This window comes from Pongo abelii, chromosome 12 (assembly GCF_028885655.2).
Source record: "Pongo abelii isolate AG06213 chromosome 12, NHGRI_mPonAbe1-v2.0_pri, whole genome shotgun sequence".
Taxonomy (NCBI): Eukaryota; Metazoa; Chordata; class Mammalia; order Primates; family Hominidae; genus Pongo; species Pongo abelii.
In genome coordinates, this window is record NC_071997.2 from 121,986,630 (window position 1) to 122,208,343 (window position 221,714).

At 47.9% G+C, this 221,714-nt stretch overlaps 3 protein-coding genes, 2 long non-coding RNA genes and 2 other non-coding genes across 7 annotated transcripts; 3 read left to right on the top strand and 4 right to left on the bottom strand.

The window, feature by feature from the left end:
• Positions 1 to 3,489: 3,489 nt before the first annotated feature.
• On the bottom strand, positions 3,490 to 5,981 carry KCNF1 (potassium voltage-gated channel modifier subfamily F member 1). The gene has a single exon (XM_024242610.2). It carries the CDS (start codon positions 5,286 to 5,288, stop codon positions 3,804 to 3,806), a length of 1,485 nt encoding a protein of 494 aa, XP_024098378.2. The 5' UTR covers positions 5,289 to 5,981; the 3' UTR covers positions 3,490 to 3,803.
• A 61,507-nt stretch (positions 5,982 to 67,488) lies between these two features.
• Positions 67,489 to 69,325, bottom strand: LOC129057600 (uncharacterized). The gene is made up of 3 exons (XR_008522239.2): positions 69,283 to 69,325; positions 68,516 to 68,727; positions 67,489 to 68,188 (listed from the first exon to the last, which is right to left on the bottom strand). It is a non-coding gene; the product is annotated as an uncharacterized LOC129057600 (long non-coding RNA).
• A 30,979-nt stretch (positions 69,326 to 100,304) lies between these two features.
• Positions 100,305 to 100,365, top strand: LOC112132169 (U7 small nuclear RNA). Its single transcript, XR_002913977.1, has one exon. It is a non-coding gene; the product is annotated as a U7 small nuclear RNA (small nuclear RNA).
• A 2,576-nt stretch (positions 100,366 to 102,941) lies between these two features.
• PDIA6 (protein disulfide isomerase family A member 6) lies at positions 102,942 to 130,879 on the top strand. The gene is given in 13 exon segments (NM_001133011.1): positions 102,942 to 103,034; positions 111,323 to 111,464; positions 116,505 to 116,562; positions 117,054 to 117,180; positions 121,054 to 121,160; positions 122,331 to 122,461; positions 123,419 to 123,533; positions 124,378 to 124,518; positions 125,277 to 125,361; positions 125,489 to 125,561; positions 126,810 to 126,968; positions 129,240 to 129,336; positions 129,943 to 130,879. Coding segments are annotated over 13 exon segments (1,323 nt in total). The 5' UTR covers positions 102,942 to 103,015; the 3' UTR covers positions 130,012 to 130,879.
• On the bottom strand, positions 130,077 to 196,015 carry ATP6V1C2 (ATPase H+ transporting V1 subunit C2). The gene is made up of 15 exons (XM_054548402.2): positions 195,808 to 196,015; positions 192,653 to 192,847; positions 190,828 to 190,982; positions 187,101 to 187,168; positions 160,124 to 160,209; positions 149,821 to 149,915; positions 145,427 to 145,518; positions 142,377 to 142,475; positions 141,672 to 141,740; positions 139,398 to 139,490; positions 139,207 to 139,300; positions 136,570 to 136,707; positions 135,624 to 135,721; positions 131,925 to 132,057; positions 130,077 to 131,094 (listed from the first exon to the last, which is right to left on the bottom strand). The coding sequence occupies exons 3-15, from the start codon at positions 190,954 to 190,956 to the stop codon at positions 131,005 to 131,007; spliced, it is 1,284 nt and encodes a 427-aa protein (XP_054404377.1). The 5' UTR covers positions 190,957 to 190,982; positions 192,653 to 192,847; positions 195,808 to 196,015; the 3' UTR covers positions 130,077 to 131,004.
• Positions 169,834 to 169,898, bottom strand: LOC112132167 (U7 small nuclear RNA). The gene has a single exon (XR_002913975.1). It is a non-coding gene; the product is annotated as a U7 small nuclear RNA (small nuclear RNA).
• A 173-nt stretch (positions 196,016 to 196,188) lies between the features above and the next one.
• On the top strand, positions 196,189 to 204,376 carry LOC129057601 (uncharacterized). The gene is made up of 3 exons (XR_010136225.1): positions 196,189 to 196,392; positions 203,856 to 203,926; positions 204,164 to 204,376. It is a non-coding gene; the product is annotated as an uncharacterized LOC129057601 (long non-coding RNA).
• The last annotated feature ends 17,338 nt before the right edge of the window (positions 204,377 to 221,714 follow it).

Sequence of the window (221,714 nt, forward strand, 5' to 3'; positions counted from 1 at the left end):
TGGCATGTGCAGAGTGCTCCCAATTTTATCAGAATCAGAATGGGGTGGGCCCCTCACCAGGCTGTGGCATGCAGGCCTCGCTCAGCCGTACACACTCAGAGCCACCATGTCCCCATCTGTACAACAGGGGCTTGCACCCGATGATGCCCTGCTTTTCTCTTAACTTGCACATTCTGCAACTCCAAGAAGCACATCTGCCTCGCACTCGATAGTCATTATTAGCAGGTTACAAGAAGCTTGTGAGAGTCACCCAAACCAGGGTAGAGTATGTGAGGCAACTGCCCCAGGACGGGGAGATTTTACAAGACTGTGGATGGGAGGTCAAGAAAGGAGGAAGAGAAGCCAGTGGCCTTTAAGCACAAGCCAGGACAGCAGAGAGCTGGCTGCAGGGGACCCGGAATTGGGGGTCTCCGTGGGAAACAAAGCAGGGAGCTGTGAGCCCTGGGATGCAATGAGAAAGGAAGATATTTTTACTATGATTCCTGCGCCTGCCCTGTGGTTTAAGAGTGGGCTTCACTCCCTCTGAAGCGGGTTCCACACTCCTGTGTCTTCACACCCACACTGTTCATGGTGAGTGGGAAGTTCTTTCTACTCCCTCTTCCGGGAGAGCTCCTACTCATTCTTCAGGGCCTAACTTAGACATCATTTTCTATAGGGGATGGAAAATAAATAGTCCACACTTGTTTTGTGGACACTGAAATTTCAATTTTATGTACTTTTCACGTGTCACAAAATGTTATTCTTCCTTTGAATTTTTTCAGCCATGTAAATACATAGAAACAATTCTTAATTCAGGGCTGTACCAAAACAGGCAGCAGATCAGATTGGCCACAGCCAGAGTTTGCCAGCACCCCCTCTGCCCTCTTGCTGTTCGAAGTGGGGTCCATGCCCAGTAGCCTCAGTCTCATCTGAGAGCTTGTTGGAAAGGCAGATTCCAGGGACCCCCACCCAGACCTACAGACTCAAAGACTACATTTTAACAAGGTCTCTGGATGGCTCAGGTGCACTTTAAACTTTAAAATGTATGATCACACCACTGCACTCCAGCCTGGGTGAGAGAGTAAGACCCTGTCTCAAAAAAAAAAAAAAAAAAAATCCTGCCTGCGTGTCACCCCTAGAGATTCTAATTTAATAGGTATGGGGTGCAGCCTAAACAGCTAAACAGTGGGACTTTTTAAATCTCCCCCATGTGGTTCTAATGCACAGCAGAGTTCCAGAACCCATGCCCCAGAGAGATTAACCAGGGAAAGAGGACTGCTCCTCCTCCTAGATCCCAGAGTCCCCAGGTCACTCCTGCATGACACAACATGTCACTGTAGAGAAACTATTTGTTACACTCTGAGCTCCTCTGAGATCAGGATCCTGTCTAATCCTAATTTATGAAGGTCTCAGACAAAACACCTACCGCCTCTGGAACTGGATCTCCTCCTCTTCCAATGCATGGCTTTGTAGCCGTAAATCTGCTCTTCACTGACCGCCTCCCTCCCCTGGTGCCCCAGGTGAGTGCAGAGAAGGTGGCCTCCAAAGCCAGGGTCACCCTGGCCTCTCCCGCCCTCCCTGAGCTTCCCCGGCTTCTGTCAAGCCCTCGGGCCAGCACAGGCTCTGTGGAAAAGGGGGACACAAAGAGGCAACCCACACATCCAGCAAACCCACTGAGCCCAGGGGGTGCACAGACTACGCCCTCCACAACCCTCCTCCCCTCTTTCCCAGCTGGAGGGCGTGCAGCCCCTCTCCTTGCACTGGGTCCCCGCTGCCCTAGCCCCTGCCTCCTGACTCCTCTGCCTTTTGGTCCTGACCCAGCATTTTCCTGGAGAAACGTGTGAGGGAGGGGTGCATGGCACTGACTCAAAGCCACACAAGAGTCTTGCCTGGGAGGGCCTCTGTTCGGGAGAGGGCTGGGGAACACAGGACAGCCCCTTTCAGGCCGGGGCTGACACTCGTGCCCCACCTGGCCTTGCACCCCCTGGCCAGGCCCCTCTCTAGCTGGGGCCCTCTCATCACTCGCAGCTCTGCAGCTGAGCCATGCACTCCACAGACCCTAACTCTCTCCCAACACCTCCCACTCCAAGCCCCCTACAGCATGACAGCCTCCCACCCTCCAGAGTCCCCACCACAGAGCATCCACAGCCTAAGGCTTCTGAATCCTGGAAGGTCGAATCTAGACGGGGCCTCAAGAAGTCTTATTATACATATAGGGAAACCTACGCCCAGAGGAGGGGAAAAATTGGCCGAGATGGTGGCAGACTGGGGACCACCACCTCCCTCTCCCCCATCTAGTCCCATGCGCTTCCCCCACTGCAGGGCTCCTCCCACTGCACCAGCTGCCTTAGCAAGAGAAGGAAGGACAGAGCTCTGGGTTTCAGGGAAGATGGAAACCCAGAAGGGGCCTGCTGGGGCCAACTCTTAGCCTTTGACTAAGGACAGTGTGACAATGCCCTGCCCCCAACCTCCCCCTACCTACAAGCCCAGCCCAGATCAGTGGAGGTCAGAGTGGGCAACTGTGCAACCCACCTCCCTCCCAGCACAGAGTAATAGAAACAGTCACTATTTATTGAGCACTTACCAAGTGCCAGGTACCATGCTAAAAGCCATGATTCTCTGCAGTACTTATTAAATATCATATCCCCATTTAGCAGATGATCAGAATGAGGGTCAGAGAGATGAATCAGCAGGCCTACAGTCACAAAGTTGGTAAGGGAGTGGTGGAGGAGAGGCCTTAGAGAAAAATGTTTAAGTTCAAAGGCATCTCAGAGTTCCTCTTCACTGCCTGGGCTTCTAACCCAGATCTGTCTGATCTGTTCCCTCAGGGCTCTCAGATGAGATGCAGTGAGACACCAGGACACGGGTCGGGGGGTTCACACTCAGGTTTATCCATTCAGCAGCTATCTCAAAGGTATCAGGGCTAGAAAGATGGGCTGGAGGACAGGCACCCCCACACCAAGGAAGATCAGCCCCTGTACTGGTCCAAAGATTGTCTCATCATGAGGCCAAGCAGATGTCTCTGTCCCAAGACCACCTGGTGTCAGAGAGAACACATGGGCTTTGGGATCATCAGACCTGGGATTGTTCCCTTCTCTGTGTGACCTCGGGCCTCAGTTTCCTCACCTGTAAAATGGAGATACCTAGCTAGTAGGGTCAATGGAAGGAATAGAAAGAGGTTGTGAAAAGGGCCCCAGGCAAGTGATAACTAAATGCTGCAGGCTGCTGGGCGTGCACTGTGAACTCTCCCCCATCCTGGGCCTACAGGGGCAGCAAGCTTTACCCCAGAAGGAAGCAGCAGGGAAGCACGGCCTGCACAGAGCCTCCTGGAATGCGGCAAGGCTCCTTGGCGCCGAACCTGACTATGAGCCCTTCTTTAATTAGTTCTCAACTAAAAATAGCTCCCCCACCACCCGGCTGCACACCTACCTCCTGGTCTGGCACTGAAGTGTGCCTGAGCTACTCTTGGGGGTGACAGCCAGCCTGTGACAGAACCTACAACACGGAGGGTGCACAGAGCAGGAGGCTTTATTGAGGGAGATACAGAAGCGGGCGTGGGCTCTCGTGCCAGCCAGGCCGCGGCCTCCACTCGTCCCACACGGCCCTGCGGCTCCTGCGCACCCCTCCCTCCCCGGCTCCTGGACAGCAGGCAACAGAGAGGAGTCTTACCCAGCCTTGGCAGAGGTGCCGGGAGGGCCTTCAGAGTCTGTCCAGGGGAGGGTTGGGGGGACACAGGACAGCCCTTCTGTGCTGTCGATGACATGCCTGCCACATCTATCCATCTGTCCACCGCCTGGTCCATCTCTGCCTGAGGGGCCCTCCTGTCACTTGCAACTCTGGAGCCGGGTCCTGTGGTGCTTCTCCTCGGTCAGGAGGGGGATGAAGGTGTCGCTGTGGGAGAGCTTCAGCCGGCTGCTGCAGCTCGGCGCCTCCTTCCCCGCAGGCTCTGGAGGGAGGTTGTCCAGGTCACTGCGGGAGCCCCCGGTCTTGCCCTCGCCCCCGCTGCTGGAGTTGAGTTCCATCAGCTCCAGCTCGTGCTTGGCCGCCGTCTCCAGGACGCGCTGCTTGTTGTAGTACCTGACAAAGTTGTTGATGATGGGGTGGATGGGCAGGGCGATGGCGATGACACCACACAAGAAGCTGATGGCCGCGTTGAGCTTGCCCAGCGTGGTCTTGGGGTAGATGTCGCCGTAGCCGACGGTGGTCATGGTGATGATGGCCCACCAGAAGGACTGGGGGATGCTCTTAAACAGGGTCTCTGGATGGCTCTGCTCCATGGTGTAGCCCAGGGCAGAGAAGACGAAGATACCCACTGCCAGGTACATAAGCAGCAGCCCCAGTTCCTTGAAGCTGCGCTTGAGGGCATAGGTGAGGGTCTGCAGGCCCGAGGAGTGGCGGGCCAGCTTGAAGATGCGCGCGATGCGCATGATCCGCAGTGCCTGCACGGCCTGCTGCACGTTGGTCAGCTCCATCATGCGGGCACCCAGGTGCGTGAGCGTGAGGCTCACGTAGAAGGGGAGGATGGCCAGCACGTCCACAATGTTCATGAAGGACAGCGCGAAGTGCAGCTTGTTGGGTGACGAGAAGAGACGCAGCAGGTACTCCAGGGTGAACCAGCCAATGCACGCCGTCTCCACGTTCTCCAGCGTCGGGTGCTCCACGCGGTTGCCCTCGGCGTCCAGCACCTGCAGCTCGGGGATGGTGCCCATGCACATGACCACGGACGAGACGAGGATGAGCAGGAAGGAGAGCACGGCCACCACCCGCGCCGGGCACGACGACTCGGGCTTCTCCAGGAACTTCCAGACGCACTTCTGGCAGCGGCGCCAGCGGCCCTCGGCCGCGTCCACGCCCAGGTCGTCCAGGATGAGCTGCACGCGGCGCGCGATCTCCTCCAGCTCCTCGCGCTTCTCGCTCAGGTGACTCTTGCAACAGTCGTCCAGGAACTTGAGGTCCACCTTCCAGAAGTCCATCTCGTTCTTGAAGCAGATGGGGCAGATGCCCTTCTTCATGTGGACCTCCCCGAAATAGTACACCTCGATGACACACTTGAAGGCGTCCGGGTCCCTGTCAAAGTAGAACTCGCGCTTGCCGGGGTCGTAGTCGTCGCACAGGGAGAAGATGGTGTCGTAGCCCCCAGCCAAGCAGTTGATGAGCTCCGCCAGGCGGGTCTCAGGGTACTGACTGAGGAGGTCCCCGTACAGCACCTGCCGCACGCCCCCCACGTTGACGACTATCTCTATGTCGTCGCTGGCAGCGGAGCTCTGGCTGCCCGGCTCCGGGAGGCTGCGCTCCCGGGACCCGTCCATCCTCCCTGCGCGCGCCCTCGCAGCCTCCGCCCCGCGCCCCCTGCAGCCGCCGCCGCCGCTGCCGCCGGGGGTCCGGCGGGTGCCACCCGTGCGCTGATCTCGGGGAGAGCCCGGCCGGCGCCCGCCTGCGGGGAAGGGCGGTCACAGCGGGCAGCAGCCGGCTGGGGCGCGCCGCGGGGGAGGCATGCACCCGGCGGTGGGGCTCGGGGCTGGCATCCGGGCGCCGGGGCGCGCCCGCGGGGGCTTTGGCGGCCGCCGGCCTCGCCCGGGGCACTCACCCCGGCTGGCTGGCGGCGCGCTCCGCCGCTTCAGCTCGGCCTCCTGCAGGAGCGGAGTCTCCTCGTGGGCGGCTGGCACCGTCCTCCGCCCCGGGGCGCGCAGGCAGCGGCGGCAGGTCCCGGAGCTGGCGGACCCACGCCGTCCGCGAGGTGCTCGAGGTGTGCAGAGAGCGAACTTGGGCTGGCTTTGCCCGAGCCTTTTCTAAACACAATAGGAATTCCAGCCTGACGTCAGGAGCTTTTCAAACTGTACCCTCTTCTGGTGAAATTCTGCAAGGCACGCGTGGCAGCTGCAGGGGACGGATTAACCCTTGGGCAGACGGGCACAGCTGCCGCGCCCGCCGCCGCCACCGCACACCGCCGGCCCCTCCCGGGGGCAGCGGGTCACCGAGGGGCTGCGACCTGGCTTCAAGCTGCAGACGTTCTCTCTCACTGCTGTTTGGAGAGGATGGGTGGGGAAAGAATGCTGCCGCCTGTTGCTGGGCAGGAAAATGTGCTCCAGGAAGCCCCTTAGAAGGCGACTCCGACGTCCGGGTCCCTCCTCCGGCCTTAGACCCGCGCCGGCTTTTTCTGGTGGGAGGAAAATCCTGCCTGATCCTTGAAGCGTTTCCTGCCCCACCCACCCCCAACCCAGCAATGCCCTGCTGTGTTGGTGGCACTGTCTCACCTTCTCCGCAACGCTGTACAAGGAGGACATCTAGTCCAGCCTCCTGTAGAAGGGAAGGGACTTGCCCAAGGTCACGAGGCGGAATGAGAGCAGAGCTCAGCTTGACCGCCTCCTGATGCCGAGCTTTCTGGCTGTCCCAGATGACTGACGCCTGCTGTTCAGCAGATTTTAATTCTGCATTGAAGTTCTTGCCGTCTGGCACTTCCTATCTCTCTGCAGTCCCACACCAAGGCCACTAGCTTCCAGAAGGGTCCAGTGGCTCCTGCTTCCCCGTTCCTCACTCCTTGACCGAGGCCTGTCTCTTCCTGCACAGTGTCCCACACCCTCCTCTCTTCCAGCCTTTGCGGCCACAGCTGTCCTTCTGACCTCACTCACCTGAACCTCTACAGCAGTTTCCTAACAGTGTCTCTCTCCTCCGGTTCACTACTGTCATCAATACTGCAAATTACCGACATCATCTATGGCCTCGAGATCGTGTTAAAAACATTCGGGAGGGAAGAATGAATAGGCAGAGCAGAGGATTTTTAGGGCAGTGAAACGTACCATAAAGGCGGATACGTGTCGTTATACAATGGTCAAAATCCATAGAATGTTCACCACCAAGAGCGAATGTTAATGCAAACTCGGTGCTGGGCGATGATGACATGTCCACGTGGGGTGGTCCACCATGACAAGTGTCCCACGCTGTGTGAGATGTTGATGCGCAGGAGAGGGCTGTGGAGACAGGGGGCATGTGGGAATTCTCTGTACTTTCTGTTGAACTGTGCTCTAAAATATAAAGTCTATTTAAAAATGTATTCTGTAGGCTGGGTTTTTTAAAACTTAAGGACATGTCCGTTAATGGATTATGAAATCAATTTACTGGGTCACTGACAGTATTCTTTTTTCATTAATGAGTTAGCATAAAACAGACTATATTAGAATACATCACATGAAGAATTATTTAGTGAAACTTGTTTTTACAAATTTTACTTCATTTCTATTTAGCATGAGACAATGACATGCTACTACAGAGTAGGAAATCGAGGCTCAGAAAGGTTGAGTAATAAGAGTTGCCACTTATTCTCCATGTGCATCGGAGTGCAGTCTCTGAGTGCTTTGCAGTTTTGTCATTTAATCTCCCAGCAACCCCCTAAGGAAACAAGATGTCAGGTAACCTGCTGAGATCACTCTGCGGAGCTGGGATTTAACCATCGTCCTGCTGGGTTCTGAGGCCTATTCTTCTCCCCAGTACAGTGCGACACACTACCTCCTACACACACCCCAGCTTCCTCTTCCAATTCTTATGCATGCTACTCCCCTTATCAGCTGTCCGAGTACCTGCAGGGTTAAATTCAAATCGCATCTTAGTCTGAGCTTAATGGGCTTCTAAATACCCATTCATTCACTCAGTTATTCAAATATTTATGGAGCTCTTATGGCACATGCGTGCAAATGCACACACACACACTCACACACATACACACACCACCCTAGGTGTGGGGACAGGGTTTACAGTCTAGTAGATAATATATTTTTTGTAAATAATAATTAACAGTTTGGGGTAATGACCTTAACAAGAGGGGTATATGTACTATACAAGAGTGGTGCTTCCTGAATTTCTCCACAGGGGGCGCTGAGGGGCGGCCATCTGGTTGGAAGAGGGAGGGGCTGCATTTGCCTAGAAGCACAGCCTTCACTCACTCAGGTTTGCATCGGGGTGTCTGATGAAGCTCCCTCAGCAGATAGAGCCCCAACAGCTACTCCTTTGTATCGTCATGAAATACAAGGTGCTGTGGAACCCGGGAGTTTGCAGATACCTCGGCAGGCCCAGGAGAGGCTGGTGCATTTAAATTATACCGCTGGGATTTAGAGAGATCAATGCCATTGAAAGAATGCATTACCAACATGTCCTGAGAGAAGGGGACACGCCAGAGGAAATTCCAGGTGTGGCCAGGCAGAAGCAGGAGCGAGGGGAAAACGAGGCCAGGCCCTCTATTGGGGTTTCCTGGGGGAAAAGTTGGGGCAGAACAGAGGAAAGGGTCCAGGATTGGCTCCTTGGGATAATTCTGGTGGGCTTTGAACTATAGAGGTGGTCTCTAGTTGCCGGGTCCCTGGCCTAGGATGATTTAGGGCAGGGAAATATTGCCTTGGTGTGTGAGAGTTTGATGAGGGGAAGTTGGGGGTCTGGGCCTGGAATTGGTGGGTTTGCATGTGAAAGATACACTCCAGCCTTTCGCAATCTCTAAGGATGTCACCCACTGGGGGGGCAGTCTCTCCCCAGTTTGTGAGGCCACATTGCCAGTCATCAGGAATGCAGAAAGTAAGAAATCATAGTTAATACACTATTGACCCCAGGATGAGAGGATGGCACGCGGACAAATCTAGAATCTAGAGAGATGTGATGACAAGCTGGAGACTCAGGCCCCCGGAAGAGCCAGTGCGTGAGCTGAGCCTGGAGGTCTGAGTGCCACTTGCCTGCTCAGCTGAAAGGGCCACACAGTTTGGAGGTGAGGCTGGCAGGCCCGAGGCTGGTGGAGTCAGCTGGAAACAGAACCCAGAGCGTCTCAGCGGCCCTGGAGGCGTCTGGACCACAAGTCAGCACTTCATACTTTAGGTCGTGGCTCAGTAGCTGGCTGTGAAATTAACATACTGAGTATTAGAAAATAACAGAGAATATCAGACATGGAAAAATAAATACAGCTTGAATCAGGTCATAGCAGCCAGAGGCTGACTCTGACTCCAAGTCCATTCAGCAAATCCCAGGCCCAGTGGGGAGAAAGCTGGTCGGGTGCAGAAGTGGGAGGGGAGGGGCAGCAGGTGCAAAGCCCAGCAGAGAGAATGTCCACACACAGGCCCCAGGAGAGCAAGTGCCCACTGACAACAGGGGCAAGAGAAAGAAACAGCTGTAAATAGCAGGTCAAGGCTGGAGGTGCGAGACCAGCCTGCAGCCAGAAGCCAGGGGAGGGAAGAGAAGAGGCAGAGATACAAATCCTGCTCTGTGAGGATCAGCCCTGTATCCTTAGATGGGGGAGCAGAAGGCTGGCATTCATGTACCCCTCAGTTTCCCTGGCTGTTAAATGGGTGACATGGACTTACATATTCCCACGTTGTCATTTGTTGAATAGCACAGTGAACAGAGTGGCTACGGGGGGAGGCCTTGCCAAGCTCTGACACTTACTGGTGGTATGAGGCTGTGGGTTCCACTGTGTCCTCTCAAAAGACATGCTCAAGCCTTAACCCCGGCCCCTGTGAATGTGACCTGATTTGGAAATTAGGTCTTTGCAGATGTAAGTGAAGATGAGATCACCCTGGGGTAGGGTGGGCCCTAAATCCAATCACTGGTGTCCTCGTAAGAAGAGACACGGATACACAGGGGGAACGCCACATGGCAACACAGGCAGAGGTTGGAGTGATGCTGCCACAAGCCATGGTACAGCAGGGACTGCCGGCAGCTACCAGAAGATGGGAGAGACGCATGGAGCCCTCTGAGTCCCCAAGAGGGAACCAAACATGACGACACCTGGATTTTGGACTCTGGTCCCCAGAACTGTAAGAGCATAAATTTCTGTTGTTTTAAACCACCCCAGTCTGTGGTATTTTGTTATGACAGTCTTAAGATACTAACACATGTGGCCTTAGGCAAGCTGTAACTTTTTTTTTTTTTGAGATGGAGTCTCATTCTGTCGTCCAGGCTGGAGTGCAGTGGTGTGACCCCAACTCACTGTAATCCCCGCCTCCTGGGTTCAAGCAATTCACCTGCCTCAGCCTCCTGAGTAGCTGGGATTACAGGCACGCGCCACCATGCCTGGCTAATTTTTGTATTTTTAGTAGAGATGAGGTTGCACCATGTTGGCCAGGATAGTCTCATCTCCTGACCCCGTGATCTGCCCACCTCGGCCTCCAAAAGTGCTGGGATTACAGGCGTGAACCACCACGCCGGGCCGGCAAGTTATAACTTCTTTAAGCCTCCAATTTTTCATCTGTGGAATAAGGAGACTGCCACAGTACACGGTGACGGGGCTACAGAATACAGTGGGGACTCAGTGCTAGAACAGGTGGGGACTTGGTGCTGGAACAGGGGAGAGCAAGTGCTGGGACAGATAGGAACCAGATGCTGGGACAGGTGGGGGCCAAGTGCTAGGAGAGGTGGGGACAAAGTGCTGAGACAAGTGGGGACCAGGTGCTGGGACAGGTGGGGAGCAGGTGGGGACCAGCTGCTAGGAGATGTATGAGCCAGGTACGAGGGCTACCCCGGAGAAGGCAGGCCCTGATTCAGCGTGGGGCCTAGGGGAAAGCTCACAGAGAAGGTGCGTGCACCTATCTATTGAGCCGGCAGGGGTGGTTCTTACTGCATTCCAGGCTCTGTTCTGGGCACTGAGAACAGAGCAGAGATGAGATGGACAAAGGTGCTACATCTGCAGAGCTTGCGGATTTGTGTGGAGACCTCGAAGCCGTGCCAATTGTGAGAGATGACTTCTAGGCCAGGGACTGGGGACATCTGGGAGCCTCCAAGGGGACATCTGGGAGGCCTGGCTGTCCAGGGAGGTCCAGCCTGTCCAGTGGAGCTCTCAGAATGACTGAAGGGCTCCTTACCCACACTATCCAGTACAGTAGCCGCAGCTGCACGTGGCTGCTGAGTGTTTGGCATGGGCCTAGTGCACCTGAGTAGTTGAATTTTTATTTCAATTATATTTGATTTTTAACAGCTTTACTGAGATGCACTTCACATTCCATACAATTGATACTCCAGTGGCTTTTTGTATATTCAGAGCTGTGCAGCTATCAGCACTGGTTCATCTTAGAACACTTCATTACCCCCAAAATGAATGCCATACCTTTTAGCCATGACCCTCAAGCTCCCTCTGCCCTAGACACCCACTAGAATACTTTTTGTCTATGAATGTGCCTATTCTAGGAATATCATATAAGTGAAATTCTATAATATATGACTTTTTGTGACTAGTATCTTTCACTTACAACTTACAATGGTTTTTTTGTTTGTTTGTTTGTTTGTTTGTTGTTGTTGTTGAGACAGAGTCTCACTCTGTTGCCCAAGCTGGAGTGCAGTGGCACAATCTTGGCTCACTGCAGCCTCCGCCTCCTGGTTCAAGCGATTCTCCTGCCTCAGCCTCCCTAGTAGCTGGGATTACAGGTACGCGCCACCACACCCAGCTAATTTTTGTATTTTTAGTAGAGATGGGGTTTCATGATGTTGGCCAGGCTGGTCTCAAACTCCTGGCCTCAGGTGATCCACCCATGTCAGCCTCCCAAAGCGCTGGGCTTACAGGCATAAGCCACCGCACCTGGCCACTTAGCGTTTTTAACGTTCATCAGTGCGTGGCATTGTCAGTACTTCACCCCTTTTTATGGCTGATCATATCCATTGCATGGATAAGCCAAATTGCGGTGATAATCCCCTGTGGTCAGTGGTTGCCATGTTGGGCAGATGGAGTCTGGGGAAGCTGAGCCAGGTCAGGTGGGCGTGGGCAGGGAGGAGCAGGATCAGGCCTCCCAGGCAGACAAGGCAGTAGCACAGACAGAGGCAGGAAAGTCCCCACCAGGGTTCCAGGCCCCGCACTGCACTGGTCTCTGCATGCTCCACGCTAACTGTGCCCTCTACTGCAGTGCTGCCCCAACCCGTCCCTGGGGTCATTCTTTCCACCCTTTCGAAGCTCAGTCCTCAGTGTCACCACTTCCAGGAGGTCTCCAGGCACTGCACCCCTCCCCAGCCCTCCTTTCCCCAAGGGATCAGGACCCATTCCCTGTGTGCTCACAGAGCCCTCAGCTGTCCTATGGCACAGGGTCAGTTCATGCACCACTGGTTTGTCTGCCCCCAACTCCAGCCCCAGTACAGTCTGGATTATTCTTCTCTGTGACGGTGCCCAGCACAGGCCCTGGACATGCAGGTGCCCAGCACAGGCCCTGGACATACAGGTGCTAGGCAGGCATGTGGAGGGGAGGATGAGAAAACGCTTCATTATGCCCAAACACAACCCACACAACTTCGAAACCACAGGACCTTCATGGTCTCTGATGAGCCTTAATTTGCTCAGCTGTCCCACAGAGCCAGGCTTCAGCAGTGTCTGGGGCATGGCAGTGAGAAAGACATGGTCCCCTGGGCATGCCCCAGACCTGTGGGCAGACTGATGGGAGGTGAAAAGCACCTGGGAATTGAGCAGGGCTGGGCCGTAGCCGGAGAGATTGTTGGGGGTCTTCCCAACATTGTTGGATGGTCTTCCTTCCACGGTCAGGGCACAAGCATTTTCCCTTCATCCCTGCGTGCTGCACACCCCACCTCCTCATCAAACCCTGGCAAGTCCACATTCTGGTCTACTGACATGCCCAGGCCCAGAGTGCCCCACAATTGGAATCCCACAAACTCCACTTGTCCTTCCAGGCCAGAGCAAACGGAGCCTGCAGATCAGATTGGCTGACTCCTTGCCCAGTGCTCTCCCCAAGCTGTACTACTGCCTCTGTTATGAACTGAATGTTTTTGTACCACCCCCTCCAAATTCATACGTGGACACCCTAACCCCCAATGCGATGCTATTTGGAGACGGGGCCTTCAATGAGATAGTGAAGGTTAAATGAAGCCATAAAGTTGGGGCCCCAATCCAATAAGATTAGTGGCCTTAGAAGAAGAAGATAGAGAGACCTTGCTCTCTGTCTTCACCACGTGAGGGCACAGTGAGAAGGTGGCCATCTGCAAGCCAAAGAGAGAAGCCTCAAAGAAATGACACCTGCCAGCACCTTGATCTTGGACGATAAATGTCTGTTGTTGAAGCCTGAGGTCTGTGGTGCTTTGTTACACCGCCCAAGCTGACTAGTACGTTCTCCTTCCCTCACACTTGCTAAGTGCCCCCTCTGCCTTCCTCTTCTCAAAGCTCTGGAAACAGACCCTTTGTCCTCTGACCATATAGACCCTGTTTGGAAAGGTGAGGCTGGGATCCCATGGATTAGGAAAAAAAGAGAAAAATCAACATGCTGCCTTCTCACTGAAGGTCATTATTGCATAGAAACTTGAGCCAGCGGCCTGGATCCATTTAGAATTTCCTGAAGGGTTAAACCAGAAAAAAAAAAAAAAAAAAAAAAAATCTGGACTTTTTGGCTAAAAATGGAAAGCTTCTTGCTGTGATGTATTCAGTCCAGCATAGACCTTCTATGAGAATTGTACATTTCATGATCCCATGGGGGAAGGGACGTAGAGCATAAAATCTTCCATTAGACGTAGAAGCAGCAGCAATTTTACCTTGCGGTTTTCTCATTTAAATAAAGAGCGGGGGAAAAACAGTTTATTTAGGCATTATGGGAAGTAGTTGTTTGAGCTGCATTTTTTTATTAAAAAATTTTTTTTATTTGTTGAACAATACCATTTTGGGCTACAGAATGCTAGATTTTTATGGCAGTAATTAAAACCGGTGCATGTGTATCTAAGTGATTTGTCTAGACGGCAAATGATGCAAGCTGCAATCTATTCCTTTTTATGGGCTAATCAGTTCTGCTCAGTTAAAATTTCCTTGTGTTTTGCTGAATTTAATAATACCTTTCATTAAGATTCAGTTCTGTACTCCATTGAAAATTTGCATTTCATTATTTGCTGTACACCCATCGGCATCAGGGAGCTGCCCCGTCCCCATCCCCACTCCTTCTCCTCATCATCCCCCTCCTCTCATCATCCGCCTTCCCCACCTCCACCGAGAAGAGCTGATTGACAGAAAGACTTAGCTGGTCTACTCCTGGCTGAATACCCTGGCCCCTGGAAGTCAAGTGCAGGAGGCAGCTGGGTGGGAGGCGGTGCTGGATGGAGGTGGGTAGAGAAGGATGTCAAACTGAATCATCAGGAAACTTCATTTTTTTCACCCCAGCTTCTAAGCATTTTTTTTCTTTTCTATGCCTCCATTTCTTCATCAGCAAAATGGAACTGGTGACTCTTTCCTTCCTGGCTATAAGACCTTACAGGAACAAATACATTATTGGGCGTGAACAGCTTTGTAATCGTCAAGCTGCTGAACCTGCCAAGGCCAAGAAGAGCAGGGGGAGGAGGGCAGGAGGGGTGACTTCCTGGTTCCCATTCCCGAGGTGGGCACGCTTCCTGAAGTCTGCTCGCCTCTGCCTCCCTGGCTTCCGGGCCTCTGTTTGGCCATGACTCATCCTGCCTTCAGGCAGGTGGGAGGACCGGGACAGGGTTGCCACACACCCCAGATGTGTAGAAAGATGTCAGAGGCTTTGGGAGCATTCAGCTGCCCCAGAGGCTGCGGTAGGACTCCTCTGGGCCTGAGATCTGGGAAGAGAGAAAAGCAGTTAGAAAACAAGACCAAGAAGGATGAATGTTCCTGCCTCTGGCCTGCCAGGTTGGAGAATGGGGGGTGGGGGTGCTGTTGGCTTTTGTGCTTGCTTTTAAAGCACACTGGGAAAGTAAACAAAACGATTGAAGAAAACTCTTCAGAAACAAATCCTTTCCCATTTTCCTTTAATTGCAAAATTGTTATCTATTTATTGTAAAAAAAAATTTAATGTGAAAGGAAGGCTTTTATTTACATCCCTGACTTCCCTCTTGCCCAAAGGTCAGAACGATACACGGTCTCTCAGTTTTCTGTCACTGGGTACAAACTACCTCAAACAGAGCAGCTTAAAGCAACACACCTTTACTAGCCCACAGGTGCCATGGGGCAGGAGTCTGGGCACAGCTTAACTGGGTCCTCTGCTCAGGGCCTCACAAGGCACAATCAAGGTGCTGCCCAGAGCTGCAGCCTCATCTGAGGCTCAGGGTCCTCTTCTGTGCTCACGCAGCAGAATCCATGTCCTTGCAGCTGTGGAACTTACCCAGGCTTCCTTCTTCATTCAGGCCAGCAGTAGACTCTCTTCAGAGACGGTCTAAGTCATCTGTTCAGAGGCTTACCTGATTAGGCCAGGCCCCCCAAGGAGATTCTCCCATTTAATTAACTCAAAGTCAGACTGATTAGGGAACTTAATTACATCATCAAAATCCCTTTACGTGTGCCACTCTAACCACAGGACTGAGCTCTGTCATAATCACAGTCCTGCCCAAAATCAAGAGGTGGAAATTGTACAGAAGGTGGACACCAGGGGGCGGGAATCACGAAGCCATCAGAGAACTATGTCTACTACACGCTTCTGATGTGCATATTTCCAGGCCTCTTTCACAGATACATGGATAGATAAAAAGGAAGAAAGAAAGATTCTTCCGTTTGCATTTTGCTTTCTTCCTGTTGAGTAACACCTCACAGACATTACGCCATTTTAGTAATCATGGAACTTATGTATCTACTCTCCTATGGTTGGATATTGTTTGTTTATAATTTTCTACTGTTAAAATAATGCCATAATAAATATCATATACAGCCTGTATCCTTGAACACTTATACCTCTATAGGATTGATTCCTACTGGTGGAATGGCTAAGCTAAAGGGTACAGACCTTTTAAGTTTTGATAAATACTACAAAAATAGCTTTCAAAGAGGCACCCTCAAGGAAAGCGCCTATTTCCCCAAACCCTTACCATTTCTGAATGTAATCAATCTTTTAAAATTTTTGACAGCAGGAAGAGTGGAAATGGTACCTTGTTTTAATTGCATTTCTTTGATTATCAATGAAGTGCAATTCAATGATTTTAGAAGCTCTATTTTTATTCTATTTTTTTGTTATCACCTTTATGTCTCATTAAAGCATGACCCTTCGGAACTCTACTAGACGATATATTCAGTCATTAACTTTAGTTGCTTTGGTAGAGATTTTGCTCATTAAAGCAGACTCTTAAATACTCCTTCTCATTCCACAGACATTAACTGAGTGCCTGTTTTATGCTGGACTCTGGGCCAGATGTGGGAAATACAGAAATGAAAATGCTATTGTTCTTGCCTACAAAAATTATTCACTCCAATGAGCATTACAGCAACATCTAGTTCAAGATATTATATTTATGTGCAAAGACTGGCAATTCTCAGGTTCCTTGAAAGACACAAACTACCAAAGCTTATTCAAGAAAAATATAGGTCACATGAAAAACCCTATATCTATTTAAAAATTGAAATTATAGTTAGAAAACTTCCCACAAAAAAAAAAACTCCAGGAACAGATGGATTCACTGAGGAATTGCACCAAACATTTAAGAAATAAATAATACAAAGTCTACACAAACTTTTCCAAAAAATAAAAGAGGCAAAGACAGTCTCCAAATCAATTTATGGGGCAGCAATACCCTGATTCCAAAGCCAGATGAAGACACTGCAAGATAACTATATTTCTTATAAAGACTAAGGCAGATATCTCTCTTACACATAGATTCAAACACCTGAACAGAATTTTGGCAAATCATCAAAACTTACTACAATATTGCAGTAATAAGGACTATAATCAGATATATACATCATAAAGACAGACATATGGATCAATAGAATAAAACCCTCACCTTTATTGTCAAATTGATTTTCAAAGAGGGTGGCAAAACAATTCAATGGAGAAAGAATAGTCTTTTTAACCAAAGGGGCTGGGAAATCATTCATGCAAAAGGATAAAGTTGGACCTTTACCTCACACCATATACAAAATTAACTCAAAACGGATCAAAGATCTGAATGTAAGAGGTAAAACTATAACTCTTAAAAGGAAACATAGGCAATATCTTAGTGTCCTTAGATTAAGCAGTGAGATGCTTCTGAGATGACACTAAAAGCACAAATGACCAAAGAGAAAATAGATACATTTAGAACACTTGTGTGTCAAAGGACACTATCAAAAAAGTGACAAAAAGACCCACAGAATGGGAGTACATATATGCGAACCATGTATCTGATAAGTGGCTAGTATCCAAAATATATGTTAGCCCCTTAGAACTCACCAATTAGAAGACAAATAGCCCAATTTAAAAATGCTCAAAGGATGTGAATAAAAATTTCTCCAAAGAGACTATGCAAATAGCCAACAAGCACATAACAAATGCTGTCTCTTGGTGCCCCCAGCTCCATATCTGTTCCTGGCCAGAGATTAGAAAGGGAGGTGCTGGAGGAGGGGGACCTTATGGGGTCAAATGAGGAGAGAAAGGAAATGGTGTGGGAAGTGGCGTGGGCTGAAAGTAAACTGGGAGCACAGTGGGAGATGGATGGAAAGAGAGCAGGAAGGTGGAATGGGAGTAGAGAGAGAAAATTCTGGAACATCCTCCAATGTTTGGAAGAAAATGTCATGCCAGGCAGAACTTAATAATTACTGTCATTTGTGGGATATTTCAGTACAAGAGAACCAAATAATTATGATGTCATGGGCCTCAGAGCCTTCCTCCAAATCAGCATCCAGTCATCAGATGCACTTGGCTTAGGCGTCCTCGAGAGCCTCCTATGCCTTAGTCATAGCACCGGCTGTGAGACAGAGCTCTTTGAGGGAATAGAAGTTTCTTCCTCCTGTGGTTATGACAATCAAATAGGATTTCACAAGTGTACAGATGGATCCTTGGAGATCCTCAGTTTCCAGGGAGTCTGAATCGTTGAGGTCAACCTTCCATCCAAAGTAGAAATATCTGCCACCGTATCCCTTTAAGCAGGCCTCAGCCTCAGCCCGGATTCCTCCAGTGATGGGGAGCTCCTAACATCCAGGGAACAGGGTACAACATGCAAACTCTTGGGAGGAAAAAGAATCCCTTTCTACTTCCTGATGGTGAAGTAATTTTACACCTTAAAACGGTGCAGGCAATGTCTATCTAGGTAGGCTTGATCTCTCGTCGGGAAACTCAGCTTTGAGTCCCACCTCTACAGTATACGAGCTGTATAACCTTGGACAAGTCATTTTGTCCCTCAGTCTCAGTTGCCTCTCTGTAAAATGGAGATGATACTCAGTAGACCTATATCAGATGGTTACTTTTAGTAATAAAGAAATCACATTGGGAAGTATGATGTGAAGAATTGCTATCACTGCACATATTTTTCATAATATTGAGTTTCAAAGGGACCTAGGAAATCAGATACACATTTCTTCACTTCCCAGCACCAATAGATATATAAGCTTTAATGTCCCAGTCTGTAAAAATGTGCTAACAGTCAGATGGAAAAGGAAGTAGAAAAAAGTTAGGTGTTGGGAAGATGCTTCTGTCCCTATTGTTTTCTTTTGGCTTTGCACATGCACTAACGTAGCTTTGCTCACTGCGTCTGCCTCTCCTATGTTCATTCCACCTGTCCCACCCAGCATGTAGTAGCTATGGAGTCTGGATAGGATTGGCCCCATCTCCATCTTCAGAGGGAGTCCTATCAGTCTAAGCCACCCTCATCATTCTCTTAACATATACATCTCTGTATTAGTCCATTTTCACACTGCTAATAAAGACATACCCGAGACTGGGCAATTTACAAAATAAAGTGGTTTATTGGACTTACAGTTCCACATGCTGGGGAGGCCTCACAATCATGGCAGAAGAAAAGAAGGCAAGTCACATGTTACGTGGATGGCAGCAGACAAACGGAGAGAGCTTGTGCAGGGGAACTCCTCTTTTTAAAACCATCTCTCGTGAGACTTATTCACTATCATGAGAACAGTACAGGAAAGAGGTGCTCCATGATTTAATTACCCCTCACTGGGTTCCTCCCAAAACACGTGGGAATTCAAGATGAGATTTGGGTGGGGACACAGCCAAACCATGTCAATCTCCCTTGTCTTCATTATTGTTTTGGGGAAAGGCAAGTGGCCCAGTCTCAAACCACTCAGGGTATTTCCCTGACCGTGGTGATGAGGAGTGGACAGGAGCCAAGTTGTTCTAGTTGAAATGTAACAAAAGACTTTTGTTTGATTGTTGAGGCAAGAAAAACTCCCTCTTCTTCTGGATAAGGACAAGAAAGCATGATTCTCTGGAGGCTGTTGCACTCATCTTGCAACCATAAGGAGAGCCAGGCTTCAGATGAAATGTATGTGGTCAAAGGCAGGATGGAGAGACACACTTAGATGTTGTCCTCTTGAAATACTAGATCAAACTGATCCTGAAGCCTGAACTATGTCTGGATTTTCTAGTCACGTGAGCCCATACATTCCTTTATTGCTTAAACCACTTTGCGTTGGAACTGTCAGCATCCCCATTACCAAATTTTGTACAAGGAAATGTGATCATTACAACAAAACTTAAAATCTGTAATTGGTTGAATAGAAGCTGGCAAGAAGCAGTGTCCTAGGTTGGAATGTTGGCATTCTTGCTTTGCAGGTGTTTAATAGTTATTTGTGGTTTGGGGAGATACAAGCATGCTTTGCCAAGGCTATAACATCTGGGAACACAGAAGAGAAGGATTAGAATATCAGGGTGACTTGGCTGCTTCTTGCAGTCTTCTGTGAGATCCTACAAGGAGACAAAGACAAGATTCAAAGGATCCCATCCAAAAGCAGAAAATATAACTTTGATTAAAAAAATAAGCTAAATATCAAATAATATTTATTTATTTAATAATATTTAGCTTATTATTAAAACTTTGTATCTCTACTCTCTTAGCAAAATTAGACTGCCATCCTAAAATGCCTAAGGCCCGAGAATTTGGAGTTTTTGGAGTTAGAGAAGCCAAATTATTTTCCCAAGATGTTATTGAGGGCAGGAAGTGCAACAGAGGAGAAAATCCGGTTGGAACCTCTGTTCCTTTTCCTTGGACCCACTGGGCATAGCTAGAGACAAAGCAAATGCTATGGACACGGCCACTGGGCATTTTGGAAGCAGGCAGATCTATTTACTGCAGGTGCTGTTGCCTCTTCTCATAGCTGATCTTGGAACAGGCTTTTTAGGGCGGAGTGGGAGGGAAGGCACGGAGGACAGGACAGGGTGAACCTGAGGCCTGGGAGGGCAAAAATAGGAAGAGAAAGTCTACTAGAAGGATCTAGGAAGGATGAGAAAAGCTCCAGTGACCAGGAAATAATTCATCCCTGACTAATTGTTCCCTATTGCCCACTCCCACTGGAGGACAGTCTGGGTGGAAGCACCAGTCATGGGAGACCGAGCCCCCAGTCTGGTACCTTCAGGAGGTAAGACATCCTGGGGCTCAGGGTATCCTCTGAAGGCTCCCAAGGACATGTAGCAGGAAGGAGAACAGAAATATGATGTACAGAGCCGGGGACCAGTTGAGCACTAACTGAGGAAGACGGAGTGTGGCTGAAGGCAGAAACAGCAACCATGCTGCTGGAAGCTAGACGGTCACAGAAGGATAGCATGGGGGCAGAAATCAAGGCAGGCAAGGGATCAGGACAAAGGCTGTGCACAACAAACAAGAGGATGCAGGCGTCCCTTCTGAGGTAGACCCAGGGAAGGTGGCTAAAGAAACTAACACCCCTGTGAGGGCTCTTGTCCCCAGCAACACTTCCCTGGGGAATGACAGCGCCCAGAGCACAGGATGTGGACCACTAATGGGGTTGCAGTCAGGAAAGAATGGTGAGTGCTGAGTCCCTTTGTTACAGACCACAGGCTCTTTGGCGCCCCATTTAATGGAAATTAACACAGGGCCAAGCAGATTTCCCAGACAAGCCTTTTATTTCAGGGCTTGTGCTATATCATAAGGGAGACAGCAGAGGCGAGGTGCAAGGATCCTCCAGCTGGCTCCCCAAAAAGCTGGTAGGGATTTTTTCTATTAGGAAAAGTGCGGGAATTGGCATCAGAGGTAAGATATGCAGGCTGGGTTGGGCAAAACACTTGAGGGGTAGGGTATGTGGGTCAGCATTATTTGGTTGCCATGGTTATCTTGAGTAATGGGCCACCTTGTGGTTGGGCCACCTGGTGGTCTGGCCAGTGGTAACAGGGCTGCAAATCACTTGTTCAGCATTCATTCCCAAGGTGGGATACTCTGCAACCTTGATTCAATGTTTAGATTTCCTAAGGCCAGTTTCTGGAATTCTTTAAGTAGAAGGCATGATGAACCATTATGAGAGCACAGAAAAATGGCTTTTTTGTGTGTGACTAAAGCCTTGGGGTTAGCAAGTATAGTGTCAGTGAAGTAGTGGTGTGGGTTTTGTGAAAAGAAGAAAAAAAGCAGAAAAAAAAGAGTGTGAAGGAGGAGCCATGTCCCACTCCTATTCTATCTCACCTTTCCCTCTGAGGGCAAATGGAGCTGAGCCCACCAGAGAGTAAGAGCAATGCCCCACTAACTGCAGCATCTTTATTGCTGCCCTGTCAACCTCCCTGGCCCACAGCCCACCAGGACCTTAACAAAAAAACACTTTCAAGCAGAAAGTATACAGATCTCAACTCCTGCTATGGTCTAAATATTTATGTGAGAGGTGTAGAGAAAGTTTCAATCTTCTGGAGAATGTCTAAGTGGTTGTGAATAGAATGTTGGTAGAAATATGGATGGAGAAGGCCATTCTGATGAGGTCTCAGACAGAAACAAGGGACATGTTATCCGAAATTGTAGGAAAGGCAGTCCTACTTATGAAGTGGCAAAGAAGTTGGCTAAGTTGTGTTTGTGTCCTAGTGTTTTGTAGAAGGTGAAACTTGTGAGTGACAAAATTGGATATTTAGCTGACGCTATTTCTAAGCAAAGTGTTGAAGATGTGGCCTGATTCTTCTTGACATTTACAGTAAAATTCTGGAAAAGATAAATTATTTAAAGACAACAATGTCAATAAAAAGAGAATGAGAACTTAAAATTTGGAAAATTCTCAGCCTATCCATATTGGAAAAAATAAGACAGTCTTTTCAGAGAGAGAAGGGTGTGGCCAAATTTGATAAGGAGATTAGTATGAATGGACCATCTCAACAAAAGCTATGAGGTATTCATCAACACAATGGGGAGATTAGTCAGCCATCTACACAGAAGCCAGGACCTATTGTCCAAGACAATAACTCTATCACAGAATGTAAGGGCCACTAGGGCAGAACAGTTTCAAAAGAGAGGCTGCAGTGCAGCATGCACTGTGCCCTGAGAAGCTGTGGGGCCATATCTGCCTCCACCTAGATTTCAAAGGATACCCCACAGAGCTGGGGGTCCTAGGCAGAGAACTACCTTGGGGTTCGGCCCCTACAGAGAGCCCCCACTAGGGCAATGCCCCCAGAACCATGGAAGTGGAGCCATGCCATGACCCCAGACTGGTAGAGCCACTGGCATGCAATTTTGTAAGAGTCACCAGCATGTGACTCCAACTCTTGTGACCTGCAGCATGGGCTGCACCTGGCAATGCCATGGGGGCAGGTGAAGGTGTAGAGGTGAGACCTTCACCCCACTGGACCTGGAGGGCAGAGCATCAAGTCAAAGCTAGATGCAGCTCCTGGCTACTCTGGTCTTTACCTGCACATCATTTCTGACCCCTTCATAAATGCCTGTTTGAATCCTCTCAACCCACAACCCCACACACCATCTCCAGAGGCCTTCGCCTGATCCAGGGATATACAGTGCACTTATCAGTTCCCCACCCCTTTGCTCACTTCTGCCCTGGCTCCTCACACTCTGGGTGGCAATTATTGATTTATAGGTAAATCTGCCTCCCTCTCTAGACAGTGAGCTCTTTGAAAGCATAGACTCTCTATTTTGTCTATGTCCTCAGCACCCAATCTAGGACCTAATGAATGTTTGAAGTAAAAAGACATGGATGGATGGATGGATGGAAGAAGGGATGAATGGATGGATGGAAGGAAGGAAGGAAAGAAGGATGAACGGATAAATGGATGGTTAGGTGGATGGATGGGAAGATGAATAGAAGGAAGGATGAAAGGATGGAAGGATGGATGGATGAGAGGATGGATGGATGGATGGATGGATCGATGGATGGATGGATGGATGGATGACTGGATGCATGGATGGATGGATGGATGGATAGATAAACTGATGGATGGATAGATGGGTGGATGGATAGATAAATGAGTGGAAAGAAGGAAGGAAGGAAGGAAGGATGAGTGGAGGGTAAAGGCTCTGATTTTGAGAGCTCTTGCTGATGGAATAATGGGAAGCACATAGAGGGAAGAAGCTTTTCTACATGGTGTGCAGGATATGCTCCATGGGTTGGCAAACACTGGGCTTCTCTCACATTCTTTCTTGCTCAAGAATCAGCAGACGGGTATCATGGGAGATGAACATGACAGTGCCCTAAGCAGGCAGACCAGGTTCTGGATATGGCTGTTTGATTAAGCTGCTGCATAATCTTAAGCAAGTCATGAAACCTTTCCAGACCTCAGATTTTTTATCTGTACTCTTAGACTAGATGAGCTAGCATGGCCTTCTTTGCTCTAAAATGCTGACTGCCTGTTAAATGCTCCACAATGGAATGGTTTCCTTTTGGGTTGCTGAGTCAGGTGGAGCAGTTTTAGCCCCAGTTTTCCTCTCATTTGCTGTGTGACTTTAGGTAAATCGCCCATCCTCTCTGAGCTTCTTTTCTCTAATCTTTAAAATGTGAATGTTAACAGTACTTACTTCACAGCACTCTTTCAAGGATCAGAGACAATTCTGGAAGGACCACGTACATGTATTGTCACACAGTTTGCAGGTGACAGAGGAAGTGCCCATTAGCACTCTGTGGTGCATGTTTGGGGCCATCTGAGATGCCCTGTTTCCATCTGCACCGACTCTCCAAGGCCAAAGATCGTACTGATTCCAAGGGAAATCTGGGAGCAAGGCTGTGTGCACAATTTTATATTCTGTGCCCAGAACAAAGGCTCCTGGCAGAGGAGCTGAGTGGGAGCTGAAACCCAGCCCACGTGCCCCTTGCCAAGCCATGCTCCCTGGAGCAGAGCTGCATCTGTCTACAGGAGGGGCACCATTTTGCTTACCCAAAAGGGCCATCTGCACACCACACCAAGTGCCTGTGGGATGACATCCAGGTGGGAACTGGGCAGACAGGAGGTGCCTTCTCCTAATTTGTATAAAGCTTCTCTATAGGCTAGTGGCAGCCGAGCTCCTGAACACTGAAACAACTCCTGAAGTTCACATTCATGGCCTCAGCTGGCCACTTTAATCCCGAGTCTGGGAAGCAAGTCCTTACCTGGATAGCCTTCCTGGTGCCTGCCCACCTGAGCATGTGCCTGGGTCAGCCCACCTCCCCAGCCTCTTACAGCACGACCCATTATGATGCTCTTTCCTCTCTGGCTGGACCTCGCTGCCAAGAACGTGATGGACCAGCATTCTCTCTGGACAGTATTCAGTCTGGCAGACAGCACCTCCTTTCCCCAGAGTCACCGACCTGTCTCGTCTGCCCTGCTTGGGTCACTAACTCACTCTTTCAAAAAGGACTGATGAAGGGCATCACCTCTTCTTCATCCAGCATGTCACAGGGCAGGGAAGAGGACCTTGTCACAGAGGTGTTGCCTGTTGGGTCCTCTGGAAGCAGATGTGAGGAGGCACTCACTGTGCCAGAGGGTTATTAGGGGTAGACACCTGTGAACAGGAGGACCAGCAGGCAGGACTGAGCAGACAAGGAACCCAAGCTGCACTGCAGGCCCAGCAAAGCCTCATCAGCCCCCTGGGGAGCTCTGGAGTGGATTTGTCTAGCAGAACTGGGCCACGATGGCTGAGTTGAAGCCCTTGCCTTGATCACTCAGTGAAAGTGGACAATCTTGGGAAGGGCCCTTCCCTGCCCAGCCTGGGCTGAAGTCACTCTCTGAAGCCCCAGCAAGCCCTGAAGGAGTGGACACTGGCAGCAGCAAGCTCTTACTAAAAGGGGACCTGGGTGGGGCATCTCTACTTGATGTAGAGTAGATACTCTACTAAAAATGTTTTAAAAAATTCCTCCACAAGAGCTGAGGAATTGCCTGCATCCCTCCTCTTTTTAAAGAAGATTTATCTCACCCGGCTTTTGAGCCAAGTAAAGGCAATTGCAACAACGCTGATTTCCTCATAGGGCTTTCAAATTGCAGGTCTGCACCTCAGATTTAGGAATGGTAAGTACTGACTTGGCAGAGACTGTCCCATGTGAAACAGGGAGGATTCCTCAGGAGGGGCTGCAAGAAGGGTGGTTTCCACCTGAGCACTGACTCTCACCAGGTGCCAAGCAGGAGAATGCGGCAGGTCACAGCCCACACCTGTCAGCTCAATAGTTTAGAGAACTTGTGAGATCAACTTCACGCATTCAAAATATCCACTGGTAAATGGCAGGGATCCATTGTTACAGGTGTAACAAGCTGATCGGCATTTCCAAAATAGAGCCACGACATATGGAGATTGAATCTGTCCTGATTTGCCCCTCCAGATTTGCCCAGCCTCCGGCGTGGGGCCATTTGTTGGATGGCAGCCAGAGCGCCCACCTGCTCCAGCCTCCAGCATGCCTTCCCCAGCTGGGCAACCCGGATGGGCACCGCTGACTCATAGGTTGCCTAGGCTGCAGCAGCATGGTCCACATGTGCAGCCGGCCCCAGACTGTACCATACAGACTTGCCTCTAGCACAGAGGCTGCCTGAGCTGAGCCTACCCTGGGAGCGGCTGGCAGCTCCTACAGCAGAACGCGACCTGGCTCCTCCTACAGCTTCTGGTCTCAAATGGAACAAGTGCATGGTTCTGGTTTCCCCAGAGGCACTCAGTGATACAACATAGCCTCATGGAGAGGTTACCAACCATGAGGGTTAGCTTTAACCAGTGAGAGCCAGGACAGCAGAAGGGGCTGGCTGATTAATTTCCTACCCTTCCCTCATATCTCCCACCACCACCCTTATGGGTTGTTCTGTAATGCAGTGGTTCAGATGGCTTCCCCAGTGACATCCACGTGACTGTGAAGTCAGCTCCATCTTTCTTAGGGAGGTGTGATCAGCCCAGCCATGCATTGCTTTGTGTTTGCTTTCCCCCTTTTCTGGACTCACTTCCCTTTCACCTCACCCTTACTTCTCTGGAATTGCAAACCCGCCCTGATCCTCTTTCAAAAAATGTCTTGCCTCTTGTGCATTCCTAGAGAAAGCTAAAGCCTTCATCTCATAAATGTACATAGCCAAGGAAAACATAGGTGCATAACGTACAATGGCATCTGTAGAGTCTTCCTGTCTTTAATGATAGAATTTGAGACAGCAAAGGTTTTTCTTACGTCCTCAGGCTGTGTTGCAATTAGTGACTGATATGGTTTGGCTCTGTGTCCCCACCCAAATCTCACCTTGAATTGTACTCCCATAATTCCCACGTGTTGTGGGAGGGACCTGATGGGAGATAATTGGAATCATGGGGGCGGTTTCCCCCATACTATTCTCATGGTAGTAAACAAGTCTCACGAGATCTGGTGGTTTTATCAGGGTTTCCGTTTTTGCATCTTCCTAATTTTCTCTTGCCATCACCGTGTAAGAAGTGCCTTTTGCTTTCCGCCATGATTCTCAGGCCTCTCCAGCCATGTGGAGATGTAAGTCCCATTAAACCTCTTTTTCTTCCCAGTCTCAGGTATGTTTTTATCAGCAACATGAAAACGGACTAATACAGTTGACTTATGCTTAGCGGCACGACAGGTTACAGGTCCATTGGTGGCAGCACAAATCTCATTATGAACAGTGTGTTATGGGTTCAGTTGTGCTTCTCCTCAAATATATGTTGAAGTCTTAACTCCTGGTACCCCTACTTGGAAATAGGGTCTTTGCAGGTGTAATCAAGTTCAGAGAAATTATGAATTGTGTTGGACCCTAATCCAATACGACAGATGTCCTTGTAAGGCTCGTGTCACTATTCCCACCCAAACCTCCCAAGGCAGGAGAATGGAGGATTCTTCTCTGGGGAAATGTATGGCATCTCATGTCAGTTCCTCCGTTTATTTCGCCCAAGTCATTTAACCACTCTGAGTCTGTATATAAATCTACAAACTGGATATAAGGATGTTGTGAGTGCAAAAGAAACCATGAATGTGAAAATTCTTCAAAAACCAAAAGGCATGGTGCAGTGTTCATCATTATTGCCATCACTGTGGCCAGCCAACCCATCTGTGTATGAACAACTTTGGCTTCTTTCAAAATTGAAAGAAAGGCCAGGCACGGTGGCTCATGCCTGTAATCCCAACACCTTGGGAGCCTGAGGTGGGTGGATCACCTGAGGTCAGGAGTTCGAGACCAGCCTGGCCAACATGGCAAAACCCTGTCTCTACTAAAAACATAAAAATTATCTGGGCATGGTGGCATGTGCCTGTAATCCCAGCTACTCTGGAGGCTGAGGCAGGAGAATCACTTGAATCCAGGAGGGGGAGGTTGCAGGGAGCCAAGATTACATCACTGGACTCCAGCCTGGGTGACAAGAAAGAAATTTGGTCTCATTAAAAAAAAAAAATTGAAAGAAAAACTCTGATGCCATGTGCAACTATGTCCCTTAAGACCACAACCTTCTCAGGAATTCACTTATCACTGAATATCTAATTGGTTGCAAAGCTCCCTAAAATAATTTATCATAAACAGAGCCTCTAAAGTTCTCTGTCCCTTGTTTTGCTTTATATGAAATAACTATGAAGATAAAAGCAACTGTTAACAGACAACCTCTTCCTACCTACTGAAGATTCTCTCGTGTCAAGGGGAGCACAGTAAAATGTTCTCAGATGAGGCATTCATGTGTGGGGTTATGGGCCCATTATTGAACAAAGTAAGTGTTCCCAGCTCACCAGGCATCTGTCAGTGTGCTTGCTGAAATCAAACATGTAAACTCAGAGGCATTCGCCCAGATAAACACCACCTGCCTCTGCATTTTAGAAGATCACTTTTTAATCCCTCCAAGTCAGAAATTTTCTTCCTAGACACCAACTTCTTCTTAAGGAACAGTTTTTGGGAGAAGAGTGGAATCCCGCTCTCATCTCAGCCCAGTACTTTGGCAGGTGCTAATTACATCCTGGATCAGAGAGAAACTTCTGCACACTTCGGCACTGGGGGAGAAGGCAATTGCAGCTCAGCAGGCAATGAGTGGATTGGAAATTGCTAAAAAGCCTTTCTGGCCAAACATGGGGGCTGGGTAGGTGGGGGTCATGGGCTCTTTCCCTTGGAAGGAAGGGAGCCATTGCTGTAGCTCCCCACTGCCAGCAAATAGACAGGCTCCCCTCATGTCTCCAGAGCCCCTAGGACCATCCAGGAGAAGGCCATTGGAGGAAGCCCCCAGACTCGCCAGCTTTCCAACTCTGAATAAGCTACTTCTTTCTTCTCTGTCCACCAGAAGAGTGACATCTGTTGAATGGTCAGAGTGCATGATCCCTAGTTGGCCATTCTGAAAACAGAAGGTCATTTCATAGATTTGTGTTGGTACTGCTGGGCCTGACAGGTTGGGCTGCCTTGACCTATCCCTCGTGGTGTGCAGACGCTGAGATTTCTCTGCAGAAGTATTTATGTGTTTGATTCCAGGGTGTTGCCTGGATCTCTAGAGTTGCTGGAGGTGTCGTGCAATGTACAGAATATAGATTATATTACTTTTTAAAATATTTTTGGGAAAAACACTGATTCCAAAATGTATCTGGCCCTGAGGAATTGTCAACTTGTACTTGGTGGTGTTTGAGACCTGCTTTGACCCTCTCACCTAGACCCAGAGGAACACTTCCCAGGCAAACAAGAGCACAGCCTGGGCATTTGTCTGATGCCTTCCACATTAGCTGTTCCTCCCATAAAGTTGCTCATGGAGAAGGATAAAGGGAACACATCTGGCTGTACCTCTCATTTGCTGTATCATTTCCCCATTGAGGACTCAGTTTCCCCATCTTCAAATGAGAAGTTCTACTTTCTAACATCTAGTCCTTGTGTGCTGTTGAGTCCCAAAGCACCAACTGTGAAACTCAGTGTTATGGACTGAGGTTTCTGTCCCCTCAGAATTCATATACTGAAGCTCTAACACCTAATACAGCTGTAGTTGGTGATGGGGCCTCTAGGAAGTTATTAAGGTTAAATGAGGTCATACAGGTGTGCCCTTATAAGAAGAGACACCAACGCAGGCACAGTGGCTCATGCCTGTAATCCCAGCACTTTGGGAGGCCAAGGTGGGTGGATCACTTGAGGCTGGAGTTTGAGACCAGTCTGGCCAACATAGTGAAACCCCATCTCTAATAAAAATACAAAAATTAGCTGGGTGTGGTGGTGCGTACCTGTAATCCCAGCTACTCAGGAGGCTGAGGCAGGAGAATCACTTTAACCTGGGAGGTGGAGGTTGCAGTGCGCTGAGATTGCACCACTGTACTCCAGCATGGGTAACAGAGTGAGACTCCGTCTCAAAAAAAAAAAAAAAAAAAAAGAGACACCAGAGAGCTCAGCCTCTTTATGTGCACATGCATGGAGGAAAAGCTGTGAGCATGTGGGGCACAGAGAATGAGACCCGAGGGTATGGTGCCTGGCATGCTGGGCACTTTTGAATGTGAGGAAGTTGGAAGCCTTAGAAGGTGTCTCACAGCCAAGGACTTTCTAATCTTCTCTTGCTTCTTGCCCACTTCTCCCCACCCCTGCCCCAGCACAGAAGGGGCACTCTCTGGAATTTCCTTATCTGATTTTGGAAATCAGATTAACCACAGGGAGAAGATTAAGCACACAGAGAAGATTAAGCACAGGGAGAAGAGGAGAGACCGGGAGTCATCACCACTCCCAGAGAGACTTCCATTTACTCTTCTGAGGGCAGCTGGAGACATCACCTGGGAGACTCTATCTGCATAATTAGACAACCTTTGTTCACAGTGAAGTTCCACCCCTCACCTTCCCACCACGTCCTCCAGAGCACAGAGGAGCTTCGTCCCAGGACATTGTTCTTTGGGCTCATTCATTTACTGAAAGTCATTTACTGCCCCTCGCAATTGCCTACAACCCCATTTCCCTCTCCCTCATGAAGAGGGTATTTAAGCCTCAGCCACCTGGTGCTCCTTTGAACCTCATATTTTCTGTGGCCCTGTGCTTACGCATGTTAGCAACTTTGAATGCCTTTCTTTCTCCCATTAGTCTGCATATTGTCGGTTTGTTCAAACCTTCAGAGGAAAAGTTTGAACTTCCCTACAGGACACAGCAGGATGGCAGCCATCTGCAAGCAAGAAAGAGAGGCCTCACCAGAAACCAAATCAGCCAGAACATTGATCTTGCACTTCCAGCCTCCAGAACTGTGAGAAAATACATTTCTGTTGTTTTAAGACACACAGTCTATGGTATTTTGTGATGGCAGTCCAGGCTGACTGATACGCACAGTGTGTTTACCTTTCTAAGAAAAAAAAATCCACAAAATGCTGGTGAGATTTTACTTAAAAACCACAACAAGTAAAATCTGAACTTGGATTTTAATTGTAAAGGATTAATCTGTATTCCATGGCTAGAGGAAAATGAAATTCAAGTTTTAGGAAAATCTAAGCAGCTAAACCCTTGAGTTGGACAGCAGTTGGACCAGAGTCACTGCCCGATGCCAGGACTGGCTGTGAGGGATGGTTTCCCAGCAGCACTAGTGTGAGACCATGGCTGGGAGGGAGACCAGGCTCAGACTGAGATACAGAGGACTCCTCCTATCACACTTCAGCTCAGGACCCCAGGATGCTTTCTGTGGATCTTCCTGAAATTAAGAAGTGGATTTGCAGTTAACACAGAAACAGCAGAAAGAAAAAAGAGGGTATACATATCTCAGTTACAGTGGAGGAGAGATTCATTGCAAGCAGCAGAGCCTGGTTTTGTGTGCTGCCCTGATGGCTTCAGAAACCCCACTCCTCCCGTTGTGTGGTTCAACCATCCACTGATTTTTTCTTGTTCTCAGTGGCCCTGCCTTTTCCTGCCCTTGAATAAATGTTTGAAGGAACAGCTATCCTCCCATGCGAATGCACACCTCTTTTTCTACAGGCAGCCAGAGAGAAAATCTTGAGTTTGGGATTAGAATAATATGTCATCTGAGCTGATTCTCTAAAGGATTCCATTGCAAAAAGTCCCCTAAATGATAATTGCGGACTTTGTCCTGTTATCAACCACCCCCACCACCCCCCAAGCAGCTGGGCTTAAAATTGCCTGCTGACTGATTCCTTGGGGTTTTCTGTGTAACTCTTCCATCTCCAGTAACATTGCACATGTGTACACATGCGTGCATACACATGCATGCACCCTAAACCCAAAATATTTATTGAATGCTTGTGTAAGACAGTGAAGGCCTTGTGGGAAGTGTACAACGTGATACCTGCCCTCAAGCAATGATGATCCTGTTGGAGAGTGTGTAAATCTATGAAAAACCAATTTGCAAAGCAAGAGTTAAATATTACCAGCCCCAAGGGAAGAGAGGACAGCTTAATCTTTAATAAAGCTGTCACCTCTGACCCACTGGGTTCTCACAACAGCTCTGAGAAATGCTCATGGCAAAGGCTGCAGAGTGATGAGGGAAGGACCGGAGGGGTTAAGCCCTGTGGATTCGCAACACAGAAGGAAGATTGGCCTCGCCAAGCCATCAGCAGGAATGAACAACAACCAAGCGCCGTCTCATTTGCAGTCTTGGCAGCTTGTCTGTACCAAATAAACAACTTAACAAAGAGACCTTGATTTTGATGGTTTGAAAATGGGAGCGGGGTTGATTTACCCAGTGTCTGGCTTTTGCAAAAATCACGCCATTTGAGCTTTCGAGCACTCTTTTCCCCCATCTCCTGGGGTAAATTGACTTTTAAATGAACACAGTTAAATACCCAAGTCTCTGTAACCAGGACAAAGGCTAAAAAGTGCACCTCCTTCCTACACAAGCCACATCAATTTCAGAAAGCACTTTCTCTCGGACCACAGTACATAGCCCTTTCCGGCCCCAGCCAGCAGAACAGAGCCCATAGAGCCAAAGCCTAGGGTCAGCGGGCTCAGGGGCTGAGGAGGTGGGATGGGAGCTTCTGATCTGAGAGGAGGGGAATGTTGAGAGAACCACTTCCCCACCTGCTGCCGTCATCTCCTCTCCTTCCCACTTACTCTTGCACACATAAAGGGAAAAGGATTGAGTTCTTAGAGCAGCGGGTTCCAGTCTGTGGCCTGGGGACTCTTGGGGGGCTGTTTGGCAGGACTCTCGTGTGCAGGATGCTGATCACTCTATCCGATCATCCATCTACCTGCCCACTCCCTTGTCGCTCCACCAGACATCAGATAAGTCCCCCGCCCCAACCCATGTATGCTGTGCTACGCTGGGTGCTGCTGAGAAGATAGACATGAATCTGATAAGGTCCCTGCTGTCAAGGCTGCAGAGTGGCCTGTGGAAAACATAAGGCCTGCTCACTGGTCCGAAGCACTCTGCAGTCAGACAGATCCAGGTTCAAATCTTACTCTACCGTACAATAGCTTTGTTTCCTGCGGCCTCAGATTCCTCATTGGCAAACGCCCCAGTCAAGTAAGTGAAACCGAAATGACCCTGCCTGAGCACACAGTAGATACTCAATAAATGTTAATCCCCATTCTCCTTCCCAGGAGAGGATTAAACGATTACCTAAGACTGGCCTACAGGACTGAAAATGGAGATTAAGACAGAGCAAAGCAGGACAGAACTGGGAAAGACGTTTTCTGCCTCACCTAAGAATTTTATTCTATTATGGAAAGGAAGCTGCTGGCCCACTCCTGCCCAAAGCATTGTAGTGTAGCTTCCCTCTTCTCCCGATGTCGTAACCGTGTGTTCCTAGCACCTAGACACATGGTGGACATTAGTGGGTATTTCATTAAATGAGGTTCTCCTGGTGTTTCCCAAGTCAATAGCAGCTCTACACCCTGCATTGCTGTGTTCCCACCTCAGCAGTCCTGCGCATTATTGAGGACATAGGTTCATCTGCTGTGAAAGATTCAAAAACAAGAGAGAAATAAACTTCTATCATGCAGACAACCCAGGGAGGGAGTGACCTGTTATGAGGGAACTCAGTTTCTGCTAGGCCTTGTGTTCAAAGTTATATGCAGTTTCCAGCTTAGTTTTCCTAATGATGCTGGAAGAGATGACAGCTATCCCAGTTTTACAGAGAAGAAAAATAAGTTCAGAAAGGTGACATGATGACAAACTCTCAGGCCAGTGCTCCTGGCACTGTTTCACAGCTGCCTTTTCTGATGGCTGCGAGTTGTGGGGTGAAAGTCCTGGGGAGGGGGGCGGTTCTCTAATTCCAGCAACTCGGGTGGCTGAGGCAGGAGAATCGCTTGAACCCAGGAGGTGGAGGTTGCGGTGAGCGGAGATCGCGCCACTGCACTCCAGCCTGGGCAACAAGAGTGAAACTCGGTCTTAAAAAAAAAAAAAAGTTAAGATCCCTAAGATCCTGCCATTCTACTCCTAGAGAAAAAATATAGATGTCCATGTCAGGGAGGGGAACAACACACACTGGGGCCTGTTGTGGGGGCAGGAGGAGGGAGAGCCTTAGGACAAATAGTTAATGCATGTGGGTCTTAAAACCTAGATGACAGGTGGATAGGTGCAGCAAACCACTATGGCACATGTTTACCTGTGTAACAAACCTGCACGTCCTGCACATGTATCCTGGAACTTAAAATTAAATTAAATTAAATTTTAAAAATTTATAGATAGATGTCCATGTAAAGACTTGTGGATGGATGTTCAGAAGAGCTGTATTTGTAATAGTCCCAAATTGGAACTATTCTTCGGCAGGTGAAAGAATGAACACACTGGCATATCCATGCCACGGAATACCACTCGGCAAGGAAAAAGAGGGAATGACGGACACAGTCAACAACATGGATCACACTCAAAGGTATAATCTAAGTGAAAGAGGTCGGATACAAAAGGCTGTTGTATGATTGCCTTTGTATGCCACTCAGAAAAAGGCAAAACCATTACGGACAGAAATCTAAGCCACTGTTGCCACGAGCTGGGGATGGGAAGAGTGATTGAGTTCAAACGGGATGAGAGTGATCACCTGGGGGTGATGAAAATATTCTGTCTGGATCGTGGATCGTGGTGGTGTTGACACAACTCTATACATTTTGCAAATCTTACAAAACTGTCCACCTAAACTTCACAGTATGCAAATTATACCTCAATAAACCAGACTTTAAAATTTTTTAAGTATTGTCATTACCATATTCAGCGATGGTTTCCTCCTTTTTTTTTTTTTTTTTAGCAAAAGCTTATCACTAAAATGAGAGAAAAAGAGCACTATATATACCAATTTCTGCTGATTAATCCATGACTAAATGCCATATTTTTGTATGGAGGGCTATAAATAAAGATTTCTATCACACACACGGTGCATGCGTGCACTGTACCTGATGAGGAACTTTTAGAGCCCCTGCCTCTATGACAGTCGCTGGTACAGAATGGAGATGAGGAAAGTGGCTGTTATCATGCTCATGATGCTGTTTCTCATGCTCGTGTCACTCACCACAGCCACAGACACATGAGGAAGGCCGGCAGGGCCAGTATTATCATTGCTTCTGTTTTATAAATGTGAAAATGAAGTGAAAGATCTTGCCAAAGGTCACACAGCAGGTCCATGGCAAACCCTGAACTTGAATCCATGTCTTTATACCACAGACAAAGTCATACATTTCCATTAGTCTTCCCTCCAAAAGCAAGAAAGTGAAAGGCAGGCGGGGGGCGGGGGTATGGACTTAATTGTAAGCCCTGTCGAGGGGAAAATTCATGGGCAGGAAGAAAGCTTGTTACAGACCGTGGTCTGTTCTGGGAGCTTCCATAAACCAGCTCCGGTGAATCTGAAAAGGCCGCCCACGCCTTCGCACCGGGAGCCTGTGAGGTGGTGCGGGCCCAGATGTGACCAGGACAAGGACACACTGGATGTTGCTGAGCTGTGGCCTCCACACCAGGTCATGAGGCAGACAGAGTCCCCGGGAGTTTGACGTCCTGGACCCAACCCGGCCCAACCCACACTGGCTGCATTTTGAGGCCACCAGGCAGCCCCCGGGCCCAGGACAGCCTGGGAAGGGAGGGCTCAATGAACAGGCCCCCACCCTCCTCCCTCCTGTGTCCCCGTTCTGCGGCCGCCTCCTTTCCCAGGGCCTCAGGTGGCGCCGGACTCCCCTTCCTGCCCCGGAGGCCTCCTCTACGGCCCTGTCCCCATGGGGAGCTCCATCCTGTTCACCACAGGCAGCATTTCCCAAAGGTAGCTGCTCCAGCCACCAGGTCTGAGGGATGGTGGGTGGGGCGGGTGGGGAGGGGGCATTCTCAGAAAGAGTTCTGAGGAAAAAAATGACTTCTGTGGGAAATTCCAGGTTGAAGCGTCATGGGTTGAATCGTGCCCCCTCCAAAAGATTTGTTGAGATTCTAACCCCCAGTGTTACCACTAGAGGGTCGTGACTGCAAGTTGTCCAGGTTCTTGGCGTTTTGAACAAAAAATTGGACAAAACGCCCAGCAAAGCAAAGAAAGAATGAAGCAACAAAAGAACGAAAAGAGGGATTTATTGAAAATGAAAGTACACTCCACAGTGTGAGAGCAGACTGAGCAGCGGCTCAGGAGCCCGGATCTGGAATCTTCTAGGGTCCAAATACTCCCTACAGGTTTCCCATTGGCCACTTGGTGATCATATCACGTAAATGAAGTGGTGGCCCACAATTGGTTGCTTTCTGCAACCAATCAGAAGCTGAAATGAAGTTACGAAGATCACGCTCCTGTGCAAACATCTGATTGGCTGCAAAAAGCAACCAATCAGAGGCTAAGATGAAGTTACAAAGTTGCATTTCTATGCAAATGAAGACTCAGCGGCTGGCAATCAGTCTGACTGGTTGTGGAAAGCCAATTTCCCATCTGTGGTGCAGAAAAGTTGGGGGTTTTGCAAAGGGAGTAGCCTCTGGTCCTTTTGTTACTTGGTCCTGGAAAGTTAGCCGACTTCCTAGAACTAAATTGAAAAGTTTCAATTTAGTTCTAGGAAGTCGGCTTGAAACGGCCTTAGGTTCCCTGCCTCCAAACCCTATTCTCCTGCCTCACCAGCACCTCAGAAGGTGACCTTCACTGGAAACAGGTTTGCCGAAGATGTAATTAGTTAAAATAAGATGTCCCGCTGGACTAGGTTGTGCCCTTAATCCAATGTGACTGTGTCCTTATAAGAGGAGAGAGAGAGAGACACAGACACATGAGGACAGAAGCAAGCCTGAGGTGCCACGGATGCCACGGACGTCACGGACACCACGGACTGCCAGCCACCAGCAGATGAAGGAGCAGGAAGGACCCTCCCTAGACCTCCAGGTGGAGCACGGCCCTGCCGACTCCTGGATCTCAGACTTCCGGCCTCCAGAACTGTGAGAGAATCAATGTCTGTTGCTCAAGCCCCAGCGTGGTGCTTTCTTACAGCAGCCCCAGGACACTGGGACACTGGGACACTCACACACACAATGTCCATAACCATTTTACTTTTCAGAGACTTGAACAAGCTAACCTGCAAGAAGTTCCAAGAAGGAGGAGGCAATCACCCCCTTGTCTCCATTTATTTTACCACAAACCTTTTTCCTTAAAAAAACTCAGTGTGCCATGAAACGTACTTTGAGAAGTGGGGGTCTTTGGCATGCATCTGTGGTACCCCGGGAAGGTGACATAGAAGGAGGGGCCAGGCAGGGACCACAGAGTCTGGGTGCCCCTCCAGAGAGGGTGTCCCATCAAGCCACAGGCCAACACCAGGCCCCGCAGAGATCCCTGCTCATGCTCAGTGAATGAGTGGGCACCCCAACTAGCAGGAATTTCATCCTATTGACAGACGATCGACCCTCTGCCTCTGGACCAGTGTAGGGGTTCGCCCCAAAGGGAGGCCCCACCAGACATTTGCTCGCCTCCCTGGCCTCGTCTCCCAAGCCCCCAGCCCCTTGCCCACCCCAGGCTTCCATGACACCAAGCTGTCACATGCCTTGCCTTCTCTGTTCTGGGCCTTCTCACACACTGTTCCTGCTGTCTAGAATGATCCCCTACTCTCACCCCAATTCCACCTTTTGTCTGCTGACTGGATTGCCACTCACTCATTAAGGCCAAGTTCAGGGGCTACGGACGCCCCTCTCAGGCCACACCTCCCCACCCCCTGCCAGCACCTTCCACAGTGAGGGCCCTGACAGTTCCTCCACCCTGGTGTCCAGGCAGCTTCTCGCAGTGAAGAGAAAATGAACTTCAACATGGCGGTAGCAGTTCACGCTGACCTTCTCCCTTGGCCTTGGGCAACTTGCTTTGCCTCTTCAAATTTCTGTTTTCTCATTGATAAACATTATCTATGAGCCAGATGTTTGTGAAAATCAAATAGCGTATTACTGATAGGTGCTAGACATCTAGTCTGTGTAAATAAAATCGCGTTGTTTTACTGTTGGTAACATAGGATTTGTCCGGGGGCAGCTGGACCGGGAGCTCTTTGAGGACAGAGGCGGTGCGTGTGCCGCTCCTGTCTGCAGCTGAGCCCCCAGGGAGGCTGACTGCACCAGGGAGCCATCCCTTTGGAGGCTCAGCAGGGTGTGGGCTGTGTTGTCAGCCCTTCCTCCTCCTGTTCACAGCCTTCCCTTAATGACTCAGAAGCACTCCCGGCAGCATCCCCTCTTACAACACACTGCCTTGCTCCAGGGTTGGCTATGGGATCGTTCCCCTCAGTGCCTAGAGCCTAACAGCACCTAGAGCACTGTGATTCTGCGTCTGATTCTGAGTCGTGGGGACGTGAGCATCAGGGGTCTCCCCCAAGCACTCCATTTACCATTCACCCCCACGCTGGCACCATCAGCCAAGCAGATAGCATTTCCTGTCTCAGAATGTTCTTGTCATTTGTTTAAGCAAGTTGAAAACTGCTGCACCAGATCCCACTGAAAGGAAGTACTCAGAAGTCAGGTGGATTGGGAAGTCGGGGAAGAAGGTCCCTCCCTTTACATGTCATAATTTTTTCTATTTTCTAAATTTATTTATACTGGATGTTCTAACATGCTGATAAAAGCCATCTACAAAAACATGCATTCATTAAACAGATATGGGTACCTACTCTTCACCAAGCTCTGTAATGGGGTAATGGAGGCAAAATTAAAATTAAAAATTCCTACCCTTAATAAATATATTGATTAAGGTACACATTAAATGGCTAGAACAAAAACACCCCTACAGACAATGACCCAAACCCTATAGGAGTTTGTTTTTCTCTTTTGTAACAGTCCCAAGGTGACTTCCACTCCACAAGGGCATTCCAGGAATCAGCTTCCTTCTATCTTATTTCTTGCTGAGGTATAACTTACATGCAATAGGCACATAAATCTTAAAAGAATGGCTCAGTCAATTTTTATGTGTGTATACACCTGTGTAACCACCACCCAAGTCAAGGTACAGAACTTTTCCAGCACTCAGGCTAGGCATGGTGAGTCACGTCTATAATCCCAGCACCTTGGGAGACCCAGGTAAGCGAATCACTTGAGGTCAGGAATTCAAGAACAGCCTGGGAAATCTAGTGAGACCCTGTCCCTACAAAACATAGAAAAAATTAGCTGGGCATGGTGGCATGCACCTATAGTCCCAGCTACTGTGGAAGCTGAGGCAGGAGGATCACTTGAGCCCACGATGTTGAGGCTGCAGTGAGCTATGATTGTGCTACTGCACTCCAGCCTAGGCTACAGAGTAAGACCTTGTCTCAAAAAAAAAAAAAAGAAAAGAAAAGAAAAAGAAAAAGAATGCTTCCAACACTCAAGTTCCTCCTGTCTTATTGCTTTGTAATACCCTATGGTGTTATCTTCATTCCACAACAAAAACTCACTCATTTTATCACCTCTACATTTCAACCCACAGGAAAGAGAGAGAAAAAGGAGGAAGGCATGTAATTTCCCAATTAAAAAAAAAATGGTGATCTGGAAGTTGCAGAGATTGCTTCTGTCACACTCTATTAGCTAATTCTTAGTCATATGACTATATGAGCTATAAGGGTAGCTGGGGAAAATTGCCTCTAGTTGGGCAACCGCATATGCCAAATAAATTCCTGAGTTTTTATTACTAAGAGGAAGTGGGTGTTATTTCCATTTTATAGATGAAGAATCTGAAGATCGGAGAGATGAAGTGGTTTGCTTTAGCTGAACTGAATTATAAACCAAAGTTTGTCTGATCCCAAAGTTAGTTTCCTAACACTTGTCTTTAAATTAACAGAAAGGCCAGGTGTGGTGGCTCATGCCTGTAATCCCAACACTTTGGGAGGCCGAGACAGGCAGATCACCTGAAGTCAGGAGTTCAAAACCAGCCTGGCTAACATGGTGAAACCCTGTCTCCACCAAAAATACAAAATTAGCTGGGCATGATGGCGTGTGCCTGTAATCCCAGCTACTCGGGAGGGTGAGGCAGGAGAATCACTTGAGCCCAGCAGGCTGAGGTTGCAGTCAGCCAAGATTGTGATACTGCATTCCAGCCTGGGTAATAGAGCCAAACTCCATCTCAAAATAAATAAATAAAGGCCGGGCATGGTGGCTCACACCTGTAATCCCAGCACTTTGGGAGGCTGAGGTGGGTGGATCACCTGAGGTCGGGAGTTCGAGGCCAGCCTGACCGACATAGAGAAACCCCGTCTCTACTAAAAAAACAAAAATTAGCCAGGCATGGTGACACATGCCTGTAATCCCAGCTACTCAGGAGGCTGAGGCAGGAGAATTGCTTGAACCCAGGAGGCAGAGGTTGTGGTCACCTGAGATTGTGCCTGGGCAACAATTGTGAAACTCCATCTCAAAAAATAATTCATTAATTAATTAATTAACAGAAAGTCTCAGTTGAGACACCTATATCTAAGAATACTTAAGCCATTCGCATAGACATAATAGCCTTAAGTTCTGCCGCAGAGCAATTCAGAAACAATTGAAGTTTGTATAAAAATTTCTGTTAAGTTTCGACTTCCAGTATGGTGACATGAGTAGCTCCTGGACCTGCTCCCCGGTGAAACTGGTGAACATTATTTTTTTTAAAAAACAGCAATTTAAATTCTCTGGTAATAGTCCCAAGGGCATAGAGCAAATGAAACATTTACTCAAGAAAATCTGCAAGAACTCAGTAAGAAGAGTGAAAATTTGTGGTATTTGAACCATGACTTACTCTCTGCTCCCCTAGTTCCACCTCAGAGTGACTGAAATTTCACTCCAGACAGGTGCAGCCAAGAACACAGAGCTCTGTCTGGCTCACCCACCCGCAACACACAGCTCTCAGTTGGAGAGCTATAGTATCTTCCTGCTTGCCTGGAAGGAACAAGATGTCAGCATTTCTCATTCTGCCCCCATTCCCCTGTTGCAGAGGCAAAACTCTGGGCCAGTACAGCTGAAAGGAGGGGGCTTCCTCCAAGCCGAGGCAATGCCAAACACAGTGAAGGCTGTGGTGAAAAGCAATTAGGAGAAGATTAGTAGATTCATTAAAGATACAAGCTAAGCCATAGGTTGGCTAGTTTTCCAGCAAGAACCAGGAAAAGAAGCAGATAAAAAGATCTCTCCTAGAGTAAGAACAAATCTCGAACACTGACCTTAAAAACTATCCCTCAAAGGCCGGGCGTGGTGGCTCATGCCTGTAATCCTAGCACTTTGGGAGGCCGAGGTGGGCAGATCATCTGAGGTCAGGAGTTTGAGACTAGCTGGGCCAACATAGTAAAATCCCGTCTCTACTAAAAATACAAAAATTAGCCAGGCGTGGTGGCTCATGCCTGTAATCCCAGCTACTCGGGAGGCTGAAGCAGGAGAATCACTGGAACCCAAGAGGCAGAAGCTATAGTGAGCTGAGATCACGCCACTGCACTCCAGCCTGGATGACAGAGCAAGACTCCGTCTCAAAAAAAACACAAACAGCAACGAAAAACTATCCCTCAGAGAGGTTACATCCTATCAGTCCTTGTGTGCCACCATCCCCCTCTTTCTCGGTGCTACCTAGAGTGGTGCAGCCATCTCTTACTCGGCATCATGCCCACCCTCAGACCCCTTGTGAAACTCAAGATCATCAAAAAGAGGACCAAGAAGTTCATCCAGCATGAGTCAGACATATGTCAAAATGAAGCATAACTGGTGGAAACCCAGAGGTATTGACAACAGGGTTTGTAGAAGGCGCAAGGGCCAGATCTTGATGCCTAACATTGGTTATGGGAGCAACAAAAACACAAAGCACATGGGCCTAGTGGCTTATAGAAGTTCCTGGTCTACAACGTCAAGGAGCTGGAAGTGCTGCTGAAGTGCAACAGAGTTAAGGACAGCAGAGGCCACACCACGCTCAAGAGCTGGCACTGCCTATCCTTGGAGTGAGCTCTGTGCTGGAACGCAGCTTGTGCTGGTGCCAGGAGGACACAGGAAGGAGTGTGAGGGATGCTTGTTTGTTTGTGAGAGGAGACATCTAAGGAAACAGAATTGACTTTATCATCATCACTTCTTATCAGCTGTCAAAGATAACTGTGGGCCTCATGCGGTATGGGACCAAGTCACTGCTTTTCACCTATACCCTGGAAACACCCGTCAGGCCAGGAGAACTGGAAATGAGCCATGGAGAGAACGTTTGCCTGATTCACAGCCAGGATCAAGTCATTCTAAGATGCTCTAATTTATTCTGTTTGAGAAATCACCTGAGAAACTTCTCTTGGGAAGCCACAGTTGCCTCTGTTCCTGGCCCCACCTTTTCTCATCAGTGACTTTATCATCTCACCAAATGGAGCCACTCAGAAGGCAGACAAGAGTCAGATGGCTCTTACCCAGTGAAGGCCTTGCTGTCACTCTAAAATGGACTATAATGGGTGGGTGGGTGGGTGGGGTGAAGATCTTGGTACAGCCCCTAATCCTCTCAGGGATGAATTTCTCTACAGGGCACAGGGAGTAAGTGAGCTGGAGGGTGGGGGTCAAGCCACAGAAGGGGCAGCATCAGCTGCTTCTGCCAGCCTCAGGATGACCACTTTTCTTGCTGGCCTGGCTAATTTTATGCACCCACCCCTCACACCAGAGAAGTTGAGGTTGTCGGTTGGGGGAAAGAAGGGAGAAAAAAAAACTGGTTGCTGAAATGGCTTTCACAGTCTGTATCTGGAAAGTACCAATGGCATTTTCTGCCAAAATGCTACCCAGCAGGTTTTAAATGTCACACAAGCATGTCTCCACATCAGTGATATGTCTGAGTCTGCAGTGCTGGTCAGAGGCAGTTCAGCCCAACAGCAGGCACTGGGGCTGTCATGTTAACACTCATATCCCTGGTGCCTCCCACGGGGCTGGCACAGAGCTGGTAGTCAATAAAGATTTTCTAAATGATTTAATCAAAGAAACAACAACAACAAAAAGCTATTCCTTAGAGAGGCCCAAATTTAATTGAATCAGTCAATAGAGCAACCTACGGCATTGTTGAAAACAACAGGGAAATCAGCCAGCAATTTGTGGAGTTTAACAACATATGGCCGTGGTCAGGGAAAAAGACAATCAAAGAGAGCCCTGTCAAATCTGCTGCTAACCCAGGGTAACTGTGCATACGCCCAAGGCTGTGCCTCTGAGAAGCAACATCAGAGGCTTTAACTTGTGGGGATTGGAGGGTCGACTTCACAGCCAGTCACTAAACAAATAAACAATCAAGTATTACTAACAAGCCCCAGAGGAGAAGAGAACCCATCTCTACAGTTGCTGTATTATTTACAATGTCCCATTTCCAACAAAAAATTATGACATGTAAAGAAACAGGAAAATCTGACCCATATGTGAGTGGAAAAGCAGGCAACTCAAACTGAGAGCAACCAGCTATCAGATTTGACAAAGACTTCAAAGTAGCCATTATAAATATATTCAAATAACTAAAGGAAATCATGATTATAGTAAAGTAAACCATGATTAAAGTAGGGTAAAGGAAGGTATGATGACAATGTTGCACCAAATAGAAACTATTGATATAGACTAAAGAGAGAGAAATTCTTAAAAAGAACCAAATGGAAATCCTGGAGTTCAAAAGTAATAACTGGAATGACATTTTCACTAGATGGGCTTTAAAGATTTATTTGAACTGGCAAAAGAAAGAATTACCAAACTTGAAGATGGATCAATAGAGATTATGCAATTTGAAGAACAGAGAAAAAGAAAGAATGAAGAAAAATGAACAGAATCTCAGAAAAATGTGGAACACCATTAAATGCATCAACATTAAAAGCATCTTCTTCAGTCCCAGAAGGAGAAAAGAAAAAGAAAAAAGCAGAAAAACTATTCAAAGACATAATGGCTGAAAACTTCCTAAATTTTATGAAAAACATTAATCTACACATCCAAGAAGCTCAACAAATTCCACATAGGATGAACACAAAGACATCCACAAACAGACGCATCAAAGAAGTCACAACATGATCAACCGCTGACTTCTCATCAGAAACAATGGAGGCCAGAACACAGTGGACAACATTCAAAGTACTGAAAGAAAACAACTGTCAGCAAAGAATCCTGTGTTCATTAAAGCTGTCTTTCAAAAATAAAGACATTCTCAGATCAACAAGAACAGAGAATCCATTGCTAGCAGACATGTCTTAGAAGAAATGCCAATATAAATTCTTACGACTGGGCCAGACACAGTGGCTCGCACCTGTAATCCCAGCACTTTGGGAGGTCGAGGCGGGTGGATCACAAGGTCAGGAGTTTGAGACCAGCCTGGCTAACATGGTGAAACCTGGTCTCCACTAAAAATACAAAAATTAGCTGGGTGTGGTAGCATGAGCCTGTAATCCCAGCTACTCAGGAGGTTGAGGCAGGCGAATCACTTGAATCTGGGAGGTGGAGGTTGCAGTGACCCAAGATCATGCCACTGCACTCCAGCCTGGGCGACAGAGCTATTCTGTTTTTTTTTTTTTTTGTCTCAAAAAAAAAAAAATTCTTATGACTGAAAGTAAGTAAGTCAATACCGTAGTTCAAATCCACATGATAAACAAAGACCATGAGTATAGATAACTATATAATTATAAAAGACATTATAAATACATATTTCTTTTCCTTTCTTAACTGATTTAAAAAGCAATTATATAAAACAATATGTACTTACTTGTACTGTTGAGCCTAACCATGTAGAAATGGAACATATTCATAAATAACAGCACAAAGGAAGTGGGTGGGAAAACAGCTGTATTGAGCTAAGGCAATAACACCCTATGGTAACTCAATTTACAGGAACAAATGGAGAGAACCAGAAATAGGAAATATGGAGGTTAGTATAACATAAGCTATAAATATATACTTGCCCTCCTTTCTTTCCTTGGCTTCTTTAAAGGACATAAAATTACATAAAGTAATAATATAACAATGTATTCCTGGGTTTATAACATAAAAATGTAGTATGTCTGACAATAACACCACAAAAAAGGTGGGAAAGAGAATAGAACTATACAGGACTAAGTTTATTGGAACTTAATTAAATCTCACTGGAATTAAGTCAGTGTAAGTCTAAAGCAGATTCTGATACATGAAGATGTATACGGTGAGCCCTAGAATAGCCACGGAGAAAAACCCTCCAAAAATTAGAGGGAATATTATTAAAGTAATTAAAATGTTGCATTGGAAAATATTCACTTAATGTAAAAGAAAGAAGTAAAGGAGGAATAGAAGATAGAAAAAGACATGAGACATACAGACAACAAAATGTAATTCCAGCTCCTAGGAAAATTTATTAAAAAAAAATTTTTTTGAAGTAAAATGATAGATGTAAAACTAACTGTATCAATAGTAATATTATGTGTTAATGGATTAAACAATCCAATCAAAATGTAGAAATTGTCAAACTGGATTTTAAAAACAGGATCCAACTATATGCTGCCTGCAGGAGACACACTCTAGACACAAAGATAGAAACGGTTGAAAGCATTTGCTGCCTGGTAAGCAGAGAGACCCAGAGAAACAGGCTGCCTCCATCTTGGTTCCTGTCAATATCCTTCACCACATCTTTTGCCATATAAGGTGACATTGACAGGTTTCAAGGATTTAAAGTGGATGTCTTCTAGGGCGTTATATGTTGGATTAGTGCAGATGTTGATAGCACCAGTCACTGTCCATCCATTGCCTAAGCCAATATATTCCTTGTCATTAAAATGGGCCAGAGAGAGGAAAGCAAGGGTAGAGACCTTTCAGTTGTAACCTCTAAAATTCTCTCCTGGGGAATGCAGAAACAGGACTTCCACATTTTTTTCTATCACATTTCTCTTGTGCTACCTCCACCCTACCTCATTTATGAGCCAACACATATTCATTGAGTACCTCCCCCACAACTCCATATTTCTTTTACAACTGAGAAATTAAATGGATAAAATTCTAAAATTTCCTATTTGGAATAAGACTAAGGACAGTGTATTAGTTGCCTAAGGCTGCCACAACAAATCACCACAAACTGAGTGGTTTAAAACAACAGCAATGTATTCACTCACAGTTCTGGGACCCAGACGTCTGAAATGAAGCTGTTTGCAGGTCCATGTCCCCCAAGACTCAGAATAGAGCCCTTCTTGCCTTTTCCTAGTGTCCGCTGCTGGCCATCAATGCTTAGTGTTTCTTAGCTTGTAGCTGCAGTCACTCCAATCTTCACCTCTGTCTTCAGATGGGGATCTGCCTGTGTGTCTCAAAATCTCTCTGTCCTTAAGAGGACATCGATCATTAAATTAGGGCCCACCGAATTCAGTATGACCCCATCTCAACTTTGTTCTATCTGCAAAGATTCTATCTCCAAATAAGGTCACATTCACAGGTACAGGGGTTTAGGATTTCAACATATCTTTTGGGGGAGCACGATTTAACTCACCAGCGGCAGGAGAGTAAAAGAGGGGTGATCTCTAACTGAATATTCACTGTGGCCCAGGCAATGGGCTCAGCACTGTTACATGCATTTTCGTATGAGATCCTCCATGGCATAGGGATTATCATCTTTGGTTGATAGATGAGGAAATCTAGCCTTAAAGAGGTTGAGTGATCATCTCAAGTCACACAACTTGTAAGTGGCATAAATAAGATTCCATCCCAAACTTGCCTTCTGCCAAATCTGGGTGACACTTACACCCAACCTGGCTGTCTCATATCACCCAGCCCACCCATGCACTCTGCAGACTGCAGAGCTCTTAATACCCCTGAGAAGGGCAAATGCATGCCCGTGTCTCCCAGCAAGTCCCTGGCAAAGCTAAGGCCAGAAGTTTCATCTCCCAACCCCCGGTTCAAAGCACGTTCAATCACTGTGCCTAAATAGTATCCACAGAAGAGGCTCCTCAATTCCTGTGAGCGTGTTTGTGATAAGTGGAATTATGTTTCCCACTGCGAGCAGGATCAGGGGTTAAGAAGTGGCTCTGTGACTCACGGAGACCTGAGTTGCTGCCCGGAGGACACCAAAACAGGAGATGGTCTAGAAGAGATGCATAGCTGGAAGCTGAGCTGGCATGTGATGAGGCGCCAGGGACTTAGGGCAGGAATTCAGCGCCCCTCTCTCAGGGCACCTCTCCCAGAAGGAATGAGCTGGCGAGCCCGAGGGTGGCCCCTCCAGAGGATGGCTTCTATGCAGCAACAGGAGACTCAGAGTCCCCAGTCAGGTGGGCCTGAGCCCCGAGCTTCTTGTGTCCCGCAGGCCCCTAGGCCGTGGCATGGGGTGGGCTGAACCAGGGCCTGGAAACCCACAGGAGTGGTTTGGACCTTGGCTCAGGCATCTGCCAGCTTTGTGCGGCTGGGCATATTCTAGCCCAGAGACAGGGATCAAGGATCCCTCACGGGCTTTGGTTTGAGGGATAAACTAAATGAGATTGAGCATTAAAGCCCTGAGCCAGGGCCAGGGGGAGCAGCATCGTCTCTCTGTGGCTGATTGGAGGTGGTAGATGGGAATGCTGAGTCCCCAGCTCGCTCCTTTCAGAGCTTTCCAGGCACACAGCAGGCCCAGTGCCAGAGGCAGGCCCTTAGCTGGGCCTGGCCCGTGCCACAGCCTTGCAGGGATGGCCGAGGGAAGAGTAGGCCAGAGCTAGTATTCCTGAGCCCCCACAATAGGTACCCCTCTGCCCAGCCGCACACCCAGTTGCCCTATTTTGTCAGTTTTCTATTTCCTCAAGCGACTCTTTTGCTGGATCAAGGGCATATTGAAGGGTATGGTGGACCCCTCTGCCACTGCCTCGCTGTGTGAGCCTGGGAAAAACCCCTCCCCGCTCTGGTGAACACAATGGTGGCTGACAGCCCCTGTAGACAACATTTTCTGATTCTGCACACAGGTTTTCCAAAACACAGCCCTGCTCTTATCATTCTTCATAACAATCTGTTTAATGTCTCCCTTCTTCCCGAGCACTCTCGGTTCCACAGAAGCAGGGACTGTGCTTATCTCTTCCTCTCTTATAACCCTGGCAGCCAGCACATGGCAGACGCTCTATAAATCTTTGCCTACTGACATCCTCCCAACTCAGGCCTCATCGGGGCCACAGGGCAAGAATGTTGATTATCTACTGCATGCCAACAAGTGAACTGAGGATTTCCCCATGTGGTATCTCAGTTAATCTTCATAACTGTGAAAGTTAGGGATTATTATCCTCACTGGGGCCAAGGATGGAGCCCAGGTGCCCCTACTAGGAACTATCCTATAGTCCCCATATGACAGAGTTTCATAATGAAGGAGCAGAAGCAGATCCTAAAGGCAGCTCTACCTCCCCAGCCTGTAAAAGGCAAAATGCCAAGAGGCGGCATCTCAGGAGAGGCCGGGAAAGGAAGGCACTAACTCATCTTGAGTGCTGCAACATGCTAGATGGAGTTCCTGGTGCTCCATAATCGTTACCTGGTGTAATTCTTACACAGAGCCTGGGAGGCATGATCTTGTTATCACCATTACAGAAGAAGAAACAGGCTCAGAGAGGTTAATAACTTGCTCCAAGTCTCTCAGCTATGGGCAGCAGGGAAGGGTTTGAACCTGGGTCAGTCTGACTCCTAAACCCTACCCCTTCCACCTCTGCAGACTCCACACTTGAAATTTGTTATGGACTAAATCGTGTGCCCCCAAAAATCATATGCTGAAGTCCTAGCCCCCCTCCCCCACTATGTGGCTGTATTGGAAATATGGCCTTTAAGAAGAGATGAAGGTCAAGTACGGTCATAAGGGGTGGAACCCTCATAGGGTAGAACTGGTGTCCTTATAAGAAGCAAAGTCAGGCTAGGCACGGTGGCTCATGCCTGTAATCCCAGCACTTTGGGAGGCTGAGGCAGGCGGATCACTTGAGGTCAGGAGTTCGAGACCAGCCTGGCCAACATGGTGAAACCCCGTCTCTACTAAAAATACAAAAAAAAAAAAAAAAAATTAGCCAGGCATGGTGACACATGCCTGTAATCCCAGCTACTCGGGAGGCTGGGGCAGGAGAATCACTTGAACCCGGTGAGCCAAGATCGCACCACTGCACTACAGCGTGGGCAACAGAACGAAACTCTGTCTCCAAAAAAAAAAAAGAAGCGAAGTCAGAGCTCTCTGATGTGGCCGTGTGAGCACACAGCAAGAAGACAGCTATCCAGGAGTCAGGAAGAGGACCCTTTTCAGAACCCAGCCATGCTGGCAGCCCAATCTCAGACTTCCAGCCTCCAGAACTGTAAGAAAATAAATTTATATTATTTAAGCCACTCATCTGGTTAGGGCAGCAAACAAAGAATTTTTTCAAACACCAAATAGCTCAGCGTTGAATGGAACAAGCTTTTATGAACTCCTTTCCCCATTCCTTAGTCTTTTAGAGAAAAAGTAGCTTTAATATCCCCCAAGGACATTATAGCATTTGCAGAGAACTGGGAACTGTTGCTGATTGGTTTAACTTCCTCAGCAAGAATTGATGACCACGAGTGCTCCCCAGGAGCTTCCAGAATCCCTGAAAGTGATTTTTCCCTGGTCTGAAGACTCTACCTTATAAATTCGCTGACCGTCATCACCTCTCTTTCTGGATGGCAACGGTCTGGTTTTCTCCGAGAGGCATCTGTTCTGTGAAAAAGCCCTCATATCTTCTCAGTTAATACAGAGTGTTCACACATATGTGATCTGCTCCACAATACTGAGGACAGAGTTGTCATCTTCCCAATTTCACAGATAAGGAAGGTTTGGGGTGGGGGCAGTGTTACCTGACTAAGGAGGCTTTGGGGCAGGGGTAGTGTTCAGCTGACTTGCTCAGGAACAGTGTTTTTGAACTCTATTCCTGGTCTCTGATCCCCTATCAATGTCACAGCTAAATGCTCTCATTTTGTACAATAAGTGTGTGCATTGGAATAAATTGTGTTAAATAAGTGAATCAACTCATGGGCAAACAATTAAATGCAAAATGACAACTCAATAATTAGAGCTATTTGAACATCAGCCAGAGAGAACTAACACAAAAATAAAGAGGAGGAGGAGAGGGAAGACGGAGGAACAAAGGAGAGAAGAAGTGCACCTGTGGTTCCTAGTGGTCATTGTTCGATTAGATTCTACTTCCCCATCATGTGCTGGGCACCGGGCTGGGCACTGAGACTCAGAGGTGACTCAGCAGAAGTCCCCCAGAGACCTACTCACTTTGTCACAGCTCCTCTACACCGTGTCGACCTGCCAGAAACTGGCAGTGAGGGATGAACTTGTCTCTGGGGCTAAGCCATGCCGGTTTTTTCACCATCAACACACGACATGACTCCAAGGTCTTCCAGCGTTCTGATCACACCCTCCATGAGACACGCCGAGTTTGCCAGTGATCTCCAATGCAGGGTGCTTCATCATTTATAAGATACTTCCACATTCCATGTCTCATATGTGCCTCAAAATCCCTCTGAGAAGAAGGTACTGTAACCAGCTCCATCTTGCAGAAGAGGTAAATTTACCCTCAGAGGGGCAAATAACTTACCCAACGTCAAGTAACTAATCAGAGACCAAGCCAAGACCTGAACTCAGGTCTTCATAGCTCCAAATCTAGCTTTTCACCCTTCCCAGTTGCCTCTAGGTCCCATGCCAGACACCTCATTTATGCACACATACATATGTCTAACTTGGCACATAGAGGCCAGACAAATTTGGAACTGGGTACAATTCAAATTTGCGGGTACAATTCAAATTCGCCTTGACTCTGACTGTGTGAGCAATGTGTGCCCTTTGAAGGAAACTATTTGCACTTGTTTCTGAGAGAGATCTGAAATGGGTGAAGTAATGCCTATGGATGAGCCTTGTGAATTGCTGAGCCATGCAAACATGGGTTAATGCCAAGGTCAAGGCTGCTCTGTGTCTGACAGCCAGCAGGAAATAGAACCGGGGCACAGATAATGCCACAAGACCTCCTAGGGCTCTCTCCAGACTGTCCAGCAGAGAGTCCCCCACCCCGGCCCCTTCCACATCCTCACCATATCCTAAAGCCACCACGCCTCCATCAACAAAAATATAGTTTAAAATACATTTGATGACTCTCAGTAAAGAGTATAACGGCGCCCTGGCATCTTAGCAGGTGCCAGTTCTGCCAAAGCAAGCCCTTGTGTCTTTCAGCAGCATTGCACACTTCTTCAAAAGTGAAAACTCAATCTCACCTTCTCGGTAGACGTTAAACCAGAAAGGGAGTTTCAGATCTATATTTTGAAGTGTTTCGTGAAGCACTCCACTGGAAATAGAAATGCCTTTGCTTTTTACCAAATGCACAGAGTAGCCGGTTTCTAAGCTCTGGAGGTGATCCTGTTTTTTTCAGGGATGTGGTTCCAAGGGATAACATTGAGCTTTATATGGAATTCTCTTACAAATGTTGTTTTCCCAATAACTAATGGTCCCATTCAAACCTGAGTACATTGCCTTTTAAATTTCTAAGTGGTTTAATAATAGAATCGCTCCATTAACTCTGACACATGCTTGGGAATCAAGCAAAGAAATGAAGAGACGGCTAGAAAAACAAGCAACCGCAGCCGTGTGCGTCCCTGAGTCCTAAATGCTAGCGACCTCGGCGGCTAAGATTTTATATCAAAAAGCCATGACCGGGAGCTCTTTATCTGTGTGGGTCACAGAAGGATTGTCCTAACTTCTCTGCTCCTCCCAAGCCAGCCCCCTCCTTCCGTACAGAAACTCCATCCTCCACTCCCTCCTGTCACCGCACCCACCATCTCCTGCTTTCTTCCCCTAAGAGTTCAGTGGTCCCTCCTGCTGTTTCAAACACTCCCTGGCCTGGCTACTATGAGGGACTGCAGTTTATTCACCAAGAATAACTCTAGCTTCACTTCATTCCTCTCTCCTTCTGGAAAAGATTTAAGACCACAATTCACAGAATTAGCCCTGCTTTCAGATAGAATCCAATCCAAGGAGGAAAGCTCCGCATCCTTAAAACCTCTTCCAAATCCCCTAATGCAACCCAAGTGAGCAGGTCCTTCCTGGGCCCCCCTCCTGAGACACCCCAGGGCCCTGCGCAGTGCACTCTCTTCCTGGTTGCAATGAGCCCAGGGTTGTTCAGACATTGGCCTGTGGCTTGAGCTGAAGGGCACTGACCACATCCTCATTTGTTTACAGAAGGGGTTTCGTGTATGTGTGTGTGTGTGATTTCTTTTCTTCTTCTTCTATTTTTTTTTTTTTTTTTTTGACACAGGGTCTCACTCTGTGTCCAGGCTGAAGTGCAGTGTCGTTAACACAGCTGACTCAGTGCAACCTCCACCTCTCAGGCTCAAGCGATCCTCCCACCTCAGTCTCCCAAGTAGGTGGAACTATAGACACGCACCACCACACCCAGCCAATTTTCTGGTTTTTTTGGTAGAGATGGGGTAGTGTCATGTTGCCCAGGTTGGTCTCAAATTCCTGGACTCAAGTGATCCTCCCACCACGGCCTCCCAAAGTGCTGGAATTACAGACATAAGCCATGGTGCCCAATCCAGAAGGGATTTCATACATGCTTTTTGTAATGGAGTCTCACACCTATTATTAGGATAGTGAGATTATTTTCATGTCTATAACGATCCACGTTATCATCCCTCTAAACGCCTCCTCTCCTGGTAGGCTTTCCTGAACTACGTCTCTGCCACTTTCCTGCACATAATCCTCTTCTCGATGCTTCTCTGATCCCCAAAGGAGAGCACCTGCAGGTTTCTGCTCTTGGTTTTCTCTGTACATCGTCTCCCTCAGTTATTTCATCCCTGCCTCTCTTATCCTCTCCCTTCCATGTGAAGAACTTCCACACCAGGGCTCCAGCCCTGACCTCTTCCAGCCACCTGCTGGACACCTGCTTCCTAACCCCGGTGTCCTGCCAGCATGTCAGCGTCAGCGGTCACACCAAGCCTGTCACCTCCCCGCACAGAGCTGACTGCACCTGACCCCCTCGTCCCTGCTCGCAGCCTGCCCTCCAAGACCCTGAAGGACCAGAAGCAGGGGCGCCACCCCGGAGTCTCCCTCCCTCTGGCCTGCACATCCAGTCAGCACCATGACTCGCATCGATTTCTACAGGCACAGCTCATGCCAAGAGAAGCCGGGAATGCAGAGGCCCAGGGCAGGAGATCATGGTGGTTCTTCATTTTGCTTGCACTGAGAAACTAAAAACCCAGAGAGGAGTGATAACATGACCAGGGTCCATCCACTGGGGGAGGCCAAGCCAGGACTGGCCCCGTGTGTTCAAGCTGCCTTCCTCTTCCCCACCAGGCAGCGCCTCCTGCACCCCTCAGGACCCTCACGGACACCACAGCTGCCTCCCAGCCAGCCTCCTGTTCCCATCTCTCCCTCAGCCACCTGCTTCCCGCAGCCAGCAGCACAGCTCACTCCCCAAGCTGAAGCCGTCAGTGTCTTCCCAGTCACTGCGGGTCACACAGAGACCCCCATCTTCCCTCGGCCCAGGTCCTCAGGAGCTACACTCACTCTATCCTCCCACAGCTTCCCACACAAACTTCCAAATGGGCTGCACAGGGACGCTGGGGCCCACCTGCTTCTTGCCTCCTCTGGTCTGAGGTCCTTTCCACTCCATTGGCCGGTCATCATCTGCTTGCCCTCTGTCCTCTCCCACACCCAGGGTCTGTTCCTCTCCCACAGCACAGTGTGGGCTCCTGTCCACAGCACCGGGCCCTAGGCCACCAGGGCTCTCTGTGGCTGTGCGTGCTCCTGTCCACAGCACCAGGCCCTAGGCCACCAGGGCTCTCTGTGGCTGTGCATGCTCCTGTCCACAGCACCGGGCCCTAGGCCACCAGGGCTCTCTGTGGCTGTGCGTGGGCTCTGCTGGGCTTGGGACTCTGCAGGTGGGAGCCCCATCAAGTGAGCTTTCCCTCTAAGCCCAGTGCTTAGCACGCACCAGGCCCTTAGGAAAGGTGGAGGGAGAGAATGAGGCGGCCCTCCTTTTAAGAGCACATTAACAAAACCTCCCAAATGGTGGCAATGATCGTTGTCTATACCATGGAGGCTTTCCGTTGACAGAGTTCCAAAACAAGCCTGGTCTCTGAAGATGCTGAGAGGAGCGGTACTTGCTCTTTGACTGTAAGAACCAAAGCTAAGGGCCTTCTAAGAAGAGTCATCAGGGTCCCTCACAAATAGGGGTACAAATACTTCCCATAGGGACTACTAAGAATCCATGAAACAGCCCTGCTTTCAGTCCCCGCCATGCCCCCGACCATGTAAAGACTGCACTGGGGAGGGGCAGTAAGGGACAAGTGTGCAGCACCAGGGAGCTCACAGCCCAACAGGACAGAGGGACACAGGGAGGCAGAGCTCACAGCCCAACAAGATGGGGGGACACAGGGAGGCAGAGCTCAGCCCAACAGGATGGGGGGACACGGACAAACAGAGCTCACAGCACAACAGGATGAGGGACACAGACAAACAGAGCTCGCAGCCCAGCAGGACAGAGGGACACAGGGAGGCAGAGCACACAACCCAACAGGATGGGGGGACACAGGGAGGCAGAGCTCAGCCCAACAGGATGGGGGGACACAGGAAAACGGAGCTCACAGCCCAACAGGACAGGGGGACACAGGAAAATGGAGCTCACAGCCCAACAGTACGGAGAGAGACAGGCAAGCAGAGGCCTGCCACAAGCACGAGCCCACAGGCAAAATCCAAGGGGCCCCACGCAGATGTGCTGGATGGAGGCGGCCTGGCTTTGATGGGGAGGTGACCTTTCAGAGCTGAGCCCCAGAGCTTTGCATCCTTGCACTTAACCATCATCAGCCACATACCATCGAATAGTTGATATCACACAAAAAGACACCAGTTAAATTATCAGGGGGCATTTCCTCCTGATAATTACTTTTCTTACAGAGAAACATCTTTCCCAGAAGTAACGGCCTCTGCAGATTTACTCCAACCTCCATTGGCTGGAATTAGGTCACATATTGACATTTTAACAAACACTAGCAAAAGGCATAGAATTATCATTATGACTAATCAACCTGCACACCCTAGGGCAGAAGAAGGTCTCAAGCATCATCTAGACCCCCCACAACTGAAGAGAATTGGGGTTCTTTTGGGAAGGAATAGGGTGGAGGGCAGTGGCAGTGGCAGCTACCAAGGGAAACCCTTTGCCCCACATCCTCCACTTGCCATAGAGGACTGTGGGGCCAGGCTGGAACAAAATGCCAGCGGTGAGAGGCAGTGTCCCAGTGTAGGAGGGTTTCTGACCGATGCCTCAGAAAGTCTGGGTGCTCCTTCTAGTTCTGATAACTGCCAGTCATCTGACGTTGGCCGGTCACTTGCCCAAGTCTGTTTTCTCACCTATAAAATGGAGATTGTAATCTTTCACCCACCTACGGTAAAGATCAGATGAGGAAAAAAGTTGTGTGTGCTTTGTATAACCTTATTGGGTGTAAAGTGACTTCCTTTTCTTTCCCTCAAAACAGGGTAAAAAAATGATTGTGATATGGGATGCAGTTTGCTGGCTGGCACCAATGGAGGCTATTTTGGGAGGAGTGGTAACTAAGAAACATGAGGCACTGGTAACCTTGGCAACCATAGGTAAGGCAGGATCCCGGTGCCCCGGCTTTCTGTATTCCACTCTTATCTCCAACTCTCAAGGCTCACTCTCTGGTGATTTGTCAGGCATGGCGTCTCCCAGGGCCCAGGAACGCCTGGTGTTGGCCTGGCTAAACTACTCTTGGACGAAAAGGTCTGCACAGGCTCTGAGGGACAGGCAGCTCCTTACTTCTGATGTCGCCATGAGAAAGTGCAGGGTGGCCTCCTCAGGAACGCATTTTCTGCCTTCCTCCTGTCTTGGCCCTTGGCACCATGGCAGCCTCCTCACTCCTGCTGTCCAGGGTACAAACTCCGCATACAGGAATCAGGCTTGTACTCAGTAGAGTCTAGTTAGCAATTACAGTGGGCCCCTCTTATCCCTGGGGGATACATTCCAAGGCCCCCAGGATGCTTGAAACTGCAGATTGCACTGAATCCTCTATATGTTTTTTCTTATACATATATACATACATAGCTATGATAAGATTTAATTCATAAATTAGGCACAGCAAGAGAACTAACAACAATAACTAATAATAAAATAGAACAATGATAGCCACATCCGGCATCACTAGTCTTGCACTTGACACTATTAAGTAAAATAAGGGTTATTTGAACACAAGCACTGCAATCCCACTACAGCCCATCCTTCACCCAGAGGGCTACTAAATGACTCATGGGCAGGGATCGCCTACGGCGTGGAGACTCTGGACAAGGGGAGGAATCACACCCTAGGGAGCCAGAGCGGGAAGGCATAAGACTTCACCACACTCCTCAGACCATGTGCAATTCAAAACTTATGAACTATTGATTTCTGGAATTATGCATTGAATATTTCAAGCCTCAGTTGACCAGGGGTAACTGAACCTGCAGAAAGCAAAAGCCCAGATAAGCAGGGACCACTGTACAAGCACAAAAGCAGTTACAAGCAAGACAGGTCTGCCCAGGAAGACGCAATAATGATATTCCCTTATAAACTCAAAGTGTTTAAACCATTGTTTCTATTGAGCAGATATAGAAGATATTAGTAGATATAGATAGATACGGGTTATTTATAAGCAGTGCATACGGTGTCAAGACCACTAGTGCTACAAATACCCACAGCCCCACAGCCCTGCTTAAGAACCAGGACACAGCAGGCACCTTTGCAGCCACCTCTATGCCTTGATCATGAATTTCATAAATTGTGTGATTACATTTCCTTGCTGTACTTCATAGTTTTATCATGTTTGTACCACTGAAGAGGTATTTAGTTTTGCACTTTACACAAATGATATAGACTCATTCTTCTCCTACTGCCTCTTTTTTTTTTGCTCAACTGTATATTCTGGGTTTATTCTTCTTCATGCACATATTTGGAGTGGCTTTGGTTTCACTGCTTTGTAGCACTCCATTATGTAAATATAAGTACTTACTATGTAAATATGTAACTATACAGGAACTTATTTATCCCTTCGCTGCCAATGAACATTTGGGTGGTTTCCAATCTTAGGCCACCAGGAGCAATGCTGCTATGAGCATTCTTCGTAAGACTTTCTCTAGGCTCCATACCGAGGAGTGGAACTGCTAGGTACTAAGACACGGGCATCTTAAGCTTTACTAGGCACAAATGCCAGACTATTTGTGCCCATTTACATTCCCACCAGCAATGGACAGATTCACAGAGTCTCTTCACGTCTCTTTCTTTTTTGAAACAGGGTTTCACACCTTCACCAGGGCTGGAGTGCAGTCGCATGATCACATCTCACCACAGTCTCAGCTTCCTGGGCTCAGGTGATTCTCCCTGAGAATGAGAATACAGTTTGGATGAAAAACAGGACAAGAGTGAAATGTGCTGGGCTGGGTGTGGTCACTCACACCTATAATCCCAGTACTTTGGGGGGCTGAGGCAGGAGGATTACTTGAGCCTAGGAGTTTGAGACCAGCCTGGGCAACATAGTGAGACCCCATCTCTATCTTTTGTTTTTAAAGTAAAATGTGCAGTAATACTCCCGCAGCAGTCAATTTAAAAATATCTAAAATATCACTTATAGTATCATAAATATATGCGTAGTGATAGATACATATTTAAAAGTATGCAACCCCAAGGTAGATAAAATGCCTCAATTTTTACTGAAAAACATGAAAGAAGACCTAAGTAAGTGGCAAGATATATCAACTTCCCTAATTCAAAATATTCTAAGTCATGTAGACGTTAATTCTTTCCAAACCAACCTACACATTGAATTCGGCACTATTCAAAGCCCCAACAATGTTGTGTGTGTGTGGAATCTGACAACCTGATAAGCAAATGGATATGGAACAGCAATTGGCCACATATAGCCAAAATACTGCAGAAGAAGAACTAGGTCGGGGAACTAGCCCTGCAGGGGAGCAGTACTTAGTAACAAGTTACAGTAATTAAGATAATTTGGTATTGGGAAGGGATATAAAAATAAACCAATGGAATAAAATATAGGCCCAGAAATAGATGAGGCATACACAGAAACTTGATTTATGACAAAACAGTCTGGGTGGACTAGTGGGGGAAATGTACTTTTTATGAATGATATTGAAATAAAAATAATCATACAGAAAAAAAATAAAATGGGATTCTTCCTCATGCCATTTACCAAAATCAATTCTAGGCAGGTTAAAGACCTGTTTATGAAAAGCAAAATTGTAAAACTTTAAGAAGATAATGTAGTTTTTACCTTTATGACTTCGGGTTAAGAAACTCTGAAGACAGAAAGAAGTACAAATCATAAAGGGAAAGATGGATAAATTTGATAACATTAAAATGAAGAATTTTTGTTCATTAAAGAAACATGAGTGACTGGGCTCAGTGGCTCACATCTGTAGTCCCAGCACTTTGGGAGGCCAAGGCAGGAGAATCGCTTGAGCCCAGGAGTTTGAGAGCAGCCTGACCAATATGGGGAAACCCTGTCTCTACTGAAAAAATATATATATGTATAAACTAGCCAGGGGGCCGGGTGCAGTGGCTCACAGCCTATAATCCCAGCTGTAATCCCAGCACTTTGGGAGGCTGAGGCAGGCGGATCACCTGAGGTCAAGAGTTCGAGGCCAGCCTGGCCAACATGGTGAAACCCCCGTCTCTACTAAAAATATAAAAATTAGCCAGGCATGGTGGCACATGCCTGTAATCCCAGCTACTCTGGAGGCTGAGACACAAGAATCATTTGAACCCGCGAGGCAGAGGTTGCAGTGAACTGAGATCGCACCATTGCACTCCAGCCTGGGTGACAGAGTGAAACTCTGTCTCAAAAACAAAACAAAACAAAACAAAACTGGGGACTACTTAAACAGAGGAGAACTAGTGATTTCTAAATAGAATAGGCTTTTCCACCATCTACAAAAGGAAGAAGAAAGAGAGGGAGGAGGTGTTGGGGAGGAGGATAAGAAGGGGGAAGAGATGAAGAGGAGAAGGGGACAAATCTGTTCATATAAATTGTCATTCCTTTGAAAGTAATCTGTCTTCTCTCACCACTTTTAATGTCTTCTTATCTTTGGTGTTCTGTAGTTTCAGTACTATATGATATGATCTCTCACACATTCTTTTTTTTTTTTTTTTATGAAATGGAGTTTCACTCTTATCACCTAGGTTGGAGTACAATGGCACTACCTCACATCACTACAACCTCTACCTCCTGGGTTCAAGCGATTCTCTTGCCTCAGCCTCCTGGGTAGCTGGAATTACAGGTGTGTACCACCATACCCAGCTAATTTTTTGTATTTTTAGTAGAGCCAAGGTTTCACCATGTTGGCAGATCACCTGCCTCGGCCTCCCAAAGTGCTGGGATCACAGGCATGAGCCACCACACCTGGCCTATTCTTTACAACAACCCTGTGAGGCAAACAAGACAGCCATTGTTATCACTTGAAAGATTCAGAAGCCAAGACTCAGAGAGGTTAAGACTTACAAGGGAGTGAGAGGTGAGAATGCATTTTCAAGAATGAAATTTCTTTCTCTTTATAATAAAGGATCAATGGAGAAATGGCTAAGTTAGGTCTAAATTCTGTCAGAACTAGCAGCAGAGGACTGAAATAAAGGAGCCCGATGTCAGAAACATCACTCAGGGAGTCAGGTTGCCCTGCAGAGCTATGCATCTGTTGAAGGGAAGGTGTGAAAGTTGAGAGGCTGGTACTCAGCTTCCTACACCCAGAAGCTCCACCTTTCTGATCACCTTTCTGATCCACTTCTCTGAGCGGGGAGTCCAACTGCTGACACTCAAGCTCCCAAGAACCTGATTGGGAGCATAAGAAAGGATTTCAGAGAATTAATTTGCAACTCAAAATAGAATGACCACACGGATCAGACAGTCTAGAGTAGTGATCTCCCGATTGTTTTTATGTGCAGCCCATTGGTAAAATAAAGCATGCATCCTCAGTAAATGCACATTCATCTTTTATAAACGTTCAAAGTATTGAACATGATTATACGACCCATTATTATACTCTTAACAAATAAGCCAAAAATTGGCTGCTGGGACAAGATGAGAGATAGAGACAAATGGAAGTTATATTTGTCCCCAGTGAACCATCTTGTGCACTCCTACTCCAGAGACTGCATCTGGACCCCTGCAAGCCGGGAGAGCATGACAGAAAAAGTCTAATGACAATGGGGGTGGGGAGAGAGAGCTCAGAGCCCCTCGGAATGAGGAGAAGTGGTGTTGGAGAAATGGCAACCCAGCCCCCACCCCACCTCCACTGTTGGGCAGGCCTGCTGGTGGAGCCTCTAAGTCAGGGTTCTGCCCTTGGGCAATGCCCCCACCTCACCCACCCTCAACACACAGACCTGCAGTTCTAAAGTTTTCTGCCAAGCTCCTCTGGTGGCCTGACACACTCGGCTCCCTCTCGTGTTTACATTCAGGTCACAGTTAGCCTGTATCCTTAGCAGCCAGGCAAGGGACCCCTCCTCTCTTTTTAGGGATTTCTGCAGAAGCTGAGCTTTTATCCATATTCGGATTCCACCAACCTTTCCCCATCACTGTCATTTTTTAATGAATACGTGCCCTTCCTCCTATTTTGAAGGATCTGTTCAGCTTTGTAGATTATGGGATATGCTGGGTGAGGAAAGATATCCAGAAGTCGTTGGTGGTGTCGAGTGTGATATGATAACTTTGAAAACTTAAGATGGTATCTGCTTCAATCAAACAAACAATAACAGCAAACACCATTCTGAGAATCCTACGAGATAAAAATATTTTTATTTATATCTAAGGAAACCAAGGACCAGAAAGGTCACCAACTCTGATCTACATCCCACCTAGTAAGTGGCACAGCCAGGACTTGAACCTGGGTCTGTCTGGCTTCAAATCCTGAGTGTGCTCCTTTCCCCTCATTGTCTTTTCAACAATGTCAGAGGCAACTGAGTTAACACAGGAGCTCGGTGGGAGGGATATTGCCAGTACTATCATAGTCAGTAATTACAGCTGAAACAGCCAGGACTTCGATACCATATTTAATTTTTGTAAATACATGGCTTTTTATTGCATATGAATTAAAATGCCCATTACACTAACAAGATACCTAGAATTCGAAAATAAGAAATTTTTAAACCACTGAAACATCTACTGGTATGTAATTATTCACTGCCTTCAGACTTTATATTTTGAAAATAGTCACAAAGAGCAGGGATAATTAAGCTGATATTATTACTCCATTATTAGATCACCATTGTGTTTTAGTCACATGATTAACAAATTTCCTTCCTGATTGAAACTGAAATGCCCATCAAGATTAGTTGGATTTCAGGGTCAATCACAAGAAAATACAAAATGAAGGTAAGGGGTTGATTAAACAAACTCAGAAATTGGCACGGTATCCTGGACCATCTACGAGGTAACAGTGTGAGTTCCACTGGAAGGCAGGTCGAGCTGAGATGGAAACGGTTGCTGCCCTAATGCCTCCTTCCCTAGAATCCACCTGGAGAAATTACAGAGCAAGAGAAACAGATCAGAGGAACAAATGACAAGAACAACGAGATTTTTGAAATTTGGATAGCTGACAGCTATCAGAAGTGGTGCCTGGTGTCAACAGCTGCCCCCAGCATCCAGCACAACCTGTTGAGAAAACAGAGCAGGTGTGTGTCTGGGTGTGTCCCCTTATGGAAAGGGAGGCCACCTCCCAAAGTTTGGTGTGTCTCAGACGGCAAGGAGAAGGCACGGCCACAATTTATTGAGAATTGGAAGTTTGATTTAAGTGGGGGTCTTTCAAATGAGGAAATCTGATCAGCACTGGGTAACAGCCATGATACAACAGTCAGTCTGGACATGGTAGACAGAGGAAGGTGAGGATTTTGAGGCAAAGAATTCAAAGACTACCTGTTGATGTTTTCCATCAGAGAGTAAATGAGTGTTTCCAGAAGTTCCTATAAGAACTATCAAGCCATCTGCCTGGGCTGGAGACTCCTGGGAAAATAAAGTCATGTTGATGAAGACAGGAATAACATCAAGTGAGGTTCATACACACAGTAGGGTGTTTTGGCTTTCAGTGTCCATGCCCAGTGTGGGGGTAGATGTTCTGGTTCTTACTGGTTGGAGTGGGACTGGCATCGAGGTGGTGGCATAGGGAGCTACAGCCTGGAAGACAGCCAGAGGGGGCATTAAGAGGGTAGGCGAGGCCGGGTGCAGTGGCTCACGCCTGTAATCCCAGCACTTTGGGAGGCCGAGGCGGGTGGATCACCTGAGGTCGGGAGTTCAAGACCAGCCTGACCAACATGGAAAAACCCCATCTCTACTAAAAATACAAAATTAGCCGGGTATGATGGCGCATGTCTGTAATCCCAGCTACTCAGGACACTGAGTCAGGAGAATCATTTGAACCCAGGAGACAGAAGTTGTGGTGAGCCGAGATCATACCATTGCACTCCAGCCTGGGCAACAAGAGTGAAAGTCCATCTCAAAAAAAAAAAAAAAAAGAGGGTAGGCGAGAAGGCATTTCTAAGTTCCACTCTGGCCCCCGTTCTGCAAGGCTTGGTGCAGCCATTGCCTGGCCCTTCAGGACAGGCGGCTGCTCCTGGTATCTGAAATAATGTCAGGGCAATCCATGATTCCTGCCGGGGTGAGGATTTGATAAAAACAGGTGAGGACAGAGCACTCAACCCCAGCCACTCACCCACAGACACCTACAGCACAGGGATCTGAGGAGACCGGCTCCACCCAAGACTGCTTTTCCCTGGGGGGTTGGTGGTGCAATTCTGAAGAATGCAGTTGCCAGGTGAGGAGACAAAAATCCAGTGAGTCTGAGATCTGGGGGTCTTCATCCTAGGTTCCATTTCTCTCCTTCCATTAAATGCAGGGATGGACATGGGCGTGGCCTTTGACCCTTCCCAAGAACACATTTGCAGATGGAGTAACCAAAACCCCATTCTTATGGGGTTCTGAGCTCATAGGCCAATGTAACCAGATTCCTGAGGACAACTACCATAAAACAAAGCCAGCTAGGTAAACATCATTTCGTGTCTGAAGCAGAAATATTGGAAGAGGAGGACAAAAATTTTAAAGAGCATAGTAGTATGTATACATAAGATAAAGAAATAAATGGCAAAAATTATTTGCAAGAATGAGAAAATATTTTCTTAAAAAAGAGAAAGGGCAAAGGATTTGAATAGACATTTCTCCAAGGAAAATACACAGGTAGCCAATAGGCACATGAAAAAATGCTCAAGATCCTTAGTCGTTAGGGATACACACATCAAACCCACAATGAAATACAATTTCACACTCACTAGAATGGCTATTATAGAAAACAACAACAACAGAACATAGCAAAGTGTTGGTGAGGATGTTGAGACATTAGAACCCTTGTGCATAACTGATGGAAATATAAAATGGTATAGCCATGTGAAAAATAGTATGACAGTTCCTCAAAAACTTGAACATAAAATTACCATTTCACCCAGCAATTCCACTTCTGGGTATATATTCTCAAAAGAACTGAAGGGACTTGAACAGATATTTGTACACCCCTGTGATAGCAGCATTATTCACAATAAGGAATATTGTTTTCACCGGAAGGTGGAAACAACCTATGTGTCCATCAGTGAATGAAAGGATAATCAAGTTGTGATATGCACACACAATGAAAAATCACTCAGCCTATTGCCATGATCTGTTTCTATTCCCGACACTTATGACACAAAATGAATGGGGTTTTTCACACATCAACCACCAATTCTCTAACTCTCCAGAGACCAACTGGATATACAATGACTCGATTCAATTCTGACACTATTTTCTGGAGTTAGCGTCAGACAGGCTATGGGCTCAGCCCCACAAGACTGCTCCCACTTCAGACACCAATCCCAAGAGTGGACCTCCTGTACTTACAACCAACAAGCTATAAATCAGGGGTCCTCACAATGCCCTCCTCTGGTTCAATAATCTGCTAGAAGAGGTTACAGAACCCAGGAAGGCACATACCTACTATTATCACCTTCTCATAAAGGATACTACTCAGAAGAAGCTAAATGGAAGAGATGCACAGAGCACGGTATCAGGGAAAGGGGAGAAGCTTTCATGCCTTCTCTGAGTGGACTCCCCTCCCAGTACCTCAACGTGTTCATCAACTCAGAATCTCGCTGAACTCCATTGCTCAGGATTTTCATGGAGGTTCCGTTATGAAGGTATGATTGATTAAATCATTGGTCCTAGGTGATTGATTAATTTCCAGTCCCTCTCTCCTCTCTGGAGATTGGGGATTGAAGCCGAAAGTTCCAACCCTCTAGTAATACCTTGGTCTTTCTGGAGGCCAGCCCTCCTCCTAAAGGTATCTAGGGGCGCCCATCCACCAATCATCTCATTAGCCTACAGAAAGACACTCATCTGGTGATCCAAGGGCCTTAGATGCTCTTATGTCAGGAACCAAAGACTAAGACCAAATATCCTAACAAAAGATGCTTCTATCACCCCATCAGTCAGGAAATTGCAAGGGTTTTAGGAGCTCGGTGCCAGGAACTGTGGACATAAACCAAGTATATATGTATATAATATCACAATATCACACAGTCTTAAAAAGAAAGAAATCCTGATGCATGCGCCAACATGAATGAACCTTGAAAACATGCTAAGTGAAGAGAGCCAGTCACAAAAGAATAAGCACTGAATGATTCCACTTGTATGAGGTACCTAAGGCAGTCAGATTCATAAGGACAGATGATAGAAGGGTGATTGCCAGGGGCTGGAGGGAAGGAGGAGTGGTGAGTTATTGTTTAATGGACATAGAGTTTCAGTTTGGGATAATGAAAGAGTCCTGGAGAGGAAGGGTGGTGATAGTTGCATAATGTGAATATCCTTACTGCTGTAAGGGAGGGAAAAATGCTTTCCTCTACTGTCTTACATTCTGTAGTAAGGGTCTGTGAATTAAGCTGAAAAAAGATTAACAGGGGGAAAGGCATATGGATTTTACTTGATGTAATTTTCATTTTTATGTGCACATGGAGGTCTTCATAGAAAAGAAATGAGGATCCAAAGAGAAAGGTAGACCTGAGGGCTTATATGCCACTGTAACTGTGCACCCAAAGGTATCCGAGACAGATCTCAATCAATTTAGAAAGTTTATTTTGCCAAGGTTAAGGTTAAGGATGTGCCCTGAGACAGTCTCAGGAGGTCCTCAAGACATGTGCCCGAGAAAGACGGTAGGGGCACAGCTTGCTTTTTTTTTTTTTGGAGATTGAGCCTCACTCTATCGCCCAGGCTGGAGTGTAGTGGCACAATCTCGGCTTACTGCAACCTCCGCCTCCCAGGTTCAAGCAATTCTCATGCCTCAGCCTCTTGAGTAGCTGGGACTACAGGTGTGCACCACCACACCCAGCTAATTTATTTGTATTTTTAGTAGAGATGGGGTTTCACCATGTTCGCCAGGCTGGTCTTGAACTCCTGACCTCAAGTGATCCACCTGCCTCGGCCTCCCAAAGTGCTGGGGTTACAGGCATGAGCCACCATGCCCAGCCCAGCTTGCTTTAATACATTTTAGGGAGACATGACACATCAATCAATATGTGTAAGATATACATTGGTTTGGCCCAGAAAGGCAGGACAACTCGAAGCAAGGGGCTTCCAGGTCGTAAGCAGACAACAGACAAAGGTCGCATTGTTTTTTGTTGTCATTTTGTTTTGTTTTTGAGACAGGGTCTCGCTCTGTCACCCAGGCTGGAGTGCAGTGGTGTGATCATGGCTCACTGCAGCCCTGACCTCCCAGGCTAAAGCGATCCTACCTCTTCAGACTCCTGAGTAACCAGAACTACAGGTGCATGCCACCATGCCAGGCTAATTTTTTGTATTTTTAGTAGAGACAGGGTTTTGCCATGTTGCTCAGGCAGGTCTCAAACTTCTGGACTCAAGTGATCCACCCACCTCAGCCTCCCAAAGTGCTGGGATTACAGGCGTGAGCCACTGCACTCGGCCAGTTACATTATTTTGAGTCTTTGATTAGCCTTTCACTGAATACACAATTTACTCTGGCTCAGGGAATCTGCAGTTTTACATAAACAACAGGGCAGAGGAAGCAACAGATAGGCATTTGTCTCAGGTAAGCAGAGGGATAACTTTCTGTCCCACACCTGTGAAGACGAGCTAACAGTTTACATTTCCAGGGTGAAATTCAACTGAACTGTTTTAGGGTAAAGATCTTGAGCCCCACAAGGAATTCCCTTGTGGGTAAATTGTGAGGGAGCCATGTAGGTTTTTGATCTTTGTAGCTATCTTATTTAGGAATAAAATGGGAGGCAGGTTTGCCTGACATAGTTCCCAGCTTGACTTATCTTTTGGCTTAGTGATTTGGGGATCCCGAGATGTTTTTCCTTTCACAATAACAAAAGGTAATAATTTGTAGAGAAACGGCAAGACAAAGGACAAGGCATTTGGGTTCCTAGAGGCAGCAAATTGTGATAAGGTAAATATATGTGGGGAGTCTCGTGGGAGACAAAGGTTATTGAGTGGCCGGGGGCGGTGGCTCACATCTGTAATCTCAGCACTTTGGGAGGCTGAGGCAGGCAGATCACCTGAAGTCAGGAGTTTGAGACCAGCCTGGCCAACATAGGGAAACTCTGTCTCCACTGAAAATACAAAAATTAGCCTGGCATGGTGGCATGTGCCTGTAGACCCAGCTACTCGGGAGGCTGAGGCAGGGGAATCACTTGAACCCAGGAGGCGGAGGTTGCAGTGAGCCAAGATCAGGCCACTGCACTCCAGCCTGGGTGACAGAGCGAGACTCAGTCTCAAAAAAAAAAAAAAAAAAAAAAGACTTTGGGGGACTGTTGAGAAGACATGATTGTATTTGAAATCTGAGAAGGACATGAGATTTGGGAGTGGCCAGGAACAGAATGATATTATTTGGGTCTGTGTCCCCTCCCAAATCTCATGTCGAATTGTAATCCCCAGTGTTGGAGAAGGGGCCTGGTGGGAGGTGATTGGCTCATGCGCGTGGACTTTCCCCTTGCTGTTCTCATGATAGTGAGTGAGTTCTCATGAGATCTGGCTGTTTAAAAGTGCGTAGCACCTCCCCCCACCCTCTTCCTCCTGCTCCAGGCTTGTAGGATGTGCCTGCTTCCCCTTTGCCTCCCACCATGATTGAAAGTTTCCTGAGGCCTCCCCAGCAATGCTCCCTGTACAGTCCATAAAACCATGAGCCAATTAAACCTCTTTTATTTATAAATTACCCAGTCTTAGGTAGTTCTTTATAGCAATGTGAAAGCAGACTAATACACCATCATAAAAAAGCTTGAAAAAAAATTCAAAAGATGTATCATCCAACTTCTACCACCCACAAATCACTTCCTGGGGCTGAAGAGTAAGGCAGGGAACCCTGACATTGACATATTGCTTACAATATATGTTTCCTAAGCTTTAACTCTTTGTATTCTTATAAGAAGTCAAGGCAGCCGTGAAGTATCATTCCCCTTTCACAGGGGAACTCCGAGGGATCAGGAGGGAAGTGACTTGCCTGAGATCACACAAGCCAGGTAGGAGGCTGGACCCTGAGCCCAGGGATCTTGAATGGTGACTGGGGTCACCCCACAGTACCTGCCACTGTTGCCACAGTCCCAAAGCCACAGGAACAGCCCCTGCACGGTAGGACGTATGCGTCCCACGGTACTCTTCTAAAACCCTAAGGAGGAAATTCTAACCCAGCGATTAGCAGTGATTGGAGTTAATTGCACGTTAGTTACCATGGTTACGTCTAACTTAGTTCTCCCTTGAGCCTATAACAGGAACACGGAAGACTGTTCTCAGGCTAATGCAGTGGGAGGAAAACACCCTGAGCAGGGTCAGAATTGTTCTCTGGGCTTTGTTTGCAGAACCTTTTGATGATCTCCAGTTTCCAGAAGTATTCTACATGGAAATAGTTACCCATGTGCAAAAGGAGCAGCATTTTCTGGCATCCTGAGCCACAAACCAGGTGTCTGGAGGTGTTTCTCTGTAAGGAAAAAGCCAGCAGCCATCTGGCTTCCTCTCCAGAGCCAATGTCATGGAGTTGTTTTAAGGATTGAGGATACAGGACCTTGTAACAGGCTTACAATAATATTTGGCTCTCAGTAAATACCCAATACCTACATTAACATTACATTTCACATATCTCCACAGAACTTATTTTAAGCAGTGTCTTCATTTCTTGTTTAAAATAGAATTTAATTGCAGACCTCTTGTCTTTGATTCTCCAGAATCTTATTCATCCAGACAGAAGAGGAGAACAAGCCTCGGAGCACCCCCAGGAGCTGTCCTGAAGCCGCCAGGAATGGAGGAGCTTGCTTGGAATCAGAGGCCTGTGTTCCCATCCCAGGGCTGCCCCTGCTGGAGATGTGACCTTGGGCAGGCACACTGGGAAGCCTCTGGAAGCCCCGGCCTGCACGCGTGGAAGGGTGAGCCGTACCCCAGGGTCAGAGCACGAGTTCCTTGTGTGTGTCTTGGTGGGAGGTCAGTGGTTGTAGGCCCTGAATGTTGACTGAGTCATCAGACAGAGCCGGCCTGGTCTCAGGTCCCAGAGTGCAGCTCTTGTGATGCCTCACATCAGGGCTGAAGACCCTCTAGCACCCACAGGAGGATCTGTTGGGTCAGCCCAGGTGCCAGCCAGGGAAGGCTCTTGCAGAACTGGAGGCATCCACAGGCTGTCTTCCGCACCTGAACAGCAAAGCCCTGGCCGAGGGCTCCGCCAGCTCCGCCACTGCCTCTCCATCCTTGAGTGACTTCCTAAGCCCACACCCAGGCTTCCAGGGCTCCTCTGAGAGCCCCCTGAATGCACGAGCTCCTCTGGTCCCCCCTCTGTCTTGCCCTTCTTTATTCCTCCATGCCAGTCTACTTGCTCCCCAAAACAAATCTTACCCTTTCACAGTTGACTGTAGTGGCCCTTGAGTCCAGAGCCACTGAAATTCTGTATCGGTTCCTCTTCCCTCCAGGACAAGGAGAGCTTAATTTCCTATGTTATGAGGCAGGGGGTAATTACATGCCATCCTTCCAGCAGAGCAAAGAAAATAATTTTTAAAAAAAAGTTTCACATTAAAACAGGCAGAACATTTCTATTCTGCCATTATTTTAATTCATTGACTTTTTTTTTTTTTTTTTTTTTTTTTTAGCGCCTACTGTATGTCTGCTCAACGAGCTAGGCTCTGATAAGCGAGCTCAACCCCTCCCTGAGTGCGCTGGAAAGAGTGCCCCCCAGTAAGGGAGCTCTGAGCAGTTAGGGTGGCAACCAGTGGTGTGGACACATGGGCCCCAGGCCAGCAGCCCAGGATCAGATACTCACATGTCCTCAGGAAGTCACTGGGTATCAGGCCTTGGGCTGGGCAGAAATGGGACTAGAGAAAGAGCAGGGTGTCGTACGAGGAAGCTGGCGGCAGGAGGACTTCAGGGCAGTCCGGACCAGCTCATGCTTGGGGGCTGCTTCAGGGGAGCCTTTTGCCTGGGCCAAGAGGGCTGGCTAGGAGGACTTGGACAGAAGGATGGGTCCAAAGGGCTCTGGGGTTCAAGAGAGCACCAGTGAGGGAACCCGCCCAACCTCACTCAGAGACCAGATCACGCCCAGCTATTGGGGGGATGGTGGAACAGAACAAATGCCATGCGCGGAGTGCCAAGTGCTCCCCGTGAGTGTGCAGGATTCCCAGAAGGGTCCTGAATGGGAATGGCAGCATTGGAGGAAGAAGCCTAATAAGACCTCCTCCAATTTTCTGTGCATCCATAAAAGCTGCTCCAGTCAGCCACCACTGACGGGCAGGATCCAAAGAGCGGGGAAAGGAATGCATTGTTCACATATTCTCTGGAGAACAAATAATCCCACAGTGATTCTGAAGAACAGTCAGCGATGTTTGATTTAAAAAGTGGCAAAGTATAACTCACAGCTCATTTTCCCTGTGGGGACGCTGCTCTTAATCCTCTTCCCCCTCATGCTACCTTTGAATTCGGGGAGGTGACCCTGGCCAAGCATTTAAGTTCTGTTAACATAATAAATGCTTGTCATCAACTACCTTCAAATTCAGAGGAAAGGGGGGTAATTTTCAACCATCTCCTGAGTACCTCTGAGAAGAAATCAGCTGGCAAACGCATGCAGACATTCTAGAACATTATGTTCTCGTATAATTTGGTCTCGCGTTCTAGAACACTTACCCTTGCTGAGAACACGCTGTTGCTAGGATACGACCAAAGAGTAAACACCCTGACTTTCTATTATTGTTTCATAGAGTCAGAGACTATCCAAGCCTCTGTTGCATTATTAAAACGGCTTCACTAATAGTGTCAGTGACGCCTAATCGGTACATCTAATGGAGGACACTTTCTAGTCCTTCCCTGCCTCTCTCCCATGAACTGGGAGTGCATGCCCTGGCCCTCCAGGACACTTTCCCCTCAACACATTCTTTTACCTCTTTGTTCCTTCCCTTTGAGCCTCTGCCCTCAGCCAGCCCCTTTAATCCGTGGCTGGTCCCAAGGCTGCCTCCCCCAGGGCTGGGACGAGGGAGAGGCAAGAGAGGCAACCAGGCAACAAAATGTCAGGAGGCCCTGGCTCCCAGGGTGTGCAGGGCAGGGCCTGCTCACAATTTGCATCCCGGGCACCTGGTTTGCCCTGGCTCAGTCCCAGTCAGCCCTCTCCCTCGGGCGCTGCTCTACCAGGTGGCCCCTTGGAGCTCAAGGCCACACCTCCTACCTCCTCCCAAACCTCCCCAGCCTAGAGCTTCTCCCTAGCTTCAGGCCATGCCTCCAACTGCTGGTGTCTCCACCTAGCTCTCCTCCAACTGCCCCTGCCACTCCCCACTCACACTATTCTACCTAGCACCCCCACCAGCCCCATCCCATACCTCAAAGCAACCTTCCTTCCTGATACTGTTCTCCAAATCCTCGCCTCCTGGCTACTCACCACCATGACTGCCTTAGGCAAGAACCTCACCATCTCTCTCCCAGACTCTTGTAGTAATCACTGTTCACTCTCCCTACCTCCAATCCAATAATCCACCTGGCCCCATCATCCAGGACTCAAAGCATTTCTGCTGCAAATATCCTCATGCACAGGAATGGGTGCATAGAATGAACTCCCCTCCTAAGGAGGACGATTTGACAATATTTATCAAAATTACAAATGTATATACACTTTGACCCAGCAACTCCACTTCAGGGAACTCACTCCACATACTCATCCCTAGCCATGAGGATATGAATTGCAGCATTGAATATAATGCAAGAAATTATAAACAACCTCAATGTCCATCTGTGGGGAAGAAGTTGAATATGGTCTGCTAGATTCATGGAACATTTGACGGGCAATGAAAACATTGTGGCAGCTCTATGTATCAATACAGAATGACTTACAAGGCCTATAAATGAAAGCTAGTTATAGAATAGTGTATCTAATGCATGGCACCTGCATAAAAGGGAAGATGTATATATACATACACACATGCACATTCAGACTATCTCTAGAATAAAACACTGGGTTGTTCAGGTGCGGTGGCTCACGCCTGTAAGCCCAGCATTTTGGGAGGCTGAGGCAGGTGGATCGCCTGAGGTCAGGAGTGCAAGACCAGCCTGGCCAACGTGCCAAAACTCTATCTCTGCTAAAAATACAAAAATTAGCCTGGCATGCGGGCGCATGCCTGTAATCCCAGCTACCCGGGAGGCTGAGACAGGAGACTCACTGGAACCCGGGAGGCGGAGGTTGCAGTGAGCTGAGATCATGCCAATGTACTCCAGCCTGGGTGACAAAGCGAGACTCTATCTAAAAAAAAAAAAAAAAAGAAAGAAAAACACTGAAAATGGTGACAGTGATTGCTGCTTCTGAGAAGGGGTATTTGGGGATAAGGATGAGGAGGGACCTTGCTTGCCAGTGTATACTGTTCCCATTCTCCTTCTACTGTCCAAATTATTTATGTTGAATATGTTTTACCTTTTCAAATAAAAAGGCATCCCACCAGCTCTGCAACCAGCAACCTTTCTAAAGCACAAATCTGGTTATGTCGCACTCTACTTACGACTCTCCAGGGGCTGTCTATGATGAGGGACTCTCCAGGGGCTGCCTATGACAAGGGCATCCCAGACCATCACAGTTTATGCTTGTTACAGAGCAATTATACCCTCACTCTATGGGGTCTCTAAAGATATAATCCATCCTCCTTCTCGTGGACTGGCATCATCTGATATGACCCTCTCCAGGCTCTTTAAACTCCAGAAGCACTGAACTGCCGCCCGCAAGCTATTTTTAGCCTCCAGGCCTTTGCTCGTGCTGTATCCTCTGCCAGGAATGCCTAGAGTACTCACCCAGCTCAGCTCAGGGGCACAGCCAGTGGCTCAGCCTATAAGATGCAGCCACGCCCACCCATGCCCCCTGCCTGCTCGGCTCTGAAGCCCTGCCCGCAGCCTGCCTCAACCAGCTCAGAAAGACAGCACACAATGAGCTATTTATGCGCCTGCTTTATCTCCTATTCTTGAGGGTCAGATCTGTGTCCTGTTTGAAATGGAAGAAAAAAGTAATGCCCTAAATTTGAGCCCAGCTCCAGAGCCAGAAACACTTGGATTTGAATCCTGGGTCTGCTACTGGAGCTCTGCAGCCTGAAGGAATGCAGGGATGGCTGCAACCTTGAGCTGTTACTTCATCTCTCTGAGCTTTCCACTCAACCTCCTGTTTTGTTTTGTTTTTGTTTTGTTTTGTTTTGTTTGAGATCTATGAACGCGTGTACATACAGGACTAGTTGGTTTATTTCACCTGAAGTGTACTAGTAAAGTAGAAAACACATTAACTAATCAGTTTCTCTACTTTCGCTCTGAGGAATCTCTGCCCTGACTGTAACTGATGACGAATCTCTGCCCTGACTGTACTGAACATGCACATATGAACGTCCCTGCAGACCTTGTCTTTCACTTTACCTGTATTTTTCTTAGCCCTGATCTGTCCCTATATGCAATCTTCCTCCCGTTTGTGTTTGGACACACTATCTCAAGCCCTTTTGGGAATGAGGCCAGGAGGATACCTACACACGCAGGCACCCTAACAAACAGGCCAAACCTCCAAGGGCACGGGGACCATAAGAGAAGGGCCTGTCCTGTAGGAAGTGGCCATCAAAGGCCAACTGCCAGAAACTGCTAGAACCAAGTCTCCCCATGCTAGTGCCTTGTGGTTATTTAACCTCCCACAGCCTCAGTTTCTTTATTTGTAAAATGCAGACAAGCGTGGTGACTTCACAGAGTTGTTGTGAAGATTAAATAACTCATGAAAAGCTGGGCACGGTGGCTCACACCTGTAATTGTAACACTCTGGGAGGCTGAGGCGGGCAGATCACCTGAGGTCAGGAGTATGAGACCAGCCTGGCCAACATAATGAAACCCCGTCTCTATTAAAAATACCACAATTAGCCAGACGTGGTGGTGGGCAACTGTAATCCCAGCTACTCAGGAGGTTGAGGCAGGAGAATCACTTGGACCCAGAAGGTGGAGGTTGCGGTGAGCCGAGATCATACCACTGCACTCCAGCCTGGGCAACAGAGTAAGTGAGACTCTGTCTTGAAAAATAAATAAATAAATAAATAAATAAAATAATTCATGAAAGACCTTACTACAATACCCAGCATTCAGTAGGTTCAGTAGATATTGATAAACACAGGAACTGATGAATACAGAATCTGAAAGGATCCTCAAAGCTCCTCCAAAGAAATCCAGCCACCTCTCGCCCTAGTGCTGACAAGAGAAGTAAGTTCCCCAGAGGATGCCTGATTGTAACCTCAAATACTGGAGCTGGCCTACAACACTCACGAGCTTTTGCAAGAGAGTTCCGGTTCCTCTAGGAAGATCGTCTTTCTTCCTGCCCAGGGCATGGGACACTTGATCCAAGCTGGCACCTGGCTGGATCCTGTCCACATTGGGCAAGCTTGTCTCTGCACCTGCCAGGTACTTCCTTAGCCTGCTATCAAGAAGCCAAAGGAGGAGGCGTTCTGCAGGAAGGGGTGCTCAGGAATGCCTCCAGCTCACTTCCTGTCAAAGGACAAATCCTTCCATGTTTAAGGGGTAGAAATCCTTGTAAGTGGTAATCAAGAGAATCCATTGAAAACCTGACTGTACCCTCCTAGAGGTGAGATCTACTTTTGAGCTTTTGCATGCCTTGTGTGCTCGGGCTCCAGTGTGCTGTTCCTAAACTGGAGCTGGGCAGGGCATTCGTGGTCCAGGGGCCTGTGCTCAAGCCAGTGTATACCCTGGGCCTGGGAGTGTAGAGGTCAGTGTCTCCTGTGGCCAGGACCCACACAGACAGCAGAGGGGCCAAGTCATCAAAGAAGGACAAAGTGAGAGCCAGCACTGAGCTCTCAGGAGCAGAATCCTCCAGGCATTCCAGTTCCCCATAAGAGAGACAGCAGGATGAATAGAAAATACACAGACCTGGGAGGCAGATGGACACCACTGATTAATGGCATGACTTTAAGCTCATTATTCAACATCTCCACGCCTCTATTGACTCACCTGTGCAGCCAGGATGATGATCACTACGTGGATTGACAAGACAGATGACGACAGGGAAACCCAGGTTATGTGATTAATCAGGGCAGGGTGTCCTCCCTATCACAATTTTTTAAATGCAGTTTTGTAATGTCACAGAACTATGAACAACTGCAGGGGAGGCCCAAGCCTTGTTTGCTCACACTAGTTCCCCCACCCCTTTCTTGCTACCAGCTATGCCAGTCATCAGGTTATTATGTCCCAGCTCTAAAGTCACCCTTCTTTGCCCTGCTTTGAAATACTGGAGCTGGGCCCTGTAAACATTTCCCCTTTGTCAGCTGGTGCAATGTTAGGCTTTGTCACAGGGGGCTCTGGAGGGATGCCACAAGGACAGCAGAGGAAGGGGCTTCTCTTCCTGCTGCCAGAACATGGCGTTTCCTCCTGTGGCACAGCTGCCAGTGGGGCTGGTGTGCAGGAGCAGTGATGGCACTCATTCTCCAGCAAACTTCACACCCTGCACCCTACGAGCCACTTTTGTAGAGTAGCTCTGGCCTGCTCTCTCTCTCTCTCTCTTTTTCTCTCTCTCTCTCTCTCTGAGTTTTCAGGCCCCCATCTGTGCTGGTCCTCTAGACTGCTCTGGCTCCCACGCTGGCAAATCTCCCCACCAGCAGCAGTTTTTGGTGTTCCTGCAGCAGCTGCGTCCTCTCCTAAAGGTCAGGGGCTCAGCTTGAGGGGGTGAAGTCTTAGTTCCTTCATTGTTGACTCCCACTCAGCCCTAAGGGTAGCAGCCACTTCCTGCAGCTGCTGTTCCTGAGACCCTTGGAGTACTCTTCTACCCTTTGTAGCACTCAGCCACCAGATTTCACCTGTTAGCAGTGTCCTGGGGCCGCTGTAACAAAAGTGCTAAAAACCAGTGGCTTAAAAACAGCAGGAACGTGTTCTTCACAGTTCTGGAGGACGGAAGTTCGAAATCAAGGTGTCAGCAGTGCCCTGCTCCCTCTAAGACCCCGGGGATCCTCCTGGCCTCTTCCACTGAATGCTTTCAGTGGCTTCACTCCACTCTCTCCCTCTGCATTCCATGGCCATCTTCTCCCTGTGTGTCTGCATCCAAATGTCCCTCTTCCTGCAAGGACACTGGTCATATTGGACAAGGCCTGCCTTTGATTACATCTGCAAAGATCCTATTTTCAAATAAGGTCACATTCACAGGTACCAGGGGTTAGGACTTCAACATGTCTTTCTCAGGGACACAATTCAACCCATAACACCAGACCCTTTGTGCTTGTTGATGAGTCATTTTCCCTGTTACATTTTCCCTTTTCAAAGTACTGGTGTGGTTTCTGTCTCCTGCCTAGTCCCTGACTAACACATGGCCCTAATTTAACTCACCATAACTCTCATCTGTACCAGTCCAGCTGAGGTGGAATATTAAAGAAAGAAAAGAGAAATAGAAATTAAAAGGAAAAAAAAAAAAACAAGCTGCCTGTGATTCTCCTGCTTTACCCCGAGGTCTCTCTTGTCCTCCTGATTTTTCTGCAACACAGCAACCCCTAAGCCATCTCACTGCCTCCACGCCCATCCATCTACAGTCTCCTTCCACAGCACCCTGCTTAAAACCCTCCAGAGACTTCTCAGCCAGGGTGAAATCCACACTCTGCCCCATGGTGCTCTGCCCTGCCCCTTGCCACACTCACCTTGGACCTGCGTCTCCCCTTGCTCACTAGACTCCGAGCCCAACAGCATCCCCACCCCAGGGCCTTTGTTGGGCCACTCTTTGGACACGGCCTGAATTCCCCAGGGCATCTGCTGCCACCAGCTCATCATGTGAGCCTCTGCTCTGCCTCTCCCCTCGGGGAGGCATTCCCTGACCAACTACTGGCTAAGGCCCCCTCCTGGTCACCCGCTGTCACAAGGCCTCCTGTTGTGATCCTCCCCGCAAGCACCTGTACCTAGAATTGTCATGGCTGTCCATTCTGTGTCTGCTCCCCACTCCACCCTCGGCAGTGTTAAACCCTGAGACCAAGACCAGGCACTGCCTAGCATCTCCAGCACCAAGGACAGTGCCCGGCACACAGGAGGGGCTCAGCGAGTATTTGTTGACTGACTGTTGACGTTGCAGCCTTTATTCGAGTACAAATCTATAGAACACGGTAATTACATACTCAGCATTTTAAAAATTCAGATTTTCAGAAATAACAACCACCTGAAAGAAACCCTGGATTTTTGTGGGTTTTCTTCATAAACTTCAGCACCTTTGTCCTTTCTCATCAACGCTGTGGAAAATGCTGTATGGTCAGGCCTGCCGCTGAATGAAGTCACTTCCTACTGAAGCCTGGGGTGGCCCTGTGTGACTCCTCTGATGGACAAGGCTGGCCCTGGCAAGGGGAACGTCCACACAGACCTCTCCAGCAGCAGAGCAAGAAACCAGGAGGTTCTCTGATGATAAGTCCTGCTCTCTGAGAAGCAGCACAGTCAAATATAGAGAAGGCAGGACTAGGGGCTGTGGTTAGAGCTTTTGCCATAGACTGAGTGTTTGTGTCTCCCCAAAATCCATGCATTAGATCCTAATGCCCAGTGTGATGGTATTGGGAGGTGGGGTCTTTGAGAAGTGGTGACAGGATCCGTGCCCTTACACAAGAGGCCCTGGAGAGCTGCCTTGCCACTTCCACTGTGTGAGAATGCATTGAGAAGACCCAAGAAATGGGTCCTCATCAGACACCAGATCTGCAGGCGCTCTCATCCTTGGATTTCCCAGCCTCTAGACTATGAGAAATAAATTTTTACTGTTTTTAAGCCACCCAATCTGTGGCGTTTTTTTTACAGCAGTCTGAACAGACCGACAGCTTTGTTTCCCAGTTTGTCACCTCCTGTGTCCTTGGGCCACACCCTTAATCTCAGTCAGTGATAGGTCTCCCCCTGCAAATGAGTAAACTAAGGAGACCTTGCTTTGAGGGAGATGTGTCCTATACATAGACCACTCTAATTAATGCTAATTAAGCTGTTTCCTAATACAAGCCAAAGTAATCATTAAGAAAACAATGTCAATGGTATTAGCATTTGGTTACACTCTTGGGAACAGCTCAGAAAATAAAAGCCTATGAATGATTCCAGAACATGCTTAGAGCTGCTCCCTTGCTGCTGCCACCCAGATCTGACTCCTTGATAAGCCCAAGAAGCCCCCACGAGGAGCTGTTCTTGCCTGGAGCCTCTGGAAAATTGACATAACTCACGAGGAGCTGTTCTTGCCTGGAGCCTCTGGAAAATTGACATAACTCACGACGTGTGTCAGATTGCAGCAAAGATGGAGCTCAGAGAGGTTCCATTCCTGCCTGCCCCATTTTTGAAAACCAAGAGAAACTCATCAGAGTGGCAAGAGAGTGGCCAGCTCTGAGGAAATGAACACCTGGGTGGACCTCAACACCCACCCCTGGCACTTTCTGAGCCACTGCTTTCCTCTGCAAAGAGGGTCTATAATCTCTACCTTCGGGGAGAATGCAGATTACAGATACTATATGTACACAGTAGGTAACCAATGAATGGTGTCAAACATCTACCATCTTGGGGCATGCTGAGTGCAGGGATCTGGCCACAGACCCGGGGCCTCTTCCAGCTGCCCAATCAGAGCCCTCTGCAGCCCACTCCTCACCTGGAGGCCCCTTGTCCCCAACTCATGGGCAGGGTCCCTCTGAAGCTGTTACCATCATTACTAGAATGTAAGGTCACAGGGCAATCTATGTTGTCCACAGGTGCATCCGTGGCACGTAGAACACACATTCAAACATTCAGTAAATGTTTGTTGAGGGTCATATGAATGAATGAAGGATGCGCCCAACACCAGCCTTTTAGCCAACATTCTGTCATCACGAGAATTTTCTAGGGGCTCAGACAGTCCCTGGGTCCCTCCAATTCCAAAGACACACACAACTATCCAGACGGTTCCCTCAAATGCCTCCCCCAGACTTGGGAGAGACTAGTGCACAGGCAGCCTCTCCGGAGCAGTCCCTGCACCAGCCTCCTCAAGCTCCCCAAACTCTCACCCTGCCTTATTCTCCTTGGAGTGGGTGAGGGCCCATGCTGGCAGAACAGCTCTCAACCGCCCAGGCAGAGATGGGCTACCTGACACCTTGTGCTTTCTTCAGAACCCCTTAGGGCCTCAGCTGAAGCTCAGACAGAGTGCACGCGCGCGCGCGCACACACACACACATCTAATTTTCAACACACTTGCACAAATATAGAAACATCATGGGGAAAAATGCAAAATACCTATGATTTCTGGAACAAGATCCGAGATGTCAAAGATATTCCCTGCTTATTCTGCTCATGCCCGGGCTCCCCTGCCCACTCCCGGAGCGTTCATGTGATATCATGAAAAAGCAGCAGGGGTGGCATGAACTTGCACACTAGGCTGCCCAGGCTTGAGACCCAGCTCTGCCACCTAGAAGCTTGGAGCCCCTGAACAAGCCGCAATTCTGTGCCTGGGCTTTTCTGACTGCAAAATGAGGATAATCACAGCCCCTGCCTCCAAAGTGTCCCGAGGATCAAATGAGTTGATGATACTTGCACGGCGCTCGGATCGTGGTAAGTGTGCTGCATAAGTGCTCCTTAAATCACCATCTGGAGTTTCCATACCAACCTCTCCCTGGCTTCATCTTATTTTTTTCTCCCCCTCATTTTTATTCCTCTCTGATTTCCTCACGTATGTTTTTTAATCTTGTCATATTGAGTGCATTTTTGCAAACTGCTTCTAATACTTCAGGGAACTAAATGCTGTGTTTCGTGCTCTCTTTTCCCCATCACCTCCTTGAATATTTAGTAAGTCTTTGTGAGGATGTCAGCCCCTCCCTGCTGGGCTGGGGGTGTCCTGGGTAAGGGGGCCGTGCCCACCATGGGAGCAGCACACAGGCCCAGCTTGCTGGGGGCCGCACTCATGGGAAACAGAGAGGGGTGACAGTGAGAACAGAGGCAGGGACAGAGCCAGCTCCTTGATCCTGCTGCCCCTGGAAGCCTCTCCTCTCAGCATCAAGCCCAGGCAGATTTGGGGTTCTGTTGTTTAGGAGAGGTGGGATTTCCTTGCTGTAAGTGGGACAACTATCATCACTATAACCCATCATGAATGAAAATGAAACAGAATGAGAAGACAAAAAGCCAGAAAGATGTTCTCCTTCCTCTGTGCTCACACAGCTCTTCAGAGAGGGCTGAGGCACGGGACCCCACGTTCTAACCCCAAGGAGTCCCCATAACCCTGTCTGCTACACTGAGACACAGGTCCCTTCCTGCTCACATGAAGTAAGCCATCCATTTTTTTTTAATCCCCATAGAACACAAGTGGCAACGAAAAGACACAATATAAAGAAAGGGTTAAGTAGATCAGTGGTTGCCAGGGGCTAAGGGAAGGGGAAAATTGGCACAGGTGTCTTTTTGAGGTGATTGATGAAGTGTTCTGGAATTGCTGGGGGAGTTACACAAACTTGTGAATGCACTAAAAACAACCAAATTGGACAATTTGAAAGAGTGAATTTTATGGCATGTGAATGATCTCTTAATTTAAAAAAAAAAAGCCTGCCAGAGTTTCATTTAAAACCACGGAAGGCCGGGCACAGTGGCTCATGCCTTTAATCCCAGCACTTTGAGAGGCCACAGCGGGCTGACTGCTTGAGTTCAGGAATTCAAGATCAGCCTGGGCAACTTTGTGAGACTCCGTCTCTAAAAATAGATACATAAATAAATAAATAAATAATAAAATGACACCACAGAGCCCGAAGCCCCAGACCCATCCTAGACAAGGATGCTCCAGGCCTGATGTTGCCAGTGTGTGCAGCAGGCCATTGTAGGACCTGAGTGTGCCTTAAGGGAGTGTGGGATCTGTGGCTGAAATTCAGGAAGATTCAGCTTGTATTTCTTACATGGGAAAGACCCTCAGAAAAGTAGGGGTTGATCCCCCTTCCCCTTCATCACTGATGGTGGCACCCCCACGAGCACCTAGTGAGGCCAGTGGGATCATCTCAGGCACCAAGGTACTCCACGGTCTGAAAGCATTTTTTTTTTTTTTTTTTTTTTTTGAGACAGAGTCTTGCCCTGTTGCCCAAGCTGGAGTGCATTGTGGCTCGATCTTGGCTCACTACAAACTCTGCTTCCCGGGTTCAAGTGATTCTCTTGCCTCAGCCTCCCGAGTAGCTGGGATTACAGGCGCCCGCCATCACGCCCAGCTAATTATTGTATTTTTAGTAGAGACGGGATTTCACTATGTTGCCCAGGCAGGTCTCGAACTCCTGACCTCAAAAGATCCGCCCGCCTCGGTCTCCTAAAGTGCTGGGATTACAGGCGTGAGCCACCGCGCCCGGCCCCCTTTCTAAGCATTCTGACTTCATAGGATCCCCTGGCGGTCCCATGAGGGAGACAGGGCCACAGCCACTGTCCCCATTTGGCAGCTGAGTGAAGGTGGAGCTCAGAGGTGGATCCAAACCCAGGCTGGGTTTCCTCGTACGTCGGAGATGTCTGCTTTACTTTTATTAAAACATCGTCCCGATCTGCCACACCTAAAGCTGTGTATCTGAGTGCGCCGGGCCGGCTCCCTGGGCCCCACCTGCCTTCAGGCCTCCAGCTCTTGCCTGCAGCGACCCCTGGTGGGTGCGCCGGCCTCGTCACCTCCAGGCTGGGGACTGGGCTTCCCCGGAGGCCGCACCTGGAAGGAATACGCCCCGGATAAGGCCTGCGATGGAAACGGAACCCGGCTGGCTCACTGCCAGCGGCCTGGTCAAGAACGCGGGCTTCGGAGCCCGACTGCCGGTGGTATCCGCCCACCTCACCAGCCTGCCATCCCTGTGTCCCTGCAGTCCCCAGCCTTTCCACCATCTCAGGCCTGGGATGGAAACAGCACTTCTGCAGATGGCTTGGGAAGCCTGGAAGGACGGTTCAGGTAAAGTGCACCGCCCGGGGCCGAGCAGCAGCCACAGTACACACACAGGCGCTGGTGCTTCTCCTTGCTGTAGGCCCGCCGCACCTGTTCATGCTCATCAACCCACGCTGTGAAATTAGTTCACTCTAGGCCAGGCACAGTGGCTCATGCCTGTAATCCCACCACTTTGGGAGGCCAAGGCAGGTGGATTGCTTGAGGTCAGGAGTTCGAGACCAGCCTGGCCAACATGGTGAAACCCTGTCTCTACTAAAAATACAAAAAATTAGCCGGGCATGGTGGTGCGTGCCTGTGATCCCAGCTACTAAGGAGGCTGAGGCAAGAGAAACTCTTGAACTTGGGAGGCGGAGGTTGCGGTGAGCTAAGACCACACACTGCACTCCATCCTGGGCAACAGAGCAGACTCTGTCAAAAGAAAGAACGGAAGAAAGGAAGTGAGGGAGGGGAGAAATTTGTTCACTCCACATACACATCAACTGTCCCCTGTGTGTCTGAGGCAGGGAAGGGAGGAGACCTGCCTCTTAGTGTTCATAACAAAGAAGGACCGGGACCCTCCCAGGCCACAGGAGCCTCGGCCTGCACCCAGGCCACAAGGGTTTACTAAGCACCCTGTCAGTCCCGCCAGGCGCTCAGGGACCAATGAGATCCGACCTCTGGGAGTCACTGCAGCCCAGAGGGGTGAGGGGCAGTGCCACAGAGAGGCCAGGCCTCCGCGGAAGGCGGGAGGGAGAGTGGCCAGCCCCAGGGAGGGAGGGAAGCCTCACAGGAGAAGGGCACACGTGTCTAGAATGTTCCCTCTCCACAGAGAGGGTCTTTCTCTCCAAAGCACACTGCTGCAGGCAGCATCCGTGGCCCACATAGAAAGAGGCTCGCCTTTGATCCAGCCTGAGAGGTTCCCTTTTTTGTCTCTGCTCAGAAGCGCAGCCTGAAAGGAGAGTGAGGCACTGCCTCCTTTTGAAATCATGCAGCTGCTGCTGAGGCCCCAAAGAAAGATACAAATTCACTGGGATCTTTCCCCAGATCTGCGTTGCTCTCATTGTAGAACCTGTTGGGACTTTGCAACAGTATTTAGAAAACACCTAATGCCCAGTTTAAATCTTCTTCAGAAGTCTGGAGATGGGGGAAGGGAGAGGAAATTATTTTAGAATTCCGCTTCCCTGTGGCAACATCCAAAGATAAGAGAAACACAGAGAGCACTGGCGGGACCTGGGAGGAGGCAAAGATTTCTCTAAACCAACGTCTGGGGCTTCCAATAACCAGACACTGGCTGCCACTTCAGGATCTTAGCACCTCGAGCTCCAAGCTCCACTTCCAGACACTTGGTGGCTTCCAGCCCTGGGGATGTCATTTAACCTTTCCAGCCTCGATGTCCACATCCACTTAACTTCGTACATCTCCCTGCAGAGCCCACTATACAGCAAGCACATGCCCTGGAATCCAGGCCCTGCCTCCGGGAGTTCCAATCTGTGTATGGGTATAAGAGGGATGTGTCTCTATTCATAGGGGCTTACAAGGCTGGTGCCAACCATACTGGCATTCCGGAAACTTCTGAGAGGGGGCTCAAACATGTTCTGAGAAGAGGGCCCAGCCGCCTCTACCTGGCAGAAGTCAGGGAATGAGCCCGCTGTGGGTTTTTGAGGTTCTGGGGCCACTCCCCTTGGCTGTGAGTCTTATTACCCCACTGTGGTGATGGGCTGAAAGCCCCCAGTGGGGGTGGGGACACACCAAGCTCAGAGACACAGCAGCAAATTGGGGGCCTGAGAAAGCTGCCTCCCAGGCCTGCTGATCGGGACATTCCAAACGGGAAAGGGTGATTAACAACTGCGGGAGCCGGAAGAGGGGAGAGGGACAGAACAGGGAAAAAGATCCTAGATCCTGGGCCTGCCCAAGGGCAGGAGCCAGCCTGGCCAAAGTGAGCCTAGAGGCCACACAGACATGGGCCCCTTCTGCGGAGCGGGCCTGTCGAGGGGGCGGGGCTGTCCCTGATACACAGCCTGGGCTCTACATGGACACCTGCCCAGGCAGGGGAGGGGATGCTTTCTGACTGCTCTGCCTCTGGGGAATGGGGACTCCTGGCCTTTCTCCATGCCCCAATATCATCTGTGAGCTCCCTCTCACCCCTCACTTGGCCTTTTAAGGAGAGTGACCCCAGAGGGCTGGAGTTTTGGGAGCCTCCAGAGTCCCGGCTTCTGTGGGTCTCAGTGGCTGGGGGGAGGGCGGAGGGTGAGACCAGCGCTGAACTCGACCTTGCCTTTTCTGCGTCCGCCAAATGGCCCTGGGGGCCCAGGTGATCCTCACCGCCTCCTTTCCCTGTTCCTGTGACAAGCCACAGCCTGTCCTCCAAGCCAGCTGCCCCTCCCCTCTTTTGGGGTCGCCCTCTTCTGCCCTGGACCCGACTTCCTGGAAGGAAGACCGAGGCGGGAGATGCTGACTGCAGGATTCAGCCAACCGAGGGCCTGAGCCTGGGCCCCTCGGTCCACCACAGCCCCGATTTTTTAGTGTAAATATTGTATCTAAGTACAGCACAGACAGAGAAAAGCGCACCAGTCCTGAGCGCACGGCTCAAATCCCACACGCATCACCGGAGCAGCCTGCGCAGAGCAAGGGCAGAGCGCTCCCTTGCGGTCACATCCTGTCACTACTCAACCGAGGGTGCCCGCTGCAAGGTTAAGTCTCCGGGCCTCGTGCTTCATACAGGAATTAATAGAATCCCACCAGATGGTGTTTGTGAGGCGTAGATGGCGAGGATATCTGCAGCTGCAGTTTGCTCATTCTCATGGCTGCACTGCATTGCACGGTGTGAGCAGAACACAATTTATCCTTCCGCTGCTGATGGGCATTTGGGCAGTTTGCGGTTTGGGGTCTGGCCAGTCCTGCTGTTGTGAGCATTCTTAAGCCTGCCTTTTGGTGAATTCACACGCCCGTGGGGTGAGTATGTGCCTGGGGTTCGGATGCTGGGTGGGTGTGTTCCATTTCAACATTGATGGCAGGATTGTTGTCTATTTCACTCCCCGCCATATTCCACCACCTCGAATTGTGCCTGGAATATCATAGGTGCTCAGTAAATATCTGTTGAAATGAATTCTCTCCTCTCTCTCTTTTTTTTAGACAGAGTCTTGCTCTGTTATCCAGGCTGGAGTGCAGTGGCACCATCATAGCTCCAGGGGACCCTGGCTTGCCCCCCTCTGCCCCCAGCGCCCAGCAGAGAGCCTGGCACATGAGGAGAGTGAGGTTTGAGGGGAGACGAAGGATAGGACATTCACATCCCATGACTGGCTGCCCAGGGCAGGACAGCAGGGGTCCAGGAAGGTGTCTGGGAAGAGGAGGATGACTATGGCCGGGAGCTGGGTCCCGCTTGGAAACTGCATCCTGTCAGGCCCTAGAATCTGTCAGACACACAATCACGCAATGAAGGAGACGTTGGTATCAATTAACTCATGTTCAGTGAAGGCCAACGCTGTTCAGTGAGCAGATTACCTGTGTCCGCCAGGCAGGGTGTGGAGGTGAGGGGGACATTGTAGCTGGATCTGAAAGCTGCTTATTGCACCCGAATCAGCAGCCGATGACGCCTCCCATTCAGGCTACCCAGAGGTCTGACCGATGACCTGCCCCTGCCCCAGGATGTGGGGCTGCCGCGTGAAACGCAGTCTTAGCAGCTGCAAGGGAGGGCTCCAGCCACCATGCCAGAAGAGGCTTACAGGGAGAAGGAGCCGGAGAAAGAATGTGACCAGCACCGCTGATTCTTAGTGAGCTGAGCAGTTTTGCCAGGTGGGGCCACCCTCAGAAACGAGCCAGCCCGCATTTCCCCGAGTCAAAAGAGTGCCGTAGACTACAAAGAGTGCCAGCACCACAGCCCTGGCCATGGGGTCAAGGGGAAGGCTAAGTAGGTGGAGGCGAGTGGTCACAGCGCTCATCAACGCCCGCCCTATCACAGTAGACTCATCTGCGGCTCCAAGTGCCAAGGGTGAGGCCAACCCAAACTCACTGCAGTCAAGGAATCCCGGAAAGAGAGAAAAGGGGTCTCACCAGTGGCTGGAAGCAGAGCGGGGTTCGCTGCACTCCCACAAGGGCCCTCCCCGCCTGCCCCAGAAGTTCAGGGACAGTGAGGGGCTGGGCCGGTGCAGGAGGGAGCTCATTTCTCCCTAGGAGGGAGACCGAGAGGCTAAGTGGGGAGGAACTGAATGTTCTGAAGAGCTGACGTGGCCAAGCGCCCGAGAAGACCACAGAAGTGCCCCCCGTGTGCCTCCTGAGCCACCAGCCGGCGGGCATGGCACCGGGCAGACCTCAGCTCCAGCCCACTCTGCACAGGTGGAGTCTCCGGGTGTCCAGGGGCACAGCCACGCCTGCGCAGGGGGTGACCCGAGGGCCTGGAGGGGCAGCTCAGTTCAGCTCTAAGTCTGAGGCCACATTCTGCCTGTTTCCTTGAACTAATTTCTCACTTTAACTGAAGACTCATGTATCCCCTACAAAATTGCTTTGCCCACATGGGCTGGGTTTTGGATTTTATTTTTGAGAGAGTGAGCTCCAGAAAACAACTTAGAATCCTCTTTTGTCCCTTGGCGGCACTCCCCGGGCCGCCAGGGAGGAAAGGCCCTGCCACTTTCTGCAAAGGCTCTAACTGCCACCCCGTGTCCCTGCGGGCGCACTCCTGCCCCACAGCCGTGCCCTCAGGAAAAAGTGCCCGAGAGAACCTTGACCCTCTGGCCAGAACCGGGCAGGCTTGCAAACTCACCGAGTTCCACCAGTTCAAACACAAGCATCCAGCCAAAGCAAATGGAGAACTGATAGGCACGGAGGTCCACGGCATTTTATTCACGGATGCGTTCATTCATTCCAACATTCATTCATTCATTTTCCCAGGCCGTGCTAGGAGCTGGGACACAACCCAGTCCTGGCCCCTGTCTTTTAGCAGCGCACCCACACTGAAGGGGCAGACACAGGCACTGCTTCTACATGCGGGGGCAAGGAGGCAGTGTGGAGCAGGAGGGCCCCTCCACCTCCCAGGGCGTGGGGTGAGGAAGCTTCCTAGAAGGGCTGCCGTGGCTTAAGAGATGAGTGTCAGCCAAAGTAGCGGGGGGCAGAGAAGCATCCTAGGGAAAGACAGCCAGAGAGCAAAGTCTTCTATGCAAGACGCTTGAAGCACCTGGGCGTGGCGGGAGCACAGAGGACAAGCCCTGCCGCCTCGTGAAGGCAGCGCCGCCACAGAGCCGCTGAGGTTTGATTTACGCCATTTTTAGGTGGTCAGAGGGACTGTTTGACCCAACTTCTCATCCTTAGAGGAATTCAGGGATGGACTTCAGAGCTCGCCTCCAAAAGAGATTTGAAATTTAATTACCTACCGTGTCAATATGTACACCTACTATGTACCCACAAACAATTAAAAATAATTTAAAAAAAAAAAAAAAAAAGAGGCTGTTGCAATAGCCCAGGCCAGAAATTCTGGGACCTGAACTAGAATTTGTGTGGAGAGGAGAAAATGCCACTTGGGTTTCAAATTTGGCAGGATTTGGTGATTGACTTAGTGAAAGGCAGAAAAATTGTTTCTAATCTCCACCCCCCAACACTGTGCCTTCTAACAAGGGCAGTTCCTGGTAAGGACAGGATCTTTTGATTGGAGAGCAAAAAGTCAATACCCTTGGTTATTATGGCTTTTGGCCAAATTATAGGCAATAGCAGGCAATGGAAGGAGGAAAATGAGAGCCTGGAGAAGCAGGGCAGAGCCCACCTGCTCAACTAAGAGAGGGGACAGGGCTGTGAGGCACAGGTGCTCCAGAGGCTGAAGGAGCCAATGGTGCTGGGAGCTGCCTGAAGGTGGGAGGTCTCCATGAGCCAGGGTTCTGGGTATGAGTGGCCCAAAAGAGACCCTGGGAGAGAGGACATCAGGGGAACAAGCACCTGAGGGGGGTGGGCACGACACAAACCCTTCTCCCAGCCCAGAGTCTCTTCAAAAGCTCAAGCCAGATAACTCCTTTTTCACACCAGGTAAGCAGATTCTCTCTTGGGGAATGAGAAGGGCATGAAGACCTGCTGAAGCCAGTGCAATCCTGGAAAGTGCCTGGACAGCACCCCAGAAGAGAGGGTGACCTGGGTCACTGAAGACAGGGTCGGGGATAACACTGATAACTTGATGATACATCAGCTGTCCCCAGACCACACCAGCATCCAGGAGTGAATGAAGCGGGCACCTTAGTAGGCAAGGAGTAAGCCCCGCTTTGCTGATCATGCATCCCAGGCTCCTAGAATGCCCCCTGGGAATTTCTAGACACATCCATGCGCTTGTGACCCAGGGGCCAGAGCCAGGGGTCATTTTGCTTTGTGCCCCCTCCAAAGCAGGGTTTTCCTAGTGTAGCACATTTGTGCCCCAAATTCTCAGAGGTGTTTTATTCCCAGCCCCTGTCCTCAGAAGAATCAGACATGATCTAAAGGGGGCTGGTAGGGGACACTGAGACAGCAAGGCTGCACCATGCCCAGTGTCGCCTGCCTGGCACAGGCTAGCTGGAGACTGGCACTGTGCTGCTCCTTCGTCCCAGCTGCCATCTGCATGGGCGGAAGAGTGCCCTGGGCCTTGGTGGTGCAAGGAGGGCGGGAGACAGACCCTCGCGTTCCTCTGGTCTCAGGGTCATGGGCCTGGGTGGAGGGGGCACCCACCCTACTGGAACTGGGTGCTCCAGGCTGTGCCCGTGGCCTCGACACTCTGCACTTGTTAAAGGGGAAATGACAAAGGGCAGCCTGTTCTTTCTCTTCCTCACCCTCTGAAACTCCTTCCTGCCCAGTGAATTTCTGATACATTTTAACTGAAAAATTGATATACAAATAAAGCAAATTGAGGGTAGGTTGGAATGAATAGTTGGAGCACAGAGGATTTTTAGGACAGTGAAACTACTGTGTCTGATACTATAAGGGTAGATGTGTGTCATCGTCCATCTGTCCAGACCTATAGAACGCACAACACCAAGTGTGAACCCTAATGTAAACTGTGGGCTTTGGGGGATGATGAGGTGTCAATGTAGGTTCTTTGTAACAAACATGCTGGCTGCTGCGGTGTGGGATGTTGATAGTGGGGAAGGCTGTGTGTGTGGCAGGGGGAGGGGTTTTATGGGGAATTCACTGTCCCCTTCAACTTTGCTGTAAACCTAAAACTGCTCTGATAGACTAAATGAAGTCTATTAATTTTATTACATTGCATTTGAAAAATAAAAATAAAAAGATTACATTGTCACATTGTTTTTTTACTCTAGTTCTAAAGAACTGCAAGAAAAAAAATTTTTTTTTTTGAGACAGAGACTTACTCTGTCACCCAGGCTGGAGTGCAGTGGCGTGATCTCAGCTCATTGCAACCTACGCCTCCCAGATTCAAGCAATTCTCCTGCCTCAGCCACCTGAGTAGCTGGGATTACAGGTGTGTGCCCCCATATCCCACTAATTTTTGTATTTTTAGTAGAGACGAGGTTTCACCATGTTGGCCAGGCTGGTCTTGAACTCCTGGCCTCAAGTGATCTGCTCACCTCAGCCTCCCAAAGTGCTGGGATTACAGGTGTGAGCCACCACACCCAGCCCTTATATTTCTTCTGGAAACCTACACTTTCATTGAATTTTCAATCACTAAACTTTATTAGTATGTGGCAGACACTGTTGTAGACAGACATCGCCAGCACATAGGAAAGTTCTCCTCTCTTCCCTCATGGAGTCTTCATCCTACTGAAGACAGATGATAAACAAATAAATATGTAAATAAGGCCAGGTGTGGTGGCTCACACCTGTAATCCCAGCACTTTGGGAGGCTGAGGAGGGCGGATCATCTGAGGTCAGGAGTTTGAGACCAGCCTGGCCAACACAGTGAAACCCCGTCTTTACTGAAAATACAAAAATTAGCCAGGCGTGGTGGTGCATAACTGTAGTCCCAGCTACTCAGGAGGTTGAGGCAGGAAATCACTTAAATCCAGGAGGCAGAGGTTGCAGTGAGCCGAGACTGTGCCATTGCACTCCAGCCTGGGCAACAGACCGAGACTTCATCTCAATCAATCAATCAGTCAGACACATATGAATTCTGATCAGTTCTGTGGAGAAACTAAACACTGAGTTTGATGAACTGCTCACCGGGGGGCACTCTCACTTCAGATCACCTGGTGTGAGAAAAGCCTGAAGAGGTGGTACATAAGCTGAGGCTGCAGTGACGGGGGTAGCAGGTCGTGCCAAGGCCCCAAGGTGGGAACCAGCCTGTTGTGTCTGAGGAACTGAAAGAATACTGCCACGAACAGAGGGAGAGAGGGAGGGGTTTGAGGTGATGTCAGAGGCAGGCTCTTAAAGGTCTGCTCAGGAGGGCAGATTTTTCTTCTATGTCTTATAAGAAGCCACTGGGAAAGGTTCTGTCTGTTTGTTTAACAGTTTTATTAAGATATAATCCACACACCATACGATTCACCCAATTAAAGTGTATAATTCGACCTGGCACAGCGGCTCATGCCTGTAATCCCAGCACTTTGGGAGGCTGAGGCAAGCGGATCACCTGAGGTCAGGGGTTTGAGACCAGCCTGGCCAACATGGCAAAACCTCCTCTCTACTAAAAATACAAAAATTAGCTGGGTGTGGTGGCGGGCGCCTGTAATTCCAGCTACTCGGGAGGCTGAAGCAGGAGAATGGCTTGAACCCAGGAGGCGGAAGTTGCAGTGAGCCAAGACTATGCCATTGCACTCCAGCCTAGGCAACAAGAGCGAGACTCCATCAAAAAAAAAAAAAAAATCCATTATTCAATGGTTTTTAGTAAATTCATAGATATGTGCAACCGTCCCCTCCCAACTCCCAGCCCTAGACAGCCACAAACCTACTTTCTGTCTCTATAGACTTCCTAGTTCCGAACTTCAATATGAAAGTAATCATGTGGTTATTTTGTGTCTGGCTTCTTCCACTTAGCATAATGTCATCAAGGTCAATCTATATCGTGGCATGCCACTGTGCTTCCTTCCTTTTAATGGCTGAATAATATTTCCATTGTATAGACATGACACATTTTGTTTATCCATTCGTCAGGTGATGAACATTTGAGTTATTCCAGCCTTTTGATTATGACGAATAATGTTGCTAAAACATCCCTGTATGTGTTTGGTGTGGACATGTGTTTCATTTTTCTTGGGTAGATGCCTAGGAGTGGAATTTCTGGATTACATGGTAACTGTTGAATTATTTGAGGAGCTGTTGGACTGTTCTCCAAAGTGATTGTACCATTTTACATTCCCAAAAGCCAGTGTCAGAGGGTTCCAATTTCTCTGCCTCTTCACCAACACTTGTTATTCTCTGACTTTGATTCTAGCCAAGCTAGTGGGTATGAAGTTATTTCTCATTGTGGTTTTAATGGACATTTCTCTGATAACTAATGACACTGAGCATCTTTTCATGTGCTTATTGCTGTTTGTATGTCTTCCTTGGAGAAATGTCTACTCAGATCCTTTGCACATTTTTAAATTGGTTCTTTTGTCTTTTTATTATTGAGTTGTAATCATTCCTTATACATTCTAGATACTAGTTCATTACCAGACATATCATTGCAAATATTTTATCCCACACTGTGGGTTGTCACTTCCTTGATGGTGCCCTTCGAAGCACAAAAGGTTTTAATTTGATGAATTCCAAATTGTCTATTTCTCTTCTGTTGTCCATTGGAAAGTTTTAAGTACGGGAGAGGAGTGTGAACTAATTTAAACTTTTTCAAGAATCCATAAGAGTCTGCTTTGTGGAAAAGGAATTTTAAGATACCGTATTAGGATTCTCTAGAGGGACAGAACTAATAGGATATATATACATATATCCGTGTATATATACGTATATATACATGTATATATGTGTATATGTATATACGTATATACTTGTATATACGTATATACATATGTGTGTGTATATATATGTATATACATATGTGTGTGTATATATATGTATATACATATGTGTGTGTATATATATGTATATACATATGTGTGTGTATATATACATATATATGTGTGTGTATATATATATATAGAGAGAGAGAGAGGAGTTTTTAAAATAGTAACTCACATGATCGCAAGGTCCCAAAATAGGCCATCTGCAAGCTGAGGAGAAAGGAGAGCCAGTCTGAGTCCCAAAACCGAAGAACCTGGAGTCCAATGTTTGAGGGCAGGAAGGATCCAGCATGGAAGAAAGATGTAGGCTGGGAGGCTAGGCCAGTCTGGCCTTTTCACATTTTTTTCCACCTGCTTCATATTCTAGCTGCGCTGGCAGCTGATTAGCTGGTGCCCACTCAGATTAAGGGTGGGTCTGCCTTTCCCAGCCCACTGACTCAAATGTGAATCTCCTTTGGCAACACCCTCACAGACACACCCAGGATCAATACTTTGAATCCTCCAATCCAATCAAGTTGACGCTCTGTATTAACCATCACAGATACCAAGAGTGAAAATAGAAAGGCCAATTAGAAACCCAAATCAAACTTGCTTAAACAATAAAGATGATTTCATATTTCAATAATTGGAATGTTCAGCTGAAGGACAGTCTTCAGACACTGATCAGGGATTGGCTCCATTTCTCCATGACTGTTTCAGCTCTGCCCCCCTTCAGCTTCATCCCTACGTGGGTTTTCCTCCTCTTGCGGGGTAGTTTCCAGGGACAACAGAGATCCATGCTTCTGCCCAAGCAAATGCCACTCTTCTAGCCATTGACCAAAGTCCAGAGTTTCACTCTGATTGGTTTAATTTATGTCACATGCTCACCCTGGAACAATCACTGTGGCCATGTGAATACCACTGGCCACTTGGCTTAGTGGCTATTGTGGTGACAAACCCCTTCCTGAGCCAATAACTGTGGCAAGGGGGATAGAGTTCTGCCAGCTGGACAACGCTGCTAGAATCCATCCAGGGTTGCTACACAATGGGGAGGGGCAGCAGAACACTCGACAGGTGTCATCAGCCACGGACATGTAATCACGAAATTTAAGCTGTCCCCAGGGAAGGGGCATAACCTTGGGCACAGCAGCTCTTTTTAGCCAATGGAAGGACACAGCCATGAAGCAACAGCAGTCAACACTCCCCATGACTGGAGGTGTGAGTGTCTCCTCCTGAAGCAGAGTCTGGGCTACACACCACAGCATCCACTACAGTATGGAACCAACATTGTTGACTCTGAGATGGCTATCTGTCTACAGGAGGTTTACTGGAGTGTGCTTTTGGCAATGATGCCTACAAGGAGGTGGCAAAAATAAGGTTGGGTAGGAGAAGCTAAATCATAAAGCTGAATCATGATGTGGGTGCTTACAAGGGCCTCAGTGGACCCCCACGGGGGGCTTAAAGCTGGGAAGGGCCTTCGGGGTTGTCCCAAATTGAGAAAAGGAGGGCAGTCCTTTGTAGCCCCAAATCTATCAATCATGGAATGTAAGCTGCCCCCATGGAGGGAGTATAACCTTGGGCACAGCAGCTCTTTTTAGCCAATGGAAGGACACAGCCATGAAGCAACAGCAGTCAACACTCCCTATGACTGGAGGTGTGAGTGTCCCCTCCTGAAGTGGGGTCTGGGCTACACACCACAACATCCACTACAGTACGGCACCAACATTGTTGACTCTAAGGGGCCACTGCAAAAGTCCACGTAGCCATTTGGAACCAAGGTGGTGGCAATGGTGAGAAAGTGGGAAAAATGTCAGCAGATTTTGAATATGTTTTGGTGCTCAAATTATCAGAAATTGCCAAAGAATGTTGGGAGCTGGTGATGGAAAGAGAACCCAATGAGATTTGAGGCTTGAGCAATTGGATTGGTAGTGTCATTGATACAGATGACAGAGTGTTCGCTGAGCACCTAGGCACTGAATAGAGATTTATTTCCTTTTTTCCTAACCTTCTCCCACTTTATTCTGAAGTTCATACGAGCCATAACAAGGATTGGAAGAAGTTTTAGAAGTAACCTCCTGGGAGTCCATGAATTAGCAGCAGTGAGAGGCTAGAGGCCTGACAAAGAATTGGGAAGCAGCTGCTATATCCCAAGCAGCAAATGCCAGTGTGGATGGAGAAGAGAGAGCATCATTCTGTGGCAGGAGAGCTTGGCTGCTGACAATGAGACTGCACCCTTGGGATTTGTCCCTTGGATTCTTTAGCATCTGAGCTCTAACCTCTGAAACACAAGAAAAAATGAGCAAGGTGATTTGTCCAGGCCACCTCTACTTCTGGAGAAAGGAGTCATAGCAAATGATCCACCACTATCTAGTCCCTGAGTGGATTAATACAAACCACCCCCAAGACACTGGGGTACTCTAAGATTGGCCCTAGACAAGCCATGGGGATACAGCACGGAAAAACTGTCCATGGCCAATATCAAAGATGCAGCTGGAGACCAGGCATCATGGGAGGTTCACAAAGGGGAGGCCTTGTCTTGTCTGCCGGAAGCTGTGCTCACAGCTTGTCTCCTCAGACTTGCTAGAGAGGCAACAGCCATAACAAAGGCTCAGACCTCACTTTTGGAGTGGCCACCATATGTTTTGGTTTTAGCTTTGCCTAGAAGCCTTGCAAATTGTTTAGTAAAGCCAGGCCAGAACATACATCCAAATGCTACTGCATCGATCCCAAGCTACCTATTTGACTTATTAGATGGCATAGAGGGTGGAGATATTATCACTTTACTAAGTGCCTCCTTATCAATGAGTCCCAGTAAGGAGCATGTGCCCACTTATCCCTGTTTGCAGTGCTACATTAAAAATCATTTATGAGGCCAGGCGTGGTGGCTCACGCCTGTAATCCCAGCACTTTGGGAGGCTGAGGCAGGTGGATCATGAGGTCAGGAGATCGAGATCATCCTGGCTAACAAGGTGAAACCCCGTCTCTACTAAAAATACAAAAAATTAGCCGGGCGTCGTGGCGGGCTCCTGTAGTCTCAGCTACTTGAGAAGTTGAGGCAGGAGAATGGCATGAACCCAGGAGGTGGAGCTTGCAGTGAGCCGAGATCGCGCCACTGCACTCCAGCCTGGGCAACAGAGCGAGACTCCGTCTCAAAAAAAATCAATAAACAAATAAATAAAAATCATTTATGGCCGGGTGCAGTGGCTCACGCCTGTAATCTCAACACTCTAGCAAGCCGAGGTAGGCTGATCACTTGAGCCCAAGAGTTCAAGACAAGCCTGGGCAACATGGTGAAACCCCATCTCCACAAAAATACAAAAATTAGCCAGGCATGGTGGTGCATGCTTGTAGTCCCAGCTACTCGGGAGGCTGAGGTGTGAGGATCACTTGAGCCCAGGAGGTTGAGGCTGTCGTAAGCCGTGATCATACCACTGCACTCCAGCCTGGGCAACAGACTCTGTTTCAAAAAAAAATTTTTTTTTAATTTAAAAAATCGTTTATATAAGGCTGGGTATGGTGGCTCAAGCCTGTAATCCCAGAACTTTGAGAGGCTGAGGTGGGAGGATCACTTGAGCCAGGGAGTTCAAGACCAGCCTGGGTAACATAGTGAGGTCCTGTCTCTACAAAAAATAAAACATTAGCTGGGCATAGAGGCATGCACCTGTGGTCACAGTTACTTGGGAGCCTGAGGCAAGGGGATCACTTGAGCCTAGGAGGTCAAGGCTGCAGCAAGCCATAACTGCGAAACTGCACTCCAGTCTGGGTGACAGAATGAGACCCTGTCTCAAAAAAAAAAAAAATCATTTATTATTGCCCTTGGATAGAATCTTTAAATTCACAGAAACACTTACAACCCTGTAGAGGGAGAAGTGCTGAATTGCCGAATTCTCCAACAATGTTTCCTCTTTCTAGATGTTTGCTCAGCATCAATTCAGATACTGCTGAATAGAAGGCAACACCCAACCACACAGCCAGAGGCCTCCTGGGGAAATCGGGGCCTGCTCTCCCCTGACCCCTCTTTCTCCTGCCTCTACCCCTTGGCTTCACAGCGATTATTCATTTTTTAACACTCATATGCTGGGTGCCTGTTGCCTATGTCAGGGGCACGCTGTTACTCCCTACACACAGGTAAAATTGATTAACTGAATCTTGCCCTCCACTGGCTTACCGTGCAATGGTAGAGACTGGAAGCAACAGACGAGGGTGAGCTTTGGAAGAGCTGATGAGGCCATGATTAATTTCAACTGAGAGGTAGGAGAGGAGGAAGGAAGGAGGTGGATTTCAGCTGGGCCATAAAGGATGGGCAATACTTCAACAACAGAAAAGTGAGAAGAGGGCATTCCAAATCTCTGAAGGCTGTTTTAAAACATGACCTGAAAATTCTGTAGCCATCTCCTCACTGAGAGGTAGAATCCACTCCCCTCCCCCTTGTCCTGGGTCCAATGACCTGCTTAACCAGGGTCAGTTTCCAAACCCAGGTCCTGAAGTGGCAGCTTCCTCTTCCTGATTCTTAGGACGCTCACTCTCAGAGCACAGCTTCCAGAGGAGAGAAGATAGCCCCAGCATCCATGAGAAGAGACCTCCAGGAGAAGCTTGTGTGGGTGTGCCGACCACTGGCCCCAGTTGAGGTCCCAGCCAACATCAGCTCCCACTTCCAGCCATGTGAGTGAACCGGCCCAGCTCCCTGGCTTCGGGCCACCCCAGCTGGTGCCGCTGATACAGGAGGTAGAAAGAAATTATTCAGACAGATAGTGAGGACAAAAGAGTCCTCGACAGAACTTCCCTTCTAACAAAAAACAGCTCAATAAATTTTTTTTTCTAACGGAGAATAGCCTGAAAAATCAAACTACAGACACAGATAAACAAAGACAACTAGAAAAACTAGAAACTTACACGAGGGAATGCCAACGATGACATCTATAGAAACAAGGCTACCTGGGGGCTGGACATGTTCACCATGGAAGTTCCATCTTCCCCTTCTTTGTTAACACATGTACAGTAAAAAAGAAATGGGCAACATGACAATTCAGACTGAAAACACACCTATAATAAAATACTGGGGTGGGGGTTGCCAGAAATGTACACCCTATACAAATGACACACCTGGTCCTAATCAATTTTTCATGCCCTCTGTAGATCAGACACCGCCTCCCCACCAACTCATCTATAAAACACCGCACATTTAACCACAGATCAACAACCCATTTTTCCGGGACCCCCTTCTGTAACAGAGAGCTATTCTCTCTCTTTCACCTATTAAACTTCCTCTCTTAACCTCACTCTTTGTGGGTCCACGTCTTTAATCTCCATGACCATGAGACAACAAACCACGGGTATTACCCCAGACAATGAGGCCACTTCACTATGCCAAGAACACCTCTGGACTTCAGTGTCTCCCTCGGTAAAGTGAGACTAGTCATATCTCACTGCAGGGCTGCTGTGAGGATTAAACGAAACACAACACATGGTGGCCCCATCTAACAGAGACCACCAGGGCAAACCTGCAGACCAGCAGAAGCAGGCTTCTCGGATCACTGCAACAAGAGAGGGCACCTCAGAGGACCCATGGGGCAACTCTAACCAAGCAAGCCAACAGGATTACCATAGGGTGTTGGAGAACGGAAAGATGTAGGTAAGACTTAAATAAAGCAGTGTTTTAATAGGCTCAAAGCAAAACACAACTGTGTATAAAGGAATTACGGTCAGACCTGGGCTACGAAGTGGATGGAGGTTCCTCTTTCCTTGGAAATGATGAAGGTAAGACAAATGTGCAATGTTGTGTCCAGAAAGCAAGCTGCCTTGGAAATCAAGGCAGCTTCTCAGTGTTAAGATGACTCAGGTCCTTCAGACAAAAGAAGGATGCTCCATTCTTACTCTATTTATCTCAAATAGCACAGTTTATAACAGTCTGTGCTTTTTCAGGAATAAGATTTTTCAGCACTATAACTTTTTGTTGATTAACAAAAGCAGTTTTAGCAGGTTCACAGATGTAAATATGTGGAGCCTGGCATATGGTGAACATTCGGTAATAGTTTCCCCATCCCCACCTCACTCATCTCCTCTTCTCTCTCACTTTCAGGCTCAGCAACTTCTTCTGCCCACTCCCTATCAAGGAAAAGTCCCATAATGTATCCATCAACCACCATGGCGAATGCACCCGGTAAGTAGAGGAAACCCCCAGAGTAGGAGCCTCCATCTGTTCCAACAGCCAAAAGGTGAAAACAACCCAAGTGTCCACTAATAGACGGATGGATAAACAGAATGAGGTCTAGTCATACGATGGAATGTGACTCTGCTTTAAGAAGGAAGGAAATTGACACATGCCACAGCATGAATGGACCTTGAAGACGTTAGGCTAAGTAAAATCAATCACTCACAAAAGGACAGTACTGTAGGATTCTACGTACATGAGATGTCTAGAGTAGTTAAATTTATAAAGACAGAAGGTAGGATGACAGTTGCCAGGGGTCAGGGAGAGGGGGAATGAGGAGTTGGCATTTAATGGGGATAGAGTTTCAGTTTGGGGTGATAAAAGGCTCTGGAGATGAAGGTTGTACAACGATGTGAGCGCATTTAATGCCACTGAACTGTACACTTAAAAATAGTTAAAGGCCGGGTATGGTGGCTCACGCCTATAATCCCAGCACTTTGGGAGGCTGAGGTGGGTGGATCACCTGAGGTCAGGAGTTTGAGACCAGCCTGACCAACATGGCAAACCCCCATCTCTACTAAAAAAAATACAAAATTAGCTAGGCATGGTGGCATGAGACTGTAATCCCAGCTACTCAAGAGGCTGAGGAAGGAGAATTGCTTGAACCCAGGAGGCAGAGGTTGTAGTGAGTCGAGATAGTACAATTGCACTCCAGCCTGGGCAACAAGAGCAAAACTCCATCTCAAAAAAATAAAAAAATAAATAAAATAAATAAATGGTTAAAGTGAACTGGGCACAGTGGCTCACGCCTGTAATCCCAACACTTTGGGAGGCTGAGGTGGGCAGATCACTTGAGGCCAGGAGTTGAGACCAGCCTGGGCAAAATAGTAAAACCCCATCTCTACAAAAAAAATACAGAAATTAGTCAGGTGTGTTGTGGCTTTCATCTGTAGTCCAGCTGCCTGGGAGGCTGAGGTGGTAAGATTGCTTGACACCAGGAGTTCGAGGCTGCAGTGAGCCATGATCACACCACTGTACTCCAGCCTGGGTGACAGAGTGAGACCCTGTCTCAAAAAAAAAAGTTAAAGTGGTAAATTTTATTTTATGTTATGTGCATTTTATGAGTATTTTTAAAAGGCTTCATCTGCCTATCCCCACTGAAAATAAGACTCTACCTGTGATCCGAACCTCAGAATGAATGAGAAAGTCCAGAGAGGAGCACTGTGTGTCTCCTGAGCACCTCTAGGAAGAGGTACATGTCTCCTGTCGGGTCTACCCTGTTCATTCTGTGGGTACATTAGCCCAGATTCTTCACCCTGAGAACATTAAGCCCTGTATTAGTCAAAGTCAAGCTAAACTGCTGTGACAAGTTATTCCAAAATACAATGGCTAAAACTACAGAATCTTCTCTCTCAAGTAACAGCTACATGGTGAGCCATCCAGGCTGGAGGGTGGCACTGATCTTCCCGGTCATTCTAGACTTGGGTTCTTTCCCTGTCACCACTCCAGTGTCCCCAAGGGCCCTGTGGAGGTCTTCATGGTAGAAGCTGGGGTGCCCCAAGTCCAACAATTCCACCTGGTGGAAGAGGAACAGGACCTGGCTAAGCAGTTGGGATTATCACCTCCACTCCCATTCCATTGACAAGGCCTTAGGCGCCCACCGGGGGAGCTGTGTGGTGTAGTGTAGCAGGCAGTATATACTTGGCTGCAGTTCTGTGACTGTGGAGGAATTTCCAGAATCTGCAACTTTGATTTTGATTGCTTGCAGTCTCTTCCACAAGCCCTAAAATAAGAGTCACTCTCAACTCTGGTGCTTGGGGACAGTTCTTTGTTCTAACCCAGAAAGATGACCTGAGTGACTAGAACTCAGAATAGGCCCCTGGGAGTCCCTTAATTAGACAGAGGGGGTTTGCAGCCATAGTTCTACCTGCCGTGTTGTAACAGTGTCGCAATCAGCTGCTGAGGAGGGGCAAGTGACTTGCTGCTAATAACATAAAGTACTCATGTCTGCAAACCACTTACCCTTTTAACTAAATTAGAGAGTAATCAAAGTTAGCCTTTTAATAACATCACTTTCACTCATGAAAAACCACACGAGCTTCCTGAGTGGAATAAAAAGGGAGAGTGATCCTATCAGGCTGGAGCAGCCACGGGTGTGTGTGTGTGCGTCGGCAAAGAATGGCAAAGGTGAAGGATTGCAGTAGCCAAAGAAATCTCACAGGAGACTAGGTTTTAGGGGAAAGAGCTTGAATGTGGGCATCAAGGAACTTGGGTTCTGGCTTTTGATATGCCATTAACTAAGTCGAATGATGACATTCCTTGAAAGCTTATAGTGTGCCAAGCACATGCCCAGTGTGGGTCTTGGGCAGGTCACATGACATCACTCCCTTGCCCATCACCTCCACCTCCGCCCCCAACAAAACAGAATGTTGAATTCATGTCCTCTGAGACTTTCTTCAACTCTGCTACAACCTGATTCTAGGAAGTAGAAGCTCACCCTCTGATCTTGGGAAGAAAAATAACTGTGGAAAAAAGGAAGGCTGTACAAAGAAAAAAATCCCAGTCACATATGTGGTCTTCCTGGCAAGAGGGCATGACTTGAGTCCAATCGCAAGAAAATTCCAGATAAACCCAAATGAAAAGTGCTGTAGTTTTAAAAGTGGGGAGGTGGAATTGTGTGCTTCCAAAGTGTCAATGCCAAAAAAAAAAAAAAAAAAAAGCACAAAAAGCGCATGAAAATGTTCCAAATGAATAGAGGCTGAAGAGACAAGATAATTTAACCCAACACCTGACTCTAGGCTGGAGCCTGTAAAAAAGAGAGGAAAATGGTGTTTTGAAAAAAACAAAAAAAATGATACAGGCTGGGCACGGTGGCTCACGCCTCTAATCCCAGCACTTTGGGAGGTCGAGATGGGTGGATCACCCTGAGGCTGGGAGTTCGAGACCAGCCTGCCCAACATGATGAAAACCCTCTCTACTAAAAAAATTTTAAAAATTAGCTGGGCATGGTGGTGGGTGCCTGTAATCCCAGCTACTTGGGAGGCTGAGGCAGGAGAATAGCTTCAACCCGGGAGGCGAAGGTTGCAGTGAGCCAAGATTGCACCACTGCACTCCAGCCTGGGCAACAAGAGTGAAACTCCATCTCAAAAAAAAAAAAAAAAAAAAAAAAAAGGACAAATATGATTTCTCTTATATGAAGTACCTACATTAGCAAAATTCATAAAGAAAGAAAGTTGAATAGAGGTGACCAAGGGCTGGGGACAGCAGGGAAGGGGGAGTTACTGCTTAATGGGTACAGAGGTTCTGTTTAAGGTGGTAAAAAAGGTCTACAGATGATTAGTGGGGATGGTTCTACAACATTGTGAATGTATTTAATGCCACTCAATTGTACACTTAAAAATGGATGCTGACCAGGCGCAGTAGCTCATGCCTGTAATCTCGGCACCTTTGGAGGCCGAGGCAGGCAGATCACATGAGGTCAGGAGTTCAAGACCAGCCTGGCCAATATGGTGAAACCACATCTCTACTAAAAATACAAAATTAGCTGGGCATCGGTGATGTGCACCTGTAGTCCCAGCTACTTGGGAGGCTGAGGCAGGAGAATCACTTGAGCCCAAGAGGTGGAGGTTGCAGTGAGCCGAGATTGCGCCACTGCACTCCAGCCTGGGCAACAGAGCAAAACTGTCTCAAAAAAAAAAAAAAAAAAAGTAAAACGGGGTGTTACAACTTATTTAGAATTTGTCTAGCAGATTTTCCAGCTTTTACTGGAAGCCCCCTCACCCCCAAAAATGTGTGAAATGGAAAACTGCATGTATATTTTACCACAGTGAAGAAACAAAAGAAGAAGTTATTCCTCTGGGCTCCACTGTACCAGGGGCTTCTCTTTGTCAGAGCACGAGGAATACCGCAGTGTAACGTGCCTCTCTGTTGGCCGTGTGCTCCCTGGGGCCAGTGACTGTGCCTGAGACACTTTCTCGTATAATTAGGTTGTTAATGTGCATTTGGTTTTAATGAAAAAAGAAATGAGCAACACGCCCTGGTGCATTTCTGGAAGCCTGTGCATTTCCAGAAGGCTGTGCATTTCCAGAAGCCTGTGCATTTCCGGAGGCCTGTGCATTTCCAGAAGCCTGTGCATTTCCGGAAGCCTGTGCCTGTACAGTGGGCTTCACAGGGGTGTGTGCCTCGTGCAGCTGCGCATTCAGCCCACGGTCCAGAGCAGCCAGTGACCTGGGATATTCAGCAGGGAGTTATGATCTGGCCTCTGTTTTTTCCACGAGGATCAGCCCTGAGGCCAACTGGGACAGAGACCACACAGCACACAGAGGGCACTGGCAGTGTGGGCCACCGCAGTTCGAGGGTTCTGTTCCAAGCAGGATTGCTGCCCAAACACAGCACTCCTGGAGAGGCTGCGATCAACTCACAACCCTGAGGAAACAAACTCGATCGTGAGTGCGTTGTGGAAGCTGTGATGTCTGTGGCCCATGGGGACAAAGTTAAGTCACTGTCTTAACGTGAAGACAAATGAAGGGGCCCTCTTCGGGTAAGAGAATTAAATTCCTCCATCCAGGGAGGAAAAGAATGACTTTCCAGGCTGAGAGGAAAAAGACTTCGCTGTAACCCAGTCAGCAACAGCAGCAAATTTAAGAGGAAAAATGCGTCAAGCGCAGGAAACGGGTCAGAAAAACAAACTCAGCATTCATTGCCCCTCAGGCGCCCTTCAGGGAGAGCAGACAGGCCTGAAGGAACAGGCTCGCAGTCCATTGCCCTTTGCTGTGAATCCCAAACAGCCCTGCGATCACCGGTTGGGCTTCTCACGCCCCTTCACATTCAGGAGGAGCTGCCCGGGGTACCAAGCTGAGGATTTCTGTCCCGGGACAAGCAGCCTCCCTGGGGAAAATCAATGCTGGCATGTGGCTTCCAGGAGAGGCCCCCGTGACTTCACAGGGCTGCTGTGCCTCTGAGTTCAGTTTGCCTGAAAAATCTTCCAAACGCAGCTCTAGTGCCACTTCCTCCAAGAAGCTCACCAGCCGGCCCCCACCACTCCTGGACCCCTGCCTAAGAATACTTATGCCTCACACACTACAATATGGAGAAATTACTAATACAAAAACAAAATGTCCGAGTCCACTCCAAACATAGGAGGGAGAATCAAGGCGGAAATATACAGTGGTCTTAACTTGTGCTTGAAAGATTTTACTTTCAGGTCAGGCGCGGTAGCTCCTAGCATTTTGGGAGGCCGAAGCAGGCGGATCACCTGAGGTCAGGAGTTCGAGACCAGCCTGGCCAATATGGAGAAACCCTGTCTCTACTAAAAATACAAAAATTAGCCGGGCGTGGTGACATGCACCTGTCATCCCAGCTTCTCGGGAGGCTGAGGCAAGAGAACCGTTTGAACCCGGGAGGCAGAGATTGCAGTGAGCCAAAACCCCGCCTTTGCACTCCAGCCTGGGCAACAAGGGCAAAACTCCATCTCAAAAAAACAAAAAAATTTTTACTTTTGCCAGGCGTGGTGGCCCATGCCTGTGATCCCAGCACTTTGGGAGGCCGAGGCGGGAGGCTCACTGCAGCCCAGGAGTTCAAGGCTGCAGTGAGCTGTATCATGCCACTGCTCGCCAGCCTGCCCCACAAACATATTTTTTTTCACTTTTGCATATTTTACAAAGCACACACCCTCGTGAGGGCACTGCCAGCCCCCTCGCCCCCCAGGACAAAGTGGAGACCCTGTCAGCGAGGAGGCTGCCACTTAAGTCCTTGGGGTTCTCCAGAGAAGGAGGAGAAGGCTCTGCAGAGCCATGTGCCCTGGACGGAAGAACTTTCAAAGTAATTCAACAAAATAGAAACTTGTCGAATTACATTGCAGACAGCGCGTGCGGAGCAAATGTGTGTCCACGGAATATTCGTCGGGCACAAGAGGAATTCTCGGTCAGCTACCAGGACCGTGGGTGCCCTGAGGCCGAGTCACGCTCCCCCGGGATAAAGAGGGTGGGGAGCGCACAGAGGCAAGGAGGAGGCGGGGTGGGGGGGTGCAGAATAAGGAACTGAGGTAAAAACGCCCAGTACTGGGCTCCCCTCCGAGCAGCACCCCTAGAGGGCCGGGGGGAGCTGAGGGGGTGCGAGCAGAGGCTGCCAGCCCCGCCCCCAGCAGGCCCCGCCTTCCGCTGCTCGCCACCGCCCCCGTGAAAAAAACCAAACCGGTAACCTCTACCCGGCCGCCTCCCATTGGATATGTGAGTGAGCGATGTCCTCCAGGACCAATGAGCCGCAGCCACGGCGTGGCGAGCGCCTTCCGGCCCGCCCCCGCGCGGCCGCCCAGCGGACCACCGGACTGGCCTGGGGCGGGACGTGGGCGCGGGGGCGCGGCGTGTGGCACGCGGCAGGGCTGAAGCGGCGGCGGCTGTGGGGACTGCACGTAGCCCGGCGCTCAGCATGGCTCTCCTGGTGCTCGGTAGGTGCGGGCCGGCGGCTGGCGGCGGGAGGCGGGCGAGTTGGGGTCGGCCTGAAAGGTTTCGAATCTCTAGGCCGTTCCCCGGCGGGCCGCGACCTGGAGGCGGCCGGAAGTGGGCCTTGCGGGCGGGAGGCGCGGGCCTCGGCGTCCGGAGGAGCTGCGAGGTTGCCCCGGCGGAGATGCGGGTGCGCGGGAGACTCGGGCGCCCGTGGGGAGGGGCTTCCGCAGCCGCGGGGGGCGGGAGCCTCGTGCGCTGGAGCCGGGCGCGGGGTCCAGGGCCGGGCGGGAGAGCCGCGGAGCCCAGCCCCGGCCGCATCCCGGGGAGGGGGTCAGTATTTCCGGCGAGTCGCAGGGGAGCTGGTTCTGGGCTCCTCTCGAGCTCGTGCATGGGGACGGAGGATGGCGAGCGCCCTGCACTGCAGCTTGTTTCTGCCACCTGTTTTATGCAGCTCCTACTTTTAAAAACTGAAATGTTAAGCCGGGCGCGGTGGCTTACACCTGTAATCCCAGCACTTTGGAAGGCCGAAGCGGGTGGATCATCTGAGGTCAGGAGTTCGAGACCAGCCTGACCAACATGGCGAAACCCCGTCTCTACTAAAAATACAAAATTAGCCGGGCGTGGTGGCGCGCGCGTGTGATCCCAGCTACTCAGAAGGCTGAAGCAGGAGAATCTCCTGAACCCCCAGGAGGCGGAGGTTGCAGTGAGCCGAGATCGCACCACTCTAGCCTGGGCAACAAGAGTGAAACTCTGTCTCAAAAACAAAAAACTGAAATGTTAAATCTCAGTCCTGAAATAAGGATCCATAGTTGCCTTAGAAAGGGACAGTGCCTTCCAAAAGCTGGGCTTAAGACGCAGGGGCGCTTCACATGTGATCGGACTCCTTAAAAACGAAATGGAACCCGGCGTCTTAGGAATTCTGTAAATGTCTGCTTCTTAGTGGGCGAGGCCGAGGGTCCTGTCCTTGCCGGACTCGCCTTGGTCACAGCCTTGGCTCTGAGAGTCCTTAACCTTGGCTCTGGCCTCAGACCACCTGCCCCCTATTTACTGGCTCTGTGACTTGGAGCAAGTTACTTAACCACTCTGTGCCAGTGCCTTTTCAACGGCGTTCACCGTTTTAGGGACTGATAATAGTACTCCCTTAGGGTTGTCCTGAGGATTAATGAGTTAGTACAGGTCTTTCTGTTTTTTGAGACACGGTGTTGCTCTGTCTTCTAGGCTGGAGTGCAGGGTTTCCATCATAGTTCACTGCAGCCTGGAACTCCTGGTCTCAAGGGATCCAGGCACATGTCACCACACCCGGCTAATTTTTAAATTTTTTGTAGAGTCAGGGTCTCATTGTATTGCCCAGGTTGGTCTCAAACTCCGGGCCTCAAGTGATCCTCCCTCCTCAACCTCCCAAAATCCTGGGATTACAAGTGTCAGTCACCTGGACCAGCTAGTACATGTTTAAAGAGATGTAAATATTTGCCATATTACAGTGGAGAGAGTAGATGAGGGGAAACGCGTTTAGTCTGTTTAGTTTCCTGTGAGTGAATTCATACTAGACCCTGAAAGAGTCCGTGAGTCTATTAATTAACTCATTTTAATAAATGGCAGCCTTTTTGGGAAACCTCTTGGTTTCTAGATGACTGCTCTGGGACCGTAGACTCCTCCTAGCAGATGTGGGACAGAGATGTTACTGATGTGAATTTATAACATCCTTAACTGCCATGGAGGAATGGAAAACCACAGATGGCAGAGCCATCTGCTCACAGAGATTCTAGACACTCACTCGGATGGTCCAGTTTCCCATTGGTGTTCATTATCACTGAGTGGAATGGTGATGTGAATTTTAGAAACAGAACATCATTGGTCAGCATTGACCTACTTTGTCATCTTAAGTGAGCCCAGGGTTTTTTGTGTTCTTGGGGGTTGAAGGTAGTTGTTGGCTACTTTTATGCATTCAGAATGTCCACATCTTTTGTCTGTTCTTTCTCAGTAGTATGTTAGGTTTTCTTGTAACCCTGCTAGGTCACATTGCCTTTTTAGGAATTTTAGTCTCAAACCTTAATCAACACGGCATTTTCATTGGGTAGCCATGTACAAGCAGAGGAGGCTCTTGTGAGAACTAGGCAAAATTTAAAGACAAACAAAGGTCTGTCACCATTACTAGAAAAAAGAATAACCCAAGTCTATCTTAATACTGTCAGTAAAGAGCGTCTTTGTGTGGAAAGGGAAGCACATACCTAAGGTGAAAAACCCTGGTCTGTTCTGGTGACTGCAGCCTGCTTGTAACAGCGTGAAGAGGAGAGGACTGACGTTATTGCTGTCCTTGGTTGGCAAAGAGAAGTGAAAGTACCTAATTCTGCCACAGTCTACCTAATGATGCTCTGTGGATTATACCCCTGCATTCTCCAGCCCTTCGGTTAGAAATTTGGGTCTATCTAATTATATGATTTTAGGTAAGTTATCCTTTCTGTGTTAAAGTTTCTTGGTCTGTGAAATAATGGGCACCATGACACATACCACATAGGGTTCTTAAATGACTTAATATATGCCAAATGTTTAGAAAAATACCTGATACAGAGTCACGCAAGTGTTACTGTTTTGTCTCGCCAGAAATAAAGATCCCAGTTTCTGGAGCATAGTGTGACAGGTATCTCAGAATGTTAGCCATACTCCCAGATCTGTCTTGTAAGAATTTGTCTTGAGGAAACAGTCATACTAGTTTGAGGGGAGGAGGAAAATACAAGAATTTTCCGTGCTGGGCTGTTAGTGAAAAATTGGAAACAATCAAAATTCAGTCAGTAGTGGATTGACTAAATGGTTCAGCCATTAAAAATGGTTACATTGGAGTAATTTTAAAATTCTTAAGTAGCAAATATCTGTAACTTACTCTTTTGCTTTTCCATTTTTGAAAATTTCACAATAGGCTCAGTGTACTGAGCAAGTACCAAATTCATATAGATTTTTACAAAAAAGATAAAGTTCTTTAAAAGTAGTACATCTCTGTAGAAGATTATCCTATTTTTGGTTTTTTGTTGTTGTTTTTTTTTTTTTTTTTTTTTTTTGAGACCGGGTCTCACTCTGCCTCCCAGGCTCAAGCGATCCTCCCACATCAGCCTCTGGAGTAGCTGTGACTACAGATGCACCCTACCACACCCAGGTAATTTTTGCATTTTTGTATTTTATATTTTTTCTCTACAAGAGATGGAGTTTTGCCATGTTGCCCAGGCTGGTCTCAAACTCCTGGGCTCAGGTTATCCACCCGCCTCGTCCTCCCAAAGTTCTGGGATTACAGGCCTGAGCCACCACACCCAGCCTTAGTCTTACTTTCAAGCTTATTCAGAGTTAGGACTGTCAGTGCTTATGTTCTTGATTTACTTGCTTTGTCAAACATGACAAACTCTACTTCACCTTTTCTGCAGCAGTGAAAAGATTAATGAGCAGTGCCATCCAATAGAAATATAATGCAAACATGTATGTAATTTTAAATTTTCTAGTAGCTACATTTAAAATGGCCAAAAGAAACAGGTGAAATTAATATATTTACTCAGTATATCTAAGATCATTTCAACATGTGTTTTCAAAATGAAAAATAATATTGAGGCCGAGCACGGTGGCTCACGCCTGTAATCCTCACACTTTGGGAGGCCGAGGTGGGTGGATCACCTGAGGTCAGGAGTTCAAGACCAGCCTGGCCAACATGGTGAAACCCCATCTCTACTAAAATACAAAAATTAGCCGGGCATGATGGCTGGTACCTGTAATCCTGAGACGGGAGAATCGCTTGAACCGAGGAGACAGTGGTTGCAGTGAGCCAAGATTGCACCACTGCACTCCAGCCTGGGCAGCTGAGTGAGACGCCGTCTCAAAAAAAAAAAAGAATAATGAGATTACATTTTTCCCTCCATTAAGTCTTCAGAATTCAGTGTGCTTTTTACCAGCACATCTTAGTTTGGGGTAGCCACGTGTAGCTAGTGGCTATCATGCTGGACAACAGTGTTACTGAGGGAGCAGCCCCACTTTGGTTAGCCTGGCCTCCGTTCACAGGCATCCTTTCCCACCTCTTGAAATGGAAAAGGAGATCATCCTATCAAAGGCTACTCCATCACTGACTGGGTTCCTGCTCCTCCTCTGACTCTGGGCATTTTATTCAGATACTCCCTGTATTTTATCTTTGGCCAGTCCCACTGCATATGTCTTCCTCTCCTAGATAACTCCCATCTTTAAAGAAAACCTTCCTTGTTTTCTACATTTGCCTGCCTCTGGTCTCTATAATGAAACCTGCTTAAAGAGTTACCTGTATTCTCTCCAACCTTCTGCAGACTGCATGCCTGTTATTTTCACTCCACCACAACTGCCAGGGCTCCCAGTGACTTCTTTGTCACTAAATCCACTCAACAGATGGTTTTTAGTCTTTGCTGCTTTATCTCCCAGTAGCATTTGTTAGTGTGGACCCTTCCACATGTATCTTGGTTTATGTGACACCACTCTGGATAATTCTGCCAATCCGCCTTCCACATGGCAACTGGAATACTCTTTCTAGAAAGCATAAATCTATTATTTCCTCTGAATGATAACCCTTCAGTGGCTTCACTATTAGTATAGTTCACAGTTTTATAAGTTCTTACAGTATTGGCCATATCTGTGATTCAAATGCAGTGTAAATCTTGAATACCATAATTGTTCATTCATACCTATAGCGTACAGAACCACTTTATCTTGAGTACTAAAAAGACAGCATGGTGTAATAGGAAAAGCTTGGAAATGGAGAGCTGCCCTGCCCCTTACATGTATGACCATAGATGGGCGATTTGATCTAGACCTTTATTTACAAAATGGGGATAATTCCTACTTTCTAGTTAGTAATGCTGTCAAAAATTAAGTGATCTAACATATTTGAAAGTGATTTGAAAAATTGAGCGTGTTGTATGATGGAGGATTTAGCAGTAAAACAGTGAACAATGGTGTATACTCCTTCCAGAAGAAATGTACCATTTAGTTATTCCAAAAAGGTCCATTTGAAATCTTCCAAATTCTAGTTATGAAACAAGCATGTGAAAATGTAGCTAAGATGGCATGTACACACACTACTTGAGAACACAGGCCAGTCTCACTTATAATTTGCTATATCAACAAGTTAAAAGGAAGAAATGATATGATCAACTTCAGAGATGCTGAAAAGACAGGAGTAGATAGAAATTTCGTTAACATTGTAAGTATATTTTGGCCTGGCGTGGTCACTCATAGATGTAATCCCAGCACTTTGGGAGGCAGAGGCAGGAGGATCACTTGAGACCAGCCTGGGCAACACAGGGAGAGCCTGTCTCTACAAAAAACTTAAAAGTTAGCCAGGGATGCACCTGTAGTCCCAGCTACTGGGGTTGCTGAGGTGAGAGGATCACTTGAGCCCAGGAGGTCTGGGCTGCTGCAGGGAGCTGCGTTTGCACCATTGCACTCCAGTCTGGATGACAGAGCAAGACCCTCTCTCAAAAAAAATAAAAAAGTGTATTTATTTCAATCCAAAAGCCAGCATGATGCAAATAGGAAGACATTCTTGTTGAAGTCAAGAACAGTCTGAGGATATTCCATTATTTACCTTGTTCTAGAGGTAATTAGCAAATTTTTGTATATAGTCATGTGTTGCTTAACATTAGAGATATGATCTGAATTATGATCAACTTCAGAGATGCTGAAAAGACAGGAATAGAAATTTCTTTAATTTCTATTGTATCAGACGATTTATTCATTGTGAAAAACATCAATCAGCGTGTACTTAATACAAACCTGGATGGCATAACTTACTAAAAACCTAGGCTACGTGGTATAGCTTATTTCTCTTAGGTTACAAATCTGTTCGGCATGTTACTGCACTGAATATTGTATGCAGTTGTAACACAATGGTAAGCATTTGTGTATCTAAACATAGAAAAGGTGCAGTAAAAATATGATATAAAAGATTAAGAATGGTACACCTGTATAGGACATTTACCATGAGTGCAGCTTGCATGACTGGGGGTTGCTCTAAAAATGTTATTTCTTGGATAATAGATTAACCTTAATTTACTGTAACATTTTTCTTTCTTTCTTTCTTTCTTTTTTTTTTTTAAGGAGATGTGGTTTTGCTATTCTATGTTGGCCAGCCTGGTTTTGAACTGCTGGCCTCAAGCAGTCCACCCACCTTGGCCTCCAAAGTGTTGGGATTATAGGTGTGAGCCATGGCGTCTGGTCAACATTTTACTTTCTAAACTTAATTTTTTTTTTTTTAACTTTTTGGCTCTTGTAAAAACACTTACCTTAAAACACATTGTACAAAACAACAGTACAAAAATATTTTCTCTCTTTTTTTTTTTGAGACAGGGTCTCGCTCTATCAGGCTGGAGTGAGTGGCGCATCACAGCCTACTGCACCTGTAGCCTTGACCTCCCTGGGCTCAGTGATCCTCCCACCTCAGCCTCTCGAGTAGCTAGGACTATAGGCATGCACCACCATGCCTGGCTAATTTTTGTACTTTTTTTAGAGGGGGGTCTCACTATGTTGCCCAGGCTGGTCTTGAATTTCTGAGCTCAAGCGATCTGCCTGCCTTGGCCTCCCAAAGTGCTGGGATTACAAGCATGACCCATAGCACCTGGTCAGTATTTTCTTTTATATCCGTATTCTGTAAGGTTTTTTTCTGTTTTTAAAGTTTGTTTGTTTTACTTTTTTAAACTTTTTTGTCAAAAACTAGGACACAGGGCCGGGCGCGGTGGCTCACGCCTGTAATCCCAGCACTTTGGGAGGCCGAGGCGGGCGGATCACAAGGTCAGGAGATCGAGACCATCCTGGCTAACACAGTGAAACCCCATCTCTACTAAAAATACAAAAAATTAGCCAGGCGTGGTGGCAGGTGCCTGTAGTCCTGGCTACTCGGGAGGCTGAGGCAGGAGAATGGTGTGAACCCAGGTGGCGGAGCTTGCGCTTGCGGTGAGCCGAGATAATGCCAATGCACTCCAGCCTGGACAACAGAGCAAGACTCCGTCTCAAAAAAAAAAAAAAACCCACAAAAACCAGGACACAAACACGCACATTAGCCTAGGTCTATGCAGGGTCAGAGTTATCAAGGCATCACAAAGTGATAGGATATTTTAGCTCCATTATAATCCACAGGACCACCCTCATATATGTGTTCTCTCCTTGACCCTGTGGATGTGACTGTATATGTAAATTTAAAAGGTGAAATTTTGGTAGTAATGCCATTTCAGAGAACTTTTGGGTTCTTAAGATACTGGTAAGTCAGTTCAGAATTTGTTTTCCTAAATTATTGTTGTAAATTGCATTTAAGTTTCCAGAGTTGCTAATGAAAATGCTCTTGATCCACAATGTGGCAGAACTGTGTGGTCAGCGATACAGTCGACACTGTATCCTTTCTTTATAAGGTTGTTCACATGAAAAATTTTTCTGATAATGTGTTATGGATAATATTAACAGAAATAAAACTATTTATAAAAATAAACATTGGCCGGGCGCCTTGGCTTATGCCTGTAATCCCAGCACTTTGGGAGGCTGAGGCAGGCAGATCACCTGAGGTCAGGAGTTCGAGAGCAGCCTAACCAACACGGAGAAACCCAGTCTCTACTAAAAATACAAAAGTAGCCAGGCGTGGTGGTGCATGCCTGTAATCCCAGCTACTTGGGAGGCTGAGGCAGGAGAATCGCTTGAACCCGGGAGGCAGAGGTTGCGGTGAGCCGAGATCGTGCCATTGCACTCCAGCCTGGACAACAAGAGCGAAACTCCATCTCAAAAAATAAATAAATTACCGTTGCCCTTGAAAGAGTCACAATTTAGTGGAAAAGACAATAATTATTTTTCCCTTCAAAAAGATATTTTAATAAAGATAACATGCTAATAATTGCAACTGAATAACATGAGGGGTGATTGCTGTGTGATTGCCCAAGGTTACGCAGGCAGAAGTGACCTCCCAATTTGTCAGTGTCCACGCCATAAAATGATAGTAGTACTGCCTCGTGGAGTGGTTGTAAAGAACAAAGACGTTGATACATGAAAGCCACTAAGAATAATGCTTCAGCCTTTTTCCAATGCAGCCCAAGGAGTGGGAGTGGGGACCGTCCATTCCTTTCTTGCTCAGCGTTGCAGCAATGGGAATGAAATTCCAGAGGCTCCAACTGCAGCAGGGAGGGCAGAGGGGCCGGAACTAGGCCGTCCTCCTGTGTGAAGGGCCCTGGTCAGTTGAAGAGGACTCTGGTTCCCCAGGATTTCCAGTCAAAGAGTGAACAGTGCTGTTAATGGTGCACTTTTGTTACTTCAGGTCTGGTGAGCTGTGCCTTCTTTCTGGAAGTGAATGGTCTATATTCCTCTAGTGACGATGTGATCGAATTAACTCCATCAAATTTCAACCGAGAAGTTATTCAGAGTGATAGTTTGTGGCTTGTAGAATTCTATGCTCCATGGTAAGTATTATAAAATAGTTGTCGATTATTTATAGTACTTTCTGAAATTGGAGAAAATGCTGTATAAAAATCTGATTTTATTAAGTCATCTAGTTTAGCTTAGTGTTTGTTTAAAAGAAGTAGAGAAGAGGGAAATGGGAAATGCAAAGTATCTAGTCTGTTGTTAAGGAAGATCTATCTTTTGATGAGGTGATGCGTGTGGAAGGAAAACTAATTTTATGAGGAAGGAATCTTGAGCAAATAAAATGGAGGGGCCAGTGATTAACTTCATTCTGTTTCTTGAAGAGAATTATTTCCTGAAAAAATGTAGTTAGAAAATCTGGTTTAATTTAAAAATTTTTTTCTTGCCTTACATTCAATACTGGAAAAACCCTTGTGGGGTAAAAACATTATCACCATTGAAACTAATGGCACAAAATTACATACAGTCAAAAGTACAACATTGCACTAGTTATTTGTGTGATTAAATCATTTAATGCAAAAAAAAACACCAAATAGAAGAGTGGAAACTGTGCAAGATGTATATGAGGCTGCCTCTGCTGTAAACCAGCAGGCCACGAGTATCCTGAAAGGAGAACCAAACCCTAGCCAGCTGTGTGTCTGTGAAGAACTGTGTGGTGATCTGAAATCTCAAGGAGTCCTTTGACACGTGAACAAGGCTTTGTAAGCTTAAGTGAGGGATATTAGAACCTGATGGGTACATTTTAGGGTATGCCTGAGAAAGTTTTTCCTTTCTCACTTTAACTTTTTTCTTTGAAACTGAGTTTTAGAAACTAACCACCAGTCCTCATGGACCATTTTACTTCATGCTTAGTGTAGCAAATGGAGGTAAAAACGCTCTATTTTCAAAGTGGATGCTGCCACATTGTGTGTCCTGTCCACCTAATGCCTTTACTATTTTTAAATGCTCTGGTATTTATGTGTTCAGTCCAAATGCTAATTCTGTGTGGATTAGCTCAATTATACTAGCAAATACATATAGTAATTGTACAAACTGTTGTACTGTTAAATGTCTCTGTATGTGGTTTTCACAAGCTTATCATATATGGCATAGGTAATTTACCTTGTTTCTGAGAGCGACCGTACAAGAGAAAACTCCACAAGACAGCATAATTGAGAAGGCAGGATCTAGATCCACTAGTTAATAATTATTATACTGGCAGAGTTTTACTTTGTGGTGTCTGGGTGAGAGAATGTCTGATTAGAGCAAGCGCTTTTTTTGAGAGACAGAGTCTCACTTTCTCCCAGGCTTGAGTGCAGCGGCATGATCACGGCTCACCACAGCCTTGATTTCTCAGGCAATCCTCCCACCTCAGTCTCCCCAGCGCTGGTACTACGGGCATGTACCACCACGCCTGGCTAATTTTTGTATTTTTTATAGAGACGGAATTTCACCATGTTGTCCAAGCTGGTCTCTAACTCCAGGGCTCAAGCAGTTCGCCTGTCTCGGCCTCGCAAAGTGCTGGAATTACAGCTGTGAGCCACTGCACCGGGTCAGGCAGGTGCTTTTTAACTTCCTTTTGTGCTTGGATTCCTTTGGCACGTTGGTGAAGGCCTTGGATTCTTATAATAAAACTTCTACGGTCAGGCATGACGGCTCACGATTATAATTTCAGCACTTTGGGAGACCAAGGTGGGTGGATTGCTTGAGCACCAGAGTTCGAGGCCAGCCTGGGCAATGTGGCAAGACCCCATCGCTATAAAAATAAAAAGAAAAGAAACAGAGAAATTACCCAGACGTGGTGCTGTGCACTTGTGGTCCCAGCTACTCAGGAGGCTGAGGTGGGACGATCACCTGAGCCTGGGAGGTAGAGGCTGCAGTGACCTGTGATTGTGCCACTGCACTGCAGCCTGGGCAACAGTGAGAGCCTGTCTCAAAAAAAGAAAAAAAAAAGCTCTCCTTTAAAAAAGAAAAAAAAAAAAATCAAACCTTTACATGTTTAAATAAAGCTTATAGGATCACAAAAAAAACCCTGAAGTATGGAAATATGATTATTGAAATACTAAAATTTTGATGTTAATATAGTACTTTAAAAGGACAGTAAGTACAGGTTGAACATCTCTTATCTGAAATGCTTGGGAGCAGAAGTGTTTCTGATTTCGGATTTTTTCAGATTTTGGAAGATTTGCATAATACTTAGCTGTAGAGCATCCCTAATCTGAGAATACAAAATCTGAAATGCTCCAGTGACCATTTCCTGTGAGTGTCATGTTGGCGCTTAGAAAGTTTTGAATGTTGGAACATTTCAGGTTGTGGGTTTTTAGAATGGGGATGCTAAACTGGTACCAAGATCTAGTAGCAGGCTTGACAGCTGCAATAATTCTGAATAGTAATGGGCATAAATGATGTTTGAAGATACCTGCAACAACTATACTGGCGATCACGAAAACAGCTGTGATTTTTATTCATGATAAAGTCACAATAATTGACTATGGAGTGTTGTTTACATTCGTAAGGAAATTCTAAATTTCGATTACAGATTAGTGAAAATAAAGACTTTTTTTCATCCAAATGCATAGACTCCCTCCCCTAAATTTTTCCTAAAAGGCCACCTTGGCTTCAGATTTATTCTTTTTTTTTTTTTTTTTCTTTTCCTAAAAGGGATTCCCTAAATTTTTATCCACCAGCCCTTTGGGAGTCTGGACCCTGGGTGCAGAACCCATGGGTAGACTGTATGCCATATTTCTATGTATGTGGCATTGTGATGTAGGTGCAGATCAAATAGAAGAAAGGATGAACTCTGACAGTCTCTGAATTTAGTCCTCTTTTCTTAGATAAACTGAAATTAAAGAGGCACAAAACCCTGTAAAAATCTGACTTTTAATTTTTGAGTATCTCACCTAAACAACAAAACATACTGTATGTAAATACGTAGAAGTAGCATTTCAGGACATTCCCCTGAAAGATCCTAACTTCAGATATTGGGATTGAGTCTAGGCCCCGATACGCAATTACATAATGATTACAACTTCTACCTGTATGATTGTAGTATTTGGAATCAAAAACTTGTCAGGCAGCTCTGACACTGGATGGCTGTGATATTGGGTAAATTTCTTCTCAACATCAATTCCATCATCTGTAAAATGAAATAACAAGAGGACCTGCCCTCAGCTTCATGCTGATTAAATGAAATCATCTATAAAGTGTTTTCATCATGGTGCTGGCACTTAGCATTTGTGCATTTGGTCCTTAGAGACCTAATTAGAAGATAATTTACTTTGTTTTTAAAAATGCATCAAATCACCAATGGATAAACTATGGTATCTGCATACAGTGAACGTTACACAGCAATAAAAATAAACAGTATAGCTACCTACAACCTCAATGAGTGGTAAGTGCTAACAGGTCCGCACGTGTAATTTTTTTTTTTGAGATGGAGTCTCGCTCTGTCCCCCAGGCTGGAGTGCAGTGGTGCGATCTCAGCTCACTGCAAGCTCCACCTCCCGGGTTCATGCCATTCTCCTGCCTCAGCCTCCCGAGTAGCTGGGACTACAGGCGCCCGCCACCACTCCCGGCTAATTTTTTGTATTTTTTAGTAGAGACAGGGTTTCACCGTGTTAGCCAGGATGGTCTCGATCTCCTGACCTCGTGATCTGCCCACCTCGGCCTCCCAAAGTGCTGGGATTACAGGCGTGAGCCGCCGCACCCGGCCATGCACATGTAATTTTTTAGAAGCACTTTTCTGTGTTGTATTTCCCAATAATAGTACCTACAAGGTTAAGGTTGTTTTTCCTTGTGTTCTCTTCTCTCCTCCTCTCCCCACTCTCTTCCGCTTTCCCTGCCTCCCCCCACCTCACTCACTCACATCACCATCTTGTGGTGTCACGTCATACATTTCGGCTTGTTTGACTCACTAACGTAGGTTTATGTATGTGTTTCGAAGTCCAGAAGCAATTTGCGGGACCCAGAGAGTATTGAGATGTAAGCATAGTTGATCTAGGCCAGATACCTCATCTATAAAATTAAAAAGTTGAACTAGATTAGAGACTATCAAACCTCAGTAGGTTTAAGAATCACTAATAGAACTTAATAAAATGCACTTCCTCCACTAGGAAGTTTGGGTTTGTGGACCCCAAGAATCTGCATTTTGCCTAGGCTTTCAGCTCCACACAGTGAAGCACATTGGACCAGATGGATTCTAAAGGGCTTGTTGAGGTGTAGAGTTATAAATTATAGAGTTTAAATGTGATTTAATTGAGCAGTAATTCGGAAGCTTTTTTTTTTTTTTTTGGGGACAGAGTCTTGCTGTGTTGCCCAGGCTGGAGTGCAGTGGCACAATCTCAGCTCACTGCATCCCAAGTTCAAGTGATTCCCCTTCCTCAGCCTCCCCAATAGCTAAGATTACAGGCATGTGCCACCATGCCCAGCTAATTTTTGTATTTTTAGTAGAGACAGGGTGTCACCATGTTGGCCAGGCTGGTCTTAACTCCTGAGTTCAAGTGATCTTCCTGCCTCGGCCTCCCAAAGTCAGGCATGAGCCACTGCACCCGGCTGGAAGCTTTTTTATTAGGATGATATGAAAAGTGATTGTTGTAAGATAATAAAATGGTGAGCTCATCCAGGTTGCTGATCCTATTTTACTTACTTATTTTATTTTTATTTTATTTTTTTGAGACATAATCTCACTCTGTTGCCCAGGCTGGAGTGTAGCAGCATGATCTCAGCTCACGTAACCTCTGCCTCCTGGGTTCACGTGATTCTTGTGCCTCAGCCTCCCCAGTAGCTAGGATTACAAGCATGCACCACCGTGCCTGGCTAATTTTTGTGTTTTTATTAGAGACGGGGTTTCACCATGTTAGCCAGGCTGGTCTCAAACTCCTGAACTCAAGTGATCCTCCCTCCTCGGCCTCCCAAAGTACTGGAGATTCACAGGCGTGAGCCACCGTGCCCGGCCTTGATCCTGTTTTGTTTGTGCTTGTCCTCTTTGCAGGCATCTCATTCAATAGACCATTGATGGGGTTTTTTAATTGAATTTTTGATTTTTTTGAATTGAGAATCAAAGGCTTTAACGGTTGCTTTGTATTGTCTTCCCCCAAAAGGTGTGGTCACTGTCAAAGATTAACACCAGAATGGAAGAAAGCAGCAACTGCATTAAAAGTAAGTTTCTTAGGAATGCAAAAGGCTTACAAAACTTTTTTTTACAGTAAGTTTCTAAGATGTCCATATTCACCTGTGTATGTTTAAGTAAGTATGCAGATGGTTTAATGTTCAATGGGAAGCTAGTTTGCATATCAAAGTTGAAAATACTGGTTCTGTTGTCAAAATCATACTGAGAACAAGGGGATAATACACATTTAAATGCTTACATTGCCTGTTTTTGTTTATTCTGTTTCCCAGATAAATGACAGTTACTCTCAGCCCTGCCAATTCTGTGAGCTGCAGAGTTCCCTCCATGGGCTAACTTTGATCTCCCCCATCATTCCATTTAGATTCTCTTCTGGTGTTCAAGGCTAAAGCCCTTATTGACTCATTGCAAACTGCACCCTGTGCTTTATTTTTTTTCTGAGTCTATATGAAGCAGATAATGAGTTCTTGTGGAGTCTGCTCTAGCGGAAGGAAAAATTGTTATTTCTTTTACATTTCCACAGGATGTTGTCAAAGTTGGTGCAGTTGATGCAGATAAGCATCATTCCCTAGGAGGTCAGTATGGTGTTCAGGGATTTCCTACCATTAAGATTTTTGGATCCAACAAAAACAGACCAGAAGATTACCAAGGTAAGAACTTTTCCTAGCTACTTCATTCCGCTGGTAGACAAGAACCTACTGTTGTTTAACAAGCTTGATAACCTGCTCTACCTGCAAGGTTCTGAACCTCATTGTACCTGAATTATCTATAAATGGTACACAGTGATTCCTACACCCTCCGAGTCATTCTGAAGATGAAATGTGTGTCACACAGGTTTGTCTCATCACTTAACGCTTGCTTAGGTCTATGCTACATTAGCAATGATAGAAAATAGTGTTCTGTGCTACCCTGTTGTCTTTCTCATTACAGTCACTTGTATTTAATAAAGATCTACATGTATTTTCTTGCTCTAATCTCTCTTCCCTTTGCTGTCGGAGAAGGGTCTAACATACCACTATGGGAAAGGAGACTCTGTAATTTGAGAGTCTTAGTCTCCTAAACTGGCAATAATAAAAGGAGACCACAAATTCTGTTTTGTAGATAAGTAAATTGTGAATGTCTGCTGTGAGCCACTGAGGCAACTAAAGATAGAATTCAGGTTCCACCCTCCCAAGACTAAATGTTATTTCAGCCACACTATTCTTTTTTTCCTTTTTTTTTTTTTTTTTTTTTTTTTTTAAGAGACAGAGTCTTGCTATGTTGCCCAGCCTGGACTCAAATTCCTAGGCTCAGGCAGTCCTCCTACTTCAGCCTCCCAAGTAGCTGGGATTACAGGCACCACACTCTTAGAGAATTGTCCTGTTATTTAATTAAGATATCACAAACGGGCCGGGCACGGTGGCTCATGCCTGTAATCCCAGCACTTTGGAAGGCCGAGACAGGCGGATCACGAGGTCAGGAGATCGAGACCATCTTGGCTAACACGGTGAAACCCTGTCTCTACTAAAAATAAAAAAAATTAGCTGGGCACGGTGGTGGGTGCCTGTAGTCCCACCTACTCGGGAAGCTGAGGCAGGAGAATGGTGTGAACCCGGAAGGCGGAGCTTGCAGTGAGCCGAGATTGTACTCCAGCCTAGGCGGCAGAGCAAGACTCAGTCTCAAGAAAAAAAAAAAAAGATATCACAAACAGATTATTCTATTTAAGATAATCAGAGTTGCTGGGTTGGGCCAGATCCATGGTGCTAGTAAAAGTATTGGGCATAATTTGTTTGAAGCTGAAATTATGGCTAATTTGGTAAAGATTTTTGTTGAAGATTTATATGGAACATATGAGTGACTGAACTTTGTCATCTTAGGTTTTGCTTTATGTGAGCAGTACCAGCTCATGGGTTAGGTGGCAGCATCAACATCATAGTAAAAGAGTTGTCCGTCATCGGTGACTTGCCTGAGTCCAGCTAATAGAAGGCAGGGAAGGTGGGGATGAGGGGTACAGAATCTGTCGTGTGTGAGCTGGGAAAGCAGCCCATCCTGGCGGCCTGGCTGCTGGCTTCTCCATACTCCAGCATCGTAACTAAACAGTACTTAGTGTCTTGCTTCTCTGTATAATGGGGATGTGCAAACCTATTTTAAGGTACCAGAAGCTTAATTGAAATAATACACATAAAGCATATGAGACAAATACTTGGTAAATATGTGTCATTGGCAAATCTTGAGGCTGGAGGTCTCATCTTCGTCTTCGTCTGAAGACGAAGATGTGACCTTGGACACGTTGTCTCTGCTAGGCTCCCCAGCTCCAAAGTTCTAGGGAAAGACCTTTTTTTCCCCCTGAGTAAACACCTGCTTTTCTGCCTTTGAATAATAATTTGTTTTAGTTTTCCTCACTTATGAAAATGTACATGTTTTTAGTGCAGTCAGTCTGCTGCTGTTTTTATAAATTTAGTTTATTGGAACACAGCCCTACCTGTTTGTCAACATATTGTCTCCGGCTCCTTTTGCACTGGAACAGCAGAATTGAGTAGTTGCAATAGACAGTTTGGCCCAAAACGCTGAAAAGTTTTTTTCCTAGTATACTTCACGATTTGGCATATGTCCAGATAAAGACTCAGGGAAGGGGCAGTGGTTCAGATGACGGAGATCCCTGACATAGATAAGGAGCAGAGGCTGTTTCATGTTGAGGCCTTGCCCTTCTGTGTTATCAAGTGGCATACTTGGTAGGCTCAGCCAGCGATACAGTGCAAGATTATCTGAATAGATGCTGAGAGTTGCTGTAATATATTTTGTGGGTATTTTTGTTTTGTTTTGTTTTGTTCGAGATGGAGTCTCACTCTGTTGCCCAGGCTGGAGTGCAATGGTGCTATCTCGGCACACTGCAACCTCCGCCTCCCGGGTTCAAGCAATTCTCCTGCCTCAGCCTCCTGAGTAGCTGGGATTACAGACATGCACCACCACACCCGGCTAATTTTTGTATTTTTAGTAGAGATGGGGTTTCACCATGTTGGTCAGGCTGCTCTCAACTCTTGACCTCATGATCCGCCTGCCTCGGCCTCCCAAAGTGCTGGGATTACAGGCGTGAGCCACTGCACCCGGCCTATATTTTGTTTCTTGTGTCAGGTCTGGTGTGTTCTCAAAAGTTTCTCTTCCTGGGCAGTAAAAAAGGCCAGCTGCCACACCTTAGATCTCTAATCCCAGCACTTTAGGAGGCCGAGGTGGGAGGATCACTTGAGTACAGGAGTTTAAGAAAACTCAAAAAAAAAAGAGAAAGATTTTTTTTTTTTTTCCTGATACAGAGTCTCGTTCTGTCACCCAGGCTGGAGTGCAGTGGCGCGATCTCGGCTCACTGCAGCCTCCGTCTCCTGGGTTCAGGTGATTCTCCTGCCTCAGCCTCCTGAGTAGCTGGGATTATAGATATCCACCACCACGCCCAGCTAATTTTTGTGTTTTTAGTAGAGACACGGTTTCACCATGTTGGGCAGGATGGTCTTGAACTCCTGACCTCAGGTGTTCCATGTGCCTCCGCCTCCCAAAGTGCTGGGATCCCAGGCATGAGCCACCACGCTGGCCAGAAAATGAACTTTCTAAAGAGATTTTATTAGATCTAGTTTTGCCTTTAAACTGAAGAAAGCCGATGGCATATGTTATTCCAGTACTTCTGTGTTAGTTAATAGCCCCTGACTCTCTTGAGCAAATAAGTTTTTGGTGAACTTCCAAAGACTATTGTCATCTTGCCTCTTTGAGTTTTAATGCAGATTTGTTACTTATATGAGGATTAAGTTCAGCTTAACAGTGTTTCAAGCAAGACAGAAAAAAAGAAGCCTGGAATGGTTTCCAGTTACTTGGCTTCAAAGACACCTCATACCTACTTTTTCCATCTTTTCTATCCAGTATCTCACAGAAATAGTTCCTTTTTTATTTGGGAAATTCCCCTGCTTTCCCAGCTAGATATTAAGCTTCTTATTCATCCATGTTTGTGTTCGGTAAACATTTGTGAGTTATTCTCATTAGGAGATGGTATTTGAGCAGGGAGTTTTCGTTCACACTACGTAAAACTTAAGAAGAAAAATCGGGCTGGACACGGTGGCTCACACTTGTGATCCCAGCACTTTGAGAGGCCAAGGTGGGCAGATCGCTTGAGGTCAGGAGTTTGTGACCAGCCTGGCTGACATGGTGAAACCCTGTCTCTACTAAAAGTACAAAAATTAGCTGGAAATCACTTGAACCCAGGAGGCGGAGGTTGCAGTGACCCGAGATTGTGCCACTGTACTCCAGCCTGGGCAACAGGGTGAAACTCGTCTCAAAAAATAATAATATATAAAAAAGGAAGAGGAATTGGTTTTCCAAGTGTTAAGTCTAGTGCAAAATGCATTCTGGGGAGAAAGTGTGTTCTGTCAGAGATACACGTGTTATTAGAACTGTGTCACACCTGGTGAAGCTGACAGTGAGGTAAAGACACAGTCTTGGGTGGGGCCAGATGAGGCACTTGCTGAAGGCCGAGCTGAGGACCGCCTGCCTTCCATCTCCTGTAGGTGGCAGAACTGGTGAAGCCATCGTAGATGCTGCGCTTAGTGCTCTGCGCCAGCTCGTGAAGGATCGCCTCGGGGGACAGAGTGGAGGATACAGTTCTGGAAAACAAGTAAGACCATAAAATGTTAGTTTTTAATGCGTCATAATTTTGAAGCCAGAGTGGATTCCTTGTAAAAGATAGTCGTTTTTTAAAAGTATGTTAAAGTGGTGAACTTTCAATTAAAGAATAATAGAGGATTGGATCCACTACTCCCAGAGGGAACCAGCCCTCCAGCCTGCTCATTTGGCCTCCTCAGAATTGCTGTTGCCAAGGCCAGTCAGTCCCAGGGCCTCTTGCCACACCTGCAGTCCAAGTACCAGGCCCAGGAGCCACGTGTTGGCATCCCATGGCACTTGTAGGTCCAGAGTGGGGATGGGATGGATGGGTTTTCCTCTAGGTAGGCTTTGGCAAACCGTGATGAGATTGGATTACCTCTTGTCCTGTATCTGTGGCAGTCAGCCCCAAATCCATGGAAAATTCTACACAAATGGATAGGGAAGGAGAGAGAGAGATAGAAGCAGATTGGTGTTTTAGATGCCCTTGTATGAAATGTGAAGCTTAACACTGATGTTCTTGTGAAAAGACAAACTTGAAGATATATAAATATTAAATGGGCTTTTACTTTTAGGAGACCAGTTAAACTAGCTTCTTTATACAGGTTCAGAGCTTACCCAAAGATTTCATGCTCTTGCCTTTCATTTTAAACTTAGACATTTAATGAGCATAGTTGCCTGACCCCCTGCACCCTGCCTGGCAACAGAAAGCAATGCTGACTGCTTCTTAGATTTAGTACTGAAGAACATTCTTCGAAAAAAGAAAAGGATTAAGTGTTATTTTTAGCTTTGTTGACTGGTAGGGACTTTGTCTATGAAAGATGTAACATAACATCCTGTGATGAAGCAGCAGCTGTACTTGAGTCTGAATTAGAACAGTGTTGTTAAGGTGGTTTTTTGAGCCATGCTGAGGTTTCTAAAAATAGCTGGTGACGGAATTCAGGTACAGGTTGTGTGTTGTACTGAATGTATTGATAATTATCTGAAAGTGAAAGACTATTTGCCAAGCAAAAATTATAATGCTGAGGAATGTACCCAATTTGAATACAACCGTTTTCACTATTTTATTCACTAAAGGAAAACCCTAAAACTGTGTTAAGATGTAGAAGCAGTGTTATTATTTAAAACAGGAAAAGTGTTGTTCTTGGCCAAATTGTTGTTTGAGGTTTCATGTCATAAATGACAGGGCAGAAGTGATAGTTCGAGTAAGAAGGATGTGATTGAGCTGACGGACGACAGCTTTGATAAGAATGTTCTGGACAGTGAAGATGTTTGGATGGTTGAGTTCTATGCTCCTTGGTGTGGACACTGCAAAAAGTAAGTGCCTTCTACTAAGTAGCCTGTTCATTCACAGTGTTTTCAGTACATTCGTTAGCTTATTTTGAAAGAGCTGAACTAGATAATAGATCACCACTAAGATCTCTTCCAGCAAAACTCTGACTCTAAGTGAATATTAAACATTGACATTAGTGCCAAGAGCTTCCACTCTCCTCTTGCCAGAGATTAACAAGGGACTGGCTCATGTCCGGATTTAGGGGCAGTGGTGGAATGGGAAGCTCACGTGAAGGGTAGCGTGCATCTTTAGTAAAGCCACACACAAAATGTTTTCTAGGTGTGACATAACTGGGGATTGGGCAGAAATGCACAGATCAGTTAAAAAGTAGGCTGGGCGTGGTGGCTCACACCTGTAATCCTAGCTCTCTGGGAGGCCGAGGCAGGCGGATCACTCGAGGTCAGGAGTTTGAGACCAGCCTGGGCAACATAGCAAAGCCCCATGTCTACTAAAAATACAAAAAAATTGGCTGAGTGTGGTGGCGTGCGCCTGTAGTCCCAGCTACTTGGGAAGTTGAGGTGCAAGGATCTCTTGATTGTGGGAGGCAGAGGCTGCAGTGAGCCAAGCTCACACCACTGCACTCCATCCTGGATAATAGAAGGAGACTCTGTCTTAAAAAAAAAAAAAGAAAAAAAAGAAAGGTGTTTGGGCTGCAAGTTAAAATGCAACTATTTGGCCTGGTGAGGTGGATCACTTGAGGCCAGGAGTTTGAGACCAGCCTGGGCAACATGGGGAAACCCTATCTCTACTAAAAATACAGAAATTAATAGTGGGTGGTGGCACACACCTGTAGTCCCAGCTATGTTGGAGGCTGAAATGAGAAGATCACCTGAGCCCAGGAGGTTGAGGCTGCAGGGAGCCATGATTGCACCACTGCACTCCAGCCTGGGCAACAGAGAGAGACCGTGTCTCAAAGAAACAAAACGAATATTTTTCTATAGCCTAGAGCCAGAGTGGGCTGCCGCAGCTTCAGAAGTAAAAGAGCAGACGAAAGGAAAAGTGAAACTGGCAGCTGTGGATGCTACAGTCAATCAAGTTCTAGCCTCCCGATATGGGGTGAGTATACTTATAAGGCTCATTTCATTGTGAAATACATGGTGTTTCGTTACTTCTTCCAATACTCCAGGCCTCCCTATGAGGTAGTAAAGGAGATGCTTAAACCATTTTGTAAGTGAAGAGATAAAGTCACTTTATTGTCATAACTAACAAGTCTGAAACTCAGGACCGTCAACTTTTTCCCCCTAATGTCACACTGCTTCTACTGTATACTTAATGTGAGGTTTCAGCTTGCCCAGACTTACTCAAATTGCTCATATGGCTGTTGTGAGTTGGTCCATTTGTTCTAGAGCAGATACTTTGTGTTAATTATATACCAGGGCTTCAATATGATTGGGCTAAACTTCACAGACTGTTAAAACTCCCTGATTGATAATTGACCTCTGTGAGTCATTCCTTTGAAATCCATGCAGTCTGGGGAACAGTTTTGTTACATTAAATTACCCATGAGGCCGGAGTCGTGACTCACGCCTGTAATCCCAACACTTTGGGAGGCCGAGGTGGGCAGATCGCTTGAGGCCAGGAGTTCAAAACCAGCCTGGCCAACATGGTGAAACCCCATCTCTATTAAAAATACAAATATTAGCCGGGTGTGGTGGTGCGTGCCTGTAGTCCCAGCTACTCGGGAGGCTGAGGTAGGAGAATCGCTTGACCCCAAGAGGCAGAGGTTGCAGTGAACTGAGATTGTACCTGTGCTCTCCAGCCTGGGCAAGAGTGAGACTGCTTCAAAAAAAAAAAAAAAAAAAAAAAAAATTACCTGTAAGGTGGTTTTAGAAACTGTAAAGATTGTGTTATTTTGCATTAAGTGTTAATTGGATTTTATCCTGTGACCTTTTTTTAATAGATTAGAGGATTTCCTACAATCAAGATATTTCAGAAAGGCGAGTCTCCTGTGGATTATGATGGTGGGCGGACAAGATCTGACATAGTGTCTCGGGCCCTTGATTTGTTTTCTGATAACGCCCCACCTCCTGAGCTGCTTGAGGTAAAACCACTTCAACTGCTTGTAGTCCGGAAAGCTTTTTTAGCTGATAGTGAGGAATGTTAAAGCAGTGTGACACACTGTTCACGTTATGCCCTTAAAGATATTCTCTTTAAAGTGGTTTTTATACTTTGAAATGGAAAAAAAAGTCTGATAAATTGCTTTTCATAATTTTTAGCATTAGAATAATTACACTGAACAGAAATACGAGCTTCTTAAAGATAGAGTGTATTCAATCACTCTTGCTTATCATTCTCAAAGTAATAGCACATTTATCGAGTACCTAATCATGTAACAGGCACTGTTCTGGTGTCTTTATATAGTTTTTTTTTTTTTTTTTTTTTCATTCTCACATGAACACTGAGAGGTAGATACTGTTTTTATCTTCATTTTATATATGGGGAAATTGAGGCACAGAGCCTCAAGTGTGTATAAACGTATAAGACATATAATACATGTAAGTATAATCTATTTAAACAAGTAAGTGGCAGAGCCAGGCTGTGTCCAGGCATTGTGATTTCAGAGACGTGTGTATGTGTGCTAATCCCCCCACCACCACCACAGCTTCCACAGGCTTAAGAATCAGTAGCAGAAAAATCTCCTCGTAGAGAACATGCCTCCGGGTGTTTCCATACGAGGAAGTAGTCGTGGGAGAGATGTTTTCAATGAAAGTGACAGTGCGAAGGTCTTGTTTGCCAGCTTACCTTTGGGTGTTGTATCATGCAGCCTCCTGATCGTCCCTTGTCTTCTGGGTCCCACAGATTATCAGTGAGGACATTGCCAAGAGGACGTGTGAGGAGCACCAGCTCTGTGTTGTGTCTGTGCTGCCCCATATCCTTGATACTGGTAAGACAGACAGAAATGATTTCCCTTAGCCGTTCTATGCTAGATACTCTGAGAATACTTCCTAAATGGATTAATTTTATGGACTCCTTTATCTTTACCTTTAAAAAACTTTGTCTGTTTAAATCAGGAGCTGCAGGCAGAAATTCTTATCTGGAAGTTCTTCTGAAGTTGGCAGACAAATACAAAAAGAAAATGTGGGGGTAAGTTACTGAGCTTACTGTCTCAGTGTCATCTGAACAGGTGATTATAGGCTTTCTTGAGAGTGGTTCCCCCGTGTTTTTGTAAGCTGTGTTCTGTGTTTGCTCTGCTATATGTTTTTTTTTTTTTTCCTCCTGCCTCAGCCTCCCAAGTAGCTGGGATTGTAGGCGCCTGCCACCACACCCAGCTAATTTTTGTATTTTTAGTAGAGTCGGGGTTTCACCATGTTGTCTAGGCTGGTCTCAAAACTCCTGACCTCAAGTGATCCACCTGCCTCCACCTCCCAAAGTCCTGGGATTACAGGTGTAAGCCACTACACCCGGCCTGCTCTGCTATATGTTTTTATTCAGGATGTGAAAACTTTATCATGGGAGGAAAAGAAGGAATGAAGGGCTGCCAGCACAGCATGCATTTTTCTCCTAGGAATCATGTTTTAAATGGTGATTGGGGTGCCGGGTTAGCAGGCAGACACATAAGGAGTAGTGCGCCTGAATCCTACTATGAACTCGAAGGCTGGGTGACAAAGGGGAAGTAGAATCGGTTCCTTCTCCTCTTCTGAGTAAGGACTGGATCTAGGCACATTTTCAAAACAGTGTATCTCTCTCCTATTTTATTTTTTTTGAGACAGAGTCTCACTCTCTTGCCCAGGGTGGAGTGCAGTGGCGCAATCTCGGCTCACTGCAACCTCCGCCTCCCGGGTTCAAGAGATCCTTCCTCCTCAGCCTCCTGCATAGCTGGGACTACAGGCGCACACCACCATGCCCGGCTAATTTTTGTGATTTTAGTAGAGATGGGGTTTCACCATATTGGTCAGGCTGGTCTCGAACTCCTGACCTCAGGTGATCCACCATCTTGGCCTCCCAAAGTGCTGGGATCACAGGCGTGAGCTACCGTGCCCAGCCTCCTTCCTATTTATCTTTTTGCTTCTTGTCCTCAGTATCCATTGCTTTCCCCAGGTACCTAGCGCCCCCTGTTGTCCCTCTCTCGATGACCTTGCTCCTCCTCCGTTAGTCCAGCAAATGTTTATTAGATGCCTACAGAACGCAAGAACATGCTTAATAACCCAAATGATACTGGTGGGATTTCAGGTAAAAAGGGAAAATCCATATAGAAACTCATCTTTTGTTTTTTATTTATTTCTCATTCTACAAAATATCTGAAGCGTGATCTTTTGTTCTCTAAGATCTTCTAGTTAGATCGTAAGCAATTTAAAAGACTTATTTGCCCTAAAAACCAGTCTGGTTTTCTAGGTGGCTGTGGACAGAAGCTGGAGCCCAGTCTGAGCTTGAGACCGCGTTGGGGATTGGAGGGTTTGGGTACCCCGCCATGGCCGCCATCAATGCACGCAAGATGAAATTTGCTCTGCTAAAAGGCTCCTTCAGTGAGCAAGGCATCAACGAATTTCTCAGGTAATTTGTTTTCTTAGGTTGTTTGTTGTTTTTTCTGTTTGTTTGGTTCTGTTGTAGGTTTGTATTTGGAACTAGGTATATATAAGCCAGGTAATAAATGGAATTTAAAATGCAAACTAATTCCAGAGAATTAAATGTTTATAAATTAAGAGTTTTTAAATTGTCTCCCTGTTCATTTTTTCTATGGAATACTCTGCTTGCTGGATGAGGAGAAAGCATTGCTGCCGTCGGGCCGCCCTGTGTGCCATTCTGTGCATCTGGCCTTGGGCTCTTTCTAATGCTTATAAAGGTCTCATATGGGCTAGACGCAGCCCTGTCTGTCCATCCTCACCCTTATATGCATTGTAATCTTGACCTTGGGTAAATGTGGTTTCCATTTCTGGGCCCTTGGCTTTGGAATGTAGTTATTTATTTGAAAATGGGTGTACTTAAGTTACTCCAACAGTGTGCAAACAACATGATAGGTTCTAAAACTCTAAAACCAATATACAGAGCTGTCTACCCTGCCTCTGCTATTCAGCTCACCTAATCATCTTTTAGGCAATACAGGGCATTGACCTAAAGAGGTTTTGTTTCCCATTCTTGCTTTCTTCCGCGTTCATTTCTTAGCTGCTGTATAAGAGATGTTCAGCACACAAAAGGCAGTTGAGAGGCTTGTGATGAATAATGAATAGGAAGAATAGCACATGAAAGCCTGCAGTGCTCTTGCTGCCAATCTTCCTACTTGATGTAGAAGTTTGTGTGCTGTGTGGAGACTTGTGTGTGTGTGTGTGCTGTGTGGAGAGTAGGGGCTCCATAGTCAGGCGCCTCAGTCACAGCTCTGCCTTGAGTAGTGAAGTGGGAGGCATGGGGGAAGCCCTGTGAGATCAGCTGCTTCAGCCTCTGCCTGGGGGCAGACTGTGGCTCCTTCCCTCCCAGCTCTCACTTGTTGTAGTTGGTTAATATGGTTAATGGGTGTTTTCTTTTCCCCCCCCCCGCCCCCGAGACAGAGTCTTGCTCTGTCGTCCGGGCTGGCATGATCTCGGCTCACTGCAGCCTCCACCTCCCGGGTTCAAGTGATTCTCCTGCCTGAGCCTCCCAAGTAGCTGGGATTACAGGCGCCTGCCACCACGCCCAGCTAATTTTTGTATTTTTAGTAGAGATAGGTTCTCACCAGGTTGGCCAGGCGGTTCTCGAACTCCTGACCTCAGGTGATCCACCCACCTCAGCCTCCCAAAATGCTGGGATTACAGGTGTGAGCCACCACGCCTGGCCAAGGGGGTGTTTTCATTAAGTTTGTGGGGCCGGGTGCAGTGGCTCACGCCTGTAATTCCAACACTTTGGGAGTCTGAGGCAGGCAGATCACTTGAGGCCAGGAGTTCGAGACCAGGCTGGCCACCACGGTGAGACCTTATGTCTACTAAAAATACAAAAAATAAGCCAGGTGTGGTGTCATAGGCCTGCAGTCCTAGCTACTCGGGAGGCTGAGGCACAACCAGGAGGTGGAGGTTGCAGTGAGCTGAGATCACACCGCTGCACTCCAGCCTGGGCAAAAGAGCATGACTTGGTCTCAAAGAAAAAGAAGTTTGTGGACTGCTTAAGTTTGTGATTGTCATAGAGTAGTATTTATTAAATCATGAAGTCAGAATGTGAATATAAATATATCTCATGTAATTTTTTTTCCTAATAATAGGTTTGCTTATTCTAGCCCATTGGTGCCCATAGATTGTTAGTCTACCTCCATTATTCTGTGAGTTGTTTGGTGAACTCTAAATATTTGTGCCCACAGTATTTCTAGCTCTGGTTTCCCAACAGCCAGATTACACCAGGTCTGGTATGTTTCAAGTACTGATGTTTATGCACATGTGCACCCCGCTTTCTGCCAGCCCGCTGGAACTAGTCGCCTCACTTCTGGTATGCTCCCTCTGTACAGGTTCACAGCAGTCTTAGAAAGCTCGCAGGCAGCCCATGTTCTAGATCAACTTTGATAATTATTTTTGTATTTCATTTGTATTTCAGCAAATGCTCTGCTATTTTTAAAAACTTACTGATAGCAGCTGACTTTATCTGATGCAGGGGGCTTAGTTGGGAATGTTGAATCTGGTTGTAATGTTGTCCATGATTAAAAAGATAATGTTCTCAAGGTGTTTCTGAGGAATGTACTGCAGCAAGAGAGAAGAAATGCCTCTGCATAAACAAAGTAGGCAGACTGTTATTTTTAAAATTGTTTATTTTTCTGCACCAGCAGTCCATTGTAAGTGTGTGTGTGTGTTTTGGTCATTTTTCCCTAAGGGAGCTCTCTTTTGGGCGTGGCTCCACGGCACCTGTAGGAGGCGGGGCTTTCCCTACCATCGTTGAGAGAGAGCCTTGGGACGGCAGGGATGGCGAGGTGAGTGCCCGGGAGGGAGGCTGTGCGGGCAGCAGTCCTGGTTTACTCTCTTGAGCCTGTGCATCTCTGCACCTGGAGTCAAGTCCTTTCCACCAGACCTCAGCCCTGGTGCACCCGTGGGCCTTTTAAGAGGTTCTTCTCTGAAGACCCTTCATCTTCCTTATCAGAAGTTTAAGTGCTGCATGGCATTTGATACTCTTGACAGACAGCCAAGATACATTTCAGTAGTAAGGTTGCTTTCCTGATTATTACCTTAAAGTGAACATTTAACCTGGAATTCATTTACTTTATCTTAGAAAAATAGAAAATGATAGCTTTGAAAGTAGCACTTATTTCTGTACTGTTGTGTCCCAACCTCCTCAAAAGGACATGTTCAGTGGCTTCCAGTGTTAAAATGGTGAGTGATGTGATGTTGAAATGTTTCACCTGAGTTCTTAGCTTTTCCATCCGTATAATCATAGGTACGAAGGTCAGGGTAGGAGTCAGACTGAGGAGAACCTGGATTGTAAGCAGGAGTAGCTCTAGAGAGTTGCTCTTCTGTAAAATAAGATGTTGACCTTCCAGGGTGTCCTTCTGCAGATCTAACAGTGGCTTTCTGTCTCCCAGCTTCCTGTGGAGGATGACATTGACCTCAGTGATGTGGAGCTTGATGACTTAGGGAAAGATGAGTTGTGAGAGCCACAACAGAGGCTTTAGACCATTTTCTTTTCTTGGGAGCCAGCGGATTTTTCCAGCAGTGAAGGGACATTCTCTACAATCAGATGACTCTACCAGTGGCCTTTTAACCAAGAAGTAGTACTTGATTGGTCATTTGAAAACACTGCAACAGTGAACTTTTGCATCTCAAGAAAACATTGAAAAATTCTATGAATTGTTATAGCCGGTGAATTGAGTCGTATTCTGTCACATAATATTTTGAAGAAAACTTGGCTGTCGAAACATTTTTCTCTCTTTGACTGCTGCTTGAATGTTCTTGGAGGCTGTTTCTTATGTATGGGCTTTTTTTAATGTGATTCCTTCATTTGAATATTAATGGCTTTTTCCATTAATGAATAAAATATTTTGGACAATGCCGATAAATGTATGAAATTAGTATCCACATCATAAGTTCAGAGTGATGTTTAGCAGTAAATCAATATTTTGAAGTGATACACAGATGTCTTTCCTCCCCATAAACTTTTTTAAACAAAAAACAAGACCTCTTTGCTTCAGATGGTGCCATCTATGCCCACCGCAACAGAGATTTTACATGGAAACCGGGCTCAGTGATAACTGATTTCCTGCCCAATATTTGTCTTTGGGCTGTCTCTAGTGACTAATTATTAAGGAATCTAGCTGGTTATACAGTTCAAGGCTTTCTATGTTGTTACGAACCTCAAAATAGCCATTAAGACATGAAATACAGCAGTAGGTTACCAATGCGAACAGGTAGTTCGTATTTATGTAAAACATTCAGAAAATGAAGTTTTGAATTTGTTAGAACATTCAAAAGACTTGAGAGCATTTTATTGTAACTTAAAAAAATAAATACAACTGTCACTAACTTTTGTGAGCAATTTCTCTGAAAAAGATCTTAGTTCTGTAAAACATTTGAACCATTCTCTGGCTAAAGGAAAGAGGTGTCTGTAATAATCTGCACGAACATGAGACAGGTGCCAGCTGGCCTCTCTAGTCAAGAAGACTAAGGTCAATATGGAAGTAGACATAAGGAAAATAGTCTTGGTTATTGAGTTGCAGTCCCGGGATCTCCACAGATGCCTACAAAAGAAGACATGGTAATGCTCTAAGTGCCTAAACTAGTTTCCTGTCTTACCCTTTTATTTTTGAGGAAGCTCGCCAGGCACTGAGCGTACATTCTGCCTTGCGTAGCTGTGGCCCACCCCCTCCAACCCTCTCCTTGCTGTGCTTTAATGTGTATGACATGTAGATTTTCATAACAGGCTGACAAATAGTTTTGCTTTGTTTTGTTTTTGAGACAGTCTCTGTCACCCAGGCTGGACTCAGCTCACTGCAACCTCTGCCTCCCGGGTTCAAGCAATTTTCCTGCCTCAGACTCCGAAGTAGCTGGGATTACAGGCATGCACCACCACTCCTGGCTAATTTTTTTTTTTTTTTTTTTTGAGACAGTCTTGCTCTGTCGCCAGGCTGGAGTGCAGTGGCGTAATCTCAGCTCACTGCAACCTCCGCCTCCCAGGTTCAAGCGATTCTCCTGCCTCAACCTCCCAAGTAGCTGAGACTACAGACACACACCACCACACCCAGCTAATTTTTGTATTTTTAGTAGAGACAGGGTTTCACCATGTTAGCCAGGTTGGTCTCGATCTCTTGACTTCGTGATCCACCCGCCTCGGCCTCCCGAAGTGCTGGGATTACAGGCGTGAGCCACTGTGCCCAGCCCAATTTTTTTTTAGTAGAGACAGGGTCTTACCATGTTGGCTAGGCTGGTCTCAAACCCTTGACCTCAAGTGATCCGCCTGCCTCCCAAAGTGTTGGGATTACAGGCAGATACCAGTTTTTTGAAAGTATCTCCCATTCTACAGTAAGATGCTGAGCTTACTGTAGAAATACTGCTGTTTCTGGATACCTACATCCAGTATACTTGTAGCGGCTACTTCATCCAGATGTCGGAAGACAGAGTTTAGAACCTCTCTTAAACGCTTGGTGGATGACTTCTTATGCGGCTGCAGGAGCACTGCCTGGAAGTTCACTGGTAGTCCATACCTTTTCAGATAGACAAAATGTGTCAGTTCACTACTCCAAATGCAAACACGGATAGAAGGAACCTGCCGAGAAACAGTACATTCCGAGGATGAAAAGCTTCAGCCAACACAGCTTCATAAAGTCAAACTCGAGCAAAATGCCTAGGGTCAGCGGTGATCTCTCTGGATAGAAAAAACTCTGGAATTTGCTAACCCCCTTCTGATAGCTAGTTTTCAACTATAGAGCAAAAGAGGTCATCCCTCTGGCCACGAGTGACCATTCCACGGTGCGTGCTCAAGTTGAACGCAGGTAGTTGGACCGAACATTCGGACTCCAAGGCGTTTGTCTGAAACCCAGCTCGGCCGTTTTTCTCCACTAAAGGAGAGGCAAAAATCTGGTTTATCAAGATCGTTACTATTTTCGCTGAGTTTTTGGGTAGATAGAAAACATTTTTAACATACCTAGTTGTATGCCTGAGCACGTTTAAAACCAGTTGTTGGGATGAGCTATTCCTGTGGTGGTAGTCCACACAAAATATAGCAAGTGCTGTAAATGGTAAACATTTTGTGATTGTTGAAGTATTTTTACACTCTCAGGGAGCAAAGGATTGGATGTTCAGTAGTTAGCACCTATGTTCCCTCGGGATCCCCAAGCCTTGGTGTGAAATCCACTTTTACACGCCCTTTCACTCACCTAGTACTCTTTGTTCAGACTGGGCTCTGCCATAAAAATAAGTCCTGGGAGCAGGCCCTATTAATATTACTAAGGTTTTACTTTTTTTTTTTTTTTTTTTTTTGACAGAATCTCGCTCTGTCACCTAGGCTGGAGGGTAGTGGCGTGATCTCGGCTCACTGCAGCCTCCACCTCCTGGGTTCAACCGATTCTCCTGCCTCAGCCTCCTGAGTAGCTGGGATTACAGGCACCTGCCACCACCACGCCGGGCTAATTCCACCACAGTCATTACCAAGTTGCGCTGGAGGTTGTTTTTCATCTAGGACACGTCCTTAAAGCTTAAAGTGCTCCTCCCCCAGCAGCCTGGCTGGAGGGAGAGGCCTGCCTCTGTTGTGCTCGCTGTGGTGGGTGGTAGGCACCCTAGGTCCTTAAGGGACATATGCTCCAGCCCTTAACCTCTCCTCAGCCTCTGAGCTCTTCCGGCCGTGTCCTGTGTCTGTGGCGCCCGTCCTGCTAATCATGCCTTCTCCATTCTGCCCAGAACAAGACCAAGACCCCATGCCAGGCGCGGTGGCTGACACCTGTAATCCCAGCACTTTGGGGGGCCAAGGCAGGCTGGATCACCTGAGGTCAGGAGTTCAAGACCAGCCTGGCCAACGTGGTGAAACCCCATCGCTACTAAAATTACAAAAATTAGCCGGGCGTGGTGGTGCACGCCTATAATCCCAGCTACTCGGGGAGGCTGAGGCAGGAGAATTGCTTGAACCTGGGAGGTGGAGGTCGCAGTGAGCCGAGATTGTGCCACTGCACTCCAGCCTGGGCGACAGCAAGAGTCCATCTCAAAAAAAAAAAAGGACCCCAGGAGCGGCTGGCCCATTGGTCTCAACCTCTTTCTTGGGCAGATGCGCATCCTGGAAGGCATGGACAGGCTTCACTGTGTTAGGCCTGAGAGCAACCGACTTCTGAGCCGGGCAGGGTTGATCTGGGGCCACATATACTAGAGATGGCTAGAACACTCCCAGGAGCTGGGTACACCAACCCAATGCTGCCATCCGTGTCAGTACAGGCTTTTGAGATGGGCGTGCACAGGTGCGCATGGGTACAGGTGTGGGTGTGGTGCATGCATAGGGCAGAAGAACCAGGAACCAAGGTCAGATCTGTATCTGGGCAGACCACACACTGACAGCCCCATGGAAGGTGAATTGGAGGCCAAGAACAGAGAGGAGGCTTATGGCAACAGCCAGGCTGGTGGGGCCAGACCCGTGAAAGAGAGAGTGCAAAGGCAGAGTGGACTGGGCCTGTCGGGTGTCTAAACTGACTCTGAAGTTTGGGGTCTGATGAGGGGAAGGATGAGGAGGCCACTGGCAGAAACAGGGAAGCAGAGGAAGGGGTGCGGGAGGGGAGATGAGACAGCTATCCAGGTAAAGCCTACGGCAGGCGGATGGCGGGACCTGGAGACCAGGGAACATGGGCAGGAAAACGAGGGAAAGTAGGGGACATCAGCCAGGGGGACGGCAGGGAGGGATGAGGAGCTCCTCAGTGCAGGCGGGGAAGGGGTCTGGAAGGTCACACAGAGGGTCCCAGGGGCTGGAGGAGCCCAGGAGGCTGCGAGTCAGAGCAGCAGGCAGTGCGCAGCGCTCCGTGACGCGGGACGCAGCCACACGGCAGAAAAGCAGCCTTCAAAGGCATTTCCTCTGATTCCACTTTCATAAAAATCTGTAAGAGTTACATATCTATTCATAGAAAACCAACAAACCCTACACCTAAAAGGGCACCTACTGGGACGCTGGCAGTGTTCTCTCCTGGTGTTAAAATTACAGGACATTTTTATTCACTCTGCTTACCTAGAATTGCCAGGTTTCCCACAGTGAAGTTTTGGGGTTTTTTTTGTTTTTTTTTTAATAGCTGGAGTTTCTCTTGTCACCCAGGCTCGAGTGCAGTGGCGCGATCTTGGCTGACTGCAACCTCCAGGCTCTCAGGCTCAAGTGATCCTCCCACCTCAGCCTCAGCCTCCCAAGTAGCCAGTACTACAGGCCCACGCCACCACACCTGGCTAATTTTTGTATTTTTAGTAGAGGTGGGGTTTCACCATGTTTGCCAGGCTGGTCTCGACAGTCCATGACAAGGGCCTATTTTTTTTTTATTTTATTATTTTTTTTAATTACGCAAAGGCCGGGCATAGTGGCTCATGCCTGTAATCCCAACATTTGGGAGGCCAAGGTGGGCGGATCATCTGAGGTTAGGAGGAGCTCCAGACCATCCTGGCCAACATGGCAAAACCTCTCCTCTACTAAAAATATAAAAAAATTAGCCGGGCGTGGTAGCGGGCGCCTGTCATCCCAGCTTCTAGGGAGGCTGAGACAGGAGAATCTCTTGAACCCAAGAGGTGGAGGTTTCGGTGAGCCAGGAACACGCCATTGCACTCTAGCCTGGGCGACAAGGGTGAAACTCCATCTCAAATAAAAAAAAAAAAAAAAAAGGCAAAATAAGCTTTGTTGGTGGTGGTGTGGTTTTGGTTTTCTCTCTGGACTGCCTTGAGGGGTGGGGCTTCCAGGCTGAGGACGGAAGCAGCCCGAGAACGCCTTCCAGGAGCCACTCGGGCCCTGCAGGCTTCACGAGGGTGGGGACAGTAGCCAGCCAGAGGGTCCACAAGGGCATGCAGGTAGGGCAGCTGGGGAGAACCCAAGTGACACTTGCCCCAAGTGTAGCAGGAACGGAGGGAGCAGACAGCAGGGGACGCAGGGCTGAGGGGAGGGTGTACTTGACTCGGAATTGAGCATGTTGACAACAGCCACAGTCACAGAAAGGGAACGGGTGGAGGATGGAGAGAAGGCAGGAGCTGGGGCGCCCCGATAGCTCCCCCAGACCCTGCTCATCCTCAGGACAGCCCCAGCCAGGACATCGCTGCCATGCACCTGAGCACGGACTCCACAAACACTCTCAGGGCCTTGATGTGGATCCAGGCAATGAAGGCTTCGCTGAAGTTCACCTTGAGCCAGCGCAGCAGGGGGCCCTGCAAGGACAGAAGAGCCAGGTGACCCCTGCTGACCACCCCGCCTGACACAGAGCCAAGAAAGGACTTAGGTTTTGACAGAGCACACCCTGAGCTGAGAAGAAGTGCCCAGGAGCCAGAAGCAGAGAGTCGGTCAGACCAGCCCTGGGTCAGGTTCAGGACCTCGAGGTCCAAGGCACCTGGTGCCGGGGAAGCCCAGCGGGCCAGCCACCCAGTGCATGCACGGGGCCACCACAGACCGCAGCGCGGGGAGCTGGGCAGCCCCTGACCTCAGGGCTTTCAGCAGGCAGCCAGGGGCTTCTGCCTGACACTGCACAGCCAGGGAGCCCACCTTCCCAGAGGCTCTGCCCCCAGGGTCCTGGCATCATCCACAGCAGCCACCTCCCCTCACAGCCCCACCTCACGTGGCCACAGCAGCAGCCACTGATGCTGGTGTGGCAGGTCCTCCTGGGAGCTCAGAGTCTTGGAGCAAGAGCTCAGAGCTCCCGCCTGACACTGCAACTGCCCACAAAGGTCAGGGGTGGGTTCAGCAAGGGCAGCCAAGGGAGGAGAGCTGAGCTGCCAACCACCACCCCAGCCAGGGCCCTGCCCGTCCCAGCTCCAGCCACCTCCAGCCAGGCACCCGGGGAGAGGCGCCCTGGCCGACAAGCACCCTTCACTGCTGGCGGGGGCAGCTCCAAAGAGGCCCTGCAGATTAGGAGGAAGGCATGATTCCGGCTCCTCAAATTTAAGACCTCAAAAGCCATATTAGAGAACAGAAGAATGCAAGGATTCATTTTCCCAGAAGGCGCCTGAGCTGGCGAGGAGATGCGAGCCAGGGACCCCGGGGTTCCCGGGGCATTGCTTACCTCACCCTCGCCCTCACTCTCTCTCTCTCTGTCGGTCTGCCCCGCAGCGGGCCTATCAGGGTTACCTAGCGGGGTTACCTTAACCTTGTGGTCCGGGAAGGTGGATGATCCCTTTTTAAGAGCAACACAGGAAGTTTGCTAAAGGCACAGAAATGATTTATTAATCTTTCAGCAAACATGCATCACAAACAAATAAATCATTCTCATCGCCTGAAAGGCACGCGAGAGCAAGCTCAGGAATTCAGGCCCACCCCCGGGACTCGTGTGCTGGCTAGACTAGAGATGTGGTAGGTGCCCACCGGGCTCCTGGAGTGGTGAAGGCAGAGAGAAGGGCAGTGTTAAGGTCTTTGGGTTCCATATTCCAAGCACAGAGCCGATCTCTGGCAGAGGGGTCAGTCCTGAGCTCCCTCCCCTTGCTTGGGCTCAGCCAGGACCCCCATCACAGGCCGACCAGGGCAGCACTGGGAGGCATTAGTGGAAACGGCTCTCTGCGCTCTGTCAAGGTGGTTCCACCATGCCCAGCCACAGATGCCTTCCTGGCATTCGGGGGGTGCCTCGGCGTGCAGAGTGCAGGAGATGAGTTGGGCATGCGGTTAGGACACTCACCCTTTCCCAGTCTGTCTCTGCAAACAGGTGGGAAACACAGGGACATCCCACTCTGCTCTCAAAGTACACTCAAACCCCAGGGCCTGGTCTGTCCCTCTGGTTGACAAGTGACAAAAAGGATGCAAGACGTTTGGTCATGCACTTCTAGATAGGCCAGAGGGGGCCAGATTCTCAGGAGGCCAGTGGGACTGACCCAAGCTGAGAGTGCCTCCACCTCCCGCCCACAGAGAGACCCTGGCAGGGCCCCCAGGGCAGTGTGGGTGAAGGCTACGCCATGTAAAATACGCCAGCTGGCAACCTGAGCCCCACGTGGCAGGCGGCAGGCTCCTGTGTGTCACCCTGTTCCCCGGGGGTCTGGCAGGCCTGGGCCAGTGCCCAGGTGGGTGCCAAAGGCCCTGCTTCGCCACCTGTCCCCCAGCAGGGCCTCCCTCGTGTGGAGGCTGCCATGGTCTAGCCCTGTCCAGAGATACTGTGCAGGAGGTTGGGACCAGGACTGAATCAAGCTGGGAAAAAGCCTGGCTAAAGAGAACAGCCGGGGCGTGCCCAGGTAACGAGGGTTTCAGGTGAGCTGAGGCTAAGGAAGAAAACGCTTTGGAGCTCAGCTTTCACTGGGGAAAATCTTTCCTGCCCGGTATCTGGGTCTGTGGGCCCTGCTCTGAGGACTGGAGCATCCAAAAGGCCGGGGGTCCCCAGCTCCAGCTCTGCTCCTCATCCTCAGGAAGGGACACCCTCTCCGCAGGCTCAGCCAGAGCCCAGCAGCGTCTGGCTCTGAGGCGTGTCTCACTTGCTGTGCACACACATGTCCACACACACACACTCATGCGCATGCGCACACGTGTGAGCACCCTGTGCTTCTATTTCGGGGGAGGAGGGTGAAAAATCCCTATATAAATTTTTATATTATCAGCTGTTGTTTCCTTCCTAAAGGGAAACAGACCAGACCAGAGGGGCTCTGGGAACCCCACTATGGGGGCTCCGTGACTGGGCTCGCTTGTGATGGGGTGGCTGCTCATCCCCAGTCCCTACGAAAAGGTCGCTGACAGAGAGGCGAGGTCCCCAGGAGCCCGGAGCACACACTTGGCGGCACGGACACTGGGAGCACTCCCAGCCTGCCCGCGGCCACGGCGCTCCTCCCCACGGAGGTCCTCACAGTGCCGTGTTCACACAGCGACTTTCCCCCAAAGGCCTCAAGAACTTTCTACTCATTCCTCTGGCCCCATCACTAGAGGCTGGACTGGAAGGTGCTCCACGGAACCCTCCCTGGTGGGCATGAGGAAAAAGGGGCCCAAAAACATTCCACCCAGACAGGCTCCTTCCAAGTTGCCCGGTCTAGCCCAGCACCGCAGCAGGAGGACCTGAGTATGGAAGGTGCCCACTTCCCGGAGCAGTGGAGGGACCTTCCCAAAGCTCTCCTGCTCACATTTCAAAAGTGAGCATCTAGTTTTGCTCCCTGGTGAGCTAAGCTGTCCTCCTCCATGAAGAGTTTCTGAGTGGCTGTGGTCGGAAGTCTCCAGATAAGCACCCTCTCTGCACTAAGGACACAGGGGAGGTAAATACAGGGGCTAGTGGCGCCCTGGAAACCTCACGGCTGCAATCTCCAAGGCCCAGCACTGCCCACCCTGCACACAGATGCTCCCGCCTGGAGCCCACGTGCCTTGCTCAGTCCGAGGAAGGCCTGGCAGGGTCCTCTGGCCAGCTTGCCTCTCAGAGCCTCAGTTTTTCATCCGTACTGTGGAGTTAGCAACCCCTTCCTGGCAGGGCGGTGCTTGGGACCAGTGAGAACATATGTGGGAAGCGCCGGCTCGGGCGGGCCCCCGGCTCCCACCCCCAGCTCCACCGCCTGGGCTCCTTTGTGCTCACCGCCCCTCCCCCCAGACCCTGCTCAGGCGTCCCAGGAGAACAGACGGTCCCCATGGTGTGAGCCCAGGAGCCTGGGGACAATGAGAGGGAGGAGGGAGAGCTGGAGACCTGGGAGGACTCTTCTATCCCCACTGGGTAGGGGCGGGAGGGGCTGCTCAATCACATACTTACATACTGTTGCTTCTTATCAGACAGCAGTCTGGCCATCTCCTCCCTTTCCCTTTTAATTTCTTTCTCATCATAGTAAAATTCACGAACAGTGAACCTTAAAACCAGCAAACCATGGGTTTTCACTCAGAAGCTTTCCAGAGGGGCAGAGACCCCCCGCAACGGGAGGTGAACCAAACCCGGAGGACCCTTACTTGTTTTCTTTGGCCTTGGTTTTGAAATCTTCAATCACTTTTCGAAACAGAGTCACAGTGAAAAGGCCCCCTTCCTTGTCCTCAGTAATGAGTCTGTTGGAGAGAAGCATCTGTTGGCTGGACTCACTGCCAGGCCCTGTGCGAGAGTGGGGCTCAGAGGCCCCCGGGCCTGGTGGCCTGCACCTGGGGTCCATGGCAGCAGCTGAGGGCTGGGGAACCAAGGACACTCCCTGAGATTTCCTAACCCCTGGCTGCCTGCCCTTCCCTCCTGCCCCTTCCATATCCCTCCAGGCTAAGGCCTCAGGGGGCCTCAGGGTGCAGGGAGTGCAGGGGCCTGGGCTTCAGCTCCTGCTTATCAAATTCCTGAGAGACCAAGCCCTCCTGGGCCTCCGTCACTGCAGCTGGCACAGGGTGTCCCTGGCTCTGACGTGCTGCCTGATAGTGAAGCAGAGTGGTGGAAACTATCTTACAAGGCCCATTTCACTTCCAATGTCACAAAGTCCTAATGGGACACAGCCTCCCAAGCAAGTCTCAACACAGGACCACTGGGGCCACTGTCTCTAGCAACTCAGGAATTTTTGGGGCCAGGAGTCTAAGCATCTCTGAGTCCTATTGGCCAGAAGACTGGAAGTGGGAGCCCTCAGGCCCAGACACGATCTCACAGCATGCTGGCATGCTGGCAGGGTCACCCTTCCTGTTTCTCAGAGCCCATGCCCATAGGGGCTGCCCCCCAGACTCTAGGTATTTTCAGAGTCATCTGTGCAGGCTTTCAGGTGGCCTGTGACAATGAAGGGCCTGAGGCTCTGGTCTGGGAGGCCAGGCCACCTACCAAGGCAGCCGGTCCTGGCAAGGATCCTCGGTGCTTGGCCTTTAAGAGCAGTGAATGCTCCTGCCAGCACACTGGCTTCCAGGGCCAGCTCCCCTGCTCCAGAGCCTTGCTCCTCTTCCCTGCCTCCCCTGTAACCTCGGGCTGTGATTGTCCTGTTCCTTGCACCCTTCAATTTAGATCCCGATTGCCATCTCGTAGCCCTGGGAGAGCCCCGTCCCCCAGCAGGGGCCCCGGGGCAGAGGCCTTGCACCGGGAGTTCTGTGTGTGGGGAATCAGATGAACAGGCTGGCTGCCTGACGTGCTTTCTAAAACCTCTTCATATTATAAACCATCTCAGCCATACAAAAAGATATAGAGGAAAATGAGTACCAAGCTGGGTGTGGTGGCTCACACCTGTAATCCCAGCACTTTGGAAGGCTGAGGCAGGCAGATCACCTGAGGTCAGGAGTTCGAGACCAGCCTGGCCAACATGGTGAAACCCCATCTCTACCGAAAATACAAAAAGTAGCTGGCCGTGTTGGTGCACGCCTGTAATCCCAGCTACTTGAGAGGCTGAGGTAAGAGAGTTGCTTAAACCCGGGAGGCGGAGGTTGCAGTGAGCTGAGCTCACACCACGGCACTCCAGCCTGGGCAACAGAGCGAGACTCCATCTCAAAAAAAGGAAAACGTGCAGCTTTGGATCAGCCACCCAAAACCAAAGTTCCAGCAGGTGAAAGCCCACATGCCCCTACCCCACTATGTGCCACTCACTCCATCCTGAGCCACTACCATCCTGAGCGTGGCCTTCCTACCCGTGACCCATCCCCACAATTCCCTGTGCACCTGTGTGTGCCTGAGTCACACCCATTTCACATCCATTTCAGACCCTCTGCTCCTCTGCAGCTGCCTTTCCCCTTCATCCCTCCTGACACACAGGGCCCGGCATCCTTGGTTCCCCCGCCATGCAGTGTCCCATGATGGACACAGTCTGTAACCCGCTGTCCTCCTGTCACTCTGACAGGGCCCACTGGCCACTCCTGCTCTGGCCCCTGCAGGCCACACGCTGAGGCTGCTTTCTCTCCCAGCTCCTGCTGTGGCCATTCACTGGGCAGCCGCTCAGGCCAGGGCTGGCTTCCCCCTCTGGCAGGGAAGAATTGACGCTGAGCTGAGAATGCAGAGCCAGAATGCAGCAGAGGCAACGGCGTGGAGAAGCTGCTCGGTCAGGTGGGGCCAGGGCAGCCTTCCCAGGGCAGGGGCAGGGAAGCGAAGTTTTGAAAGAGGAAGGCACTCTGGCATGGGACAAGGTGTGCGACCCTGACAGAATTCCAGGTCAAGGGACAGGAGAGGGCCCAGGCATGGAGGGCTGGGGGGCCTCACACCCTCGGGGCATGTTTGGTGGTTGGGTGCCCTGAAGCACCCACACATGCACCCCAGGGGCCCTGGGACCAAGCTGGGGTCTCACTTACTTGGTTGATCGAGGGACCACCATGTCTGAGAGAGATTCGTAGGTTTTTTGCCATTGTGAGTAGTTTGGTCTGCAAGAACACAGAATCGTTATGTGATTTTTTGCAGAAAAGGCTCGTGGGTGTCCTGAGTGCCTAGGAAGCTGCACACCCCTTTTCCTGAGGGCCTGAAGGTGAGCAGGGATGGGGTCAGAGGGAGCCCCAACCTCCCCTGAGGTCTGCTGTGCCCATGAGGAATCCCCTGCCCGGCCTCCACAGGGTACCCACAGAAGTCCCTTTGTGAAGAGCTATGGATACACTTGGGGCTCACTAATAACCATCTAATCCGGGCCCCGTGTGACCTCAGACAAGCTAACCCACCTCTCCAGCCTCAGGACAATGGGAATCACCAGACTTCTCAGGCCTTTGGTAAGGATGAAATAAAATAATGTCGACCACACATTGGGTATACAGCAAGCGCTCAATAAATGGCTGCTTCTATCATGGCCACAACCACCATCACCCAACCACTGTCCCTGCTGACACAGCCACAGGCAGGGCCCCCTGAAGGAATGACTGCTTCCCGGGAACTGGGGCTGGGCAGGGAGCATCCTCGTCCACGCCGCCCAAGTCACCAACGGGCCCACCTTCCTCTCCACTGGGCAGGGCCAATTTCCTTCATGATTTCCCAGCACAGGCCGAGACACTCACTTGGGGCCCAGCACTCACTTGGGGACGATGACCAGAAGTGTGACGAGATATTCAGAATCCAGCACAAAGTCCTCTTTGCTCACAATATCACTCAGTGTCCGGGTGAAGAGGTTCCCCCTAAAAGGCAGGTGGAACAAAGGGTGTGAAAGATGTGAGCAGAAAGGGACACAGTGACCCCACACACACCCACGCCCAGGCACTGGGGCTGGGGGCAGTTCTCAAGGAAGGGTGGGTGCCAGGGATGCTGGAGCCTAGGAGAATACAGCAATTTTCAGCAATGACTGCTCCCCACAACCCCAGGGCCAGGCTCTGTGCTGGGGCCACAGCTGCTGCCTCCTCCTCTCCAGGGACAGGGAGACTGGCAGGGCCTCAGGTGCTATCACCCGTCACCCAAGGGGCTGCCGAATCCAACACCTCAGTGACCTGCGCTGCCCTGGTGCCAGCCACGGCTGCTACGGGAGGGGGGCCTCGGGTGGCAAGCAGCTAAAGTTACTCAAGTGTCAACACAACAACCAGCTCTTGGAGCTGCGTGAGCCATCCTCGATAGAGCTCCGTGTCACTTTACAGGCCTCCCAGCCCAGCAGCCAGGGGACACTCACCTGAAATAGCTTTCTACATGCCCAGTGGACCTGGTCTGAGTGGCGGGTATGGTATTATTGGCACATGGATCAAGGCTGTCGGATCAGCAAATGGGCCAAGATCTCACTACCCAGGCTGTATGCGGCGTCAGCACAGGGGCCGTGACGTTGGCACACAGTGCTTCCCTGGGAAATCGCTCTCCAGCATTGAGCCATGGCCAAAGCTTTAAAGGCAATGGGAAACACCCTCCTCAGGGAGACTGTGTGGCTTCTTTGCTGTCCCCTGCCTGAATATCACTGACCAGCTGCGTGGCCATGGATAAAGCCCTTAGGTTCCTTCTCCCTGGGAACTGCATGCACGAGCCTCCCTGTCCTAGCACTGAACACGTTACCCTTACACTATCCCACCTCTCTCCCTGACTCACCTCTGAACCCCCAACACGAAGCCAACTTTCCACACATTTGTTGAATGAATAACTGTGAGCTCTGCAAGTGCAAAAATTGTATTGTACTCTGCTTTATATCTTTAGGGTCTAGCATCAGGCCTGAGGGCACAGTGCATACTTGGTACGTGTACAAGAAAAGAGAGCGCAGAGGAGGGAGTTAGAGACATTCATCCCTCTTCGTACACCGCCCTCCTATACTTGCTGTATGTGCTCAGTAAATCAATTAAAGTCACTGCGAATCAACGAATGACCAATGGATGAAGGAACCTCACCAGTTGAATGAAGAGGCTGGACCAGATGTTTGCTCAAATCCCAACCAGTCCTGAAGAAATCCATCACAGGGTGATGCCGTGCGAGTGGATGGCCCCATGGCCTGTGGGCTCCAAGCCAGGACAGACGGATGACCCATCCCCACTTAGGGCTCTCCGCCCTAGTGCCTGGCCCCTGTCCCATCCTCCATAGCTCATGCCCACTTACTTTTGACATGAAGCCAGGCATCCAACAGCAAGGGTTTCCAGTTGAAGTGGGCTTTTTTTTTTTTTTGAGACGGAGTTTCACTCTTGTTGCCCAGGCTGGAGTGCAGTGGCGTGATCTCAGCTCACTGCAACCTCCTCCTCCCGGGTTCAAGCGATTCTCCTGCCTCAGCCTCCCGAGTAGCTGGGATTACAGGCGTGCACCACTACACCCGGCTAATTTTGTATTTTTAGTAGAGACGAGGTTCCTCCATGTTGGTCAGGCTGTTCTCAAACTCCTGGTCTCAGGTGATCCACCTGCCTCAGCCTCCCAAAGTGCTGGGACTACAGGCATGAGCCACTGCGCCCGGACTAAACACCATCTATGGTTTTTAATTTTCCTTCCACTATTTGCTTTTTTCACAAGAAGACAGCTGGCCCAGTGACCCTCAGAAGTGGATTGCAGAAGTGGGGGTAACTCCCAGGTAACATTCTCTTTGCTTACAGTAGTTGGCCAATCAGGGGGAGGGCAGCTGGTTCGGGGCTCCCTGTGCCACTTCCCTTCTCTGGAGTTAGGGGCCAAATATAGGTATCACCTCTCTGGAGTTAGGTGTATTGAAAACTCTACAATTGACCAGGGTTCTTGGATAACTGCCAACAGCATCAGATCCAGAGTCTGGGGGGACTGGGCTGCTCCTCCATGCCAATCCCACCCCACCCTGATCAGGAGCAGCCTCTCCAGCAGGAGCTCACCTGGCTTCTCTCTCTCCTTTTTTTTCTTTTTCTTTTTTTTTTTTTTTTTTTTTTTTGAGGCAGAGTCTTACTCTATGCTCAGGCTGGAGTGCAGTGGTGATCTCAGCTCACTGCAACCTCTGTCTCCCAGGTTCCAGTGATCCTCGTGCCTCAGCCTCCCAAGTAGCTGAAATTACAGGTGCATGCCACCACGCCCAGCTAATTTTTGTATTTTTAGTAGAGACGGGGTTTCACCATGTTGGCCAGGCTGGTCTCAAACTCTTGGCCTCACGTGATCCACCCGCCTCAGCTTCCCAAAGTGCTGGGATTACAGGCGTGAGCCACCACGCCTGGCCACCTGGCTTCTCTTACACACCTCCAACAACAGGACACTCACTACCTCACAAGACAGTCCCTGCCACTGTGTTGCTGAGCTTACACTTTTCTCTGGCATCTCCACCATCCTGGTGACTCTGCTCTGCTCTGGGCCACAGAGGCCGTGCGCTGACATCCTGGCCTCCCGTCACCCCTGGGGGCCCTCTGTGCAGCCTCCACATGGGAGGACTAGGGGTGGCACCCAGGTGCCCTGGAGAAGCTGGGAGACGGAAGCGTGCAGTGAGGAGCAGCATGGCTACATCCTCTTCCCTGGGCACATGCATGGGGTGCGATCACCCTCGCCTGGCCCTTTCCTCCTCTCCCAGAACATGGCTCTTGGAGAGGTGAGAGTGCCTCCACCTGTCTGTCTGTCTCACTTTCATGCACAGGCACAGACTCCCAGGTGGCCCAGTGAGAGGACAGGCAAGCGCTAAGCCCCCGCCAGGACCCGCCCTCGCCAGATGTGGAGGCTGGCAAATACACACATTGATTTCTTTTCCAGGTTCTCCAGGTTTGTCTTCAGAGTGTTGTAGGCAGCCGTTCGAGACTTCAGGTCCATCTCGATCTGCGCCAGTTGCTGTTTGGGAAAGCAAAAGCTCCACGTGACCTTGAGCATTGAAGGAGCTGGCTGAACTTTTTGAAATGGCCACAACAGCTCATGGTTCGTTCAAGAAAAATAACTGCCCTGCCCATTTGCCAGGATGGCTTCTGTTTACCAGCATTTGGCCCTTCCAGGGAGCCCCCGTGTGGCACCCAGGTGCCAAGCCATGATGGATTTTCCAGGATGACTCAATGAACCCAACTTTTCCTGATTTCAAGCCCATCCTGAACGGTCAGGACATCCCACGCCCACACCTACCCTCTAAGGCTCTGCTGGAGAGCAGCTCAGGCTGACCCCCAGTCGTTGCTTCCAGGGGTACCCGACATGGCCTGGCCCTCTCAAATGCCCACGTCTCCTGGCTCGGCTATGCCGATCTCCCTTGCATGGGTTGGCAGGGGCAGGGAGGTGCAGTGGACAGAAACAAGACAGGCCCGGGCTCAAACCGCGCCCTCCTGCTTTCTGGCCAACTGGCTCAGGTTCCCCATTTGTTCCACAGCAGGGATGCCAGTGCTGAGAGCTGACTGTGCCAGGCTCCTTCGCATTCCCTCCTCGCAGCCCCACGCAGTGACACCCCACCAGCTTGGGCAACCAGCCACAGCAGGAGCATTTACACCACGGCCATCCACAAATGCTACAGGCCAGCACACGGCTGCTGACAGGAGAATCTCGACAGTCAATAGATGAAGAAAATGGGTGCTCCATAGAATGCCAACAGCTTTAGTGTAAATATATACATTTTTATATATGGAAGAATCCATTGTCAACTTTTAAACATCGGTTACCTTTTGGGAGAATAAAGGGAATGGGGGTGATGATCACAGCTCGGATGATTTTATTATTTTAAAGATAAACTCATAAAATAATTTTAAAGATAAAATAATTAAATATAATTAAAATGATAAAATGATTAAATTAAATGATTATGTTAAAATGGTAGGCTGGGCGAGGTAGCTCATGCCTGTAATCCCAGCACTTTGGGAGGCCGAGGTGGACAGATCACCTGAGGTCAGGAGTTTGAGACCAGCCTGGCCAACATAGTAAAACCCTGTCTCTACTAAAAATACAAAAAGTGGCTGGGCATGGTGGTGGACGCCTGTAATCCCAGCTACTCAGGAGGCTGAGGCAGGAGAACTGCTTGAACCTGGGAGGTGGAAGTTGCAGTGAGCTGAGATCGCGCCACTGTACTCCAGCTTGGGTGACAGAGTGAGACTCTGTCTCAAAAAAATATATAATAAATGGGCCAGGCACATGCCTGAAATCCTAGCACTTTGAGAGGCCGAGACGGGCAGGTTGCCTGAGCTCAGGAGTTTGGGACCAGCCTGGGCAACAGGGTGAAACCCTGTCTCTACTCAAAATACAAAAAAGTTAGCCGGGCATCCACCATGTGCCTATAATCCCAGCTACTCGGGAGGCTGAGGCAGGATAATTGCTTGAACCAGGGAGGTGGAGGCTGCAGTGAGCCGAGATCACGCCACTGCACTCCAGCTTGGGCAACACAGTGAGACTCTGTCTCAAAAAAATGATAATAAAATGATAAAAATGATAATTAAATTAAAAGGTTTAAATATAAAGTGATGATTTTAAAGATAAAAACTAAATGTTTTTTCTCTTTACATTTTGCCATTTTTTTAAAAAATTCATCTTTTTATAATAATTTTTTAAAACTTTCAATTTTGAAATGATTATAGATTCACAGGACATTGCAAAAATAGTACACAGAGACCCTAAGTACCCTCCATGCAGTTTCCCACAGTGATTTCCCACACCTCACTATACAGCTATACTATTCTGCACTATACAACTACATACTATACTGTACTATGCAACTATATTGTACAACCATACAACTAAATTAAAATCTTCTGCACGATAGAAGTATACTATACAACTGTATAGTATACTGCATTATGGAACCATACAACTATATGATTACTATTTTGCACTATACAGCTCTATTACTACACTGTACTGTCCTATACAACTATACTATACTATTCTGCGCTATACCATCAGAGTGCAGTATCATAACCAGGAAACTGACATGGGTACAATCCACAGATCTTGCTTTTTAAAATAAGATTTATATATTTTTTGGAAAAAAAGAAGCAAAAAAAAAAAAAATACTGCTTGTCTTTATTTTTCTGATTTCACCACAAGCCAATGAAAAATTGCTGAGAGGTATCTGGGAGCCAGTAAAACAGTGGTGGGAACTAGGATTTCGAACCAGTAAGGCCCACATTTAAATACCAGTTCTGACTTTTACTGGCTGTGTGACCTTACATAAGCTCCTTGACCTCTCTGAGCAAAGTAGCCCAGAATTATTGTGAGATGATAGAGGAGTCTCCTTTGACTAAATGTCTCGAGTTGATAGATTGAGACCTCTCGTTGGCAGAACGAGGCTGAGGCGGGGAGTGTCACACTGTGTTCCTGGTGTAGGAAGGACTGAGGGAGCCAACACCCCGGAGCCTCTGCCCGGGGTGCTGCCAGGGGCTGCTTCCCTGCGGTGGGGCCAGTCCAGGGCTTCCTTGGGAAGTGGTGCCATGCACACAGCACAATCTGCGGGCTCTGGTCCCCAAGACCTGCATCCCCATCCCGGCATAATACTCCAACCGCGGCGGGCCCTGGATCGCTCGCTCAACCCCTCAGCTTCCTCTTCTGCACTCAGAGGAAAGCAATGTCCACTCCATGGCATGAGGCGGACAGTAAGAGAGCCCAGCACAGTCTCGGGCACATCTGGAATGCCACCAAACCAGTACCCTCCTTCCTTCCTGACAAAGGCACTCTAGGGGTGCTCTGCACTGGAGAAGCCAGGTCTCCCGACAGCCCTTCTGCTCCCTCCATGTGCTCCAAGGGGCCCTCCCCACTGAGTCTGGCATCCCTGGGACTGAGAGAATCCCAAATCAGCACATGGTGAGGCAGGGAAGGGCCAGCCGCACCAGCCACCATGTGCTTCCAGTTCCTCAGTGGACATGCACAGCGCCCTCTGAAAGGCACACCTGGCACAGGTGCTCTGGGCACACCCTCCTTGAAGGGCCTTCCAGAATCACTGCCTGATCGTCCCAGCAGGGGCCTGGGCCTCTCTGATGTAAGCAGCACCCGAGGTGCCCCACCCAGATTCCCGAGCTTTCTGGCCCCACCCTACTTTCCAGGAGACCTGCAGCAGCTGCCAGAGGACAGGTCAGAGGCCCAGCTCCACTCTGACCCTTGGCCACGGTCACAGCAGAGAACCGGGCGCCTTTGTTCCTGGCCCAGGCCGAGACTCTCCCACAGCCATGGGGGCCAGCAGGAGATGGGACACATTAGGGCCTCAGTGTTTTGTGGCAGAAGGGAGGGCCAGGCCATCAGAAACAATCAGCCTCAGTCTCACAGTCCTTGTCATCCTCACCTTCAGTGATGATACAGAGAAGTCACCCAGCTCCAGGTGCCCATAGCATCCCCTGGGACTCGAGTCACAGGGTTTTCATTTTATCAAGTGGAGTGGAGGCCACTGCTGCACAGGACAGAAGACTGTCGGGACACTCACTGCCTCTCCATTGTCACAGGTGGAGAGCGATGAGCTGGTGCAGTGTCTCAAGAGGTTAGGGCTCCCAAGCCAAACTCTCCACTTAAACCAAATAGCTTTGCAGGTGAACAATCCCCTGGGGGCTAGAGGTGTCAGGTTCCTAGGAGTAGATGATGGGGGAGCTGCCTTCACCATCAGTAACTCTTTTTTTTGGTGGGGGGACAGAACCTCATTCTGTTGCCCAAGCTGGAGAGCAGTGGCGTGATCTTGGCTCACTGCAACCTCCACCTCCCGGGTTCAAGCGATTCTCCTGCCTCAGCCTCCAGGGGAGCTAGGACTACAGGTGCGTGCCACCACGCCTGGCTAATTTTTGTATTTTTTAGTAGAGACAGGGTTTCACCATTTTGGACAGACTGGTCTCGAACTCCTGACCTCGTGGTCCACCCACCTTGGCCTCCCAAAGTGCTGGGATTACAGGCCTGAGCCACCGTGCCCAACCACCATCAGTAACTTTTGAAAAAAGAAGTGGAGCAGCAAGTGAATGGGTGCTGGGCCCTCGAGGGGAGGCCAGGGGACTGACTCTTTCCCTGTCCAGGGCTGCCCTGAAACCCCAAACCTGCCCAGTGCATGGAAGGAGGCCATACCTCAGAAACCCAGAGGCCCAGTCAGGACAGGCTGAGGCTGTTGGCAGGGGGGCCCTACCCAGGCTCAGACCCCAGGCTCTTGCCCGCCTGACCCACCAGTCAGCTGTTCCCCAGAGCAGTCCCTTTTCTCACCTTGGCTATTGTGTCCGCCACGCTCACGAGCGGCTGCTTGGCAGGATATTTGGCCATGTCCCATTCAAAGTGGGTCACAAAGGATGTTAAGTCAACTGGAAGAATACAAACACATTTCAACACATGAGCCTGAGCTCTGCATCCACGATTGAGACTTCGGAATCCCAAGCCAAGCATCAACATGGACACGAAGGCAGCCATCACGGGCAACGCCGGTGGGCAGGCACAGGGCTCTGGGAAAGCAAATGTTCCCTGTGGGAGCAGGGAGCTGTGAGCCCATGGGAGCTGTGAGCCCAAGCACTAGACAGTTTCAACCTTCACTGTCCATTACAAAGAAGGCATTTTTCACATTAGCAAAATACTGGACTGTGTGACTGTGATTTATATTAAACGGCAGGGAGGTGCGTTTTTCAGTATATGCTATTTAGAGAAAAGTTTCTGGGGAACAGACCACACCAGTGTTTTCAAGCATTTCCTTTTCTTTTCTTTCCCCAAAACCCACTGCCTTCAGGATGTCTCTGGCTCATTCTAACCAGGTGTGGGGTGGAGAGAGCCCCAGAATTGAAGTCAGAAAGAAGCAACACTGAATAAACCTCAGCTGACTCAACCCCTAGGCTAGGAGGGAATCCATTTCCCTACCTGAGACACAGCGGAGTGGCACCTTGCCTGCTCTCTTCAGATTAGTTCTCCACACACTTAAAGAGAGCTACCTGGGCCAGCTGTCCCAGGACCCGACCTCTTTTAATACGCCAGGTCTATGGAAGAGCAGGAAATTCCCTGGAAGCTGCAGCGCCACGGTGGCCCCTGGAATTCCTGCACCCCTTAGAGGGCCCTTCCCATGGTGGATGTCCCAGACCAAGCTCCCTGTGCACCTGCACTTCCCAGTCTATCCTGGTGCATGAAAGGGGACTGTCACGCTCACTCCACACCCATCACCCTGCTGGGGACACACACTAGACACCAGCCCCTGCCCAAGGTCCACAGGAAGACTCCTAGGCAGACACACCACAGAGAGCTGGGGGCCCAGTGATAACGGCCTAGAGTGCTAAGGAAGGACAAAGAGCTGGCGCCGGCTCCTCCTAGGGAGGATCGTGTCCCTTCACTGGGACACAGACATGGTATTCACGTGGAGGCTAAGGGGAAGAGGAGGCGGCCGTGTGGCCAGTGATGGAGGGCTCTGGGTGTCAGGCGAGGAGGGCTGGCAGCACTACGTGCTCGGGGCACTGTGAGTCAGGGAAGAGGGAGTGTGGACGGACGCTGAACAGAAAGGGGTAGGATCGGTCACCAAGGGTCATGTCTGCACTTCACCATGTGCCAAAAACAACACTAGATCCCGCCCACTCAGCCCCTAGCACGGGAATTGGACTGAGATTCCTCCAACCCCAACAGCAGCGCCCAGTGGGGTCAGCAAACAAGACTCCAGCTGACCAAGGGGAGCAGGCTGGGGACACTCACGCACTCTGGGGGGGGTCCTCTGAGGCTGGTATGGAGGAGGCTCCAGGGGAGAAGCCAGCAGGAATGTGGGAGGGAGAGGGTGGTGCCAAGAGGAGTGGGAGGGGCCCTGGGAGGGGAGAGGAAGACAGGGGAGGACCGACTGGACAGGGTGCAAGGCAATGACGAGGCCTGGCCACAGCAGCTTTCCCGCTGGGTGGCTGGGTGGAGGCAGGGAAGTGCTCTAAGCTGGGCGGCCATGGAGGTGGGCGGGATGGGGATGGAGGAGAGGAGGCAAGTTCTGCCTGGGACAAGCTTGAGTTTGACATGTGGGTGGACAGGTCCCCAAGAAGCAGATGGGAATGAAATGGGACTCGGAGGAGGAAACTGGGCTGGGGAAGAAATGCCAGCACGTGAGACGTAGGAAAGGCCTGAAGATAACAGGACGACGACGGTGACAATGACCATTAAAGCAGCTGGCACTTACTGCTGCTGACCTTGGGCCAAGACACATGAATTATTCCATTTAATTTATGCTTTGCCGGGCGCAGTGGCTCACGCCTGTAATCCCAGCACTTTGGGAGGCTGAGGCAGGTGGATCACGAGGTCAGGAGTTCGAGACCAGCCTGGCCAACATGGTGAAACCCCATCTCTGCTAAAAATATAAAAATTAGCTGGGCATGGTGGTGCACGCCTGTAGTCCCAGCTACTGGGGAGGCTGAGGCAGAAGAATCGCTTGAACCCAGGGGGCAGGGGTTGCAGTGAGCCAAGGTTGCGCCACTGCACTCCAGCCTGGGCAACAAAGTGAGACTCCATCTCAAAAAAAAAAAAAAAAAAAAAAAATTTATGCTTCAACCCTACTAAAACCCTATGATGATCTCCATTTCACAGATGAGAAAACGCTGGCACAGAGCAAGCTGTGGAAGCTCCAGGATAAAGTGAGACAAGGCATGAAGCACCTAAAGCCCTGCACGGCCCACAGCAGGGCCACGGCTCCCCTCCCTGCCACATCCACTAAGTGGACACAGCCTTGCTGCAGGTGGAACCTGCCCGGGAACCATAATCAGACACCTTCTAGACCACCAGGACTCAGATGAAGTCCTTGGGAGAATTTGTTTTACAGACTTAGGATGCTGGTGTTGGAATTAACATGGCGAGTCCTGGCCTGTTGACAAGAGTACCTCTGAGGCACTAAGGGTGGGGCCCTGATCCAATAGGATTCGAGGCCATACAAGAAGGGACAGCAGAGAGTTGGATCTGCGCTCTCCCTGTCCTCATGCAGGCACCAAGGAAAGGCCATGGGATGACGCAGCAAGAAGGTGGCGGTCTACAAGCCAGGCAGAGAGCCCTCAGGAGAAACCAGGTTGTCTGATCTTAGTCTGTGGTTTAAGCTGCTCAGTCAGTGGTATTTTGTGACAGCAGTCCAGGCTGACTCAGACATTGGTATTAGTTTGGGTATTAATACAGGCTTTGGTATTGCCACACACAGTGGGAATGACCTTGTAGCAAGGGTGCAGGCCCGGGGAGGAAGTAAGAGCAGGGAGTGGTCAGAGGGTAACCAGAAGGTAACAGGGTGGGGGGACTCCTCCTGTGGCAGGAATGGCAGCGAAACTCACCTCCAGGACCCCACTGCACAGGCACAGGCAAGCTCACCTCCCACCATGGGCCCAGAGCCATCCCACAAGCCGGGAACCAGCCTCAAGGTACCAAGCGGCAGCCCAGGATGGGAGATGGCAGGGCAGCGTGTGCTATCCCATCCATCTCTTCCCTCCACCTCCTACCCCGTCCCCTCTGACACCTCAGGCAAGTCCCCACAACTCCCTACTCTCCTCTCACAGCTACCTCTGTCCTTCAACATGTAGGACAGTCAAAAACCATCTCCTTCCAGGGGTGGCCCAACTGTCCCTGCCCCTGCTGGCCTGAACTCCACTCCTTGTGCTGTCTCAGGCTCCTCGAGGACAGAGACTGTGACTCACTGGTCTCTGTGTTCCCAGAGCCTGTCGCAGTGCCCTGCACAGAGCAAGTGCTCCACAATCGTGCTCAAACATTGACAGACTCCTGGCAACCATGACTGTGGTATCAGCTCGCACTGTCTGCGTGGCTTGGAAGGGATACATTTCAGATCAAGCTCTTGTCTCTGGCCATTTGCACCAAGTCCAAGGCTTTCCTGGCGTTCAGACCAAAGGGCTGAGGTCTCCCTTTCCATTTGAAGCACCCCTGCCCTGTGACTCCTCCAAGACTGAACCCACTTCCTGCAGCTTGGTCTTTGTTTCCATCATGGTGCACGTGGTACTATGAGTCTGTCCCCAGCAAGGCTGTGGCTTCCAGAAGGCAAAGACTGTTCATCACCTCCGCATGTCCAGCATGTGCTTGGTTACTGACAGATGCTCAGGGAAGTCTGAGATTATGTCTCCCTGCAGGGGCCTCCAGAAGCCTCTGGGTGTGCGACTGTGACTTCTTCCTTATCTCTCACATGTCCTGAACACCAGCTCCAGCCGTGTACACTGAGCCTTGCCCCGGGTCAGGCCCTTCCCTGTCCACGCACCTTGCCTTTGGAAAGAATGTTGTCTGAGGACAGCCCTCTGCCATCCCTCTGGCCTTCTATTTTTTTTTTAAATGGATCTCGTTCTGTCGCCCAGGCTGGAGTACAGTGGCACCATCTTGGCTCACTGCAACCTCTGGCCTCTAGGGTTCAAGCAATTCCCCTGCCTTGGCCTCCCAAGTAGCTGGGATCACACGCACACGCCATCACACCCGGCCATTTTTTGTATTTTTAGTAGCGGCAAGGTTTCACCATGTTGGCCAGGCTGGTCTGGAACTCCTGACCTCAGGTGATCCGCCCGCCTCGGCCTCCCAAAGTGCTGGATTACAGGCATGAGCCACCGTGACCAGCCAGATCTTGCTTTTTAAAATAAGATTTATATATTTTTTTTCAAAAAGCAAAAAACAAAAAAAATACTGCTTGTCTGTATTTTTCTGATTTCACCACAAGCCAATGAAAAATTGCTGAGAGGGATCTGGGAACCAGTAAAACACTGGTAGGAACTAGGGCTTTCAAAGTAAGGCCCACATTTAAATGCCAGTTCTGACTTTTACTGGCTGTGTGACCTGATATAAGCTCCTTAACCTCTCTGAGCGAAGTGATATTGTGAGATAACAGAGGAGTCTCCTTTGACTAAATGTCTCTAGTTGACAGATTGAGACCTCTCATTGTCAGATGAAGGTGAGACACCACCCAAAGTGCTGGATTGCAGGCGTGAGCCACCGTGCCCAGCCCCTCCGGCCTTCTGTACTCACGGCACCACAGCTTGCCCTCTGCTGCTTGGAACACACAGGCCTCACCTCCCCTGCCTGGGCTGCAGCCACTAAAGCCTGGGCCTCAGAGTGGGCAACACAGACCTAGGCTGAGGGCCCATGAGGTCAGGCCATGACCCAGGCAGGTACACTCCTCATCAAAATACGCTGCGCACAGGCTGGCAACTCTTGAGCAATGATGGTCTTGTCCGAGAACCAAAACGAGGCCTGCCCGGCAGGCAGCAGCATGAGGGACTGTGACCAACCAGACTGCGGCCCATCGCCCAGCAAGCCAGACAAGCCTCGAGGGTTTCTGTCTTCTGTGGGCATTCCAGGACCCAGGCCGGGCAAGGTGTGTTTGCCAGCCCTGGCTGCAATCAAAGCTGTCTGTGTCCTTCCTGCTCCCAGCTCTGCTAGAGGTAAGGAACAAGCAGAAACAACCAGTCCTGACGAAGCCAAGAGCCTGTGAAGCCATTCAGTCCATCTACAGGTGAGAAAAGGAAACTCCAGAAGTGACTTTTGGACCAGGTCTGACCGGCTGCGGGCAGTGGTGCCGTAAATGCCCCTGGAGGAGATAGGATTAAAATGCAACAATGCGCACCTCTGGTTCATCCTGTCAATCACTAGTTCGTGGGTGCCCTGCAGAAGAGAAATATTTCCTCATTCAGGTAATATTAGGAAAGCCCAAGTCAAACTAAGTTTAAAGGCCTCTCGGCCAGCACGGTGGCTCACGTTTATAATAATCCCAGCACTTGGGGAGACTGAGGCAGGCGGATCACAAGGTCAAGAGATCAAGACCATCCTGGCCAACAAGGTGAAACCCCGTCTCTACTGAAAATACAAAAATTAGCCAGCTATGGTGGCACACACCTGCAGTCCCAGCTACTTGGGAGGCTGAGGCAGGAGAATTGCTTGAACCCAGGAGGCAGAGGTTGCAGTGAGCTGAGATCTCACCACTGCATTCCAGCCTGGCGACAGAGCAAGACTCTGTCTCAAAAAGAAAAAGAAAAAAAAAGGTCTCTCTGGCCTGGTTTATAGCACATGCTGTGTTTTGTTTTAAGAGACAAGGTCTTGCTATGTTGTCCAGGCTGGAATGTGGTGGCTATTCACAGGCACAACCACAGTGCACTACAGCCTCGAACTCCCGGCCCCAGGCAATCCTCCCACCTCAGCCTCCCTACAGCCTCCAGGCTTCAGGATGTGCTTTACCAGCTCTAGTCTTGGGAAGTTGAGACCCGACTCACAGGAGGCACAGAGGTCATAAAGCCTGTTCAACAAACAAAGCTGAATTTTCTTCTCCTGAGAAGAGAGGCCACTGCTGGTACCATCAGGATTGGGGATGGATACTGCATAATAATAACATCTAACTTAAGGTTACATTAATTTTGCGTAAAATATAAGCACTTTGATCACTATTTTAATATAAGCTAAAGTTCCTCCGTTGTTTATGTAGAAAAGTAGTTCTCTACCTGAAGTCAGCCTTGCAGTCCCGGGCCCGAGGAATGACCTTCTGAGAAATCAGACCCGCTTGGTCAACTTGACAAGGTAATTTTTTCTTAGCATCAGCAAAAAATCTCAGTGTGACAAACAGACTGCATTTGGGAAGGCATTTGATAACTGCCAATCTCTAAAGATTCTTATTCAACCTAAAATGATTTGCTATTTTTAATTCCACCAGTTTGAGCGGGTTGGAGAAAATCCAAAGCAAATGGCTCCCTCTAACATTCACACAAGGAAAGACCTGTTTGGGCACCGGGACTGCCCTGGAGGCTCCTTGTATGTCTGAACCCCATCAAGGCCACACGAAGTGAAGCCTGGAGTTTAAGGTTCCAGTGTCCATAAAACAGACAGGCTCAAAGAGCAGGCAGTAGGGACATCGCGTCAGGATCAAAGCAAGAAGCAGACCACATGCAGAAAGAGACAGGAGTTCACCTTGAACTGCACAAGGTCAAAGTGTTCCCAGCTTCCAGGCGGCATGCGGTGCTGCTCAGGAGCGGCAGGGATGACAGGACAAAGAGGCGAGGGGACGAGATGGTGGTTATCTGTGTCATATGGATATTGCGACCAAGTTACAAGGTTGTTACTTGAGAAATCGTGGTAACTTGATCACTGTACCAATACAACCAGACCGAGATTCCACCTTCCCGGGACATGCGGGCATCACACTGAGCACAGACACAGCAAACAATGCATAACCTACTCTTTAAACATTTCATTTTTTCTTTCAAGCCTGCAATATAATAAGGTGGAGTTATTAAGCCATATAGACACACAAAGCCAAGATCACGGGTTGGGTAGGAACATTTCAATTTGTCAATTTAAACAGCCAAATAAAGTCTTCTCTGGCCGGGCGCCATGGCTTACGCCTGTAATCCTAGCACTTTGGGAGGCCAAGGCTGGCGGATCACCTGAGGTCAGGAGTTCAACACCAGCCCGGCCAACGTGGAGAAACCCGGTCTGTACTAAAAATACAAAAATTAGCCATGTGTGATGGCGGGTGCCTGTAATCCCAGCTACTCCGGAGGGCGAGGCAGGAGACTTGCTTGAACCCGGTAGGCAGAGGTTGCGGTGAGCCGAGATCGCGTCACTGCACTCCAGCCTGGGTAACAGAGTGAGACTGTCTCAAAAAAAAAAAAAAAAAAAGTCTCCTCATGTTTTCAAGAGGGAAAAGTATGAATATATGTTATATTTATAACAAATGATATAAATCTTATTATAAACATGTAGTGTAAACAGTCATGCGTTGCTTCATGACAGGGATACATTCTGAGAAATGTGTCATTAGGAGATTTTTGTCATTGTGTGAACATCACAGAGGGCACTTACAAAAACCTAGGTGGTATCGCCTACTACACACCTAGGCTATCCCAACTGTAACACATGGTAAGTATTTGTATATCTAAATATTTCTTTTTTTGTTTTGTTTTTTTTTGAGACAGAGTTTCACCCTTGTCTCCTAGGCTGGAGTGCAATGGTGCGATCTCGGCTCACTGCAACCTCCGCCTCCCAGGTTCAAACAATTCTTCTGCCTCAGCCTCCTGAGAAAATGGGATTACAGGTGCCAGCCACCACACCCAGCTAATTTTTGTATTTTTAGTAGAGACGGGGTTTCACCATGTTGGCCAGGCTGGTCTCGAACTCCTGACTTGGTGATCAATCCGCCTCAGCCTCCCAAAATGCTGGGATTGCAGGCGTGAGCCACTGCGCCCGGCAATATATCTAAATATTTCTAAACGCGGAAAAGGTACAGTAAAAATATAGTATTATCTATTGTTGTTGTTTTTTGTTTGCTTTGAGACAGAGTCTCACTCTGTCACCCAGGCTGGAATGCAATGGTGCGATCTCAGCTCATAGCAACCTCTGCCTCCTGGGTTCAAGCAATTCTCCTCCCCCAGCCTCCCAAGTAGCTGGGATTACAGGTGTGCACCACTACGCCCAGCTAATTTTTTCTGTATTTTTAGTAGAGATGGGGTTTCACCATGTTGGCTGGGCTGGTTTTGAACTCCTGACCTCAGGTGATCTGCCTGCCTCAGCCTCCCAAAGTGATGGGATTACAGGCGTGAGGCACCACACTGGCCCAGTATTATCTCTACTCTCATTTTCAATATATATGTATAGAATCATGTAAGTTTAATTATCTCTACAGATATTTAAACATTTAATTTTAAAGTTTCCAAAGTCTCAAAGGTTTTGCCTTGCACACTTTAAATGCACTGAAATAGTATGCACACAGTTAATGGGCCAAAACATCACTGGAATCTAAAGGTTCGTCCTATTAGCACGAAGGAAGCAGACATTCCCAACGTGACTACACTGCAGGGAGCCTTCAGGGTGCAGCCTCTGTTCTTTTTACTGGACAGCAATTGAAGACTGGCTGGAGGCCTTCCTCAGCACAGGAAGGCATTTTTCATACCTGATTTGGGCAAAGGGATAAATCGGTGAGGGTGAGGTGAGGAGGCAGAATTGCCCAGGTGGGGAGAGTGGTGGCTCTGGAGAGGGTGGAGGGGCAAACTGTAGGAGCCGGGCTGAGCTCCCTGGACCCTGTGTTTATCTGCAGCACTCTGAGGGTTTCACCAGCTGGTTAGAGTAGAGGTGGAACTGCAGAGCCGTGAACTTATGAAGGGGAACAACTTCCAAACCTAGCAGTGCTGATGAGCTAAAAGCAGCGCACCAGCCAGGAACAGTGGCTCACACCTGGAATCCCAGCACTTTGGGAGGCCAAGGCAGGAAGATCGCATGAGCTCAGGAGTTTAAGACCAGCCTGGGCAACATTGCGAGACCCCAGCTCTACAAAAAATAAAAAATATTGGCCAGGCGTGGCCAGGTACGGTGGCTCACGCCTGTCATCCCAGCACTTTGGGAGACCAGGGCGGGCGGATCACCTGAGGTCGGGAGTTTGAGACCAGCCTGACCAACATGGAGAAATCCCATCTCTACTAAAAATACAAAACTAGCCGTACATGGTGGTATATGCCTGTAATCCCAGCTACTCAAGAGGCTGAGGTGGGAGAATCGCTTGAACGTGGGAGAATCGCTTGAACCTGGGAGGCGGAGGTTGCGGTGAGCCGAGATTGTGCCATTGCGCTCCAGCCTGGGCAACAAGAGCAAAACTCCGTCTCAAAAAAAAAAAATACATATATATATATATATATATTAGCCAGGTGTGTTGGTGAGCGAGAGGCTGAGGTGAGAGGACCCCTTGAGCCTGAGAGGTTGAGGCTGCAGTGAGCTATGATCACACCACTGCACTCCAGCCTGGGCAAGACCACGTCTCAGAAAATAATCATAATAGGCCGGGCGCGGTGGCTCACGCCTGTAATCCCAGCACTTTAGGAGGCCGAGGCGGGCGGATCACGAGGTCAGGAGATCGAGACCATCCTGGCTAATACGGTGAAACCCCATCTCTACTAAAAACACACACACACAAAATTAGCCGGGCGTAGTGGCGGGCGCCTGTAGTCCCAGCTACTCGGGAGGCTGAGGCCGGAGAATGGCATGAACCCAGAAGGCGGAGCTTGCCGTGAGCCGAGATTGCGCCACTGCACTCCATCCTGGGTGACAAGCGAGACTCCATCTCAAAAAAAAAAAAAAAAAAAAGAAAAGAATCATAATAAAAATTGGCCGGGCATGGTAGCTCATGCCCGTAATCACAGTACTTTGGGAGGCTGAGGTGGGCAGATCACTTGAGGTTGGGAGCTTGAGGCCAGCCTGGCCAACATGGTGAAACTCCATCTCTACTAAAAATACAAAAATTAGCCAGGCGTGACGGTGGGTGCCTGTAGTCCTAGCTACTCAGGAGGCTGAGACAGGAGAATCGCTTGAACCCGGGCGGCAGAGGTTGCAGTGAGCCAAGATTGCACCACACTCCAGCCTGGGCAACAGAGGGAGACTCTGTCTCAAAATAATAATAATATAAATAAATAAAAGCGAGTGCAGAGCCTCTGCCCAATGTGTCAATCCAGAGTGTCCACTGAGACCTGGGCCATCTCGGTGATTGCTGTGTGGCCACAGCGAGGGCAACTCTGGTCTAGAGGGAGCGGGGAGATTGTGCTCCACATCAGAGAGCCGCCCTACCTACCTCCGTTTGCCAGGAGGTGCTCCTGGACCTTCCCCTTTGAGTCCTCCATGACTTCCACCACGCTTTGAGCCATTCTCCTTATGAGGCTTTGGAGAGAGAAGAAAAAGAGCCGGTTAGAGTAGGAAGCTGTCCTCAAAATACTGTCACATGCTGCTGGCAGGAAAAGTAGCTGGTGACACCCTTTGGGGGAATAATTTGGCAAGATGTATGAAGAGGGTTAAAATGCCAATAGTGGCCGGGCACAGTGGGTCACACCTGTAATCCCATCCCAGCACTTTGGGAGGCCGAGGCAGGCAGATCACTAGGTCAAGGGATCGAGACCATCCTGGCCAACATGGTGAAACCCCGTCTCTACTAAAAATACAAAAATTAGCCGGGCATGGTGGTGGGCGCCTGTAGTCCCAGCTACTCGGGAGGCCGAGGCAGGAGAATCGCTTGAACCCAGGAGGTGGAGGTTGCAGTGAGCCGAGATCGCACCACTGCACTCCAGCCTGGGTGACAGTGTGAGACCCCGTCTCAAAAAAAAAAAAAAAAAAAAAAAAAAAAGTGCTAATAGCCTTTGAACCAGCGATTCTACTTCTGGGAAATGGGACAAACAGAAAAAGCTTTCTGAATAAAACAATGTTCTTCGCAGCACACTGCTGACAGTAAAGAATTGGAGACAGCTGGAAGGTCCGACAATAAGGAATTGTTTAAGTAAATGATGGTATATCCAGCTGAGGGATTATTAGAGCGCCCTTGAATATAAAGCTTCAAAGAATTCCTAATACTGTGGAACAAGGCGTGTATTATAATGTTGGAAAAATACCAAGATACAAACTCCTACAGGCAGTATGGGCACTGGCTATGACGACATGAAAGTGTTTTTCCTACCTTACATATTTTCCAATTATAATCAGATATTGCTTTTATAATTAGAACATTAAAACTTTTTGTCTCTGAAAAACATACTGAAGGCTTCAGAAAGTATAGCATTTGAAGGCAAAAGGGCTCAAATCGGCCACAACTCTGCCAATTACCAAATGTAGGATTTTAGCCAATTTTTCTTTTCTTTTTTTTGGGGGGGAGACAGAGTCTTGCTCTGTCGCCCAGGCTGGAGTGTAGTGGTGCAATCTCGACTCACTGCAACCCCCGCCTCCCGGGTTCAAGTGATTCTCTTTCCTCAGCCTCCCAAGTAGCTGGGATTACAGGGGCCCACCACCACACCCAGCTAATTTTTGTATTTTTAGTAGAGACGGGGTTTTGCCATGTTGGCCAGGCTAGTCTTGAACTCCTGACCTCAAGTGATCCACCTGCCTTGGCCTCCCAAAGTGCTGGGATTACAGGTGTGAGTCATCGCACCCTGCCAATTTTAGCTAAATTGATGTAATTACTTTGCACCTCGGTTCTATTACCTATAAAATGTGGATGATGCTCATTTTACAGGATTATTATGAATATTGACATAACCAATCATCTCGTAGCAAGGAGAGTGTGCTCCAGAAGGCTGAGCCATTAGAACTCCAGTTGGAAAACAAGTCAAACTAGGATCAAAGTCTGAAAGTTATGATAATCCAAATCATTGCCTCAGGCTCTCTCTCTCCACATTCTCCCCGCCCTCAGGAGGGAGGTGGTGTTTGCAGGAAGAGCGGACTCAAGTCACTGAATCCTACATGGAGTACAAGGTCTTCCACTGCTGCAGACGCTGGCCACCCCGGCCACTCGGACCGGAGCCTAGAGGCCTAGGGCCCAACACAGAAAACAGAGGCAGGGACACGGGATGCCCTGATAAAAGCAAAGGAGGGAGGGAGAGGTAGCACCTTGCTTTCCTGACTCCCAGAGTCATGTGTCTTTGGTCAAAAATGGAAAAATACAAGTATAAAGTAGTTAACAGAAACTGAACCACCATACTCCCCCACCCAAGAGGGAACACATTTCGTATTCTGGCATATTTCCAAAGGCTTAACACTTGCATGGTTTATGTGAGTTAAGGGTTTTTTTTGGTTGTTTTTTTTTTTTTTTTTTTGAGGCAGGATGTCGCTCTGTCACCCAGGTAGGATGGGAATACAGTGGTATGATCACGGCTCATTGCAGCCTTGACGTCCCAGACTCAAGTGATCCTCCACCTCATTTTTAAATTTTTTTGTAGAGACAAGGTCTTACTATATTGCCCAAGCTGGTCTCGAACTCTGGGGCTAAAGTGATCCTCAGGCCTCAGCCTCCCAAAGTGCTGAGATTACAGACATGAGTCACTGTGCCCAGCCAGACAGGGTTAAGGTCTTCTTTTGATATCACCTATTATTTAGTGGAATCGACCAAGTATCAAACATTCTATAGTCATTGCCTCATTTAATCCTTGCAAAAATTCCCAAAAGTTGGGTATCATCTCATTTTACAGATGGAGAAACTGAGGCCCAGAGAAGTAATGTGCCCCATCCCTTCTAACCATCCAGTCGTTATGTGGACCCCAAAAGTGAGGCTCTCGGCCACCAGGCCACACTGCTATCTTTACCGTCGCTGTGGCCCATCCTGGGATTAAATCTCCACCAGTATGAGGGCGTTTCTTAGAACAGTAGTTAATAGCGTCTTACTGATTATAACCTTGGGTAAGTTACCTAACTAATCTCAGTTTTGTCTGTAAAATGTTTTTACATTTTTACAGTTTTCAGCTGTAAAATGGGGATGATACTCCTTATCTCACAGGATTCTTCATGGAGTTTGGTGCCTGATACCATTGTAAGGTATCAGTCTGCAAGAGACACCTTGAGATAGGCTCTAGGCAACCTGGGTGGACTGTTTTGGGTTCTCTGCCCCATGACTCCTGGGTAGATTTGGCAGGAGATCAGAGGGAGGGAAAGTCTGGTTCCCTCCCAGTTCCAGTGACCTCAATCCTCTAGTCTCTGCCAGCCTAGGGGTTGTGACAATGTCTCTCCACCAGCCTAGGTTCCTGCGTGGTTCCTGTGATTCTCCTATAGCCCACACATAACTCTGTCTCCCTAAAAGGAGCCCCTCTTCAAATTATCCCTGGCATAATTTGCAAGTGCATCTTCTGTTATCTGTTGGGACCCTGACTCCATAAATTCATTGGTTCATTTGTTTAGCAAATTTCATACATCAAACAACTACTATGCGCCAAGCACTGTTCTAAAATGTCATGGACAAAACAAAGTCCCCACTCTTTCGGAGCTCCTATTTTAATGCTGCCAACAGTTCCTCTTTTATCCTTACAGCGACCTGTGGGAGTTGCTCTCTCCTATCACCACATCCCCTATAATATTTTGAGTAGTTATTTGTTTACATAAATCCAGCACCTACCACAGTGCCTGACTCACAGCAGCTGCTCAGCAACGTCTGCTGAATGAATCAATGAATTCTGGCACCCGTACTCGTTTCTGTCCTAACAGACCTAAAAAGAGAACTCACTCATCATTTTGCTAATGACTCTTTAGTGCTCCTTGTCCTAGCCTCTACGAAGTTTTTGTTTTGTTTTTTTTTTTTTTGCTTTTCGTTTTTGAGACAGGGTCTCACCCTGTCGCCCAAGCTGGAGTGCAGTGGTGCTATCTCGGCTCACTGCAACCTCCACCTTCCAGGTTCAAGTGATCCATCTGCCTCAGCCTCCTGAGTAGCTGGACTACAGGCACCCGTCACCATGCCCTGCTAATTTTTGTATTTTTGGTAGAGACGGGATTTCACCATGTTGCCCAGCCTGGTCTCAAACCCCTGAGCTCAAGCAATCCACCTGCCTTGGCCTCCCAAAGGGCTGAGATTACAGGCATGAGCCATCACACGTGCCCTTCTGTGAACTCTTTAACTACATAGAATTGTGGCCCTTAGGCATATACATGACACCAGAAACCATGATCTCAGAATAACATGGTCTATGAAGCTCTACTGCTAGAAAAAGCCCTGGTTCCGCATAACACAAACAGCCCTGACTTAGCTGTGATCATTAACGATGGTCATCAGTGAATTGCAGTATTACTTAATCGGAAAATTTCTCTCATTGAAAGGGAACTAAGAGTCTAGATACTGGTTAAATGTACTTTTTTCACTCTACAGTTTGTTGTGAACACCTTTTCACGGGAGAAGACTGGTTCCTCATTCCTTTCATTTACTGTACTGTATTTCATTTCATAGCTGTATCATAACAAATTCTCCACTATTGGACATTTGAGTTGTTGCCACTTTGATATGGTGTCACAATAATACACACATTTTGCTCACTTGTGCAGGTATATATAAAAAATAAGTTGCCTGGATCAGAAAACTGAACTTCGTTAAAAGATAAATACACTTTTAAAAAGAAAAATGCATTTAAAAAGAAAAAATAAGTTGCTAAGAAAGCAACTTCTGGAATTAAGAATATGAACATTCAAAGTTTTAACAAGCAAGACTCAACTACACTACACATGTACAAAGTCAGTGTACACTCACACCCCAGTGTATGAGACTGCCTGCTTCCCTAAACCCTTGCCAACACAGGTATTATGAATCTTTTTAATCTCTGCCAATCTGATATCTGAAAAATTATATCTCATGGTTGCTTTGATTTGCATTTCTTTGATCATCAGTGAGGCTGGACATCTTTTCTCAGGTTTGACTCTATAAAAGGCTATTTTCTTCTTCTGTGGATAGCACGTTCATATATTTTGCCGGTTTTTTACTGGCTTGTTCATTTAAAAAAAACTTTTTCTTGGTAGGGCCAGGGTCTTGCTATGTTGCCTAGGCTGGTCTTGAACTCCTGGCCTCAAGTGATTCTCTCACCTCGGCTTCCCAAAGTGCTAAGATTACAGGCATGAGCCACCATACCCAGTCTCTTTTAAAAAATTTTATTTATTGATATATATAATTTTTTAGATGTTTTGAAGACTCCATTCTTTCTTTCTTTCTTTTTTTTTTTTTTTGAGACAGAGTTTCGCTCTTGTTGTCCAGCCTGGAGTACAATGGTGTGATCTCGGCTCACTGCAACCTCTATCTCCCAGGTTCAAGTGGTTCTCCTGCCTCAGCTTCCCTGGTAGCTGGGATTACAGTTGTCTGCCACCATGCTCAGCTAATTTTTTGTATTTTTGGTAGAGACAGGGTGTCACCATGTTGGCCAGGCTGGTCTTGAACTCCTGACCTCAGGCAATCCACCCACCTCGGCCTCCTAAAGTGCTGGGATTACAGGCGTGTGCCACCGTGTCCAGCCAGAAGACTCCATTCTTGAGAAAAAGTTTTGAGCTAAGTGACATCCCCATTTTAGAGATGAAAAAAATTAAGACTCAGAGAGTTAAAGGTCACCCTACACGGTAAGCTAGGGTCGAAGCAGAAATTGATCATAAATCTACACTACTCCAAGGCCCATGGAAATTAGCTCTTCCATGTTTGTCTAAAGTAAACTCTGGCAGCTTTATGTAAAATACCAGGAAAAAAATTTATATTAACCCATAAAAGATGGACAAACCATATTTTTAATTAAACAAGCACTGTAAACAATATATAAAGACCTTGGTTGGGATGTTGGTTACACTGATGGATGATACTTATTTGTCTAAACTCTCCAGCCTGTTCACTTAAGATGCGTACATTTCACTGTATGTATCTTTTACCTTGTTAAAAAAAAAATTTAAGCAGATACTGCCTTAGTCAAGTGACCAAAGTTAACATCATACACATGGAAAAGACCAATGCTGTGTGCCTCCTGCAACGCATTGAGGAAAACAACATCAGTTCTGCAGCATTTTGCCAAAACTGCATAACCTCAGTCTAGCCATGAGGAAGCAGCACGAGTTCAAATTAAGGAGCATTTTACAAAATAACTGACCTAAACACTTAAAAAACTCAGAGCCATCAAGGTCAAAAAGGCTGGGTGCAGTGGCTCACACCTGTAATCCCAGCACTTTGGGAGGCCAAGGCAAGTGGATCACGAGGTCAGGAGTTCGAGACCACCCAGGCCAACATGGCTAAACCCCGTCTCTACTAAAAATACAAAAATTAGCCGGGCGTGGTGGTACATGCCTGTAATCCCAGTTACTCTAAACCCTAAATCCTTCCAGGTTTAGGCTGGAAAGCTTTGAGGCTGAGGCAAGAAAATTGCTTGAGCCTGGGAGGCAGAGGTTGCAGTGAGCCGAGATCGCACCACCGCACTCCAGCCTGGGTAACAGAGCAAGACACCATCTCAAAAAAAAAAAAAAAAAAAACAGAAAAGAAAGAAAGTAAAAGAGTCTGTATAAGAGTTCCAGTTTAAATGAGGCTAAAGAGACATGACAATTTATTACAGAAGACAGGAAGCCATGTCAGTTTTCATTATTATCTGAGAAAATATGACATTTTATTTTGGTAGAAAGTGTGCTTTTTTTTTTTTTTTTTTTAAAGAGATGGTGTCTTGCTGTGTGGTCCAGACTGGTCTCAAACTCCTGGCCTCAAGTGATCCTCCCACCTCAGCCTTCTGAGTAGCTGAGACTACAGAAATGTGCCACCGTCCCCAGCTTAGAAAGCACACTATTGAGACAAGCGGTGATATCCAAGTAAAATCTGTAGACCAAGTACCAGTATTGCATTCCTGATTTTGATCATCATACTAAGGTTATATAAGAGGATGTCCTTGTTTTTAGAAAATACACCCTAAAGTTTTTAGAGGTAAAGGAACATCATGTCTGCAACTTATTGTTGAAGACTTCAGAGCTCAGAAAGAGAGACAGAAACAGAGAGAAAGCAGTTGTGGTAAAAGTATATGAAAAGTATGTGAGGATTCTTTTCTTTTTTTTTTTTTTTGTGACTGAGTTTCATTCTTGTTGCCCAAGCTTGAGTGCAATGGCGTGATCTCGGCTCACTGCAATCTCCACCTCCCAGGTTCAAGCAATTCTCCTGCCTCAGCCTCCCGAGTAGCTGGGATTACAGGCATGCACCACCACACCCGGCTAATTTTGTATTTTTAGTAGAGACGGGGTTTCTTCATGTTGGTCAGGCTGGTCTGGAACTCACAACCTCGGGTGATCCGCCTGCCCTGGCCTCCCAAAGCACTGGGATTGCAGGCGCAAGCCACCCCGCACGGCTGAGAATTTTTTTCATTGTCTTTTGTGTTTTCTGGAAATTTGAAATTGGGTCAAAATAAAGCATTTAAGCACATAAAGCATATAACCCCTTAAAAAATTATGTCAGCATATACGTAAATAAGAATCCTAAAAGAAAAGAAACCAAACTGTTGACACTGGCTATTATCTTCATGGATACAAGAATGGAGACCTGCAGTTTCCAAGAATTTATGTAATGCTATGTTTTAATTTGTTAAAAACATATTACTTTTGGCAAATAGAAAATAAAAGAAACTACAGTTGGGCGCGGTGGCTCATGTCTGTAACCCCAGCACTTTGGGAGGCTGAGGCGGGTGGATCATGAGGTCAAGAGATCGAGATCATCCTGGTCAACATGGTGAAACCACATCTCTACTAAAAATACAAAAATTAGCCTGGTGTGCTGGTGGGCGCCTGTAATCCCAGCTACTTGGGAGGCTGAGGCACGAGAATCGCTTGAACCTGGGAGGCGGAGGTTGCAGTGGACTGAGATTGGGCCACTGCATTCCAGCATGGGTGACAGAGGGAGACTCTGTCTCAAAAAAAAGAAAAAAAAAAGAAGAAGAAGAAAAACGAAATAAGAGAAACTGAAAATAAAATAGTAAACCATAACAAAATAAATAATAAATAACTAATAAAAATAAACATAGCAGCATTATTAACAATAGCCAAGGCCAGGCTCAGTGGCTCACCCCTGTAATCCCAGCACGTTGGGAGGCCAAGGTGGGCAGATCACTTGAGGTCAGGAGTTTGAGACCAGCCTGGCCCACATGGTGAAACCTCATCTCTACTAAAAATACAAAAATTAGCCAGGTGTGGTGGCGCACACCTGTAGTTCCAGCTACTCGGGAGGCTGAGGCAGAAGAATCGCTTAAACCCAGGAGGTGGAGGTCACAAACTCCATCTCAAAAATAAACAAACAAAAATAGCCAAAAGGTGGGAGCGACCCAAGCATCCATCAATGGCTGAGTGGATACATAGAATGTGGTGTGTCCATACAATGCGGCACTAGTCAGCCTTAAAAGGAAGGGAATACTGACACATGCTATAAGACATTGAAGACATTATGCTGAGCAAAATAAGCCAGCCAGAAAAGGTCAAACACTGTATGATTTCATTCATAGGAGGTACCTAAAATAGTCTAATTCATACAGAGAGAAAGTAGAAAGGTAGTTGCCAGGGCCTGGGGGAGGAGGAAATGAGGAGTCACTGTTTAATGAATAGTTTCAGTTCTTCAAAATGGAAAAAGTCCTGCGGGTGGAGGATGGTGACGGTTGTAACAGCAGTGTGAATGTACTTAACGCCACTGAACTGTACACTTAAAAATGGTTGGCCGGGCGTGGTGGCTCATGCCTGTAATCCCAGCACTTTGGGAGGCAGAGGTAGGTGGATCACTTGAGGTCAGGAGTTCGAGACCAGCCTGGCCAACATGGTGAAAACCCGTCTCTACTTAAAATACAAAAATTACCAGGGCGTGTAGTCCCAGCTACTTGGGAGGCTGAGGTGGGAGAATCACTTGAATCAGGGAGGTGGAGGTTGCAGTGAGCTGAGATGGTGCCACTGCACTCCAGCCTGGGCGACAGAGTGAGACTCTGTCTAAAAAAAAAAAAAAAAAGGTTAAAAAGGTAACAAATAGGCTGGGCACAGTGGCTCATGCTTATAATCCCTGCCCTTTGGGAGGTTGAGGTGGGTGGATCACCTGAGGTCAGGAGTTCGAGACCAGCCTGGCCAACATGGTGAAACCCCATCTCTCCTAAAAATACAAAACAAATTAGCTGGGTGTGGTGGCAGGCACCCAGATACTAGGGAGGCTGAGGCAGGAGAATTGCTTGAACCCGGGAGGCGAGGTTGCAATAAACCGAGATTGTGCCATTACACTCCAGCCTGGGCAACAAGAATGAAATTCCATCTCAGAAAAAAAAAAAAAAAAAGGAAATAAACAAATGATAATAAATGATAAAAATACATTTTAAAGTAATAAACCCATATTCTTAAAAATCGGCCAGGTGCGATGGCTCATGCTTATAATCCCAGCACTTTGGGAGGCTGAGGCGGGCAGATCACGAGGTCAAGAGATCGAGACCATCCTGGCCAACATGGTGAAACCCCGTCTCTACAAAAAATACAAAAAAATTAGCTGGTCGTGGTGGCACACACCTGTAGTCCCAGCTACTCAGGAGGCTGAGGCAGGAGAATTGCTTGAACCCGGGAGGCAGAGGTTGCAGTGAGCCAAGATAGCGCCACTGCACTCCAGCCTGGCAACAGAATGAGACTCTGTCTCAAAAAAAAAAAAGAAAAAGAGAAAAAAAAAAAACCATCAAGCATGGGGACAATTATTGTAACAGTGAGACCTATTTATGTAGTTCAAGCGTCAGATACTAGAATTTCCCTAATTTAAACATCTGCAGCATTAAAGGTGAGGAGGCCCGGTCAAATGCTCATCTATAGGTTCACAGAAGAGCATCAATAAATAGCTCATAAGCGTGAGGAAGAAAGCTCAATCTCACTTGCACAGGAATATCTTTTACACCAATTAGTTCAGTGTATAAAGAAAACTCCTAATACAGCATTGGCAGTCCTTGGGGAAACAGGAGCATCAAGGCACTGCTGAGATGAGATGTTGATTGGTACAGCCTCACTAGAGAGTAATTTTAGAGTATCTATCAAACATTTGGAGGCAAGGGTTGGTTCTGGTGAAAACCGGAAAACCTCCTAGACAAATTCTAAAAAAGCCGTATTCTTTTCTTCGAGACAGGGTTACACTCTGTCACCCAGGCTGCAGTGCAATGGCGTTACATGGCCCACTGCAGCCTCAAACTCCTGTGCTCAAGGGACCCTCCTACCTTAGCCTCCCAGGTAGCTGGGACTGCAGGCACACACCACCATGCCTGGTTAAATTTTATTTATTTATTTATTATTATTTTTTGAGACAGAATCTCGCTGTTGCCCAGGCTAGGGTGCAGTGGTGCAATCTTGGCTCACTGCAACCTCCGCCTCCAGGTTCCAGCTATTCTCCTGCCTCAGCCTCTCCAGTAGCTGGGATTATAGGTGCCCGCCATCATGCCTAATTTTTGTATTTTTAGTAAAGATGGGGTTTCACCATGTTAGCCAGGCTGGTCTTGAGCTGCTGACCTCAAGTGATCCACCTGCCTCGGCCTCCCAAAGTGCTGGGATTATAGGCGTGAGCCACCTTGCCCGACCTAATTTATTATTATTATCTGTACAGACAGGGTGTCCCTATGGTGCCTAAGCTAGTTTCGAACTCCTGGGCTCAAGCTATTCTTCTGCCTTGGCCTCCCTAGTGCTGGGACTACAGGTGTGAGCCATTGAACTTCTAGAAATTTATTCTTCTGCTATACTGGCTCATGTGCTACAAACACCATATTTTGTGGCAGAATGGTTTGTAATTATAAAAGACAGGAAGCCATTTCAATGTTTATCAACAAGGGACCCATCTGATATAATGGATCACCAAGAAGCCTCTAAAAAAGAATGAGATCAGGTGTGGTGGCTCACACCTGTAATCCCAGCACTTTGGGAGGCCAAGACAGGAGGATCACTTGAGCCCAGGAGTTCGAGATCAGCTTGAGCAACATAGTGAGACCTTGTATCTACCAAATAAATAAATAAATATATAAATAAATATTAGCCATGGGTAGTGGGGTGTGCCTGTAGTCCCAGCAACTCAGGAGGGTGAGGCAGGTTGCAGTGAGGAGTGATTGAATCATTGCAGTCCAGCCTGGGCAACAGAGCGAGACCCTGTTTCAAAAAACAAAAAGTCAATCATGGTAATTCAAATAGACAAAGCAGTGAGTAAATAAAGGAATAAGACAAGGGCGTGCTACTCAGGCCCAGCCCCCTACCTCGATAGTCATCTGGGGAATCCCCAAGGGAAGAAATTGGGTAAGATGGAGTGGGAGGAGTGAGGGGCATTGCCCAGGTGTGAGGCAGGGCAGGTAGGGATTGGAGGCCTTCGGGTGCTGGGCAGGCAGCCTCCAGACACAGGCAAGCTGCGGTGGGGAATCAGGCAAGAAGAGGCCGCCCAGGAGCTTCACAAATCTGCCTGTGGCAAGTCTGTACTGAACGTGCCCTTTCCTTCCTTTCCACAAACACTACGGGGGCACCTCTTAGCCCTGCTGATTTCTAAACCCTAGACCCCAAGGCGTTCAGGGGTGGAAGAATGGCTCTGGGGCAGAGGATGGCTGAAGGGCTTCGATCCCAATGGTGAGGGGGGCTCCTGAGATCTGTCTCCTCTTCTTCTGCACCCACAGCCAGGACTTTCCTGCCATGCAGGGCCCCCAGGACTCTTCCAGTCCGGGGGTATGGGGAGAGGAGCAGCCGGCGGGTGCCTAGAAGCCTTGCACCCCAGCAGGAGGGCTGGAATTGGAGGTGAATACTTGAGGCTACAGATCGCAGGGCCCGAGCAGAGGAGATTCTTAAGTAGCCTTAAGACACAGTGTCTCCAGGGGTTCTGCCCTGCAAACTGCACAGGCCGCTCCCTTCTTTGTAGAAGGAAGGGTTGGGTCTCCCACCTCCAGCTCTCCCGCTGAGGAGTAGTGGATACAGGTTCTGAGGATCCTGAGGGCAAGTCTATGCAACACCAAAGAGAAGGCTTTCTCCCTCCCTGGATTTTTTGGAAAATTCTGGCAAACGCAGGATAGAGTTGTTTGGTTGTCAGAAATTATCCAGAAAGGCCAGCATGGTGACTCACGCCTGTAATCCCAGCACTTTGGGAGGCCGAGGCGGGCAGATCACCTGAGGTCAGGAGTTGGAGACCAGACTGGCCAACATGGCCAAACCCTGTCTCTACTAAAAATACAAAAATTAGCTGGGTGTGGTGGTGGGTGCCTGTAATCCCAGCTACTCGGGAGGCTGAGGCAGGAGAACCACTTGAGCCCGGGAGGCGAGATTGCAGTGAGCCGAGATCATGCCATTGCACTCCAGCCTAAGCCACAGGGCGAGACTCCATGGAAGGAAGGAAGGAAGGAGCGAAGGAAGAAAGGAGGGAGGGAGGGAGGGAGGGAGGGAGGGAGGAACCCAGATGCCTGGGAAGAGCGCAACCAGGTTACAGGGCAGGGTCGGAGGGAGGGCATCTGGGAGCTTCTCTTTGCCCCCAGGAAAGCACTAAGGATTTATATGTGAATGCTCCACACACAAAGCCAAGGCCCCTAGAGCTGAGGAAATGGAGTGCACAGAGGCCCAGAAGCTTGCCCCAGGTCACTTCACTGGTGGCCACATGTCAGCTGGTCCTGACCCCCAGCCTTCCTCTAAAGCCAGTCTCCATCCGTGAAAGCAGGTGCTAGCATGCCCACTCTAGATAACCCAAAACCCCAGGCCTGCCAGTGCCTGGCCACTGTCAGGGTACCTTGATGAGAGGGGCCACCTGCCCCAGCCTCGATCCTGCAGCCACACAGGAGGGGCCCGCACACCTGAGAGGGGAGGCCCAGAAGCTTCCAGGGGGAGCCTGTTCCCTGCCTCCCCTGGTGACTCAGGAGCCCCTGGGCACCTCACCCCATCCTTTGTCTCTCTACTTCCTCCTCCACCAAGGGACAATGAAATCGTCATGCCCTGCAGCAAAGTCACCAGGAAAATGTGACTCCACAGCAATTAAGTGATTTTCTTTTCACAAAAACAAAGGTCCAGTGAGGCTCACTAGGAGGCTCCCCCTGGGGACTCTGGCCATAGACAACATCATGCTTTAAATTCCAACTTGGCTTACAGAAACTGGAAGTTTAAATAAGGAGCTGATCTTTAGCTCTTTAGAGGGACTCCCCTCCGCATACAGTGTGTAGAGCCACCCAGCAAAGCTACTCTTGTCACTAAGAACGGAATTCTCATTGGCCAAGCTGACAATATAGAGTGATTCACCCACATGCGGTCCAGATAGTAATGCTCTACCCTCTTCAAAAAGCCAATTTCAGCTGGGTGTGGTGGCTCACGCCTGTAATCCCAGCACTTTGGGAAGCCAAGGCGGGCAGATCACCTGAGGTCGGGAGTTCGAGACCAGCCTGGCCAACATGGTGAAACCCCGTCTCTACTAAAAATACAAAAATTAGCCAGGCCTGGTGGCGCACATCTATAATCCCAGCTACTTGGGAGGCTGAGGCAGGAGAATCACTGGAACCCGGGAGGCAGAGGTTGCAGTGAGCCGACATGGTGCCACTGCACTCCAGCCTGGGCCACAAGAGTGAGATTTGGTCTCAAAAAATGAAGAAGAAAGTTTTCCCCTTGGAAGGAACAGGCAAGGAGGACCTGAACTCAGCTCCCAGAAAAGTGTTGCTTAAATCCCCTGGGGCCTACAGTCTTTTAGGAATCACTGGGCAATGCCCCAAGTGTTTGGGATAGAAAAAAACATCACACATCGAAGTTCTGGACACTAAGCCAAAAAGTCAATCCACCAAGCAACTTAGCCACTGAGAACAATTGCAGGTCCTGCGCTCGCCTGCGGAGCAGAGTTCCAGCACATACAATGTGAAGGGCTTCCCCTGGAGTCGTGCAACCCGCAGCCCAGCCCAAGGGATGCAGGGGCAAGGCCAGGAACAGCCCAGTCACACAAATAGGAGTACCATGGCTGATAAGCTCTTGAAAATATGTTTACTCTCGCTGGAAATCCAAGAAATGCACATTAAAACAATCACACATCATCCTGCCAGGTACAGGAACCAAGTTTCTTAAAAGCACTTAATAGATGGGGTGTGACAAAAGGGCACTTCTTCTAACTTCATTGGAAAACAAGTTAGTAGTATGTACAAACAGCTTTCAATATGTCTATATCCATTATACCAGTAATTCCACTTCTGGGCATGCAACCTTTTTTTTTTTTTTTTTTTTTTTTGAGATGGAGTCTCACTCTGTTGCTCAGGCTGGAGTGCAGAGGCGTGATCTCAGCTCACTGCAACCTCTGCCTCCTGGGTTTAAGTGATTCTCCTGCCTCAGCCTCCCAAGTAGCTTGGATTACAGGTGCCCACCACCAAGCCCGGTGAATTTTTTTGTATTTTTAGTAGAGACGAGGTTTCACCATGTTGGCCAGGCTGGTCTTGAACTCCCAACCTCAAGTGATCCGCCCGCCTTGGCCTCCTAAACTGCTGGGATTACAGGCATGAGCCACTGTGCCCGACCGTTGGTAAAGTTTTATTTAAACATCTCCATGCAACTTTAAAATAATCAAAAATTTACACAATGAGTTATGCAAGGATATTAATTACAAAATTAATACCCCCCAAAAGGCAAAGATAACTTATGCAGTGGGCTTTAATAGTGGGCTGTGGAATGCAGATAATTAAAGTGGGGTCACCTAGAGGGACCGGGCTGGCTGGCAATCTGGAGAAGTCTTCTGGGTGAGCAGTCTTCTGGAATCGGGTCAATAAGAAGAAGCCTGCCCTGCTAGGCGGGGGTGGTGGGTGGGGGGTCTTCCAGGCATAGGACCAACGCAGGATGGAGCCAGGGTGTCTGGAGAGGAGTACCCTGGGGCCTGACCAGCTAGGGGTCTGGAAGCGAGGGTTGCAAGTAAGAATTTTACATTGAGGGCACAGAAAAGCCACGGAGGGTTTCACGCAGGAGAGCTATGTGAAACTGTGCTTTTATTTATTTATTTATTTATTTTTGAGACAGAGTTTTGCTCTTATTGCCCAGGCTGCAGTGCCACGGCGAGATCTCGGCTCACCGCAACCTCCGTCTCCCGGGTTCAAGCGATTCTCCTCTTCAGCCTCCCCGAGTAGCTGGGATTACAGGCATGCGCTACCACACCCAGCTAATTTTCTCTATTTTTAGTAGAGATTAGGTTACTCCATGTTGGTCAGGTTGGTCTCCAACTTCCGACCTCAGGCGATCTGTGATACGGTGCTTTTAAAAAGATCACTCTGACTGCTGTGGGGTGAATGAATGAAAGGGAAACCGGGAGACAACTGAGTCTGTTGCAAAAACACAGGAACGCAATGAAGGTAGATTCGAAGGACATGCTGAGAAGTAGGTGGACACAGGACAGATTTTGGAGGTGGAGCCCACAGGACTCCGTCCTTACTGGCATCTCCTGTGGAGGGTTGGACAGGGAGGTGGTGCCCAGACTGTCTACTTAAGCACCAGGTGCTTAAGTCGCTGGAGCCTTTGACTGAGATGGGAACAAACCCTAGGCAGAAGGCTGCACAAATGGAAGCTGTCTGTTGAGAATGATACCAACTTTGGACGTGAAGCTAATGCAAAAAGAACATCCAAAAAGGACCATGGGAGGTTGCCCCTGAAGCTCGTGAAAATAAGGAACGTCCAAATGGCTGCCTTTTACCGGGGCTGTGATGAGCACCAACACGGTGTTAAGTGAAAAAGGCCTTGCTGAGACCTGGGGAACAATGGAGCCGTGGGTCCTGGGGCAGGGTCCAAGATGGAAATGCCTTACATTAAATTTAACCTCCAAAGAATGATTTCGGGATTTCACAACATTGCCTCGAGCTGACCCTTACTCCCGCATGTAGTACCTAAAGTGGCCAGCCAACATTCCTTCCTCCCCTGCTGGCTGGACTTCTGCTTTGATAAGAGCTGCTGGGAGCTGGGGGAAGCCTGGCAGATACTAGAGACCATCCCAGCTGGGCCTAAACTGAAAATCAAGGCAGGGGAGGCAAAGGAGAGCTACTGCCACCTGTGAGGGGCCTACGACAGAGCAAGGGCAGACCAGGGGAGTCAGGATGACCAGGTGAAGGCCTGACACTAGGCAGCTACATGATCTAACACAAATGTCTTAACTCTTCAAACAACAATATTCTCATATATCAATGCATGGCAGTTACCAAAATAGAGACATGACAAACCATCAGGCAGCATGGAATTCAAGACAATATACTGCGCACAGAAGCGCTAGAGAGGAACAAAGGGCAGCCTTCGAGGAGTTGTAACTATCATAGATGGCCAGGCGCAGGGGCTCACACCTGTAATCTCAGCATTTTGGGAGGCCAAGGCAGGATCACTTGAGGTCAGGAGTTCGAGACCAGTCTGGCCAATGTGGCAAAACCCCATCTCTACTAAAAATACAAAAAATAGCTGGGCATGGTGGTGGGTGCCTGTGGTCCCAGCTACTCAGGAGGCTGAGGCAGGAGAATCGCTTGAACCCGGAAGGCAAAGGTTGCAGTAAGCCAAGAGAGATTGCACCACTTCACTCCAGCCTGGGCGACAGAGTGAGACTGTGTCTCCAAAAACAAACAAACAAACTGTCACAGACCTTTCTGTATCCTGTAAGGGCAGCAAAGCGCCTAAAGTATAAAAACATGAAATAGCAAATATGACACTCATTGATAGTGTTGCTCCAATAGACGTTTATCAGTGCTGTGCAATGAAAACAAGAGAATACACCCATTTCAGACACCCACGAAACACTTAGAAAAATAGGCAATAGATTAGGTCACAAAGAAAATTTCAAATTCCCAAAGGTCAGAATAGCATCTAACTCATTTTCTTTCTCTTTTTTTTTTTTTTTTTTTTCTGAGACAAGAGTCTCACTCGCCCAGGCTGGAGTACAGTGGTACGATCTCCGCTCACAGCACCTCCGGGGTTCAAGCGATGCTCCAGCCTCAGCCTCCCTAGCAGCTGGGATTATAAGCACCCACCACCACGCCTGGTTAATTTTTTTTTTTTTTTTTTTTTTTTTTTTGGTATTTTTAGTAGAGATGGGGTTTTGCCATGTTGGCCAGGCTGGTCTCGAACTCCTGGCGTCAAGTGATCCTCCCACCTCGACCTCTGAAAGTGCTGGAATTACAGGCATGAGCCATCACACCCGGCCAACTTAATTCATTTTCGAACAAGGCAACAGAATTAGAAATGAAAAACAAAAACAGAAACAAAAGAATTTAAAAATTGCAGAATTGACTGAGGACGGTGGTTCATGCCTATTAACCCAGCACTTTGGGAGGCCAAGGTGTGAGGATTCCTTGAGCCTAGTAGTTCAAGACTAGTCTGGGCAACATAGGGAAACCCTCGTCTCTATAAAAAATATAAACTATTAGTTGTGCATGGTGGTGTTCACCTGTAATCCCATCTACTCAGGAGGCTGAGGCAGGAGGATGGCTCGAGCCCAGGAGTTCGAGCTTGTCAGAAAAAAAAAAAAAAAGCACAATATCTAGGAAAAAAATAATGAAAACATCACATATCAAAATTTAAATTATATACCTCAGAGAAAACTTCATTACTGTTAGCATTACAGAACTAAACAAAAAAAAATGAACTAAGCATGTAACTAAGCATGTTTTACAGAAAAAGAGAGCAAGAAAATAAACCCAAATGAAGAAGGAAAATAAGATAAATGCGGAAGTTAAACTATTAGAAAACAGAAAAATTATAAAATTGATCAATATATTAAAAAGTTGTTTCTCTTAAAAGCAAACTAGGTAAACCACTGGGTAGCCTAATCAAAGAAAATGCAAATACTAAAAAATGGGGGATGCATAGATACAATATATAGGTAGACTCTATTCAAATAACTTGAAAGAGTTCATGAAACTAATGATTTTCTAGCAAAATGCAATTTGCCAATTTGCTCCTCCTCCAAAGAGAAAACTAACAGAGCAACAGTACTGAAAAATTTTGTGAATATTATTAAAGAACTACTAAAAACGTACCAGGTCCAAACATGTCATAATGACATATTTTAAACCTTCCAGAAACAGATCACCCCATTACCATTCAAAGCAGCTATCCTCAAAGCACAGTGGCAGGGCCCGCAGCATCAGTATCACCTAGGAACTCGTAGAAATGCAGGTTCTCAGGCCCCAACTCAGACCTCCTGAATCACAGATTCTGGGGGTGGAGCCCAGTGATGTATTTTTAACAAAACTTCAGGATGATTCTGATGCACACTCAAGTTTGAGAGCTGTGAGTTAATGTGTTCAGCCTTAGTATGCCAAATGTGGTCTTCAGGCCAGCAACACCAGCATCACTGGCGAGCTTGTAAGAAATGCAGAATCCTGGCTCCAGCCCGGATCCACTGAGTCAGAATCTGCATTTTGTCAAGGTCTCCAGGAGGGCCTGGCACAGTGGCTCATGCCTATAATCCTAGCACTTTGGGAGGCCACGGTCAGGGGTATCATTCAAGCCCAGGAGTTTGAGACCAGCCTGGGCAACATAGAGAGACCCCCATCTTTACAAAAGAAAAATGAAAAAAAAAAAAAAATTAGCCAGGCATAGTGGCACACTCCTGTAGTCCCAGCTACTCGGGAGGCTGAGGCAGGAGGATGGCTTGAGCCCAGGAGTTCAAGGCTGCAGTGAGCTGTGATCATGCCACTAACACCAGCATGGGTGACAGAGCAAGATCCTTTCTCAAAAAAAGAGAGAAAAAAAAAGACCAGGAGATTTGTTCACATGTCCAAATTTAATAATCATTCTCTAGAGCTCCAGCCCAAAGCTGTGCAATAGAAATATAATTCAAGCCACACGGGTAATTAAAAAATGTCTAAGGCTGGGCATGGCGGTTCACACCTGTAATCCCAGCACTTGGGGAGGCCGAGGTGGGCAGATCACATGAGGACAGGAGTTCAAGACCAGCCTGGCCAACATGGTGAAACCTCATCTCCACTAAAAATACAAAAATTAGCTGGGCCTGGTGGCGCACGCCTGTAATCCCAGCTATTTGGGAGGCTGAGGCAGGAGATTTCGTTTGAACCCAGGAGGTGGAGGCAGTAGTCAGCCAAGATCATGCCACTGCACTCCAGCCTGGGTGACAGACCAAGACTCCATCTCAAAAAAAAAAGGTCTAGTCACCACATTTAACAAAGTAAAAACAGGTTAAATTAACTTTAATAAGATACTTTATTTAAGTCAAAATATATATTTTTTTCTTTTTTTCAAACAGGGTCTCGCTCTGTTGCCGAGGCTGGAGTGCAATGGCTCGATCACGGCTCACTGCAGCCTCAACCACTCGGGCTCAGGGTATCCTCCCACCACAGCCTCCTGAGTAGTGGGGAGTACAGTCACACCCCACCACACCTGGCTAATTTTTTGTATTATTTGTAGAGAGGAGGTCTTGCTATTTTACCCAGGCTCAGTAAGCCATCTTTAAATGTCTAGATTTATAAATACTATTAAGTGTTTTCATAAGTAACAATGATTGATAGTACAATCTGGGAGGAGGGTGGAATGGAAGAGAAAAAGGCCATTTTCTGGTTAGTTCTGCCGATGACTCCGAGCTGGAAGCATCGTGGAAAGCCCAGGGCACAGAGTCCCCCTCCCAGGGCAGATGGATCCAGACAGGCAGACCATTAATGGCAAGTTGATGTATCTGGAGTGTATTCCCTCCTCTGCCACCCCGTCCACCTTTGTCTTTCTAGGATCTTCTCTCTGGGCCTGTTTCATCATTTGGAACTCTTGCAGGTTAGATGAGATCTCTAACGGGCTGCCCAGCTCTTATAACCCAGGATGCTTCCCTCTATTCATCCATTCAATCAGTCACCAAGGGCCTCCATGTTACAGGTGCTAGGGATCTAATCATAAGCAAAAGACAGGGAAGAAAAATATGACCAAATAATCCCACAAGAAGACGTCAAAATCCACTGTGGCAAGTGCCACGGAGGAGGGGAGCACCGGGTGTGTTAGAGAGGGTAAATCTGTGGGTGTGATGGTAGAGGGTGTGGGAAGAGGTGGGGAAGAGAGTCTCCGGGAGCTGGGGAGGAGGAAGAGGGCTCAGCAGGGGCAGATGGGAGGAGGAGGGGTGAAGAGGCTTGGAACAGCCGCCATGGAAAGTGGGAGCCCAGCAGACACACACAGTAGGGCTGCCAGCAGCTTACAGCAACCCACCATGCACGCGGCATACAGAGACATGCAACCGCGGTCTATTCACTGAATCCCACGAAATGCCGCATAGGTCGTCTCAATCCGACATTCTTCCACCAACAGAGAAGAAAAGCCTACATGCTTTTTACAATTCCAGTTTACTTCTCTTTAGAATGCCCTTACAAGAACTGACTCACACGTATCACTAAGCAGACATCCACACTCAGCTATGCAATCTTTGATCAGCCAACCCTCGGTCAGCTCCACGGAACCACCTGGGTAAGGAAAAAGCCAGCAGCTATTCCATAGACGGGGGAAGCACTCAGGGGCAAGCAACAGTCACCAAGCACCACAGCACCCAGGAGGTCCTGCTGACCGCCCCAGCGCCTGGGAAATGCACTCAATCAACACCGCAAAACAGGCTAAGATACTGTGAAGGACTCAAACGTATTTTCTTTTTTAAACAGGGAGAGAGGTTTTTTTTTTTAAAGATAATAGCATTTGGTTTTTCAAATGTTCATGAATGATAGGGCAAATACAGAATAAATTAACAAAGGCAGTATGAAGGAATAAATTTAAAAAAGAGAGAAAGCTCTCGTAAGCAAAAGCTGCCTTCCAACTACATGGAAAAACACTCTAGTGCCTTAAGTAAATAAATAATAAAAGGATATTGAAACAATACACCCTGAAAATGCTTGTGCCTTCTCCGTTCTCCTGGGCAGAAGCAGTGCTGACAGGTTTATGCTACCGAGGTTACAGACCCACCTAGCATTTATTTACCTAATAACACTCGAGGACTTTTCAAAGAATCAGAGAGGACATTTCAAAGAACTGATGCCATTCTCCAGATTTATTAGTACATATAACCCACTCTTTTACCCCAACCTCTACCAACTCCCAACACAGGACACCCTGACCCCTGAACTAGAAAAAAGCTAAGATTCGAATTTTGACATGCTCAGACCACACCATTTTCCTTCCCCCTGATAGGAAGGCTCTTAAGAATATATAACCACAAGGAAAATGAAAACAATGCACAGTGATTTTTCATTCTTGCCACACCTAGCCCTTATTGTTTACAAAACACTTAAATTTGCACAGGTTCTATCTGTTTCACAATTATAGCCACAGTCTTGCCTGTTCACGCATTTTCATTTCTTTTTCTTTTTTTTTTTTGAGACAGTCTTGCTCTGTCGCCAGGCTGGAGTGCAGTGGCACAATCTCGGCTCACTGCAACCTCCACCTCCTGGTTTCAAGCGATTCTCCTGCCTCAGCCTCTCGAGTAGCTGGGACTACAGGCGCCTGCCACCAGGCCCGGCTAATTTTTGCATTTTTAGTAGAGATGGGGTTTCACCATGTTGACCAGGATGGTCTCGATCTCTTGACCTCATGATCCACCCGCCTTGGCCTCCCAAAATGCTGAGATTACAGGCGTGAGCCACCGTGCCCGGCCTTCATTTCTTTTTCTTAAACATATGCTACACTACCACTAAAAGCAATTTGTGCAACAAGTATGTACAGAACAAAACACTAATATACTTACTGGGGAAACAGAGCAAACAGACAAAAAAGAAACTAAAGTGGGGCTGGGCATGGTGGCTCACGCCTGTAATCCCAGCACTTTGGGAGGCCAAGGCTGGCGATCACCTGAGGTCAGGAGTTCGAGACCAGCCTGGCCAACATGGCAAAACCCCGTCTCTACTAAAAAAATACAAAAATTAGCTGGGCTTGGTGGTGGGTGCCTGTAATCCAGCTATTTGGGAGGCTGAGGCAGGAGAATCACTTGAACCTGGGAGGCGGAGGTTGCAGTGAGCCAAGATCACGCCACTGAGCTCCAGCCTGGGCAGTAGAGCAAGACTGTCAAAAAGAAAGAGAGAAAGAGTGAGAGAAAGAGAGAGAGGGAGAGGGGGAGAGGGAGAGAGGGAGAGGGAGGGAGGGAGGGAAGAAGGGAAAGCGAAAGAAAGCAAGAAGAGCAAGAAAGCAAGAAAGAAACTAAAATGGAAACAATAACAATCCAGGATCACAGAATTTCAGAGCTAAAGCGGTTTTAGTGAATAAGAGGTTAAAAGACTTGCACTAGGGCAGAAAATTGGTAGCAAAGACAGCTCTAGAATTGCTACCATTTCTGCAGCAGGCAGGGAACTATTCACACTTTTTTTTCTTTTTTTCTTTTCTTCCTGAGACAGGGTCTCACTCTGTTGCCCAGGCTGGAGTGCAGTAGTGTGATCTCTGCTGACTGCAGCCTCGACCTCCTGGGCTCAAGCAGTTCTCCCTCCTCAACTTCCCCAGTGCTGAGACTACAGGCATGCACCACCACGCCTGGCTAAATTTTGTATTTTTTGTAGAGATGGGGTTTCACCATGTCGCCCAGGATGGTCTTGAACTCCTGGGCTCAAGTAATCCACCCATCTCAGCCTCCCAAAGTGCTGGGATTACAGGCATGAGCTACCGCGCTTGGCCCAGTTCACACTTCTTAAGCTAACCTTCCTGCACGTGACCAGTCTCCTGCGGTTTGTCACTGCTGCCCAGGAAAACCTAAGGCATTCACCAGCCTAGGGCAGTGGGCTGTTCTCGATGGCATCTGTTACAGGCCTTTCTTAGGTTTAGCATTATTTGATTATGTGATGTGATTATTTTATTAATATGTGTCTTCTCAGCTAGGCCATAAGTTGTACAAGGCCAGTCATACCTCCCTGTGGTGCAGAGAAGCCTAAGAAGGGAGTCAACATTTCCAGATCAAGTCATTTTTTCTTGGATATTAACTTTTACAGGACAGGCCCTGAGATTTGATAATACTTGATTTAGCATGATTTTACTTCCCTTCATTCGTCTGAGAGCAGACAGATTTTATGAATGAGAGAAGCAAAGATTAGTTTTCTTTCTCAAAGACTGTGAATGGTGGCTAGGTGTGGTGACTGATGCTTGTAGTTCCAGCACTTTGGGAGGCCAAGGCGGGAGGATTGCTAGAGCCCAGGAGTTCAAGACCAGCCTGGGAGATATAGTAAGACCTTGTCTCTACAAAAAATTTTAAAATTAGCTGGGCATGGCGTTGTGCACCTGTGGTCCCAGCTACTTGAGAGGCTGAGGCAGGAGGATCACTTGAGCCCGAGAGGTGGAGGTTGCAGTGAGCCTTGATGGTGCTACTGTACTCCAGGCTGGCGACAGAGCAAGACCCTGTCTCATGAAAAAAAATTGTTGGCAGGGCACAGTGGCTCATGCCTGTAATCCCAGCACTTTGGGAGGCCAAGGTGGGCGGATCACCTGAGGTCAGGAGTTTGAGACCAGCCTGACCAATGTGGAGAAATCCCGTCTCTACTAAAAAACACAAAATTAGCCAGGCATGGTGGCGCATGCCTGTAATCCCAGCTACTCAGGAGGCTGAGGCAGGAGAATCGCTTTAACCCAGGAGGCGGAGGTTGCAGTGAGCTGAGATCGTGCCATTGCACTCCAGCCTGGGCAACATGAGTGAAACTCCGTCTCAAAAAAAAAAAAATGTTTACACCTATGTATTATCTCATTTCAAAAAAAAAAAAACCACTGTGAACAGCAAACTACTTGGTGACTAGGAGTGCCTGTGTGTTAGTCCAACATCCCATACAAAGCAAAATGTCACTAACAAAGGCATCCTATTATTCTTAGGCAATCAGAAGGTAAATAGCAACAGAACACAGAGAAACCAATTTTTAGCCCATAGCACTAATCTGCAGATTAGAAATCCTCAAAGTGGCCAGGCACAGTGGCTCACACCTGTAATCCCAACACTTTGGGAGGCTGAGGCTGGAAGATCACTTGAGGTTAGGAGTTCGAGACCACCCTGCCCAACATGGTGAAACCCCATCTCTACTAAAAATACAAAAATTAGCCTGGCCTGGTGGCACACGCCTGTAATCTCAGCTACTTGGAAGACTGAGGCAGGAGAATCACTTGAGCCCAGGAATCAGAGGTTGCAGTGAGCTAAGATTGTGCCGTACTCCAGCTGGGGCAACAGAGCAAGATTCTATCACCACAGCCAGCTAGTATTTTTTACTTTTTGTAGAGAGAGGGTCTCACTATGTTGCCCAGGCTCTTCTCAAACTCTTGGGCTCAACTGTCCCTCCTGCCTTGGCCTCCCAAAGTGCTGGGATTACAAGCGTGAACCACTGCACCCAGCCTGATCTTACTTCTATTACTACGTTATCCAGAAATTATATTTATATGTTGAGAAAATTAGATGTACACACTGTAAACACAATATAATAATAGTTATATTTGGATGGCTTAATTATGGGTGATTTATATTTTTTTCATGCTATTCTATGATCTATAAATGCTTTCCAATTAATCACTTGAGGTCAGGAGTTCGAGACCAGCCTGGCCAACATGGTGAAACACCATCTCTACTAAAAATACAAAAATTAGCTGGGCATGTTGGCATGTACCTGTAATCCCAGCTACTCGGGAGGTTGAGGCAGGAGATTGCTTGAACTTGGGAGGCAGAGGCTGTAGTGAGCCAAGATCATGCTACTGCACTCCAGCCTGGGTGACAGAGTGAGACTCTATCTCAAAAAAAAAAAAAAAAAAAAAAGTTTTCCAATGATTATATATCAGATTTGTAATTTTTTTTTTTTTTTTTTGAGACAAAGTCTTGCTCTGTCCCAGGCTGGAGTGCAGTGGCACGATCTCGGCTCACTACAACCTCCGCCTGCCAGGTTCAAGCAATTCTTGTGCCTCAGCCTCCTGAGTAGCTGGGATTACAGGCGCCGGCCACCACACCCAACTATTTTTTTTTTTTTTTTGTATTTTCATGTTGGCCAGGATGGTCTCGAGCTCTTCACCTCGTGATCCACCCGCCTCAGCCTCCCAAAGTCCTGAGATTACAGGCGTGAGCCACCACACCTAGCCCAGATTTGTAATAATTTAAACAAAGATATATAATTTTAAGACTCCACAACATCCTCATACACTTTTTTTTTTTTGAGACAGGGTGTCACTCTTTTGCCCAGGCTGGAGTGCCGTGGCATGATCTCGGTCACTGCAGCCTCAAACTTCCAGGCTCAGGTGATTCTTCCACCTCAGCCTCCTGCATAGCTGGCACTACAGGCACATACCACCATACCCGGCTAATGTTTTGTATTTTTAATAGAGATGAGGTTTTGCTATGTTGTCTAGGCTGGTCTTGAACTCCTGGAGTCAAGCAATCCCACCAATCTATTCAAATAAATGAGGGTACATCTATTCACAGTAACACAGCCATTAAAAGAATGAACATGCAGTTATGGACTGATATGAAACTATCTCTAAGATACGTTATTTAACTAAAATGCAAGATGCAGAATATATGCTATCATTTGTACAAAATTAATTTTAAGGCTGAATGTGGTGAGTCACATCTGTAATCCCAACACTTTGGCAGGCCGAGGCAAGAGTATCACTTGAGGCCAGGAGTTCAAGGCCAGCCTGGGCAACATAGTGAGACCCTGTCTTTACCAAAAAAATACAAAAATTAGCTGGGCATGATGGCAAGTGTCTATAGTCTCAGATAATTGGGAGGCTGAGGTAGGAGGATCGCTTGAGCCCAGGAGTTCAAGGCTACACTGAGCTATGATTGTGCCACTGCACTCCAGCCTAGGCAACAGAGCCAGACCCTGTCTGCAAAAAAACACAAATAAGTAAACAAATACATGAATGAATAATATTAATTTTAAGACATATTTATTCGTGCATGTATTGGCTATCTCTGGAAGGCTTACCTAGAAAGTTATAGGAAAATTGCCTTAAAAGAGGGGCAATGGAGGACTAGGGGACAGGAAAGAGAAAAACAGGTGAGAAGAAAACTTAATTTTCTTTTTCTTTTTGAGACGGAGTCTCGCTCTGTCACCCAGGCTGGAGTGAAGTGGCGGGATCTCGGCTCACTGCAACCCCCATCCCCCCTCCCCTGCCCAAGCGATTCTCCTGCCTCAGCCTCCTGAGTAGGTAGGATTACAGGCACCCGCCACCACACCCAGCTAATTTTTGTGTTTTTAGTAGAGACGGAGTTTCGCCATGTTGGCCAGGCTGGTTTCAAACTCCTGACCTCAAGTGATCCACCTGCCTCGGCCTCCCAAAATGCTGGGATTACAGGCGTGAGCCATCACTCCTGGCCAGAAACCTTAACTTTCACTATATATATCCTTTTTGTACTTTGGGTTTTTGCTTATTTGTTTGTTTGAGATGGGGTCTCACTCTGTTGTCCAGGCTGGAGTGCAGTGGCACAACCATAGCTCACTGCAGCCACAAGCTCCCAGGTTCAAGCATTTTTCTCACCTCAGCCTCCCTAGTAGCTAGGACTATAGGCGCACATCACCACATCTAGCTTTTTTTTTTTTTTTTTTTTTTTTTTTTTTTTTTTTTTTCTTAGAAACAAGGTCTTTGGGCCGGGCATGGTGGCTCATGGCCTGTAATCCCAACACTTTGGGAGGTCGAGGCAGGTGGATCACCTGAGGTCACGAGTTCGAAACTAGCCTGGACCACATGGTGAAACCCTGTCTCTACTAAAAATACAAAAATTAGCTGGGTGTGGTGGAGGGTGCCTTTAGTCCCAGCTACTCAGGATGCTGAGGCAGGAGAATCACTTGAACCTGGGAGGCAGAGGTTGCAGTGAGCCACGATAGGACCATTGTACTCCAGCCTGGGCAACAGAGTGAGACTCTGTCTCAAAAAAGGGAGGGAGGGAGGGAGGGAGGGAGGGAGGAAGGAAGGAAGGAAGGAAGGAAGGAAGGAAGGAAGGAAGGAAGTCTCTTTATATTGTCCAGGCTGGTGTTGAACTCCTGGGCTCAAGCAAGTCTCCTGACTTAACCTGTGGAGTAGCTAGGATTACAGGTGTGAGCCACTGTGCCAGGCCTCTTTTTGTACTTGAAATTTTGTACTATGAGCATTTATTACTAAAAAATAAACAAACTTAAAAAGGCTTGGTGGGAAACTACACCAATGAGTTTTCCAAGTGTCTCAGCACCTATGCATGATCTTCAGGTTGAAGGCAACCCCTTAACAAGTGCTGCCTCCAGCAGACAAGGTGGGCTCCTGCAGACCCAGCACCCGCAGGGGGACTGATCGGTTTTCTCTGCTCACTTTTGGAGCCAGGTCTAGACGAGTCCAAACTCCGGTTCAGCCAAAGCAAGAACACTGTGTCCTCTGACAACAATGTCAAATTCTCACTTGTATGTAGTAAATAAGGAATATTTTACCTTTCAGCAAAGGTGTCGAGTTTCCCCAACTCATCAGAGAGGCCAACCAGGGAATCCAAGGTCCCCACCTAGACAGATCATAAAAACGTCAGAGGCTCACAGGTTTCTGGCCAAGCATGATGCCATCTCAACAACACGGCAGGGACTCTGTCACTTCATCTTGAATTTGTCACCCTTGGTCAATGGCCAAAGTGGAAAGTAGAAAGAACTCTTAATGGAAACCAGTGGATTTGGGGGTGTCTTTATTTACTTATTTTTGACCAACAGGATAAACTGTCATATGCCTGCCATAGGAAGGAGTGACTACGATGTCACCATCTGACCTCAGCTCATTTTCCTCTTAGAATGGCAGCCTGCTAGTCAGTCATGTTGTTAATCCCCATAGCTGAGGAATAGATACACCAGAAAGCAAGTTAAAGAAGTCCTCATTCCTAAAAGCTTTTCTGCTCCAAGACAGTCCCACCAGTTGTGTTTTCTTTTTGTTTGTTTTGTTTTTTGTTGTTTTTGTTTTTTGAGACGGAGTTTTGCTCTTGTTGCCCAGGCTGGAGTGAAATGGTGTGATCTCGGCTCACCTCAACCTCCGCCTCCTGAATTCAAGTGATTCTCCTGCCTCAGCCTTCCTGGGTAGCTGGGATTACAGGCATGCACCATCATGAACGGCTACTTTTTTATTTTTAGTAGAGACGGGATTTCTTCGTGTTGGTCAGGCTGGTCTCAAACTCCCGACTTCAGGTGGTCTGCCTGCCTTGGCCTCCCAAAAGTGCTGGAATTACAGGCTCGAGCCACTGCGCCCGGCCCCACCATCTTTTTCTCTGTTCTTTGCTGTTATTAACCATGATCTTGAGGCCGAGGTGGGCAGATCACCTGAGTTTAGGAGTTCGAGACCAGCCTGGCCAATATGGCAAAACCCTGTCTCTACTAAAAATACAAAAATTAGCAGGGCATGGTGGCATGCGCCCGTAATCCCAGCTACTTGGGAGTCTTGAGGCAGGAAAATCATTTGAAACCGGGAGGTGGAGGTTGCAGTGAGCCAAGATCGCACCACTGCACTCCAGCCTGGGCAACAGAGTGAGACTGCATCTCAAAAAAAAATTATTGCTGGGAAAGGAGGCAGCTTTTTCTTTCCTCCAACTTCATCATTCACCGAGGTCCTTTTCTTTTCAGAGTACTTATGATCTGTTTTTTGTTTTTTTGTTTTTTTGTTTTTTTTTTTTTTGAGATCTCGGCTCACTGCAACCTCCACCTCCCAGGTTCAAGTGATTCTTCTGCCTCAGTCTCCCAAGTAGCCGGTATTACAAGCATGTGCCCCATGCCTGGCTAACTTTTTTTATATGTTTAGTAGAGATGGGGTTTGGTCATGTTTTCCATGCTGGTCTCGAACTCCTGACCTCAAGTGATCTTCCCACCTCGACCTCCCAAAGTGCTGGGATTACAGGAGTGCCCCACCGTGCCTGGCCATGATCTATTTCTTAGTGTAGAAATTACTACAATGTCCAAAATTGTCTTTAAAGGTCTTTTCACAGAATCAGAAAGAAAAGGGTTGCTATCATGTGATACACCAACTAGATGTTAAAAAGTAATTAGGTCCTGAGACTTGGCAGAATTTCAAGAAAACAAATTAAGAAAAATAATTAGGAGGCTGGGCACAGTGGCTCACACCTGTAATCTCAACACTTTGGGAGGCCAAAGGTTTGAGACCAGACTGGTCAACCTGGTGACACCCCATCCCTACTAAAAATACAAAAACTAGCCAGGCATGGTGGCATGTGCCCGTAAACCCAGCTACTGGAGAGGCTGAGGCAGGAGAATCACTTGAACCCAGGAGGCGGAGGTTGCAGTGAGTCTAGATTGCACCACTGCATTCCAGCCTGGGTGACAGAGAGAGACTCCATCCAAAAAAAAAAAAGTAATTAGGAAATGATGAAGCCTGAATATCTCTACCAAGTCAAGTCGCTTCTTTTCAAGCAACTTAATTTTAAGCAACTTCTGCAGGGGCTGTGTCTTCCTTTTTTATCTTTTTACCTTCCAGAGTCTAGCACAGTGCCTCACACACAGTATCAATGAGTGGATGCAGAATTTACTAACCCATACAGTGTCAATTGCTGGACAAGAAGAGGCAGGCTTAAAAAGGCAGCAAGATGTGGGTTCAGAACCCACTGCTGCCACTTACCAGCCTGACAACACTTAGCCTCTCCCAACCTGTCCCCAGAGTCAGCTTCCCGGTGATGCATTTAAAGTACCTAGCGGTCAGCACTTTGCTCAACAAATGTTAGCAAATGGGGTAGCATTACAACCCTGGTAGCTGATGGGGCAGCTGTTTTGGCGGAGGGGCAAAGCGAGGTTTGAAAAGGGAGTATATGGCAGTTTTCTACAAGAGCAGATGCTGGGCAGTCAGTGCCATCTCACCAGCACCTGTGCCATCTGGTCTGGGAGAAAGCTGTAGTGTCTTCCCCGTGGAAACCTACAGCCTCAGAAAGCACCATGGTAAATGCACTCTTTTTGAAGTAAACTAATTGTGTGGCCAGGCTCACTCTTGTAATCCCAGCACTTTGGGAGGCTGAGGCAGGTGGATCACCTGAGGTCAGGAGTTTGAGACCAGCCTGCCCAACATGGCGAAACCCTGTCTCTACTAATAATACAAAAATTAGCCGGGCATGGTGGCACGCGCCTGTAATCCCAGTTACTCGGGAGGCTGAGGCAGGAGAATCACTTGAACTCTGGTGGCGGAGGTTGCAGTAAGCTGAGATCGTGCCACTGCACTCTAGCCTGGGCGACAAGAATGAACTCTGTCTCCAAAAAAACAAAAAACAAAAAACAACAAAAAAAAACAATTGCACATGTCTCATTCCTTTCTTTTTTTTTTTTTTTGAGATGGAGTCTCACTCTGTCGCCCAGGCTGGAGTGCAGTGGTGCAATCTCGGCTCACTGCAAGCTCTGCCTCCCGGATTCACACCATTCTCCTGCCTCAGCCTCCTGAGTAGCTGGGACTACAGGCGCTCACCACCACGCCCGGCTATTTTTTTTTTTTTTTTTGTATTTTTTAGTAGAGACGGGGTTTCACTGTGTTAGCCAGGATGGTCTCAATCTCCTGACCTCATGATCCACTCACCTTGGTCTCCCGAAGTGCTGGGATTACAGGCATGAGCCACCGCACCTGGCCTCATTCTTCCTTAACGTTGGTTTCATTTGAACTTTGCCCTCCACTCCAAGAGCCCTTAGATGCCTGGGCACGACTCAAACTCCCTTCTGCCACCAAATTCCCTCCCTTCCAAAGGGATCCTAGATTTCCTCCCCTGCCCCCAGGTCAAGAGTACAATCAAGGCTGAAGCCCCCCAAGCCTGCACATCTAAACTATATGGTCGGTCTTCTGAGATGTTGCAGACAAACCAGGAGGAGCCAGAGGAACACCCGAGAGAACTTGAGTGTGCATTTAACATGCTTCCCATTTTTTGAAGCATTAGACACTGCTACCCACAACCTCGTCCCCCTGTTCATTCCTTCCTGTGGCTGCACCTACATAGGTATCACAATTAATTTTGGACTATGGCATGATATCCCACCTAGCCCATCACCTCCCTGTCCATCCTCAAACCTCAGCTTGTCCTCAGAGCCCCTGCCTTTGCCGTGATACTTTCTCCTTGGCTTCCTGAAGTAGCAACCTCTGTCTCCCTCTCCCGTCTCCCCCTGACCAATCCATCCCTTTTTCACTTCTCCCCAGGAATTTTACCTTGAAGTCAGGAATAGCGAATTTGGTATTATAAGACAGGTTGGACTTGGAGGTTACAGTATTCATCCTCTCCAGAGCTTGCAAATTTTCCTTATCGCCAGGGGCAGAAATTAACCAAAACTCTGACATGCTTCCAGTCTTCTCTTACCCAGTGACTGCCCAGAACCAGCACAAACATACACAAACAGAAACAAGAGGAGAGATGTGTCAGATATCCCCGCCTCACCACTCCCTACCCTCCAATTCATCCTTTCTAGGATCTGTGAGCTCCAAGGACATCCATTTGCAAAAGCAAAGCTCTTATCTCCACCTGGGCCGCCCTCAGGTGTTCACGAAACTCCAAATCTCTTTGGTCCCTGCGGTGGTTCTGGCTGGTTTTCAGGAGCAGAGGAGGAGGGAGAGGTTCCTTTCTTTCTCTCCACCTCAGTGAACAACCCCTATCAGGCATCTGGAGGCGGCCACCTTCTGGGGGAATATTTGTCTTCCTTCCACACTGCATCTTCTGGGATGCAGGATGGGGTGGACGAAGGCGTGGGATGAGGGAGGGATTTTCACAACAGGCTACCAGGTCAAACCGCAGGTCAAACTGGCCAACCTTGTGATTGGTATTAGCTTTAAAAATAGACTCAGAAGGATTTTTTTTTAATAAGAAAAAAAAAAGTAGTAGGGGGTGAGGGGAACTACTAAAGTCTTTTTTCCACTAGGCGAGGTGCCCGCTCAGCAGAGCTGGGTCCCTTGCCCGGCCTGGCCGGTGGTTTCGCGGCCGCGTCTGCGGCCTCTACGGCCGATTCGATTCGTGCTGCTCCTTCACAGGTGTCCACACCCGCACCTTTCCCCCTTGGCCGGGTTCCCCCTTTCCGCTTGCCTCCCCGCGGCGTCTCCGGACGGCTGGGGGAAAGCAGGATAAGCTCTGAGGAGCCAGAGACCCCTGGTGGAACCTCTTCCTTTCGGACTCCCCGGTCCCGCTCCAAGCCGAGGGCATTTTGTTCTCTCCTAACCCCGCGCAGACCCAACGCAGCTCCTTTCCGCCTTGACTGCCCATGGCCTGGGGACGAACTGGCCCCACGCAGCACCTGCGGAGATGCTACCAGCCCGGCCGCGGGGAAGCGCGCGGAGGTGCCCGCTGCCCACGTTCCCAATGGGAAAGCCCAGGCTGGTGCGCAGCCGGACCCCGTGCCTGTGTCCCCACCCCACCCCCGCCTCGGGTCCCGGCTCCGCGGTGCGTCCTTACCGGGAGCCGGCGGGGCGCGGGCCGCGCGGTAGGGGACTGCGGGCGACGCGCGTCGGGTGCGGGGCCGGAGCGCACTGCCGGCTACCGGGAGGCAGCGGCTTCGCTGCCCCGCGCCCCGCCCCGCCTTTTATCCCGGGCGCTGGAGGCGGCCCCGGCCCCGCCGGATATTTGCATACGGGCCGTCCGCCTCCCGCCTCGCTCCAGCTGGCGGCCCGAGACCCGGGGACCAGGTGCAGGCGCCGGGCGGGAAGGCGCGGAGGAGACGCGCAGGGTCTCCAGTCCCCTGGAGGGCCGGGGCCCTGGGGGCTTATGCGGCGCGTCCCACGGGGTCTCCTGCTGCACGACTGCGCTGCAGCGTCTGGGACGCGTGGACTGCTGAGCTGGGTGGGAGTCGGGAAAAGGCTCTGAGCTCGGGACCACCCCGCCCTCCCGCTGCGGCCGCCGCAGCCCCGCCTGGTCACCCACTCTCGCCTCACAGAGACAGGCGCGGATCTCAAGGGAATCACCTACTCCCAGGTGTCTCCAGGCCAGTGCACGAGCCAGGGCCCACCTGTGGGGAGCCGCGCAACAGGTGCGCAGGTGCTCGGGACACACCTGGGTAGACAGCGAAGCTTTTCCTGTCCGTGTGGGCGCGGGTGTGCGCCCGGTTGCCCAGGAAACTCCCACCTCACCCTCTCCACCTTCCGAATTGCCCTGTGGATGGGGGGTGGAGGGGCGGTTACAGCTCTCCGTGCGACGATCAGAGATGAGTTCATGATCGGTGCTGTCTGGAACCAGGAGGGGGAAACCCTGGAAATTAAAGTGTGAAGGTTAAAAACAAGACAAAACCCAAGGAAAACTCGGAGAATTCATTTTCTCTGGGCCGAAGGAGAAAGCTTTAAAGCATCCTTCCATGTGGGCGATGTTTTCAGTGGTTTCTGGGAAAGATGAAGATCTCAAGAGTGTCCTTCGAGGGGGCATTGGAGACGGTGTTCTTGCTTCCTTAAACGTGGACTCCCCCTCCTATGTAAACTAGCCTTATCTATCAACCCATTCTTGTGAATGCATCAGGGTCTTTGGGAGAAGTATTTGACATCATCTGAGACTTAAGCTGTAATCACATAGGGTGGGATGGGAAGCCCCAGAGACAGGACAGAAAGGTGGCTTTGAGATCACAGTGGGGTCGTACTGCCAGCCTAGGCTAGACTTGGAAGTCCCAGCACCTGCAGCAGGCATTGTTATTGGGACACTAATGTGCATTAGTCAGTCCTTGCAACATCTTCCTGAGGGAGGATACCTGAAACTAAGGGATGGGGAAACCCCGGTATGTTTGAGGACATTAAGTGACTATTCCAGGGAAGGAGTGGCCCAGTTAGACATTAAAGCGAGGTGGTCTCCAATCTTGGACGTTATCCAGGCATGCCATTTTATCCAGCCAGGGAAAATATCTTAGAGCTGGGGGCAGATCTCATCTGCAAACAAGGGTGGAGATGCCCACAGAAGTTACGTGAATTGCCCAGTGTCACACAGCTGGTTATGTCAGAGCTACAGTTGGAACTCGGGCCTGTGACTGAGTCTTATGTCCTTTCTACTGCTCCCAACAAGCCTGCAGGACTAGATAATCAGGGTGAGGAAGAACACATGCTTTCTATTTTAGTCCACATTTTCCCATCTGCAAGGTTCAAAGCCATGGACCTGGCTTCTCAGAGACTGAGCAACACATTTAGAAGTATCTGTGACTTTGCTCGTGGCACCACTCTTTCTATACACCTGGTTACCTGTAAATGCTTTGTGCCAGGCGTGGTGGCTCACACCTGTAATCCCAGCACTTTGAGAGGCCAGGTGGGCAGGTCACCTGAGATCAGGAGTTCGAGACCAGCCTGACCAACATGGAGAAACCCCGTCTCTATTAAAAATAAATAATTAGCTGGGCATGGTGGCGCATGCCTTAATCCCAGCTACTTGGGAGGCTGTGGCAGGAGAATCGCTTGAACCCAGAGGCAGAGGTTTCGGTGAGACGATATCGCACCATTGCACTCCAGCCTGGGCAACAAGAGTGAAACTCCATCTCAAAAAAGAAAACAAAAAACCCAAACCAAACCAAACCAAAACAAAACAACAACAACAACAAAAAACAAAACAAAACAAAACTTTGTTCTGTGAAATAAGAGAGTCAGACAAATAACTCCTGGATAGGCCAGGCACAGTGGCTCATGCCTGTAATCCCAGTACTTTGGGAGGCCCAGGCAGGTGGATCACTTGAGGTCAGGAGTTTGAGACCAGCCTGGCCAACATGGTGAAACCCCATCTTTACTAAAAATACAAAAACTGGCTGGGCATGGTGGCTCACGCCTGTAATCCCAGCACTTTGGGAGGCCGAGGCAGGCGGATCACGAGGTCATGAGATCGAGACCATCCTGGCTAACACGGTGAAACCCCATCTCTACTAAAAATACAAAAAAATTAGCTGGGCCTGGTGGCGGGCACCTATAGTCCCAACTACTCGGGAGGCTGAGGCAGGAGAATGGCGTGAACCCGGGAGGCGGAGGTTGCAGTGAGCCAAGATTGCGCCACTGCACTCCAGCCTGGGTGATAGAGTGAGACTCCGTCTCAGCTGCTAGGGAGGCTGAGGCGCGAGAATCACTTGAATCCAAGAGGCAGAGGTTACAGTGAGTCGAGACCATGCCACTGTATTCCAGCCTGGGTGATGGAACAAGACTCCATCTCCAAAAAACAAAAAACAAAACAAAACAAAAACAAAAACACACAAATAACTTCTGGACATCATCTGATTAAGAAAATAATAAGGACCTACAGTGTTCCTTGTCTTCCTCAAAATCTTCCTACTCAAAATCTAAAATCTTTCTGGTCTTTCGCATCTTAAGTTTCTTGTTTCATAGCTGAATTTATAATGGATGATGTCTACTGCTGCAGGAGTAACTTGACATTTTTCAAATAACTTTTTATCCGCTTATATAAGTAATTCTCTCCTTTTCTTTTCTCCAACAAGAATGAGCTTGAAATTTCTCTGTTTTTTAAAAAGAATTTGGCAAACAGAGAAGTATAAGGAAGAAAATAAAAATTACTTGTAATTCTATAATTAGCTGCTGTTAACATTTAAATTCTTTATTACCATTTAATGCATATTCATGTATAGATGCAGATTTCTTTGCATGATTGAGATTATATATTATTCATAAATCTTGGCATTCTGCTGTTTGCTTTCTAAAGATCAAAAAAGTTATCAAATGTATCTTATCAGTAAAGGATAATCCAACGTCATCAGAGTTTACCACAGCTCAGAACTTGAGTAAGATTCTGAAGCCAAATAAAGATGCCTGATTAAACAACTTACATCTTGAAAAGGTGGCAAGATGGGCAGGAATCTGGTCCAAGAAGTTTTTCGATTTGCATTTCTCAAAGGCAACCACATATGTACTTACCAGTTTTGAGCTGACTTGTGTTTTTCTCTCACAAAGATCAGCCTTTAACAGATAAATAGGGAGAAAACAACAAAAACTTCTGGAGCTTGCTCCCTTGGTATATTAGAAGAGTATGATTTAGCATTTACACTCTATAAGGAAAGTATTTTTCTTCCATATTTCAACCTGAAGCACCATTTAGCAACCCATTTTCTGTCCCCTCCCTATACAACCTTAAAGTCTCTGAAATCTGCTGCTAAAAGACTTAAAAGTTTATGTGCCTTAATCACTGCTTTTAAAATACTCCCCAGGTTATGAAAAATATAGTACCCAGGTCATAATAAATACCATCTCTTCCCAGGAATAAAGGCTGGGGAGGAAATGCCAGGAGTCTTGAGTCATCTGTAGCTTATTATGAATTTGGCTTCAGTTAGTTATTTCTGAAATGTTTCTGCAGTTGGCACTGGTCGTGCACTGAGCCAGCTGAAGTCTGTGCAACATTGAACAGTCCCGTCAGGTTTGGGAACCAGAAGGGTGAGGCTGGCCTCGTTGGTCTGTTGTCCTCTGGCCACTCCCAGCTGATGTATTTTGAGCTTCTTTATTACTTCACAGCCATCTGAAGATGATGTTCTTTCCAAATCAGCCCAGATACCCTTGAATCTCCATCAGCTCACGTGGGTTGTTGTGGGTTTTGCTGAGAAGAGCCCTGGGGGGGTTTTCTATGGGGACAGATCTATAGTACAGAAAAATGCAGGTAGAATTGTCCCTCGCTAGTCAATACGGTGCTGTAGACACAGATTAGGCTTTGAAATCAGACAGTCAGAAAAGCCGCCTACACTTGCTATGTTTCAGGCTTCCCAGCTGAAAACAAAGGAGCAAGACTATACCCGCTTTTTAGGCTTGTTATGAGGATAAGACCGAACAGCATTTCTGGTGAGAGCAACTGAATAAGAGCTCCCCTCACTTCTCACTCTCCTGCTTTCTTAGGTTTCTTTATGGTTTTACACATTAAGTGCAGCACATTGTAATAATCTCTCGAAATCATCTACCATCCTTCTTCAGGACCCAAAGTCCTCTCATCTGCATTTTCTCTTTCACCCAAAAAGCCTTTGTCATGTTAGGATGGCCATTGTCATCATTGTCACTGTTTTGGTCAGAGAAATTCAGGCCAGGGAATTCTCAGGATTTGTCCTAGAGTACACAGACAAGAAGTCACCTCTGCTCACTTCGTCATCTAACAAGTTTTTTTTTCCCCCCACAATATTTGCCAGGCACAGTGGGGCATGCAAAAATAAATCGGCATTTTCATACTAGTACTAGAGCAAAGCAAGTCTGATAAACAGAATACTGAGCAGTTCCAACTCACTAAGGTCTGAACACAAAACACTAAGCAGGATGTGATATGTGCATACACACGAGGTGTAGACATACCAGGAAGACCGTGATCCTCATGTCACAGATGAGGAAGCAGGCTCAAGGAGATTAAGTGAGCTGATCAAAGCACACTTAGTGGTAGAACCGGGTCTAGAACTTCATTCTTCTACCTCCAAGTGTCTCTGGCATTACAAGCTCTAAACCACCCCTCTAGGCCCCGTGCAAAGACCTAGTTACTAGCACTCAGCCTGTAATTGCATTCGTTTGTTTGTTTGTTTGTTTGTTTTTGAGATGGAGTCTGGCTCTGTTGCCCAGGCTGGAGTGCAGTGGCGCGATCTCAGCTCACTGAAACTTCCACCTCCTGGGTTCAAGCAATTCTCATGCCTCAGCCTCCTGAGTAGCTGGGACAACAGGTTTGTGGGTTGGTTGGTTTGTTTTTGACAGAGTCTGGCTCTGTTGCCCAGGCTGGAGTGCAGTGGCATGATCTTGGCTCACTGCAATCTCTTTCTCCAGGGTTCAAGTGATTCTCCTGTTTCAGCCTCCTGAGTAGCTGGGATTACAGGCACCCACCACCATGCCCAGCTAATTTTTGTATTTTTGGTAGAGACGGGGTTTCACCATGCTGGCCAGGCTAGTATTGAACTCCTGAACTCAGGTGATCCACCCACCTCAGCCTCCCAAAGTGCTGGAATTACAAGTTTGAGCCACTGTAACTGGCCTACATAAGTCTCTTAACATCAGTGGACTTTTTGGTGAGCTGTAAACTGTGGTTAATAATAGTACCTGTCGGCCAAGCGTGGTGACTCACGCCTGTAATCCCAGCACTTTGGGAGGCCAAGGCAGGCAGATAGCCTGAAGTCAGGAGTTCGAGACCAGCCTGACCAACATGGAGAAACCTCATCTCTACTAAAAATACAAAATTAGCTGGGCGTGGTGGCACGTGCCTGTAATCCCAGCTACTTGGGAGGCTAAGGCAGGAGAATCACTTGAACCTGGGAGGCGGAGGCTGCAGTGAACTGAGATAGCGCCCTTGCACTCCAGCCTGGGCAACAAGAGCGAAACTGTCTCAAAAAAAAAAAAAGTACCTGTCTCATAAGGTTTTCCCGGGAATTAAATGATATGGCAGAGTGAACAGTGCATATTAAGCAACTGGCAATGGCGTGCTATTAGCATTTGCTACTTTAAAAAGCTCCATTCATCTCTGCTTCTTTTCCTCCTTTTATTTCTCACTTCCAAGTTCCTTTTTCTCCTCACAGGGTTCTTTGGGAAGATGCGAATTTTGCGCTATTATAAATATATGGCACATTGCTACTCCTGCATTCAGTCACTTTCAACCTATCTTTGATGGAGTTAGCCTATGTGGAAGGTTAACTACATCTTGGGGGTACCACAGGGAATAGGAGAGGTCCCTGGCCTCAAGAGTCCTGAGGTGGAGAAAGAAGAGAAAAAGGGAAGGAGTGTGGCTGGTGCTTAGGGAAGAGTCTTTGGGCTACAGCCAAGAGCCCTCCGCAGGAGTTTTGAGCTCTGGCTTTGGAGTCAAAACGATCTGACCTCAAGTCTCAGTTCTGCCACTTACTAGCTGTGCCCTTTCCAAGTTACCCAATCTTTCAATACCCCAGTTTTGAAAATGGGGACTTCAAGTTCAAGTTAGAGAATTGTGATGAAAATGGAATGCCATAACGCATGCAAAATGTCTAAGCATGACTGAGCCTGGTGTGCTCACAGTAACTGCTCCCATCATTTTATTTAGATTATAGAGTTCAGGAAGGCACTCTGTTCACTGCCAAGTTCATAGTGCTGAATACACAATATATTTTGGATCACTGCACTTCAAGCAAGGAGCTTAAATGCTGGAGGATGTCTGGAGAATCAGAGGAAGCTGAGTGTAAATGTGTTTGCTCTTAGATCTGTCTCTTTTAGAAATATGAAATGATTTGAAAGAGACATGAAAATATAACACTGTATATTTAAGTACTGGGTATCTACGTTACGGATGAGCGACATCTGTAGCCATTCAATTATGTTTATAAGACTGAAAATTGCAAACAACATATATGTCCAACAAAAGAGAATTGAACAAATTAGTAATTTTATAATCATGCTGTCATTAAAAACATTTTAGGGGAATATTAAATGACATAAGTGATCATATAATCTCAGCATTTTGGGAGACCAAGGTGGAAAGACTTTGAGACCAGCCTGAGCAATGTAGCAAAACCCCACCCCTATTTAAAAATTAACTAATTAATTAAAAAATAAATGATCATTAACTTTTTTCTTTTTTTTTTGAGATGCAGTCTTGCTCCATCGCTCAGGCTGGAGTGCAGTGGCACCATCTTGGCTCACTGCAACCTCCGCCTCCTGTGTTCAAGCGATTTTCCTGCCTCAGACTCCCGAGTAGCTGGGATTACAGGCGCCCACCACCATGTCTGGATAATTTTTGTATTTTTAGTAGCGACAGGGTTTCGCCATGTTGGCCAGGCTGGTCTCGCACTCCTGACCTCAGGTGATCCGCCTGCCTCATCTTCCCAAAGTGCTGGGATTACAGGCATGAGCCACCATGCCTGGTCTGATCATTAAATTTTAAGCAGAAAATTCAAAATCAGATTCCAATTCTCAGGCCGGGTGCAATGGCTCAGGCTTGTAATTCCAGCACTTGGGGAGGCCAAGGCAGGAGGATCACTTGAGGCCAGGAGTTCAAGACCAGCCTGGCCAACATGGCGACTATGGCCAACATAGTCTCTACTAAAAATTAAAAAATTAGCCAGGCATGGCGGGTGCCTGTAATCCCAGCTACTAGCGAGGCTGAGGCAGGAGAATCGCTTGAACCTGGGAGGCAGAAGTTGCAGTGAGCTGAGAATGTGCCATGGCACTCCAGCCTGGGCAACAAGAGTGAAACTTTGTTTCAAAAAGAAAAAAAAAAAAAAAAAAAGTCCAATTCTCTGTAATCCTAGTGCTTTGGGAGGCCAAGGTGGGAGGTTCACTTGAGGTCATGAGTTCAAGACCAGCCTGAGTAACATAGTGAGACTCCAACTCTATGAAAAATAAAAATTAGCCAGGTGCAGTGACTTGCACCTGTATTCCTAGCTACTCAGAAAGCTGAATACAAGAGTATCACTTAAGCCCAGGAGTCTGAGGCTGCAGTGAGCTATGATTGCATCACTGCACTCCAGGGTAGGTGACAGAGCAAGACCTCCTCTCTGAAAAATAAAAATAAAACCCCAAACCAAAAATGGAAAAGGAGAAAACTAGAATAAATCTTGTGCTACTGAACTGAAACTGGAGGTGCCAGTCTAAACTCCTACATTTTAAAATGGGTGGATGAAGGGAGAGACAGAGAGAGAGAGAAATAAACCATTTACTAGCTCTGTTTGCTGGGAGACCTCAGAAGCAATGATTTATCAGTAGCACTGAATATACCAGTAGTCCAGATCTTAGTTTCTAATACCACTATCCACTAAAAGGAACCAGGGAACCTTGGAGAAATGGGTGGCTTCCAGGCTGGATTAGAGGATAGTTAACAGATACGTCAGTTTACTCTCAAATATTTTATACATATAATTATGTCATTATATAATATATAGTACATATTGTAAGTATATATTAGGTGATATAGAGAACTATGTCTCATATATTACATGCCAATATAATAGTCCTATCATATACCCATATCTGTCTATGGAAGTTCCTTGTGCTAGTCTTACAACTTTTCTGTAAGGCTGAAATTTATGAGGCTGGGTACGGTGGTTCCCACCTGTACCCCTGAATTACACCTGTAATTTCAGCACTTCAGGAGGACAAAGCAGGCAGATCACTTGAGGCCAGGAGTTTGAGACCGGCCTGGGCAATATGGCAAGACCTCATCTCTACAAAAAATACAAAAAATTAGCTGGGTGTGGTGGTACATGCCTGTAGTCTTAGTTACTCAGGAGGCTGAGGTGGGAGAATCGCTTGAGCTTGGGAGGTCGAAGTTGCAGTGAGCCGAGATCATATCACTGCACTCCAGCCTGGGTGACAGAGCCAGACCCTGTCTCAAAAGAAAAGAAAAGAAAAAGAAAAAGAAAATAAATTATGTTAAAATAAAAAGTTATCAACCAACAACAGGAAAATCCCTTTGGCGGGCTTCCATTAGTAGAAGTGAGAAGGGTGGTCCTGTTCCCACCCCCAGCTCCCAGCCTGGCCCCACTCTGCCTAGAGGACAGTTCAGGAAGCCACAGGCTCCGAGGTCACCCTCCCCTGCTCACTCTGATCTCCATACACCCCCTCTTCCGTCCCTCTTCCCGTCCCTCCTCCACCCTCTGCCCTACATCTGTGCTCTCTGGCATTCATGTCCTTCATCCGCAAAACCTCTGGCTCCCAACTTCTTTCAATTTCCCCACCTTGTGTACTCCCCTGAGGACACTGTTTTACTCAGAACCCCTCAGGGGTTGGTTGTTTCCTGTCCCCACACCTACCAGCACTGGGGCAATTCTCCTTGCTCCATCTTGCCACATCAGTTCCTTCTCCCACACTCTGCCCTAACTCCCCTCGTCCCCACCCCTAGCTTCCAATCTCTGCATAGACCAGCACTGGCCAATAGCACTCTCTGTGATGACCGGAATGTTTTATAACGGCACTGCCCAATACGGAAGCCATTGACCACATGTGCACCTGAAGGAGGCTGGAGAAACTAAGGAACAGTTTTTCATTTCATTTAATTTTCATTACTTGATTTTTTTGAATTCATTAATTAGATAATTTTATTTATTTAATTATTTTGGAGACAGAGTTTCACTATGTGGCCCAGGCTGGAGTGCAGTGGTGTGATCTCACTGCAATCTCCGCATCCCAGGCAAAAGCCATCCTCCCACCTCAGCCTCCCAAGCAGCTGGGACTATAGGCACATGCCACCACACCTGGCTTATTTTTGTATATTTTGGTAGAGACAGGGTCTTGCCACATTGCCTAGGCTGGTCTCAAACTTCTGAGCTCAAGCGATCCTCCAGCCTTGGCCTCCCAAAGTGTGAGATTATAGGCTTGAGCCACCGTGCCTGGCCAATTAATTTATTTTTTGAGACAAGGTCTCATTCTGTTGCCCAGGCTGGCGTGCAGTGGTACAATCACAGCCCACTGCAGCCTTGTCCTCCTGGGCTCAAGTGGTCCTCCCATTTGAGGCCTCTCCTGAGTAGCTGGTACCACAGGGGAATGCCACCATGCTCAGCCTTAATAGTTGCATTAATTTAAATTGACTACACGGCTGGTGCTACTGTGTTGGGCAGCAAAGTGTGGACAAACCGCCCTCTACCCTTCTTTTTATGGTGACCTCCAGACCCCCAAGTTCCTCCCTCTTATTCTAGTCCCCTTCTCCCCATCATTGTTCCCATCCTTACTTATGGGTGGTTTTTTTTTGTTTTTGTTTTTGTTTATTTGTTTGTTTGAGATAGGGTCTTGCTCTGTCACCCAGGATGGAGTGCAGTGGCAGGATCATGGCTCACTGCTGCAGCCTCGACCTTCTAGGCTCAAGTGATCCTCTTCCCACCTCAGCTTCCTGAGTGGCTGGGATCACATACAGGTGCATACCCCTACACCTGGCTAACCTACTTATTTATGTCTGCTTTTTTTTTAATGGAGCAGGGTCTCACTATGTTGCCTAGGCTGGTTTTGAATTTCTGTAGTCAAGCAATCCTTCTGCCTTGGCCTCCCAAAGTGCTAGAATTACAGGCATGAGCCAGGGCACCTAGCCTATTTATAACTTTTATTTTAAGTTCAGGGGTACATGGCCAGGCACGGTGGCTCACACCTATAATCCCAACACTTTGGGAGGCCAAGGCAGACAGATCACTTGAGTTCTTGAGTTCGAGACCAGCCTCTGGACAACATAGTGAGATCACCTCTCAAAAAATAAAATAAAATAATTTTTTAAAAATTTTTAGCTAAAAAAAATCAAGTCAGCTCAAGCATGACCTGCCCTTGAAACCATTCTTGATCCTCATTTGGGCTTCTGCCCCTGGCATCTCCCATCCCTCTATCACAGCTTTAGTGCCTGATCCCAAAGTCCTGGATTCCTCATCTCTCTGGTCTCACACTGCGAGCTACTAGAGGGCACTCCCCTCCTCAGCTCTATATTAATGCCAAGCACCGTGCCTGGCATAAAATAGGTTGTCAGCAAATGTTTGTTTAATACGTGAATTCTTATAATTATTTTGATAAACATTGTGATTTTTAATTCTTTAGTAAGTATATCAAATGTTTAACTATTTGGAAAATATGTATTGCTCGTTGCCATAAATAATATGCGCTTAATTTGCCAATAGCTGATAAACATTGTGGAAACTTAAAATTCAGAGAACACACACTGTAATTAATAACTTTAGAGGTCAGTAATGTCCAATTCTCAGAAGAATACTTGTCCTTTTTGTTTGTTTGGTTTTTGGTTTTTTTTGAGACAGAGTGTTGCTCTGTTGCTCAGGCTGGAGTACAGTGGCATGATCTCAGCTCACTGCAACCTCCGCTTCCCTGGTTCAAGCGATTCTCCTGCCTCAGCCTCCCTAGTAGCTGGGATTACAGGTGCCTGCCACCGTGCCCAGCTAATTTTTGTATTTTTAGTAAAGACAGGGTTTCACCGTGTTGGCCAGGCTGGTCTTGAACTCCTGAGCTCAAGTGATCCACCCATCTCAGCCTCCCAAAGTGCTGGGATTACAGGCGTGAGCCACCGTTCCTGGCCCCCATCATTTTCTTAAAGAGGTTTTCAAGATCCCATTTAGAACTGCTGGTTTCTCCTATGAACATTTATGCTAATATGAGTGACCTCCTTCGCTCTCCCCTGGGATTTATTTGGCAGGAGTAGCACATTGATAGATGGATGGAACACAACATCAGGAATTAACAGCATCTTTTCTTTTCAGCACACATCAATTTTAAGGTGTATCCACTTGGGAAATGGGCGCTATTTAGAATAGGGAATTTTGGATTTGAATGTTGTGAAGGAATAATGGTTCTCAAGCACACAAAAGCCATGGAATAACAGCACTGGTTTTCTCCAGGTCTCGTTTGGTGGAAGCCTGCTGAGTCTATAGGCAGAGTGAAGCCATTGCAACTTATGACAGCATACAAGGTAGGACTTTTGAGATGTCAGTAGCAACAGGGGTGCACTGGTCCCTTCCTAGGAGGGCCAGAGGGTGTCAAAGGCATCTGTGGGTCTGGGTTGGGTGTGAGCCTGAGCCTCGTGAGCATCGTGGAAGTTGCCCAAGAGTGTGGAGTTTGATGGGGGGGCCCTCATGTTGTACACCATCCCTCCCGTCTGCTTCCCGGGCACCTCTGCTTCTTCCCAATCTGCCTGTGTCCTCCCTAGATCCTAAAGCCCTGCAGCTCCCTGGAGCCATCTTCTGGAGTAAACAGACCCTGCGACATCATCCACCTGCCTCCACCCCCTGCCATGGCCCTCACCTGAGGACGCTGTGGGGAACTGCAGGTCTCCGCCCTCCAGGCTGCTGCTGCCAGACCCCAATACCTCCACACTTGTGTAGAAGCCCCTGCTCCCCAGGGCTCCTGCCATCCTGCCGAACACCCTCTGTCCCTCCTAGGAAGGGACTAGAGAAAGTCATGTGTGTCTGCAATGACGGGTTCGCGGGAGACGGTCAGATCCACTAGGGAAGCAACTGCATCTGCCTGGCTCACCACATGGTAAATCTAATAAATAGTAACTATTTCCCTGAATGAACAAATGAACGATGAATGAATGAATGTTAACACCTGCCCACTCCCCGTCGCGCGGTGAATACTCAGGCATCTAACTTTAGAGCAGTATTTTGCTCCAGCCCAAGAAGGGTGGCTTCAGTGCTCCGTGGAGGACACCGGATGGCTGCCTCTGTGCACCCTCACTTCCTCCACTCCAAGGCCTTCCCTTTTCTCTCCCTTCAGGTGCCCACTCCTGTGCCACACCCTGTACCTTGTCATCACCTGAAACTGCTCCGCCCCTGAAATCTTGAATACCAGTACCCCACTCTCTGACCCCACCTCCGTCCCCCACGCCTGCCTCCCACCACACCTTCCCCTTAACTCACACACCGCCTCTGCTCCCTCCCACTCCATCACCACCTCCGGGTCCTGCTTCTCTTTCAGCCAAGCCTGAACTCCGGGCTGCCTGAACCTCCCTCTCATCAGCACCTTTCCTTCTCTGTGCCTCACCTTGTTTCAGCAGAACCCCAGCCTAGCTCAGGTTTTTTTTTTTTTTTTTTTTTTTTGAGACAGGGTCTCCCTCTGTCACCCAGGCTGGAGCACAGGACTCAAGGGATTCTCCCACCTCAGCCTTCTGAGTACCTGGGATTACAGGCACCATGCCTGCCTAATTTTTTTATTTTTTGTAGAGATGGGGGTCTCACTATGTTGCCTAAGCTGGTCTCGAACTCCTGGCCTCAAATGATGCTTTCACCTCAGCCTCCTAAAGTGCTGGGATTACCAGCGTGAGCCACTGTGCCTAGCTACATTTTTTGTTATATCACAATATCACCCTCTCCCAGGGTTGCCTCTTTCTTCTTAGCTCAGGGGATGCAGCACCTGTGGTTCAAGGTCATTACCACCAACTGTTTGGACACAGAATCCTCCCCAGCTCCCCATCACCTATCTCCTCATTTTCTTTTATCTTCAGACTCATTCGATTGACCCCTCCCCTCAGCTGGCCAACATGCACCATTGCCTTCTGTCCTAACACCATCCTCCTTGGTCCCTGATGCCCATCAGCCGTCATCTAATCTCTCTCCTTCCCTGCACATCTCAGCTCCTCAGAAGGGAGGCGCCATCACAGTCGTCAGCACCTGCCTGCACGTACATGCACTCCCCCGACAGGGGAGGACCTACCTGCACATGCATCAGGCTCATGGCTGGGGAGAACCAGGAAAACACGACAGACAAGGCCGCCAACTTCCTGAAGCCTACATTCTAGTGCAGAAGGCAGGAAATCGGCAAGCAGATAGGTAACTAAAAATGAGAAGTGCACACATTCTTTTAAAGTCCTATGAAGAAGATAAAAAGAGGCAACGAGACTGAGCAGGCCCGACATGGGGTCTCACACCTGTAATCCCAGCACTTTGGGAGGCCAAAGTGGGGAAGGGTGGGACAGCATTTGAGACCAGCATGGGCAACACGGTGAGTCCCCATTTCAAAAAAAAAGAGAGAGAGACTGAGAGAAACTGAGAAAATGCACTTCAGTGAGTGTTCTTTCTGAAGCAACAGCAGTGCCTGAAAGTTTATTTCTTTATTTATTTTTGAGACAGAGTTTTACTCTTGTTGCCCAGGCTGGAATGCAGTGGCGCGATTTCGGCTCACTGCAACTTCTGCTTCCCAGGTTCAAGCGATTTTCCTGCCTCAGCCTCCTGAGGAACTGAGATTGCAGGTGCTCGTCACCACACCCAGCTAATTTTTGTATTTTCAGTAGAGATGGGGTTTCACCATGTTGGTCAGGCTGGTCTCAAACTCTTGACCTCAGGTGATCCACCCACCTCGGCCTCCCAAAGTGCTGGGATTACAGGCATGAGCCACTGCCCCCGGTCTAGTGCCTGAAAGTTTGGAATGATCCAGATATGTGAGGAGTGGAGGGAAGAGCATGAGGGGCCCTGGGAACAGAAAATGCAGTGCCCAGGGCTAAGAAACCGCATGGCTTAGGGAAAGCAAGTGCGGGTGGGTGCCACACCCTCCTCAGCCCTCCACAGCCTGGTTTCTTCCCCCGCCACTGCCTTGGAAGCCACACTCTTCTCCTCTGTGAGCCCAGTGAGAGGGTTTTGCCATATTGATTAGTCCTCCCTGCTCTATTTCTCCTTCCTTGATTTTCTCTTCCGGAGCCACCCCCTCTTGTGACTTCCATGACTTGGAGTGCCCCCACCCTCCCTGCATCTGCACCCACTCCCTGCCTGGCTCCTTTCCTGTGCCGGTTCCCTGGCTGCCCTTCAGGTTTGCTTGACCTGAGTCTCCATTCTCGCCCACTGCTCCCTCACTCAACACCAGAGGGTCAGAACGTTTTCCGGGGTCATAGACTCCTTTGATTCTCTGCTGGTCATTCTTCCCAGAAAAAAATAAGTGCACATAATACATACATATGATTTTTTTCATACAACATCATGAAGGGGTTTGAGGGTCCCCCTAAGTGTTGTGAACTCCAAATCAAGAAGCTTCATTTCTACATTGTCCCAGAAAGATTCCATCTATTTTCACAGTACTATCTGTTTATAGCTTTTTAAAGTTGAAAACTGCACTGTAATCCCAGCACTTTGGGAGGCCGAGGCGGGCAGATCACTTGAGGTCATGAGTTTGAGACCAGCCTGGGCAACATGGCGAAACCCCGTCTCTACTAAAAATACAAAAATTAGCCGGGTGTGGTGGCAGGCACCTGTAATCTCAGCTACTCGGGAGGCTGAGGCAGAAGAATCACTGGAACCTGGGAGGTAGAGGATGTAGTGATCTGAGATCGCACCACTGCACTCCAGCCTGGGTGACAGAGGAGGCTCCATCTCAAAAACAAAACAAAACAAAACAAAACAAAAAAACCCTGAAAATTCTGGTGGGTAGGGATGAATAGACAGACACAGAGGATCTATGTGATACTGTAGTGGTGGATACATGTCATTGTACATGTGTCACAGCCAAAGAATATACAGCACCAAGAGTGAAACCTGATGTAAACCGTGGGCTTCGGGTGATAATGACTTGTCAGTGTAGCTCCCTCCACTATAGCAAATGTGCCAATCTGGTGGATGGTGTTGATAGTGGGGGAGGCTGTGAGTGTGTAGGGGTAGTGGGTATATGGGACATCTCTTGAGCACCTTCTGCTCAATTTTGCTCTGAAGAACAAAGCTGTAAAACTGCTCTAAAAAATAAAGTCTGGCCAGGCGCAGTGGCTCACGCCTGTAATCCCAACACTTTGGGAGGCTGAGGCGGGTGGATCGCCTGAGGTCAGGAGTTCGAGACCAGCCTGGCCAACATGGTGAAACCCCGTCTCTACTAAAATTACAAAAATTAGCCGGGCGCGGTGGCAGGCACCTGTAATCCCAGCTACTCGGGAGGCTGAGGCAGGAGAATCACTGGAACCTGGGAGGTAGAGGATGTAGTGAGCCGAGATCGCACCATCACACTCCAGCCTGGGCAACAAGAGCAAGACTTCATCTAAAAATAAAAAAAAAAAAAGCCTGTTATTTTAAAAATGAATCATATACAGGAAAGAGAACAAATTACATGTATGAAGCTTGACAGATCATAAGTGGGAATTCCCATGAAGCCACCACCCAGGTCAAAAATGAGCCCTGAGTGTGACCAGAAGCCCCCTCTTGCCCTCTGCCAGTCACTATCCTTCCCACCCCCCAAGGAAGCTACCATGCTGACCTGCACACCAGTGACCAGTTCTGCCTGTCATAAGTAGAATCATCTGCCATTGGCTCTTCCATACACCTGGCTTCGTCTGTTATGCTTGTGAGATTCTACTTTCTTGGCTGTAGCAATTGTTCTTTCTCATCCATTGCTGTCCAGTATTCATTGTCTGATGTCCCATAGTGTGTTTTGACGGACTTCTGTTTCAAGTTCTAGGCTATAATGAATAATGCTATTGTGAGCATTCTCACACATGTCTTTTGAGCATTCTTGTACGTGTCTTTTGGTGAACATATGTACACATTTCTTTTCTTTTGTTCTTCTTTTTTCTTTTTCTTTTTTTTTTTTTTTGAGGCTTAGTTTTGTTTTTGCTGTCCAGGCTGGAGAGCAGTGGCGTGATCTCAGCTCACTGTAACATCTGCCTCCTAGGTTCAAGCGATTCTCCTGCCTCAGCCTCCAGAGTAGCTGGGATTACAGGCATGCACCACCATGCCCAGCTAATTTTTTGTATTTTTCGTAGAGACGGGGTTTCACCATGTTGGTCAGGCTGGTCTCGATCTCCTGACCTTGTGATCTGCCTGCCTCAGCCTCCCAAAGTGCTGGGATTACAGGCATAAGCCACCGTGCCCTGACACACATTTCTTTATTTTTAATTTTTAAATATTTTTTAGAGACAGGTGGAGTACAGTGGCTATTCACAGGTGCCATCATAGCACACTACAGCCTCAAACTTCTGACCTCAAGTGATCTTCCTGCCTCAGCTTCCTATGTAAGCTGAGACTACAGGCACATGCTACTGTGCTGGACTGTACATATTTCTTTTTCTTTTTCTTTTTTTTTTTTTTTTTTTGAGACAAAGTCTCCCTCTGTCGCCCAGGCTGGAGTGCAGTGGCACAATCTCAGCTCACTGCAACCTCTGCCACCCAGGTTCAAGTGATTCTCCTGCTTCAGCCTCCCGAGTAGCTGGGATAACAGGTGCCTGCCATCGCATCTAGCTAATTTTTGTATTTTTGGTAGAGACGGGGTTTCACCATGTTGGCCAGGCTGGTCTTGAACTCCTGACCTCGTGATCCACCCGCCTCAGCCTCCCAAAGTGCTGGGATTACAGGTGTTAGCCACCACGCTGGGCCAGCTGTACATTTTTTCTGTTGAGTGTGTATTTAGGAGTGGAATTGCTGGGTCGTAGGAGATACATATGTTCAACATAGGTAGGTAATTCCAAATAGCTTTCCAAAGTGATTGTACTCATTCACATACCCACCAGCAATGTGTGAGTACATCTCCATCCTTATCAACACTTGGTATTGCCAGAACTTTTAACTTTCACCATTCAGGTATGTGTGTAATGACAGCTGGTTGTGGTTTTAATTTTTATTTCCCCAATGACTAATCATGTAGAGGACATTTTTATGTGCTAATTGTTATTAATACACTAATATACTTTTTATTGGATTGCTTTTATATTATTGAGTTGTAGGAATTCTTTATATATATGCTGGATACTAGTCCTTTGTCAGACACATACTTTGTGAATATTTTCTCCTGGTGTATAGCTTGCCTATTTTCTTTTCTTTCTTTCTTTTTTGTTAGAGACAGTCTCACTCTGTCACCCAGGTTGTGGTGCAGTGGCAACATCATAGCTCACTGTAGCCTCAAACTCCTGGGCTCCAGCAATCCTCCTGCCTCAGCCTTCTGAGTAGCTTGGACTACAGGCACTAGCTACCATGCCTGGCTCCTATTCTTTTTTTTTTTTTTTTTTTTTTTTGAGACAAAGTTTCACTCTTGTTGCTCAGGCTGGAGTGCAATGGCACGATCTCGGCTCACTGTAACCTCTGCCTCCCGGGTTCAAGCAATTCTGCCTCAGCCTCCCGAGTAGCCGGGATTACAGGCATGTGCCACCACACTTGGCTAATTTTGTAATTTTAGTAGAGGCAGGGTTTTTCCATGTTAGGCTAGTCTGAACTCCAAACCTCAGGTGATCCGCCCACCTTGGCCTCCCAAAGTATTGGGATTACGGGCATGAGCCACCACGATGGGCCCTATTTTCTTTTCTTCTTTTTTGAGACGGAGTCTCGCACTGTCGTCCAGGCTGGAGCGCAATGACATGATCTCACTGTAGCCTCTGCCTCCCAGGTTCAAGCAATTCTTCTGTCTCAGCCTCCCGAGTAGCTGGGACTACTGGCACATGCCACCATACCTGGCTAATTTTTGTATTTTTAGTAGAGACAGGGTTTCACCATATTGGTCCAACTCGTCTCAAACTCCTGACCTCGTGATCCACCCACCTCTACCTCCCAAAGTGCTAGGATCACAGGCATGAGCCACTGCTCCCGGCCTCGGCTCCTATTTTCTTAATTATGTCTTTTGATGATCAGAAGTTTTTCATTTTGATGAAGTCCAATTTAACAACTCTTACAATTGTTGCTTTCTGTGACCTAAGACATCTCTGCCTATTCCCCAAGTCACACAGATATCCTCCTAGGTTTTCCTCTAAAAACCTTTTCGGGCCAGGCATGGTGGCTTACGCCTGTAATCCCAGCACTTTGGGAGGCCAAGGCGGGGGGATCACGAGGTCAGGAGTTCAAGACTAGCCTGGCCAAGATGGTGAAACCCTGTCTCTACTAAAACTACAAAATTATCCGGGCGTGGTGGGTAATCTCAGCTACTTGGGAGGCTGAGGCAGGAGAATCGCTTGAACTTGGGTGACAGAGATTGCAGTGAGCTGGGATCACGCCATTGCACTCCAGCCTGGGTGACAGAGTGAGACTCCGTCTCAAAAAAAGAAAACAAAACAAAAACTTTACGGTTTTAACTTTGATATTTAGGTCTGTTTTTTTTTGTTGTTTTTTTTTTTTTGAGACAGAGTCTTGCTCTATCACCCAGGCTAGAGTGCAGTGGCACAATCTCAGCTCACTGCAACCTCCTCCTCCCAGGTTCAGGTAATATCAGTGCCTTAGCCTCCTAAGTAGCTGGGATTACAGGCATATGCCACCATGCCTGGCTCATTTTTGTATTTTTAGTAGAGATAGGTCTTGCCACGTTGGCTAGGCTGTTCTCGAACTCCTGGCCTCAAGAGATCCACCCATCTCGGCCTCCCAAAGTGCTGGGATTACAGGTGTGGGTCACCATGCCTGGCCTATGGTCCATTTTGAATTAATATTTTTTGTATGATATGAAGTAGGACTCACGGTCCACTTTCGGCCATACAGATACACAGTAAATCCCAGTACCATTTGTCGAAAAGCATTTTCCTTCCCCATTGGATTGCTTTGGTGCTTTTGTTGAAAATCGGGTAACTACATAAATTGGAATAGATTTCTGAGCTCTTTATTATTTTTATGATCTGTTTGTAGATTCTCAAACTAAAAGTGCATAATTCATTACTGTTGCTTTGTAGAATGTCTTGAAATGAGGCAAGGTAAGTCCTCTGACTTTGTTCTTTTTTTTTGTTTTTTGTTTGTTTGTTTGTTTTGAGATGGATTCTCACTCTGTTGCCCAGGCTGGAGTGCGGTGGCGCAATCTGGGCTCACTGAAACCTCTGCCTCCCGGGTTCAAGCAATTCTCCTGCCTCAGCCTCCCAAGTAGCTGGGATTACAGGCATGTGCCACCACATCTGGCTAATTTTTGTATGTTTAGTTTAGTAGAGACGGGGGTTTCCCCATGTTGGCCAGGCTGGTCTTGGACCCCTGACCTCAGGTGATCCACCCCCCTCAGCCTCCCAAAGTGCTGAGATTATAGGCATGAGCCACCATACCTGGCCTGACTTTGTTCTTTTTTGAAGTGTTTTGAGAAAAAACCCTTTGCATTTCTATATACATTTTAGAATCAGCTTGTCAACTTCTATCAAAAAAAAGATTACTGAGATTTTGGTTGTGGGATTGTGTTGAATGTAGAGATTAATGTGGTGAAAACTGGAATCTTAAATAAGTCTTATCCTGAATTGTTTACTTATCTCCCCTATTCTCCAACTGCCCACCAAAACTTGCTCTTACTGATGTATATTGTGTCTTAGGTAGAGTACCATTATCTACTATCCTGCCTGACCTTATAACTGTGAGGCACTTTTAACTTCGCCCTCTTCCTTAGCCCTAACAACAATCTTTAAGGCTGGCTGAATTTGCCCCCTAAATCTTACTGGATTCATTTGTGACTCTTTGTCCCTGTGACTGTTATGCTAATGTAGGCCTTCCTCGTTACGCACTGGGGTAACTGCAATCATGGCATAACTAGTTTTTCTGCTCTAGGCTGGACCCTGCAAATCTAGTTTGCACTCAGCCTCAGAGAGATGGCTCTTGCAAATCTGACCATGCCACTCTGGCTCAAAGCCCATGGGTTCTAAGATGAAGTCCTGATGGCTTTGACCCGAGATGCAGCGTGCTCATGATCTGGCCCTTTCCCACCCTTCAGTTGCATTTCTTGATATTCCCTGTACTCTGTTCTTTCTGAAAGTCTTGTGACTAAGAAGGGACCCCACAGATGAATAAGGGTCCCTTCTTAGTGTGCCCATAATGCTCTGTACACAGGACCAGCTACATAATTTCAAGAACCTAGTGCCAAATTAAAACATGGGGCCACTCGTTCAAAAATGGTTAAGAATTTCAAGAGGTGACAGTAGAATGTTAAACCAAGTGTGGGGCCCTTCTGAGCAGGAGGACCCTATGTGACCATGCTGGGCCTGGGCACATCTCATGCTTGTTATTGTCTCTGTTTCTGTGATACAAACAGGCAGCCCTAGAGGTCTGGAGATCCCAGGCAAATCATCCATGAAGTAAGTTGCTTTCTTCCAAAATCAATGGCTTTGGCTTTTGTTATAATCTGATTAACGTAAATGCTCTTACAAGGTCAAACATTCATAGTTTTACAGTCCAGTTACTCAGTTCTGAAAACTGCAGTTAACTAATGACAAGGTGTGAGAAGCCCTAAGATCAGGCATCGTGAGTCGTGATTAAACGGATTGCTGTGGTCACAATGTCAGTCAGCAGTTTCATCACAAAGATAGAGGTTGTGATAAGCATTCAGACACAGAAGTTACCTTGGGGTCAATTTGTATTCTGTGTAGTAAAATTAGCCTGTGCTTATTCTCAGTAAATATCTGACAATGTTCTTATTCAAAGGATTCTATAAATTAAATGTCCCTCCCCAGAATAGATTGGAAATGCACATTTATTTGTACTTGGTATTACTCATACAACACTTAGGTGTGTGATTAAAGGAGGAAATGTACAGTGAGGTAGCATCCTCTGATTTTGGCAGGGTATGGGTGTTGACTGTGGCATGGTTTGGGACCCAGGCTCTAGTAAAGGTCTTCATGGTCAAGTCTAAGGGTCTTTTGGTCTGTCCTACTGCCAAGCCACCTGACTTCATTCATCAGTCCCTAGAATTCCTTGTCAGTGCAGACAAACATCTCAGCCAGCCTTTTATTTCTATTTCTACTTATTATTTTTTTGAGAAGGAGTCTTGCTCTATCACCCAGGCTGGAGTGCAGTGGCACAATCTCGGCTCATTGCATCCTCTGCCTCCCGGGTTCAAGCAATTCTCGTGCCTCAGCCTCCCGAGTAGCTGGGACTACAGGCACGTGCCACCACGCCCCGCTAATTTTTTGTATTTTTAGTAGAGACAGGGTTTGACCACGTTGGTCAGGCTGGTCTCAAACTCCTGACCTCAAGTGGTTACACTACTCCAGCCTGTGCAACACAGCAAGACTCCGTCTCAAAAAATAAAAAATGAAAGTTTTTTAAAAATACAAAAATGAACAAAATTAGCCAGGCGTGGTGGTGTGTGCCTGTAGTCCCAGCTACTCGGGAGGCTTCAGTGCGAGGATCTCTTGAGCCCTGGAGGTCAAGGCTGCAGTGAGCCGAGATCACACCATTGCACTCCAACCTGGTTGACAGAGTGAGACTCTGTCTCACGAAAAAAAAAAAAAAAAAATTCTTAAGACTTTTTAATTTCAAAAAAGAAAATAAGTTGTAAATCTCCTACAAATACCCTAGAGTTCCCATTTACCCCCCACCCCCACCCAGCACTCTGGTTGTTAACATCATACATAACCATGGTATATATATCAAAATATGAAATGAACACTGATACAATGCTGTCAACTAAACTGCAGATTTTATTCGGATATTACCAGCTTTTCCACCAATGTCTGCTTTCTATTCCAGCATTGAGTCCAGGACACCACATTGAGTAAAGACACAATTCTTTTAAATGTTACTTAAAGATGTACAAATAGAAACCTAGTTACAAAATGTATTATGCTTTTAACTCTTGTATTATTATAAACCAAACCAAAACAAATTTATATTTTCTTTTTTTTTGAGACAGAGTCTTGCTGTGTCACCCACACTGGAGTGCAGTGGTGTGATCTTGGCTCACTGCAACCTCCATCTTCCAGGTTCAAGCGATTCTCCTGCCTCAGCCTCCGGAGTAGCTGGGGTTACAGGCATGTGCCACCACGCCTGGCTAACTTTTTGTATTTTTTTTTTTTTTTTTTTAGTAGAGACAGGGTTTCACCATATTAGCCAGGATGGTCTCGATCTCCTGACCTTGTGATCCGCCCACCTCGGCCTCCCAAAGTGCTGGGATTACAGGCATGAGCCACCGCACCCGGCCCTTTATAAGTTATTTTCAAGCAAAACTTTAAAACTTCAACCTAGTATAATTCAAATTAATTTAGTACGATGATTGATATTGTTTTGATGGAAATCTGCTCTTTGCTAAATGAATGGAGAGCTCTGCTATGGCAAGAGTTCTCTTGCTTCTATCCCTGTGCTATCGCGTTCTCTGGGATGATTTAATTCTTCCCACCCCTGACTTCAATTTGGTCAATTGCAAAACCCTTTTTCCCACAGTGAGCCATGACATCATGGACTTTCACTTGGCTCAAACTTGCCCGTATCATATTACCTCCTACCAGACCCATCTCGTCTTTTTTTTTTGAGAGGTAGTCTCACTCTGTCACCCAGGCTGGAGTGCAGTGGTGCAATCTCAACTCACTGCAACCTCTGCCTCCTGGGTTCAAGCGATTCTCCCATCTCAGCCTCCCGAGTAGCTGGGACTACAGGCGCGTACCACCATACCCAGCTAATTTTTCTATTTTTAGTAGAGACGGGTTTCACCATGTTAGCCAGGCTGGTCTCGAACTCCTTGCCTCAAGTGATCTGCTTGCCTCGGCCTCCCAAAGTGCTGGGATTACAGGCGTGAGCCACCGTGCCCGGCCCAGAGCCTCTCTTAATCACTGGGTCAAGACAATAAAACTAGTGGGGACAGGCGCGGTGGCTCACGCCTGTAATCCCAGCACTTGGGGAGGCTGAGGCGGGCAGATCACAAGGTCAGGAGATCGAGACCATCCTGGCTAACACGGTGAAACCCCGTCTCTACTAAAAGTACAAAAAATTAGCCAGAGGCCGGGCGTGTTGGCTCACGCCTGTAATTCCAGCACTTTGGGAGGCCAAGGAGGGCAGATCACAAGGTCAAGAGTTCGAGACCAGCCTGGCCAATATGGTGAAACCCCTGTCTCTATTAAAAATACAAAAATTAGCTGGACGTGGTGGTGTGTGCCTGTAGTCCCAGCTACTCAGGAGGCTGAGGCAGAAGAATCGCTTGAACCCAGGAGGTGGAGGTTGCAGTGAGCTGAGATCGCACCACTGCACTCCAGCCTGGGTGACAAGAGCAAGACTCCGTCTTAAAAACAAAACAAAACAAAACAAAACACAAAACAAAGAAAAAATAGTGGTGGCACATGGAACCAGTGAACTGTAAACTTAAATGCAAACTTGGCACTGAAATCAAGCAGCAGTGCTTCTTAGAAGATGGCCAACCAGAGAATTGGGTGTGCTTATTATCACTGAAGTATTAATAGAAGAAAAACACCTAAAGGTTATCTCTCTTTCATCATTTTCTTTTTTGAGACAGAGTCTTGCTGTGTCACCCAGGCTGGAGTGCAGTGGCACGAACTCGAGATCTTGGGTCACTGCAACCTCCACCTCCCAGCCTCAAGCGATCTCCTGCCTCAGCCTCCCGAGTAGCTGGGATTACAGGCACGTGCCACCACATCCAGCTAATTTTTGTATTTTTAGTAGAGATGGGTTTTCGCCATGTTGCCAGGCTGGTTTCCAACTCCTGGCCTCAAGTGATCCTCCCACCTCGGCCTTTCAAAGTTTTGGGATTACAGGCATGAGCCACCACACCCAGCCAGTTATTGTATTTATTTATTTATTTATTTTGAGATGGAGTCTCATTCTGTTGCCCAAGCTAGGGTGCAGTGGTGGGGTCTCAGCTCACTGAAACCTCTGCCTCTCAGGTTCAAGTGATTCTCCTGTCTCAGCCTCCTGAGTAGCTGGGATTACAGGCCCACGCCGACACACCCAGCTAATTTTTTGTATTTTAGTAGAGACAGGGTTTCACTGTGTTGCCCAGGTTGGTCTCGAACTCCTGAGCTCAAGCAATCCACCCGCCTCGGCCTCCCAAAGTGCTAGGATTACAAGTGTGAGCCACTGCGCCTGGCGCCAGCTATTTTAAGAATACAAGTGTAGTCTGGGCATGGTGGCTCATGCCTGTAATCCCAGCACTTTGGGAGGCTGAGGCGGGCAGATCAGCTGAGGTCAGGAGTTCTAGACCAGCCTGACCAACATGGAGAAACCCCGTCTCTACTAAAAATACAAAATTAGCCAGGCGTGGTGGCGCATGCCTGTAATCCCAGTTACTTGGGAGGCTAAGGCAGGAGAATTGCTTGAACCCGGGAGGTGGAGTTTACGGTGAGCCCAGATTGAGCCACTGCACTCCAGCCTGAGCAACAAGAGTGAAACCCCATCTCAAAAAAAAAAAAAAAAAAAAGAATACAAGTGTAGGCCGGGTGCAGTGGCTCATGTCTGTGATCCCAGCACTTTGGGAGGCTGAAGCAGGCGGATCACCTGAGATCGGGAGTTCGAGACCAGCCTGACCAACCTGGTGAAACCCTGTCTCTACTAAAAATACAAAAATTAGCCGGGTAGTGGTGCACGCCTATAATCCCAGCTACTCAGGAGGCTGAGCAGGAGAATCGCTTGAACCTGGGAGGCAGAGGTTGCAGTGAGCCGAGATGGCACCATTGCACTCCAGCTCTGGGCAACAGAGCGAGACTCCATTTCAAAAAAAAAAAAAAAAGGCCGGGTGTGGTGGCTCATGCCTGTAATCCCAGCACTTTGGGAGTCCACGGCGGGTGGATCACAAGGTCAGGAGTTCAAGACCAGCCTGGCCAAGATGGTGAAACCCCATCTCTACTAAAACTACAAAAGTAAGCTGGGCATGGTAGTGGGTGCCTGTAATCCCAGCTACTCGGGAGGCTGAAGCAGAGAATTGCTTGAACCAGGGAGGTGGAGGTTGCAGTGAGCCGAGATCTCACCACTGCACTCCAGCCTGGGCGACAGAGGGAGATTCCATCTCAAAAAAAAAAAAAAAAAAAAAATTGTAAGCCCTAGTTTAAGAAACAAAACAGTGAGATGATACACAATGAGAACTTTGATCTCTAGGGCCTCTTGCAGGTGAAGAAAGATTCAGGAGAGTTACCCAGGTGTCTCAGTCCATTCTCTGTTGTTTACTACAGAATACCTGAAACTGGGTAATTTATAGAAAAAAAAAAAGAGTTTATTTGTTACAGCTGTAGAGGCTGTGAAGCCCAGGGTCGAGGCGCCGTATCTGAAGAGGGCCTTCTTGCTGGTGGGGACTCTGCAGTCCCGAGGCGGTGCAGGGCATCACATCGTAAAGGAGCTGAGTGTCCCAGCTCAGGTCTCTCTTCCTTTTCTTATAAAGCCACCAGTTCCCCTCCCATGATAACCCATGAATCCATTAACCCATTTATCCATGAATGCGGAGTCCTCATGATCCAATCACCTCTTCTAGGCCCCAGCTCTCAATACAGCCTCGTTGGAGATTAAGTTTCACTGTGAGTTTTGGAGGGACATTCACACCACAGCACTGTGCAGAGGGTGTTAAAAGTAGCCAGAGGAGCAGGAGCAAAGGCAAGAAGAGGGTGAGAGAGGGCTTGTATTTTTCAGGCTGTCAGTAATCCAGGATTTTCGGAGAGGGTAGTGAATGCAGGAGAGAGGCAGCAGCTTCGGCACTGGCTGGAAAAGGAAGGAGGGCCAGGTGCCTATAAGGCCAGAACCTGCAAAGGTGTTCGAATGTAGTATTTTCTTTTTCCTAGAGAGGGTCTCACTCTGTCACCCAGGCTGGAGTGCAGTGGTACGATCATGGCTCACTGCAGCCTTGACTTCCCTAGGCTCAGGTGATCCTCCTACCTCAGCCTCCCAAGTAGCTGGGACTACAGGCGTGTGCCACCACACCTGGCTAATTTTTTGTATTTTTTGTAGAGATGATGTTTCACCATGTTGCCCAGGTGGGTCACAAACTCCTAAGGTCAAGTGATCACCCACCTCAGCCTCCCAAAGTGCTGGGATTACAGGCATGAGCCACTGTACTCGACCTTCAGATATGTTCTTTTTGGCTTTAGGAGGATTGAAGAGTTTTTTTAGGAGTGCACCATAATCAGATTTGCCTGTTAGAGAGAATGAGTTTGTCTCTTATGGGAGACAGACTTGAGGCCAAGAGAACAGGAAAAGGGACTGCAGTGGGCCAGGCAGGAGACAATGAGGTCTGAACTCCTGCAGCAGCAGGAACAGAGAAGGAATCTGATATTGGAGAGAAGGAACCAAATGCTTTGGAGAACCACTGGCCATGGAGGTAAAGAATTAGGAGAGGAGCCGGGTGCGGTGGCCTTCCCAGCACTTCAGAAGGCTGAGGTGGGTGGATCGCCTGAGGTCAGGAGTTCGAGACCCGCCTGGCCAACATGGTGAAACCCCGTCTCTACTAAAAATACAAAAATTAGCCTAAAAAATTAGCCAGGCATGGTGACATGCGCCTGTGATCCCAGCTACTCGGGAGGCTGAGGCAGGAGAATCACTTGAACCCGGGAGGCAGAGGTTGCAGTGAGCAAAGCTCCCGCCACTGCACTCCAGCCTGGACAACAGAGTGAGACACTGTCTCAGAAAAGAAAAAAAAATATTTAGGAGAGCCAGCTTGAATGTTATTTGGTTTCTGGAATGGCAACTAACACCAGAACATTTAAGGTTAGTTGGAATCTGTAACAACTAGTTTTTCTGGAACAGTTTTTAATGTTTTGGTTTTCTAATAACTAGCACTTATGTAGTGTTCTGTGTAAGGCACTGTTCTAAGTGCTTTATAGGCACCTTATTTTATTGACTCTAAAAGACCATTACTTATAAGATGCACCATTCCCTCAAGATATGCACGATACACTAGACACATCCTTTCAGAGACGCTAAAAAAATGGATGTTCTGAAATCAGTGATTTATGGCATGAACTCACTTTTTGTTTGTTTGTTTTTTGAGACAGAGTCTCGCTTTGTTGCCAGGCTGGAGTACAGTGGCGCGAACTTGGCTCACTGCAACCTCCACCTCCTGGGTTCAAGCGATTCTCCTGCCTCAGCCTCCTGAGTAACTGGGACTACAGGTGTGTGCCACCATGCCCAGCTAATTTTTGTATTTTTAGTAGAGACGGGGTTTCACCATGCTGGCCAGAATGGTCTCGATCTCTGGACCTCATGATCTGCCCTCCTTGGCTTCCCAATGTGCTGGAATTATAGGCATGAACCACTGTGCCCAGACTTTTTTTTTTTTGAGACGGAGTTTCACCGTGCCCAGACTTTTTTTTTTTTTTTTTTTGAGACGGAGTTTCACTCTTGTTGCCCAGGCTGGAGTGCAATGGCACAATCTCGGCTCACCGCAACCTCTGCCTCCTGGGTTTAAGCAATTCCTGTGCCTCAGCCTCCAGATTAGCTGGAACTACAGGTGCCAACCACCACACCTGGCTAATTTTTGTATTTTTAGTACAGATAGGGTTTTGCCATGTTGGCCAGGCTGGTCTAGAACTCCTGGCCTCAAGTGATCTGCCCGCCTCAGCCTCCCAAAGTGCTGGGATTACAGGTATGAGCCACTGCGCCTGGTCATCATGATGATGATTTTTTTTTTTTTTGAGACAGAGTCTCGGTCTGTTGCCCAGGCTGGAGTGCAGTGGCGCCATCTCTGCTCACCACAACCTGCTCACCAGGCTGGTCTCAAACTCCCGACCTCGTGATCTGCCTGCCTTGGCCTCCCAAAGTGCTGGGATTACAGGCCTGAGCCACCGTGCTCGGCCCATGATTAGGTCTTAAGGGCAGAGCTCTCATGAATGGGATTGGTGCCCTTATAAAATACAGGTTGAGTATCCCTAATCTGAAAATCCAAAATCTAAAATGCTCCAAAATCTGAAGCTTTCTGAGTGTCAATGTGATGCTCAAAAGGAAATGCTCACTGGAGCATTTCAGACTTGAAATGTTTGGATTAGGGATGCTTAACTGGTAGACCCATCTCCTTAAAAACAAAACAGCCAGCTGTGGTGGTGTGCCTGTACTCCCAGCTACTCAGGAGGATAAGGTGGAAGGACAGCTTGAGCTCGAGTCTGAGGCTGCAGTGGGTCATGATCATGCCACTGTATTCCAACCTGGAAGGCAAAGTGAGATGCCCCCATGGAAAAAAACCCACAACCCCAACAGAAAGTAGATTAGTGGTTGTCTAGGGCTTGGGAGGGGGATGGGGCATGGAGTGAATGCTAATTGAGGCTGGGGTTTCTTTTTGTTCTAAAAATGATCGTGGTGATGGTTGCAGAACTCTGGATACGCTAGAAGTCATTACATTGTGCATTCAATGGGGACATTTTATAGTACGTTAATTATATCTCAATAAAACTGTTAAAAAGGAAATGCTAATGGAATTTGGATACACTTCCACTTATTTGGTATATGGCTTTATTTTCAGTTTTATTTTACAAACACTTACATGGTCTTACTATGTGCCAAGTACTGGGTTCCAAATGCTTTATAAATACGAACGTATTTCATCCTCATAACTCTGTGAAGTGGATACTATTGTTATCTCCATTTTACACAGGTACAGAGAGGTTAAGTAACTTACCTAAGGTCTTTCAGTTAAAAATGGCAGTCAGGATTTGAACCTTGCCAGTCTGGCTTCAGAGTCTGTGATCTTTATTTATTTTTCAAGAGATAGGGTCTTGCTATATTGCCCAGGCTGGAGTACAGTGTTAGTCACAGGCATGATCCCATTACTGGTGAGCATGGGAGTTTTGACTTGCTCCATTTCTGACCTGAGCTGCTTCACTCCTCCTTAGGTAACATGGTGGTCCCTGGCTCTTGTGGGGTCACCATATTGATGCCAAGCTGAGGACACCCAATGTTCGTTGTGTGCTACAGCCAAGAACTCCTGGGCTCAAGTGATTCTCCTGCTTCAGCTTCACTAGTAGCTAGGACAATAGGCCTGCACCACCAAGCCAAGCCAGAGTCTGTGATCTAAGCATTCTACTACGCCACCTTTCCCAAGGACGTTTACAGTGTTTCTTAACTGTAACCAGTGCAGAAAATTAAGAATTTGTGAAGGATCTTAAATTTGAGGACAGAGTTTAGGAATATATCCCTATGTACATGGCTAAATGTAAA

Excerpts from the sequence above, each read along its gene's own strand:
- KCNF1 (XM_024242610.2), bottom strand. The coding sequence starts at position 5,288 with ATGGACGGGTCCCGGGAGCGCAGCCTCCCGGAGCCGGGCAGCCAGAGC.
- ATP6V1C2 (XM_054548402.2), bottom strand. The coding sequence starts at position 190,956 with ATGTCAGAGTTTTGGTTAATTTCTGCCCCTGGCGATAAGGAAAATTTG. Across the intron at positions 149,916-160,123 it reads GCACCTCCTGGCAAACGGAG|TTGACTTAACATCCTTTGTG; the intron begins GTAGGTAGGGCG and ends GTATTCTTCCAG. Across the intron at positions 139,491-141,671 it reads GTGGTCCCTCGATCAACCAA|ACTCATTACTGAGGACAAGG; the intron begins GTAAGTGAGACC and ends TCTCTCCAACAG.